This window comes from Felis catus, chromosome A2, assembly GCF_018350175.1.
Source record: "Felis catus isolate Fca126 chromosome A2, F.catus_Fca126_mat1.0, whole genome shotgun sequence".
NCBI lineage: Eukaryota > Metazoa > Chordata > Mammalia > Carnivora > Felidae > Felis > Felis catus.
This window is the reverse complement of record NC_058369.1, coordinates 125,794,827-126,083,184: the sequence shown is the minus strand read 5'-3', so window position 1 is coordinate 126,083,184 and position 288,358 is coordinate 125,794,827. Positions and strand designations below refer to the sequence as shown.

General features: G+C 41.9%; 1 protein-coding gene, 3 long non-coding RNA genes and 1 other non-coding gene across 7 annotated transcripts; all 5 read left to right on the top strand.

The window, feature by feature from the left end:
* Positions 1 to 77,077: 77,077 nt before the first annotated feature.
* Positions 77,078 to 77,184, top strand: LOC111559592. Its single transcript, XR_002740721.1, has one exon. It is a non-coding gene; the product is annotated as a U6 spliceosomal RNA (small nuclear RNA).
* A 28,242-nt stretch (positions 77,185 to 105,426) lies between these two features.
* LOC123383955 lies at positions 105,427 to 116,720 on the top strand. Its single transcript, XR_006594403.1, has 3 exons — positions 105,427 to 105,528; positions 105,714 to 105,807; positions 112,202 to 116,720. It is a non-coding gene; the product is annotated as an uncharacterized LOC123383955 (long non-coding RNA).
* A 12,848-nt stretch (positions 116,721 to 129,568) lies between these two features.
* On the top strand, positions 129,569 to 167,273 carry LOC123383954. Of its 2 annotated transcripts, XR_006594402.1 has the most exons (4): positions 129,569 to 129,754; positions 150,644 to 150,818; positions 165,981 to 166,079; positions 166,688 to 167,273. It is a non-coding gene; the product is annotated as an uncharacterized LOC123383954 (long non-coding RNA). The 2 variants fall into 2 exon arrangements; XR_006594401.1 differs by lacking the exon at positions 150,644 to 150,818 and having other exon boundaries at positions 129,572 to 129,754.
* A 1,730-nt stretch (positions 167,274 to 169,003) lies between these two features.
* Positions 169,004 to 189,056, top strand: LOC123381267. The gene is made up of 3 exons (XR_006588095.1): positions 169,004 to 169,237; positions 187,943 to 188,093; positions 188,357 to 189,056. It is a non-coding gene; the product is annotated as an uncharacterized LOC123381267 (long non-coding RNA).
* A 26,413-nt stretch (positions 189,057 to 215,469) lies between these two features.
* On the top strand, positions 215,470 to 277,158 carry TBX20 (T-box transcription factor 20). Of its 2 annotated transcripts, XM_045052599.1 has the most exons (9): positions 215,470 to 215,737; positions 219,097 to 219,352; positions 220,655 to 220,819; positions 222,762 to 222,857; positions 224,740 to 224,848; positions 228,757 to 228,915; positions 239,068 to 239,144; positions 270,479 to 270,591; positions 272,287 to 277,158. In XM_045052599.1, the coding sequence occupies exons 1-9, from the start codon at positions 215,611 to 215,613 to the stop codon at positions 272,625 to 272,627; spliced, it is 1,443 nt and encodes a 480-aa protein (XP_044908534.1). In that variant the 5' UTR covers positions 215,470 to 215,610; the 3' UTR covers positions 272,628 to 277,158. The 2 variants fall into 2 exon arrangements, with proteins under 2 accessions (XP_044908534.1, XP_003982982.1); XM_003982933.3 differs by lacking the exon at positions 222,762 to 222,857.
* Positions 277,159 to 288,358: the final 11,200 nt, after the last annotated feature.

Genomic DNA, 288,358 nt, shown 5'->3' with positions numbered 1-288,358 from the left:
AATATTCTGTGCCTTTAAGATTCTGCTTGGACACAGGAGAGGTATTTTAGAAGAGGAGAAAGAGTAATAATTAACATTCTCCATTTCCCCAAGGGATAACACAGATCCAACCTTCTCAACTCCATTGTGTATGCCTCAGGAATTTCAAAATATACAAAGAAAAATGTGAAGTCACTTTCACCTTTCCAAACAGTGGCCTGAATCTCAGCACGCTTAGTTAATACTAAAGAAAAATATTCAGCTAGGATTTCAAATAGCAGCTCTGACGATGTTAGACATTTGCCACTTTGGTTGTTTCTCTTCTGAGACAAGCATATAATGCTGCACTGTGTGTTTGCAAAAGCAGAGAGGAGGCCCATCTGAAGCTTGGCTACCCTCACAACGCTCCCCTGCACCCCCTGCCAGGGAAAGAAGCACATGGTTTTCTGAGTGGCAGTCTTGCTTTTGGCAAATATGTTGTTAGTCACAGCATGTCCAAATCTGGTATTTCTGACCAAGGTTAAAAAAGATGGTAAGTGGTGGTTATCCTGAAATGGGAATTTGGGCTGGAATGAATAACTCTGAACCCATCATTTCTCTTTGTGAATGCTATCAGTAGTTCCCTTGCTTGCTAATTTGTATACAAATCTTACCATTCGGGGACCACGCACAGCACACAACCCCCGATTCCTATTTCGTTTTTTACACCTCCCCTTCGCTGACATTTTTCAACCAAGCTGGACAAATTGGGATCTCCCAGCTATGCCCTGCCCTTTCCTGCCTCCCTTGTTTCGAAGAAAATTTCAACTTGCCCACTATTAAAACTTTCTTTTTCCATGTCCTTATCCCAGGTATCACTTCTCTCAGGAAGGCTTCCCAGTTTTCTCCAGTGGATCCAATCTGTCAATCCTTTGACTCTCTCTAACTTTTTTTGACCTAGTAGTTATATTTGATCAATTTCTTACTAAAGTTTCTTATGAAACTTCCCATAATAGTATAGTGCTTCTTAAGGTGCCGTATGTATCACTCATATTAGAACTCCCAGGATCCATTCAAAACCTATTGGCACAGGATCTGTAGGGACTCAGGAATATGCATGTTTAATAAGCTTTCTAGTGATTCCATGCCACTGCCCAATTTTGAGGATCACTGTGTGGTGGAAGGGGCTCCCCTACCTTTTTGTATTATGAAGATTTTCATACATATTTGAAAGCAGAGGGAATAAAATAATGTATCTTCATGAACCTGCCATTCTGATTTAACAATGATCAAAACAGACTAATTATGCTTCACCCACAACCTCCCCCACTTTCTCCACACCCCCTTGGATTGTTTAATCCAAGAAAGTCTGTTATTATAATATTTCATCTAAAAATGTTTCTTAATGAAATCTAAAGGATAAGGACTATTTTATTTTATGTCATAATCACCACAGCATTGCCACTCCTGAAAAATCCCGAATTCCTTCTTGTGGTAGGCAGAATAATCCCCCAAACCCCCGAGGTGTCCACAGCCTAATCCCCAGAAACTGAGTAGTTGGCATAAGGGACTTGACAGATGTAATTAAGGTGAGGGACCCAAAGACAGAGAGACTCTTCTGGATTATTTCGGTGGGCCCAAATGGTCGCATGAGCCCTTAAAAGCAGACAACTGTCACCGGCAGGAAGAGGAGGAAGATGGCAAAAGAGAAAGGGGAGTTTCAAGAGACTCTGCATGTGAGGGGAGCAGGATGAGTGGCCGCTGGCTCTGAGATGGAGAGCTCATGAGCAAGGATGGGAAAAGGGCCAGAAGAGCCAAGGATGGCCTCTGGCTGACAGCCAGCCAGGAAACGGGGATGTCAATCCCCCAGCCACCAGAAACGGGATTCAGCCAACAACTGGAATCGCTTGCAACCCTGTTTTCCTCCGAGCCTCCAGAAAAGAACACAACCCTGGTTGTGCGTTGCTTTTTGCCTTGTGAGGCTCTCAGCAGACCAGCTGAGCCACACCGTACCCCAACTTCTGACCTACAGAACTGTGAGGTAACAAAAGAGCACTGCTTTGAGCTGCTACATTTGGGGTAATTTGGGAGGCACCTTATGACTGGTTGTCTCTTCTTTTGTAGTATTAGGGTGATCCCCCCAATGTATAATGAATTCCCCCTCAGATGTTTTATCTGGTGATTTTCTCAGTCATTGATGGTTATCACAAGGCTATTTCTTCATTAGTGGTTACAGAGTGGTGGTATTCTACATCTATCATTCCTTTCTTGTCTATTAGGCGGACTCTTTTCTAAAACATACCACTCTTTGGTTGATCCAAAGTACACTTCATCCAGGAAAGTCAGAGTAGCTGCTCAGTTCTGAAAAGGCTTTAAAGACAGACAGGTTTGGGTTCTAATCCTGCATCTGCTGTGTAGTGGCTACTTTCCCTTGAGCAAATTATTGTACACCTTTGATCTTCAGGTTCCTTCTTTTAAAACGGAGACAGCCTTGTAGGGTTGTTACAAGAATTCAGTAAATGAATTGTGTAGAAGCACCGCGCCTGCTGCAGAAAGCGCTCATCAAATATCTGCAATACAATAAAGTTCCAGGCCTGGGCGCCCGTGGGGATCTTAGCTGACCGAGCACAGGCTCAGCTCACCGGCAGAGTCAGCCTCTGGAATATTCCATGTGCCTCCTTTGTGGGGACTTGGCTCCTGATGTGTTTGCTGCTCTGAGGGCTGGGCTTCCTCCCTGGGCTGCTCAAGTCCCTGTGGTGGCCCCTCAGAGCTGCAGCTGTGACTAGGCAGGCTCACCCCAGCTTCTCAGGAACAGCCCCACGGTTTCTTGTGCATGCCTCCCCAGGGCCCACAGTTTGCAGTTGGGTTTTGTTTCACTGTGAGTATTTCCAGCCAGAAGCAGTGGGGACAAGTACAGGTGGCAGGGTTAGGAGAGGGTGGCCCGATTCTCTTCCCAAGTCGGCCATCAACTGGCTGTGTGGCCAACCAGTGGAGCATGGCTGTGACCTGAAGGAGGTCCCGGAGGCCCCTTCCAGATCTAACCTCCTTTTTCATCTAAGTGCAGCAAGCTCAGCAAGCGAGGCCAGAGCGTTCTCTCTAACTTCCCACAACTGGTACCGGTAGAATGTTTCACAATTTCTGAACTGCCAAACAGGAGTTGCTGTCCCTCCAGCCCGGCTGGGCTGAGTGACCGCCTCTCTAACTGGCTGTGACCCTCTCAGGCCGGTTCTGCATAATCAGAATAAATTGGAGGCTAAAATATTTGTCTGGACAATTCTGATCACAAAACGCCCCTTCCTTTGATCTTTCAGTCAAAACAAGGTATTCTCCCTGAATTCTGATGATATTAACCTTGAGCCACACTTGTTTGGCTGGGCAGGCAGGATTCTCAGGGCTCATTAAGGCCCTGTTTCTCAGCTGCTCTGCTCCAGTGAGGCCCAGGGCTTTGTGCTTTGCTTCTGTAATGCAAATGGTTATTGGCAAGTGTGGAGTTGGGCCTGGAAGCCCAGACTCCAGTGGTGCCAAGCTGCTACCTGCATTTTGTCTGCACGTTCAGGAGTCAGGTCGAGCCCCCTACAGAGGGACAGCTGGATAGTGGGGGCGTCAAGAGGAGGCACAGCTACCGGAGCAATGGCACTTTTTGGGAGAGATTATGGAGATCAAACAGTCTTTCTTTCCGTCTTCCTGCAGAAAGCATTCGTCAGGAGTTTCAGCGATTAGCTCCCTCAGGTGAGTCATTGGCCCCAGCTGATTGTGCCAACTAACCATGGACTGCCCACCTTCCTCCCTGCCCTTTTCCATGGTCTGGGAATCTTTCAAAACTATGATTGTAAAATTGGGGGCATGGCTATATGCTACATAATGTCTCCTGTTTCTACCACAGGGCAGAGAAAGGGCTTTGAGACCAATACATTGGATTTTTATTATGCATGTTACCTTTTTAGACCATTTCACGTCTCAGGGTGGTTGGAAAGGACATTACTGTATTTTGTCTGCCAAGAATCCTTTCATTTGGCCTGGTTGCATGGCTCTGCAATGCATGAGGCTGCTAATTACTGTAACTACCTCTATTTCACCCTCGTTCCAGCCTTGGGGGTAGGCATGTGACCCAGGCAGGCCAACTGTAGTATTTATTGAGTGCATAAAGTATTGTTTGTGGGATTAATATAAGGGATGTTTTCATCCTTAGCCTTAACATTTGCTTCTCAAAGCGGGTCATGGATGCTATTGGAAGTGCATAATAGCAGGCGAGGGAACCCAGCAGCCACAGAATAAATAATCATGCAGCTCTTCTTAGTTCATCGATTAAATGAATCCGATGTATTTTTCTATTAAAAGACAATGGGTGCGTTATGGAGTGGAATATGAAAATCAAATGACTCTTTGAGATAACAGACAGGAATTCAAAGGAAGTCCTTGCACGTAGAATGGATGCTGTCCTTCTCCATTCAGGGTGCCGTGATGACGGGGTCTGTGAACGCAGAGGATGAACAGTGCAGGCCTGAGAGCAGGAGGTGAGGGCTCCAGCCAGCCTCTGTGGAGCCCACACACGCCATTTAGGCTCGCTCATTGGTTTTTTTCATCCAAAAAGTGAGCTTGTGTTCAAAAGTTTCTCTAAGAGTCTAACATCCTCGCTTTGCTGTGTGAGCTACCGAATTGCTTGTCAGAAGTGTTAAAAAGGGATCGCATTGATTAATTCATTAGTTACAGGGTTTCACTAGTTTAATTTTAGGTCCAATTCTGTGATTCTACTCTGAACCTTAGCCATGTATATGTAGTGCAATCATTTATGATGGGGATGGACGGTTTTTAGAAGGATGGTATACCTCGATTTTTATAGTAGTAGTTGAAGAGTATCCATTTGTTGTTGATGTTAATAACTATCATATCTATCGTGACCCTATCATCATGCATATATATCATAGTACGATACCATTAATGCTGTATCATAAAGTCAATAATCAAATAATGATTTACATATTTTAATACTTAATCATATGAGTATATGTGGCAATGTGTTTAAAATTTTTTTTTTTCAACGTTTATTTATTTTTTTTGGGACAGAGAGAGACAGAGCATGAACGGGGGAGGGGCAGAGAGAGAGGGAGACACAGAATCGGAAACAGGCTCCAGGCTCTGAGCCATCAGCCCAGAGCCCGACGCGGGGCTCGAACTCACAGACCACGAGATCGTGACCTGGCTGAAGTCGGACGCTTAACCGACTGCGCCACCCAGGCACCCCATATGGCAATGTGTTTAAAGCAAAAAAGAAAGTTGGTGGGGCATAAACCCAAGTAGGGGACCCCTCTGGTATTTGTAGGGAGAAGATGAGGGCTTTTGTTTGTTTGTTTGTTTAAACATGCAGAGTTAATGTAGAGCTTTTCCTGGCAGAGCTGCAAGAGGGCTGTGACAGAGACATTTAACGCTTGCTAAATACTCCATACTTCTCAGCCTCTCCTGAGAGTGGGCAGGGCCACATGACAAGTTCTAGCCAGTTGACTGAGTGGAATGGTGTGTGCATCACTTACAAGCTGAGGTGGAAAAAAAGCTCCGGAGAGACCCCCTAGCTCTTTTCTCCCCCCTGCCACTGAGACTGTGGACGTTGTGTTTTGGGATGATGGAACCATCAGATGGGAACCACCAGGATCTTTGAGACTGTGCTTAAAGGAAGCTGCCAGGGCCATGGGCGAGGCTGACTTTGAAATAAGCTATTGTGTTAAGTCCTTGAGCTTTTGGGGTTGGTTATTACCAAAGTATAGTTTGGTCTGTCCTGTCTGATTCATGGACTGATTTTTATAGTTCTATAGATCTTAAAATGCAAACTTGATGATGCCACCTCTGGCCTGAAAGCCACCAATGGCTGCCTGACCTCTTGGGACAATATCACAATCCTTTCCATGAAGCTGCCCATCTCCAGGCCTTCTCTTGTACACTCCTCTTGGTGACCTCTTCGCCTGGCCGGCTCTACTTCATGCTATTCCCCATGGGAAGCCTGGGGGAGGCCTGCCCTCACCCTTACCCCCACCTGGCTTCCTCTGACCTACTCAATAAGTATTTTCTACTTCTCATTCAGAGGCTTATTCTCATTGTGATTTGAGTGATTATCTGTGCAAATATTGCCTGATATCTTCCTACCATGGAGAACAGAGGCTAAAGATGCCTTACTCACTGCTGTAGCCTCAGAGTCAGGCCCAAGGCTTAGCACATGCCAACATTTGAGCAAGTAGTTGCAGACTCCAGAACTGTGAGGATTTTTCTGTACGAGTCTGAAGGACTACCTCTCTCCTGTGAGGGGCAGTTCTGGGGCAGCAGGCCAGAGGCAAAGCCATTTATGCTACATAATAATGACATTACCAACAACACTGATGATAGCACCTGGTAAGTTTTTGAACACTTGGCTCCACGCTCAGAGCTTTCATCCTCTCCATAACTCTATCACGTAGGTACTGTTACTACACTTGACCTTAGCCAAAAGGCAGAGAAGCGATGTGGGTACCGTTACTAACTCCATTTTATAGGTGAAATCACTGAGGCATAGAGACCTTAAGTTCACATGGCTAACAAGTGGTGGGACTGACACTCTAACACTCCTAAAAATGTTCCTCCTTGGTTCTGAACCTGGATCCTGGGGGGCCCTCTGCATGGTCCTCCATCTATTCTCTTTGGCAGGTGGAGAGACACCTTGGAAGTGACAGAGAGAAGGAGTACTAGGCTGCACTGTGGCAGGGGGATGGACAGGAGGGCCGGCCTTCTTGTGGCCCTAGAGATCTTAGGACACTGTGGGATGCTCAGCAAGGGTAGCTTGGGAGGGACGTGAGGCTTCCCCCCTGTTGTCATTTAAGGGTGTGTGAAATGGACTTAGAAGGCATCCGAGATGATTTTTTCATTACAAAGATTGTCTTTGGTGACTTGGAAAAAGGTTTAGTCCAGCACCGAACATGATTTTTCTTTTCTCCTAATTAATTTATTTTCTGCCAAAGAAATTGACTGTGTCCCTTTAAGCAGCACCAACCCCAGAGCAAGGTGCCCCTGGAGGGAACCATGGGATCAATTTTTCAGCCAGGGACTATACAGCTTGGCTATACAGGCTTAGGGCTTTTAATTTGCTTATACATAGAGTGGCTTGAGCTCTATACATCACCAAATCAATGCAAATCAGGTTACTTGAAGCTGGTTCAATTTTAAAAGAATTTCATTAACCAGCAATAAAAGGCCTCGTTTAATATGATTACTATAGGATCCCAAGCTCATCAGGAAGGATTTCTTTTCTATAATGATCTTAACATTTATATTATGGCATTTTCTAAGAAAATAAAAAAGGGAAGCAAAAAAAGCATACTAGTGGGAGACACTGAAAATAATGCTTTTATTCTTTAGGAATTCAGTGTTGGAACCACCATTACATGAGCTTCTTTTCCCAAATGGCAAGGACCTCGGGGAGGAAACATGTTAATTTAAAACTTCATGTGTGGATGTCTGTAGACACACGCCCCTAGACACATGTTCATTGCATTATCTAATCCACACAGAACTGTAACCACTCCAAGGCGGAAGAGAGCTTAGTGGTATTTAATACAATAGCTTAATTTTACTGAAGAAACTGACGCCCAGAGACTGTAAATGGTGATCAAAGGTCAACCATCTGGTTAGCAGAGGTGAGGGACTGGAAATCAGGTCTTTGCCCCCCTCTCTGGAACTCTCCACTGATTTCAGAAACTGTAAGCCCTTACCCCATTCACAGCAGGTGATGAGAGGCACAGTGGGAAATCACTTCCCTGGAGGTTCTTTTCATAAAAAGGGAATCTTGCAATTTTCAACAACATGGATGAGTTTTGAGGACATCATGTTAAGTGAGGTAAACCAATCACAGAAGGACAAATACTGCAGGATTCCTCTTACCTGATGAAAGGTATCCAGAGCAATCAGATTCCTAGAATCCACGAGTGGAATGGTGGTTGTCAGGGGCAAGGAGGATGGGAAATGAGGAGTTGATAGCCTTCCAGCATAAAGTTTCAGCGAAGCACAAAGAATAAGCCCTGGAGTTCTGCTTACAACATTGTACCTACAGATGACAGTACTGTATTGTGTCCTTAAACGTGTAAGGAAGGAGATCTCATGTTAGGCATTCTTACCACAGGAAAATAAGTTGTAAAGATCCATTTGGTGTGAAGACATTTATATTTTTATATGGTGAAGCTGGCATCACCTTTGGTGGCTTGGGAAAATGTTTAATCCAGCACTGATCATGGATTTTATTTTCTCCTAATTGATTTATTTTCTGCCAAAGAAATTGAATGTGTCCTTTAAACAGCACAGTTCTCAAATCAAGTGTCCCTGGAGGGAAGTGTTAAGGAGGGAAGTTCCGTTTCATCTCACCAAGATTTCACCCCTGTGCCCACCCCCCACACTAACTCCATCTTCTCCTGGGGGAGTGTCAATCCTGATTTGTAGGAGGCTGTTCTTGCTGGGCCCTGATTGGCTACCGGGTGGGGTTAGTAGCTTTAAAGACCAGCACCCCATCACCATGCTCCCCCATGTCCTAGGTCTTGCTGCCATGTAGTAAACTCACTTGCATTCTCCGGGTCAGGTCCAGCCACTTCTGCTTCTAGTCTTCCTCTTCTGCTGATCATGTAACTTGGAAGGAAAGGCATCTTGGGTCCTCTCTGCAGCCCACTCACCCTAGAGTCAGAGGACAGAGATTGGAAACCCAAGGAAGGAACTTGAGCCTCAGCACCAAGTTCTGATTTCAGCTTCCACCAAAAAGACTACATTAGGGGATATCAAGATGTTGCCCAGCTACTCAAAAAGCAGTCTTTTGTTTTATATCTGGTTGGGAACTTAAAGACGAGGAGGAGTGAGAAGCAGGACAGGGACTGACTGTTCCTAGGTTTTCTGACATTAATCTAAGGCTACAAACCCTTGTCCAAAGGGGCCCAGAAGTGGTCACTAGGCTAGGAAGTTGGTCCTAACATGTGGTCAAGGTTAAAAATCAGTGTGTCCAGAAATAGGGAATGTTTAATTTATATTGGGATGATGTAGGATTTTGCGGGACATGTAGACTGGCTCCCTTCAAAGACTTCAATACAGAACTAGACAGCCGAAGTCTTGGCCACTGTTGAGTTGATGGGATTTGGGTGCTCCCAGGGCAACCTGTGTCACCTTTCCCATGTGACAGAGCGATGGTTACAACCATGAGTTTGGGAGATGTTCAGATAGTTTGACTCCTGCTCACTGCTTATTGAAGTTGAGGCTTTGGGAGAGACACCTAATTAGTCTGATGCTTGGTGGTGACCGTAGAGATTGAGTTATCCAACCATATACAGCAGACACTGGATAAGCCCGGCCATTGTTACTGCTCAGTCACCCTACTAGGGCGTGAGATCCTCATGGGCAGCGTGGTGGTATCCCATTCATCTTTGCACCGTAGATTCCTATTTTGAGCCAAGAACATGGCATATGCTCAGTAAAGGCTTTCTGAAGGGGGGGATAGATGGATAAAGACGACTGGTAATCTGCAAAGCAATTGCTCATCATGTGTACTTGGAAGGTGTATGGGGCCGATGGGACTTTATTCATCCCCCATCCCCCACTCTCCTCTGGTTTGCTCAGCACCCTCGTCCCTTGGGCTCCCCCCACCTTCTAGCTTCTGGTTGGGTTTGGCCAATGGCAGGCACCACTAGAAGACAGGAGAGTGGAAAAGAGTGAGGTTGGGGTGTTTCTTTCTGCTGCTGCCTTGCTTTGCTGTCACAGTTCTGTGGCTACGGACCTCAACTCCTGTCTGGGAAGCCCCTTCTCACCAGCTGTCAGTAATGTTTTCCTTCCTTGTCCCTCCAGACCAGGACTAAACATGGCGTCCTGCCATTGCTCGTCCCTGGCTGCCTCAGAATCCATTTGGGGACCCTTTGCCCTGCCCACACCTCTTCAGTCAAACCCTCCCACATGGAATTGTCTCTGCTGCCAGGGCCCTGACTGACATTCCTGCAAGCAGTTCTTTTAAGAGCATCGACATACATCAAGAGCTTATCTATATCAGTTTGTGGCAGGCTTTTAAGAAGGGAAAGAACCACTGGAAGGGTAAGTTGGGTCCTGCTGAGTTAACTTGAAATTTTAGTAATTGTGTTTTGTTATTCACAGAGGAAGAAGGGAGAGGGCATTTGCAGTGTGCGCAGTACAAGACTGAGGCAGCAACATGCCCATTTTACAGAGGAGGACAGTGAAGCTTTAAAAAGCCACCTGTCCTGTCCCAGGTTGGCTCCTCGTCTCTGGCAGACAGGTCAAGGTGGCATTCCATCTGTTGCTTATATTATAGTTCGTGAGCAGAAAGAAAACCCAATAGGACTTCTTTGTTGAAAGGCCAGTTGAGCCAGAGGAAGCAGATTTGGTGCTTCAGTGGCAGAACGTATTTTTCTTGAACTCCACTGGACATTTCTGGCCATGGCAACATTCTGCTCTGGCAAGCACTTCTTAAATTCCTCAGGTAAGAATGAATTTTCTCTGAGACCACCAAGAGGCATGGAAGAGGACAGCCTCTCTTTTCTGCACAAACGCTCTGGAAGGGTCTTGGGACACGAGCAGCATTCTAAAATATGGGGCAAAAGATGTCGGTGTTGGGGATCTTGGCCCCAAGCAGCAGTGGAAGCCACAGAAACCAGGGTCTGATTTAGAGCAGATGTGAGAGGCTGCCGGGGCCGTCTGTCCTCAGCTCATTCAGCCCTTCTGTTGTGTCTGCCTCTGTTTGCCGCCTCAGCCCCAGTGGCCTGGGCTAACGCCGCTCTATTTTTAGTTCACATTTCACCTTTCTGTCTGTGAGGTGCTTTTCCCAGCTTAGGAAAACACACTGCAGCCACCGGCACAGGCCCCCGTGACCTCGGTGGAGGGGAGAGGCTCCCACTTGGAGCCAAGCAGGGCTCCTTCTGGGGGTCTCAGAGGAAGGCTCTCGTGGTCCGTGAATTCTTCAAGGTTGCTTAGTAGCACTGGTCGTCTTGAGATGCCAGGACTCTATCCTGACATTAAAGGAGAACACAGGGCGAGGGGCCCCTGGATTGAATAACTGACAGCCCAGGCTCAGTGGAGGAAGGCAGCTCGAGGTTTTCTGGCCCCTTGTGCAGGATCTGTATGGGACCCTTGAAAGTGCAGCTCCCTCACATCTTCTTCATTCTTGTTTTTTAAAAAATTAATGTTTATTTATTTATTTGTTGAGAGAGAGAGAAATTGAGAGAGAAAGAGCTGGGGCAGAGAGAGGAGAGAGAGAATCCCAAACATTCTCTGCACTGTCAGCACAGAGCCTGATGTGGGGCTCAACCCCACTAACTGTGAGACCACCACCTGGGCTGAAATCGAGAGTAAGACGCTCAACTGACTGAGCCATCCAGGCGTCCCACATCATCTTCATTCTTGATGTTCTCAACCAGGAGAGGGGAGGGAAACATATGCATTAAATCTCTCTTATTTATTGTTGTTAGTGATAATAATATATGCTAATTAGGAAAAGTTTTGAAAATATAGAAGAAAAACAATTTAACCCTTTGCTACCACCTAGGGACAATCACTGTTAATGCATTAGTATACTTCTAATCCTTTTGAATTATATATTATTTTTTACATAGTTGTAATCAGATAGTAAATACAAAATTGCACATAATAGTTGTCAAAAGCCTGTTTCCCACCCCTGATTATAAAGGTGAAGGCATATTGTATATACAGTTTAGAAAATGTATTAAAAGTAAAAAAAGAAGGGGCACCTGGGTGGCTCAGTCGGTTAAGCATCTGACATCGGCTCAGGTCATGATATCACAGTTCATGAGTTCAAGCCCTGTGTCAGGCTCTGTGCTGACAGCTCAGAGCCTGGAGCCCCTTCAGACTCTGTGTCTCCCTCGCTCTCTGCCCTTTCCCCACTCTCGCTCTCTCTCTCTCTCTCTCTCTCTCTCTCGCTCTCTCTCTCCGCCCCCTCCCTCAAAAATAAACATTAAATTTTTTTTTAAGTAAAAAAGAAAAAGATTTCCAACATCTTACCACCTGTGGATAATCTCTGTTAATTTATTGGCATGTCCTGACAGCCTGTTTTTTCCTATGCATTTTACAATGTAATCGAGATCATTTTCTCTATTTGATTTTTAAGCATACCCAATACAGGCAATTCATAGGTTCCAGAAGGAAGATGATATCTGCTCTTGATATTTATCTATAAGGAAGACCAAAGATTTGGTTAATTAAACAAACAACTTTTAAAGATGCAAAATGACTTCAGTTCTCAGCCAATAAGCATCAGCTCATCTGTCATGCTACACAAAGCTGCTTTTAAGCGTTTATTTGAACAGTTCTCCTGACAAAGTGTTCCAAGTGTGTAAAATGCTTTAGTGTTGTTAGCAAGTGCTAGAATGGAACGGCACCCACGGTCATCGGATGCAATAAACATTCCGAACAAAGTGAAGGATTGTGGTGCCAGAAACACAATTCCTGCTAATGGAAAGAAGAGGGACCTTTAGCAGGGCCAGGTTCATGCTCATTTTCAGAATCTACCTATGATGCATCATCCAAATGGCTGCCTGGGTTTGGTAGCCAAACTAAATAGAAGAAAATGAAGTTAATTCAGTTAATCTCTTTGTTAGTGTATGGTAAGTCTACAATCATTGTACTCAGTAAGGATCCATAGATACCATATGGCTGGAATGCCTTTGGTCTGGCTTCTCACGTTGAAGATAGCTGGTGTGGGTTTTACCTTCTTGACTCAGCACTTTTCCCTCCTCAGATCTTTGCAGGGAAATTTTATATTCTGGCCTCCAGTATTGCTGAGCTGCCTGAGGCCAACCTGGTCTTTATTCCTTCGCATGTAGCACGCTCATAGGACTTTTTTCTTTACCTTCTTATTTTTTTTGAAATCGTCTCTATTGTTGAAATTAAGACATTTCCCCCAAAATATAGAGGCATGCTCCTATTTTCATTGATATTAGACTAGAATGTGGTGACCCTTTCATTCTGAACAATCAAGCTGCTATTTTCTCCCAAGGAGTCTTTAAAAGCTGCACCTTAACGAAAGCGTTGCCGTAATCTTGTTCTGCCTTCCACGTCGACGACAGTGTTGATTATCCATTTTCTGTCCTCCGTATTTCTCATGTGTTTTTCCCTTTTCACCTTTCTGTCCTGGTCCTCACTGGCTCTGGGGGAGTCTCAGGTTCTCTGTTCACACAGCGATCCTGTTGTCTGTGGTACCAATTTCACTCCCAGCCACCTACAATGAGGATTTTAATTCTGTCATCGCAGTCTGGGTCCCCATTCTCTTCTCCATTATCTTTCTGTTTAGTTCACATCTTATTGTCTCTTCATCTCAGCCTATGTCTTCCTCATTTAGCTTTCTATTTCTTACAGACGGATATTGATACAGATCAAGCATTCACTGAAAAACTTCCTCTTGTTCAGGTAGCAGATTCTTTTTAGAGGCACGCTCCTCCTCTTTGTGTTCTATATGACCTTTCCTTTTCCTTGGTCTCAACTACTTTTTCCCAACTAGTGTTTCCCATAATCTACACTCACATGTACTCACCCTTAGTCACAGGAACATCTAGCCAGACTCTGTGTTTCACATCATACATGAGACATTCATTTGCCTGGAGGTAATGTGGAGTCTCCTTACCTCATCTACATCCAGTGGGCAGCTGACGTACACTCTTAGCAGTCCAAATCCCAGATTCAAGAGGGCTCGGCCACTGTCAGCCTTAGATTTTGGTGAGACTGTTAGTCCTCACCTTCTCCTGTATCCCCACATGATTTGGGAGAAATTGAGGGAGGCTGTGTAATACGCCCTTATGATGGAAATTATTCGAGGCAGGAGAAGCTATTATGTGCCTAACTAAGTCTTTGGGAGGTGATGCATGTATATAATCTCATTGAGTTCTTCCAAGTTCCAGCTGAGGTCAGTTTGATTATCCCTCTTTTACAGATAAAGAAATATATTTTGCCTTAAGATGAGGTGTCAGGAAGGAGCATCCAGCTTTTTGACCTGTAGTAAAATTACAAATTAAATGTCTCACACCTCAAAAGATAGTTGCCAAAAAAAAAAAAAAATCTAAACCGATCATTCATTATAAGGCAGTTTTATAGGAAAATAAGAAGATATTTTCACCAATTAATTGTCTAGAAACACAGAAAAAAGTACAAAATGAACTGTGGGCTAAGTAACACAGCTATTACAGATGGTGAGATAGGAATTCCTTTTAATCTAGATTTAACAGAGCCCTTTAGTCCTTTAAAGAAAATTAAATTAGTGTAATGGAAAAAAAAAATTGGAGTTCAAAGTCAGATCTATTGTGCAGATGCCTGGCCTTTCTAATGCACAGTCATATGACATAGTTTTTAAGGATGATGATGATGATGATGATGATGATCAGAGTTTAGAGCCAGAGACCTGAGAGATACGTATATAATTTCTAACAGAGATTTTCAGTATGTTTTCTCTCATCCACGTGGTTCAGTACTGCGGCTGGGCTGTGATTCAAATACTGGAAGATTCTGAGTCAGGCCCTGTAACCTGGGCTGCAAGGGAAGACTCTAGGATAGCTGAGCCAGCAGGAAGTCTCCGCTAATGTGAGATAATGCACTCTGGGGCCTCACCTCCCAGGAGTAGGTTGAAGGCCCGGCTCTCTCAAAGTCACTAGCAGCACCACACTTGTCCCCAAAGACCTGCTGTGCAAGCTGTGCCCGGATGCCGAGGGGTGGTGGGTGCAGGGTTTTCACGCAACCCTGTGGGCGCTGGCTGCCTGAGCTCCCTGGCGTGAAGTGCTAATGTAGCATGGCGGGGGGGGGGGGGGGGGGAAGCTGGGGCATCCTTTTATCAGGGGTTGCACCCTGAAAGCTGCTGGCTGCCCTGGGGAAGAGGTATGAGGTCAAGGTAAGAAGATACTCGTTAGACTTCAGGGGATGGGCAGCAAATTGGATTTGTACAGGCAAAACAACTATTTATAAAACATGTCAAGGCTTTGTGTTTACTTTGTGGATGTTTTCTGGTCTCCAGGAGGGAGAAAATTGCACAGGCCATTCTGCACAGCGAGGAAGATCATCTATTTGGGTCCCATCTCACCTTGTCATCTTCCTCCTTAATGGAGAAAACCCCTCATCAAGCATAGCTAGCTTTGGGTGTCCTGGAAAGATGATTTCCCTTCCTGGAAAGTGCTGGCAACTGATTTTCCCATGTTTGTAGATATCGGGGTCTGACAGTCAATTTTACTATGTCACTATTGGACCTTGGGAAGGAATAGACTTCATTTGACTATACGTTATTTAGCATTCATCATACTATGATAAAGGTTGATATTAATTTACTTCATCTGGTAAAAGCATTAACTATTTGTGATGCTGTGTATAAAGATTTAAAATAACAGGGGCCCCTGGGTGGCTCAGTCAGTTAAGCACTTGACTCTTGATTTCGGCTCAGGTCATGATCTCAAGGTTCGAGAGACTGAGCCCTGTGTCAGGCTCTGCACTGACAGTGCGGGTATTCTCTCTCTCCCTCTCTATCTGCACCTCGCCTGTTCGTGCTCCCTCTCTCTCTTAAAATAAATAAATAAACTTAAAAACAAAGATTTAAAAAATAATGTCCTATTTGTAACTCAGCACAAGATCTTATTCTAGGATCCTCTGTTATAAGGTGATTGCATTACATATGAGATACAAATCCTTCAGAATACAGACTGGTGGTTGATTTCAAAGCTCAGTGGGCGATCAAGGGACCAAAATGAAGTGGTCTTGCCCGGCCCCAGGGCTCCTACAGGAGACGAGATCTGCAGGTTGCCAGGTGGGCAGATTGCACACTGATCTACGTGTTCCACCTCCCCTGGCAGCCTTTGTCGTAGTAAACACCCTTCCAGCTGGTTATCTGCCCAGCCTGGTTCAGGCCCATTAGCCAAATCCCAGGGAAAGGGAATGAGAAGGAAACGTGGCTGTTAAGAGTGGTGAAGAGACTCGAGTTCTAATTCCTGTGGCTCTGTCTCTGACCTGTTAGGCAGACTGTGAATTTCAGTTTTCTCTGTTGTAAGCGGAGGCATTCAATCAAATCCTTAAAGAAGCCTTGTATGAACTAGTGTTTGGGCAAGTGGAAAAGCAGCACATGAAAACAGGCCCACTCCCTTATTTCAGTCTCTTAGCTAGAACCCAACACAGACTTCTTCCACAGTCTTTGGGCAGCTTCACCAGCCAGTTGCCTGGGATAGGATGTGGTTGGTAGGGCAGGCTTTGGCATGTGCAAGGTCAGTGCACGCGACTAGTTCTAAAATGCTGAATGGAGATCTAGGTCCTTGTATTCCATTCTCCTTCCCTGTAGGATGGGGACCTAGGCATGTGGAGGGCCCACTGGGCTGAAGTATAGGCTGGGAGGGCCTTGACTACAGTTGTTGTGCATACACTGGATGCAGAGTAAGGAGCTGGGGACACTGTTCCAAACTGGATCATTCATCCAGAGAGGGAAGACAAAGAACAAGAGCCAAAGGCAGGATTAAATGGGACCAAAAATGCTGTGGAACTTAAGAGCACTACATGGAGAGATGCTGGGAGCAGTCCCTAGAAGAAGGTGTTTGTGACACTTTCTTTTTCATAGTGATTTTTTTAATGTTTATTTACTTAGTGTGTGTGTATGTGTGTGTGTGTGTTTGTGTGTTTGAGTGTGTGTGTCAGAGAGAGAGAGAAAGAGAGACTGTGAGAGAAAAAGATAGCACCAGTAGGGGAGAGGCAGAGAGAAAGGAAGATAGAATCCCAAGCTGGCTTCATGCTGTTTGTGAACGGCCTGACACAGGTCTTGATCCCATGAACCGGGAGATCATGACCTGAGCTGAAATCAAGAGTCAGATGCTAAACCGACTGAGCCACCCAGGCGCCCCTCATAGTGCTTTTTAATGCCATTCTTATGTTGTATCGTGTAGGCAATTATGGGGGTTGAAACTATCCAGTGATATAATCCAGAGACATGGATACTTTTGCTGTCTGTGTTTTCAGCATGTGCTTGATACCAGAATCAGAATTCTCCAGTTTTAAAACATGCATGTCCTGACTACTCAGGCTTCACAAGCCAGGGAGTACAGAGGTGGTTGCATTATGCTGGCCCTTTGAAGCTATAAGTTCCAACCAGCTTATCTGCAAATGTTCCAATCTTTGGCAGACTTTCCCTCCCTGACGCCCCATTATTTCTTGGAAATCTCAAGGGGTGCTGCATGTATTCTGAGACTCTGTTCTGGTCATAGGTGTCCCTCTGGGATGAACTTTAGCCAGTTGCCCAAGCTGGCACCCGGGGGCAGGTTGCCGGAGACCCTCTGCACCCCTGGTGCTGGGGAGCTGGGCCTCTCTGAGACTCATTGCCAAGGGAGCATGATCACGCTGAAGGCTGCTGCATCTGGGTGGCCCACACTCTAGTCTGTCTTTGGGCTGATGCACTTGGAATCCAAGTTGCTCTCCTGGAAGTGAGGGCACCACCCACTCGAACCCTTCCTTACTGTTAAAACCAGCTAAGGTCAGAACAAGGCTGCTTGAGCCCCAAGCGAGACTGCTCTTTTATTATTTATTTATTTTTTATTTGAATATAGTTGACACACAGCGTTGTAAACTCAACAAGTTTGCACATTATGCTACCTTCACTGCAAGTGTAGTAACATCTGTCCCAATACATCACTATGACAACATCATTGACTATATTCCTATGCGGTGCCTTTTATTCCTGTGACTTATTCATTCCATAACTGGAAGCCTGTATCTCCCATTCTCCTTCCCCTATTTCGCCCATCTCCCCCTTCCCTCTGGCAACCATCAGTTTGTTCCCTGCTTTTATAGGTCTGATTCTGCTTTTGGTTTGCTTATTCATTTGTTCTTGTGTTTTATTCTGGTTTTGTTTTTAGATTCTACTTATGAGTGAAATCATATGGTACTTGTCTTTCTTAGTCTGACTTATTTCTCTTCACATAATACTTTCTAGGTCCATCCATGTTGGTGAGACTGCTCTTTTAGCTCCTACACATGGCTCTTTGTCCCCAGAACACATACCTGCCAAATAAGTGACCTGGACAGCAGGGGGTTTGGTATCCTTCTGTACCCAGAATCTCTCTCCTCATGTGGGGGCCTCACAGCTTGGGCTGGGCCACAGGATCTGATTCCTTTGTCCCTTGTGGTGGAATTTCTGCTCCAGCGACTTCGTTATCCCTGCCACGGTCTGCCTTCCATGGGGGCAACCCTAGCCTTTCAGACATGTCCATAGGCATGTACACCATAATTCTGACAAGGTTCGCATTTGCTATTTTATTTTCCACTTTTATGTTCTTCAAGGAGGTGTTCAGCACTTGTGTGAGTCAGTGATGTAACTAACCCATGCGATAGATCACCTGACACATCAGTGGGAACATCATGATCCCATGAGGCCAGGCCATGGGGACACTGATGGAAATAACATGAGGTCACCAGCATTGAAGGAGGATATTGGGTGATTAGGTTTGAGGAGAATCATAAAGTAGTGCTCAGAAGTCTTCCCCGCCCATGTCCAAACTGTGGCCCTCTCGCTTACCACCTGTGCGGCCTTGGGCTAGTCACGCAACCCTTTCTGTGCCTCAGATTCTTCCTTTACAAAAGAGGGAAGACAATAGCATCTACTCTCTGGGCTTAGTGTCATGATCATGACTTACATGAATCAATATACAGGTCTGGCATATGATACACATTTTTGCTCTTAGTTCTGAGTTTTGAAGTCATCAAACACTACCTAACTCACTAAATATGAAGTTGCCCAGGCCAGGTAAAGCAAACATCTCAATTAGTAACCCACAGAGGACTCCAGGACTTTCTGGCTGTTCAGTGACATCGCAGACGAGCAGCACTGACCCCCAGCATTCCTCTGGTGTGAATTAGAACCAGGCTTCCTACCAGGCCTGAAACCTCACTCTTGGACCATTTTTTTTTTCACCACCTGAATGACTTGGACTCACAAAAACTGCTCCCACAAGGAAATGAAGACGCCAAGTCCTGGTGGGAAAAGAGCAAATTGTCCAATGGGCATTTGGAGCATTTGACCTTCTGACTTCTAATTATTTTTCCTGTTATTTATACAGCTGAGTCAGAGGTTCCAGGAGAGTGAGGCAATTCTAGGGGGACTTGGGGGAGGGGGAAGAGTTAGGGAGTGAGAGGAAGAGAGAAAGAATCAGACAGAATGTTTTCGCTGGGAGTAATCAATTGATTCAGCCATTTTGGCACTGAAATGTCAATTTACTGGACATCGTGTATGGACTTTCCAGTACCTTTATAAAAGAATGTCTTGTCTGTAGCATTTTGGCTTTTTTTATTCCTGGGTTTAGCCCAAATTTAAAGGTTTAAAGGTATAGGAAAGTAGGGAGATCACAAGGGGTTGAGTCCGTGACATCAAGCTCTGGGTTCAAATCCTCTCCCACCTTTTTTTTTTTTTTTTTTTTTTTAATGTCATCATCAGATAGATACACTAGTGGAGGCTAAGTTTGTTCATATGGACTGGGAGTCAACTTAAAGGTTGCAGACTGGTCCTTTCTGCCTGAAAATGTGCAGTGGCCCTCCTTTCGTTAAGAGGAACTTCACTCTCTTTATTTCTTCCTGACTAAGGTCTCCTGTGCTGTTGCTCTGAGGACTTTTTAATTATAAAAATGCTTTGCGTGGCAGCTTCAGATCTCATTCCATATTTTAGTACAATGTGAGTGGACATTTTGCATCTACTGTTTTAAAGTAACAGAGTTTGTGTTTCAAGTGGTTATTCATGCCACCAATGACGTTCAAGTGCTCTTCGCGTTCCCTTTCAGGAGAACTGATATTTATTAAGCATCTACTATGTTTCTGCCCCGCTGCTTGGAAATTTATGGGAGTCATGCTGTTGAAAAGCACACTGTATGGTAAATCTTGTTCCTTTCGTTTTCCTCTCAAGGAAACAGAGGCTCAGAGAGATCAGGTAACTTGCTCAAGGCCACGCAGCAAGTGGAAGAGGCAGGATTCCAACGTAGACTCACTGCATCTCTGTTCACAACTGATTCTGCTCATTCCTTGATGCCCAGCTGTCCTCTCACTGCCCTTTCCAACAAAATTCCTGCCACTCACTAATTGTGAGCGCTCTCTCTCCTTTCATGCCACTACCCTGGTCCAGGGCTTTACTACCTAGAGCCGGGGTCTGGCAATAGGCCCCTCCCTCATCTCCCAGCTTCGTCCTTTGCCCTTCCTCCAGTATATTCCTCACCCAGCAGCCAGAGTGAGCCTCTTTTAAACATTTTTATTATGAAAAATATCACATGTACAAGACATGAATTCTAGGGGTGCCTGAGTGGCTCAGTTGGTTAAGTGTCTGACTTTGGCTCAGGTCATGATCTCATGGTTTGTGAGTTCGGGCCCCACATCTGCTGTCAGTACAGAGCTCACTTAGGATCCTTTGTTTCCCACCCCCGCCCGCCCCTCCCCTGCTCCTGCTCTCTCTTTCTCAAAAATAAATAAGCATTTTTTTAAAAAAAGAACAAATGAATTTTACAGTGAGCATCTGTACACCACCCCTAGATTCAGCCATGAACATGTTACTACACTTACTTTATCACAGATCTATCCACCTACCTGTCCCTCTATCCATCCCTTAGACCATCTTATTTTGTGATGCACTTCATAGTAAGGTGAGTAGTTGGAGACATCAGTACTCTTCCCTCTAAATATGTTACATGTGTACAGAATAGATTTTTTTTTTAAATGAGAGGCAGGTCATCTCATTCTCCTGCTCATAATCCCCAGAGCTTTCAGAACCCTTGGAATAAAAGCTCAACCCTTGCCGTAGAGTATAAGGTCCTGCAGCATCCAATTCCTCATTCCTTCTGGCTCACTTGGCTCCAGCCATAGCAACCACCTTTCTGCTCCGCAATCGTGGCAAGAACTCCCCTGCCTCAGAGACTTTGCCCTTGCTGCCCTGCCCTGTCTTCTCCTTAGAGACGCTTCTCCTGATCACCTCATCTGAAAGAATCCCCCTGCACTTGTCTTCATCCATATGACCTTGCTTTATTTTTCTTTACATCATTCGTCACTACCCACCATGATTTCACCCATTGTTTTTTCTGCTATGTCTCCCTGACGAGGATGCGAGCTTGGTGAGGGTTTAAATTTTGTCTCGTTCACTGTTGTATGGCCGGGGCCTAGAACATTTCTGGGGCACAGTGGGTGCATAACAAATACTTGGGGAATAATAAATGGATGGATGATGGAAGGAAGAATAGAAGGAAAGAAGAAAAGGAAAGAAGGAGAAGGCGGAGAGGGATAGGAGAAGGGAAAGGAAGGGAAGAGGAAAAAGGAAGGAGGGAAAAAAGGTGGCAGAACAGAAGGAAGGGTTGATTTTCCTGCTGGAGATTTTGTCTTTTCAGGCATCGCCTGGTATCACATCACTGAAGGGAAAAGGATCTTCATCTACGTGGCTCCTTGCTGAAGGCTGTCCCCAGAATCCAGATCTTAACAGAATGTGCAGAACGGTGCTGGGAAGGTTGGGAGCAAGGCAGGTTGGCATTGGCCCAGGGGCCCATTTCCTGCTGCCCTGTGCCATATGCCTCTTACAGCAAAGCCTCATCTTTTGACTTGACTTCTGAGGGATTTGGGTGGGGGGGAATCTGGGGAAGTTCACAGGACAGGAGACAATTCCAGTTCAGAGTCTTGAATTTCTTCTCCTTTGCTTCACAGGGTGGGAAAATATTGCCTCTGAAAAACTCTGGACTTCACAGATAACATTTCAATGCTGTTTAATCCAGGGACTGGCTCCCCAGGTCCTTCTCTTCTGTGGGCTTTTATATTTTCTATCATTGTAATAAGCCCAGATCTCCTTGGCCCTTTGCTCTTGCTGTACACAGGTCCTCTGCATCTGCTGAAAGTCTTGTCCAGTTTGTTCTCAGAATTTCAGGGCAGTGTCTAGACAACCAAGCATGTTCTTGGAGTGACCAATTGCTACCACTCTTGTGTTTTTATGGTGGAGGGGTGGGAAGGTAGGGAGAGATTTTAATGTTGAAGTAAAAGTCTCCAATGGGTCATTGATGGAAAAATGAGCATCGCTGGACATGTGGGCATTTATTGTTTTATGTTGCCTTTAGCTTAATTTCCATAGGTGAGAATGCCATGACCGTGTCAGAGCAGAGGCCTCCAAGGATCTTCATCTGGCTTTGACCTTGAGAGTGCCAGAGGGAGTTCGTCTTCTCTCCTGTCCTGTTCCATGTGCCCTCATGATGCCCACTGCTCACAAAGCCAGAGAGAGTGGGACCATGTCTCTGTGGCTGCTGCAGGAACTCCTATAATTATGGACAGTAGTGTTTGTGCACAGGCCCTCTTTCCTTAGACTCAAAAAGCTGCCCTCCTCAAGGTGCCATATTTGAGCTGTGTGCCCTGGAGTCTTCCCTGGGTTCTGGACTGGTGTGGAAAGATTGCCCTGGTCCCCTACATGGAGCCACACTTTGTTACTGACTAAAGCTGGTCGTGGCCCTTTATCTCACCCGGTCCCTACCTGAAGGGCCTGCATTCACAGGGCTCACACACAGTTCTGTGGGCCCTCACTGTCGCCTGCCCCAAGCCCTGCCATCGTGGGATGCCCCAACTTCAACCGGGGCCACTCGTACCCTTGTGTAGATGAATTCACCTCAGGAGAGGCCCTGGGTTGGCCTGTAGCCTCGAAGCTGCTAGTGTGTTTGAACTTCGTTGTTCTGGTAGTGGGGCTCCTGATTCCTCACATTCTTTGCATGATTGCTGGGCCAGTTTTGTCTGTTCTGGGAGAAACTCCTCAAGGCCTGGCCTCCACGTGACTCTTCCAGACCCCCTGATGCTTTTGTCCTCGCATAATGCCTTGTTTTCAATCTTTCTGGCTAGAGTGGTTTCTGCTTCCTGCTTGGAGCCCTCATGGATACGGTATGTCTGTTCCATTTCATTCCTCCAATATCTTGGAGGTAGGCATTTATATCTTGCTTCCAGATGTGTGCCAAATAGGATACAGACATGGGCCATATGTGACAGAATATGGCTTTGAATTCAGTTTCCAGAGGCTTGGTTTTTAACACTACATTGCTTTGCGTCACCTGAACAGAAAAGAGTGGGGAGGAAAAAAAATGCCGGGGTAGAAAGAGAAAGAAGGCCTTAAAAGTCATCCCTTCCTTCTCTTTCTAGCATCACTCTTTCTTCCTCACCAAACTCCAACATGACCAGATGTTATGAAAGGATGTGTATATCCTGGCTGTCAAATCCATTCCCCTCCTGGCACTCTAGGAGGGTAAACAGAGATTCTAACAACCCACAAAGTTCTAGAAAACTGAAATACATGAGGAAATTCTGCTCCACCTCTATGACTTCATTCATGAGTATCCTTTGCTTATCCTGCAGGCTAAGGATAATTGGCTCATCCTCTGGTTCTCTAGGTAACTCGTTCATGTCTTTTCAGCAAGAGTTGCCTTATGGTATGGTTACTTGTATGCATCGCATACCTCCTCTGCGAGACTAAAACCACATCTTACCTTTGTATTCCCCGTTCACTTACCAATGCACAGAGCCAGGCCCTTTGTTCAGCCCTGAGAATCCAAAGATGAAAAGGATACAGCCTTCGGAGCCAAGGAGCTACTGGTCTGGCGGGGACAGGCAGATATTGTACAATACAACCTAAGTATAAAAATAGAAAGATGCGGAAGGCACCGAGGAAATCTCGTGGCTCAGAAATGGCTCTCTAGAGGAGGTGATTGTGAGCTGAGGTTTTGAAGTCTAGATAGGAGTTTTCCAGACAAGGTAGGGGAAGGCATTTCAGGTATGAAGGGAAAGCATGGGCCTGATGGAATTTGAGGTGGCCAGAGCTCAGGATGCATAGGAGAAGCATGGAGAATGGAGGCAAGAGTTAAGTTAGGAAGAGATAGGTCAGGAAGGGCTCAGGAGATGCTTGGCACAGAATAGGTGCTACATAAATGCTTTCTGCATGAGAACATACATTATTGCTATTGTTTTGCAAGACAAATGGACGTTTTGTTCTGTGGACTGCCTGAGCTCTGCTTTAGTGCAGAGCTCTCTTTCCAGGCCTGTTTGAACCATCCATCATGGTGAGAGCATGTCCGTGAGTGCCGGGGGAGTGTGTCATGGGGGAGAGCCAGAGGGACGGCGGGCCTCACACGAAGCCTCCAGCAGACAGCCAAGTTGCTTTTTAATTAGGGCTCCTTCGATCACTCTTGCCCAGTATTCAGTCTGTGGGTCTTGATTTGGCTGTTAGGGAGCTGTTTTCTTTCCTAACTTTTGTCAAAGCCCATGTTTTTATTAAAGCCTCTAAAATCATTTTCGCCCTCCAACTATGGTCTCTTCCCTTTGTCCTTTATCATCCTAGTGAGGAGGCTAAGCTGTGCTCCCCGCTCTGGGCTCAGAAATATGAGCTATGGGTGGTCCCCCACAGCCCCCTGGGTGGGAGGCAGGGCCCCCTGGTCTTGGTACTCACCACCACCTCACCGTCAGGGCCTCCACAAGGGCAGGAAGCCCACGTGGGGAGCCAAGATGGCTTTTCTATCTTGTCGTGACACAGTTTTAGTTTCTTCTGTGAGATACAGAACTTCTACTGCCCTTACTCCCAATATCTCTGCCGGTCCAGAGGGAGAAAGAACAATGAGTTTGCATCTTACCACCAGTGCACACTCTGTGCGTGACCTTGAGCAAGTTATGTAGCCTATTCAGTTATTCAACCAAGTCTCAGTACTCCTGAGTACTGAGATGTCTGTAACGGGGCTTACCGCGCAGAGTTGCTGGGTGGATTAGATGTAGAACGCTGCGTAATGGGGAGCATACGATATAGTGCAAAGCACCGCCTCACACTTGCTGCATGGTCTTGTGCAAGGCACTTGACCTCTTGTGTCTCAGTTTCCTTATCTATAACATGGAAATACTAATCATTCATCTGCTTCATCATGTTGTAGTGAAGATTAAATAAAGTAAAATATGTAAAGTGCTCGGAGGAGTGCCTGGCACATTGTAAGTACCTCACAAGACTCAACATAAAATTCCTCTACTGTTAAAGCAGCCCTGCACTTAGTTCTGTCACTCCATACCTTCTGCAGAGGAGGAAACTAGGTGCAAAAAGTTAAGTAACTGGTTAAAGATTCTTGACTCTCCATTGGTGTTGTCCAATAGAACTTTCTGAGATGGTGGAAATGTTCTATGACCTGTGCCGTCCAATATACGTGGCTATTGAAAACTTGAGTGTCGTAGGCAGTCTGTCCTCAGAATGCCCCCACCAAAGATGTCCACATCCTAGTCCCCAGATGCTGTGATTATGTTTCATTGCAGGACAAAAGGGATTTGTAGACATGATTAAATTAAGGATTTTGAGATGGGGAGCTTATCCTGGATTATCTGGGCAAACCCAATGTAGTCCCAGGAGTCCTTGTAAGAAGAAGACAAGAGGGGTCAGAGCCAGAGAGAGAGAGAGAGAGAGAGAGAGAGAGAGAGAGAGAGAGAGAGATCTGAAGGTGTTACACTGCTAGCTTTGAGGATGGAGGAAGGGACCATGAGTCAAAGAATGTAGGCATCCCCTAAAAACTGGAAAAGGAAAGGAAATGTATTTTCCCTTAGAGGGTTCAGAAGGGATGCAGCCCTGCTAATACCTTGAGTTTAGTCCAGTGTGACCCATTTTGAGCTTCTGTTCCCAGAACTGTAAGATAATAAACTTATGTGGTTTTAAGCTACTAAATTTGTAGTAATTTGTTACAATAGGAAGCCAATATATTGATGAACTGAATTTTGAATTTTGTTTAACTTCACTTAGTTTAAGTTAACATGTAAAGAGCCACATTTGGCTAGTGGCTACCATGTTGGATAGTGCAGTTGTAGATAGTAAATGGTAAACAGTATATATTCATAAAATGTTGCTAATGGGAGAGGTTTGATAAAAAGCACTTCAGTGTGGAAGACTCAGTTTTTGCTTCTATCTATTCATTCATCCGTCTGGTGATGTAGACATCAGAATGGTAATGAGTGGTGGGATTGCTAATACTTTGTTCAGGATTCATTCTTGGTAGGGATTTGTCCATTTCATCTAGTTTATCCAACTTGTTGGCATACAGTTGTTCATATTTTGCTTATAGTCTTTTTTATTTCTGTAACATCAGTAGTATGTCCCATATTTCATTCTGATTTTAGTAATTTGAGTCTTCTCTCTTTTTTCTCAGTCACTATAGCTAATGGTTTGTCAATTTTACTGATATTCTGAAAGAGACAACTTTTGGTTTTGTGGATTTTCTCTTTTGCTTCTCTATTTTCTATTTTATTTATCACTGCTCTAATCTTTAATATTTCTTTTCTTCTGCTAGCTTTTGGTTTAGTTTGTTCTCTCTCTCTCTTTTTTTTTCCTAGTTCCTTGTGTAAGGCAAGACTGTAGATCTGAGATCTTTCTTCTTTTCTCGTGTGTTTGCAGATATAAATTCCCCACCCCTCCCAGTTTTTGCCGCATTCCATGTTTCAGTATGTGATGTTTCATTTTAATTTGACTTCAAGGTATTTTCTAATTTCCCTTATGATTTCTTCTTTGACTCATTTGTTGTTTAGGAGTGTATTTTTTAATTTTCACACATTTGTGATTTTCCAGTCTTCTTTCTGCTGTTGATTTATTTGTCGAAATTCTTATTTTATTCAAGTATCATATTTAAAATTTCCTTTGGTTATTGGTGCTTTGCTGTAGATCTTTGAGGATACTTAAAGACAGTTTTTTTAAAAAGTCTTTGTCTAGAAGTCTGATGTCTATGTTTCCTCAGGGATAGTTTCTGGAGATGTATTTTTGTTCCTTTGAATGGGACATGGTTTTCTATTTCTTTGTATACCTTATATTATTTTCATTTAATTTATTTTTTTGTTGGAAATTGGGTATTTGAAAATAGTCACTGGGGTGCCTGCCTGGCTCAGCGAGTAAAGCATGTGACTCTTGATCTCGCAGTTGTCAGTTTGAGCCCCACATTAGGTTTAGAGATTATTTAAAAACAAATCTTTACAAAAATTAAAAAAAAATAGCCACTTCTCCTAGTCTTTGCAGATTGGCTATGTGCTAGGATGTTCCTCTACTTACTAGCAGAATATACTTTGAGTCTTGGAATCAACCCAAGGTGAAGGCTTAAGATCTTTACCAATCTTTTCTGAACACGTGTCTTATCTGGACCTCTATGTGGCTTTTTGAATTCCCCTATCTACACAGGGAATTGAATATTGTTGAATGTTTTAATTTCCCAAAGAGCTTCACCTCAGCCTCTCCTCAAAGCCATAGATGTTTTATTGTATGCCTCCATTTGTTTTTTAAAAAATGTTTATTTGTTTATTTTGCACGCGTGCGTGCGAGAGAGAGAGAGAAAGAGAGAGAGAGAAAGAGAGAGGCAGAGAGAGAATTTGAAGTAGGTTCCATGCTCAGCATGGAGCCTGGACAAGGGTTCAATCTCACAACTGTGAGATCATGACCTGAGCCAAAATCGAGAGTCAGATGGTTAACCGACTGAGCCCCCCAGGGAACCTGTGTGCCTCCATTTGTAATCGCTTGCTCAGGTGGCTACAGTTTTTGTGAACTACAGTCACTGCTTTTTGCCATTCTTCCCAGTCTGAGATGGAAGCTATGCCACTTTTCCCCACTAACCTGCAAGTCAGGCAGAACCAAGAACCGTGCTTCAGACAGTTCCCAGACAGCTGGTAACTCTGCAAATCAAGTCTGCTCTGCTCCGTCTGGCTCAAGTGAGTGAATTGGGAGCTGGGTCACTACCTCCTTCAGACCAAGAATGTTCCACGCTGGGGAGGGGATGGGACAAGGATCAGTAAACATGTCACTAAATCTACCATTTTGCATACAGATTTTCTTGATGGGAGATTTGTTTGGTCACTGTCAATCTTTAACGGTCTTCCAGAACGTCTACAAAGTTACTTTAGCTCATCACCAGTTGTTTTTAAAAAAAGTTTCTATGAAGGAATGAGAGCCTGGAATTTCCTAGTATGCCATTTTTCTACTGATTTTAATTTTATTGTTCATAACCTGTATTTACAACTTTTATACAAAGAACAACTGTTTCTTTAATAATAAGAAAAGGTAAGGATTATTAAGAAAGAGATGAGATCTCATGAGCAATCTTGCAATAGCAAAGGAGATATAAACTACATAATAATCAAACGACATAATAATAATAATCATAATAATAATCAAACTAAATAGTAAACTTAATTGTAAGGGCTTGTGAGCTCAGTGGAACCACATTTTACATAGGAGTGAGACCACAAAGTGAGCTCTCAGCTAAAATCTTGTACAGTCAACATAAACCTCGCATAATTCCCAGCACCTTGAGAGGATGACATCAGGGAAAGTGCCAGAAACCGAAGCTGATCCTCCATTGTTCTCCAGAATGTGCTCAGTGAGCAGATGATGGGCAGGGTCACCCACACTGCTGAGATTCTCTCTCCTTCACATGCATGTAGTTTTAGTTCTATCATTATTTAAATGTATATTTGTTTAGACTTCAGTCTATATAAATTCAATTACAAAATGATATGAAGAGGTATAAAAGATGACTTACGCGAATGGCAACACGTACTACATTCTTAAATGAGAGATCAAGTATCATGAATATTTCATCTTTCCCCATTAATAGATTGCCAGGATGCAATTCCAATGAAGTGTATATACAGGACGTCGTGTAGGGAATATGACAAAAAATAATGCAGAATCTCATGTGACGAAAGAGCTAAACCAGGACTATGAAAGATGCTTCTGACAATGGTGAGTATGAGAGCAGAGGATGATACCAGTTAGCTGTTCTTGGCATTAAATCACACTATAAAGTTATAACAATTTAAACTTGGTGGCACTGATTCAACAGTAAATACATCAATGGAATAGAATAACAGAGAAATAGTCTTTTATGTTTACATTAAGTATTTGATAAAATAGGCATTATAAATTAATTTGTGGGGTGCCTGGGTGGCTCAGTTGGTTAAGCGTCCGACTTTGGATCAAGTTATGATCTCATGGTCCATGGGTTTGAGCTCCATGTCGGGCTCTGGGCTGACAGCTTTGAACCTGGAGCCTGGTTCAGATTCTGTGTCTCCCTCTCTTTCTGCCCCTCCCACACTTGCACTCTGTGTTTCTCTCTGTCTCAAAAATAAATAAACATTAAAAAAAATTAAAAATATAAATGAATTTGGAAAAAGGACCAACATTACATATAAATGTGTGGGATAATTGGCATTTTGTAATAAAGTACTATTTAGATCATCATTTTTATTATGAACCAAAGTAAATTCAAGGTGGACTTATTTTAAAATATAAAGAGTTAAAATTTTGAGTTAAATATTATTAGACCTCTGTGGAGGAAGAATTTTTAAATTTAGAAGTAATAGAGGGGCACCTGGGTGGCTCAGTTGGTTAAGCGCCTGACTCCTGATATTAGCCCTGGTCTTGATCTCAGGGTCATGAGTTCAAGTCCTGCTTGGGCTCCATGCTGGATGTTAAGCCTACTTAAAAAAATAAAATAACATAAAATAAAAGTAATAGAAAAAGTTCACAAGTAAAAAGTATAACTGATTTAACTGCAACAATTTTAACTGCCATTAGAATGATAAAAAGACAAAACACACTGGAAAGTATGTTCAATCAATTTTATTGACAAAGGATTATCTCTTTTTCATATAAAGGGCTCATCTAAAGTTTAAAAAGTAATAAAAACATTGAAATCAACAGAATTAGGTGACATCAAATGGCAATTGACAATTTATAGAATAGGAATTATAGCAAATGAATAAACATGAAAAGTATTCTACCTTACAAATGATCTCAGAAATGCAAAATTAAAAGAAAGTGAGAAATCATACTTCATCCCTTACATAAGCTAAAATGAATGTTCTTAATGGTGATGCCAAATGTTAGAGATACAGTAGAAATGATATTTATGCTTGTTGCTGATGACATTAGAAAGTGGTATATATTAATCAGGATGATTAGACCACACTGCTTGAACAAGTAACTTGAAAATCTCAGTGGCTTAACACAAAAGCTTATTTCTCATGTATGCAAAGCCCAGTGACTGTTTATTGTGGCTTTTCTCCATCTGGTGACTCAGAGGTCCATAGTACTATATCAATGGATGGCTTTTAGCATCACCTTGGCAGATGGAAAGGAGGTATGGAAAGCACGGTCTCCCTTAGGTATCTTGGATGAGCGCCATTTCTGCTCAAAGCCCATTGGCCAGAGCTAGTCACATGACCCCAAACTAATTACAAAGGATCATAAGAAATATTTAGTGAATACTGCCCTTTTGGAAATCAATTTACAGTATAAGTCAAATGCAACAATAATTTCACTTCTGAATATGTACTCTCAGGAAATAGAAAAATGATAAAATCTAAATACATAAAAATGATCATCATTACATTGTTTCTAATGATGTAACCTCCACATAATTACTACCATTTACAAAGTGGAAATTCATTGCCCTCTTCTACACGGTGCAATGAATTTGACTGTGTCTGCAGGGTAACTGGAAATGTGCAATGTGGGCACAGCTTCTTGCCAATCAGGTACAATCTGCCAGAATTAAATCATCCCTCACAAAACCTTGCCTCAAGACCTCATCCCTTATTATCTCATGTGCATTGCTAATTCCAAACTTGGCGCCTGGCTGTGGTGTTCTTTTTACCAGGTGCCTGCCATCTTCCACTATGATTCTTGCTATTGATTCTGGCTTTGACCCTTAACACTGCTACTCCGTCTCATGCCTAGATTTAGGATCTGATGGAGACACTGGCAGTCTGAGGGCCGTTGAAGGCCTTTAGACATGTTTTCATTTGACCTACACAGGGTCTTGATAGATTTTGAATTCATAATCGACATTTAAAATTGGGACATTTCACACACATACCCAAATTTCAGGCTTACTTGAAAAAAAAAAGGGGCAAACCTGATAGCCTGGAGCCTGTGTGTTTAGGCTGTACTGTTTATCACAGTAGGCCCCTCATCGTCTTATTTCTCTTTTGCCTCACTCATCCACCTGTGAGCCCTGGAGGCGGCTACTCCTTGCTTAGAACAATCACAATGCTTACCTGGCCACTACATTGGGTAGATTTGCTTCTCTGCCACTTCAGAGAAGTACTTCATTGCCTGCAAAGCAACTTTATTATAATTAGTAATAACCCGAATGATTTGCCAGCTTCTTCAGACTACCCTGCAAGGGCCAGCGGGGGTCGCGTGTTTGTATCTCTGAGACCAGGACAACCAGCCCCTGCCTGGAGGTCAGCAGGTCTAAACTTTCTTCCTTGGCTCTCTCTACTGCTGCACCCAATATTCTGTCTCTGGGTCACCTCTTCTATTTGTGCCCCAGGCAAATGGCAGCTGATTGGCTTTCTCTTGGCAGGCACAAGTGGGTGCTAATGAATGGAAGAATGTGCTGTCCTTACACCTGATAAAGAGGTAATTGACCCCCACCTCCTCTCTCTCCACCCTCAGTTTTTCTTTTTATGTGCAATAATCTGCATAGGCAAGACAGAGACCTCAGTTTAGATCCTACTTTAGAAGTTACACTTAACTGGGGCGCCTGGGTGGCTCAATCGGTTAAGCCTCCGACTTTGGCTCAGGTCATGATCTCACAGCTCGTGGGTTCGAGCCCCACGTCGGGCTCTGTGCTGACAGCTCAGAGCCTGGAGCCTGCTTCGGACTCTTGACTCTATCTCCCTCTCTCTCTTCCCCTCCCCTGATCACACTGTCTCTCTTTCAAAAATAAATAAACATTAAAAGAAATTCTTAACTAAGAGCTCACAAAATGCTTAGATGTTATTCCAAGATGCAAAGTTTACGCTGGGGTCATGATTGAAAACATGCATCAAAGGGTGTAGATGTCCATCTGTCTTCCTGTCCATAAGTCCTTCCCTCCATCCAACTCTCCAGTCAGCACTTATTGGATGCCTACTCTCTGCCTGTGTCCTCATAATGCTGTAAGGTGAGCCCTATTTTACTGATGAGAGAAGGGGCTCAAGGGATTAAAATAATTTGCTCACAGTTCTGTAGTTCAGAGAGGAAAACCCAACTCTGAAGTTCAGGACCATTACAGTTAGTAGTTCTGCCCCGAAGAAGTTCACTGTCTAGTAGAGACTATTTTAGGTGTGATGATTATGAATTCGCTCTACATTTCAAATTAAATATTCCCGCCATTGTCTCAGTTATCTGAACGATTTTGCCAAAAGCACTTGGGGAACCAAATTATTTGGATAATTACTTCAATACACATAACCTGGGAATGTGGAGTGTTCTACTTAGTAATGAGTGTCCAAGTCCTTTCAAAAACATCTGTTTCATGGACATACTCATTTGTGTTTGCTTTCCATGGATTTCGCTTCTACATTTCAAGCAAGTTGTCCGGCCCTTATCATTTCCTTGCCTTAGGGAATTTTTGCAGGACAGTATAAACAAAAGCTGCTCAAAGCCTATGATTCCTCCTGTATTTTGTAAACATTTATGGCATATTAGGCTATGTATCTGGGAGGAGGTTGATGGGAGAGAGGAAAAGATTCTGAGGGCCAGAGATGGACAAAAGAAAGTTGCTCCCCACCCCCTCACCCCCCCACCCCCCACGAGCCTGGGGAGTGGTCTCCGGCTAGTGAGTTTGCACAAGTGATGTGGGATCCACTCCCATTATGGCAGTCCTGGGGGAGGTGGACAGACTTCAAGGGGATGGCTTTGTGGGGTCCCCTAGAGTTGTCTTAGTGCAAGTCTCTGGGAACAGGGCATCGTCCTGGGGGCAGCCAGGGAAAGAGGAAGTCTCCATGATGGCTATGAATCCTTTTTCTGCCTGTCCAGTGGAATAGGACCTTGCTGTCAGAATGCAGCTGATTACAAAAAATGCACACAGAGTTCATGCCAGAGTTTTCTTTCCAAAATGCTTAGAATAAAGAATTTTTGCTACTCCTGCTTTGTCTCCTAAATCGAAGCCAGATTTCTGAGGGTGGTTTTCAGCTCCTTCCTGCTTCCAAGCCAGTCTTCATTTCCAGCTGAATCCCTCTGCTCTCAGGACTTCAGATCCTGTGCTCCAGCCACTGTGGAGCCCTGTGTACTCTCCTACTTCCAGGCCTTCGCACATGCTGTTCCCACTCCTCTTTATTTTCTGGGAAACTCATCTTTCAAGGACTCATCTTTCAAGGCCCTAGAGGAATCTTCATAGACCCTTCTCTCTTAACAAATACACACACGCACACATACACACACACACACACACACTCACACTCACTCACACTCACACACAGCAGAATTAATCATTTTCACTTTGATACCTGATGGCATTTGATCAAAATGAATGATTTAGAACCTGTCTACCAGTTAGTTGTGAGCATCTTGAAGTCTGGTGCTGTGTCTGATTCACCTCTGATTCCCTAGGACCTAGCATAGAGCCTGGCACATAGAAGATGACCCAGCACATGTCTGAAGAATGAATGTATCAACATGAGTGGAAGAACTGAGGATTCGAGGAGCCTATGGGATGAGGGGACATCCATGCTTCATGGCTGAAGCCTGCTGTGGATGGACAGCTCTATGCAGGGCTCTCCGTCAACCAGGAGAAGGGAATCCTATGTCAAATAGCACCACCTGGCTGGAGTCACTCTGGTAGAAGTAGGTAAATATTTTGGGTTTGATAATGACTCAACTGTTTCTTGTATTCTTTTATTTCACACCCTTTACTGTTTTGTGGTTCTCCTAAACTGGAGACTTTTGTAAGCAAAGAAATGGGCATTAACATAGCAACTAGTAGGTGTTTAATTCTGGTTATTGCACAACGCTGTGGGTTGGTATCACTGTTCTCATTTTACAGATGTTAATCCAGACTTAGGGAGGGAAGTAACTTTCTCATGTTCTTACCTGAGGAAGAGGTCAGATGCATGCTCAGTCAGGTTTGCCTTACCCATCAGGCACTAGTGTCAATGTCCCATTGGGAACAAAGGATCCTCTTAGGATAATTTGAGGGGTGTGTATTTACAGAGACATGAATTACAAAGCTATGGGTGGGTTCAGGGGAAGTAGAGGGGAAAGTGCATGAACCCAGGCTGGGAGTAGCATAGCCGTCAGCAGCAGGAGAGAAGGTGCAGAAGCTTGCAAGGAGAGCTGGTGAGGCACAGGCCTCCCTGCCCCAACCTGGCCCGCCTAAGGCAACCTCCTGTGCTCCTCCTGCCAGGGACCATGGTGCTCATGAGTGGGTCCAGAGGGCTCTGCTTCTGAGACAGAGAGCAGGGTGGAGAGAAGGGGACTGGATCTGGAAGGGCAAACAGAAGACAAATGCACACCAGCAGCATCTCGACGCAGGCAGGCAAGAACAACCTGGAGACACCAAACAGGGCCTCGTGGCACCCAGGGGACATTCTTACAAAATCCCAGTGACCATGGGACTTTAACCGCGAGTCACACTCCCACCCTGCCTGGCGGTCCACTCTGCTTGGGAAGCCTCACACCTCCGTGGCCCCTGATGGCTGTGGTCAGTCCAAGACCCAGTGATGGAGGCCAAAGGCCCTTCCTTCTGTGACCCTTGTTTCAAACAGTCACCACAGGAGACCACCTGATGGCCCTTGTGGGCTCCATCTCTTCCTAGGATCTGATTTCCCTTTGAGTGAGAAGAGCACCAGGGCGGCTGGCCAAGCCCTGCCTTTTCTCTCCTCATCCCCCGCCCTCACATCCCATCCCATTTGGGGAGAGAAGGGCAGCGGCTGTCTTTCCATCAATTTCTCTCACGCTTGCTCCCTGCACTTTTTCTCCTTCTTAATCTACCCGTGGCTCCTAAAAGGATTAATTAGAAAGATGTGAGCAGGGGCTGGAACGTCAGAAAACAATCGTCACTTTCCTATCTGACCTCTCTCACCAGCTGCAGAATTAACAAATTGAATGTCCCCAGCAGACAGGAGTGGCACATGATACGGAGTTCATTACGAGCCTCGCCAGGGCCCGTGTGTGGAGCCCCGTTTAAACAACTCTTGCTGATTAAATTCCTCCCGGGCACTCCCGCCAGACACTGTTAGAAAATACTCACATCCAATAGCTTTTTAATTTTTTTTTTTAAACATGTGCCAATTATTTGCCTGCTATCTGCAGGTGCTGGCAAGCATCACGGCCGGCCTCACTGTCTACACTCTTATCCACTCGGCGCCTGCCTGGGGGCTCACGTCGTCAGGAATAGGACCCTGGGCTCTGCTCTGGGCTGTCAAAAGCTCTCCAGCCACCCTCCAGGGCTGGCCTTCCCTGCCCCCAGCCCCACACGTCTCACCTTCTGAAGCTCACAACTCTCTTGAATGTTTCAAGGTGACAACACAGACCCGGGTGACCTGTTAGAAGTGGGGCCCCGAGGGGTAGGCACGGATTCATGCCTGGGCCGGTGCCAGCTGCCTCCCGGCCAGAGTGTGCTTTAGACCTGAGCCAAACAGGGACATAGAATTGCCACCTCCGGGAGCAGGGAGGGGGGCGGTGAGGTCCCGTGTTTGAAAGGGTTTGGCACTTGCTCACGGGCCCCTTTAAGAGAAGTCTCAGAACGCACTTGTCTTCATGCTTCCACTTTGGCCATCCTGATTACTTAGTTCGTTCCTTGCGTGATGCTTAATTAAAGCTAATGGAGTTCTTAGCAGTTTAATAGGGGTCAATTCATACCTAAAAGTGGGGGGTTAAAATACAAGCGATAGAATTTTTATCAGTGTTCCTATTTTTTAAACTAAGTAATAGACCACTTTTACCACGAATAGATTCTGCACTGTGTTCTACAGTCACCACTCCCTCTTCTTCCTCCTTCAGGCCTAGGGATGGTGACCTGTGCCCCTGCTAACAGCTCCCGGGATGGCACCTTCCCCGTGGTTTCCCTTTACTGTGTCTACAACTTTGGAATTCACTTCTTCATTAGCCTTTTCTCTAGTTTTCCAACTGGATGACCATCTCATCTTACTGACCATGGCAGCTCTAGCTCTGGATGAACACTTCTGGCCCACCTTCTCTGGGGAGGCCTGCCTTGCCCTTTGACAGCGATGGGTATTCTCCAGTCAATGAGTATTCTCTCCCCGGCACCTCTACCTTTGGTGGTTATGAGAACTTGGTGCTCGTGCTTCTCATTAAAGGAACTGAGAACGCCACGTGAGTCCACTAAGTATTTCCAAAGAATCACAGGCGGGGTTGAGGGAACTGAACGTGTTTATCTCAGAGAAGAGAGAGCTCGGGTGGGGGAGTGGCGAGGAATCTGCATTCAGTTCCCCATCAGGCACGCATGTGGGAATGATGGCAGACTTGTGCTCTGAGTCCTTACGTGGGAGAACCAGGATCACGGCAGGGGAGCAAAGGAGAAACATTACATTGCAGCTCAACGTAAGAAATGACTTTCTAACAATGTGAGCTGCCCAGAGAGGGAACTGAGTGCACCAAGAGGGGTCATGAGTTCCTGACCACTGGTGGTGTTCCTGACCACTGCTTGGTGTTCAAGCAGAGGACAGATGACCCCTTGATGAGTATGTAGGGGTGGGTGGCAGGTAGGGAGAGAGTTAGAGGGGTCTCCAGATTAGCATCAGTGACTGGTTTGGACCTTTTAAAAATGTTCTTCCAATTTGAGATTTTATGACTCTTCAGTAAGAAGCATAGTCCTTTCCAGACAGAATACTTTAGAGGCTTCACTTTGGGAAGGGCAGGGTGGTCCTAGAGAGAGAACTGAGAAGAAAAGACAGACTTACTCAAAGATTAGGGAGAAAAGAGAAAGAACACAAAAGGATTTTTAAAAGCGCAACAGATTAGGGTCATTTAGTGTGGGGGCACTATCTTACATACCTTCATAGTCTAAAATGATCACTCTGTTAAAGCTCTGTACAATTTTTAATATTTATGATGGCTACATGGTTAGGGAGAAAATTAAGAAAACCCAGTAAAATGTAGAAATCAGAAGTAAGGATTTCTGATTTAACAAGGTGTATGCTGCCTGGTATATTCCCCCCCCCACCCCCTCCCGGCAAATGGCAGTGTAAAACTCATGAAAATGCAAACAAACAAGCATATAATGCTTCTTTAACAAAAATATAAGACAGGTCATATGTTAAATTCTGGGGATAACTGTTATTGATGACCTCACTGATAGGAGAGAATTGAGAAATAATTTTGTAGCACACATTCTCTGATTAAAACAACCCAAATCCGGGGCACCTGGGTGGCTCAGTCAGTTGAGCGTCCGACTTCGGCTCAGGTCATGATCTCACAGCTCATGAGTTCGAGCCCCGTGTCGGGCTCTGTGCTGACAGCTCAGAGCCTGGAGCCTGTTTCAGATTCTGTGTCTCCCTCTCTCTCTGCCCCTAACCCACTCACATTCTGTCTCTGTCAAAAATAAATAAACATTAAAATTTTTTTTTTTTTTTTAAAAAACAACCCAAATCCAAAGGCAGAAGATGGAGTAGTCTAAGGAGCTTCCTACTGATGCCTAGGTCATCAAGCCACAGGGACAACGATTAGAGAATCAGGCTGTCCTCCACTACTTTCATAGCTGGCAGAGCTGCAGGAGTCCTGTCTCTCCCCAGGATGCCCCCACCACTCCCTGCCCCTCACCACTGTCTTCAGATGATCTCTACCTGCATCCGTTCAAAAGCCACACTTGCCACAAGGCACAGGAGAGCTAGAGGAAGCACAGTGCATCGTGGCTCACTCAGATGCCTGAAGAGAAGCACCGGAAGCAGGGGAGAGTCACAAGAGCCCTGGACACAGTTCTGGGTAAGGATGGAGTGTCATCTTCCATGTTCTAAACCGTACACAACAGAAATTAAACCTATATTTATTTAGGGAACCTGCTGGTTGCACAAGGAAGATCTAACTTCAGCCTAGCAGCCTTTGCTCACAGCAAAGGCCCACAGGTGCATTGACCTAGTGGCTGGTTCTTAGCTTCGTACCTTAGCAGGGCCGCTAAAGCACCAGAATGTGCAGTGATGGGGGCTGCCGGACATTCCAGGCTTAGACAGCAATTTCTCCTTTCATGGATGAATGAAGAGAAAAGATCGCTAAGGGGCCTCTGGGAAGGTTTTGCAAAGTATGGGAGACTTTACCTGATGATTCGTGGTTCTAAAAAAGACTGTCCTATTATAAAAAGAAGAGAATCATAGAGCAAAGCTTCTTGCGGTGTTCTTCTATGAAACAGGATCAGCTAAAAGTAGTTGGCTGAAATAAGAATGCAGGGAAATTCCAAATGTAGTAGCAGAATGAAAACTCAACTGACGATGGAGGGTAAAAGAGATCTTGCAGAAGATGATACCAGTAACGTGGGAGACCAACTTGAGAAACTTCCTTAACAAAGAGGAAAATGGTGAAAAGATCAAAATGGTGGTAAGTAGCAGATCTCGAGACTTAGGAGTGTACTGCAAACTGAGAATTATACGTGCCTCAGAAGAAGAAACCAAAACCAAATATTCAATATAGCCTACCTTCAGATTAGGGCTTCCACCCCAAGACAAGAGGTATAAACATCCCAAATAAAATGCTAACCAATTGGATTTGACAAATTATTAAAAGGCTTTGCCATCATACAAACATGAGTCTAATTTTAGACATGTAAAATAGTTTCATATTATCACACATTTCATAATCAATGGAGTAATTTCATAATCGATGCGTCAAAAATAAAAAACAATACGATCGTTTCAATATATACTTAGAAATGTTTGACTAAATCACGACTCAGGCTTTAAGTCCAGTCAGATTTTGTGGTTACATATACACATATTTTATCCCCTGCATTTTTTTTACCCTAGTTCCTAGGTTAGAATTTAGTTTTCAAACTCCCATAGAAGGAGTTGCATACATTTATTCCAATGGAATGCAGGGCTTCCATTCAAATACCTGAGTGGGGGAACAGAGGGCTCGAGTCGAATTGAATTTGCCAACATTGGGCATCAGAGGAGGGGGAGATAGGAGGAAAAAGGAGATTCCAGGACACCTGGTGGCTGGGGAAAGGAGCAGAAGAGATGGAACAAAGAAACAAATCAAACATTACTCATTTCATAATCTGATCAAAGTTGACTCTGTCACTATCTTCTGTCCTCATGGGTTGATGGTAATGGAATGGATAGCAGAGGTGGGCACAGCAAAGTGCTAAAGTCTTGACCGTACAGACAAGGGACTTCTGAAGCTCACTGTAGGATCTGATGTCAGCCCTCCCATTTTCCAGTGAGCCGCTCAATTTATGAGACATGGATTGAATAGCTAAAGAGCTGGATACGCCTAATCCAACAAATATCCTTCTTGCATGTTTCTGTGCCTTTGCACATGCTGTTCCTGCTGCCTGGAATGCTGCCTGGAATGCTTACCCTGCTCTGGTCCACCAGATAAACACCAATGCAAATAACTCTCTGGCAGAAGGAGGGGCATCCTTCCCTGTGCACACGTGAAAACCGCAGCACTTACCCCTTGGAGCCAGAACAAGCTGTTCCCAGGCCTATTTCCAAACTACGGAACATGTTTCTCCAGGGAAGAGACCATGGCTTAACTGCTTCTGTATCCTTACACTGTACTTGCTACAATTAGGTCCCAGTAAATATCAGTTTGATGAATGAATAAAGAATGGATATAGAATGGAAGAGTCTAAAACTCCTGGTTGGAGAGGTCCAGCTTGAGGAGAAGGTAGGTATTCAAGCCCCGCCAGGGAACTCTATTTTGCACATTCTTGGTGCCTAGTGCTGACCACGTTTGGTTTCTCTCTCAATAGGGCAAATCAAGGTGTGGGACTCTAGTGAGCATGTTTGAACCCTCTGGAATCATGAATATCATGAGCTTGTGGAAGCTTAGGACAATCTGCCCGCCTCCTAAAATCTTCAGATTTGGTTGCACCACCTGCCATCAGGTTTACACGAATTTGTTGCTTTCATTGGAACACATGGGAAGATCTTGATGCACGAAACAGCCTTAAAGTGCCACCTGCATCTGATTGTAGACCACCAATGGCTCCTGTTAGAATGGCCAAAGCCTCTAGTATAATTAATAGCTAACAGTACCTGCAGAGCTGGAGGTCTTTAGATCCACAACAGAGAGAATAGTGGGACAGTCTAGGGACAGGAAAGATCACAGATCTGAGAATCAGGAAACCTAATCCTTTACTTTGAAAGACTGGTGTCTTTGGGTCAGTCTTTTAATTCCTTGGGGGGTCTCAGTTTCTTCATGTATTAAACAGAAGAATTGAATTAAATAATGTCATAGATCTAAAACTGTGCATTATATTAATCAGGTAAATTCTATTCAATTGTTTAAGCCAGCCGCCAATCAACGGTTGGAACAGAATACTCCTATTTTCTTGGTTAATTGACCTGTTGATTGCAGAGAAAAATCACAACATTCATGCTCTTCCTCTCATACTTGGCAGTTATTTCAGTTGGACATCCACTCTCATCAGGGGGATAGAAGAAAGCTCTAAAACTTGCATCTTACACCTTGGTGAATATATAAGTTAAGATCAAACATTTGAACTCTATTTATGGTGGACTGCCTATCCACTCTCTTGATTCCCAGGGTTGGAAATATTAAGGACTGTCTGATCCTCTAGCAATGAATCCTTAACATTTATTAACATCTGCAGGGCTGACACTGTTCTAGGGACTCATTTCGCAAATCTCACCTTATGTAGCACTTTCAACATGCTTGATGCCGTCTGGTCCTCACAACTACCTTCCTACGAGCTGTGCTCCCACCAGAGAACAGCACAGAGCACTTAGAAGTGCTGTGTTTGGAAAATCATTAGTAGTAGTTTCTCCTGGGCAGTGGAAGATGTCGCTCTGCCAAGAGAAGGTGTGGCTCTGAGTTCTCCCCTGACCCAGAGAGGACCCTGAAGGGCAACCACGTCTCCATAAACCTTGAGACTGTCCAAGACGTAGCCTTATGCTTTACAAGAACAATCTTGTGGGATTTCTTATCCTTCCAACTTTCACTTGGCCACAAATGCCCTGAGACCCGCCTTTGCAGCTATATTTTAGCACTTTTGTCTCTGGCTTCAACAGCAGCAAATAAGGGTACAGAGATGTGAGACACTAATAGTCTTTCACCCACACACCCTTAAAATAATCTAGGCTTCTTGGGAATGGTCCACGTCAGTTGTCTGAGTTTCACATGAAGGTGAAGTGCCGATGAATCTCCTCAGCTTTCTCCTTTTCTGACAGAGGCTATCAAGCCAACTTTTTGCTCTGACAAGAATGCTAAGCACCTGGGAAATCAGGGAAAGAATCAGAAGATTTGGGCTTCTTCATGTATGCTTTGAAAACATCTTTAAACATCTTTATTGTGAGAGATACAGATGGCTTCAAGGTGAACAGACACAATCTCTCTTTTTTTTAAGGAACTCCTAGTCAGACAAATAAACTGATAGAGTATAATTCTGTATCATGGCAGTATAATTAGTTGCTTACGTGCTTAACGAATAGCCATTCTCCCTTCTTTCTTGCTAATAGAACTCCAATTGTATTCCCATTTAACCTGCTATGCCATGGTGGATCAGTTAGGGTGGGTCCGAATCAGTCACATAAAGTCCGATGCCCTTTTTCAGTGACCAGCCCTAGGGGTGGATGTGGGACTCAGTTCTGGCCAGTAAGACTTCAGAGGAAGACTTGGAGAGCTATAGACAACAACTGTGGATGACAAAGTAGAGATATTGGTAATTGAGTCTTGGATGGCATCATTGAACCATTAAAAGCAAACCTGGGACCATCTGTCACCTGACTTCCTATTAAGGAAATAGGAGTTTGAGCCACAGGTAGTTAAATCTTTTGTTACTAGTAGCCAAAGCATTCCTAAATGTTAAAAATGAGGGAAGGGCTTTACTAAGATATATGCTACTAAATTCTTGGGGGACAGAGGCTACACCTGGGAGGTTGCATAGATGAGATGACACTTGAGCTGGGTCTTGAAGGATGAGTGGGGCTCACCTGGTACAAAAAGTGGGGAAGAGAATTCCCGGCAGAGGTATGAACAGTGAAACATGTGTGCAGAAAGACATGCTATATTTGGACGTGGTGAGAAGTTCAGTGTGGTTGCGACACAGATTTTGAGGAAGAAGTGATGAGTTTATTCAGAGTCAAGGCTAGGTTTCTTTAACAAAATTCAGTGGCTTAGAGGATGTGCAAGCTTACTTCTCTCTCAGGTAATAGTCATGGGGGTAGTGGTCCAAGTGGCCAGGGGAGTGGTGCTCTGGGTGGTTGTTTGGGGACTCGGGTTCCTTGCCTGATCGCTCTGTCCTCCCTGGGGGTGTTGCCCTGTCTTCGTGATTGGGGCAGGCTCCATGTTCCAGCTTCCGGGGAGAGGATGACAGGCTAGAGAAATGTGTGCTGGATGTTTGAATGGCTCACACTGGGAAGTGTGATCATTTTTGCTTACTGTCAGTTAGCAAGAATTTAGTCACTGGCCACGGCTGGCTGCAGGGTAGGCTGGGAAATGTAGTCACTAGCTGTGCAGGCCACTCTGCAGCCAATCTTTGTCGCTGGGGAGATTTGGGCCTCATTGTGAACGGGTTTATGTGCTAAGGTAAAGAGATGGGAACTTCTGTAGGCGGAGAGAATCACTAAAGAGCTGAAAGTGATGCGAGGGAGGTAGATTTTAGCTTAATGTAAGGGTGAAACCTTCTGTGACTGGAATTGACCAGAGGTAAATGATCTATTTAATGATGAAGTCAATTTCTCTTCATCAGAGATATTCAAGTGAATGCTGTACAGCCACTCTCCGGATGTCACAGAGACCGACAAGGAGAGAGTGGGCTGGACTGGACCACCCCTACAGGATCCCTGCCACGTCCCAGACCGGGAGTCTGTGAGTTCTAAGTCTCTGTATCACAGCGGTGGTGTGGTATGGGTGGATGGGGCAGCCTGGAGGTATGGAGATCAGTTGTGAGGATGAAGCCAAACTGAGGTGGTGCCAGAGGGGTGGAGGAGAGAGGAATGGCCATGAGGTAGAGGAAAAATCAGCAGGACTTGGTGTCTGATGGGCCTGGGGACGGGTTTAGGAAAATCAGAAGGCTTAATGATGACCGCAAGTTTTCTAGTCTGCACAACCACAGAGATGTCACCCAGCCACCAACAGAAATAGGCAAGAGTAAATCAGGATATGGAAGGAAGGTGTGTTTGAGGTCCCTGTGGGGTATCTATCAAGCAGCTCAAAATGCAGGTATGAAATTGGTAAAGAGACCAAGGTTGGAGGCTTAGATGTGAAAATTGTCCAAATTGCATAATTTTAAAAATAAGAGTTGTCAAGATCACCAAGAAAGAAAGTAAGGAACAGAGGTAGTTAACCTGGCATTTCCAGACTTTTATAGGGCCCACGAATGGATGTGTGTATGTGTGTTTATTAGATTCTCAAAACAACCTGTGACTCTTTAAAAAATGTCAAGAACTACAACTGTAGAAAGAGAGTGTTCTGTCAGAAAGAACAGAAGAATTTGGAGGAACCATTATTCACAGGTGCCAGAGGGAAAGTTCATTCCAGAAAGTGGATGTTTGGCAAATTTCAGATGCTACACATCTGTGGGACGGAGGATAAGAATTGAGGAACGGCTTTCCGATTAGACGGCCAGTGACCTTTAAATAAAGCCACCTCAATGTGATGTGAGAAGGTGCAGTTCAGATCCCAGAGTGCGGAGAAGTGAGTAGGAGGTGAGGGCTAAGAGGCAAGGAGAGAAATGAATTCATTCGTTGAAAGGGAGTGCAAGAGTGTAGGGTTTCTGGTATGGTTCTTAGAGGAAGTGAGCATGGCCCGACTGAAGGTACAGTGGCGGTGAGTGGGAGGTGGTTGGGAGGGGGTTCGTTTAGGCAAGGGGAAGCAAAAAGGAGGGAGAGTAGGCAGGTGTGTTGAAGTAAAGAGGTGGGAAGCAATGGAAGGAAGCTCAAGAAAGATGGCCTTCACCGCCCCTGCTAAGAGTGGGGGACCAGGGGTGGAGTTGGGACTGAGTGGTGTGTTGGGGTCTGCGGGTTTGAGGATGAACTGAGACTAAAGCATCAAAGCCCGTGGAGTTGCTGCAAGAGCAATGGTTTTAGCTCCCTCCACCCCCACCGGGCCTCACACAGGTGCTGTGTGCTGACTGGCAGGTGCGGTGCCAATGTCCATTGCCTGCTGCCTCGCTGGTAAGGCGTCACTTTGGCCCAGCGGCTCATGTGGCCCCCACCCCAGTTCCGTGCCTCTGTCCATGATGTGATTAAATGAGACCTGTGCCTTTAAGGAGTGCCCCCTTCCTCAGCCCTTCCCCCTCCAATTACAGCACTAATTTCAGTAATGGAGCATTAATAGAGTAATGGGCTGGTGAGGCTGGCCTGAAGGAACTGTGGAGCTCAGCACAAATTGAGTAAATAAACCATATATTAGATTTCTAAACAATACTTTTAGTCTAGTCTCCAGGGAAAGAGAGTCGTCAAGACTTACTTAAGTCATCCCTGCAAAGTGTATGTAAAAGAAGCCTCCTCCTAGAGCTTGGTTGTTTGTAGAAGCCGGAAATCTCCTTCTCTCTTCCAAGGATGGGAGAGATAAGATAGCTGCTGTTCCCCAAAGTTCCCTTTTCCTGTGATTTCCCAATTTCTCTTACTTTGACAGATCTATGAGAGGGGAGACTCTCCAAGGATGCCTCATCCCTCCTGAGCACCCTGGCAGGAGAGAGGACACTGCATGTCTGCCAGGGAAAGGTAGCCCCAGGCAGGTCGTGGTGACAGATGGGAAGTAGGGGAAGGACAGGGGCACAGTAAACAGGAACTTGGGAGGAAAGAAGGGAAATGATTAGCAGATGACCTTCTGATGGGGGAATGACCTTGTACTGCCACTACTTGGCAAGGTTTTAGTAGAGATCCCTTTCGGAAGACTAAAGCATAATAACGACAGGTGACAGTAAGGACTTGCATCTATGTTGCTTTAATGGATAATGGAAAGAACAAAGGTCTAAGTGTCAGAGACCAGGGAGGTGGTCTCAGCTCTATTAGCTGTAGGAATGTGGACAAATAATATTATCTCTCCGTGCCTCAGTTTCTTTGTCTGTATGATGGGGAATACAGAATCTTTCTGCCTGCTTCCAAAGGAATTACGAGGGACAGAGGTGATGGCATGTTAGTTGGGTGGCTTCCTGACTACAGTAGTGGAAGTCTGCATCCTCTGTGTTTCTTCTTCCAGCCCTAGACTCTGAGGGCAAGGAGAGGGTGATTCTGTGAGGTCTGAGCAGTGGTAGGAAGTCCTTAGAAGATTAATTTAGGGTCATGAATGTTAACATATTGATCACTTGCTCCGGGTCCATGATGGTGACATTTTGAAGCTGTGAAATAGGATTATAGGATTTCAGTATTGTTGCTAAAATCCGTCCTGACTTTGTTTGCTCCTATTGCCTGAGCAAGTTCTGACTGTAGGCTGAGACGATAGGGTCAAGTGCCTGAAAAGAGCTCTCTCTCCTCCACAAAGGGCCTGTGAACTTCAAAAGGGCTGATTCACAGACTGACTTATGGTGGCTGTGGCGAGTCCCTAGGGTAAGGCATTGATAGCCAATGACTGTTCTGCTAAACCTGCTAAACGTTCACTTGCGAGAGATCAACTACTGCAGGTAAGTTCCTCGTGAAGCTTTTGTCTCCATGGGGTGTCAGTGAGGAGGCAAAAGACGACGGGAAAGAAGCAAGGTGGGTTCTCATACCTTCTCAGTCTTACTGCTTAAGAGCATGCATTCTGCATTGGAGTCTCCCAATCTTCGCTGAAACCCCTTGTCACCTGCAAGCATAGACTCAAGTTGCTAGAGGGTGGATATCAAACTGTTTCCCTCTTGGTGGCTGGTTTAGATGGGGCTCCTAGCAGACAGGCCCCAGAGAAGCTCAGACCACAATCAGAACCCTGGAAGAAGATGTTTTGCTACCTATATCACTTTCGAAAGAGAAACCCAAATCTGTATGCTATTTTCATCCTTTAGGAAACAATGCATCCTGAAGGTATTTGCTCTAATTGTGTTCCTACTGAGTACCAAGTCCCCTAAAATAGCAAATACATGCAATAAATCACAAACGGTATTTATAATATAGCAGCTTTGGAGTTTTACTCTTAGTAATAGTATTACTGTTTCACCCAAATTTGCTCTAATAGAATCAGAAGGTCTGGTTCATCCAACCTAGAAAATGATACACTGTACAAGCCATTGTGTGTAACATTGGCATTGGCAGCTTTCATAAACTCTTTTAGAACTTTTGGGAGAGGATGCATAAAGCATTCTTGCAGAGCCAGCTTATATTCAAATTCTGAGAAGTCTATGCTTTAGGAGAGAGGGAAAACACATTTCTAGCTATGTATTCTGGCTCAGTCTGAAATTCTAATCATGCTGGGCTCAGAGGTTTAAAACACAGATAGACATTTCATAACTGTTGACTTGGATGAAATCTAAAGCATTAATGCTTACATTAATGGGGCACAAAAAGAGAAGACCACCTCTTGGGCCCATGATCTGTAGGATGATTTGAAGTGGCTGCATAGATGACTGAGAACAGTTTAAAACCTCTAAACTACACACTGCCTGAGGCTTCTCCCAACACTTAAATATGTCCAGTTCTATGGGAACAAAGCACCAAATGACCTAGAGAGAAGTGTGTATTTCAGAAAAATCGTGACACGGTGGGCATCATATTAAGGGAGAAACGTGAGTGGGCAATGCCATGAAAAACAGGGCTTATCTGAGCAGGCCTCCAAAGCCCCAGGTGAAGATCCAAGAGGCACCCGTGATTCTGTGCCAGTTGGCTCAGGGAATCAGCTCAGATTCCTCCCCAACTCTCCTTCTTGCAGTTCTCTTCTTCTGGCTGATGGCCTTGGCTCTATCCTCTAGCCCCATACCTTGGTCCTGCCCAGCTCTTCATAGAGGCCTCTTGTTTGGATGGGTGTCCGGTGTGAGGCTTTCATTTGATCCCTGGCCATTGATGCAACTCTCTGTATATCCCTGAATCTGCTTCTCAGGCCAATCTCAGCATCCTACCCCTCCACACTCCCCACCCCATACATCCCTAGCCTTTTACTCAACAACCCAGACTTTGATACCTGACTGTGGACAGACTTTGAAGAAGGAAGGAAGGAAGGAAGGAAGGAAGGAAGGAAGGAAGGAAGGAAGGAAGGAAGGAAGGAAGGAAGGGAGGGAGGAAGGAAGGAAGGAAGGAAGGAGTAAAGAGTAAAGAAAAAAGAAAAGAAAAGAAAAGAAAAAAGAAAAGGTTGTATTTGACACCTAAAATCAGAAAGGTTTGTCATATCCCTAAGTGATGGCTAAAAGTCAACCTAGGTTGAATCCACTAAGAAAATACAGAGTGGAGATTAACACTATGTACCCAGATGGCCAAGGTTCAAATCCTGCCTCAGCCACTTACCACCCTTCTAGTGTCGAAGGGCCTCTTTCACTTCTCTGAGCTTCAGTTCCCCACCTCAAAATGGGAACTATTAATTTCTACCTTCCCAGGCTCTTCTATGTAATAAAGGAGATGAAGCAAGCCTAGTGCCTGGCACACAGAAGAGACTCAGCAAATGTTCATTTATCTTTCCGTTTGGGAGACCAATATCAGGAGATGATCTCCATGGTACTTGATTTTTAAATAGCCCTTGCAGAGAATTTTTATTATTTATTTATTTATTTTTATTACGTAACTTTTAAAATTCCCATTAAACATGTCAACCACAGAGGACCTAATGGGTCCAGGAGCCAGTAATGTGGGATAATTAATCAGGTTTACTTTAATTTTTTAGACGTTCCCAGATTGCAATGACTTAACTGGCTTACTGTGTGGACCTCCTCTTTGGTGATAAAAGTTTAAGAGCTTTGTCCGTGTGTTCATATCACAGCAAATGTGTTGTCATGGGGCTGTGCCTGGTATCCCAATTGGTACTGTCCTTTTTCTTTTTATTATGGAAAATTTCAAGTATAAACAGCAGTCAGAAGAATAGTATAATGAACCGTATTTACCCATCACCTATCCAATCCTGTTTTATGCATATTCTTACTCACTTGCTGTCCTACTAGAATATTTTAAAGCAAAACCCAGACTTCACATTATTATATATACATTTCAGTATTTAGTATATGGAGAAGAACTATTTTTCAAACATAATCACACTACATTATCACCTCTAAAAATTATTACAGTAATTCCTTAATATCTTTCAATATCTACTTATTTTTCCTCTCCTTCTCTCCACCCATACTCTGCCATATGTAGTTTGTTCATATTAAGATCCAAATAAGGTTTATACACTGCAGTTGGTTGGCTTTTCACATGTGTTGCTTTCTTAAAAAAATACACTTCATTTTTTAGAGCAGTTTGGGGTTCACATCAAAATTGAATGGAAAGTAGACTTCCCATATATCCTCTGTCCTCACACACTCAACAAACTCCCCCTCTGTCAACCTCCTGCATGGGAGTGGTACATTTGTAACAATTGATGAACCTGCATTGATACATCATTATCACCCAAAGAACAGAGTTTACATTAGTTTCACTCTTGGTGTTGTGCCTTCTATGGGTCTTGGCAAATACATAATGGCGAGTATCCCTCTTAGTTAGTATCATACAGTTATAAGTACATTATAATATCATACAGATACAGTTTTACTGCCTTGAAAATCCTCTGTGTTCTGTCTATTCTACTTTCCCTCCCCACTAATGCCTGTCAACCACTTACCTTTTGTACTGTCTCCATACTTTTGTCTTTTCTAGAATATCTCATAGTTGGAATCCTATAGTATGTAGCCTTTACAGACTGGCTTCTTTCACTTAGCAATATGCATTTAGGGTTCTTTTCATGGCTTGTTAGCTCATTTCTTTTTAGTCTTGAATAGTATTCTATCATTTGGATGTACAACAATTTATTCATTTGCATACTAAAGGACATCTTGGTTGCTTCTAAGTTTTGGCAAGTATGAATAACTTGGCAGTAAATATCTATCTGCAGTTTTTTGTGTGGACAGAAGTTTTAGATTTATCTGGGTAAATACTGAGGAGTATGATTGCTAGACTGCAATGGTAAGGGTCTGTTTGGTTTAATGAGAAAATGCCAAGCACTTTCTATTTTGCATTCCCACCAACAATGAATGAGAGTTCCTGTTGCTCCCCATCTTCACCACCATCTGGTGTTTTCGGCGTGTGTTGCTTTTTAATTTATAGGTTTCTCCTTCATCTCTCTCTTTACCTTTCACTTTGTTTGTTGACGAAACCAACCATGAGGTTCTCATAGTCTAGACTTTGCTGATTATAACCCCCACAGTGTCATTTAGCATGTTTTTCTGGCTCTGAATTGCCAGAAAATTAGTATTTAGATCTAGAGTTTGATCAGATTAAAATGTGGTATTTTTGGTAAGACCACTTTAGAGCTGGTGCTATGTACTTTCATCAGGAGGCATAAAATGTTTGATTGCCTCTCTTTTTATGATATTGTGATGATCATTGCCAAGTAAATTAATTCATTAGTGTTGCAAAATGGTGATTTTCTATTACCCCTCCTCATTTATTAGCTGGAAACTCTATAAAGAGAAACCACTCATCAATGATTTGATTACTCTCAAATAGAGTTCACGTTGGAAAGGTAAAATAAGTGTTTGAGTCTTTCCTTTTATTTGCCAATTTAAAAAAATAATGAATTCATTCCCTAGAACACATTTAATCTATTTCAATCCATTGCAGCAGTTATTATCCTATTTGCTGCTCAGTTTGCCCCATCTTTGGCCAATGGGAACCTCTCTGATGAGACAGCCCCTGAGTCCTTTTGCCTTGATCCTAATAGACTCTGATAGCTTTGTTGCTGTCTCATATGGTAAAAAGCTCCAGGTGTATCCCACATATTTCCTGCTCCAGACCTGAATTCTGTTACTTGTAGTAGGTGACTGCTTCTCTTTCATGCATTATATTCTTCAATGTCAACCAAAAGGGAAACTCAGGCAATTAGCTAAGCATAGAACCCTACTGGGGTTGTGGAATGTTTTGCATCTGGGGAGACCTAAGTATACCTTGACATAGGCATCTTATTATTATGAGAGGCATTCTCTGTCTTTTAAAAAATTATTTTCAATGTTTAATTTTTTTGAGAGAGAGACAGAGTGCAAGCAGGGGTAGGCAAGAGAGAGAGGGAGAGGGAGAGGGAGAGGGAGAGGGAGAGGGAGAGGGAGAGGGAGAGAGAGAGAGAGAGAGAGAGAGAGAGAGAGAAAGATACAGAATCTGAAGCAGGCTCCAGGCTCTAAGCTGTCATCACAGAGCCTGACTTGGGGCTCAAACCCACCAACTATGAGATCATGACCTGAGCTGAAGTTGGACCCTCAACTAAGCCACCCAGGCCCCCCCGAGGCATTCTCTGTCTTGATTATGAGAAGGCCCTTCTGTAAAGACTTGTTTGTCAATATTTCTTAGGTACTCTCAGTCATCCGGGTATCCTTTTACCCTAATCATATGAAGGTAATAACAATCACTGTGCTCATCAAGTTCTAATTATGTACCAGACACTTGACATAGATTTCTAATCCTCCATGCAACCCCACAGGGTATGTATTTTCAGTAATTTTTCCTCTACAGATGAAGAAACCAAAGCAGAAAGATTGAGTATGTTATTCAAGATTACAGAGAGTGAATTGACAGTGGTGGGGTTTAAGCTTAGGTAGAAATAATATGGCACTATACTCTTAACAGCAAAACTGGCTTGCTTGGCAAGATGTGACTATGGGGAAAGCTGGTTTCATTTGTGGTTAAGGAGATTTCAAATGAAACGTGCATCTTTGAGACACAGTAGTAGTGGTAGAGAGAGGACGGCAATAATTCCGGGAGCTGATTAATTGTCTCAGCTTATTTCCAAATCCTTAATGGCAGGTTGTCTTGGGTAGTTCTTTGATCCGGAGGCTTTCCCAGCCTTGACTCTGAGCTAGTTTTGAGCCTCTAAAAGAGACGAAAGACTAGCAAAGGAGAAAGTCGGCATGGGGGACAAGGTTACAATGTGGTTGCTCCAGGAGTTGGGTTAATGTTTTCATTTAATTGATGGCTGCTGTTCCACTGGGGCCCACTGCAGTGTCAGAATGGCATTTGTCAAGCCTGGCAGAGACAGACCGTGCGTATGTGTACTCCTTAGTCTCAGAAGCCAACACTTTTTTCTTTAATGCTCCTTTGATGTGATACAAAATCCTAATTAGGGTAGTTCAATAAATCAGTCCCTTGGGCATTGACACTTCAACATAGGCCTAATTTGCTAAGCACTGGTAGACATTAACCAGTTGTTGGAAATTTGCTGTGACATTCCTCAAAGACTCGCATAAGGATCCTACTCCTACCAGAGGCCCTGATTCCAGATTCTGGTCCCAAGTGTACGTTCCCAAAGGTTGATCTCAGATAGTCCATGACTAATAATACTTCCCCCGGTCCTTTAGTGGATTAAGCTATTGTTTGCCTAAGACTCCAGGATAGACAGAGATATGTAAGTGTTAAGTGGTGGCCTCATGGCTCCAAGTTTCCTGTGGTTACTGCCCAGCCTTCAGGATTAATTTGGAGCCTATCTCTGGAGAGAGTCAACTGTCCTGTGCAATCCTCATTCATAACTTCCTGCTACATTTGGCAAGACGCCAGGACACTCATTTTTTTGTCTACTAGGCTGAAAGGGAAAAAAAGAGGGGGGTGGAGAATTACAGAGGAAGGAAGGGAATTAGGGATGCCTTATCTTCAGAAAGTTCATCCATTCTTTCTCAGCATAGGATAAGACTGGCAAATCGGCCCTATTGGTATCCTGAGTATCCAGCCTGGGATTGCACAGGAAGGATGTGACACATTTGGAGAAGAGACACCCCCACCTGATATGGGCTTTGGAACTAGCACCTGGGAAAGTCAAATGATAAAACCAACATTTTTTTGAGGACTTTCTTTCTTTTTCTTTTTCTTTTTCTTTCTTTCTTTCTTTCTTTCTTTCTTTCTTTCTTTCTTTCTTTCTTTCTTTCTTTCTTTCTTTTCTTTCTTTTTCTTATAAAATATGTATTTTATTTTATTTTTCTTTAGTTTAGATTGTAGTTGGTTAACATACAGTGCAATATTGGCTTCAGGAGTGGAATTCAGTGATTCATCACTTACATACAACACCCAGTGCTCATCACAAGTGCCCTCCTGGGGCGCCTGGGTGGCGCAGTCGGTTAAGCATCCGACTTCAGCCAGGTCACGATCTCGCGGTCCGTGAGTTCAAGCCCCGCGTCAGGCTCTGGGCTGATGGCTCAGAGCCTGGAGCCTGTTTCCGATTCTGTGTCTCCCTCTCTCTCTGCCCCTCCCCCGTTCATGCTCTGTCTCTCTCTGTCCCAAAAATAAATAAACGTTGAAAAAAAAAAATTAAACAAGTGCCCTCCTTAGTACCCATCACCCATCTAGCCCATCTCCCACTCACCTCCAGTTTGTCAATCCTCAGTTTGTTCTCTATCGTTAAGAATCTCTTGTGGTTTGTTTCCCTCTCCTGTCTTTTTCCCCTCCTTCCCATTTGTTCATCTGTTTTGTTTCCTAAATTCCACATGTGAGTGAAATCATATGGTATTTGTCTTTCTCTGACTGACTTATTCCTATGCTTATGACTTTACAGGCTGTATTTATTTAAATGTCCCTGCAGCACTATGGCTTTCTTTGGGTAGAAACTGTTATTATTTACATTTTAAAGAGGATGAAATTGAGGCCGGAAGGGTTAAGCCCGTCGCCCACGATGCAGCCAGCAAGAGGCTGACGTAGTCTGACCCTGCACTGCCATGCTGTGGGGGCCGGTGCAGGCTGGAGAAGCAGTTTTCCACCCATCCCGGGCAGCTGCATGTGTGATGGTTCTCTCGTCGAACCCACTCCTGTGGTGGACACTGCATCATGCACAAGCCTCAGAGGGCCAGTTATGGGACTGGCTCCACAAGGCAAGTGAAATGAAGTGGGATGGAGTGAAGTTATTATTACAGAGGGAAAAGCTTGGAACTGCTCTAATTGATGGGTAAGAGTAGATGATTTGCAAATCATTTAAATATATCAAATAAATCATTAAATAAATAAATATATTCAATAAATCACTTAAAATATGTAACTCCTAGGGGCCCCTGGGTGGCTCAGTCAGTTAAGCGTCCGACTCTTGATTTCGGCTCAGGTCATGATCTCATGGTTCGTGGGTTCGAGCCCCACATTGGGCCCTGTGCTGAGCGTGCAGAGCCCACTTCTGATTGTCTCCCTCTTTTTCTGCCCCTCCTCTGCTTGTGCACTCTCTCTCTCAAGATAAATAAACTGAAAAAAAAATTTTTTTTAGAAGCACACTTAACTCCTATTAGGCCCTGCATTCCACCTCATGTTTAATCATCGATACCTGTGGGTTTTCTTCATCATGCCTCATGTGTACAGTGATCAGCTTCATTCTGTGATGCTCGGGGTTGCTTTGGCTTTGGTCCCTGCCATACACACCTCTTAGGTACTCGCATATAGAGTAGGCCCTGTGCTGGCTTACAATACTCAGAGAAACCGGCATTGATGTGAGCCCCACCGAAGGCACAGCATAGACCGTGTTTACGAGCAAGGGCTTGGGTCAGATTGCCCAAGTTAGGCGTCCAGCTCCATCAAGTTTCTTAACCTCATCGAGTCTTGGTTTCCTCATCTATAAAATGGGGACAGTAATACTACCTGCTGCATGGGGAATAGCAAAAATTTAATGAGAGAATTTATGCAAAAAGTCGACCCAGTCCCTAGTATATAGTGAGCTCAAATAGATATCAGCTCTTCTTATTTCCTGACATTTTGGGTTTACCCTCTTCTCATGATAGACACGATTTCCCGCGTTTGGTGGCCCTGGCTCTCAAATCTGTTTGGTTGCTGACTCCAAGATAATTTGATGTCAGTTTGAAACTGGCCCAGGTTTCAAGACGGTGTGGTGGCCCATGCCCCCAGGAGTCCACAGCCGGGACAGCTGGCCTGGGTACTCTCTCATGGGCCCCGTCTCCTCCCCAGCCTTGTCAGGCCCCACAGTGTCCCCACCTCAAGTAATATATTTTCAGTCTTCTCCAGGATTGGTGACATAATTTTACATTGGCTAAAATATTTTTGCTCTTTCTTTGATTTCCCCCTTTCAAAACGGAGCAATCACATTTTTCTTTTAACTCGAGTGTTAGAGAACTGGACGAAATGCCTACTTTACATGGTAACTTGATAACACCAGGCTTTGACAATACTTGGTTCTGTCTGAGGGTCACAATCTGCAGCAAATTGGTTTCCCTTCTGCCATCTTCACCGGCTTTGCTTACTCATGCCTCTGTGCTGCTCTTGGCCGTTTCCCTATCCTGGACTACCTTCCTGTGTCCCGATTTTCTCATCCCGCAACACATATCTCAAGGTGTTACTCCCACTGTGGGACCGTGGCCTTCAGCTGTTGCTTGATTTCTTTGCTCCCTGAACAAGTGAAGCACTCAGCTACCCGCAGTTTGGCACTTTTCACACACTTTCTTATATTCAGATTATTCAATGAACATTCAGCAAGCCTCCTAATAATTTCCAAAGTCTAGGCTAAGCATCTTTTACATATTTTACCTCTTGTAATCCTTTCAACAATCCCGAGAATAGATATTGTTAATATTCCCCACAAACATATGCAAAAATTGAAGCTAGATTACAGTAGCTTAAATAATTTGTCCATTAAGAAAATGAGAAGACAAGCCACAGACTGGGAGAAAATATTTGCACATCATATATCTGACATGGAATTTGTATCCAGAGTATGTAAACAACTCTTACAACTCAACAGTAAGAAGATAAATAACTCAATTAAAAATAGGCCAGATTTGAATAGACATTTTGCCCAAGAAGATATGTGAATGGCTATTCAGCACATGGAGATACCCTTAGCATCATTAGCCATTAGGAGAATGCAAATCAAAACCACAACGAGATGCCATCCCCACCCATTCGGATGGTTATAATTGAAAAGACAGATGATAGCAAGTACTTATGGGGATGGGAAGAAAGTAGAAGCCTCATGCATTGCTGGTGGGAATGCAAAATGGTGCAACCACTTGGTATATGAGTTTGGTAGTTTCTTAAGAAGTTAAACAGATACGTAAACCCCCAAAATCTACTCCAAGGATCCCATATCTACATAAAGATTTATAGGTGAATGTTCATAGAAGCACTATACATAATAGGCCCAATCCAAATATCCATCCGCTAGTGAATGGATAGCCAAATGTGGAAATCCATAAAATGAAATATAATTCAGCAATCAAAAGGAATGAATACACACTAATACGTGCTACAACATGGATGGAGCTCAAAAATATGATGCCAAGTAAAAGAAGTCATGCACCAATGAGCGCATATTGTAAGATTCCACTTAAGAAATTTCTAGAAAGGGCAAATCTGTAGAAACAGAAAACAGATCAGTGGTTGCCTGGGTCTGGGCTGAGAATGAGGATTGACTGAAAGTGATCATAGGTAAACTTCTGGGGATGATGGAAATGTTCTAAGATTGGACTGAAGTGATGTTTGCATGCTCTGTAAAGATACTAAAAATAATTTTATCAAACGCTATACTCACAATGGGTAATGGTATATAAATTATACTTCAGGAATGATGTTTTAAAAAAAAATCCTTGTCCAAGATTGCACAAGCAGCAGAGTAGGGGTTTGGTTGTGGCCTCCTTGCGGGGCTGTTCTAGCATTTGTTCTTGTGTGTGGCGTCTCCCCAGCAGACAGACAACTCTTTGAGAACGGGAGCACGGCTTTACATCTTTGTGACTCCCTCACTGTGTTCTCAACAAATACGTGGAACTGAGTTGATAGTGCATCATATTATAATGGGATTATTCTGTACCAGAAGGAACAACGTAGGACTGCTGTTTCTCCAAAAGCTGCTCAGAGTGTTGAGCCATGAGGGGCAGATAGTCCATCAAAGGCATGCCGCCCAGAGAACAATGTAGTGACAGGGCTGGCTGACAACGAGAGACAAAGAGCTGTGCTGTCGAACACTGCCCAGAGCAACCTGTCTCTTCCTGCTCAGCCCAGCAGACTGTTAAAGGACCACAAAAGGCTGCTGGGGAGATGACAAGAGCTTAAGAATTTGCTGAATGTGTTACCCTTGATAGTGAGAGTAAACCCGAATGACCTTCCCAGGACACATAGTAGAGATTATTAACATATAGGCCGGACCTGGACCTAGGCAGGGAGGTGGAGATACATGTTTCAAGACCGTGTAGTGGGCTCACACATACCTGATCCACTCAGCAGAGTTAATTACTTTGTTGGAAAACAATGTTAATTTTTTTTCACAATTTATAAAGGTATTATCAAGAAAACTTGTTCAAACTTCAAGATGAGCAAAGAGACGATTGAGTGTGCTTTTAGTGGCTTACTGGGCATTAGCTAACATGTCCTATAAGGTGTGCACTTTTTACTGGCTTTCTATTGATTAGGCTACTTTCCAACCACAGGGATAACAGTTAACATGTAGAAAACTTGATAGTAATGCAAATGGCTCTTGTTCACAGCAAAGCAAATGAATTTCATCCAGTAGATATAGAAAAGATAACCCCAAACACTGCATATATAAAATGCATGATATATGATGTGCATTTTATTGCTCTTTCAGGTATTAACCAGTTTGCATCTATTAGCAAATTTATGTAGGCATTCTTGACTGCCTATAGATATCTCTGTTCTTCAGATTCTCCATTGAAATAGTCTTAAGGGGCACCTGGGTGGCTCAGTCGGTTGAGCCTCTGACTTGGGTTCAGGTCATGATCTCATGGTTCGTGAGCCCCGCATCAGGCTTACTGCTGTCAGCACAGAGCCCACTTTGGATCCTCTGTTTTTCTCTCTCTCTGCCCCCTGCCCCCACTCACACTCTCTCTGTCTCTTAAAAATAAATAAAACATTAACAAAAAGTCTTAAGAAAAGAGAAATAGTCTTAACATCTTACAGATTCTCCCATTAAGGGGTCAAACAAAATCTTTAGCACATATTCCTTTTATATTTGCATAGAAGTCATGTTTTTAACTTTTTGAAGATAATATTTTAGCAGTGTGGACAGACACAGTTCAGGTTCACAATCAAAAATTGTACACTGGCATCTGATCAGATAATTGAAAGAGATTCCCCCCACCCTACACCCAACCTCCCTTTAGTCCTGAAACTCCCGTGGTTCTTCTCTATTAGGCCAACAGCTACCATTGCTCTATCAGGAAGCTCTCTAACTTTTATTTATTTATTTATTTATTTATAATGTTTTTCTTTTTTTAAAAAAATGTTTATTTATTTTTGAGAGAGATAGAGTACGAGCAAGGGAGGGGCACAGAGAGAGGGAGATGCAGAATCTGAAGCCGGCTCCAGGCTCTGAGCTGTCAGCACAGAGCCTGACACAGGGCTCGAACCCATGAACCATGAGATCATGACCTGAGCTGGAGTCAGATGCTTAACCGACTGAGCCACCCAGGCACCCTATCTCTAGCCTTTAGATTGGACTAGTTGTCTTTGTTCTGTGCGGTCACAACAAACACTTGTTTTCTCATAACACAGTATGAAACACTCTGGAAAAAAAAGTAAAAACCATAGTTGTAGACTACTTTAAAAAATAACAATAAGAGTATTACCTCTCAAAGTCTAGGACAATTATTTGCTAATCTCCCTGTGATAGGGATTTGCCACCTTACCTACCCCCACCGGCACCATTTGACTTTGCTAGGCCATTAGAATGTGAATGGGAGTAACCTGTGTCTGGTTCAGGCAGAAGCTTTAAGACCCCAGGTGTGCCTCAGCCACTGCTCTTTTTCTTCTACAGTAAGAAAAGCATGTCCCACATATGAGGTGGCTTCTTTGGCTTGCATCTCAGAACGAAAAAGACTGAAGCTGCAGCCAGCATGCAAAGGACATGTAATGTGAAAGACAATAAACCCTAGATGTTTAAACTGATGAGATTTGGGGATTATTTCTCCCTGCAGCATAACCTAGCAAAAACTGACTAATGCAGCTACATTCAAGTAGTCCCAAGTGTGTTTATTAAAAACAGCACCAAAAATAATCTAAGCATTTAGCTCAATCCAGAAAGAGAGAGAAATATAGGGGAAGCAGGAGAAAGGTAGCATAAAGTTTAATGCAAAATTAATTGATTAGAAAAGTAGAGAAATGATAATAAATTCAAAATCCATTCCTTCAATAGGACCAGTTAAGTCAGCAAACTCCTCACAAGTGTAAGGAAAACAAAAGGAGAGAAAAAAGAGAACCCCTAAAATAAAAAATCCAATATACAATATTAATCACAAGAAGTGGATTTGGGCAAAGCTAGAAAAGAGATTATGAAAAGTTTTAAGAAAATACAATGTATATCTCTACGTTGATAAATTTCAAAATCCTGATTCAATCCATTTTTAAAACTGAAAACAGATGGTCACGTTTGTGTAAAAGAAGTTGAAAGTCTACATAGAACAAAAAGCATAGAAAAGATAAAAAAAAAAGAGGCATCGTTGAAGACCCACCGTTAAAGTACTGTATCCAGGAAAATTTATTGGCAAGTTCCTTCGTATTTTCAAGGAGCACATAGTTCCTATGCTATTAAAACTATTAAAAGAGAGGGAAATGAAAGTTCCACAATTTATTTTAGAAAATTAGTATAACCCTGATACCAGACTTGACATACTAGAACCTCAAAAAGAGATAATTGACTAAATGTATAACTGTATAAATGTAATAATCCCATATGAAATATTAGCAAGTCAAAACTGGAGCTGTTTTTTTTTTTTTAAATACACTATGTCCAAGTGTGCTTACTCTTGAAATATAAGATGGATATAATTTGGGGATATTTATTAATATGGTTAATCATAGTACCAGAACAAGGAAAAATTTTAGTGCTCAAATAGCAAAATAGAAAAAAATATTGGTGTCAAAAACATTTGAAAAAACCTAAAATTTATTCCTGATTTAAAAAATTCTCTTAAAGGGAAACAAAAAAATTTAACTGAAGTAGGCATTATGAAATTAGTATCTTGATGTTAATAGCATACAAATAAAGAAGCATTTACTTTCACATCAAAAAATAAGACAAAGATACTTACTGTCACCTTATTATTAAGCAGTTTTCTGGAACTTAAAGGCAATAAGATGAGAAAAATAAATGAGGCATAAACATTGGTAAAGAGTAAAATATATATATATACAAATATATATATAATATATATATATATATAATATATATATATAATATATATATTATATATATATATATATATTATATATATATAATATATATATTATATATTTTGCAGAAGATAATAGCCTGCCTGGAAAAACTAAGAAAAATCAAATATGCCAGTACACATGTTCTTGGTGTAATATCCTGACACAGAGAGAAAACATGAGGAAAAACATCAATTAATTCGATTTTTAAAAAACTTGCAGAGAACACAATAAATAAAACTGACAGGTGCATGATAAATTAAGAAAAATATTTGAAACCCATCCTAAGTATTGATTCCTTTGATAGATAAAGAACTCTTGCAAATTGTTAGGCACTTCCCTTCATTCAACAAATATTAACTGAGCACTTATTCTTTGTCAGGGACTGGTGTAGATCCTTGGGGGCATACCCAAAAATCCCTGCTGTGACAGACCTTACCTCCTCAAGTAATTTATCTTAAAAAATGCAGATACTAATACGAACTGAAAAAAGTCTTGACTTCCATTAGCAATTAAAGAAATGTGAATAAAATATTTTATTTTAACTCTTCACTCTTTCAATGGTAGAGATGTTAAAAAATTGGTTATATTCAATGTTGTTGAGAGTATGGGACACATGTACTCTTATGTGCTTCTGGGAGGAGTATGAAGGGGTAGAAACTTTCTGGGAGGCCATTTGGCAACCTTGAGAAGGATTACCTTCCTTCAAGAGGAGTTCCTCTTCTAGGAATTTTTTTTTTAATTTTTTTTTAACATTTATTTATTTTTGAGACAGAGAGAGACAGAGCTTGAACGGGGGAGGGGCAGAGAGAGAGGGAGACACAGAATCTGAAACAGGCTCCAGGCTCTGAGCTGTCAGCATAGAGGCCAACGCGGGGCTCGAACTCACGGACCCCGAGATCATGACCTGAGCCGAAGTCGGCCGCTTAACCGACTGAGCCACCCAGGCGCCCCTAGGAATTTTTACCAAGCAAATAAACACATAACTGTGAAAACAACTTAACTATCAGGATATTTATTACAGAGATATTTTTTTAAAGCTTCTTTATTTATTTTGAGAGCACACAAGTGGGAGAGGGGGAGAGAGAGAGAGAGAGAGAGAGAGAGAGAGAGAGAGAGAGAGAATATCCCAGGCAGGCTCCACGCTGACAGCAAGGAGCCAGATTCAGGGTTCGATCCCAGGAACAGTGAGATCATGACCTGAGACGAAACCAAGAGTTAAACACTCAAGGAACTGAGCCACCCAGGTGCCCCTACAGAACTATTTATAAGAGCAGAAAAGTTGGACACACTCTAATTTGCTATACACACACAATGGGATGACCCATAAGAAGTTATATTGTAGAAGAATATGTAATAATACAAACTATTGTTAGATGTAAATGCCGGTTGTAGTATATACTGAATGGCTCAATTTTAAATGAAAAAAATATATACGTATACCCATGGCTTTTAGAAAGTTGAGAAGATAGACGTTAAAATATTAAGGTTCTGGAGGTGCCTGGGTGGCTCAGTCGGTTGAGCGGCCGACTTCGGCTCAGGTCAGGATCTCACGATCCATGAGTTCGAGCCCCACGTCGGGCTCTGTGCTGACAGCTCAGAGCCTGGAGCCCCTTTCAGATTCTGTGTCTCCCTCTCTCTCTGCCCCTCCCCTGTTCACGCTCTGTCTCTCTCTGTCTCAAAAAATAAATAAATGTTAAAAAAAAATTTAAAAAAATATTAAGGTTCTGTTGTAGGGGTACAATTTTGATTGTGCTTTTAACTTTCTCGTGACTTAGGTGGTATGGATTTTTTTCAATTTAAAAAAGAGTATTGTTTTTCTTTAAAACTAGTGTATGGAGTAAAGATATCCGTATGCCTTAGGGATTTTATATTTTGTCAGGTCCTATTATTTTGCAGATATATCTCCAAGGTTTGAAAGTGATCCCCCTTAAACTCTGGAATTCTCTCAGACCTGAAGAGAGGCTGTCAGGAGGGACAGGCTCTGATCAGGGTAAAGCAGGTGAGGGGAGTTGTACAAGCGTGGTGTTGGACCCCCTATTTCCTTAAATGTTTGATATTTATTGTGGATTTTTTTGCATTCATGTTACTTTTAAAACACTGCATTAAAACATTACTTTTCTTGAATGCTGATTCTTTGGCACCCCTAAATTTTGCCCCCGTGGTGAGGCACTCACTCTCACCTCACCCCATTCCTGGCCCTGCTGCCTGAGAGCCCGGTGCACCTTCCATGCTCCGCAAATAGCATCTGTACATGTCCCGCTTCTGCCCACCTTCCCACAGCTGCAGCTCCCTCCTGGCAACCTAGGACCAAACGCTGGTGTTCTGAGTGGATGAGGGATGGCAGCGGTCCCAGCCATTCATGGGGCACTTCCTTTGGCCCGGTCTCTGTGCAAAGCACTTTACCAGCATTATCTGAATCCTCACAATAGCTTGATAGGTTGGGGAGCAGAGAATCCTATGCATCCCCCACTATTATTCTTTCCTCTCAGGAACAGACTTTCCCAATTGCAGTGGGGCACATAACCATCCAGAATAAAGACCACATTTCCCAGGCTCTCTGGCAGCCAGGTGTGGTCCTGTGATTAAGTTCAGGACAAAAAAAAGTTAAGGGTCATGTCCCTAGAGGGGAAGACCGTTCCCTTCTTTTCCCTTTGCCTGCTTGCTCTGCGTGGAATATGAGTGTGAGGGCTGGGGCTGCAGCATCCATCTTGGACTTGAATGTAAGCCACCATGAAGATCGTGGAGCAACTCGATGGAAGACCCAATTTCTTCATTGTGTGGAGTCTCCTCAGCAGGCCTGGACTGCCGTGTTACATGAGAGAGAGAGATAGACTTCTATCTCGTTAAAACCACTGTTACTCAGGTTTCCCAGTACTTGCAGGTCCTAATTTATTCTGGTGGATATTACTATTAAGTCCCCTTCGTAGACAGATGAGGGAACGAGACTCAGAGAAGTTAAGCACCTTTCACAAGTTTGCACAGCTATTAAGTGACAGATGGGAATCTGAAACCAGGATGTCAGACTCCAATGCCCTAGCTCTTAATATATGCTGTTAAGGTTCCCTGCTCCAGGAAGATTTCCAACTCTGAACAAAGGGCTTCAAATCCTAGATTTCAGATGCTCATTCCTATGCTGTTCTCCAGCCAAAGTCCTAAACCCTGCTGGGGGGGTCAGCAGTTGAAAATGGCTTAGCAGGAGGATAGAAAGAAAGAACAGGAGAACAGAAATTCCTTGCAAATGTCTTCTTCATTACCTCCTATACCTTGCTCGGTCTCCAGACCACCATGTGAAGCTAGCACTGTTTATATGCATTGGGCTTTGGGGATCGTCCGTCATTGTTTCCTAGGACAAAGGTTACTCTGCTCTTCCAACAATGAGAGTGGTGGGGGTGCAGGGGAGGGGAGGGCTGCACCTCTGCAGACACTTCAGAAATCCCACCACCTTAAAATAGTCTCATGGAAACCCGGTTCCAGCTTTGGAACACCGCACAGCCCTGTGGCATTTTGACATTGGATGTCTCTGCATTGTTGAAGTAACTCAGCACGTTGGCATGCCTTTATCCCCTCAGGTCAGGTCAATGCTAAAGGAAGTTCATCGCCTCTGCTTCTTCAGTAACTGATGTCTGATGCATAAGCCAAATGCATTTCAGGCTTATAAGCAGTTCCCCTCAATCTACAGGCAAAAAAGCTTTCACCATCTCCCCCTCCCCGCGGAGTGACCAGTGTCTCAGCATTAATGCATCTGATGGCACTGAGCCTTCGTGGCCAGAGCGAGGACAGTCGCCAAGCAGGGATTGAAATCACATTTTTATTTACATTATTACTTTTCCACAGCTTGGTTTCTTGCAGGCTTTTGATCTATTAGGCTACACTATTTAGTCTGGACTGAATCTTTGAGTTGCTTTACTTTTCCATCCAAGATTATCAAAGAATTTGATAAACCTGTACTAATTAACCAAAATATTCATCTGTAGCGTCGCTATATCAGGTCTAAAAAGCAGAGCATTGCTATATGTGCACCGTGGGGAAGACAATCTAAATCTTCTCAAGTGTAGTCTTTGTTGGTGATTCTTTTGTGAAGAGTAATCATTGTTATTTTAGGAAAGGCCCGGAATTTATCCAGCTCTTACTAGAGCTGGAGGAGACTGGATTGCTAGTGTAGAATGCAGCTGTGAAGGCGAAACCTTCCTGTAAAGTAAACTGTAAAGTAAAGTAAAATGAGTTTACTGTAAAGTAAACTCACACTGTTGCTTACACATGTCTGGTCACAGCATTAATAAATGCAGATTGTCTTGGAGAAGACACAAAGGTAGCCTTTATAATAGATACGAAAATAGGATTATAGATAATTGCTCTTCTTCATTGTGAATATTAGGTTGTATTTAATGCCAAACTTTTTTTTTTGACAGCTTCTAGGGAGTAAATATTAAGGGTGTTATAATCATTCTCAAAGTGCAAGCTGCCACTTCTCATTCATGGCATTTCTTCTCCATCCATTAATGAAAGAAATGGAGACAGGATGATTCAAAGCAGAACCAGAGGGATTTGTTAGGACAGAAATTCTGATTCATTCATGATTTTCGCATATTGCCAGACAATCGGCAAGTAACATTCTACTGGATTTTTCTTTTGATGAATACAATGGGCAGTTTTCTAGCACAATAGCTTAGTTTTGGAAGAGCAGCCCTAAATACACTACTAACTGAAATATCTTCCAATTTCTGTTGTACTTTCTTCTTTGACTCATTGGTTATTGAGGAGTGTGTTAATTTCCACATATTTTTTTAATTCCCCAAAGTCCTCCTGTTATTCCTTTATATTTTCATTCCATTAGATGAGAAAACATAGTTTGTGTGGTTCAGTCATTTAAAATTTATTGAGACTTACTTTATGGCCTAATGTATGATGTCTCATGGAGCATTTTCTATTTACATTGAGAAGAAATGTATAGTCTGTGGTTAATGGTTTGAGGGTTCTATAGATGTCCATTAAGTCCATTTGGTTTGTAATGTTGTTCAACTCTTCTGGTTTGTTATTGGTCTCCTGTGTAGTTTTTCTATTCTTAATTGAAAGCAGGGTATCGAAGTCTTCAACTATTATTGTTGAATTGTCTATTTCTTCTTCAGTTTTGATAGTTTTTACTTCATAGAATTTGGCTTCCATGGTTAAGTGCCTAAATGTTTGTTACTGTCTTCTTGATGGATTTATCCTTTTATCATTGCGAAATGTCCTTCTTTGTCTCTCGTGACAATTTTGTATTAAGGTCCATTTTGTCTGATATTAGGATATCCACTCCAGTTCTCTTTTGCTTAATTTTTTTCCATCTTTCACATTCAAACTGTCTGTGTCTTTGAATCGAGAGTATCTCTCTTATAAGACAGCACCTAATTACATTATAATTTTTGTCCATTCCACCAATCTCTGCCTTTTAATTGGTACTCTCAGAGTCCTGAAGAGAGCTCCTCCAGCTGGGGAAGATCAGGGGAGACCTTGTGTAAAAGTAGGATTTTAGTGGGGGATTGAAGAGTGCGGACAACTCTATGGAAAAGATCAGATTTTAAATGCTGTTTAGATATTTTTACTTTAATTTCTTAAAAATTAAACTTTGAAGGATGGAGGGGGGAGGGTTTGGGGAAACAGAGGTCTAACCTTGTTTTCTAAAATGGAGTTTTTATGTAATAACCAACGTATTATTCTACTATAAACACATATGTTAAACTAAACAGAAGTAGTGGTACCTTTTTGAATTAGCTTCCCCAAATCAGCCTTAGAGTTAAAAAATTTAGATGAACATAAGTGCGATGAGCTGAAATGTGTCCTCTTCCCCACAAATTCATATGCTTAAATCCTAACAACCAGGGCTTCAGGATGTGACTGTATTTGGAGATAGGGCCATTAAAGAGGTAATTAACGTAAAATGAGTTCATATGTATGGGCGCTGATCCAATATGGCTGCTGTCCTTATCGCAAGAGATTAGCACACATGTGCACAGGGGACACACCATGCGAGGACACAGAGATGGAGGCCGTCTTCAAGCTGATGAGAGAAGCCTCAGAAGAAACTAAACCTGTTGACTCCTAATCTTGGGCTTGATCTTGGACTTCTGGCCTCCAAAACTGTGAGAAAATAAATTTCTGTTGTCTAAGCCACCCCGACTGGGGTATATTGTTATAGCAGCCCAAGCAAACTCATACAAAGGTCTTACAGATGTATAACCATTTGCTTATTCCAAATCAATGTTTTTGTAATTAACAGGAAACTCAGGACTATCTTCCAAGCAGTTTGAGTAAGTAATAGTAATATATTCAACAACAACAACAACAACAAAAACCCCCATAATCATATTCCAACAAACAGATGCCAGGATTTCTGTCTGATTAAACTAGTTTGACTTCACACTCCATTGTTCAGGCACACACAGACACACTCAAAGATCAGCCTGGACTTCCCAGATGATGTACTCACTGTGAATGTCAAGATTATTTTCATGATCAGATGTCATCTTTTGTAACAGTCCCTGGTCCTACTTGCGAAGCAATGTGTTCATTGAACACGTTTCAGCAGAAGAAGGGTTTATTGAAGGATACGAGGAAACTCACAGAACCTGGGGGGAAGGCTAGAGGAAGGAGCTGGAAACCCCCCTTCAGAAGCAATACCCAAACCCTGCAGACAGAGTGGCCTGCCAGGAAGTCACTGACTCTGCCACTGCCGAGCACTAAGCGCCTGAGATTCACTTTTACTGCACCAGCTTCTTCCACCTATTTTGAAGCCATTTGTGCAACAGGATCTTTTGGAAGGAAGTCTCTCCCAAATGTCCTTGATTGGTGGGCACTTGGGTCACATGCTGTATTCTAGCTGCAAAAAGGCTAAGTCACTTCAGTTCTAACTTCTATACTGGGAAACATAGGTATTTCAGTTAGTAATGGGAGGTCATTTCAAAGTTGATGGGCCGGTAAGAATATGACAAATGTCTGGTATAGGCCTGGAGTTCTCCCTTAGTACTACTATATTGTGCTTTAACATCTAAGCCTCTAAAATAACAGAATTCATGTTCGACAATTATAAATGTAGTGATCAACAAGGCTGACAAGTCAAGTATTTTCCATCAGATTCTCACCAAAACTTTACGTAACACATGTTCAGTATTCTCAGAACATTTGATAGTGTTTGCTAATAAATGAATAAATTGTATCATGTATTCTTCTTACTTAATGAGAACACCAAAAACTCTTAGAACCCAAATTGATGGATTGTACTTACGGCTCTTCATTTTCACACCCCCTAATGGTGTCTACCTTCTCATTCAAGAACATAGTTTATCTGTTATTGTGGCAACCTTGTTTCCCAAAAAGAGCAATGAGACACATGATTCTGACAAATAATCTTGGTAATTGTTTTGGGGCACAAGAAGTAAGCTGATAGATGGTGCTCAAATATTAAAATGGCCATTTTGATGGTTGGTGAGGACAAGAGAATATTTCAAATCAGGAGTGTTCCAGAAAGTATGATATGGTCATAGTATGTACCCACACTACAATGGGTATATCATTTGTTTCTAGGAGAAGTTGTACAGACACTAAAATTAATTCATGCATTCAATTTTCTATTTTAACAAACATTTCTTGAGCACCTCCTGTGGTCCAGACACTGAACTAGGCCCTTGAGTTGTTCCACAAAGACTGGGTCGTTCAATAGTATGAGAGAGAAGTAAGCAAAACCAATACAATAAAAGAACTTTTAGGACAGAAATCTATAACAGTGCTTAACCACACACTACATTATGATTACACAACAAAAAGTAAATAACTTGGGTGTCTGAATGGATTAAGCCTTTGACTCTTTATTTTTTTTTTTATTTTTTTTTTTCAACGTTTATTTTTGGGACAGAGAGAGACAGCGCATGAACAGGGGAGGGGCAGAGAGAGAGGGAGACACAGAATCGGAAACAGGCTCCAGGCTCTGAGCCATCAGCCCAGAGCCTGATGCGGGGCTCAAACTCCGGGACCGCGATATCGTGACCTGGCTGAAGTCGGACGCTTAACCGACTGCGCCACCCAGGCACCCCAAGCCTTTGACTCTTGATTTCGGCTCAGGTCGTGATCTCTCAGTTTGTGAGATTGAGCCCTGCGTTGGGCTCTGCACTGACAGATTCTCTCCCTCCCTCTCTCTGCCTCTGTCTGTCTGTCTGTCTCTCTCTCTCTCTCTCTCAATCTCTCTCAAAATAAATAAATACACTTAAAAAAAAGTAAATATAGGGGCGCCTGGGTGGCTCAGTCGGTTAAGCGGCCGACTTCGGCTCAGGTCATGATCTCACGGTCCGTGAGTTCAAGCCCCGCGTCGGGCTCTGTGCTGACAGCTCAGAGCCTGGAGCCTGTTTCAGATTCTGTGTCTCTCTCTCTCTCTGGCCCTCCCCCGTTCATGCGCTGTCTCTCTCTGTCTCAAAAATAAGTAAACGTTAAAAAAAAAAAATTAAAAAAAAAAAGTAAATATAACTCTTCCTTCCTTAAGCACAGAGTAACTACAAAGAAGTCATATGTTAATATCTTGTCCCCAGTGCAATGCAGATCTCTGCTGAGAATTTTTTTGAAGTCTGCTACATTTGCTCTCCTGGTTGAAGATTAATTTCACTTCGCAGTCAGTAAAACATCAATATGCACATAGAGCCCACAAGATAGAAGATTTCACATAAATACAAAGGGAAGTAACATGACCACATTCGCTTGTGTACTGAATGGACTTATGAGACTCTCTTAGCTCAGTTCTTTCCCCATTCTCTCTTAAGCATCTAATCATTTACATGGAATTTCAAAAGAAAACAACATATACTCTAAAATCTCCTATGAAATCTTTAAGACCCTCTCCAAAGTCCCTCCCGATGGAAGAAAGGCATCACTTTATTTGATGGTACAGTATTTGTTTACTTTTCTCTGTCTCCTGTCCTGCACTGTATGTTCTTTTCTCTCCTTGGCGCCTAGGACCTGGAAGATGAGCAATCATCTCCAAATGAACGCACAGCTAGTGGAATAAATGAAGGCACCCCTTAGTAACTCGCAGAACATGAAGAGCAGTTTTGTAGTAGGCCTACACGTTTAGGAGTTGGGCAGCCTTGGGTTGGAAACTGCCTCTGCTACTTGTTGGTTTCAGGAATTTGAGCAACTCGCATAAACTTTCCTGGCCTCGGTAGTTTTATCTGTAGGATGGGAATGATTAATAGAACACACCTCACAAGCTTGCTGTGAGGATGAAGCGGGACCATGTGCGTAAAAGATACAGCACACTCTGCAACACAGTGCCAAACCCATGGCTGATCCTTAGTAAGTGGTGGAAAGAGTCGTCGTTGATTGGGATTCCAATGGTGATGATGTGCTCTATTGCAGCAGGCACCCTTGGGTTCAGGGACATTGAACTTTCTGGATAGAACAAAATTTATATTGCTCTTGGCTGCTACTTGCTTTGCCTCATACTCTTTCATAATATGGAATCTACAACTCTGCCTGTCCCAAATCTGAGTGCATCTTTGGCCTTTGAGGAGGTAGCACTTTTTCTTGAGGCGGTAGCTCGGATTTTTCTTTCTCTGCCTCTCACTGCCCTGGAAGGGGATTTAAGAAGAAAATGCCCCCGGCTTAATTTGAAAGCCCAGCTTCCCAATTCATCATGAAACATAGAAATCTGATAAGCTGGCTTCATTAAATTAAGGGCCCAACATCACTGCACTGCAAAGTTTGGGGAGCACAGGAAGTGTGCATCAGTTGGGTGGGCAGTGAGGAATGGCAGAATATGCCCCCCCTACCCCAAAGACAAACACGTGCTGTCTTAGAAGAGCCAGGATTATTTTTTCTGATTGGATGCTCATTCTGAAATTGGACCAAGTGGAAAAACACAAAGCCCTTCAGATTTGTCCAATTTTGTAACATTAAATTGGGATGGAGTGTGTGATGGGGGTGGGGGTAGTTTCATAATATAGTAAGTGGAACCTTTTAGCTTCAGTAAGTGAGTCTGACTCAGGAATGTAGGCGATTGTATCTCAAAAAAAATCAATATTAAGATGCACAATTGCTCCCCTGGTATCGAAAGAATTAGTTGATCTACATGCTAAATGACAAGCCTCTTGATAACAGGGATTATGCGACCTGCCTTTCCAGCCAGAGCTGCTGGGGACTGTCCCTTAGGTCCCTAAGGCAGAGATAACCTAATTACAACAACAAAGACCAGGTCCATTTGAGGAGAAAGCAACCGTGGGGGTGGGGGGGGGGTCGGAAGGTGATGGTGGGTGTGCGGACCAGACCGTGTTGGGTCTTGTGTTAGCAGGGAGGGGCTCATCTAGGACAAAAGCATCTAGGTGGGGAGTTGCTGGGGAGTGAGGCCCAGAGGGGAGGGGATGACTGCAGAAAGGGTGGACAGAGGTCACCTCTAAAACATGACTTAATCTCCACTTTGGCTCCACAAACACTGCCACGCTGGCTCCCAGACTCCGGCCAGACTTGACAGAATGAGCGAGCAAGGCTCCAGACATTCAGACACTCAGAGACCCTCCAGCCAGTCACAGGAGAGGGAGAAGGGTCTGGGAAACACACGTGGGCCTCTGTGACCCAGGTCTTCTCCCTCCTCTGTGAATCTCCCACCACCCTAGAAGGATAGGTTCCAGGGACCGGGCCCTGATGGCATTTCCACCTGACCATGGCAAGAAAGGGGCCATGTGCTGCACTTTTCAGGGAACTAAATCTCTTTCATTTCAAGGACTGTCCTCTTTTCTGATTTTACGTCCTCCTCATGTCTTTGGTGCTAAATATTCCCTTTTTAGAAGTGAGATGATGGTGATGGTGGCTTGGAAAGGTTTTTGTGCTTTGACTTTTATTTGTTTTCAATGCTCTTACCTGGTATGATAAGAAGTTTCCATTGATTCCAAAAATGTTTGTCTCTGAAATTATCAGACTCTGGAAAACAAAAATCTGTAAGACTACGTTGTTAAGCAGACTTCTCAGCAAATGTTCGTTAAAGTTTTACCCTCATACTTTTTTTTTTTTTAATCTTTTGGAGAAAAAGTGACACAGATAATCTTTGTTCCTAGTTTCTATATCTTCCATATCTTACTGCTCCCAAGGTTAAAAGGTGCTTTCAGTACCTTGGGTACCCTGGAATTCTAAGGCAATGAGGCATTCATTAGGTCAGTAGTTGCCCCATCTTTAAAAGCAGAAGGACCTTTTAACGTAATCCAGTCACTCAGAACCTGGGCGTGTACCACAGTGTAGACTAAAGCACGGGAGCTCTGACTTTGGGTCAAGGTGGGCTCAGAGTCCTGACTTCTTGGCCTTTTCCTCAAATGCCCTGCCCCCACCACCTCCAGGGAGCCTGGGTCCCTCGTGTGTCCCTGGGCTGTGGGTGGTGGGTGTGTGCAGACAAGTCCTCCATCAGGCTCCTCAGTTCTGGCCCAGTGTGAGAGGCCTTCCTTTCTTCTCCCCGGCTGTTCATGATGTGGACAGGCTGAACTGGCCCATCGCTCAAAACTAAGATTTTGAGGGACACCTGGGTGGGTCAGGCAATTCAGTGTCCGACTCTTGATTTCGGCCCAGGTCATGATCCCAGGGTCGTGGGATCGAACCCACAGTGGGCTCCGTGGTGAGCGTGGAACCTGCTTAAGTTTCTCTCTCTGGGGTGCCTGCATGGCTCAGGTGGTTACACATACGACTTCAGCTCAGGTCATAATCTCGTGGTTCATGAGTTCGAGTATCTCACTGGACTCTATTGACCGTGCAGAGCCTGCCTGGGATTCTCTCTCCCTGCCCCTCCCCCGCTCACTTGCACATGCTCGCTCACTCTCTCTCAAAATAAATAAATAAACTTAAAAAATTCTCTCTCTCCCTCTCTATCCCTCTCCCTCACTTGCTCTCTCTCTCTAAAATAAGCTAAGATTTTTGAACCCTAAAAAGCTGAGTTTACATGAGAAACCTACCCAAGCCCAGGGCAGTGGAGATGCTGGGTGATTTACCATGGTTTGTTTGAAGGGAGCTTCCTACTTACTTCTTAAAATTTTTTTTTCAACATTTATTTATTTTTGGGACAGAGAGAGACAGAGCATGAATGGGGCAGGGGCAGAGAGAGAGGGAGACACAGAATCGGAAACAGGCTCCAGGCTCTGAGCCATCAGCCCAGAGCCCGACGCGGGGCTTGAACTCCCGGACCGCGAGATGGTGACCTGGCTGAAGTCGGATGCTTAACCGACTGCGCCACCCAGGTGCCCCCCTACTTATTTCAAGGAGCATAGGCCATGTCCAGGAAAACAGCTTAAAGGTTCTGTTGACATTTTCACTCAAAATGGAAAATGAAGGAATGTTGGTGGGCAGTGGAGAGGAAGGGACTTCAGTTATCTACCAACCAGTCCTAGTGGGAAACATGAATGTTTTAACCTGAAAAGAAATTAGAAAAATACATGAGAAGGCCTTAATAGATAGTAAAAGATCCTGAATTTTCATTTTTCCTGTCCCAAACCTCTCACACAAATTCCTGAGTTTCTTAGAGATGGCCACTATATAAATGATCCATCAATTTAGTATTATTTTTATGCAAAATAATACGGTGATAATTGTCGTGTTTTCTTTTTTTGTTAAGAAAAATGTGTGGGTTTTGCTAAGGGGAAGAAATTATCAACATTTTTGGATAAAGACCTAAAGCAAAAATGTTTTAGGGATATTATCTATATCTGACTTCCTTGCTAAGTTCTGAGGACTAAATCCTAGAATAAATGACAGTTAACATCTGCTTAGCTTGAGTAAAGACTGTACTTGGAAGGCTTAATAATCTCTCCCCTTGACTTATTAAAGTGCCAAGAATTTATATCAAACTAATTTGCTTAGGCGTGCACTGGGTTTGAGTTTTAGAAAATGTTGCTTTTGTTTGAATGTCACTATGATTGAGTTTAGAAGGAGGTCATGGCTGAATGAATGAGAAGGAAAGAAGAAACGGAGAGGAGGTCCCCAAATCCTGCTTTTTGTCTCACTGTCATAAAATACACACGTACATTTGAAAATTAAAACTCTACATGCTATTCACATTGATTCTAATGTCAATGATTGAAAACTTACTGCATCCCCCCCTATTCTTGGGGGTATCTAGTTGGGGAGAAAAGACTGGCACAAAGGAACTAACCCAGAGCAAGACTGTAATTAAACGCTAAGTTGGGTGGTCTGTCACAATGCGGATGATTTCTGTGTGGGCTGTGGTAGTCGGGAAGTCTCTGCAGAGAAATGGGTGTTGTGATTTGATTCGATGAATGGAGAGAATCGCAGGAGAACACAAAAGAAAAAAAAAACAGACATAGGGAAGACACAGATGTGGTTCAGTGGGAAGGTGGAGCCAGATTCTCACCCCAGGAGAGGACCTTGTTTGGGAGATGGGAGAAATGAGGTTAGATGAGTAAAATGAGACCAGATTACGGTGGTCTTCATGTCCAAGTCAGTGGCTATTGGTACTTCTCCACTCCTTTGTCCAAGAAGGACATCACTGACCATTCCAGGTCCTTCTCTGTACAGCTCTCCAGGCAGTCACTGACAACTGATCAGCTTTGCTCTGCAAGACGAAATCTATTTTCTATTCTCATCCCCCACCTGTATCTTTCAACTTGACATAGGAAGTGGGGAGATAATGGGTGAAGAATAGATGAATGAAGAAGACATGAGTCCCCAAACTTCCTGGTTACCACTGTTTTCACCTTTCTTACCCCAATTATGTTTTCAGCTGGAGCTAGGCATGATGGGGAACTATAAATCTAGTTCAGGGGCACCTGGGTGGCTCAGTCAGTTGAGTGTGTGACTCTTTTTTTTTTTTTAACACTTATTTATTTTTGAGACAGAGAGAGACAGAGCATGAACAGGGGAGGGGCAGAGAGAGAGGGAGACACAGAATCGGAAGCAGGCTCCAGGCTCTGAGCAGTCAGCACAGAGCCTGACGCGGGGCTCGAACTCACGGACTGTGAGATCGTGACCTGAGCCGAAGTCGGCCGCTTAACCGACTGAGCCACCCAGGCGCCCCGAGTGTGTGACTCTTAATTTCAGCTCAGGTCATGACCTCAAGGTTTGTGGGATGGAGCCCTGAAGTGGGCTCTGTGCTGACATCATGGAGCCTGTTTGGGATTCTCTCTTTCCCTCTCTCTCTGCCCCTCCCTGATTGTTCTCTCTCTCTCTCTCTCTCTCTCTCTCTCTCTCTCTCTCTCTCTCTCTCTCTCTCTCTCTGTCTCTCTCTCTCTCTCTCTCTCCCCTTTCCTTCCTCCCTCCCTCCCTCTCAAAATAAATAAAGAAACACTAAAAAATTAAGAGATCCAGTTCAGCCACTAACTTCCCTCGTCTGTGCCTCATTTTCCTCATCTGGAAAATGAAAGGATTTGAATGGATAATGGGATAAGATCTGTTCTGACATTGAGTTTTTAGAATCCCACAGATGCCAACAGAAAGTCAGCCTACTGAGCCTTGCTTGGAGCACCTCTGGGGAGCAGCAGGAGGGCAGTGCAAACCAAGCAAGAAGCGGAGGGGAAGAGGAAGCTGAGGTTCTGGCTAACCCACACGCTAAATTAATAGCTTCTGGATAACTGAGAGTTGCTATCATTAGACACTGTTTGTATTAGATGATCCATATGGTACAGAAGGTGGCTTAGGCGCCTTGAGGTCTCTCAGTAGGAAGCCGATGAAAAACCACATCTGGAAAGAGATTTCTCTAAGGATCAAGACTAGTGGAAAAAATTTTGTATATCGTTGTTTGCTTCCCTCTTGAGCACCATGGCTGATCCCCAGCTTCATGTGGCCAGTTTGGCAGACGTCCCTACCCAAAGGGACTTCGCAACAAAGAAACCTTTTTCACTAATGATGTCCCCTGCTTCCCTGTTTTCCAGCTTCTTTGGCCTCGGAGGGATGCACTTGGTAGACAGGAGACGTGGCAGGACGTGGTCACAGCTCCATGCAAGAGGGCAGGAAAATGTTCATGCTTGGAACTGCACACTCTGCACACTCCATATCCAGGGAGCAGGCTTGGGGTTATTACCCCATTTGCTATCTCACTATCGAGATCAGTTGTTGGGAGCCAGCTTGCCAGTGGCCTGGGTTAAACTTCAAGAATGCAGATAAGGCTGAGAGGCTCGGAGCCATGGTATTTGGATGTCTAGCTAGGCATTTTGCAGGCCTGGCTTGGCTTAATTTATTAATTTGTTAGTATTCGGGCAGGACCATGGCAAGGTTCTGTGCTTACCTCTTGAAATGTGCCTTTTTCTCAAGCTCCCTACATGCACATTCAGGGACTAAGTATGTGAGGCCCTGTCTGAGGAATTCAACATGACAGGAATGATGTCTGTCTTTCAGTTGGGCGGTTTTTTAAAAAAAAACACCCTTTGACTAATGCTTCATAAAATAAACATCCTTTGTCTACTTTCACTTTTATTTTTTTTTAAGTTTATTTATTTATTTTGAGAGGGAGAGAGAGCAAGAGGGAGAGAGACAGAGCATGTGTGAGCAGAGGAGGGGCAGAGAAAGTGGGAGAGAGAAAATTCCAAACAGGCTCTTTGCTGACAGCGACTCCGGGCCTGATCCCACAAACCTCGAGGTCATCACTTGAGCCAAGATCAAGAGTCGAAAGCTCAACTGATTGAGCTACCCAGGCACCCCTACTTTCACTTTTAAAATTCATCTTGGCTAGAGGTGGTAACAATAACGGGGAAAACCATTCCTTACTGACATTGCTTTTCTTTTTTTTAATTTTTTTTTAACGTTTATTTATTTTTGAGACAGAGAGAGACAGAGCATGAACGGGGCAGGGTCAGAGAGAGGGAGACACAGAATCTGAAATGGGCTCCAGGCTCTGAGCTGTCAGCACAGAGCCCAATGCGGGGCTCGAACTCACGGACCGCGAGATCATGACCTGAGCCAAAGTCAGCTGCTTAACCGACTGAGCCACCCAGGCGCCCCCTGACATTGCTTTTTAAGTCTAGGATGCCCAGGGGTCTCTGACCAGAAAGGAAGAGTGTGATTTAAAAGGAGCTGACCTTGGGGTGCCTGGGTGGCTTAGTCAGTTAAGCATCTGATATCAGCTCAGGTCATGATCTCGCAGTTCGTAGTTCGAGCCCCATATCAGGCTTTGCAATGACAGTGCAGAGCCTGCTTGGGATTTTCTCTCTCTCTCTCTTTCCCCCACTCATGCCTTCTCTCTCTCTCTCAGAATGAATGAATGAATGAATGAATGAGCTAAACTTGTTTGTCTCCCTCTCTGGAGTTTGGGTTTTTTTTACATCCATTCATCCATCCATTAATCAATTCCTTTCCTTCTGTCCACCTGTCTGTCTATCCATCCATCCATTTATGTATCTGTCCATCCATTTACTCATTCAGTTGTTTAACAAACATTGCCTGTGCTCAGCACTGAGTTTGCCGTGGTGAACGAGACAGACCCAACTTCGGCCTCCATCTCCACTAGCACAGGGCCCGTGTCTTGCTGGGGGAGGTTCTGTATTGGTGGGCACTCCTGAAGGTGCTGGGCTGCAGGCATAGCTGGTTCTCAGTGTGCGTGCACACTGCTTGCTGCACAGTCTCTGATCTTTCAAAAACCAAGGAAAGTTTTCTTGTGGCCATGGAGGTTTTGACTCTATCTTCAGGATTTGTGTATTGAAGTTGGGGAAGAGAAGAATGAACACAGTTGGAGTCTTGCTGGCCCTGCTGTCTTCCAGTGTGGTGGAGAGAGGCCTCGGTTTGGAGCTGTCCAGCTGGGCACTCATTCTGACCTGCCCAAGCCCAAGTTTCTCCTTCTTTCCTTCAATTGCAGATGATAATATTTATTCTATCATGTTGTCATTGTGAGGATTGCATGAGATAAAGTGCACTGGGTGCTTGGCAGAGGGCCTGCCATATTATAAGTATTATAAGTTCCTCCTTATTTCCTCCCCCGAAACAGGAGCTTTTACTCTTATTTAACCTCTTACGTAAGCTCTCAGGAGCTTTTCTTTTCATTGCTACTGAGACAGCTCTTTTGCTTCCGTAAGGGTTCCTAGTGGCTGTCGGTCACTAAGATTTGGACCTTCTGCATTTTACATTTCTGAGCAAATCTTGGGTTCCTTACCAGGCTTTCATGTAATAACAAGCAATCAAGGCAGGGTTTTAAGCAAATTACTTGAAGTAATGATTATCTTTCACACAAGAACCTACAGACAGGACCCAATTATTCTGTAATGCACATTCACATTCTCTGTCCATGTGTGTGGGGGTGTGTGGGGGGTGTATTTCTGGGTATAAATATGATTCGGTTCCCCTCAAAATTTTACCTAAAATAGCACTGAATTATATCTGAATAGTCGAAAGTAGTATGAGTTCTGAGTACAAGAAGGGGGAAAGACAAGGGAGGAATAGAAGAGTTTTCTCTCCTTGTAGACCCATGAACGACACAGCTCTGTAAGACAACAGGGAGGGCTTCCTGGAAGCAGAGGAGAGCCAGTGGCCTGTGTCTGCTATGCAGAACAGAAGCAGGTGTGGCCTGCCTCCGGCCGAGTGGTTTATGCTGCCCCAGGGCCTAGTTTTCGTCTCTGCCATGGGATAGCACCTCTTCTGGGAGGCAGACATGCCACCCCACAGGGCATGTCAGCATTTGGAACCCCTTCCCCACCTGCACAAATTTGAGGGACAATATGAGATGGTCTTTATTTTGTGAGAAGCCCAAGGTCCCCAGAGGTAGACCAGATGAAATGTGAGCCTGTGTGTGGCTCCCCATGGGCCCCAAACTGGGCAGTGCCCTGAGCCAACCTTCTTCTGTCACCTCAGCAGTGGCCTCCTTGACCTGCTTCTATTTTTTCCCTTTTCCCTTGTTTCCTCCAAGTCCTCAGAACCCCTCTGGGTCCTTCCCACAGTGTGACTATATTAGTTTCCCGTGGCTACCGTAGCAGATTACCACCAAGTCAGTGGATTAAAACAGCACACATATTCTAGTTCACAGTTTCCATGGGTCAGGAAGCTGGGCACGGCTATGCTTGCTTCGGCAGCACATGTACTAAAATTGGAACGATACAGAGAAGATTAGCATGGTCCCTGTGCAAGGGTGACACATAAATTTGTGAAGGAAGCTGGGCATGGCTGAGTTGGGCTTTCTGCTTGGGGTCTCACAACCCTGCAATCAGGACACTGACTGGGCTATATTTTCATCTGAATGCTTGACTAGGAAAGAATCCACTTCTAAGTTCATTCAAGTTGTTGGGGCAGAATTCATTTCGTTGCAGCCGTAGAACTGAGGGACCTGGGTTCTTGCTGGCTGTCAGAGGGAGGGCATTCTCAACTCCTAGACAAGGATGCCTGCAATCCCTCCACATGGCCACTTACTCCATTGGGCCAGCAAGGAGAATCTCCAGCCATAGACTCCATTAGCAAGACGGTCTTTTATAAAATAACATAGTCATGGGAGTGATATCCATCCCCTCTGCCATATTCTACTGGTTAGAAGCAAGTCACAGGTCCTGCCCCCGCTCAAAGGGAAGGGATTATACAGGTATGAACACTGTGGGTTGGAGGTCGTGGGAGCCACCTTAAAGTCTGCCACCACTGTGGACTCCCTTTTTTTCATTTTTCAGGAAGTAGTTTAATGGCAGAGAACAGCTGTAAGCTCTCAGCCACTGCATCAAACCTAGCCCCTTCTAGATGGACTCCTCACCTATTCCTGGCCTCTCTTCTGCAAGACCTGGTCCTCAGGCTCACGGTCATCCACAGACCATCTCAGTCGCCATCTTGCTTCCAGTCACCTGCACCCAAGACCTCTGATGCAGCCTTCAAGTGTCTCCCTTTCTCCCTCAGTCTCACAGTTACTTCCAACTCCTGTCACTATCAATTCGTAATTGTCTTTCCAATAAATCTGCTCTTTTCTCTTCATTGCTACTGAGACCAGCTTAGTCTAACTGTTCCTTATCTTCCATTAGAACTAGTACAGTAACCCCCAGCCAACTTCTCCTCCTCACTGTCACCCCCTCAAACGCTTTTCATTTCCCTACCACCATCTCCCTTCCACACTCTTCCTTCTAGCAAATCCAGAACGTGAATTGTTTTCCTTCTGCACCAGGCTTTGCTCACCTTGCTCTGTTTCTCCACAGTACTCTTTCCCCACCCAATCCCTACCATTTTACCTGTGCAAAAAATCACTCATCCATCAAAATCTAGCCAGGATCCTGGCAAGCTTTTCCTGATTACAGACAAAATAATTTATTCCCCTAATTCCGTCTTTTGATTTAGTTCTGCTTATTTTTGTGTGTTTTTCTTTTCTTTTCTTTTTTTTTTTTGTTTTATATTCACATAACTAAATGCACCGTGCCTTACATTTTTGGGGTGTTGACTGCTCTCTGCACCAATGCTTGAGGAAAGGAAGTGTCACTTCTTTATCTTTATCTTCAAGGCCTCAAACACAGCAATCCAATGGAGTTATCAATAAGTATTGTTGAACTGAACTAGTATTTCCAAAATTATTTGGCTAGCTTGGGAAATTTGTTAAATCCTGCATAATATAGTGACTTTTAAATTTCTTTAAGTTTATTTATTTATTTTGAGAGAGACAGAGACAGCACAAGTGGGGGAGGGGGAGAGAGAGAGAGGGAGAGAGAGAATCCCCAGCAGGCTTCCGGCTGCCAGTGCAGAGCCCAACTCGGGGCTTGGATCACAAAACCGCAAGATCATGACCTGAGCCGAAACCAAGAGTCAGACACTTAACTGACTGAGTCACCCAGGCACCCCCATAATAAAGTGACTTTTAAATTTGGTTTTAGACTTTTAACCTACAACATTTTATTTCTTTGTTTGTTTGTTTTGGCTTGTTTATTTATTTTTGAGAAAGATAGAGAGGAAGGGGCAGGGGGACAGAGAGAGAGAGAGAGAGAGAGAGAGAGAGAGAGAGATTGAGAGACAGAGAATCCCAAGCAGACTCCACACCATTAGTGCTGAGCCCAGTGCAGGGTTTGAATTCACAAACTGTGAGATCATGACCTGAGCTGAAACCAAGAGTCGGGCACTTAACCAACTGAACCACCCAGGTGCCCCTAACCTACAGCATTTTAGAATTCAGCTATCTGTTTGATGCATTGCTTTTTCTACCTCATCTCTCCTAATGTTTCCTCAGCTGGTTTTCAATGATCAATTATTATTTTTAATTATTATTCTACTATGCTATCAATCCAATATGTTAGATAATTATTATGTTCTATATTATTAATTATTATTTTCAGTTATTAGTAGATCCCCTCAGTAGAGCTAAACAGGAATGAAGAAACCAGCTGTGTGTTTTTGGATCAGGAGCTTTTACTGCTTTTCTTTCCAAGCGTTATCTTGATCTTGTGACCACAGAGAGCTGCCACAATTAAAAAAAAAACAACAACAAAACACTTTTCTGGGCACCTGGGTGGCTCAGTTGATTAAGCATATGACTCTTGATTTAGCTCAGGCCATGATCTCTAGGTTGTGGGATTGAGACCCACATTCGGCTCTGTGCTGACAATGTGGAACCTGCTTGGGATTCTGTCCCTCCCTCTCTTTCTGCCCCTCCCTTTCTGTCTTTCTCTCTCTCTCTCTAAAAATAAATAAACATTAAAACAACAAAAACAAAAAACCCCACACTTTTCAAACAAGCATTCAGTGCAAAAAGCAAGCATTCAGACATCTCCAAGTCTTGACATTTTTTCTTCCTTCTCTAGACAAGTGGGTCCCAGCAGAAAGAAGAATGTCTTCACCTCACTGGCTCTCCAATGATGCCATCAACACTTGCTTCTTTAAGTTGCCTGACAACGTGGCCTAGAAGCACTGTCTCCCTGGGAACTGCCAGCTCCGAGGTAAGGATTGGGTGCTCTGGAGGGCATAGAGGGCACTCCCTGTCTCTGTGCCTGGCAGCCTGGCTCAGTGTGGGTTCTGGAGCCCAACTCCTCACTTCAAATTCTGGCTCCATTATTTACAACTCATGTGCCCATGAGCAAGTTATTCAGCCCCTCCGTGCCTCCGTTTCCTCATCTGTAAGATTGGGCTAATACTAACTATCTTCATATGGTTAGTGAGAGTGTAATAAAATGATGCACATAAAATGCTTAGAACAGGATCCTTTGCATCCCAACATTATAAGCATTCAACAAACGTTTGCTGCTATCATTACCCCAGAACTTAATTTCTACTTTTCTGGAAGGACATCAAATTAGGTTTTTCTATTTTCTGGAATTGGCTCGCCTCAGTTTCAAGATATGAATTTTTAGAAAGGGCATCAGGATGAAAAGACAGAATCAGTTGCTCTACTGTGACTTTTTCTAGAGCAAAAAAAGTTGTTAGTTCTTTATTTTTCTGTGTCTTTAGTCTGCATCATTTTTCATATCTAACAGAATGGAAAGTATCTCTTGCTTCTGATATTTCTTTAAAAACAATCACTCTCCCAGAATTCTAAATGCTTTTCTGAATTAAAAGGTCCTTTCTACCTTCTTATGCTGGATTATTTCTTGATTTAGATTAGCATCTTCGAGCATAGACTGAGTCCTTCCATTTGCTGTGGAGGCTTGATGTTTGTTTTACCTTTTTCTTCTCCGGCCGGCATTAGGGGAGGTCTTAATTGGTTGGTTTGGCTTTCTCCTTCGATAAGGTCCCATGTAGGGACATCTGTGGGAAGAGGTCAGGGTTGTGGATGGGTGTTCACGTCTGGGCTGAGGTGTGGGGGTGAAGACACTCTGACAGTGTGCTGTGTGGCAGGAGGAGGAATGGAGGAAGATGAAAGGAAACATTGGGAAAGAGTCCCTTAGAGATAGAGCCATGGAGCTGCACTGACAGGTGCATGATTGAGTGTGTCAGGCCATTTCTGACACTCTCTGCTCACCTCCCGTTCCCAGGAGGAAGTAGCTGGGGGAAGGGACTTAATGCTCATGGAGCACCTGATCCACCAACCTTGTGCCCGGTGCCGGCTAGGGCACAAACGTGGACTCTATCTCCTTCCCAACCCTGAGAAGTTCATGGTGTTATCTCTATTTCTCAGATGAGGAAGTTGTGACTTTTCAAAAGCTGCACTACTATGGAGGTCTGGAAATGGGTTCAAACACAGGTCTCTCGGACAGCAGAGCCTATCCTCCTATATGCTGTACCCCTTGTAGCCGAAATAAAAGGTTTAAAGATCATGTACCATTTGATGCAGGAGATAGTCAGGTGTGGGAACATGCATCCATGGTGATCCTCTTTCTGGAAGTCTTGGGCCTGTCACTCTCCCGGCCCACCAAGATAATTTCCTAAGTACTTGGTAGTTGTTAAAGGAGTTTAAAAAGATCTGTTAGACAACTTTTCCAGGGAGATGTCGATCAGCTAAAATGATTCGAGATAAGGGTGAGCAGATGTCAAAATAGACCACCAAGGAGCCGAGAAGCCTGAGGAAATCTGGAAGGATGCTGAGGTATGAGAAGTGGAAGGGAGACAGATTCAGATTTAGGAAGCCACAGGCAATACCAACACCTGTCAGAGAAGTTTAATCGTTTTTGCTTTTGATCCATTCACTTAGAGTCCGAGACTCTCAAGATGCTGGATGGAGAGCAACTACTCTGCCAAAAAGGGAGAGAGAACATTCTTCTTCGGTAGGTTTTTTTTTTTTTAATCCTTCGCCTTCAAATAGGGAGAAACGGGGAGACAGGCTAACTTCACCCCTTGTGGTGTGCGCCTCTTGATCCAGAAGCGTGGGCCTATGTGATGACACGGAAGAGAGTGTGTGGAAACATCCTCCTGCACGAGCCACACACGGATCACACGGCAGCTTCTGGGGCCAAAGGAGCTTCAAGCACCCCTCAGTTGTCAGCAGAGAACAGAAAGTCTTGAAGCCCAGAACTTCCAGGCACATGTCTCACTCTTATATTTTAAAAAGCCTATTACATTGGTTTTAACAACTCGCTAAGTTTAGATGATTTCTATTTTATGTGGCAGCTTTGAAGCATGCATATATTTCTGTTTACAGTGGGGTCTATTTATAGAATGACCAAAATGGCCAATGACACCGTGTGTCCATCACGACCAAGAAGCTAAAAGCTTATGGAAGTGTTGATATTTCTGCTCTCAAACTCACGATTGAGTTACTTAGCTGCTTTATTCAGGGCTCTTAGCAAAATGAAAGGGTGTTAAAAAGAATCCATCAATGAGTCCCAGGACAAAGTTTTATCAGCAAACACAATTTTGAAGTACTAACTATCCACAAATCAGATGACGATCATAAGTTAAACTTCGATGGCCTTGTTAAAGGATGTGTCAACAGAGGCACAATCTATGCTATAATCAACTTCAGTCAACTAACAAACATGAATGACAACTTTCAGTCCTTCATTTAACATGTATTTATTGCAATACTTAAAAATATTGAAAAATGTAAAAGCCCTCGTAATAACCTTCTCCCAAGTTACATAAGCACTGGGACCCAGCATAAATTGTTGCTTTGAATTTTAAATAGATTTTCGATGTAGTTTATTGGACAACTGGGATACTTTCATGGCCCATGTTTTGTCACCCTATTACCGGCACCTAACACGTATTGGGTATTCAATAAATGTGTTAAATTAAATTGAGCCTTTTTCAATTTAAGCAGTATTCATTGTGTGTTTAAATTTATGTGTGCAGGTCTGCAAACACAGCCAGGAATTAATCACTTCTAAACTTTGTGTCAATGTCTTAAAAAGCTGCATTTAATTTCCAATTAAGAGTATGGCAGAGGGGAAGTAATTTGACTAATGAGACAGAGAATCACAGCTTTTCTTTGGTTGACCAATGGATGGTGACTTTGATCAAAGTGTCTCCGCTGAATCAATCTGTGACCTGCACAGAGTGGAGTTTTTACCATCCCGGAGGACTGGATGGTGTGGAAAGAGCTAATAGAAAGAACACAGAATATCTGACCTCAGACACATTTTTAAAATATGATGGTGTTGATAGTCCCTTCTGTTTAAGTTCTGGCTCTGTATCTTCTCTTTATACTTAAAAAAAATTTTTTTTGAGGACAGAAATGGCCAAGTGATGATGACTCTTCATCAGAAACTCAGATTTTGCTGGCATTACACACACAGATTGCATTGTGAGCACTTTCATCTGATTCCAAATAACAGACATTAAGAGGCTTCCTGTCAAGTTTCCAGAGAGAGGTTGGAGATGGGAGGAAGCTCCTCTGTTTTAATTTGATTGATTGGTGACCTACATTCGAAATGGCACACTTCTAAAAACATAGGCAATTACCCCTTCTCCAGTTAGATATTACCAAGAAAACAGCAATGTTAGAAAGATACGAATAGTTATAAATTAATTCACCGTATTAACTGAGCTGTTACTATGTTCAGCCCATCTCTGAGCATTAGGTCTTCACAACTGTCCTCTGAGGCAGGCATTGTTCTGGTTGTCTGTTGCTGTAAAACAAGTCAGCCCAAACTCAGCGCCTTAAAAGAAGCCCCTGCCCCTCATTTTCTTGTAGTGCTTTACAAGGCCACTTCAAGTGAGTTTTCATCGACCCACAACTGCAAAAATCCTGGGTGCGGATCACCACCATGGAGCGGAAGGAGCTAAAACCACCATGGAGTTCACACCGTGGAGCGGAAGGAGCTAAAACAAACCATTACAGTCACGGTGTTCAAAACTAGCGGGGAGATGAAGGGCTGTGAAGACGAAGAAAGTAGTTGGGGAGAAGGGGTCTGGGAAGGCTCCCCCGAGAATGCAGCACTAAATGAGGAAAGAGTGATGTTTGGCTCTCTAGGGGGAATGGGGCTCCAAACGGAGAAAGACAACGCGCAAAGGGGCGAGGGAGTAAGAAACAGAGATTTGGGACTTATACTCTCAGAGGTGGTGAAGGCAGAGTGGGTTGTCAGAGTGGACGGGATCTGAGGCGTGGGGGCACCATTGACCTCCGTGTCCGTGCCTTTAAAGTGGCAATAATACTTGCCTTTTTATGTTTGTTTTGAAATTTGGATGAGAGAGAATGTCTTTGAAACCCCTGGCATTTAATAAATACAGAAAAAGAGATAGTTGTGTTATCCTGTATGAGGGACAGAAGATGAATACAGCAAAAATTATGGGGTCAAATAGAGGAAGTGGACTTACTCGTCAAAGCTCGGATCTCCTATTTGCAGACCTGTTCCATTAGTAATTCCTGAAAGTAATAATGGGAATCCACTATAGAAGTCCACTATGGGAGTCCAAGTGGAAATCATGCATTTGCTCATGATATTCATGCAGGCTCATTCAGTCGTTTCAAGTGGGAAGTTTCCTGCCTTTGAAAGGGTACAGTTTACGGGGCACCTGGGTGGCTCCAACTTCGGCTCAGGTCACGATCTCATGGTTAGTGAGTTTGAGCCCCTCATGGGGCTCTGTGCTGACAGTTCAGAGCCTGGACCTGCTTCGGATTCTGGGTCTCCCTCTCTCTCCCTGCCCCTCCCCCACTTGTGCTCGCTCTCTCTCTCTCTCTGTCTCTCTCTCAAAAATAATGAACATTAAAAAAAAAAGTTTAAAAAAAATAAAAGGGGGAGGTCTAGGAAACACTGCTGGGGACAACATGAGAGGTATCACGCATGATTTGCATTATGGGAAGATCCCTTTTGCTTCTCTGCTCCTTCATTGAACAGCAGGGCTGCTGTACCTGTAGAATTGTGGTGGGGAGGGGAAGGCAGGGCCACCAGGGATGTGGACTCTGGTGACTGTCAGATCCTCAGATGAAGGGAAAAGGATGCGCTGGAATTTGGTGGTTGATTCAGACCTGTCTTTTCTGAGTTAGGAACAGACACTAGGAAAAGACATAATGTATCATTTTCTTTTTAAATAGGCTGTTTCATTAGGTTAAATCTGTATGAGTTTTTCTTGATTCTGTAGAAACATCCTGAAATGAACACCTGTCTCTCTTGCTTGTTGGTGTTGAGGGGCATTTTCTACCCTCTCCGGTGTCTGTGGGTGTTTTCCTGGGAATGCTGCAGAGACTGTGTCCGACTGTGCTAACCGGCTGCCACCTTCACTCCCCGGGCTTTCCCTCGCCCCACTTCACCCCTTCCCTGGGAGCGATTTCCAGAGTAGATGTGCCGTGGCATCGACCCCAGAGGACATCCGCACAGCTCAGAGCTCAAGCCAACGCTGGCATCTTCGGCTCCCGCTTGTAACCCTATCCACTCTTCCCTCAGCACGCCTTGCTTTGCTCCAAGGAAGGAAGAACCTGCGGGCTGCAGCCATTCCCAGGCGACCCTGCTCTGTGCATGGCCCTCGAGACATCCAGATGCTCTTGGCCTGCTTGTGTGAGGAGTAATCATGGACAGGAGGGGAGCGTGGGCCGTGATGGATAGGATTGGTGGCTAAGTAAGGGTCAATGGGGTTTTCCATTCCAAACCTATCCTTGTTTTCCCTGAGACTAAAAAGATAACCGCCTTTCAGGTAAACACTAACATATTTACTATCCAATTCATGTTCTCTCAACTTCATGCATTAGAAAAAGACATTTCTTCTTCTTTCTCTTCTTTGCTTCCTCCCCACCCCCATCATATTCCTTCTCCCTCCCCCACCTCATTCTCTCCTGTTTTGTTATACAATTTCTCTCCTCTTAAAAAGATAACTTTGGTGGAAGGCTGAAGAACGTGCCCCCTCCCTGTGCGTTTCCGCCCCAGACTCCCGGCTCCTTGACCTGGCTGCCATTCATCCGGGCACCATTTGCAGCTGAGAGAAAACAGCAGCGTAATCTTCAGGTCCTTAACTTGATCCACCTGTATCAATGGCCCCACTTGTGAAGAGGCCCGACGAGATCAGGGCCCCCACTTGGCTCCAAGTCTGCACCGAGCTCCAAGTGACTGCTCCCTGGGAGTGAAGGGGACTGGAGAGTGGAAGCAAATCCCCGTCATATTCTGCCTCCTTCTGAAAACAGGCGAGTGAAACCAGGTAGTTTTGGTTCCACGTTACGCACCTTTGGCAATGGTCCCTGTTGCTTTCACACAGAATCGATGCTTTTCTCACTCAGGAAAAGGCCCTGGCGTTTTAAGCTTTGTGTAGATTTTGTTCTGATGTGGACTCTACTCTCACATGTACGTCGCTGCTCTGCTATAAAACGAGTGGGGTTTGAGAGGGTAAACAATGCTGTTAGACCCCTCAGTTCACTTCCAGGGGCGCAGCTCAGAGCCAGCGGCCTCTTCCTCCCTGCTTGGTTCTCTAGTTTGTAAAAGTAGCCCTGTCACTTGCTAGCATGTGATTGCTAGCAAGGCATTTAACTGCTCTGGGCCTCAGCTGGAGTCCCCAGGTCCAGCACCCGATACTGTGGAACCAGAGCACTTGTGACCAGCTCAGCCCAAGGGAGAGTCAGGGTGGCCAGGAAACCTAGCTGGGCTGCGTCCTCTGCACAAGGGCACCTGGCCTGAGGGCTATCTGGGGGGAGGCAGAGATGCGCCCAACAGAGCACCCTGTCACAAGGTTACACCCACCCAGAGGGGGTGCCTCTCTCTAAGTACGGTGCAGAGGAGAGCTATGAAAGAGAAATGGCCAACTTCCAGACGATATGGAATTTTTGTCTTTCATTTTTCAAGTTCATAGCTAGTTCTTTTTGGCAGAAGGTGAGGCCAGATGGCAAAGGCAAATCATGGACCTTAAAGAAGGCCAGGATGGTGTAGAGAAAATCAAGCGGAGTTTAATGAGGACACAAAGTAGTGGTTCTCAAAGAGGTAGACTATGAGCAAACTATCCTTTCTCGTGTCTTTTGGAAGGACTTTGAAGGCAATGTCAAAATCCCGGTGAAATAGGAAAAACATCTATTCCATGACAGTGTGGACGTAATGGGGGACATGTCCTTGTATAAAAAGATCCGGGCAAGCATTTGGGTCACAGCCTGTTTGAATGCTACAGTCAGTTCTGCCGTGGCACTTGTTTTGAAAGCACAAATTTCTTCCGATGCAATTGAAATACCGGGGGACAATTTGAGCATAGCATTTTGTCCACGAGAAACACTAGGCAAAGCAGAAAACTGCCTCCAGTTGAAATGAGCTGTGTAGGAACACACAATCACACACATGTACAACTCTCAAACCTACTATACTATGCATGTGACGAAACACACATCCACGTCCCATAATACCACTTTCTGCCCACCTCTAGATAATCCTTCCATCACTTCGCACTACCTGCATACGCTGCAACCCTTCAAAGAAAAGCATCATATTTATTATGGTATTTCTGTAGCACGGACCCCGTGGCAAGCTCAGCAATGCTCAATGCTGGGCTCTGGAGCAGTGACGAATAAGGCAGGACCCTGCAGGGAAGCTCACAAAGTAGTGGACGTAGCTCCAAGTTTAAGAATCAAAGAACGCTGTGGGGCACCTGGGTGGTTCCGTTGGTTGAGCGACCGAGTTTGGCTCAGGTCTTAATCTCCCGGTTTGTGGGTTTGAGCCCCACATCGGGCTCTGTGCTGACAGTTTGGAGCCTGGAGCCTGCCTTGGACTCTGTGTCTCCCTCTCTGCCCCTCTCCCACTCACGCTCTGTCTCTCTCTCTCTCTCTCTCTCTCTCTCAAAAATGAATAAACATTAAAAAAAATTAAAAATAAAAAAAATCAAAGAACACTGAAACTACACGTTTAAAATACCTCTTATCTGAAAACTCAGCCAGCAAGATTTTACCTTGCATTCGTGATGATTAGTAGCAGGTTCTGGATTTGTGACATTTTTTGCTGGGCGCCAGGCCAGGCAGCATGTGAGGCATGCCATATCGCTTATTTCTGATCTTCACAACAACCCCTGCAAGACAGACATCACCAGTCCCATTTACAGGTGAGTAGACTGAGGCTCGCAGGGACAAAGTGACAGAACAAGCCCAGGGCCACATGGCAACAACGCTGTGGGGCTGGGAGTCAGATTCCTCTCACCGCCTCCAGTGCCCACATGTCTGCCCCTTGGGGTGCAGTGAGAAGAGGTGCACTGGGCCAGTTGCCTCTTGTCTTCACTGGTCTGCTACCAGCCTAGGAACACACCTTCCTCACCGTAGAGCTGCTCCCTGCGTGTGAGGCACCAGAGTGGTTCCCTTGGGCCCCCTTCCTCCTCTCCCTAACATCAGAACACTTCACAAGCCCTCCAGACTACCCCACCTCAGCTTCATCATCTGTAAAACAAACAACGCTGGCCTACCTGCAAGAGGAAAGTATTGTAAGGTTCCAGGGAGAATGTGGTGTTGCTTGTACATCGCGAACTATTCTCTGTGTGCAAGAAAACAGACAAACCAGCTTCCTGGGTATAGCTCCATAAACCAGCACTAACACGGACACAAATGGTGAAGGGCCCAGTTTTCTCCTTATGCACACGTACACACACCGAACTGAATGCCTCCTTTTTGAGTTGAGCTGTTTTCCTCTCAGAGTCATCCTTGATGCTGCTTTCAGTCTGATCTTGCTCATGTGAATGCTGGGCAGACAAAGACACATATAAAATGAGTGCCATGGGGTGCCTGGGTGGCGCAGTCGGTTAAGCGTCCGACTTCAGCCAGGTCATGATCTCACGGTCTGTGAGTTCGAGCCCCGCGTCGGGCTCTGGGCTGATGGCTCGGAGCCTGGAGCCTGTTTCCGATTCTGTGTCTCCCTCTCTCTCTGCCCCTCCCCCGTTCATGCTCTGTCTCTCTCTGTCCCAAAAATAAATAAACATTAAAAAAAAATTTTTTTTAATGAGTGCCAAGAAGAGAAATAAAGCAGGGTAAGGAGGTGGAGGATAAAGGAGGTGCTGGTTCACGCGGGGTGGCCCAGGAAGGAAGACCTTTCTGAACAGGTGCTGCCTGGGCCAAGACCTGCACAAAGCAGAGGGACCACCATGTACCGTGTTGTTTTCTGGGAGAAAGTGTCAGGCAGATGGAAGAGCAAATTCTGGGTGCTCTGAGGATTAAATGAGATCGTGCCTACAAAACTCCACACGGAGCCAACTCTTGATAATGTGAGACTTACCCAACTGGAAGTCTAGCCCAATACAGAACAATGATATATTTTTGAATAAAAATTTATGTGTGGGGTCCACCTAGGTGGAATAGCACACAGGTGCATTTTTGTCATTGTTTCCTTTTCAGATGGCATGTCTCCATATCTATATATTTGGCTCAGTGTCACGATTTCATTCTCGTCTCTGGGCTGCTGATGAGTTTGCCTCGTTCTTCTAGAACACACCTACTGTTTTCAGGTATGATCAGAACACCTTTGAAATATTTGGTCTTGGCCTTCAACCCTTGGCTAAGAGAGAAATGTTCCCCACTTGAAGGTGATCCATATATTTAATTTTTATCCCAGCCTATCCATTGGTTCTATGCGGCCATTCTATTGTGAGTTGCAAATTCAATTTGTATGGATCACAGAAAGCCTTTTAGAGAGAGCGATGGACAGACTTGTGGGCAGGGAAGGGAGGCTTGGCCTGTGATGAGTCTGACTTTGAATATACCCCCTTCTTCACTCCATTTCATGAATGCTAGAGGTGCAATGCAAGTGGCTTCTCTCTGGAGGGGATACTTCAAGCAGCAGGATGGATGGTCAAGAATGTACAGTCAGAGAATCAAAAGCACATAACCCTTTGCTTTGTGTTATCATACGCAACAGATAATGAAAAAGGACCAGAAACCTCTATACCTCTCCCTTCTCTCTCCACTAACACACGCACTCGAGAAAACCATGTTGGTTTGCTCCCTTACCAAACGTCCATGGGTCAGGCCAAGTGTTTCATTGTGATTCCTGGGGGCACTGATAAGAATGGATGGAAAGGCAGCTGGGCAGAAGAGTGAGGCCCTGAACCAAGAACCCCCTGGGGAGGACGGTATCCCCACGGAGTGTGGGAGAGTGGATCTCCCTGGGGAGATGTTAACAGTTGCGACGCAGCCCAGCAAGGTGGAAGTTTTATTTCATTAGATTGCTCCCCAAAGGGAAATTCTGGTTCCTGGGACAAGACAGCATTTGTCATTTTGACACCTTTCCATTGCTTGTCAAATCTTAACAGCCCTCCTGGGCCTCTTCACATGTCCTCCTACTACGAGGTAGCCTTGCCTCTTGTGGGAGTCTCATGGCGGGAAGTTGTTAGGAAATACTGTACAAGCAGCTCAGGTCCAATTTCTGGAAAATGCATGTTATTTCATTGGGGAGCATAATGAGAAGAACACAGACAGTGTCATCTGTACGAGTTTAAATCTCAGCCCCTCACCCTTAATCTGTGTGGGCCTCAGTTTATCAGTTCAATACTGGAGCATAAAAAGGGAGAAAATGATAGGTAACCCTTAGCGCTATCCTGCGGATCGAAGCTCAAGTCAGAGTTCCGCACGTGGCAGCTGTCGCTGTTAGTCTTATTAGGATTCCAATTTCTCTGCTCGTCCAGTTTCTCTGTTTGTCTGTTTCAGCAGCAGACTAAAACCCTCCTTTAAAGAGGGCAGCAAGCCCAAGGTGTCATGGAAGGAAACAGCCCCTTCCGTCTCAGGAGAGATTGATACTTGCTCCAAAAGAAGTGTGTGGCAAGGGCCCCAGGAACATGGTGTGTGGTGTAGCAGTGGATCCTAGGAAGGGTTGCCAAATTTAGCCACAAAACACAAAACAAAACAAAAAAGGACAATATTTGGGACATATTTGAAATTCAAATTTTACTGGGCATTCTGTGTTTGATTTAGTGGCTCTAATCCCAGAGGCTCTGATACCCTCACATTTGGCCTTTTGTGGTCTGTACATTAGTGTGTTTGTCTTCTTCATCCTATGAAACAGCAATAAAAATCCATCCTGGAAGAACTTCATAACACAGCATGACTTGGTACCAAGTCCAGCTTTATTACACCCCAGCTGCAGGCTCATGGGCACAGTATCTGACCTCTCTGAATCCCGTCTCCTTATTTAAACTCCTGGCCTGACTATTGAACAGAGTTGTTAGAGGAGCAAATGAGATGTAAGGCCTGATCCTTTTCATCGTGTGGGTTGATGCATTCATTATGTGCGGACATTCTCTGGGCAGGAGCCCACACAGTCTCCCTCCATTTATGGAGAGCTATGATATATGAGGCACCATTGGAAAATCTGCAAAGTCAAGACCAATAGCAAGGATGAGTTCCAATGGAAATATCAAGGCTATCATATGAAGGTTAATTCGATTGGTCCTACAGAAAGCTTCCTTTCATGACACAATGTTGTTGTCATCACGTTTAGAACAGCATCTGGCACACAGTAGGGCGCTCATAAAGTATTTGTTGAATGAATGAATAAATGAATGAATGCACGAGTAAGGAATGTTCCTCCATTCCCTGTTTACTTCTCAGTGCTTGCAAGGTAATTTAGCATTATTTTTGGCTTGTCAGGAGTTTTCTGACTGAGCTTAAAGATGGCTTACTTCACCGGCTCACCATGATTTGTCCTTCTTCCCACCTGGCAGGGCCCTGGGCAGTTCTCTTGGTGGCCTGGGTCACAAGTCCTCAGATCACGCAAGTCAAATTGCACTGATGAACTGAAGGGAATGTTGGCATCCCACCTGCCCGTGCCTTTTCTCCGTCTGGTCATTCCCCTTCCATATCTGGCCCTTGGCTTGTAAGGTGGCTCAAATAAGATGACACAGGATACTTAGAAAAGTGTAAAACTTCTAAGGAAAGCCCATTCTTAGTTCTTATTTTCAGGTTACCTCACAGGCTCAATGAGACTTCCAGATCCAACATTTTGGAGAGGGGCAATGGTTACCTCTTCCTTTTCTCTTCCAGCTAATAAAGGGACAGCATTTCCCTTTACTCTCCTCTTGTGCCCCCTGAAAATTTATATCTCATCTCCTGCTTCAGATTTCCTGACTTCCTTGAACACGTTTTTCTGATTTCTTTGTCGTCCTCCCCGGGAACAAGTCTGTTTTACAATTTCTTGGCCCCTTCAGTGTGCATCTCCATCCCTTGAAAGTCCTGTTTACTCAATGGACTGCCTTCCACCTTCTACATCTTTTTTTTTTTTTTTTTTTTTTTTTGGTGAATGACAACAATGCAAGAACTTTGGGGAATTGTTTTCATGCAAGAACACCTGGTCGTCTCCAGGCCCCTAGCTGACCCTTGATCTCCTTTCTGTGGAGGCTTTTCAATGAATCCCTTAAGCCTGTTGAATTCCCCTTTCTTAAAATCCATTTTCTTAATTTGACCACATTTCCTTCTTTACTGACAGCTCTAACCCTGATCAGTTGAGAATGCTGGTCCCAAGGCACACTTTTATTTTCATATTCTTATTGTCCAAACCCCTACCCCCTGCATGAAAAGCCTCAAATTAGAAGAAAGACAAGACTTTCCTTTCCACAAGCTTGAAAACAGCTTCACTCTTGGTATTTTTTTTTATGTTTATTTATTTTTCAGAGAGAGAAAAGAGAGAGTGCAAGCAGGGGAGGTGCAGAGAGACAGGGAGACACAGAATCCAAAGCAGGCTCCAGGCTCCGGGCTGTCAGCACAGAGCCCGACGTAGGCCTCAAACCCACAAAGCGCAAGATCATGACCTGAGCCGAAGTTGGACACTTAACCAACTGAGCCACCCAGAGGCCCCATCACTCTTGGTAATTTTTAAGGAACTAGCAATGGAAAGTCCTCTTGCTTTCGGTTGCCATAAACCTCTCACCTGTGGAGTCAGACTTCCGGGTTCAAGGAAATCCACAGCGTTATTTGCCACATGATATGATTTTATCGTAAGTCATAAGTAGCCCAAGAGGTGTTGCCCTCGCATTTTCAATTTTTGGGTTTCAATAAGGAGGACATGCTTTAAATGGATTGCTGTCTTCCTTAAAGAAAAGCAGCCACAAACAGCAACCCATCGGCTCCAGTTTGGGTATAAAATTGCAATTTCGTAATTCATCATCAGTTTTTGTCCTTGATGAAATGAGAATGAGCTGCCTGCGTATGACCACCCCCCCCCCCCACCGCCATGTTCCCTGTCACCTTCTCACACACACTCACCACCATATGTTCAGAGGAGATGCCCATAAAATGGCGCTGACATTGAGCACCTGAAGCCCATACACCAAGCTGCTCTTTATGCACCCAACGCTTAGCTTTCTTGGGATGTGTCACTTTGCTTAAACCCCCTACTTTGGGATGCCAGGAGCCAGGAGACGCTCCAGATGGAAGTCTTATTCCGAAAGCTGTACACATTTCACACACAGCAATACCTGGAAAGTTTACAGAGGACTTGTCCTCACTGGAGGAAATTGATTTGGAAGGCACAGAGCAATCCATACTTTGAGAAGCAAATTCCACCGGCATTTACATAATGGTCCATCACTCTGGGACCACAGCGGCTGATTGCCAGGTTGGCATGTGGAAGATAAGTGTGTTAAGCCAAAGCCATTGCCCAATATTTTTCATCAATACGAATAGCATCTCAGGGATATTTTAGTTCATTGAGTTTTTCCATTTGGGTAAAATGGTCACAGTGGAATTTGGGGGGATAAAAAGGCTATGTTAAATTTTTCTGCAAATTTTTCAAAATGAACTATGTTGTCTGTTTCTTCTGCAATCTTCTGGTGTTCATTTAGGGAAATCAAAATTGCATTGAATAAGTCTTTTCACTATTCTGTGTTTGTCCCCCTCCCCCTGTTTCCCCTCACATCCTTCCCTTCAATAAATTGCTCTTGCTTCACAAGTTAGGTATTTGAGATCACTTGATCACATTCCGGACACAAGAGTACTATTAAGTGGCTCGTCCATCAGGATATTGGGTATAGTTTTACAGTATGAGAATACCTACTGCTCTACGTGGATGTGTATAATTTCCCCTTACCCCCAAGGATTCCATGTGCTTTTTTATTTACATTTACCTCTTATTCCTCCTAACTACATGCGGTGAGAGATAGTGGCCAGTTATTTCTCCTGATTTTCCAAGTCAGGAAGCAGGATGCAGAAGGATTAGGTATTTTATCTAAAATCACCTAGGAAGTTGATGGCACGCACTCTTATGAGTACTCATGTTCTGTTTGGTGTGACACAAGTAAGAACTTTGGTGACTTTCCTTTGCTGGGCAGGTCTTAAGTGAGTGTTCTGCGTTGCACTTAGAGGAACACACGATAAGCAGCATGTGTGCCCTGAATGGGGGACAGACAGACCTGGCTTCTAGCCCGAGTGTGCCACCGCCAAACTCCGGCCTTGGGCAAAGTCTTTTAAGCTCTCTGGCCCAAGTGCCCTCTTCTATAAAGTAAGAGACTTGAAGACAAATGACCTCCAACATTGTTTTCGGCTTGCACCATTTACTTTCTTATGATTGATGTGTGACAGTCACAGGTTAAGTGAGTTCTGAGAAAGATGACTGACTATCCACTTTGCAGGGGACCATGCCAGTTTACATGTGACATCCCAGGGTAATTATTAATCCTTTCATTCTCAAAAACATCCCGATTTAGGGGCGCCTGGGTGGCTCAGTCAGTTGAGCATCTGACTTCGTCTCGGGTCACGATCTCATGGTTTGTGAGTTTGAGCCCCACGTCAGGCTCTGTGCTGACAGTTCAGAGCCTGGAGCCTGCTTCGGATTCTATGTCTCCCTCTCTCTCTGCCCCTCCCCCACTCACACTCTGTCTTTCTCTCAAAAATAAATTAAAAAATTTTTAAAAATCCCAGTTTCAATGATAGTTCAAATAAAGTACAGTACGGACCTGAACTTTTAATGTTTATTTTTGAGAGAGAGAGAGAGAGAGAGAGAGCACAAACGGGGGAGGGGAAGACAGAGAGGAAGACACAAAATCCGAAGCAGGTTCCAGGCTCTGAGCTGTCAGCATGGAACCTGATGCAGGGCTCCAACTCACAAACCATGAGATCATGCCCTCAGCTGAAATTGGACTCTTAACCGACTGAGCCCCCCAGGCGCCGGGGACCCGAACTTTCAGAGTAATATCTGCAGAACTGCCTAAGCTGTCACCTGGGCTGGGGTCCTTTCCATGCGGCGTGTCTTGTGGCCCGCCCTTCTGAACAGTTAAAAAGGAATCTGGTGTGTCAAATCTATTACTGAAAGAGAAATCCATGTCATTTACTCCATAGTGTTTATCGAGTATCTGTTAAATATATTGAGATACACATTGGTAGAAATGCACGTTTGTGCCCCCTGCTGCTGGCAAGCAGGGGCTTCGTGGGCAGACTCTTGAATTTTGCCAACCCGAGTGAGAATAACTTGATGTCTCTACAAATGGAAGTTGGTGCTATGAAGCGGGCTATTTGCTTTGTTAAAAAAAAAAAAAAAAAACCTACTAGACAGGAGTTTTCTTTCATTGTCAAAGAGAGGAGATTTTTGTCCATCTTTGGACAGACCCTTTCCTCTACAGGGCCATGTTATTTTGATTTTCCCCCAATGACTATATGGTAGTGCGTGGGAGGAGCAATAATCACACTGCAGCGCTGAGGACTGCAACATATGGAAATTTCATCCCCTCCAGTCCTAGACGGTGGTGTTTAAGTCTTTCTTCTAACCATGGAACATTAGTACAAACCAGTCAAATGACCGCGAGCAAGCGGCCTGCGGCACCCGCACCACCTTCCCATTGCCCACAGGAATAATGGTACTCTCAGGAAACATCTGGGGCATTGGGCTGCTCACCCAATACAGAAATTCCCTCTCTCAAAAATCTGCCGGGAAGTCACACTGTCTCCACAATACCTTCCCAGTGGTGAGAAGTTCATCCCCCCTCCCCCCAAGGCAGCCCAGTCCAATTTTGAATGTCTCTAATGGTGGGGCCAGTTAATGCTAGGGCCCAGGCCCCAAAGCCTGGGAAAGTCGCCTTGCAATAACTGAAGCCTGTGCACAACGAGTCTGTGCTTTCCAGGATGGCATGAGGAGTTCAGGATTTCCTCACCTCCTTCCTATACCCACAGGGCAAGGAGGTGTGAGGCTTGGTGTTCTGTGAAGGTGCAGCAATCTATTCTCAAAACAAAACAAAAGGAAACAAAACAACAAAACAAAACGCTCTGGGCAAAAATTCAAAAGTAGAGCAGAAAGCTTTCCAAACAAACTGATATTTGAGGCTTCAGCGTTAAAGAGTAGGTACCCAGGCAGGAGTCCTGAAGGAAAATGCCTAGCAGCAATCTCTTTATTTTCTCCCTGATTTCTTCCGGATAGATGTGCCCTCTCCCCGTGCTCCAAGGGCTGAGTGGCCTCGCCTTGAAGGATGGCCTCTTCAAATGTTGCTTGGGATTGGACTCGACTCTGGGCCACAGGCCGATTCTGCCTTTGCCCTGGAAGCATCCTGCCACCATCCCTCATTGTAACCCATGCTCGCAGGCTGTTCGGAAAGTTCTTCGGCCAACATTTCACTGTGGCTAATGTTCTGATTTACAAGTTGTAAGCAACCACTTACCAAGGAGAAAGGCTGGCAGGAGTCTCTGTGGGACCGCATAGGGATACATTGTGCCACAGGATGCCCAAAGGCCATTAACAAGCAGAGGCTACAGACACGTGGTTAAAAGGTGAAGAGAGAGCCATTAACATCAGAGACAGAGAGAGAAAGCAAGTGTGAAGTGTAATAGCTGGGCAGGGTTCCGCAGTTCAGCCCTTTTAAACTTCTCTTGCGTAGCAGCCGGATCCAGACAGGATGGGTCCAGTGCAACTGCCCACTGAATATTTGGGGGCGTTTTTGCTTAGGTCCGATGGCTAATGAGAGCCCCCAAATTGTTAATCTGGTCATAACTTGCTAAATGGGTTCAGGATGTTAAGGATTTTGAAATACGCACTTCTAGAAAGCTTCGTTCAACTCAAAAGTTGATGTCCACCATGGACGAGCAAGATAGATCATCTCAGAGTCTTTCTGATGAGATTCCACAGGGCCCTTCCTTATGTTCTAATGTTTCATATCATTGGCTCTTGGGAAATCCTTCCTTGTGTGGAACCCTAACTCTTCCAATGGTGGTTTCAGTCTGATGCATTTCATTAGAGAAGGTAGGGATGGTTCGCAAAAACCAGCAGACCGGGATTGTCTTGAGGTTCCTAGAGTTTATAGCTGCGCCATTTGGTACAAAATAGTTAACCTCTGTGGGCCTTGGTTTCCTCATCTTTACACTGTGGATATGCCGGTGACCATCACCGAGGGCTGCTGTGAGAATTACATAAGATAAGGTCCCAGGGATTTGCTACAGTAGTGCCTGCCACAGAGCAAGCACTCGATAAACAGCAGTTAACTTGGAATCTCTTTTTAAGTGTTCAACATGAATATATATTAAATGAGATATGAGGTGCATTGGATGGCAGCGGCTGGAGGCGGTTTTCTTAGGACATGAGACAGAGACAGGGACACTCAGGCACCCCCTCCCAGTGCCTGATAGATCGACTTCCATCTGCGTATTCCTTGTAGCTCACAGAGACCCATAGCCGCTTTGGGCCCTGGGCCCTATAATCCTTGGTTCCTCTGTCTTTGCCTTGGTGTAGTGGCCCAAAGTCAGCCAGAAGAGAAAGCACCCGTGTGTCTCTGACCGGCCTATGTGTTTCTTCCTTCCATTTTCTTGAGGCTGATTCTGAGCTGGAAAAAGGCATCTGGGGTCAAGATTAGGGTGTTGTCTGTGAAAATAGCACACATAATTTGGTCTGGAACAAACATCACTTATGAACCATCATAGAATTTATACCTTTCATCCCAAGAAGGGGCAAACCATTTCTCCCCCTGCCTATTTTTAGGCCATCTCTGCTGTGGCATGTAGGGTATGGCTGTGCATTATTTCCTCTGAAACTTCCTACAGCACTTAAATGAATTAGATGATTTCATAATCCTACAGTGTTTTCATTAAATATGGATTTAAAAAAAAAAGAGAGAGACGTTCTGGGAATTCTCAACCTGGTACTGCTTTAATGGTATATAAGAAGTTGAATTTGAAAGTGACCTCCTTGAACATATCACTGGGTGAAAGCAAAAGCCTAAAATAAGATAGCCATGGGAAACTCAGTCCCTCTGAGGTGTTGCCAGTAAAAGAACAAAGGAGGCAAGCAAGTGGTCACGGAGCATCTAACACAGGCTGTGATGTTCACTGTAAAGAGTTCTCAATGCTAAACATTCCTTCCACAAACACCAGTTTCGTAAATTATGATTTCGTTTTCACAGCCATATCTTGCCTCCCGAAGCAACCGGGGCTCTGACAATACAATTTATTTTTGCACAGGACATTGTATCATGTCCTGTCATGATACCATGTATCTTCAAGGACATGATGTCACACTTCAGAATCAATTTTTCTTAATGGGCATTTCAACAGCCCTTCCGTGGGGGGACAGCTTCTGAAGAACAGTGCATGGTAGAGGGATTAGAAAGGAACCCTACCTCACGGGGGTGAGAAGTCTGCTTCTCTTGGGCTCAATCACATTGAGAACATTCTTTAAAGTCTTATGCTCGCTCAGATTCCCAGCTCATCCATCTGTGAAATGGTATAAGAAAATTTTGGGAAAAGAAAAGAAAAAAAAAAAAAGACTTCTAAAAATTCTCTAGCTTAGGGATCAGCAAACATTTTCTGAAAACATCTGGATATTGAATCTTTTCAGTTTTCAGGCTCACGTGTGCCCCAAAACAGCCATAGCTGATACATAAATGAATGGCTGAGGTGTGTTCCAATAAAGCTTTATTTATGGACACTGCAGTTTGAATTTCATGTGTATAAAATGTACTCCTTTTTTGATTTTTTTCCCAACCACTCAAAATGTAAATGTGATATCTTAGCCATGCAAAAAGAGGCTTGTGGTCTGCAGTTTGCTGACCCTTGCTCTAAGTAAGGAAATCTGTGCATATATCCAAAACTGCATTAACTATTTTTTTTCAGCATTTTTCTTGTACAGGATGAATCACTCAGCCTGTGGTTCCTCTTTCATAATGTCGCTAAGAACCCAATGAGCAATCATAAAATTGAGGTAGCATTTTCTCTCGCTCCAGAGGCACAGGCACCTTCCTCAAGGAACAGAAAGTTGAATGTACATATGTGCACATGCCCAGGTAGACATTGGAGCTCTACATGTGTATAAGCCATATGTATACGTGGTGGGGAAGTAAGATTCAGGTAAGAGAGAGGGCTCTTTTTAGACTTAGGAGCAGTGTAGTTGAGCTATGGTCCCTCTGTTTAATAATCACAAAGCCAGACTTACAGCTCTTATCAAACCATTTCGGTGGGGTCTGCATCATTTCACCAATTTCAACAAACTGTCCCAGCGAGGAGAAAGATTAGACTGTGTGTGTTTACTCTCTGTGGAGCTATGGGCTGTGTTCTCTTCAAGAGAATGAGATATGGAAATAACAGTTTACGTAGTCTGGTCTCTGAAATGTTCCGGTGACTGGGAAAGTTGGCAGTCTGTGCTCAGGTGAATCAAAGTGAAATTGTGCACCGCACCCTTCCCTCTGGAGATGCAAATTCTTAAAAGGGTGGGGGTGAGGGAGTGAGGGGCACCCTGTGCTGTCTGCTTCAGTTGCAGTTCAGGGCTGCAGAGGCCTGGGGAAGAGGCCTGCAAAGCAGGGAGGGAGGGAAAGGCCAGTGTGGATAGCATTCCGTGACACTGGGGCTGAAAGAGGCCCTTGCAGCCTTCCTCTCCACCTAGAAGGGGAGACAGAGACCAGAGGGAGGGCCATGACTGCCCGAGGCCTCCCAGGGATGGAGACCAGAGTCAGAGCAAAGGCCAAAAGGAGGTGGATAAGCCCAGGGCCCCGCCAGCACTCTACACTTAGGGGGCTGGAGACTGGCTTGGCCTCTCTGGGCCACTGATAGAGGTGATTCCTGATCCTTCTACTCCCCCACCGGTGCCCAGGTTCCAATAGGCTCTCCCAGACACCCTCCTGGAGCAAGCATGGTGACGTGACTATTGAACCCATTAACCAGCTGGGGCTCAGGTTTCACCCCCAGGCCTCTAGCTGGCCAGGGTGTGGCATCCACTCCAAGTCAAAGGACATGGGAGTTCAATCCATACCCACACAGCTTTCCACAGAGTGATAATTTAGCAAAAATCTTAGGCTGGACGCTCCTGTGGAGACCAAACCTTGATGAGAACAGGAAACTGGGGAAGCGTGGAGAAATTTTTCTGGAGCCTCAAGAGGCTTGTACTACTGCTCTAGAAGTTGGGATGCAAGACAGCCTGATCCCAACAGTTGGTTGCAGGCCTGTGTCCCCTACTTCCTCCTGCCCCCAGCTTGTGCCAGGGATGAATGACACAAGACTGGGCCTGGGGTCAGGACCCCAGCATCAGTTTTATCCCCACTTTCCCTTCCTAGGCCTCAGGCACCTCATCTGTAAAAGGCCTTGTGCTGGGTGAGGTGATTTTGAGGACTTTGCTAGAATTCCCTTTTGATTATAGACAACCCTGCTAATAACCTCACAATTTACTAGGGTCTGGGAAGATAATGCAATGCCAATCCGACCAAAGGAAAAATTGGCAATCTAGACACGTACCTCCAAGGCATTGACTTAAAAAACTCTTCACATGCATTGAGTAAAAAAAAAAAAAAATTGCACTTACTCCAGGCTAGGGATTTATGTACATTTTCTTACTGAATCCTTACAAGAACCACTGGTGAAAATTAAAGGTGAGAGAGATCAATTTGCCCAAAGTTGTAAGCTAGTAAGTGGAAGAGCCAACGTTTGAACTTGGGTCTATTTGGCTCCAAAGTCCCCATTTGGCCAAAAGACAAAAATAAGATAAATTGACATTTCATTTATTTAAACCTCCCCTCACCACCCCCCCTAAAAAACCCAAAACCAAACTTCTGTTCATCTCTCTCCTACTTATTTTAAGCCTTTCTTTTAACCTCAGGGGCCAGGGACCGATTTAGTAGCATATATATATACTAGTAATATATATATATATATATATATATATATATATATATATATTTTTTTTTTTTTTTTTTTTTTTTTTTTTTTTTGCAACCCAGATAGGGATTATAGTGCTTACAAGATACGCTTTGCTAGCCAAACATGACTTAGAGGGTCATTCAATAGGCATAAGAAGTAGCAGAAGGTGGGCTTGTTTGGGGCCACATTTCAGAGGCTTTCCCTGTAATTTGGGCTCTGCTTTGTGTTTCTCTCTGTGCCTTGGCCGGAGCTGGTCATAGGTGGCCAAGACCCATCGCTTCTTGGGCTCACAGGCCATTCCCGAGTGCTATTAAGGAAATATGTTATCATCAGGAACCTACTGCCAGGAAAGACCAGATGGACATTTTCAGTGTTGATGCACAACTGTGTGGAGGCACCACAGAGAAAGGGAGCGGCAGGGATGTTCCCAGCCTCAGGGGTCCATGCGTGTATGTCCACTGACACCAAGTGCCTGGTGCCTCCAATCTGTTTCCCGCTGTCACAGGGAACTGTTGAAGAGCTACAGCTGCACTGGGGTCAATGTCAATGAGGCCCGAAGAGCAGCCTCATGGCTAGAATTGGAACTCTACGTGGACCAGGAAGATGGGAGTGGGTGGGAGAATGTGGCTATGGGGATCCTCGGGGGATGGTTCTGGCCCAAGATTTCAGTTTATCTTGGATGGGAAGAAGTTCTCCTCCAATGGCCCGGCCAAGAATGTTGATGTCACAGGGAAAGGGAACAGAGTTTGATTGTGTGTCACATAGAACTGGGAACAGGCTGCTGTGCTTAGAGGGACACCCTTATCAATTAGGTAATGTCTGCTAATGATTGAGGAACTGTGTGATGTAGTGCTCCAGCTGTTGATATGTTAGCAAACATCTGCAAAGGGCACTCATACCTTGTGGGAAAAGGTTTTCTTAGACTGGATCCCACTGGTTTGAGCTCTGAAAGACTGGTAGAGCCAACAGCACCACAGGGCACTTGAAACAGAGCAACGTGCAGACATGTGGACTGGGCAGAGGAGGCAGCTCTGGTTGGGATCTTGGTTCCATCTCCAGGAGGTGAAAGTACATTTGTGCAGAAATGACACCTATAGCCACGTGATCTTCCCCTCTTCCCCCAGCCTTCCTTCCTTTCCTTCTTTCTTCCCATATCTCCTCCCCCTTCTTTCCCCTTTTCGTTCCCTCTTTCCTTGCTCCCTCCCCTCCTTTCCTCTCCTCTTCCTCCCTTCCCCTCTTTTTCCCTGCCATTTTCTCCCTCCTTCCTTTTCTCCCACCCTGCCCTTCTTTCTTCCTTCTTTGAAATACTAACATTTAATGATGTCTACAGTATATAAGACACTGGGCCAAGTGCTGGGCATGCCAAGACAATAAGTGCCTTGTCCTCAAGGGAATAAGGGCTAGAGATATAAAACTAATATGCAAACTGAGAGATGTAAAAAAAATAATAGGGTAGAAGAATACAATGGAAGAAGTATATAAGCTCTACTATAGCTAATGCCTGTGCTTTAACAACATGTAATTGGCTTTATTTAATGTTCTTTCTCTTTTCTCTCACTCTTTTTTAAAATAAGAAAACATATTGTAGGGTGTAAAATTAAAAAAAAAATCAACAAAGTAATCCCCAGTCCTACCAACCAGTAATGGAAATGTCTGAAGAATAGACATGTATTGTACGTCGTGTCTCCCTCTATATACATACATATACATATTTTAAAACAAGAATTGGATATTACTGTTTGTACTGTAATTTACTCTTTTGCCAAACATATTAATGGCATCTTTCAGGATTAATAAATATAAATGCACCCCATTATTTTTCATGGGTTACACAGCAGTCCATCAACAGAGGGTCCATAACTAACTCTATCCCCCACCCCCATCTTACCATTGCTAAGAATTAATATTGTTCCCAATTTGGGGATATGATTTTCAAAAACACAGAGCAAAAATCATTATAACTAAATAGTTGCACCTTGGTCAGATTATTTCCTTAGGATAGCTTCCTAGAAGTGGGGTTCCACTAGAAGTGTGTACACGCTTTCAAAACTTTTTGATACATAACCCAATTGCATCCCAAAAAGTGTATATCAGAAGGTAATATTACTCTTTCAATGGTTTCCAATTCAATAGTTGAAAAATATGTCTCATTTTAAAATGGACATATCTGTTAACAACTAAAAAACTCTAAATATTTCAAATTTATACATTTGACTTTTAAGACTGTTATTTAATTAATTTTCCTATTATTTTTTTATCACATTCATATGTTTTATGCATTAAAGTCACTAATATTTTGTCACATATATTAGAAATATTTTCCCAATTTGTCATTTGCTTTTTAGTTGTTTTTTTTTTTTTTTCCTGTATTAGAGTTTTGGGTTTTTTAACGTGATGTAATTGATAAGTATTTCCTTTATGGTTGCTGCTTTTGGTGTTATATTTATAAAGTACCTGTCTACTGTAAATAAGTATAAATATTTATATGTACTTTATTTTTGCACTTTAATCCATCTGGAGTTAATTTTGGGTTTGGTATGCTAAGAATGTAGCTCTATGCTTTCCAAATGGTCAACCAGTTGTATAGTATGATCAAGTCTATGCTTGCACCTAGAAAATCTGTAATTATATTCTTTTTCTTATACTTAATATTGTATATTTGTCACTTTTCTTAAATTATCATTGTTTGATATTTGGCTATGTTTGTTGTTCTTGTCAAGGAATCAGCTCATTTCTCAATTTTATTTTTTTAAGTCATTAATTTCTGTTCCTATCTGTGTAAAATGTTTTTCTCTTTTTCTATATTTTTAAATGTTTTGGCTTTATGATTCAAATCCATTATTATTTTATTTTCATTCTTTCTGCTTAAACATTTTAAAAATTGGCACTATGAGTATTCTTCTCCTTATGGTTTTGGCCAAATCCCATACATTTTGTATGGCATATTCTTTTTTTTTTCTTTTTCTTTACAGAGAGACGCAGGTGAGTGGAGGAGCGGCAGAGAGAGAAGGAGAGAGAGAGAATCCAAAGCAGGCTCTGCAATGTCAGTGCAGAGTGTATGGACTATTCTTATAGGTTGTTTTCTAAATAATTTATGTTACTATTTTATTTTCTCTCTGAGAAAAGAATTTCAGAAAAAAATGTTTACAGTTTGTCAGTAGTTGGGGATTTGATTTAAATAATTGCCTTTAATTTCTGGTTTACTACTTTGTGGTCAAGAGTATGACCTGTAGCTGTTTCTTTGTGTTTGTGTGTGTGTGCATGCACGCGTGCATGCGCGTGTGTGTTTTAACTTCTGGAAAATTTTGACATTGAAAAGAAAGTCTGGCCCCTAACTGTATTTCATTTTTCTTTTTAAAGGGAAAAAAGTTTAAGTTTGGAGTTCATTTAACTTCTGTGTCTTTCAAATATTTAAAAGAGAGTTATGGTAATCTCCTGTTACAAAACAGAGCCCGTGAGCACTCTTTTCTTCTTCCCTAACGGATCTCTCTCAGCCACGCTGTCCTATTCTCTTTGTCCCGGCGCCTGTCTCCTCCTTGCCTCAAATGATGTGTCACAGTATGTTCTGGACACATGAGGTCTTACAATATCCTGTTCCATGTGAAATGCAGTTCTCTAACTTAGTTTTTCTCCTTCAAATCCATCTTCAGAAAGTGGCGATGGGGAAAGAAAGCTAGTAAATGGACAGAAGAAGAAGGAAAGACTCCAGGAACTTCTCCCCTGGTCCTTTTGACTGCTCACAATTAAACTGTGACTACTACTTTCTGTTTGGTGGTAATCATATGCTATCCTTTTCAGTGAAGTTTTTCTTACTGTATTTATGTGTTTGTTTCTCAAGTTTAAATGGATTTTTCCACACTGAATGAACCTATTGACCTATTATTTGATAAGCTTAACCTACATGCATTTATTGTCGTCATTTGATTCATCTTAAATCTGACTTACTCTTTTGTGATTTTATACATCCTGGTTTTATACATCCTTGATTTTTCCTTCATTTTCAGTTACTTTACTTTATTTTATTTCATTTCATTTTTTTAATTTAAATTCAAGTTAGTTAACATGCAGTATAGTCTTGGCTTCAGGAGTAGAGCCCAGTGATTCATCTCTTGCATATCAAGAATATATTTTATTTTCTTTTATAATCCTTAGTATGTATTTCATTTTAGATTCTAATAGCTATTACCACTAAGCTGTTCAAAAGCATTACTCATTTTCAAAAAGCTGAGGGCAGTTTGAGCTCAGTGTTGCCAACAGAGAACCTGTGTGGCTTGCCCTTGGTTCTGTGCTTTATCCACCAGTGATGGTTGGTTCCTGTTCTTCATTCTGTGGTTGAAAGGTGAATTGGTGTTCACCTTTCAACCTAGCTTTCAACCTAGCTTCCAGTATTTTTCAGGCTTTACCAATGCGTCATTGCCCTACTGAGAAGGCCTTCTTTTTTATCTGGTTCTATAATACTCTGAAACACCAGAGTATGAAAAAGTCACACCCCCAAGAATGCTTCCAAGGTTCTTGCCATCGTCACCCTAGCTATCCCTATTTCTGGAGACTGCCATCCTCCAGAGTATCCCAGGCCATTGCCAGTCCTCTTAACTGTTTTGCTCTCAGATGCCCTATTTTCTCACAATTGGTGGAGGAAGGAACATGGGTTGCTAATGCAACTTTGGCTCTTTCATAGGTCAACAATTCCATGGGAAGAGGAAGATGCAATTGAGGTGAGTTTGCGCATCTGGGGAGCTCAGAAGCTGGGATGGCCCTTCAGAGTTGTCCAGAGTAGACAATGGGTCAAAGGCACTGGATATGGGGCTACCCTGGGAAGGGGGCAGGATCCCGGGTGAGGCAGTTCTCTTCAGTTAAGGAAATCTGGAAAAGGGTTCAGCTGAGGACTATGTTCTGGCAGAGCTCTCAGCGGTTGGAGAACGATTTCTGCTGTCCTGAGGGGGGATCTGGACGACACACGACAGCATCTGCCTCATAATTACATCCTTATTCATGTAAGTTTTACACATTTTCTGTCTCTCCACTGGGCTGAGCTTGATGAAAGCAGAAACTGTGTCTATCATATTCAGTGTTCATGCCTAGTTCCCAGCACAATTTCTTTTTTTTTAATATTTATTTATTTATTTATTTTTGAAAAAGAGAGAGAGAGAGAGAGAGTGCACACAGTGGGGGAGGGGCAGAAAGAGAGAGGGAGACGAGAATCTGAAGCAGGCTGACAGCTCACAGCCTGACATAGGTTAGAACCCATGAACTGTGGATCATGACCTGAACCAAAGGTGGATCCTTAACCGCCTGAGCCACCCAGGCGCTTGCCCTACCCCAGCACAATTTCTAATATGCTTGTAGTATATATATTAGCTGAATGGGTGATAAATGAATGAGTGCATATCTCTAGGTATGGGGAGAGAGCCCAGAATGAAAGGAGAGAAAGAACTGTAAAGAGGAGAAGAATCCCCATCTCATATAAGAAAGGTGTTGGGAGATGTCGGAAAAATATTAAATGACCTTCTGATCTACACACAAAAAAGATAAATTAATGACTGTAGAGTAATTCCCCACATCCACTTGAGAAACACAGCTGGAAATTGTGGGAAGAATATTTATGATCTTCAGATCCAAAGAGGGACATTAAATAATTGTCTGGTACAATGATTTCTACCCTTCTGGGACCTGAAGCTCACTATCATGATTTTCTGACATAGCCTGCATCCAAATATATGCTACTAACATTGTGTGCATGGGTTTTGTTATAGTGAATTTAAATTAATTTGTGGTAGATAGACAGGTGGGTATATTAGATAGATGACAGATAGATAGATAGATAGATAGATCTCAGTATATCCTAATATTTTATGCCACTGAAATATTTTGAAATGCCTTAGAGTATCTACAAAATCAGACTGTGAGAGACTTTCCTAGAATTTTAACCAGACAAGCCCAAGAAGGGACCCTGTTTGGCTTTACTGTCATTTATCCCTGTCTCTGGTATGTTCAGTTAATGTTGGGACCTGGCTCCAGACACATTTGCTTCTTGCTTTCTCTGCTCTCTGGCCTAGACCCTTCTCCCTGAAGACTGACTCAATGAGCAAAGCAGAAAGAGGCCATAAAACTGATAAAGACAGCAAAAGCTCAGGGAGATTCCCACCTCCCAAAGGGCGCCCTGGAAGGATTGCACATGCCTTACTAGCCAGGAGGCCTGAGCTGTGAAATGCAGCTTCCCGCTCTGACGGAGCCTCCTAAGGTGGGAGAATTGCACTGTGTCCTCCCCACAGAGGGAAATGGATAAAATGGCTTTTCTTAACTAGAAACGTCTTCAGCACAGGACTCTTTCTCAGGCACCAGTCTTCTTGGCTCCCCGTTCAAGTGCAGAGTCCCCAGGTGTCCATCCCAAAGAGACCATCCTTGCTTGGACTGCCCTGGGTCCATTGTATATTGAGACCACCACTGGAAACACAACATTGTATACTGAGCCTCTGGTTTGGTGTAATAGTTAATCTTCACGCGGCCCTATGGGTAGGTATGTTTATCTCTATTTTACTCATGAGGGTGCTAAAAAAAAGAAAGGGTGTGCAATTTATTCAAGGCTATCAGCCAATAAATGGCTGAACTGGGATTTATTATTATTATTATTTTGTCATTTATTCAGCAGCTCATTTTCAGGCACCCACTTGTACCAGGCCAAGGGGCTGTGACATTCCTACGGTCTCTCTGGGGAACATGCCATCAGCAATGACCTCACCACCTGTCTCCATCTGTGGGTATTGGCAGCCAGGCCCCCCAACCTAAAACCTTTAACGATGACCCGCAGAATCCCCTGAAACTTCTGGGGGAAAGGGGAAGGTTGAAGGGCTAGACATGTTGGAATTCTCAGATGTCTCTGCAGGATCACAACCATCTGTGAAGACCTGACACTGGCACATCCCACAGTCTGTACCATGGCACCTTGGCATCTAGGCCAGGTATCAGGTGGATGGTAGGTAAGCCAAGTAAAGCCTGCTGCCATCCACAGAAACGTGATTGGACATTCTGCCCCAGGCTGCTCCTCGTGCTATGCAAGTGTGTATCTGCGTGTGCATGTGGCAGCATGGATGAACCTGTGTGTGCCCGTGTGTGTATACCTGTGTGTGCCCGTGTGTGTATACCTGTGTGTGCGTGGTGCTTGTGTGTGTTGTGTTTGCCTACTATGCCCCAGGGGCGCCCTGACATGGAAACTGAACATCTTAATGTCCAGATTTAAAAAGCCATTTATTTACCTCCAGCCTTCTTCTGGGCAATAAAAGCTTCTCCGGGCTCTACCGTGCCCTGGCTCTCTCAGCCTTTAGAAATAATAATCATAGTAGTCAACACACACTGACCACTTAGTCTTCCAAGTATTACTCTAGGCAACTTTATGAGTTGGGAGCCTAACCGTTAATCCTGAGGTCAGCCCAATGGGGCTTCCACTTCTCGCTACTCCCTCTTTAGAGATGAGGACAGGGAGGCAGCCAGAGGTCCCTGTGAAGCTGGGTTGGAATTCAGACCTTCCGGCCTCAGAGCCTGCTTTCCTAAGCATGGCTGTGACCTCCCCGCTGCACCCTGTGTGCCTCCCAGAGCTACCCAAGGTGTCTTCCTTCATTTGTTACAACCCCAAGATGCAAGCTGATTGGCAGGGGTATTTCCCAGGTTTCATCTTCACAAGGTCAAGGGGGTCAGAGTAACCCTGAAGGTTAGACTCTCTAGGGTTTCCTCCATGTACTCTTCTGCTATCACCTGGGAAGGCAGGTGAGGTCAGCCCCAGTGGTAGAGCTGAAGCATCCATAGGCCCTGGCATGAAACAACCAAGAGGTGAGGTCAGAACTGAGCAAGCATGGAATAGTGGGAAAGGCTGGAGAAGCCAAAGACACATGGAGATCAGGTCATCTGCTGGGGCAAATCAAGTCAGGTGTCAGGGGCAGGATGGCAGGTAGGACAGGTTTCCATAGAACCAGGGCTTCTGAAGCCACCTCCTCTCCTCACGGCCCCACCTTCCTTCCCCTTTTAGTAGATGGTTGCTTCTGGAAGCTTCTTTTTGTCCGTTTGGGAGGAAAACCAAGTATCAAGACAGGGCTTAAGATGTTAAGGGAATAAACAAGGGAAAACAGAATGAAGATGACTACTTTTATTTTAGAGAAAAGCATACTGATACTTAAAAGCTTTTTTAGATTTTTTTTTAATAAACATGAGCAATTTTCCCAGCAGCTCTGCTTAATCCCCCCTCATGCTAGTAAACTGTGAACTGCAGAAAAACACCCCCAGCGTTGCGCAAAGGGGCCCTTTGATGAGACCTGACCCAGTGACTCCAGAGCTAGTGGGCGGGGCTTGTCTTTCAGTACCCGCCCCCCACTGCCCTTGTACAAGGCACAGCTTGCACAGCCATCCACAGCGGCCCCTCCTGGGGCGCTCACTCTCTGGCAGTCTGCACCGCGAGGGAGAATACACGTCCTGCGCATGTGGATTTATTCATCTTTCCTCTATCAGTAAGGAGATGGAGCTATAGCACATTAAATATTTACAATTATCAGAGACAAGACAGTGCACACCACCAAACCAAGATAAGAATGCAGTTTTAAAATATTTACAATGAACACGTCTTGCTCCTTCTGGTTCTTTTCTTTGGCCTGGCATTGTAGGTCTCTGATCTCTTTATTGTATTTTCTTTCCAGCCCCTCTGTAGTTTGAAATGTCTGACAGAGCCTCATAACTAAATCTTAAGAGGACTATCATATATATGAGAGACACAGGGGAAATTTCCTCCTGGGCCTCCAAGCAAGAGGGCCCTTCTCCCCGTCCTTTCAGCTGGTGCGTGTGTCTCCTGCGTATGCTGCGAATGCCCGAGTCAGGTTTCTGGTGGTTCCGTCAATTTCGTGTGGTCCCACCTAGAACAGGGCCAGTGGAAGGAACTGGCATGGTATGCTTCTGACCCCCTGCTAGCTGTGAGAACTCGTGTGCCCTGGTCACCTGAAAATTTAAAGTTACTTTAGACACTAGAGCTAACAATGGGCTGGGAATGGACTGGCTTATGATTTCCTTTCATTAGTTCAGTCCTGAAATGTTACACATTATTACACCCCAAAGCACAACATCATCTTGTTCGATTTAAATCTTGACGCCTTGAAAGATTCCACTCTTTCCTTTTAGATCTTCAGACAACCAATGATCAGAAACACTGGAATTTGGTACAACTAATAATCAAAAACAACGGAATTCTTTCTGGCCTGAATGGGCTGTATTAGCAACACCAGGGTAAAAAAAAGTGTTAGAAGAACAAAGACAGGAAAGATAATCCGGCCCTTAGTTTAATTGTAAAGAATGTGAAAGAAGCTTCGACTATGAAATAGTTGGCTCTCCAGAGAGATGAAGGATCTCCAGCATTTGGGATGGGGTGCCAGAGAATTATCAGGATCATAGGCGTTTTATTTGATGGGTGCCATATTTGACCTTGAAGTGGCAAGGCTGGCACTCCATCGTGTCCTGGGGATTTCCTGACGTCCTTGCTCCCTGGCGGTATCTGCCCCTGGGCTCCGAAGGCCTTGATTCTGAGTATGAGCCTGTGCACGTTTCTGGTGTGTATTTATATCGAGGTGGCTGTGTTGCCAAGGAGCTCTGAGAGAAAGCAGAGCGGAGATAACTTCTAATCCACCTTTCTGTGATAATGTGGCGCAAAGTGAAGAGACCCAGGGCTCCATCCCCCTGGTCTGGCATTGCCCCGGGAGGGGCAGGCCCAAGGGGTGTTTTTAGCAAACCCAGCAGACACTGGGGTGAGCTTTTGCATTGGAAACTCTCATGACCACACCAGAGTGTAACTGAACTCTGTGCAGCAAATAGAAGAGACTAGGAAGGAAGAGAAGAAGAAAGCAAAATTTAATTTGTAGGCGGCAAGAAATAGATTGGAGTGACCATTCCAGAGATTTGGCAGGCAGGGAATTCGAATCTGAGAACGTTAGAACTGGCAAGGAGCCCAGAGGGCACTGAGAGCAGAGAGAGGAAGTCCCTTGCCCGAGATTACCGGGGGAGCTGGCGACAACAGGGCTATGGAGCCCAGCTCGGGGCTCTGTGCTCCACATCCTATGTACTCAGTGGCTCCAAATGGCAATGAGATGCTTTCCCTGTCAACACAAAGCTGGCACAAAGGAGCTGTCTCCTGAGGATTCTCTCCTGGTGGGCCTTCAGTTCTATCATCAGAGGATGGATTGAAAAGTCTGGAGCTCTCCATAGGAATAAGATCAAAGAAGATGTGGAGAGGGACAGTCCATCATAAGCATATAGGTTGTGTATTAAGATGAAATGTGGTAGAGTGGGCAAAGCAATACACCTGGCATCAAACAGACCCGGCCTTACATCCTAGGCTTCCCTTGCATGAACCTGGGCGACTCATTGACGTTCGTGGTGCCTCCATTTCCTTATCTTTAAAATGGGGATCAGGACACCTTCCTCACAGACTTGTAAGGCTCGCATAAGGAAACATGCATGAAAACCTTTTGTGATTAAAAAAAAATGTGCTTTACGGGGCACCTGGGTGGCTTAGTTGGTTAAGTGTCTGACTCTTGGTTTCAGCTCGGGTCATGATCTCACAGTTCATGGGTTCAAGCTCCACACCAGCCATTGGGCTCCATGCTAGCAGTGCGGAGCCTGCTTGGGATTCTCTCTCTCACCCTCTCTCTGCCCCTCCCCACCCCCTCTCTCTTTCTCTCAGAATAAATAAATAAACAGAAATGTGCTTTACAACAGAGTCTGGGCACCTAAGGAATTGACCTTTGGTAACTCTTTTTCATTAATAAGCACAGACAGCTGGTCACTGTTTATCCTTGCCATCCTTATCTTTTTCTACTGCCCCCAGATGATTCTCCATCTCAATCATAGCCTGATATGGGGGGAAGGGCATAAGCTAAAAGTTTATCAAAATGCCACAGGTGCTCCTCAGGAGCCCATGCAGTGCTCCCAGACAGCACCTTTTAGAGCAAGACTTCCTCATTGACCCCAAGCAGGCTGTCCTCCAAGGTGGAGTGGAGAAGAGCTAGAGAGGTCCCAGACCTTGGCCTTAAATTTCTGATGCCTCTATCATTTCATAGCACAAAACCCCTCTAGGAGAGAATGGTCTATTCACAAGGAATTTTAATAATAAGTAGAATAAGAAAAACAATACAGAAATGACTCACGGCATAAAAAGAACATTAATAAAGGAGCTGTGGCTAACCATAGAACTGAGAGCTCTTCTGGGCTCATAACCCCAGCATCCAAAGTTGTCTTTCTTACCAGCGTTGGGTTTGTGAGGTGGTAGGTTGGATTAATAATCCAGTTTAGCCTGGCGCAGCCATCCAACATAATCCTTTACAGGCCCTGATGGGGTTTTGTGTTTTGTTTTGTATGCAGGATATTCTCAGAGGTTCTGGCTGTGACACACCCCTGGGTTCTGGAATTTGTAGGATTCCTCTGGTTCATCTGGCTGATGGCCAAGGTCAGACTGTAGTACCAGCAGAATAACTGCCCTGGTCTGTGGACATCATCAGTACCTTTCTCTGAGTGGGCAAACCAAGGAGCCCATCACTGGGGCTCCCAAGTGGCCAGAGGCCCTGAAGAGCTGGCTGTGGGCCTTCTGGGTAATAGAGGTCAAAACTCCAGCACAAGGAGTTCACCAGAGGAGAGAAACTATCATTCTCTGAACACAAACAACATGATCCTGGCTCTGAGCTTTCCTCTTTAAGGAGAATGCCTTCCTGCTGGTAATTATGTGTCTAAATGCTCCCATGCTCAAGCCTACTCAACTTTCATCTTACCCACGAGCCCAATTCAGCTGATAAATACTAATGTGTGCCTATAAGGCATTTTGATTCATGTTGACCTGTTTTGAAGCTGAGTAAAGGCCTGGGTCTAGGCTGGTTTCCATATTCAAGGGGAGTACAGAAAGGGCCATAATGGTCATTGGTCTACCAGGAACACAACTTGAGGCAGTGGCTAGGGGACAAGAAACAAGGTATGTGATTCCCAACTCCTGCTATCTGGGAAAGAACTGGTAAAGCCAAGCAACTCAAGGTGTCAGGGCCACAGCCAGGGTCTAGTGCAGGATTGCTGCATCAGTGGAAGGTTTGTGTGTGGGACAAGTAGCTGGGCAGGAGCTCCGTTGTATGTATGGAGCATCTCTGAGGAACTATAAGGAAGTGCAGTTAACAAATCAACATTCACAGCATGAGATCCAGGCCGGGGGTGGCAGGACTGTTGCAGTTCCCACCAGGAGTGAGCTAGGAACAGGGCATGGCCGGGCCTGCAAGTAGAAGCATGGAGACCTTCAGCGACAACGGTCAACTTAGTCTCTGCTTTCAGCCTTTTTAGATCCTATCCTCCTTCGAGGCATAGGTCAAGATCACCTCCTAAAAACAAAGTTTCCTTGGTTTTTTCCAACACAGGGACCTCTTCCACGTCATATTCCCCAAAGAGCTTTACCTCCATCTTTCTCACTTTGACCCAGAAGAATGTCTTGCCCTGTTTCTTCTACCCTAGCATCTGAGCTGAAGCTACTCAGAGGCAGGTACTAACTGAAACACTCATTAGACACATTTCGTGCATTATGCTTCACCCTAAAGTTACTCGCATCAGATAAAGTACCTCCCAGCTCTTCACCACCAGCCACAACAACAGTGTGGGCATCTGAGGTCCTCGCTGGCTCCAGACTCTAGTTCAGTGATTGCTCTCTAGCTGGGAGACTTGCAGGTCCCCTAAGTCTGAGAGTAGTGCTGGGTTGAGCTGTTCCAGGCAGTAGACCAGTGGGGGCCTTGTTTCTGTATCTAAGACGATGCATCTTAGTTGACTTATTTTGTTTTTTAAATACCATTTACTTAGTGACTTTAGAAAGTCAGAATAGGTGGGAAAGAATTCAGAATCAGAGAAAAAAAGAGATCCTACTTGGGAATATTGCCTGCAGTTGACATTCGCCTTTCCTCTAGATCATTCTTGACTTTGCATCCTGTCTGCAGAGTGACACTCTGCCAACCAGACATAGTCACCTGCTGGGCGACTCACTCAGGGCTCCTTGGCTCTGTCTGGAAAATCTCTCCCTCTCTCTCCCATCCTTGTCTCCCATCCCCCTCCTCCCAGCTCAGGGCCTTTGTTGACGTTGACAGCTCATCCCTAGGCCATCATTCATCCTGCCCATGGCAAACTTTGGAGAAAATAAAAAACCCTGCTCCCCTAATCTCATTAGAAGGGCTGCAAATTGAATTTAGCCCCTCTCAGTGTCCCCTCAGCTGGCTGTCATTAGAAGCAGAGGCTGGGCCTTGGCTGAGACCCAAAGACCAGCTAACTGAATTTGAGATGCTGTGGTCTTGACAGGCCAAGGGAGGTAATTGAAGAGCCGTGGGGCTCCTGGTAACATTTCAGGCTGGGATTACACTGGGGATCCAAAACCCCCATCTGCATTGGTGTCGGGGGCACTAAAGAGTCACCCGCTGGGCTTCCAGGGGTCGAATTATTGATAAAGAGATCATTCCCAGTGGAAGGTGGGGGAACGATGGGGAGGGTGCATTTGGTTATGATGCAAAGTGGGTGTTATAGGTGGGGGAAAGGGACACACTGGTCACTGAGGGTCAGCAAATCACCCAAAGTTAGAGAGTGTTGTCTAATGAAAAGAAAAGGCAGTTTGGAGAGACTAACAGATAAAGCTAGAGAATGTGAGGAAAAGAAATATTGAGTTTGAAATTGTGGGCATAATTTATGTGTTTGTCTGAATTTTAGTATTTTTCTTCCTGGATTATTTTAGCTTTATTATTTTTTTTTCACCTCAACAGTAAACCCAGAGCATAGGGACACTTTTCTACAGCTGAAAAATCATATTTTTGTAAAAAAGAAATGTACAAAATGTCTGTCTCCATGTAATTAAGCACCTAACAGAGGTTCAGGTGGATGACACACACTGACAGACTTCTGGGGCTTCTTAGTTCCCAGATCTATCATGATGATTTCAATGTGGTTGAAAGTTCACTGGAATCCTGTTTTAAAGAAAAGGAGACTGACAAAAATTAACCAACTACTATGTGCCAGGCATGGTCTTCACGGCAGCAGAACAAGGTGGGCATTACTCTGACTTGTGGCCCCACTCTATTGATGAGGAGACTGAGTCTTGAAAAGATTAGTCAGTCTCTTACCCAGGGTCATGGGGATGATAAGAGCTGGGACTGAGATTTAAACCCAGGACTGCCTGGCTCCATCAATGTGGAGGCCTTCCTGGCTTAGCATAGTGTTAGTTTTTCCACTCTGGGTCATCTCCCTAAAAGAAGTCACCATGGTGAGATCTGTTACTCAGAGGCAGTGAGGATGGGAGCACAGGCTGGGGGCCTGCCAGACTCATTCCACCATGTACTAGCCATGTGACCTTGGGCATTTCCAAATCTCTCTGTGCCTTCCTGGAAAATGGGGATAGTAATAGGATTTGCCCCCCTGGTTTACTATGAGGATTAAATGAGCTGCCCAGTGCCTGGCACACTGTATATGCTCACTATGTGATATCCAACTAGAATTTAAATTATAATTACTGATGTATGGCACCATGAAGAATGTTCACTTGCATATCCATTGGCCATCACCTGTTTTCCTTGCCTAATGTTCTCAGATTTAGAGTCAGAACACCTCACATTTACATCATGGAACTTACCCATAAGTGCAATTTTTGGTGAAGACTAAAGGATGAACCCAAGGCTTTTCCTATGTTGATTATATCCATGGGTTTTTTCCTCCAGCCTATGTTCTGTAATGTTGGGTGAGGTAAGACTTCTAGCTCTCCCATACCTGTGATTACCAAGTCCTGGCTCCTCATTAGGCATTTTATACATTTTACCTCATTTAATGCTCACTTTTACTCATCTTACAATAGATAGGTTTCATTTCCATCTTTTAGATGAGGAAAGTGCATTTACGTTATGCTTTCCATATTCCATCATGCCTACAGCATTAACTACAGCCTTAAAGTTGATCTAAAATGGCATAGACTACTAAAATATGGGTTTTACTACATTTGACAAGACTTATTTCGGTAACTAAAGGCGCTCCTGTCTGTCACCGTATATCCCAATGGTGCTCAGGTTTCAGATTCAATGAACCTTTATTGAACACTGACAGTGTGCCTGGCTCTGGGTTGACAGGCTTTTCCATATTGTCTCATTTAAGTCACCATTAATTCTATGAAGAAAGGCCTTATGATTCCTACTTAGCAAATAGAAAGGTGGTTTAAAAACATGTAGGGGGGTTTTCTAGGGTTGCACAATTACTAAATGGAGTATGGGAGAAAGAGGCCTGGGCAGCCTCTAACTGTACCACCTCCAACAGGCTAGTTATGGAGCAGAGATAAGCCATCACCGCTGTGCCTTGTACACATTCCTGACCCAGGGAATCACGAGCTACAATAACAATAAACTGCTGTTTTCAACCACTAAGGGTAGGATAGTTAGCTACACAGCAAGAGATAACCAGAACAGTGCCTCTCAGAGGGTTCTTGTGAGAATTAGGAGTTGATATGCTAAGGGCAGTGCCTGGCAGTCAGCATTCAAAAAAGGAGAGTTGTTACTCATTCCACAAACATGTGTTGAGCACCAAGTTGTTCTGCACCCTGTACTGGCTGGGAGGGATGCAGAGTGGATGTGATCCAAGGTCAGGACCCTGTGGAAGTTAGGATCAACTAGAACCTGGTCACAGACTTGTGTTAAATGAGGAATATATTTTCCTGCACTCTGGTCCTACGTGTCATTTCTTTCCCTGGGAGAAGTACAAGTGTCCAGCCTCTCACTGTAATGGGACACCTGCCCAGTCTCTGGGCAGGCCTGGAGGGGTTAAGCTCATGGCTGTTGCCCCATCGCTGTGGACGAACATCCCGCTGCTATTGATTCCTGGTAAGCACGGATGCCCTTCCCAGGTCAGAAGAGAAACTCAAACCATTGTTGAGTAAATATAGTATTCTGTTCACTACATCAATTAGGCTGACCCTAGGGGCTCTGGGAGCCCCCACTGCCCCCAATTTGCAATGACAGCTGCCATGCTAATGAATCCACATTGACATGATAATTAAACAATTACACAAAGTGGGGCTTTCCTAGTGCAGCAGCTTTAGCAGGGGAGCCAGGGTGGCCACAGACTGGAGGAGGCCTGGGGGTTGTTCCAGGGTGAGGTATACGCAATGCCTGGGTCATTCTGGGACTTGCCCCCAGGGGCAGCCTGCTGGGGCACAGCAGCTGCTGCCTCTGGTGCTGGTGGTAGGGGTGGGGCAGGTGGGGCCAAGGAAGGATAGTGCCCAAGTGTGCTCACATGCCCTTGCTCACCCACTTGCTCTCTCTCCTTGGGAAATCCCTAATTGGGTGAAGCCTGAATGGAATCCCCTGTCCCTTTCCGGAGGGGATGGGGTACCCTGTCAACTCCATACTGGCCCAGCCCTTCCTCTCTGGAAGGCTTAGAGACGTCCAAAGCAATGTTGGGCAAATAGGGACAGCAAAAGCCAGGGAGCTGTGCCTTCCTGGCATCAGAAGAAATTGCTGAGAGACCACCCTCCTCACTAGCCCTGGGGAAGTGATTCCTTCTATAAACAGATCATCACAAATGCAGAAAGCCCTGGCCTCTTGGTGCAACCTCACGGTTTACTATGACTTGAGCACACCCCAACCAGCCACAGCCCACTTTGTGAGAGTATAGACATGCGGGTCAGGCGGACTGGGTGCGTGCTCCACTCTTCAACTTAACTGTGTAATCTTTGTAATCTTGGGCACATCAAAAGGCCTTTCTGAGCCTTTATTTCCTCCACTATAAAATGGGCTCACAATGATTGCGCTGCCCAACTGTACTCGAGATGAAACAAGACGGTTTATGTAAAAGGACTAAGACTATTTCACATAAATAATAAATGAGAGAATATTACAATAGTGAGAGTCCCCATAAAGATGAGTTCCATCTACAGAAATGATCAGGTTGAGGGGCGCCTGGGTGGCTCAGTCGGTTAAGCGTCCGACTTCAGCTCAGGTCATGATCTCACCATCTGTGGGTTCAAGCCCGTGTCGGGCTGTGTGCTGATAGCTCAGAGCCTGAGGCCTGTTTTGGATTCTGTGTGTCTCCCTCTCTCTCTGCTCCTCCCTTGCTCTCTTTCTCTCTCTCTCTCTCTCAAAAATCAATATTTTTAAAAAATTAAAAAAAAAAAAGAAATGATCGGGTTGACTGAATGGAGTTTAGAAAGCACAGATTAAGACACGCCTAGGGGCACCTAGATGGCTCAGTCAGTTAAGCATCCAACTCTTGACTTAGCTAAGGTCATGAGCTCACGGTTCGTGGGTTCAAGCCCCGCGTCGGGCTCTGTGCTGACTGTGTGGAGCCTGCTTGGGATTCTCTCTCTGCCCTTCCCGTCTCTCTCCTCTCTCTCTCTCTCTCTCTCTCTCTCTCTCTCTCTCACCCCCCTCTCTCTCATAATAAATAAATAAACTTACAAAAAAAAAAAAGACTTGGCTAGAAGTGCCTTGAGATGAGGGCATTGCTACTCTTGGGGACCCCTTGCAAGTAAGGCTTGTGTATAGAGTGTGCTCAGTATAGAAAAGGAAGAAAGAAGAACAAAAAATGACCTATTTGGGGAATATAAAGAGGCAGAAGAGGAGTGTCCTGGCTCAGAACTGTAAGGCATCATCAAACATTTATCTACTCATCCATCCATCATTCACAGAAAGATAAACATACATATTAGGGGATTATGACAGAGAGGTGAACACAGGCCAAACCAGGGCCTGGTCTTATAAATACCCGGTAACAAATGAATGAAGGAACAAGATGCATTCCCTGTCCTCCTGGTTCTCCACACAATGGAGCGTGCTGCCTCTTTACCTTATGCCTAAGTCAGTTTAGGGTGAGCCGTGATTTCTGGCAGGCAAAGGGACATCAGGTGTGCAGTATTACAAGAGAACACAAAGCAGGTGGTAACCTGGTGAGGACGTGCTCAGATGGACATCTTCAGAAGCATAAGCGTTCACCAGCAGGCAGATGAAGAGTTCAACGTTTGGATCAATGTTGGATTCAAACTTAGAATTCTGAAGCCACATCTATATTTAGCAGGAAAAGTGATGTGGTTGATTACTAATGTCTGCCCTGGGCACAGGAATGGAGAGAGAGAACTCACTCTTCATGCTAGCTATTTGTCATCTCAGGTTTAGGCAAGGTCTAAGATATCTTCTAGTAATAGAATTTTGTGATTTTTTAAATAGGCTAATCCAATCCTACTTACTGCATACTGTGAGCAGCTAGTATTACAGTTTGTTCCAGGAACCACGGTTTCGGTTCCTTTCTCTTCCTCGCCACTTACCTTAAGTAAAACCATTCAAGCTCACGAAACCTGTGCTGTCATGCAAAAGAAATTTGACTGCCTTGAGAAAAATCCAATTTGATTAGTTCAAGTAGTAAAAAAAAAGTCAAACTCTGTTAATTAATTCAACAAGCATTTACCAGGCACCAAGTTAAAAGCCTTGGGAATAAAGAACTGAGCTTCCTCAAATGGTCAATATCCAGTGTTTGAGTATGTTGGGGGTGCAAGAGGGTAGAAAGAGTCAGAAATACTTACAGACACACTCTTAAATCATAGGTTTAAGAAAGGACAATAGTCAGTGATGTTAAATTCCATAGAACTTGAGAATTCTTTGAGGAAAGCTCAAAACAAAATGTTTGGGGTGCGGGGTAGAGAGAGACAGAGAGACAGAGAGTGAGCGCGAGAGCGAGAGAGAGAGAGAGAGAGAGAGAGAGAGAATCTCAAGCAGGCTCCACACTGTCAGCACAGGGCCTGACTTGGAGCTTGAGCTCATGACCCATGAGATTATGACCCGAGCTGAAGTCAAGAGTTGGACACTTAGCCCGTTGAGTCACCCAGGCCCCCCCCCCCAGAAAGGGTATTAATGGCTGCCCTCATCTATGCTGTGGGAGCCAACATGGTTCTCAGATCGTGCTGGAGGTTTGAAGTTGAGCTGTTGGTATTTCTAATCCCCCTTCAGTCTCTACTGTCTGAAGGAGGCTGCCCTGTGCCTGGCAGTGCCCAGGCAGAGGCTAGAAGATGAGAGGCAGGGAGGAGTAATCAGAGGATCCCTTTGGACACACTACTCAAAGCGTGGTTCCTGAACTAGCAGCAGCAGCATCACCTGGGGGCTTGTTGGAGGTGTAGTATCTCAGGTCCAACCCCAGACCTCGCCACGCCGAATCGGACTTCTCACAAGATCCCTGAACAACTCCTGCAAGTTTAGAAGTACTCGTACAGTACAGGAGTGTCGCTCATGGCCTCTGCCTCCTGCGTGCTCAGAGCAGGCTCTCCACAGTGATACCTCTCCTCTCTCTCTAAACATTCTTCAGTGTTTTCTGTAGTTAGGCTCTAGCCTTTGCTCCCAGGCTTGCATCCCTGACGTATGCTCTCTTCCTGCCATTCTGTTTCTTTGGCATCAGGGAGAGCACTCTGTTGCCAGTCGAGTCCGCTGTGGCTCAGCAATGGGAGGATGCTGCATTTACCCAGCTGTGTTTTCCATGCCTAGTGGATGCCATCCCCTTTAGTTCTCTCTGTAAGTTTTCCAAGAGAAAAGAGACAAATGCATTCTATCGTGGGAAAGTGAGAGTTGGGAGAGAGGGAGAAGGAAAGAACAGGTGGGAGGGGTGGGACAAGGTGAGGGAGCCAGGAAAGCTACAAGAGAAGGTGTTGTTGATCAGCTCTTGAAGAAGGGGCGGCAGTTACAAACAATAGGATTCTGGGATCGCCCGGATGGCTCAGTCAGGAAAGCATGGGACTCCTGATCTCTGGGTTGTGAGTTTGAGTCCCACATTGGGTGTAGAGATTACTTAAAATATTTGAAAAGCAAACAAATAAACAATGGGATTCTGGGTTTTCTCTCCCATTTTTTCCTGTTCTTTATCATTCAAAGAATCACTCATTCAGTGGATATTCACCAAGGTGCCAGCTTTGTGACAGACTCTGTTCCAGGTGCTCAGGATATGGAGCTCGGTGAACCACACCTGAAGCGTAGGTGAGTGGAGAAGACAGTCACTAAAAAGCAGGCTGCAGAGGCCATAGCCATGTACTGGCATGGCAGGCTGCCATATGCCATGACTGGACTGGGCCTCCCTCCCCTCGTTGCTGGGGTATCTGAATTCTAAGGTGACCTAATGTATAAAAACACTCTATATAAAGTGACTGAAGGGTCTTCTGCTTTACCAGGTACTTCCCTTAGGATTAGTTTAATGAGGCGCGTGCATTCCTGGGTGCTCTGTGCACCGTCTCATTTACCCATCCCAGTCCTGCGAAACCGGTAGCAGAATGAGGACAAAACTGGGCTCAGAACTGAAACAGCACGCAGACTGTGGAGTCAGCCTCTGAACCCAGATCCTTGCTGGCCAAGGCTGCATTCCTGACCACTTAGTCAACAGAAGAGTAAAGGGCAGCTGGCAGCTAGAGGAACACCAATTGGACATTTCTGCTTTGAGTTAAAATTTTGGAATTCATTTGAAGTGAAAATATTTTGCCGGCCTCTAAAAAGGAAAACCACTCGGATCCCTTCCTTCATAGTAGTCACTCAACAAACATTGGTGGAAATGAATGGGGAGCTTGGAGACAGCCAGGACAGTGATGGGCTTGTTTAGGTCTGGGGGGGGCCAGAAACAGCAAACTCCACACTTGAGGCTATCAGGAATACTCTGCTGGGGGCTTGGCTTTATTGGTCCCTCCCACTCTGTGCAATCCTGGGGACTGTCAAATAAATGACAAGACTCATTTTACAAGTAGACCAGAAGTCTGCAGTGGCGAGCCCAAGCTGATTGCCTATCTTATCTTGAGTCATCAGTCTCTCATTCAGGCTTCCACAAACAACTCTGTCCTGCACTTTAGGAGCAAGGGGCTGATGGTGTGGGCATTTCCCAGGGCCCTGGTCTATCGGGAAGCCACTGCTGAGGGGACCTTGGCCAAGCTGAGGCTGTGTGGCCAAAGTGACAGGAAGGCTGGAGAGTTGAGGTTCTGGGGGTGGCCTCTTGGTTCTGAGAAATGATGGTGACATGACCACAGTGACAATGGTGTTGATAGGTGAGACATAATTTGGGCTTACCATATGCACTATTTCTGCATTATGTCATTTAACCTTGACAACCTTTAGGGAGCATAAAGAAACTGAGGTCCAGAGAGGCTGAATAACTTTCCTGAGCTCATACATTACTGTGTGGAAGAGATGAGACTTGAACCTCGGTGTGCTGGCTTCTAGAGTTTCTTACCCTCTTGCTTGGGACAGGGAATCGCCTTTCTTACAAAACCAAAACCCAAAGGCTTCAAGGATTAACTCCAGAAGGATTCCCTGCAGGGAGGACCCACCTCTTTGCCTCTGTCTCATTTTCCCCCTTGAGACCCTCTCACCTGTTTCTTCCTGCCACCCCTATGCTGCTTAGCACCACAGACACAGGCTGGAACTTTAAAAAATAAATAAATAAATAAATAAATAAATAAATAAATAAATAAATAAATAAAGGCTAGAACAGTATATAAGAAACAATGAATCAACCAAATTTGCCTAGAGCTGTACAGTTTTTCCATCTTAGCAGAAGCTGTTCCTCATTCCTAGCAAGCAAAGGGGTGTCAAGAGACAGGGTTCCAGGACCCTACTCCACTTAAATGAGACAGGTTTTACAGTGCCACAAAGATCCTAGGTTCTGGGGCCAGGCATTCCTGGGCTAGACACCTGACTCCAGGGCGTCCTGGTTCTCAGATCAGGAGCAGAGAACCTCAAACTTCCATGGTGGAGGCGCCTGGGTGACTCAATCTGTTAAGACTCCGACTTCGGCTGAGGTCATATTTTGCAGTCCGTGAGTTCAAGCCCTGCATCGGGCTCTCTGCTGACAGCTCAGCTCAGAGCCTGGAGCCTGCTTCAGATTCTGTGTCTCCCTCTGTCTGCTCCTCCCCTGCTTGCGCTCTCTCTCTCTCTCTCTCTCTCTCTCTCTGTCTCAAAAAAATAAACATTAAAAATTTTTTTAAAAAACATTCCATGGTGTTCTCACATGTAAAACAGGAACTGGGATAGTCCTTGCTTTGCGAGTTATCAGAGGATTAAATGAGACAATGTGCATGAAGTGTTTGTGGGGTGTCTGGCATAAATATGTGCTTGATAAATGGATTTTGTTATCTGTTTGCACAGCAAATACTAGTATCTATTCTATATATCGGGCCTTAGCCTCAGATTTCATTTTAACCATCTTCTTTTAAGCTCCTGGGTAGGTGTTCTGTTTTTCTTCTTAGAGATCTTATACATTTCTTAGAAAGTTTATTACTAGCCTCTGAAATTTTGAGTCATTTTAAATTGGGGCTTTTCCATTATAACTCCTTTAAAGCTTTTTCAACTATAAAATATTTCAAATATACTGAAAAACTTTCAAAAATAAGCATCTTAGCCCAAACTAAAGTGGTTAACTCCAGCCTTTTTCCAGTGCAGGCACATCTGCTAGGCCAAAGGACCCCTGTGTCATACCAAGGAAGTCATTCTCCCTCTGCAATTGATTGAGGGGCAGCCCACCCACTTCTGGAGACATTGCCACTCCCGACACCGTGCTGAGCAAAGTTTCTGTGTTTGTTGCCCTGAAGTCCCTCAAACTCAATGAAGACCTGGTCCTAGACACACACACATGCGCGCGCGCACACACACACACACACACACACACACACAGGCAGGTACAGGCACCCACCTTAAGTACACAAGCTGGTAGTACCCTGATTTCTGCTTTATATGCTTCTTTTTAAAAGATAGAAAAAATGCACTGGTAGCAATAAACATCAGTACTGAATAGTTTACCATTTTTGGATGCACCAATATTTAGTTAGATAAAAATACACTAATGCTTTTAAATTGTTTCTGATTTGTTTGTATTAAAAACTAATCATTGAAGGTTGTATATATGCAAATATCATTTCTCATCCCTATTTCCTTACATAAATATAATATCTTTTCATTATATTTATGGTTTATTTTTCCATATAAAAAGATTTAAATTTAATGCAGTGAAATTTATCAAATTTTTAAAAATGTTTCCTTTCCTGCTTTTAATTTTTCTTAAATTCTCTTCTATAACTATATCAAAAATTTACATTTGGTTCTTTAATTTACCTAGAATTTATTTTTGTGTATTATTTAAGGTAAGGATCTAATTTCTTTTTGTGTGAATGACCCACTGGCCCAGCAATATTCCTTGAATAGAATATCTTATTCTATTCCCTGAATAGAATAGAATAAGTCAGTGACTTATAAATGGTAAATCTTTAATAGAAATGTTTCCAGGAATTTGTGGTGGTCTGTTTCTGGCTTTTTAGTATAATCCATACAAATTTCACATTGAAGGCTTTATATTATAAAGGCTTGATATCTCTGTAAGGAAAATTCCCACATTTTCTTCTATTTCGAAAATGCCTGGATATTCTAGGCCCTTGTGTTTATCACTTTTAGGCCCAACTGGTATGTTATGGGGGAAAAACATATATGTATATATATGTGTATATATATAGACATAGATGTATACACGTGTGCGTACACACACACACACACACACACACACACACACACACACTGGTATTTTACTTGAAATTTCATTGCATTCAAAAATTAACCTGAGAGAGAACATACATTTGTATGATACTGATTCTTCTTGTCCATAAAATGGCCATACCTCGCCATTTATTGGAGTTCTCTTTCATGCCATCCAATAATGTCCCATATGTCTTTATAGAAGATTTTTGTAACTTTATTACATTTAATTCTAGCCAAATTATAGTTTATTTTGGTACAATACATTTTTCTAACATAGTTTCTAATTTGTTTCAGGCACAGAAGGATATTGTTGATCGTTGTATGTTGATCCTGCATCAAGTAATTTTGTTAAAAGCTTCGTTCTAATAGTATATTTGTAACCCTCCTCAAATAATGGTAATTTGTGTCTTTATTTCATTTCTGAGATCTTTAAGAAAAAAAATGGCTGAACCTTCAGTACCATGTGCGCGGGGAAAGGTAATAACCGGCCTCCTTGTTTGTGCTCAGCTTTGCAACGACTATGTCTAATGTTTCACCATCAAATCTAATATTTGTCCTTGGTTCTTGACGGGTTAAGGAAGTTCTCTTCAATTCATGGTTTGCTACAGGCTTCATAGCATGGCCGTTGGATTTTATCATATGCTTTTCCTGTCTTAATGGGAGGAGTCATATGGTTTGCCCCATTGATTGGAAGATTATCAGTATTATTTGTATAAAATAAGAGCTACTTATCCCTTGTAAGTTTTATAAAACTTTCTAGTAACACCATCCGATGCACTTTTGGCCAAGGAGATTTTTGCCTATTAATTTAGTTTCTTTAAGAGTTCAGGGTATATTCAGATTTGCTATTCCATTGTCAATTTCCTTAATTTATATTTTCCAGAAAGTTGGGGACTTCCTCCGACTTTCTCTTAAGATGTTTAAAGATTTTGAAAGTGTTTGCTCTTTCTGTAGTTATGGCCCCCTTTTCATTCCTACAGCGATTTAGTTGTCCATTTCTTGTTTAAGACTGTCTGAGTTGGGTTTTATACAACTTGAAACTAAAGACGTCCTAATGGACGTAAGGAAAGAAGTAGGAAAACCTAATGCAGCGGGTGACTCGGAACTTTTTGTCCATGCCACCATGACTTCTTTCATGCTACCCTTTGCTCTTTATTGTGTTTCAAGACTCTACTAAGCACTTAAATCCTCCAGGAAGCCTTCCTTGAGTGTTGCTCCATCCTGGTGAGCCTGGATGTTTTTCTTATGCTTTCCTCTATAAGAGCGTCAATCAATCTGAACAGAAATGATCACTTCTCCCATGAAATTGAATGCTCATTCAGGGCAAGGAAATCATATTCATCACTATATCATCAGAGGACAGCAAGTGTCTTGCACATAACAAGCACTCGACAAATACCTTCTGATCCAAGCTGTAAACAGAGAAGTGTGGCATACATCAGGAAGAGTAAACTGAGACCAGAGGTGCTCCAGAGAGAGCACTTTGCCCAGAATGCATCATCCTCAGACTATAAAAATACAGCAGCCCTTTACCCCCGTGGCCAGGCAGATTTCCCTCTCCCAGTCTCTTGCCTCCTCCTCTGTGAATATCTGGCCGACGCTGGGACATGGCAGACTGCCTCATGGCAACAAGTCCTTGGCTGGCACAGCTAGGATGGCCTCTTCTTACTCCAGTTTCCACCCCAACACGCTCCCCTCCCCTTTCTCTTTCCTACTCCCATCTCTGCCAAGAGGCAGAGAAATAAGGGAAACAGTGGAAAGGGCTGGGCTTTGGAGCCAAATAGCCTTCAGTTTAAGTCTTGCTTTTATCCCTTCTAAGCCATGCAATCTGGGGCAATTTCCTTCTCCTCTCTGCACCTTGGTTTCTTCCTTTTAATAATAATAGCTCCCAGAATTATGAAGTTCCTGCCTCATAGCAAATGTTCCACAACTTTACTGTGCAACATTTCAAGACCTTCTGATGTTCTAAACTAGAAGTATTTCCCCCTCTGTTCTCCATCTCCAGTCCCAAAATTGGGACATTTGAGTGCCCAGGAAGCTTCATGCACCTACTCCTGAGTCTCCAGTAGTTGGCAACTGTATTCAGCAGTAGGATACCGGTCTCTGTCATTCAGAGCCAATTATTCTTCCTCTTCTTTGAGCCTTGATCCACAATCTTATCTGCTGTTTCTCTCCCTCTGTGTGTGTGTCTCTTTGATTCTCTTTCTCCCTTTCCCCCCTCTCTCTTTTTCTTTTTATTAGGTGGAGGAGGTCCCTGGTTAGGAACGTCCCACAGCAATTTCATGGTACACTTAATCCTTTCGTTGTTTCCTAGCCCTTAAAGGGAAGAAAGCCAGGTGCTCCCCTCGTTCTTCATGGGTAACTTGATTATAAGAATTAAAAGGCTTTGATTACATTATTAATTTTGAAGCTGTGTGCCTCTCACCCAGTAAGGATCCAGGAGAGCCTCAGATGCAGATGGTCTGCAGACACTCTACGTCCTGGACAGTCACATATCAGATAATCCTTAGAACTCCTCGTCTATTTGCCTGGCACAGTGCAGGATCCTCACAGGACTTCCATGTGACGTTCACAACAATCCTGTGAAGTGAGAGGGACAGGTTCCTTTCATGTTTCAGGTGCTTTCCCAGGGCACTGGGGTCTCAAGGACTCAGTTACGTAAGTGACTTGCCCAAGGCCACAGCCAGGTAGTTTAGTGGTTATAGCAGAAACTAGAACACAGCGCTGCAGACATTTAGGCTGGGTTCTTTGTACTACACTATGCAGCATGAATAGCGACCGATGTAAGGTGATTCTTTGTACACACCAGAGTGTTTTTATTTCCACAATGAGCACAGACAGGTTGGTTCTACACTCCATGGGTATGCTTTCCAAAGATGCTGCAACAATATTCCATCCCATAATTTCTTCTCTAATGTGACCTTGGTACTTCCCCACATCAAGCAGCTTTGAGTCTGGGCTGCCCTTAGTGACTTGCTTATAGTCAATAGAAGGTGGCAGAGAAATGCCGCATGACTCTTGAGGCTAGAAAGGCCATACAATTTCCCTTGGGTTCCCTTCATTCAATTGTTCTTCACATACTCCCTCTTGGAATGTTCCTCTCCCTCTCCAGCTGCCATGATGTGAGAATCCTAACCCACAAGGAGTGTGGTACCAGTTGACAGTCCCATGTGAGCACAGGTTTTAAGTCTGCCTAGCCACCAGACATGTGAGTGAAGAAGCCTCCAGATAATCCCAGCCTCCAGCCATGTGAGTATTCTCAGCTAAGGCTCAATACATTTTGGAACAGAAAAAAAAAAGGCATTGCCATGTGGAGAGACAGTTCTCCATGGGTCTCTTGCATTTCTGCATATCTTGTAAGCAGAAGCACAGATGGCCTTTGTTCCAGATTATCTTTTATAAGACACCTATACAGAAAAAAAAGGCCAAAAACAACAGAAAAATGAGATTGTACCATCCTCTGAAGGAAAGCACAGGTTTGCTTACAGCCTTGAAAAACAAGAAGTATCCCTTATAATAGAGATAGTATCTTATGGCCACATGCTTACTTCCCATTATAAAAGATTCAGGTTCCCTACACTTGGGATTCCTCTCCTCTAATGCAACCTATTGTGTGTGCTGGTGTCACCTGTCCTCTTCCTATCACCCTGTGGGAATTGGGCCTCAAGGGACTAACACACAAAAATAATTAGTCAAACTACGTGTATAGCTGTGAGTAATAAAGTTCTTCATCTCTGACCCAGGAGTTTCATATTTTTTACCTGTATCCATGAAACTGTGCCAAACTGGCTTGTTAGCTTGCAAGGAGGGTAAAAATTCTCAGCACCTTCAGAGTTCCTGATGCCCTACTGTGTGCCTTATATGAATTCAAGATCTCCAGAGTCCATGAGCATAATAAAATTATCTTTACACCACTAAGCTTGAGGTGGCTTGTCATGCACCAAAAGATAATCAGACAGTTGCAAATGCAATAAAGACCTACGTCTTTTCTTTGGGGAGGCTACAGTCTGTGAGGAAGAAGTAGACATACAGAGAAACTATACACAGGGCCACCACACACAAGGTATCCTGGATGGCCCAGGGCAGGCACTCAGACATTCCCTCCGAGTGTCCATTCATGTCCACTGATTCTTTATTGCAGCTGAAGAGACTTCAGGGGACAAGATCATTGTGGTTCGACATATATAAACATGTCTGATGAGTGGGGATGGCCCCAAGAGGCTGAAGACATGGGGCGCACCTGGGTGGCTTGGTTGGTTGAGTATCCCGCTTTGGCTCAGGTCATGATCTCATGGTTTGTAGGTTCGAGCTCCACATCAGGCTTTGCGCTGACAGTGCGGAGCCTGCTTTGGATTCTGTCTCCCTCTCTCTGCCCCTCCCCCACTCACACTGTCTCTCTCTCTCTCTCTCTCTCAAAAATAAATAAACATTAAAAAAAAAAAGACATGGGGATTTGGAACATGGCATGGAAGATGTGACCCAGCCAGCCTGGTGTGTTTACATCTAGAGGAAGGGACCGCGTGTGTGTATCCAAAGAACTTCATCTGTAAATGCTAGGATCCTTTGCTGCCCAAGAACCTTTGCTGATGGGCCACACTTAACAGAAGGTAACACAGAGACAGGGAGTATTGGTCTCATTGTTGATTCAGGTGAAAGTTCAGGAATCAATACCCAGAGACAGTGGCACCGGGGGCTCAGGATCCCAGGTCTCAGTAGAGAATATGAACTGCAGAGTTGCCAGGACCGTGGCTCTAAATGATACCAGAGTTATTAGCGGATTTCCAGTTCCACTGGTGGTGTAGAGTCAGTGATGATGACCAACATGGGACTTTCAGCATAGAGAAACAGCTTGCCAGATAATCAGGCTCTGGAATTTTAGCTCTGGTGGCCATTGTAAGAGCTTTGTCTCTTAATCAGTCAGAACAGGCTGGACTCTGTTTTGATCTTAAGGGACAGCACAGTCATAGTGGCTTGAAACAACACGAACGCACTTGTGGGACAGTAGAGAGATGGGATGATGGGGCTTACGTCAAAGTGGGAGGGGTGGAGTACAGTCCTCGTGTGAGACTGAAAGGAGAGGTGGGTTGGATATATGGTCATCAACTGCTAGCACAAGATTGGATGTTTTGGAGCTTGGGCCACTTTGCTGGGGGGGTGGGGGGTGGGAATCCCTCTTGAGTGGATAAAGATGGGGCACTCAGCTTCTCCCTTTAAAGATCAGCATATAGATCACCTGAGCAGGGGTCTGCGGGAGCTACGGAAGCCTCTGTGCTCACCTAGGGCTCTTTAAACTTCTGAGGTCCAGCATTCTATCATGCCATTTCATTTCAGTTTTGTGGTGTGGAGAATAGAGCTGAGAAACAGGCAACGCAGCATTTCCTGAAGCACAATTGTGAGTAAGGCATTTCCTGTTCTGTTCTCTTTTTGATACTTGTGATTTTACACAGGAGGGAAATTATGGACCAAGGCTAATAGGTCTCTAGCATTTCTGCAACATTTGTTCACCTCTCTTTTTAACAAGGAGGGAATGGATCTGTGCCGCAGACTCTGTAATAGTATTTTTTTCTGATCATATTTAATTTTATTATTACCTGTTGTTTAAGATAACAGATACTGGTTTTCAACCTACCTGTTTCTGTTTTAGATATGCTTATTTAAATTTTCAAAAAGAGAGTTGGTTCACAAAAAGTTCTAAGAAAATAATAGTGTTGGTTATATGAGAATTGGCCCCAAATTTCAAAAGTATTAAGAAAAGGCTGAGGTTTGGCAAAAAGAGATCTAATAACAGCCTCTCGTTTTCCCGGGAAGAAAACTATGGCGGGGCAGGGCTTGAATTAGGACGGTCTGGGTCCAGAATTTATCTCCTGGGTGTTTAACACTTGCTAGCTGTGCAACCTTAAGCATAAATCATGTGAAGTTTCTGGACCTTGGTGTTATCATCTGTAAAATGGGGATAATAACGGTGCTCGTCTCCATGGGGCTTACGTGCAGATAAAATGCGTTAAAACACGTACAGTAACCTGACCAGTAACATGGCGCCGTGACTGGATATTGGTTATGACTGTTCTCACTCTGGCTGTTACCCATGCACGCCCGGTCTGGTTCTCCCCAGCTGCCTTCTGTTTGCAGATTGGGCCTGCAACCCAAGTTCACTGAAAGGAGGCATTTAAGTCTGTGGTTTATTCTGTTTTCTACTCATTGGAGACAAATGTTTTCCTTGGAAATTAGCTAATTGACTTAATGATCACCAAACTAGGCCAAACTGGGTCTGGCTTTCCCCCCCGCAATCAGTTATTGCAACAGCAATTGCTACTTATAAACAGGCAACTTGCCGGTGGACCCCTTCCCCATCCCCGCAATTCTCTCTATTCGTTTCTTTGTTCAATAATCTATTTTACTTGATTCAGGTGGGAGTGGCTGGCTGCGACAGCTCCTTTCTGTTAATCTGGGGGGTGGGTGGTGACTGTGAGGGGGAGGGTAAGGCACAGGAAACAAATTGCCGGGTCAGATATGTGATGTCCCAGACCCCAGAGCAGTCCCTTTAGGAGCAGAGACAGACGCAGAAAGCCGTGCCGGTGTGTCAATCACAAGAGGATTGACAACCTAGAACAACAGGTTCCAGATGCTCCTGACCCCTGTACCTTTTCCCCAGGACTGCAGGCTGAGATCAGACAGTCCCCCCAGAGGCCCAGGCCTCCCGCTGTGTTTTCTGTGCAAAACCATGTACAAGTTAAAGAGCCTGGGCTTCTGAGTCATCGGTTATGATTTTGCATTCCTGCTCATTAGCTGTGGGACCCTTAGCAAATGACCTGAGCCTCAGTTTCTTCGTCTGTAAAATAGGAATACTAATTGCTATCTCACAGGTTTGTTGTAGACATTAAATGAGATCATACACAAAATACAGAATAGGCCCTGATCCCATTTCATGATGCTTCACTTGTGTGAAAAGCTATGAGGTAGAAAATTGCAATTTAATGAAACAGATTTTTTTTAATGTTTATTTATTTTGAGAGAGAGAGAGAGAGAGAGAGAGAGAGAGAGAGAGAGAGAGAGAGAGAGAGAGAGAGAATGAATGAGCAGGGGAGGGGCAGAGAGAGATGGAGACACAGAATCTGAAGCAGGCTCCAGGCTTGATACGGGGCTTGAACTCACAGACCAAGAGATCAAGATCTGAGCCAAAGTTGGATGCTTAACTGACTGAGCCACCCAGGCACCCTGAAACATATCTATGCTACCATCCATTTTCCTCTTGGTCAAACATACCTGCCCACATCAAATTGCCACCCACATTTCTCACAGATTGCTTGTTTTCCTTTACTTGAGTACCTTCTTTTTTTTTCTATTTTCTGATATCAGTGCCCTCAAAGCAGCAGTGCTCTCTATCAGCTGCAGATATTTGATAAAGAATTGGTTACCAGATCAATCTTTGTTGCATTTTTAAGCTATTTTTTAATACACACACAAACATTTATGGTTTTATCCAGCCTTATTCTGTGACAGCCTGTCTCAAACTGTTTTGTTAAACAGTAAATCCATGGGATATGAGCAATTCTTACTCATACAAATAACATAAACCTTAGGAAAACACTGTTAAGCCAAGTTAATGAAATTTACTTTAGGACTTTCTCAAGCATTTCATATGTTAATGCATAAAAAGGATAGGATAGGATTCAGTGCTTCCCAAATTTATTTGCCTGTAGATCTTTTCTGCCACAGCAGGGCAACTGAAAAGACTAGGATCTTAGAGAACGGTGCTTCTCAAACTTCACTGTGCACCTGAGTCAGCTTGTTAAAATGCATATTCTGACTGAGGACGTCTGGGGTAGGGCCTGGGTTTCTGCACTTGTGACAAGCTCCTAGTGGAGGCTGCTGTTACTGACTTCAGACCAGACTTGGAGAACCCAGACTGCAAGGGGCGATCACCTGATATTCATCTTGGAAAAAAATCCCCTTTACTAGGGAACTCAGCAGAAGAATGTGTTCTCAAACTCTACTTTGGAGCAATAGAAAACACGTTGACCAACGGTCAGAGTATCCAGTTCTAGGTGAAACAGGAGAGCTGGTCTCAGCTGATTGAACTTAGAGGTGTCATTTCACTTCTTCAGATCTCAGATCTTCATGTCCAGCCACAGCTAGCGGCAACTCATTCTCCAAAGCACAAAGCCAGCACGTAGCCACTTGAGAAGCCTGAGTCGCCATAGACCCTGCCTTGCCCTCACCGTATTTGAGTCTGGCCTGGGGGCTCAGCCCTATATTCTGGGACCAAAGGGTCACTTTACTCTAGGGAGGTCCTAGAAGGTCCCCTAAGCCTCAGAATTTTCTTAATTTCACAGGTGCCCAACTGCCCCGAAATTGGCCCTGTCTCTCTTCAGGTCACGTCAAATGTGGGTAAAGCCTTCAATGCCAGGCTCAGTGATATCAGTCCTTGGCTGCTTCTCTTCCAGCCCATATCACTCGATATTCAAACTGTTCACAAGTCAGTCAGGGATGGAAGCCCTAACCTCCCATCCAAGGAAATGGTGCTATCTGCTCTCGGTCACTCAGACCCGTTGCCTCATTGTCACCACTGACCATCCTTCTCCCTTGCTAACTCACCCCTGGCCACATTCAGTGGCACCAAGTTTTGAGAGGATGGATGCCCACTCGGCTGGTGCACTTCACAATCCCCTTCCCGGAACCACAGAAGGAAACCTGGTGCACATGGGACCTCAGCCCTTCCCTCGTCCTCCAAATTGATTGGCTCAGCTGGGCCAAACAGAGTCCCTTCCATGGGGATTTAGAGGGAGGGGAAGAGAGAGGGCCATCTACACTCAGAAGACTTCGGTGGTCTTGTTTTCCTCCCTGGGACATACAAATGCAGAGGAAGCCAGGCTTTAGGTATAAAAGGAGGGTGAAGAAGATGAGAGGAAAGAAAGGAAGAGGAGGGACAAAGAGTACTGTCTCTAACTCTCTCTAATTTTCTGAGCCCCAGGACCCCTGCCCTGGGTTCTGTCAGACACCACAGGACCCTGATCATAAAGCCCCCATTTTGCCTAAATCAACACCTGGATATTTCTAATACAATTAAAAGAATTCTAAGAATTAAAAGCATTCTAACCACAGGGTCCTACCAATTCCAATCTGGTAACATGTCTTAAATCTTAGAGTTTATTTCCATCTTAATTAGCTACCCAGTCGGGATATCACCTCTCATGTTTGCGAGAATTGCCGAGCTGGGGTTCATTTAGTTTGTCGCTTTTATGAGATTATTATTTTTGTAAAATAAATGTAAGGAAAAGAAACATAAGACATTAATGGCAGTTTCCTACTCAAACAGAGTCCTCATTCCTCAAAGTTAAACTCTGACTCCTTCATCTAATATTCAAGGCTCTTTAAGATTTCCAAAACATGATCCATATTCACTACTTGATGCATAAATTTCAAGTAACAGAAACCCCCACATAAACTGGCTTATAAGTAACAAATAACAGAACAGAGGCTGCAAACTGGCTCACTCCATCATTCTAATCCTCTTCTTGGATCTTCCATTATTGAAGATGCTGGAAAGTCAAAGACCACATTTCCTAGTCCTCCAAGTGCTGGGAAGGAAACGCCCGGCCTTTCTGGAAGCACCTCATGCCTCAGTCATTCCCTCTGTACCTCATATCCTTTGCCCAGCCTCCCCCCTCACACATATCCACCTTGGGCATCATTTCTAAGGCCGCATGGCCAAGGCCATAAATCTGTGCCCTTGTTTAGTGTGGCATGTCCTCTACCTCTAATCCAATCTCCCCTCTGTGTGTTCTCGGTACTCGCTCATTCGGCTTGACAGCTATTTAATAAACCTATTTGCTTTCCTTTGACATGAGGCAGAAGTGGTGGGTGTTGAAGAGCTGTGAGGCCCTCGTGGACAATGAAACCCTTTCCCACTCAACACTCTTCCAGCTCAGCACAGATAAATGGTGGAGAACTTGAAATTAACCCAAGCTATCTTCTTTTCTTAAGGAAAAAAAAAATCACTGGAGACCCAAGAAGCAGGGCAAGTGCAGTAAGTGAAAGGGATGGCAGGAGAAATCACATTTCCTGGCTCCAGGGGCAGGGGTGAGCCCAGATCAGGGGCCTGTGAGCCTTCCCTCAATCTAGCTTTTATCACTTCAAAGCAGAAGGTCTTAAAGGAATGCCCTTTATGACTGATTCTGTCTTCAAAAGCATGAAAGAAAAAGCATATTTTCTTAAGCCCACTTGCTGGAAGCCAAGCAGTTTCTCAAAGGTGCTTGAGACACAAACCTGTGCAACCCAGATACAGTTTGATGTGACAGGCATAGCGCTGGAACCACAGTCAGCTGATGAGGCTGGGATTCTCACTCTGCTGCCTATGAGGTTTATGACTCTGGGCCATTTATCTCAGCTCTCTAAGCCTCAGTTTCCTTCCCGATAAAATGGGCATGCTGTTCACCTCACAGGGTTGTCATTAGGATCAAATAAGAGAACAAATGTGAACATTCTTGGCATATAGTAGTTGTTAAATGAATTGTAGCCCACATTATTTATTGCTGCTTATAATAATATGTAAATTTGCTCTCCATCCCTTCTCCAAATAACTGTCTATCCCTGCTTTTTATTGGTGTATTGTCTAGAATGTGTTTATTTTGTTTTCACTTTCACGGGTGGAGCCCAGGAATTGTTTCCTTGATGTCGTCAGCCTTGATCTCAGGGTACAATATCATTTCTTACATTCCAATATCTCTTTAAGCAAAGCCAGAAGATGTCCATGCCAGGTTTTGGTTGTCTTTGTATAGTAAGGTTGGACTATAGGGCTGAAAAGTGTACAATGTCTCCTGGGGCAGGTGAGTCCAGCTGAGTGGGCCAGAGTCAGGGTTGGGGTCTCAGGTCCACAGCCAGATAGATTGAGCAGTTACTCAGAACAGCTAAGACTGGGAAGAGCCTATGGATTTGAGTCTAAGCTGGTCTTCATGGAGCAATAAAGATCTAATCTTGAAAGTAGAAGTTTGGATGGCAAACCCACCCCACCCCCACAACAAAACAGGGGTTATGTCAACTTCCAAGAATGATGATGCCAAGTATACATTCAGAGACTGGAAGAATATACTGAATGGTACCATGGGCCAGTGATCTCACTGTAAGCTGGACTAGGTTCAGGGCTTCAGTTATTATCTGGCTCCCATATACTCCAATTCTAACAGGGAGACTATAGTTGCTTTTGGGTTCTTAGGCATCAATGTCAACTCCCTAGATCAAGACCCTAGGGTATCCAACAGTTTATACATATTCCCCTTTGTTCAATGCATGACTATCTGAATAAATAGCCATAGGAAAGGACTAGGGAAATTACCACTGAGTACACATGCTGTAGACTTGCAAAATTGTTCCTCCTGGGAACTTGGCCCATACTGAGTCAATGGGTTCCAGGTCTGAGAACAGCCAGGAATCTTGCATTTTTCTGTGGCTGCTGTCCACAGGCTCTGACCATTCATCCTGGATTTCTTTTGATTATACATATTAACAATATGTTAATATTAACTTTTGTTAATAGTTGCCTTTTGTTAATGGTTGCCCAAATATCTCTGCCTGAGGACCAATGTATTCTATCAACCTCCATCTCTCTGCTCGTCCATCATGCTTGGTCCAGTCTCCATTCTGACCTTGCTGCTTGTTGTAATAATTGTGCCACCTGGCCTCTATTATTTTGGGATCTTATTATCCCCATTGCTTTCAAAGCCCAGTTCTGTAGTAACATCTTTTTCTGGAAGCTCTGGTCTATGAAGACAGCCACCACTGAGCTACTCAATAATTCTAGTACACACTCACCAACCAGTACATTCTCTAGGCCCTCCTGCAAAATTTGTCAGTTGATGAATTTTCTGGCCTTATGAAATATCTGTTCCAACATGCCCATTTCTCAGAGTCTTTAGATGATTTCCTCCCTGTCTGTCATGGCAGTTCTGCCATTTATACTTCACTTAGTGGTGGCCATCATTTTTTTTCTCAAGCATCCAATAGCTATTCCAGGAGCATATTAGCCCCATTTCCAGGATCCTTGCCATGATGTTAATGTTGGATCCTGGAGAATTCCTCATATTAATACACTCTCCTTTATTCAACTTCTTGTTCCTCTCTCTTGATCCTGCATGCTCAGGGCACAGACTCGTGCAGATGTTCCAGGATATTCTAGTACTTATTAGATCCTACAGCTCCTTGGTATAGTAGATACTTGGCACATAGCCCCTCTCAGACTTTGCAAGCCTAGCACCTCTGTGGTCAGACTATTTTGGGCTTTGACCCTTGTTATTGGTCTTGTTGACAGTAAGGGGGATGGTAAGGGAAATGGAAAAGATCCTGCATGGGGATATTGTCTTGTAAGATATTTTCACTTGTCATTTCTGTATAAGCTTCAAGGAAGTTGAAAGAGCACCATTACTTAACGAGCAGGGGTGCACCACTTACAGTCAGGCAGGCTGAAGGTTTTTTAGGAGTTCAGGATTCTTAGAAGTGTCTATTCAGGTGTCCCAAGCCCAATTCTCAGAGTTCCCTTCCTTCTAAGCTAGATTTCTGGATTATGTGAAGTCAGTTTTCTTTGAATCCACTACTCTTACAATTAAGTTCTGTGCCTGATCCTTCACACTGCTCTCTCTCCTTTGGTTATAGGGTAGAGTTTCCTTCAATGCTGCCTAGGAGGTCGTCAGACCTTCATATTGTGCCTTTAGTTGGATAACCACCATAAGCCAGTCATTACCTTTCTCTAATGAATCAATGTGTACAGCAACAGCCAATCGATTACACAATCTTTGTGGTTACTACTTCCCTCATTCTATTCAACTTTACCACCTAATGCATTACATTGATATCTCAACCATGTCCACCACCAGTACAAGGTGTAACAATCACACCATATGACATGCTAAGTACTCTTTATGCTCTGCCTACCAACAGTGATAGGTTCTCATTGCCAGCCAGTGGGACATTTCCAGCCCCCAAATCCCATTTTAGAGTCCATTCCTAGGCCCATTTCTGGTTCTATTTTCTGCAAACAGATGCTTAAGTGGAAAATTTATTGCAGAAAGCTTACTGGTGCATACTCACAGATGACAAACTTGTAAAGGTGTGAAGGCAGGGCTAGGCAGATGGAGAAGCTGACCCACAATGTTGTTTCAGTTGAAGCTTTGGTTAATCCTATGAGGAGCTTTGGAGAAGGGATGACCCTTTAGAGAGTCCCAAGTGAGACAAGGGGGTCAGACTTTTGAATCCTTGTATTGGACAGTCATTAGTTATGGCAACTTCCTACAAGGGAGATAACTGGGCAAGGCAGTTCCCTGATGGCAATGCCCAGTAAGAAATGCAGATATGGGCTATCCTGGCTGATGTTCCCAACAGCTGGGGCATGTCAGTCCCAAAGAGGACATCTGGGCAGAAGCACCATAGTCTCTACTACATCATCCCACTTAAAATATAAAACATTTCCATCACCCCAGAAAGTTCACAGTACCCTTTGCAATCAGTTTCCATGCCCTCACCTTGCTCCCACCTCCACCAAGAGAAAACCATTGCTCTGTTTTTATCACCACGGATTATTTTTTGTGAGTTTTACAAGTTCCTATAAGTGGAATCACAAAGAACATAGTCTTCAGTGTCTGGCATCCATAATGGTTTATAGATTCAATCACATTTTTGTATATATCAGAATTTTTATTATTGTTAGTAGTATTCTATTATATGATTACACTACAAATGTTTCTACATTAACTTACTGATAGATTTTTTTTTCAGTTTCTTGCCACTAAGAATGAAACTGTTATGAACACTCTTGAACACGTCTGTGTGTGGACATATGCTTACTTTTCTTTCAGATAAATACTTAGAAATGAAATGATGGGTCATGAGGTAGGTGTATTAGCAGTTAAAGAATAAATGCTAAACAATGGCCCAAAGTGGTTATAATATGTTGATCTTCTACCAGAAACATATGAGAGCTCCATTGTTCTACCTCCAATCGATATACTTTTGGTATTGTCAGTCTTTTTTTTTTAAATGTGTTATTTATTTTTGAGAGAGAATATGTGAGCAGGGGAAGGGCAGAGAGAGGGATATAGAGGATCCAAAGCAGGCTCTGCACAGAGAGCAGTGAGTCCAGTGCTGGGCTTGAACTCATGAACTGTGAGACCATGGCCTCAGCTGAAGTTGGACACTCAACTGACTGAGCCACCCAGGCACCCCTGGTATTGTCAGTCTTTTTAATTATAGCCACCCAAGTGGCTGTGAAGTGATAATACCTTATAGTTTCTAATTTGCATTTTTGTAATGAGTAATGATATTGAGCAGCCTACGTATGTTTATAGACCATTTTTATATTTGGAAAGTGTTCACATCTAAAGACGTTTGTTTTCTATTGGGTTACCTTTTCTTTTAATGTTTATTTATTTTTGAGAGAGACAGAGAGAGACAGAGTACAAGCAGGGGAGGGGCAGAGAGAGCAGGAGACACAGAATCTGAAGCAGGCTCCAGGCCCTGAGCTGTCAGCACAGAGCCAGATGCAGGGCTTGATCACAAACCGTGAGCTCATGACCTGAGCCAAAGTTGGATGCTTAACCAACTGAGCCACCCAGGTGCCCCGAAATTGGCATTTTCATTACTGATTTGTAGGTGTGCTTCATATATTCTAGATGCAAGTTATATATATAGTGAATATTTCTCTCAGTCTTTGGCTTTCTTTTTATTTTCTTGATGGTGTCTGTTGATGAGCAGAAACTTTTAATTCGGATGAAGGCCAATTTATTTATTTTTTACGGTTAGTGCTTTTTGTATCTTGTCTAAGAAATCTTTTATCTAACCCCAGATGTGAGGGTATGAAAGTATTCTTTATTTTCTTCCAGAAATTTTATCACAGTATTTCAAGAGCAAGGGCATTTTCGATACTACCTTAGGCTGTTAAAATATAAGAAATCATTAGTAAACGTGAATAGTACAGAAAATGGGAAGGAGGTGGCAATAGAGTGGGAGCTGAGGCCAGCAGAAGCAAAGTGGATGCCCAACCCAGACAACCGAAGTCTCCAGAGTGCTGGGGGCACCCCCTCCTCTCTAGTTGTAATGTCAGAGCTGTCCCTCTCCATTAGAGCCAGGGAGGCCAGCTCTGCCTTTTAAAAAGGGGACCTGCAAATGGAATTCACACAGTGCCATGACCCTTGACGTGCCGTGTGGCAGGCTGCAGCCCGATTCACATCCAAGTGCACACAACACATTCACAGCTGAGAGCTCGCCTCTCCTGCCCCGTCACACCTAGCACTTCCCCATAATTCCACAGCCTGCTCTCCCCAACAATGTTTTGATATGTGGGGCTGCCTCTACGAGGGCACTAGCTAACTTTGGGTTCCTGAATGCACCTATTTGGTGTTTTCAAGGAGATCAGTTTCAATTCTCTGTGACTTTGGCTTCATCCCTTCTCACCTTGGAGAATTGAAAACAGGAGGGGGCTGGTACTTACTGTACAGATATGACCCCCAAGTCCCTCGAATCTTCACCCCGGACTTTTATCTGAAGCCCTTTCAGAGTAAGATGAGGGAAGCATGTGCCCTGGAAATTGGGTCATTACAAGCCCTGTCCAAACCCTCTTCACAGAGAATCTGCCCACCCCCCAGCCCTTTGCTGCCTGGGCCATGGTTTATGTCGTGGGATACCTAAGCCACAGCTGATTGGCTCAAGTCAAGTCATATGAACCAGGGTCACACCAGGGCTGGCCAGCAATCTTCCAGTGAGTGACCCCATGAAAAGATAATATCTCCCTATGATCAGATTCTTTCCCTTGAGAATTGGAACTGAAACACACAGCAAGAATTGGCAACTATGCAGTCAGAGGTGAAGCATGATGTAGCAAGAAAAAGGTCAGGGCGTTTGAAAAGAACCATATATAAGACTAAGTGACAGAGGAGCTGAAACCCTGAGCAGGAGAAGCTGCTGGTAGAGAACAGAGCATGAAGCAGTTGTTGAGACAGGACCAGGGGTCCCAGGAAAGGACCGCAGCTTTAGACATGCTTCTGTTCCAGATTCCACAAACCGATGCCTGCTCAGGAATCTATCAACCTACTATCAACCCCCAAAGCTATGAGGTATCTTGTGAGGGTCTCGATTTTCATCTCCAGACAACTGAGAGGGAGAGGGGAGAGGCGAGTGAGTGAGTTAACAAAATGAATCCGAGTGAAGTAAGGCAGGTAGTCACTGTTAACTCTCCAGTATAAATATTTCCCACATACGTCGTCTGGAGACATGTTAATGTAACCTCACTCCATTTCCACTGACCCCCTCTCATTCCACTTGTCTGTGAAATTCGGTGAGGGGCTATCTGCTAGACCTGTGAGGAAGGTAAATGCATTTTCGATGAGCTGGAGAATCTGGGCCATTGAACAGAAGCTCCTGCATTATCAGTTGTGTGTGTGCATGTGGTTGAAGCCAAATCTTTAAAGTGCTTACATCTGGAAGTATGGTAGGGCAATGGAAACTCAGAGGAACAGAACTGTGACTCTTGAAAATGGCCATCCTGTTGGGATATTGGAAAATCATATAGCATCTTAACAAAATTCTATAGCGTCCGTCCTGGGAGTGAAGTGCTTTTTGTAAATATCACTTTCTAAGGGAGTGACGTTCAGATAAAGGCCATGGTTATTTTTGCCCTCAGAGCAATACACAGAGGATGGGTATTTTCCAGATTGTGCTAAGGGAACACATACATGCTTTGGATAGTTAGACTTCACTCAGTTTTGTGCATAAAATGAACACAAGGATTTGGTCAGTAATGTTTACACACACACACACACACACACACACATACACACCCCTTAAAATGGAAGAGATATCAGAAAGGCTCGCTAATGATTGGCTAATGGGAATTAGATCTTCAGAAGAAAGCTCACAACCCACTGAGCAGGGGAAGTACCTCAACTAATCAGTGAGAAAAACCACAACAGCAATGAACATAGGAATAATTTATCACTCTCCCTTATGCTGCAGAGAATCAGGACAATTCTCTGCCCTTGGTTTAGGGTGAAATGAGGAGAGAGGCCTCAAGTTGAAGACAAGGACTCCAGAGAGTCTTAGGTCTGTGTGTGGGCATAGCAGCCCCTACTCAAAGAAAGTTCGAGGTGGAGGAAATGTGAGCAACCCTAGCTCAAGTCCCTTGTTTAGCAGGTGAGGAAGATGCAACACAGAGATCTTTATGCAAAACTAATTATTGGTTCCAAGTTTATTGGGCAGAGATCATGGATAATGGCATTCTATCTACGGCACCAAACAGACTAAGCCAAATATTGGGATAAAAATCACAGTAAAGATCCTGTGGAGGCCCAGATAAAGACTGAATGCTGGCCAGTGGTTCCCAACAGGACACAATTAACATGTTTATTTATGATGCTTCTGTTTGAAAGTCTGTATCCCAAACTAGTTTCTGTGGGTTCAAAGTGTGGTACATCAACAGCAACATCTGTATCACAGGAAGCATCTTAGAAATGCAGAATCCTGAACCCCAGCCTGGCAACTGTCTCACAGACTGACCCGTGACAGGGTCCCTCGGTGCTGCGTGTATACACGACCGTGCGAGAACACTGCTCCTACATGCCACGCTATGGCTCTTTTCCAAGGAAAGGAAGTTGGAGTCCCACCAGCTACAATTCAGCAGCAAAGGAGCCTGCCACGCTGGTTTTAAGTGTTAGCATGTATTAGTTTTATAGGGCTGCTGTAACAAACTACCATACATTTCATGTCTTAAACCAACAGGAATTTATTCTCTCATAGCTCTGGAAACCAAAAGCCCAGAATCAAGGGGCCAGAAGGCCTGCACTTGGTCCAAAGACTCTAGAGAGAGGAACCGTCTTTCCTTCCTTGCCTCTCCCAGATTCTGGTGGCTCCAGCAGTTCCTTGTGTCTGCTGCCCTCTAATCTCTGTCTCTTGCCTTCACAAGGCCTACTCCTCTGTGTCCCAAATTTCCTTCTGCCTTTCTTTAGTGTGGACACTTGTCGTTAGGTTGAGGACCCACCTGGGTAATACAGGATGATCTTATCTCAAGATCCTTAATTACCATTTTTCCAAATAAAGTGGCATTCACAGGTTCTGCGTGGGCAAACATTTTGGAGGGCCACCATTCAAGTCACTACTGCATTTTTTGGGGGTTAGGGAGATGATCTCCAGGACTTGAGAGAAAGGGCTGGGGGCCACTTTGTTGGAGATGATCTTCTGCTGTCAGGGTCCCAAGTTGGATTCAATCATTCAGCAAGGGTCCTCATGGGCTTTGATTATGAGAGAGAAGCAGAAAGAGAGGAGAGGGAGAAAGACACTCTTTTGTAGTCTCCCTGCGTCCTCACTAGAGGAAGAGCACAGAGAACACTGGATTAATTCAGGTTACCCTGAGAGTTCTGTGCTCTGGCAATGAGATTTAAACATTACTTGCATTAGAAGTCAGCCTAAACTATCTCTCTTTTCTGTCAGCCAACATTCCCCTCTTGCCCTCTCTGTCGAGGGGCTCCCTCTTTCTTCCAGCCTCTGCCTGCAACTGCTGGGTGCCCAGCCACTCCCCTGGGCCTGCAGACAGCCCTCCTCTGGCTCCCTCCCATCTGGGCCTGTCAGGCTAGCAGAGTCAGGTCTCTGCACTAATTAGGAGCATTACCACTTTGCCAAAAAGAACAGGAAAAGGCCTTGGTTAGATGTCCTGGACTTCAGGGATCCTGACTGCAGGCGGCTGAACTCTGGCATCTGCTTAACAGAACTGAAAACTATGGGGCTGCCCCCAGGGCTGTGGGGAGAGCTTTTCTCCAGACTCCATCCAGAATCCCGGAACCACGGTCAAGGATGGCGTGAAATTGGGGGGGGGGTTTTCCCAATTGCTTTTCATTTAAATATTTTTTAAATTTAATTACATTTTAAAAATTCATAAATTAAAAAAAAAACGTTTAGCATATGCTAATGTAAAATGTACCAATGTAACCATTTTCTCAACGTACATTTCCATGGCATTAGCCCATTCACAGTGTTGTGAGGCTATTGCCACCATCCACCTCCAGAACTCTTTGATCTTGCGAAACTGAAACTCTGTGTCCGCTAACAACTCCCCACCCCTGTTCCTTGGGTCCTGACCCCCACCAACTCTCTGACCACTCTAGGTACCTCGGAGAAGTGGAATCATGCAGTATCGGTCTTCTTCCATCCGTTTATTTCACTGAGCATGATGTCCTCAAGCTTCATTCACGTTCAGAACCTTCATTCACATTCATGTGTCAGAACCTCCTTCTTTTCAAAGCCAAATATGATTCCATTGTGTGTGAATACCATGTTTTATTTACCTATCGATGGACATTTTGGTTGCTCGGGATACAGATTTTTTGTAAAGTAAATATTTACTTTAAGTTCTGAAATCACGACAGCCAGAGGAAGGAAAAATTTGTGTGGCCTGAAACTGAGTAGTGAACAAAATTAAGGCCATCTTTGATACCCACTGAAAACAGCTCAGCAAATTTAGAAAAGGAAAAAAAAAACAAAAGAAGTCACCTTTCTTTTTTTTAATGCATGTAAAATGCCCCCAACTTTTCCAGAATGAGAGAAAGTAGGAGAACTCCGGGAACTTACGAGTTACGCTGACAGTTGGCTGAGTTATGCCATTTGCACCAAATAGCTAATTAATTCTCAGAACCAAAGGGTGATAAAACTACAGTCGCCATTCGAATGAGAGTGAATGATCCGGAAGGAGCTTTGAGAAATCTGAATCATGCCTCCAGGCTTTGGTATAGGTCCGCATATGTGAGAGGGGCAGGCTTTTTTCAGAATTTCAGAGTTTCTGAGATTTCAGAGAAGAGGAATCCTTCCTGAAGGGGCCTCTGATACCTGATTGTCCCAGGACACATACCTTAACACCTCTTTGGGTATTAAGTGGAAGGCATACCGATCCTATTATTGCTTTCTCTGAAAATTGCTTAAAAAAAATCTTTCCTAATGGAGACATGTTTACTTTATTATTTGTCTTTTATTAAGACAACTGGTATTTTGTGAAAATCTTGGGTTACTGAATTGCTAGTTGATTAGATGATGGATTAAAGGATGAATAAAAGAGACATCTTTCATTTCAAGAAACATAAAATTATACATTGTATTTATTTTTCCAATGGATAATTTCTATCTTTCAATTTTACCAGTAAAAATATGTGAGAAGGAAGACTCATAAATGCTGGGACATGTAGTAACTCAAGTAATGAGGATTCCCCAGGGCATGATTTGCTACATTCCATCCTGGTGAGAGAGACCTCTGGGGTAATGTTGCACCATGAGCAAGGGAGGTGTGACATCTACGTGGCCAGGGTTAGTGGTCAAGAGAGGGTATTGAGTCACAGACTGTTGGGCCCTGGGAATACTAAAACCAGCTCCTTAGTGTCCCCATGAGGCATACTATCCAGACTGGTGCACGAAGCTAGGAAATACGGCCCCTCCTGCTGGTCTATCGTGCGGCGTTAAATGCACAACCAGACAAACCCAGGCAGTGTGCTCTCCAGGATCCAGCATCTTCCAAGATTTAGATTCCCGGTGCTCAGTGTAACCTTCTTCCTTCTATTTCCTCACCTATGAAACAGACATACACATGCCTACTACCCACCCTGTCCTGGCCTTGTTATTATTCTGAATCAATCCGGACTTGCCAAGGTCGTGGCACTGTCCACAAACACCAAAGTTCCTGATAATAATTCTCCCAGCACTGTATTAAAAAGAAAAGTCATTTATGTTATGAAATGATTCTTCAGGCACCTTTAAAGGTTGAGTCTGTCCCCAGAGCTCAAAGGGTGGAGGGCCACGTGGGATATGTAAGTAACACTGCAACCATTTGGGCTGGGTCCAGATTGTCCCTTTAGAAGAGACCTGCCAGGGAGCGGGCAGTAGCCAGTGGCCAACAGCGCTAATAGCATGAGCCATGGCTGTTGGCACCCACTTTGCTCCTTCAAAGTAAATTCCCAAAGCCAAGCTCCCATGTGGAATCTTACCTAGAGGGTGAGTGGTTGGTGGTCTTTGCTGGGGGATGCCTTGAGTTCTCAAGTTCCAAAATAAAGGAAGCTGGGCAGGAAGGTCAATGTTACGCTTGGGAGTCTCCTCTACAGACCGCTAATTAGATCCTTCTTCCAGTGGGGACTAGAAAGGCATTTCCATCTATGGCTGTCTCCCCAAGGCTCACGTTCCTTAGGATAAATGGAAACCAGAAAGAGGAGTTCCAAGTTTCCAGCTGTAGAGAAATGGGACAGCTGCCTCCCACCATAATTAGAGACTGGTCCCACAGCCTATGAGCACTTTCTCTCTGTGACTGGTTGGGAGCCTGAAATGAAGTCCCATCATCTGTATTTGTCATTTGTACTCTGCTTATGCATTTTTCTTTGTAGCAAAGGACCCAGTTTGTTTTACACCATTGCTGTCACTGGAAACTACGACAGTTATGGCTACCACTTATTGTCCATTTTCCACATGCCCATCACTGTACCATGGACAGTACAGGCATACTGTCACCCAGGAACATGAGGCTACACCCAAACTGCATGTACTCCACCACGGTATCTGAGACATGATAGTGAGATTATGCTGTGAGTCGACAGTGGGAAAAACATAACAGTGTGTCTAAAAGTGTTGCTAATAGTCTGGCTGTTATCACGTGGAAAACGTGAATCAAGAAAGGGAGCAATCTTTTGGATGGCATACCATAAAAAGCCCTGTTCCAGACCAGCCAGCCTGACTTGACTGCCACCCTCTGCTAGCCCCCCACCCCCCCACCTGCCAACATACACACTGTCATATTATTATGTTTTACTCCTACATTGACCCTCCAAGGCTCCATTCTGTCCTGGTCTGCTCTTTGGGAGAATGACCAAGACAAAACTAACAGTTCAAAAAACGAAAGCAGCCTGAAACGAAGGAAGGAGGTAATTCACTGAAACCCCACTCTGCCCCTAACAAGCTGAGTGACACTGGGCATTGGCTTTATTCCCTTGACCTCAGCTCTGCATTGGAAAAGGGTGACAAGAACAATTATAGGAGACAATGCAACGGACAGGCACTTAACAAATAACTCAAAACACCACACTTTAAAAACGGATTGTACTTCAGTTCTCTGCAAAGTCTGGAACACTTCTTTACTGGTCCAAACAAGAAACCAAGGTAATACCTTTTCTAAACGCCTTTTGAAACCCTCATTTAACTTTTTATGAATGCTGTAAAGCATTAATATACGCTCTGTATCACCCATTTCCCACTTGGAAAATGCGTCCAAAAAGAAGGTAGGTTTTCTGGTTCCCAGGAACGTGAACCTGTCTTTTGCTTCCCAGTCAAGCACTGGCCAGTCTCTCTGTGCTTTTCTTCCGGCCTTGCCCGAACACTCGGCGAGGAGACTCTGTCAAGGGGTTGGGCTGTGGGAGGTTCTATGAACATATTTCCTGTAACCCGACTAGTCTGAGACGCTGGGCTTCACACTGGGCTTTTCTGTGGCAGCCCCACCGCCCCTATCACCGCAGCCTTCCTGCCTGGCAGCTGCAGGCAGAACATTCCCCAGAGTTAAGGCCCAGCAAAACTCAACTCTTTCACCAGGAGGCTCTGGGCCTACCCTGCTTAATTGCTCTGGAGCCAGCCACAGAGGGTTTGTTTGGCTGGCAAGGGCGGGATTTTAACAACTGAAAAGAAAAAAACTAAGTTGTCAAAGACAAAGCCTGTAGAGTCCTGAGGGATTCCCAAGGGTAGCTAATTGGAAAAACCATTTGCCCCCTTTAACGTCCCTCCACCCACTGCCGCCCCCAGCCTTATCCAGAGCAGTCACCCTATCTGTAAATGGCGACCATGGAAAATGTACCCTGGCGACTTGGTGTGAAAGATAGGCAAGGCTCCTAAAAAATCTTCTCGGAGGCTTATCACCTTCTTCTGGCTCCACAGCGGGCTCGGGCTCTGGGGCTGGAGGAAACTGCCTGTCTGTGAGCCTAGACAGGGTCTCATCAACAACTGATAAGGCCCTCTGTGAACAAGCAGGCGCTGTAGGGTTTACTTGCCTCTCAGATGCCAGAGACGTTTGTAGGAGAATATACAGGGTCCAATGACCTCCGCAAAGGAGGCCGGGCAAGCCCGCAGTGTTGGCCATGAAGCAGGGTGGTCCTCCCCTGACCTGGGAAAGGAGAAACCTCAGAGTCACTCCACAAGTCCAGGGACAAATATCCGATGGTCAGCTGGGACATCCATGCAACACTCCTAGGCCAGATGAATTGATCCCAAATACTTCCAATCTATTCAGACTCTAAACAACCAAAAAACTCCTGTAATCCTAAATTCTGTAAGCCCGTATCAAGGCAATGGATATTAAAATGATGCCCCCTCATATCAAAAGATCTTGAGGTCCCCTCCACATTGGACCACTTAGTTCACCAAAAGGTACAACATTAGCAAAGAAGAAATCAGATTTCATATCCCAACTCTGCCTTCTATCCATGTAACATTAGATAAATCAGCTTCCCCAGGAAAACGCAAATATTTGCTCAGACTAGCTCTCATCATGTGAAAGATTTATAAAGAAATGGTAGAACACTATATAAAGCACTGTTAATTAAAAATGCAATACTTGAACTATCTCCAGTGGTGAGTGTACTTATACATGCTAATCCTTTGAAAATCGTGTACTCGTAGTGAGCATGCTCAATGCAGTAGAGCAAATGTATACTGACTTCCTTGCATGGAGGAAGATAACAAAGAAAAGACACAGCTCATTTAAAGAACCATAATGTCTGGCATGTGCTGTAGTCAAGGAGCAAACTTTCTGTAATGGGGGAATCTGGCAGGAAAATTGTGAAGAACTCTTGTGGAGAATGGATCATCTGAGCCCTGAGATTTGGGTGATGGGGTGGCTTTTGAGCAGGCAGACAGTCCCAGGGAAAGCAACAGCCTGAGCAAAACCACAGAACAGAGCAGGGAAGGAAGCAGTCTGGAGGGCCTGCCCTGAAAGGGGTGATGAAGATAATCGGGAGCGTGGGGACAGGATGAAGAGACCTTGAACGTCAGGCTGAGGAGCTCAGATTGTATCCTGTAGGTGCAGAGAGCTGCTGAAGGTGCGTGAGGAGGAGAGCCCGTGCTGAGGCAGCCACCTGTGTGAAGGGCACAGGAAAGGCTGGAGGCTGGAAGGACCACAGGGAGCTGGGTCCAGAGAAAGGCAGTGCAGGTGAAACGGAAGTGGCTGCTCCCAGGAGGAGTTTGCTGTGTGTTGAGTCTCTGATAACTCAAATATGTGCCATTTTCCTTCCTTTCTGGATAATTGGGGGAGGGGGGAGGTCACTCTACTCAGCAGACCATAAATGACTGATGGCATTGTTTCATAAACTGAGTTTTCACTAATCACATTGCACATTGTGGACAACTTCCCATGCATGAGAACAACCCTTTAATGATTACATGATATTATCAATATATGTATCATGTTTTACTTCACCAAACTTCATACGATGGGCACTTATTTTGAACAAAGCTGTGATGAGCATTTTTGTAGTTAAAGACGTACATTCATGATAATATTCTTAGGAAAAAAAAAATACCAGAAGGAAGTGGGCTGGATCAGGATGTGTGCACATTTTCAAGACTTGCAATGGGGCGCCTGGGTGGCTCAGTTGGTTGGGCGACTGACTTCGGCTCAGGTCGTGATCTTGCAGTTTGTGAGTTTGAGCCTCGCGTCGGGCTCTGTGCTGACGGCTTGGAGCCTGGAACCTGCTTCGGATTCTGTGTCCCCCTGTCTCTCTGCCCCTCCCCCATTCATGCTCTGTCTCTCTCTCCTTCAAAAATAAATAAACATTAAAAAAAAAAAAAAACACTTGTGATATCTACCCCTGGCTTTTGATATCCCTTACCGATGAACTCTCCACACACCTTACAGTTTGTGTCCCTGTCTACAGTAGATGCAGACTCATTTTCCCAATAGGACAGTCCGACAGTGGATGTTATCTTTCCCTTTATCTTTGACCATTTGATGGCGGAAAAGTTACACCATTATAATTTTCATTTCCTTGACTACTTAATGACTATGACTTTATGTGATTTTTTTTTTTGCCCTTAGCTATACTTTGTGGGGAGGGGATTTCTTGACATGTCTTTTAACTGTTTTTCTATATTATTGTTTACTTGTTTAAAAATGATCTACATTAGTAACATTAACCATTTGTCAAAAATATTGCAAATGCAATTTGCAGTTTATCATTTTGCTCTTGGGTTTGTTTTTTTTTTTTGTTTTTGTTTTTTTTTTTGCTTATACGGTTTAAAATTTTTATGCCATTTTTTATACCATGATTATACCATAATCTTCCCTTATGATTTCTGACTACAGCATCATGTTTAAAAAGGCCTTCACCACCCCAAAATGAAATATAATTGTACTCATGATATTTCTTTTTTCTGGTGTTTTCCATCTTACAGTCATCTGAAAATTATTTTGGTTAGATTTTTCCTTAAGCTCCAGTTTCATTTTTTCCAACTGGTTAGCCATTTGCCCCAGTATCATTTACTGAATATTCTTTATCTAGTGATTTGAAATGCCATTTTTATCAAATCTCAGCAATTCATTCTGGTGATTGGCATGGCTGTCTCTTTAGGTGCCAATACTATGTTGTTGCACTTATTTAAACTTTACAGTGTGTCCCAGTATTTGGTAAGGCAAGTCCTCCTTCATTATTCTTCCTTTAATAAATTTTCTGTTATTCTCCCCCGTTTATTCCTCCAAATGAATTTTAAATAAGTTTATGTGTTCCAAAAAACAATGCTATTGGAATTTTGATTGGAATCATATCACATTTATAAATGAAATAACCAATAGCCCTGCAATACTGAGTTTCTGTGCAAGAACATTGTTTATATTTCCATTTATCCAAATTCGCTTTTATGCTCCTGAGTAATATTATGAAGCTTATTACACACAGTCACCACCCAGTTCTTGTTCATGTTATCCCTGAGTGTTTTAGATTTGGGGTTGCCACATGGGATTTTTTCCTGCTATATTTTCTAACTCTTGATCACTGTTTTATTAGAAAGTTATTGTCTTGTTTCCCTGTTAGCTACTAAATTATATTATTAATTTAAATAACGTTTCATTAGATTCCTCCAGACTTCCTGAGTGTGGTGGTTTATACTGTTTCAACTTGATGAAGTGGGAATAATGTTTTCCAGAATCCCCTTCCCTGTATTGTTCTTAGTTAGAATTAACCAAAAGAGGCAGACAGACAATATTTGGAAGCAGAAAGGAAGCAGCAGCCTGTATTCTCTTAAGGTCGTCATGATGAGGTGTGGTGCCAGCCAGACGCAGGGTCACCACGAGCCCCCAGAACCCACAGACATTTAGCAGGAGATGCTGAGAAGCAGTAGCTACGTGAAGACACAGCTTTCCCCAGACCTCCCCATGTTCACTTTGGTGGCTGGAAGTGCTCAACCCCTGAGACTGACAGGTTGGTGACTCTTTCTTTGATCCTTCAACTTCCTCCTTGAATTTTCACTTCCCCAATTCTTTCCACAATTGTGTGATGCCTAATTACTCTAATAAATCTCTTCTCTAACTCAGTGGATCTGCTTTTGAACCCTAACTGATACACTACAAAAATAATCTTGGAATGTTAGCGTAGCCAGCCAGACTACAGAACTACCAGTTACATCGGAGTTTCAGAGAGAAGCCTGTTTCTCTCTGTCTCACTCAGCCCTCCAGCTCTTTATACAACAAAATGGCCCATCAAGGCAATTCACAAAACAAAGACACATTTGCCTCTGACAAAGTCTTCTTCCAATTCTGAAATTAACCTTTCTTTCCAATCACACACATGCACCTGCACATTTTTTGATACTTATTCAATAAGACAGTTGATGGTTCTGTAAGCACAATAGCACCTTGGGTTTAGCTTAGAAATAAACTTTCAAGAAACACATTTGGCCAACTTTGTACTTTTGCCAGTGAACACGGGTAAGGGCAGTGCTGGTGGTAAGAGCTAGAGGGACCTAATTTTCACATCAACACTTATTTTTAGAGGAGGCAGACAGAGGTGACTTAGGCAAGCCTCAACTCCACTTCTGCCCTGGGCAAGCCAGGGGAGGAGATGATTGGACAATATTTTTTGTTTTTCTGAACTAGTCTTGGCACCTAAGAAAAAAGTTGACAGTCCCCTGTTAGGGCCCCTTTATGTCATCACCAAATCACTCCTGCCTCCATAAGAAAAACTTAAGCAGGACTCCAATCTGCTGTACAGACATGACCTCACAGGGTCTCAGATAGAGGGCCTTATTTTATGTTAAATGATTTCTTTTTCCTTTTTTGTCTTGCCACATGAGAAATCTGCTTTTAGAATGCATGGAGCGGACCGTCTGCTACTTCTTATTAGTGTAACTTCTGAGAGACCTGAGAAAACATGATTACAGCCATTGTTCAAACAAAGACAAACAGCAGATCCAAAAGCAGTAAATGCAATGGTTTAGACCATGTTAGCTGCTTTTAAAAATGTCAAAAGAGGGTGAAGAGAATTGATCAGTAAGATGGCTGCTAAAATACCTTAAATGAAAAATGCATCAATATATACAGTCTATGGCTTCCTAATTTTCTAATTCAGCATTTCCCTGCTTTTAGTTCTGTAGCTAATAGAGTTTCCCTGACTATGTTTTCTCAGTCCTTAAGGGAAGAAGTCCAGGAGTGGTGGAGGTCAATGTGTAAAACAGGATTATTGTAGATGGTAAATAATAAGTCGATGAGGTTTTTTTTGACATTTTGCAGTAATCTTTCTTGGGAGGAAAATACACATTTTTCTACAACTTGTTTATCAGTTTTTATTTTGAAAATAAATTCTTTGACATTAAAGAATTGCAAAAAATTCCTGTGGGAAGAACCACAGACTAGAAATAGCTTGCGCTGGACTTGGAACTAAGCACTGCACTGTGAAAGATAGTGTAATAGGATACATAAGGGTTTGCTAATTGGACTGGAAATTCATGAGGGAGAAGCTGATAACTCTGAAGTGATTTGGGAGAGAGGAACATGTCAGCATTGGAATAAAATGAAAATATGAGTCAGCATAAAGTGATTTTGGAGATCATCGGTTATGAATATACTTAGATAGGATGCCATTTTTGGCAACAGACTTATTTTACTTTAATAAATATTTATAAATTGTTTTAAAAATGTTTTGTCATCTGCAGTGAGAATACACTGTGGGTATTTAGTTTGGGCATATTTATGTGTAAGAATGTGTAGGAGGAGATGTATTTGATAAGAAGGAACAGCAACATGTCTTCATTCAAAATAAATTGCCCTAAATTTTGGCTGGGTTTTAAAATAAATCCTAATACTTTTTTCCCATTTTTTTAATGTTTATTTATTTTTGAGAGACAGAGAGAGACAGAGCATGAGCAAGGGAGAGGCAGAGAGAGAGAGAGAGGGAGACACAGAATCCGAAGCAGGCTCCAGGCTCTGAGTTGTCAGCACAGAGCCTGACATGGGGCTTGAACTCACAGACTGTGAGATCATGACCTGAGCCAAAGTCACACACTCAACTGACTGAGCCACCCAGGCGCCCCTCTAATACTTTAAAATATGCTAGAAATGAAGTTCAAGCTCAAAAGAGTGTTAGCTACTAGCTCTGTATTTAATATTGCCTAACTTCTCAATATATTAAACACGAATTTAATTAAATTAAAATTTAATTCAAATTTTTAATTAAAATCAAATTTGCATTTAAATTGTTTTAATTTAAATTTTAAAAGATACGAATGATAAAATAATACTGCATTTTATACCACCAGTGATTCAGAGACTCCATCTATACCACCCAAAAAATGGGGCGTGAGTCTTTCCTTCAATTACTAAACACAGCTGGACTACAAATGCCTACAAAACTCTCTGTTCTAACATCTTCCTATAGTCAAAGAACAAATGCTAGGTAACACGTGGGTAGAAAGTATGGTAGGAAACTTTCATTTCATTGTCCATGAGATGGGTAACCACCACAAGAAATCTTTATAGATATGCACAGACATAGGAAGAAAGTTGGTAGCCATGGGGATTATGCTTGTTCATGCATTTTATCAGTTGAATACCAGACAGGTGGACATCAGACACAGGGAGACATATCAACTTAACTGAAGAGACACACATTAGTTGAAAGTCTGAGAATTAGATTGGAAACTGTGTACATCAATTAGCCTACAGCTGTAGATCTGAAATTAGACCATTTCATAAACAGAGTAAAAGCAGGGCCAAGAGCAATTCACACACCCATTGTTTAGAAAGATTTCACCGTACTTATGAGTTGTTCATGAAACAGATGTCCATTGAACCTTTATTGTATGCCAGGCCCTGTTCTAGGCAATGACTGAGTACAAAGAAGAAAACCAACATTTTTTTAAAAAGTACTGCAATGCAAAGTAAAAAGAACCATATAATAAAGACTCAAAAGAAAAGCATAAACCTATGAAATATGTACTACAAGATTCAAAATAAAATTTCAGAAAACTAATTGGTATATTTAGAAGAATGCAAGAGGGAATAATCACAATAAATAGCAAAAAACCCTGAAATCAAGAGAATAAGATTTAAAAGTAACAGGATGCCTGTGTGGCTTAGTTGTTTAAGTGGCCAACTCTTGATCTCAGATCAGGTTTTGATCTCAGGGTCGTGAGTTCAAGCCCCATGCTGGGCTTCACACTGGGCATGGAGCTTACTTACAAAAAAAAAAAAAAAAGGGTAACAAAAGAAGAAGGTTTTACAGACTGTAGGAAAAAAAGGAAAAAAAAAAAAAAGAAAACCACTGAAAGTCAATAGATACGTAGAACAGAGAATGGCAAATCACCATTTGGATAATAGTATTTACAAGGGTGATGCTAGAACTATTAGATAACTAGAAATATTACATAAAGCAATAATCAAATATATCATCTAATACAATTTTTATGAGCTGAAGAAAGACCTGAAGACTAAATGCACTCACTAAGTTCCAAGGAAAAATTATTGGAAATTTGCCTACACTTCTTGGCAGAAGCTTTGAATTACAAAAATAAATTACAAAATTTCTATTAGCAGGCAGTGAAACCAGTTTCCTACGATGGAACACAAATCAGGGTAGCTTCAAACATCTCTCTATGTAAATTCTAGATAACAATGAAGCCACATCTATAGATTTTTGAAGAAAAATATATTAGAACCTAAGAATTTTATACCTAGCTAAGTTGGCTTTCACATATGACCAAGAGAGAAATTTTCAGGGAGGCAAAAGTTAAAAAAAACTATATGACATATGTATTATTTTTCTTGGAAATAATTGAAGACATATTACACCATTTAAGAGTTACAACAAAATTAACTTATAAAGTTTTGAGATGTGATAATGTAGCAATTAAAATAGAGATGCCAAGTAGAGGAAAGGAAACTATAAAGACAAGAGCATGCAACAACTTGGAAAAATATCAAAGGAATAATGTCGAGTTAAAGAAACCAATCTCAAAAGGTTACATACTGTATGATTTCATTTATATGGCACTAGAAAAGTCAGTGATTGCCAGGGGTTAGGGATGTGGCTAGAGTTGGGCTACAAAGGAGAACATGAGGAAATTTTTTTTTAGATGATATAACTATTCTGTATCTTGATTGTGATGATGGTTATGCAAATCTACATGTAAGTTAAAATTTAGAGGACTGTACTCCATAAAAAAGAATTAATTTTATAGTATTATCAATTTTTGTAAATGTTAAAAATTAAAAGATGAACAAATATTATGCAAATAAATAAAATCTACCTACCTATTACCCATGTTTAGTCTAGAGTACAAGAATATTTCAGTGTTAAAACATCTCTAAATTGGAGCACTTGGGTGGCTCAGTCAGTTAAGCATCCGAATTCAGCTCAGGTCATAATCTCATGGCTCGTGGGTTCGAGCCCCATGTCGGGCTCTGTGCTGATAGCTCAGAGCCCGGAGCCTGCTTCAGATTCTGTGTCTCCCTCTCTCTCTGCCCTCTCCTGCTCATGCTCAGTCTCTCTCTTTCTCAAAAATAAATAAACATTAAAAAATTTTTCAAAAATCTCTAAATGTAGTCCTCTCTCTCAAAACTAAATACACATTAAATTTTTCATCTCTAAATGTAGTCCATTATATTAATAGAAAAAAGTGGAAAATGCTCCAAATATACGATAAAACTTAAAACCCCTTCCTAACAAAACTTGTAATAAATATAATTCTTAAAACTAGTAATAGACTTCTTCAAAGAGATAAAGAATATCCACTGAAATCTATACCAAACTTTTTATATAACAACGAACAAGAGGACAGTTCTCTCAAAGTTAGAAATCAAACAGTAGTGCTCATTATTACCAATATTACTAACGTTGTACGCAAAATTATAACCTGTTAAAGGTGGAGTCCTCTGGAAGCAGATGCTGAGGCAGCACATGTGCAAGATATTTAAAGGGGTCAATAACTGTGAAGGGAGCAGGGAGGAAGGGGGACCGTGCAAAGGAGGAAGTACAAGGTTATGTAGTCCAACAGAGTCAGACTAGCCTGGAGGGAGTTCCCAGGCTCATGAATTGAAATGGACCTTTATACCCCATCTCAATTGACTATCTATTATGAGCTTCCCCAGAGGGTTTTTCTCCTTGTAAGCTGGTTCCCTGCAGCTGAGACCAGCCTTGGAGGAGCTGCAAGCCAGAGGCTCTTTGCTGCCCACCCTGTGTGGCTGGGGAGGCTGCACTTCCTTGCAGTGGGGTCTGGATGATGTGTTTCAGAGTCTACAGAAGGGGTCATCAAACTTTTTTAGTAGAGGGCCAAATAGTAAATATTTTAGGCTTTGCTGGCCAGAAGCAACATGGAGGATTTTATATAGGTATTTATTTAAAATCGTTTTGAAATGTAAAAACCCTTCCTAACTTGCGGGTCATAGGTGGTGGCCAGATTAGGACTGTGGGCCATAGTTTGCTAACCCCTATTCTACAACATAGCCAGTGCAATAAGAGAAGGAGGGAAAAAAGAAAATTGAAAGGAGGAGGAAAACTTACAATTATTTCTGATGTTATGAGTGTCTTTCAGAAAAACCCAAGGAGCAAACTAGTAGAAGTCAGGAAAATGGGTAATTATAAAAGAACCACAAATAGTAAAATACCGCAGAACACGAACTTAGATCCAATTAGAGCCCGTGGTTCTCAAATTTTAACCTACATCTTCAGGGAGGACTTTTAAATGAAGATTCTGGGGTTCCCAGCCAGGATTTTCTAATTCAAGAGCTTGGGGTTGTGATCCAAGAATCGATATTAAAAAGAAGCCTCCAGTTGATCCTAACATCAGTGGTCTGCAGACCACAATTTAAGAAATTCTGTTTTAATCTTTCATACCAATCTCCTCCAACTTGATGCTTCTTAATCTTTAGGGGTGTTTTAAATACCTGTGAGAATTATGTGAAACTATGGGCACTCCCCCACCCAATCCACCTGCATACTAAGGAGTGAAAGAAAAGCCTCTCACTGCAAAGGATTATTTAAAGGATGGGTTTTCACAGGGCTTTGCTAGAATAGGGGACTTGAGCTAAAATACTGGGTTACAGTTGCTCAAATTTTGAAAGACAATTAGGAGAAATTTTGCAGGGCAGTGAAGTGTAAACAGAGAACTAGCCCACAGTGGTGGAAGTGAAGTCTTTCTGTGTAGACCAACCTGGGTCCTCAGGAGGCAACTTTTTCCACCTTTTTTCTCCAACAACGTCCCCCCCCACCACCATTTACAATCACAACCACAATATCTCTGTCCCATCTCGTACCTTGCCACTCACTATCTTCCAAAGCTTTATGCTCCTAGAGGCACGTTTAGCTTGTAAGCAGAAAGACCAGGAGGAGGAAGTGACAAATACAACAGGAAATCTTAGGGGACAGAAAGTAAGGGGAAAAAATTTGAACTTTATCTTAAAAATAATGGGCAATATTTAAATGATGGGGCAGATTGGAGAGTAATATGACAAAAGGAGTTTTCATGTCAATATAATGTCTTTTTAAATGAGTGAAGGGACATTTGCATGTTTTTATGATTATTACTTGGGACTTCCTTCACAAAATCTCACAGTTGACTGAACACTCCCCTCTGACCTCTCCCTCCTCTGGGACCAACTCAGGTTTAATTTAAGCTTTTGTTTCTATCTCTGCCTTTGACAGCTGAGAGATTAGCAGGGACTTGGCTAATTAGTATTTAACTGTTCGCTAATGTTCCAGTGGGTTTGTCGATCACAATCTAGTTTAAAATGGATTCAAAGTTTTCAAAATCTTGAAAAAGGATGCTGTGTCAGAACTGATTCAATTTAAGGATTAAAGGATTAAAGCAAGAATCAGATCTACCTTTATCATCTTTTCAGTCACATTCCCTCACAAAACGATATTTTGAGTTGGAAATATGCCCCAGTCTTCCTTAGATGCAGGGGCTATGGAATGGGAGTAAAGAGTGAATTGAAGGGTCTCCATGAAGACATGGGCTCTTTTGGATCTCTGTTTAAAGTAACCCTCCCCAGACATGCTCCCACAGGCTTCCCGGGTAGCTTAGGAGACACACCCAGAGATAAGCCTCATTATGTGCTGTTTATCCCCTGAAGTTTACTAAAACATACCATTCAACTTGATTGCCTTTTATTCATTCAGGCAGTCCGACATTAAAAAATACTGGTTTGTGTGTGTGTGTGTGTGTGTGTGTGTGTGTGTGTGTGTGTGCGCGCGCCAGGCAATGAACTAGTACTGAGAATACAGAGATGGAAGCTGATATTTTAGAGGGGAGTCAGATATGTAAACAAATACCACGCTAAATACCACACACAAAAATAAACCAAAATGGATTAAAGACCCAAATGTGAGACCTGAAACAACAAAAATCCTAGAAGAGAACCCAGGCGGTAAATTTTCAGACATTGGCCACAGCAACATTTTTCCAGATATGTCTCCTCACACAAGGGAAACAAAAGCAAAAATAAACCCTTGGGACTATATCAAAACGAAAAGCTTTTGCACAGCAAAGGAAATCGTCAACAAAACAAAAAAGCAACCTATTGAATGGGAGGAGATATTTGCAAATGATGTATCTGACAAGGGGTTTGATCCAAAATAGAAAAGGAACAGATACAACTCAACACTGAAAAACAAAACAAAACAAAACAAAACAAAACAAAACAAAACATGTATTAAAGCATGGGCAGAGAACCTGAACAGACATTTTTCCACAGAAGACATACAGATGGCCAGCAGATGCATGAAAAGATACTCAACATCACTAATCATCACCAAATCAAAACCACAATGAGATATCACCTTATACCAGTCAGAATGGCTAAAATCAAAAAGACAAAAAATAACAAGTGTTGGCAAGGTGGAGAAAAAGGAACCCTCACGCACTGTTGGTGGGAACATAAACTGGTCCAGCTACTCTGGAAAACAGTATAGAGGTTCCTCAAAAAGTTAAAAATAGAACTACCACATGATCCAGTAATCCCACCACTGGGTATTTACCCAAAGAAAATGAAAACACTAACTCAAAAAAAAATATATGCCTCTCTATGTTTATTGCAGCATTATTCATAATAGCCAAGATATGGAAGCAACCTATGTGGCCATTGATAGATGAATAAGTAAGGAAGACATGCTACACACAAACACAGGTATATTACGCAGCCAATAAAAAGGATGAGATAGTGCCATTTGTGCCAACATGAAGAGACCTAGAGGATATTATGCTAAGTGAAGTAAGTCAGACTGAGAAAGACAAGTACCATGTATTTTACAATTTTTTACAACCAATGTGGAATCTAAAAAGAAACAAAGACAAATGAACAAACGAAAAGCAGAATCAGGCCTATAAATACAAGAAACACACTGATGGCTGCCAGAGGGGAGCATGGGTGAGACTTGGGCAAAACAGGCTTCTAGTCATGGGAATAAAAGTCACGGCACAGGGAATATAGTCAATAGTATTATAATAGCAGTGTATGATGACAGATGGCAGTATGCTTGTGCAAAGCAGAGCACAACATAAGAGAGAGGTTGATTCACTATGTTTGTTGCACACCTCAAACTAATGTAATGTTGTGTGTCAACTATACTCAAAAACATTTTTGAACCAATTACCAAGCTGTATGCACCACAGTGTCTTACTAGGGTACATCAGGGAGAAACAGGAACACGGAAGGAAGACCTATTTCATGAGAGCTGTTTAGGAAAACTTCGGAGGAGAAAGTATCTTCAGTGGGTCTTAAAGGATAGGTGGGTATTTTCAAAAGGAAAAGTAGGGGCCGATAATTCGAGGCAGAGGGTATAGCATTTTCAAAAGCATATAAAACAAAATGTAAGACTCAAGAGATAAGAATAGTTAGATCATGGGTGTTTTGTACGCCATGCTAAGGAATTTAGATTTTTATTTTGTTAGAGCAAGATGCTCTAATGTCAAGACATGCCGCTTAAGTAGCTGTGTGATCCTAGTTAATTACCTAAGCTTTCTGAAACTTAAGGCCTCATCTGAAAGAGGGGCAACCAAACGTCCAAGTGCCAGCACAGTGTTTCACGTAGGGGAGGTGATTGTATCCTATTGCAATTAAAAGTAACTCAAAATAGACGTTTACATCTCTTCTGCATAAAAGTCCAGAGGTAGGCATTCTAGAACTGATACTGCAGCACTGCGGCCATCAGGGACAAAGGCTCCATTACCTTAGAATATGGATTCTGTCTTCAGGATCTCCTCACACCCAAGGTGGTTATCAGAGCTCCACTCGTGTCTGAGCAGCAAGAAGAAGGAAGAACCTCCCAGCAAGATCAGCTTCAAGCTTTAAGCAGTGTTCCTGGAAACCCCACAAGACCCATCCACTTTCATCATACCAGGTTTCACATGGCCATATCTTGCTTCGGGAAGCCTGGAATATGGAGACTTGGTGGGGGAGGGACAAATTTTCATATGAAATAAAACTATGGTTTTTGCTGTTTAGAAAGAAAGGGAGAATGGATGTTGCGTAGCCCCTAAAGGTCACTGCCGTGGTGCTCAACATGTCTTGGTTTTATTCCATCTTTCACAAGTCAGCACAGTTTAAAAGGAAAAAAGTGAAGTCAAACACACTTGGGTTCATTCCCTAGATCTGCCACTCATTCACCATATAAACTTGGGAAGTCACTTTCAACACTCTGGGCTTCAGGTTTAACACCTATAAAAGAAAGCAGTAGTGCTAACCTCCCAGGTGATAGAATACTGGACACATGCAGGGTACTCAGCAGATCAAGATTCTTCCCCTCCATGTCTCTCTTACAAATCTGGCAGAAGTGTGGGGCATCATGCCTAAGTACAGCATGTTAGTCAGCTGTGCACTTGTGTCCTTGGGAGAAAAACACCAGAATCAGAATCTTATGAGTGAGCCAAAACCAAAGTCAGATGGAGAGTCCAGGTTCAGGATCTAAAGGGGAAGCCAGAGAAGGAGGCTCAAGGTGTAAGTCAAGAGAATGCAAACCAGAGAAACAAAAGCACAATGACAGAGTACAGGAGACAGAATCTAGAGACATTCCTGCCTTTGGAGAAACAGGAATCGATATCCCACAGGGTGAGAAACTCTCATTTTGAAATATTAAGGGGCACTGTTAAGTAATAGCTTATATTAACTAAAGCCTAGAGCCTGTGTGGAATTGACCTGATATTAAACGTAATTCTTAGGTTCATGATCTGTCCCTGGTAAGCTCCCAGAAGATGGCTGAGTGACCCAAACACAAAAGCGTCTAATAGTGGCATCTAGGGACTGGTGACTTTGAAGAAGTCTGTAAGCAACATGGAAAATAAGCAATTTACTTCACGAAGTTCTTAGTCCCTGTTATTTGGTTGCAAGAAAGAGAAGCCTACACAAAGTAATTCCAATAAAAGGAAAGTTTATGGAAAGAATACAATGGCAATTTCATGACCATCTAAGATCAGAATTGACTTGGATGGTCTCTTTGGGAACCCATGCGGCCTGGGCCTTATCAGCTAGGAAGGAGGCTGCTGCTCTGTCCCTCACTTCCTGCCTCTCTCAGCAAATTGCCCTTTTCTGCTTATGCATAACCTATGAACTCTCTCTTAACCTTAACTGTATGCAGCATTTCATTGCCGTGGTGATGACTCAGGCTCTGACTCTGACTCCACAAACCTTTTCAGTTCAAAGGTCTGCCTCTTACAGCTACTATTTCCGAGTCTGTTAAATTCTAGAGGTTGAAAGTCTTCTTAGTTCAATGGAACCTAAGAATTGTTCCCCTGAAGTTGATGTCCACCTCGAGTCTAATGAACTGTGGCTACAGGGTTGCCTAGCTCTGTGGACAACCAAGTCTTCACCTGTTCTCCTAAATTCATGATACGTGTGAACAAGAGTAAGCTCAAGACTTAAAGCTGTAGTTGCATAGGTAAGATGTGCCTCCTGGTATGAAACCTTACCTCAACAATCAGTATTGCCACCCCTCCGTTGCTGCTACCCTGCCACAATGACCCCTTTCAACATTACAACCCCCTACCGCGATCACCACTATAGCTGCTGCTACCATCTGTCAAAAACCTAGGCTGGGAAACAAGAATTTCACTGTGAATAACCTACTCTGGCAGAGAGAGGAGGTAGAAGTGTGATTGGTGCCTACGAATTTCCCGATCACATCAATCCAGTAATTCTCTATAATTATCTAGTCCTGAAAACTTACTGATCTTCTATATACAATGATCTAAAATGTGTCTGATCCTCCATATTCAATCAGTCATTAAGTACTAGAGGTTCTTATTCTTAATCTGCCCACATCTCTTCCTACTTTTCCATTCCTGCTGCCGTCATCCATCATTTCACAAATGGGTGATTACTGCTATTTCTTAACTGGCCCTCTGCCTCCAGTCTATCTCCCCTCCGAAGCATATTTCATGTGCTGCCAAATGAATCTTTGTAAAATATTGATTTCATTGCTTTTCTCCTCTGTTCACAAAAGCCAAAGTTTTCCACAAAGAACTAAAAGCTCTCAATCCAGATTACTTTTCACATCTTGTTTCCTGTGACCCTCCCCCTGAAACACTAGGATTGTTAGGCTAAGGTACTCATTTTTCAAACCTAACATGGCTATGCCCATCTCCACTCTGCCACTCACCTGTGTCCTCTAGGTGATCTGCGACAATCATCTGTTTCTATACAAATTTGACTCACTTTTCAAAACTGGGCATAAATCAAACATCTTCCATGGAATTTAAGACTCCTCTAACATTAAGGGACTCAGCTTCAAGATGACAGACTAAATCCACATGTTAGACTCTCCATCTCCCGAGCTGTCAGAAAGATGACAGTAAGGCAACAAAAAGGCACAAGTAACCCTATAACAGCAAATGACTAGAAAGTGACTCATCAACAGACAAGAGATCATAACAAATTTCCAGACGATAGAAGGTAGATGCAGAAGCATCAGTGGCTTGAAGCAAAGCAGGGGAAACAGCAGCATTGAGGAAGCTGTGGAATCCAAAAGCAGCAGAGCCATAGAACCTCTTGACTCAGAGGGAACACATATGAGAGAAATAAAAAGCAGGTCTAAAAATAAGTGAAACGACTATATACAAAATAGTAAATACCTCCATCCTTATACAAAGCTCAAGCAGGCAAGCATTTACCCCCAGCCAAAAAAACATGGGCATTTTTAAGGAAGGAAGGAAGGGAATAAAGGAGGGAAAGAAGGAAGGGAAGAAGGAAAGGGAGAAGAAAAGGAAAGGAGAGGGAGGGAAGAAAAAGAAAATAAAGGAGTTACAATATACCTGGAGTGAAGTAAGGCAACTACCGAAGGTGTGAATGCCTAAAAGTAAAGAAGTCTTCATCCTGGTTTTTGGAGGGCCTTCAGAATAGTAGTTCTCTACCTGCTCATGTTAGAGATGGCTGCCAAGAACAAGCTCACATCAATGTACAGAGAATTCCTGGTTTATCTTCCTAGTCCACACTCTTTTTTTCTTAGTCCACACTCTTAAATATCAACAAACATTATAAGGTATCAGACACTTTAGGAAAAACAGCAGTTTGAAAGAGAAAGTCCAAGAGAACTCGAACGTGAACATAATTCAAGTTCAGTGATTTAAAAAAAAAAATCTAATTAATAGGCTCAGTGAGATTTGAGGAGCTATTTAGTCCACAAATCCAGAAACAGGAATCTATGCTCTTGAGACCAATATTGCGCTGTATGATAGCTAACTTGAATTTAAATAAGATAATTAAAAAAGAAATAGGAAACTATCCAAAGGAATTATCAGGGTACAAGAAAGTAGTTTCAAAAATTAAAAATATGATAGGTGATATAAAAATGCAATAGAAGCGTTGAGGGAGAAGTCTAGAAAACCTGTCAGAGCATAAAAGTAAAGTGGCCAAGGGATGAAAAATATGAGCAATAAAGATAAGAGACATTGAGTATCAGGCCGGGAGATCCAACATCCCATTAAGAGAAGTGCAAAATAAAAGACAACAAATAAATGCAGAGAAAGCAATTATTAATGAAAAAAGAAAACCAGCACTTTACAAAGCTAAATATAGAAGTAAATTTCAGATTGAAAAGATCTACAAAATACAAAATTGAATGAATGAAAAAACCCACCCCTAACATACCATTGTCAAAAATAACTATCTTTATTTATAAAGTCATATAGGACTATGCAACTTTTGAAATATACACACACACACACACACACACACATATATATACATACACACACATATATATAACATATAACATAATACATATATACATATATTATATATTATATATATACAAATTTAGTATTTATAATATTCATATATAAATATGTAGTATTTATAGTCTATGACTCTGTCAAAGTTCTACTAAGTTTGACAACTTTGAGCTCCCTCTCTGAATCTGCAAAATGCTCATAGGAACTGGTCACCTCTCTGAGTTTCCTTCCTCCAGCATCTAGCTCTGGAATTCTCCACTGAAGCATTCAACTATTTCTTGAAAACATCTTGCCTAGGGGCGCCTGGCTGGCTCAGTTGGTTGAGCATTGGACTTCGGTTTAGGTCATGATCTTGCAGTTTGTGAGTTTGAGCCCTGTGTTTGGCTCTGTGCTGACAGCTCGGAGCCTGGAGCCTGCTTCAGATTCTATGTCTCCCTCTCTCTGCCCCTTCCCCACTCATGCTCTGTCTCTCTCTCTCTGTCTCTCAAAAATGAATAAACGTTAAAAAAAATTAAGGAAAAAAATCTTGCCTAGTTTTTATCTAGATGTCCTCAGTGAAAAGGTCATTCTAAATCTAGATTGTCATTATTACAAGCAGAGCACCTCCATATTATCCAATTTTTCAACCGTACACTTGCATTATTTTGATTTAAATCAACAACAAACAAAATGGGGAATAGAGTTACAAAATCACAATCTCTGTGGACAAAGGCCTAGAAATTTACCTTTTTGAAACAAACATCCTAAGTGACCTTTGTATATAATAAAATTTGAGAAGCACTTTCTTAAACCATCATTATCCACTGGTAGCTAAACACTGTTTGCTTCTCAGATAAATGAGCTGGGAGTAGAGCTGCAAAAGTGGCTTGGGTCACAAGAGACAGTTAGTTTGGGGGTGTGATCAGGGGCCCAGACTCTTATCAGGAAAAATGGCGATGGGGTGGGGGTGAAGGGTCAAGATGAAAAGCTCTGGTCAGGAGGAAAGACTGAGTGTCTAGCAAGCGTATGGATGTGTGTACTTCTGTGTAGAGAGAAAAGGCTGCGTTTGTGGGGAAGCACCTCAAAAGACCCAAGTCTACGGAAAGGAATGAGGTCCTTTCCCTAGGGGAATGAAATCTGCTCCCTGCTGCACTTGATACACAAGTGTGAAAGGCAGAGTTTGTATCGTAGTGTACTCTGAAAAGACGGATTAGTCCCCTGCAGGTAGCCATAATTCCTTCTGTGTATATTTATTCAGTGGTTCCAATAAAATTTCCATGACAAGTTAGCACAGATTAGGTCCCAGTTAATGACAGTAACTCAGACCTCACAGATGGGACACTGTAACAATGAGGTTTGGCAGGGAGTGGGAAGCACCCCAAAATAAGACAAAAATAAGCACATATCCATAATAAGTGTTGGATGCCTTAATGAACAGAACAGAGGGTGGCCTTTTTTTGCTGACAGCCCCCAGAACAAAGCCCAAGACTGCTGAGGTGGAAATGGCTACTCATTCACTGCTTCTTGGGCTGTGCACCATATCTGGAGCTAGCCCATCAGTTCTCCTGCCCTTTTTCTTGAAGAAATAAAAACCATAAACAAGGATTCCGGCTCTCTCCTGCATGTTTGTTTTTGCTATGACTCTCTGGGAGACTGGCTGAGAAAGACAGGACATTGTTGGACAATCACTCAGAAGCATACCATTGCTCTGACTTGGCTTATTCCTACCACTTGGGATGGGGGAGAAGAGGGACGAACTGGTTTTGATGTTGTGTCTAGCAGGAATTAGGTGCAATCACCCTTGGCTTTGTTTTTTTCTTTCCTTTTCCTTTTTCACCATTATATATAGGGAAGAGGTATGGAGATAGGATAAATATCTGTCGTAAAAATCCTATTGAAATTTTTACCTTATATTTTTCATGCGTTGACAAATGCATTCTCATGCCCAGAGACTGAGAGAGAAGGAAGTTTCTCAGCCTGTCACACAGCCTCTGGTCTGCCCCCGCAGCTTACTTGCAAACTTGCACAGCCCTCGTGGGACGTAGAAGGTAAGGGACACAAGACTGTACCTGATTTCACTAATACTCTATGGTGCAAAATTCTGGGCTGAGGGTTGGAACACCTGAACTGCTGTTTCTTTACCTCCCTTCTTTAATTAGCTAATATGCCTATTTTGTATAACTACAGAGAATTGTGGGGATATCCTAAAGCAGTGTCTTAACCTCTATCCAAAAGGTTGGCTAAGAGAAACCTTTTTTAAAGAACGAATCCATGAAGAATCTGCACTGTATTTATTCTTTTGAATATTCTTGATCTTTGAATTAAGTCATCTCATTAAAGAAAGCATTTGAGCATTACTATGTAGCACTCTTGCCCCCCCCCATCCCTATAGAACCACTCTTACTGAAGTATCCTTTGGTGTGCAACGTCATAGGCTCAGCCTATAATGAGGAGAGGGTGTCAAAATTGGCATCAAGTGTGGTGTGGTCTCTCCTTCAAGGGTGGTGTTCATTAAGCAACACCGCATTCATTTCAGAAGAAAAAAAATTTTTTTGCCAGTCTTAGTTTCAGGAGTAGCATATGCTAAATTGTTTTATTGTCCTGTTACTAATGTTGAACTAACTAATCTAGTTTCCATTTTCATGTTGGTTACCAGAAAGCTGAGGTCTAAATTTGAGGTAGCGCAGCATAGAGGATAAAAGCAGAGACTTCTGGAACTAGACCGCTGAATGAGAACTGTGGCTCCACCAACGGTGCTCTTCCTCAGCCATAAATGGAAATGATTATAAAACAAACCTCATAGGATTGTTACCAAGAACAGTGACTGGTATATATTATAGTTTGTTAACAAAATACATTCTTCAATATGCAGCTTTGTGTTAACCTCGTTAATAGTTCCGTTGTATGCCCTTATCTTTGTTTTTATCCTTCTTCTTTGTCACCTAATTTCACCGTTCCAATAGCTAATATGCCATTATGAAATGCAGTGATTTTTAAAAAGAATTTCTTTATTTTTGGATCTTTAAGTTGTTAGTAATGTTTCTCTATAATATATTTTATTGCAGTTGGCATCTTTGTACATAATACCTTTATATTTCTGGTAATTTCCTTGGAGTAGAATGCTCAGAATTGGGATCACTGTGTCAAAGCGTATGAATGCATTTTTAAGGCTTTTGATCAGTATTGCCAAAGTGATTTCCAAAAAAGTTGTATTCATTTATTATTGTTCTATCTACGATAAATAAAAGTGTTGATTTCGTCTTATTGCCATCAATATCAAGAATTATCTTTAAAAAATAATACGAAATCAGAAGCTATTTTAAAATGAGTCTTTCTCGGGGTGCCTGGGTGGCTCAGTCGGTTAAGTGTTCCACTTCGGCTCAGGACATGATCTTGAAGCTCCTGGGTTCTAGCCTCATGTCAGGCTCTGTGCTCACAGCTCAGAGCCTGGAGCCTGCTTCAGATCCTGTGTCTCCCTCTCTCTCTGCCAACCCCCTCATGCCCTGTCTCTCTCTCTCTCAAAAATCAATGAACTTAAAAAAAAATGAGCCTTTCTTCTAGTGTGATCAATGTTAGTCCCCAACTTCGGAAATTCCAAAGATCCAAGGGATTCAGAACTTTCTTTTCCTCACCTAAGAAGATATGTATAATTCAAGAATACTAGCAAAGGGCTAAAACCTCAAAGGCAATGTTATCAATTGTTATTTATATGTTATAGTTTATATAACTTTTGTGTGCTGCTATTTTCTGATAACAGTATATTAGCATTTTCCCAGATTACAAGGATTTGGAAAAAGAAAATCATTGGTGTTAATGATATAATATTTTACTAGGTGAATATATCACATTTCCCTTAGTCATTCCCATGTTGCTGGTCATTAAAACTTACCCAAGTTTTCATTTTTATATATAATGCTGCAGCAGATGTCTTTGTGCATAAAGCTCTTCCATAATCTAGATGCTTTTCCTCAGACCAGATTGCCAGAAGTAGAATTATTGGGATAAAACATGAATGCTTTCAGGCTCTTGAGTCATCATCAAATTGTGCAAAGATCGTTTGAAAAACATTCTTAGAAACATAAAATCTGTGGTCTGGGGAAAAGGAAGGCTGTGTTTTCATTTTTTTAAGAGGAAAGCATTCCTACAGAGGTAAACTCACGGTGAAGCTAATGAAACACGTCCCGCAGAGCTCCCCGCTTGCACAGTCTCCTTCCTACGCCTTAGACGATCACCAGTAATGTGCTCATATGGTCATATGTTACTTGATTGTTTTTGAAGTTGCCAAAGTAAGACATTTTAACCCAATTTGCAAGACTGCTGTCTCTTTCCACTCCATCTTCTACTTCATTACACCTCCCATCCGGTTGGTGGTTTTGAAATGTCACGGTCATTTTGGGGATATGCCCAAGAGGAAGTTGAGTACTTAATTTTGTTTTTGTAATATTATATAATTTTTTCCTAAAGACAGCCCTTAAAAATTGTACAAGCTTTCAGGCCTCACAAAACCTGCATTTGGCCCTGTATTTCTACTTAAGATAGGCAAGTTGAAAAGTGCCAGTATCCGTGTACTAAACCCAATGGAGTTCATATCAAGCAGAGCTGGTTTTGAGAAAAGCCAAGAGCTGTGCTCTGGGCCAACTCTTGGATGCAAGAGCAGGATAAAAGCTCTGAAAACTGTATTTGTTGAAAGCTGGCTTTCCTGGACAGATGGAAAAGAAGTCTGCCAGTGGCTGGGCCTTTGAGAGGAAGAAAAAGGCTCCATCAAGATCCTGGCTCTGGATTCCAGGGACAGGATCTGAATTCCTTTCATCTGGGTGGTTGTGTTTACAGTCCCTGGCACCATTCCAGTGATCAGCCTAAAGGCAGGGCTCGCCATGGCACCATTCCGGGGCTAGGGCTCAGTGGCACCGAGAGTGCCAAACAGAGATTAGAGAATTGCCCTAGAGGTGGCTGGGATGGTCAAGACCCAAGGTATGGTCCACTGGCATGCACCAATTACATCCTTCAGGCCTTGATTAGGGAAAGGGAGTGAAGAAGAGACAGAAAACTTAACATTCTCATACATAACTCTATCCCCTATACAAAGTCATTTGTTTTCCCTTTGCTTTCATAGGACAGTAGATATGGGAATGAAGACAGATTGAGGAAGAAAAATTATGATGGGAGGGACATCTAAGATATCTTAGAGGTGGAAGACAAGGAAGAGGTACGTAAAACAAACCAAAGGGCAAGCATATGCCCTTGATTGGGGGCGGGGGGGGGTCTCAATTCTTAATGTTCCCTCATATTGTCTTGATTTGGGGTTTTGAACTGATGGAACAGGCCTCTCTCCTTCTCAAAGCCCCATCTTTGCTATTGAAAGAAGGGCCATTGAAGAGAGAAGGCAGGAACTGAATTTGGAGGGAAAGGGAGGAAAGGGACTCAGAAAACTGAGGGCCTGAGAAAGAGATCACAGGCTTAGAGAGTGCAGGTACAAAGCCACAGCTTCTAGTTCTTGAATTTTGATTCATACATGAAAGCAAAAAGAGACTTCAAGTCTTTTAACTGAGAACTTTGCATATATAATAATAATCAATTAACACGCTAGAGCTTTCTGGAGACTGATTTCAAACCTCCACTGGAGAGCAGTCTCCCTTGTCCCCAGCAGCCTGCTCTGCCCGTGCCTCCAGAAGCTGGACTACAACATTCCATCGCCACGTGGAAGGGAGACTCCAAACCAGACTTGAAGGATGCTACATCTTTCCTGGTCCGTGGAATGTAATTACCATTAAGGTTGAAAAACGAGGGTGATGAACAGTAGTGGCAGGTTTTTTCAAGTTTACATAAACACTGGCTGCAGGGAGATGGCTGGAACATTGGAATCAAAGCATCCTTGTCACATCAGTGCTTTAAATCTCTAAGCAACTCCTTGAAGATCATCTGGCCTCTGTGAACATGGCAGCTGATAAAAGGCCCCTCTAAGCTCACTTCTTATCTGCTCCCACAAGCACAGACTGCCCTAAAGCAGCATCCTAGGGAACCCAGCCACCCAATGGTGCCTGCGAAGTGCCTTCAAACCACAAGACAGGGGCAGGCTTTGGTGCAGTTCTGGTAGGTGTACTGGGTTCAGGAAGGCTTCCAGACTATGGAGTTGTCCCAGAGTAAATCACACTTCAGTCCCCTCCTAGGCCACATTTATTACATCTGGTCAAATGAACTCCTACCAAAAATGCTACTAACAAGAAGCAAGAGGGCTACAGCCTGCTTGAGGAGAGTGAGGAGACAGACGAGGAATCTATCTGTGTCCTTTATCTTAAAGATCAGGAGATCTGTGACTTGAACAAAAGCAAAAACTGGGCCCAAGAGGTTTTCCCTAGGTCTTGTCCACCAAGGAATTCTCTGAAGTCCTTTCATTTTTGAACGGTAAATATGGTTGTGATCCCAGCATCCTCTGTGGGCCTTGTTTGGCGGCTAAGCTCTCTGACACTACTTTTGAGTATGATGTTAAATCATGAAGATAAACATGAAAGAGGAGGAGGAGTTTCTTAGCCTCAAGTCAGCAAGCAACCAATGACCAGTAGCCATGTGGATAGTTCAAGTGAGTGATTTCAGCCAGCTAATCCAATTTTCCCTCAATTAAAGGCCATTTCAGAAAAAACAACCAATATAAATTGCATAGTATAGTGCCAAGTATGTCATAGTCCATCAATAAATGTTGGTTCCCATTTAACACCTGCCCTGCATTTCTTCACTGTGCGCGGTTCATGAATCATCTATGCTGAAAGGAAGGTATGACATATCGAAAAGCTGGGTCAAGATGCAAGGTTTTACTCCAGCTATCAAGATCTCTATTATTAGATCAGTTACTCAAATTAACCTTGGGAAAATTTCTAAAAATGAGAAAAAGTAAAAATCAGATGTAATTTCTTCACAATGGTGTGGTGCCTATTATTCCTAATAAAGGAACCTGAAAAGTTTCTGATGACACTAGCAAGTAGAGTATAGATGGTATGATATTTGTCCTTGAATCTGAGATTACAGCTTGACAGATTCTATCTTTGTGCTCTGATATCCACCCTTGGCTTTGAGATATTATATCTACGATCACGTAAGAAGCCTCACTTTGGCCATGTTCTTATCTTCTTTAAGAACTACACCAAAGCCATACCAATTGTGAAGACTGCAAACACTGTTAAGCAAAACAACCATTCTAATTTAATCTACTAAGTTAATAAAAAAGCAATGATCATAAAAACAACTTTGAACTGTTTTGTCTAGTCAAAGTGGACAAGCATTGGGGTGCCTGGGTGGCTCAGTGGGTTGAGCAACCGACTTTGACTCAGGTCATGATCTCATATTTGTGAGTAGTTCCAGATTGATTCCTGAGTTCCAGCCCCACATGGGGCTTGCTGCTGTCAGCACAGAGCCCACTTCTTCCCAGTGCCTGCTTTGGATCCTCTGCCCACCCCCTGCCCTGCCCCTGCTCACTCACATGTGAGTGCATACTCTCTATCAAAAAGAAATAAACATTAAAAAAGCAGACAAGCATTGATTCATTTTTCATTTACTGATTTATTGATTTAATACGTTCTAGGAATTATTTTAGCTCTTGGACACAGAGATAAATAAGACAAAATCTCTAACCCACTGTCTCCCACAAACACACACACATGTATACATAGGATTCTATAGTCAGAAGGGGATACGTTCCTATAGGGAATGACTCACAATACCAATCTGATAAATAGCTTAGCAGAGATCTGCCCAAAGTGCTCCAAGATCACAGGAAAAAGGGTTGTCAAGACATCCAATCAAGGAAGGCTTTACCAAAGAGGTGAGCTTTCTGCTGGTCCTTAAAGCAATCAATCTGGTTTGCATGTCTAAACACACACTCAAGCAGCCAACCAAGCTGACCCAGACCTGCCATCCAGAGGGAAGCTCACCTCTTAGTGTCATGAGAATGTGATGGCAAAATGAGAGCAAAGGAAATCAGAGAAAATGTATTGTCATTTTAAAGGTACCCTCTAAGGTGCACTGCTGACTGTACCTCTCTTGCAAATACATCGAAAAGAAAAGAAAAACTTATTGGTAAATAGAGGAAAGGATAGATATGAGATAAAGCAAACAGAGTTCAATGTAACTGTCAAAATTAAGTGAGTAGATGGGTGTTTGCTGTACAATTCTCTCAACCTCTCTCTGTGTTAAAAATGGTTATATTTTAATGCTAGGGAAAAATCAGCTGGTATAAATTTTCTTGAATGGTATGTGCAGTTATAGATTTTATTTATATTTCATTAGTTGTCCACTGCTATGTTAAGTAGTCTATGAAAAAAAAAAATTTAAGGGCTTTATTCTATCTCGTTCTCTTGGAATTCCGTCAAGAGTGGATTAGCGATTTCATTTAGAAACTAAGAGATAATTTAAATTAGAATCTACATACCAGTGACAGTTTCCATTTAATTAGCCTATAGAACTTTAACTGTGAATTAAAAGCAGGTGAAGACTTCTATTTCAATAGGGCAAGCTAAGCACACCCATTTGTCTCTTCCCTCTGCCAAAATGTGTTTTAAGTGACACAAAGTATATAATTTAAAAATAAGTTTATAACAACCTGGAAAACAAGAAAGGATACTACCAGTAGACTGTACGTTTTGGAAAATTTCTAGAAGTTAAAAAACTCAGATCTGAGGCATCTGGGTGTTTCCATCGGTTAAGCATCTGACTCTAGATTTTGGCTCAGGTCATGATCTCAAGAACTGTGACACGGAGCCCACATCAGTCTCTGCACTGACAGTGCGAAGCCTGCTTGACATTCCCTTTCTCCCCCTCTCTCTGCGCCTTCCTTGCTGATGCCCTCTCTAAATAAATAAATAAATAAATAAATAAATAAATAAACAAACTTTAAAAAAAATATTAAAAAAAAAAACCTAGTAAGAATCAAATGATAGTGAAGCCAGAGTAGAACAAACCGTAACACAAAACGGGCAGGGGTGGGGGGGTGGGAGAGGGGGAAGGCTGCTGCCGAAAAGAAAGCTGTTCTTCCCCAAATAGATCTTCAATCTTCAAACTCAGAGAATATAAATGCAGAACTAGAGGAGACCCCGGCCACAGTGCAATTCACAGGTCAATTAAGTAAGGAAGTGCTTGCTGAGCCCCTGGGTCTGTTGTCCCCATCCACCCCTGCAAATGAACAGAGAGACTCCTTATAGTGTTTGCCTCCAGGACAAGGCCTTGAGAACATTTCCTATGGTGGCAAATCCCTCTTTGGGGGCCATGAGGACAGGGTGTCCTAACATTTTTGAGTTTGAAAAGAGAGAAAAGTGGAACAGAACTCTTAAGTTCTAGTCCTACATAATGACCATGCAGGGAAACATGAGTATGGAATAAAGGCAGCTCTTCTAGAAATGAAAACACTGAAGTATTCTAGTAGCGGGGTAAGGCCTTCCTCACCTTGGCAAGCTTATGGGGCTCCAATGTGCTTTCGTCCTCTACCCTCAAAGAGATATATGCCCATCACCAAGCCCGATCTACAGTTATCCCTTTTAGTTAGGGAGAAACCTATTATGGAAACAGATATGCACAAAAAAGGAAATCTCACCAACTTTAAATACTCATCATCCAACATTTCATTGATAAATATAAATGAGCAATTAAAGATCACCAAACATTTGAGAAAGGCAGGAGTGACAGAGAGCAAAGACAGACAAGCAGAATGATCGATTTTGAAGAAAATGAAAGAGATGGAAAAATGGAAGAAAAATTTTAAAATTCTAACTAGCATCCTCTAAAACTTTCAGGAGGATTCATGAAACAAGAACTAGAACTAGGTGCTTTTTTTAAGGTAGAAGTCAAACATATGAAGCAATTACTCAAAAGAAACGCTAAAAATTGAAGCAATTAAAATGGACTACCCAAAGGACAAATTAGAGATGTAGAATATAAAGCAAAGAAATGTCCCATAAAACAGAACAATAAACAAAGAAATAAAAAATATGACACAAAAGACTTGGGGGATATTCTTAGAAGCTCCAGCATCCACTTAGTAGAAAAGAAAGAGAAAACATACTGGAGAAGAGAGAAACAAGAAAAGAAATAACAGAGGACAATTTTATTTACATGAACAAAGATTTGGGACTTCACTATTGACCACTGAGCAAAAATAATTAATAAAGATGCTTATCTAGACATCTTAGCCAATCTGTTAACTCATTTTAAAATGAAAGGAATGAATTACTTACAAAGAAACTAGCATTTGAGCAATGTCCCACTTTCGTTTTACAACACAGAATGCTACAAGACAACCGCGTTATCACTGATGTGTAAGGTAAAACAAAATAAATGTACTTTCATTTTTCAAAAAATTTATGCAAGGAAATTCTTCAGCAAGACAAAAAGTAAAATTAACCAAGAGGAAGCCTTGAAATAAAAAGTTTGGTGATAAGTAAAAACAATTTAAAATACAAGGCTAAAGGATTGTATTATGGTTATGATCTTGATGCCATTGTTTTAAAATATTGCAGCAAAATATGAAACAAAAGTGAGCAGTCTTGAACTAAAATGAGATATAATTTCAACTAAATAGAAATTTGTGGTGGCAGATAAGGAAAGCAAAATAAGCATATCTGTATAGAAAACCATATGTGTATTTATTTATGCATCAATAAATGTGAAAGTGTAATATTTATTAATAACTTTTCCAAGGGTAAGAATGGACATTCACCTTTACTGTTTAGACTTCCATGCTAGTGGAATTTTTACAGCAATTTTGGGTTCCTTTTATAATTTAAGAAAATAATAAATACATTTCTAAAGATGTTCATTAAAAATTTAAGAACAATCACTGGAGTCATAGAATAATGCTCACCAAAGAAGCTATGTAGATGACAAGCATATGAAAAGATGTCATATCATATGTCATTAGGAAAATGCAAATTAAAACAAGAATGACATATCACTACACACCTATTTAAATGGCCACAAGTCAAAATACTGACATAACCAAATGTTGGCAAGGATGTGGAACATCAGGAACTCCGCAGGGAATGCAAAATGGTACAGTCACTTTGGAAAACAGTTTGGCAGTCTCTTAAAAACCTGAATATACTTCTATATGATCCAGTAGTCATGCTTCCTGGAATTTACCCAAATGAGGTTAAAACTGTGTTCACACAAAAACGCACACAGATGTTTATAGCAGCTTTATTCATAATGGCCGAAACTTAGAAGAGACCAATATATCTTTCAGTAGGTGAAAGGATAAATAAACTGTGGTACATCCAGACAATGGAATATTATTCCGTGCTAGAAAGAAATGAGCTATTAAGTCATGAAAAGACATTGAGAAAGCTTAAATGTATATTACTAAGTAAAAGAAGTCAACCTGAAAAGCCTACATACTGTATGGTTCCAATTACATAACATTTTGGAAAAGGTGAAATTATGGAGACAGAAAAAAATACCAGTGTTTGCCAGGGAAGAAGGAAGGAGAAAACAAAATTGAAACTATAAACTACTTAAATAAATGGTAATGAAATAAATGAATGGTAATGAAAACAGTACACTTTGATATCTTTAAAATGTGACCAAAGAGTATTCCGAGAAAAATTAACAGCCTGAAAATAAAGAAACCAAGCAGTCAACGAATGAGGCTAAAAAAAACTAAGGAAGAGAGTAATTAAAATTAAGAACATAAATTAATAAATTATAAAACAAACTACCAGAGAGTAGATAATTATAAAATCAAAGGCTCTTAATTTAAAGGTCAATTAGAAAGTTAAAGTTCTCTGAGAAAGACAAGTACTAAATGATTTCACTTATCTATGGAATCTAAAAAAACTTCAAACTTCTAGGTACTGAGAACAGATTCGTGGTTGCCAGAGGTGGAGGGTGGGGGCAGTATGTGAAATAGGTGGAAGTGGTTAAAAAGTACAAACTTCCAGTTATAAAATATATAAGTCCTGGGGATGTGATGTATAGCATGGTGATTATTATAATAATACTGTATTCTATATTTAAAAGTTGCTAAGAGAGTAAATCTTAAAAGTCCCCATCACAACAACAACAAAAAATTGTGATTATGTATGATGAAGGAGGTCAACTGAACTTGTGGTAATCATTTTGCAATAAATTCATATATCAAACCATTATGTTACACATCTAAAACTAACAAAATGTTATATATCAATTATATCGGACTTTTAAATAATTAATCTACAAAGTTAAAATTCTGGTGTCTGATCAGTAAGGAGAAAGAAAGAGAACATAAATAGGAAGGTAGTTAAATTTATTAGTAAATACTATAAACAAATCTACGAAAATATAAATTACCAAAATTGTAATTTTTGGAGATTGGGGAGCACTAGATAATGCACAAATGTAAGAGCAACTAAAAAGTGTATTGATTTGGGACAGAGAAGAGACCAAAGAGTTCTTTTTAAACAGGAGTTACAATTGCCAACCTAGAATATACAAAGACCAATTAAAAAGTTATTAGAATTAAAACAAAATTTTAAGTAGCTGACTAGATATAACAAAAAAGTGAAAAAATTAATAGCTTTCCTACACACCAATTCAAAACTGTAACATTAAAAAATGTTTCTTCGATACCAGAATCACACAAAGACATTAAGACCAATATCTCCCATAAACATGTTGCAAAAATTGTCAAGAAAACATTAACAAATCAAATCTAGTAATGCAAAAACAGGATATATAGCACGACCAAGTGACGTTCTTCCTGTGAATAGCAAGTCTGGGAAAACCAACTTTTGAAACCAATCAGTGTGATTCATTATATTAACAGATTAAATAAGAAAAACCATATGATCATATCAACAGAGGCCAAAAAAAGCATTGGACAGAATTCAACATTCATTTATAATAAAAACTCTCAGTAAACTAGAAATAGAAAAGAATTTCCTCAACTTGGAAAAGAGAGTCTACAAAAATCCTGCAATTAACAGTATACTTAGTGATGAAAAACTGAATGCTTTCTCCCAAAACTATGAAACAAAGCAGAATATCAACTTTCACCATTCTTATTCAACATAATACTGGAAGGCTCAGCCAGCTTCATAAGGCAAGAAAAAGAAATAAAGACATACAGTTTGGAAAGGAAGAAAGAAAACTTTCCCTATCTCATAACGTGATTGCTTATGTTGAAAATCCCAAGGATTCTCTGAAAAAAAAAATACTAGAACTAATTGAGTTTATTAGCAAGGTTGCAGAATACAAGATCAAAAAACAAAAACCAATCATATTTCTATAGCAGTGAATGCATGAAAACTAAAATTAAAAACACGATGTCATGTACAATCACTCCAAAAATGAAGTACTTAGAAATAAATCTTTTAAAAACAATGTACAGGATATACATGCTGAAAATTACAAAAAGTTGATGAAAGAAATTGAAGATCTAAATAGATATACCATTTTCATGGATTAGAAGACTTAATACAGTGAAGATATTTCTCCCCAAATTGATTCATAGGTTTAATGCAATTCCTACCAAAAATCCCAGCAAAATTTCTGTAGTATAGACAAACTTATTCTAAATTTTATATGAAAATACAAAGGAACTAAAACAGCTAAAACAATTTTGGAAAAGAAGAAAAAAGTAGGAGAAATTCCACTTCATACACTTACTACATAGCTACAGTAACCAATAGTGTCCCCTTATTAAAGTTATTTTGAGAATTATAAAAGATTACATATGTTAAAAGAATTTAGATATCTTGCACATGGTAAGTGCAAGATAAGTGAGCATATGTGAGCTATTACTCAAACATTTTATGTATCGGGAAGTGCCATTTAAATAAAATGGCCACAGTCATACAGATAATAAGTATTGGAGCAAGAATCTGGACAGAATCCCTCTGATTCTAAGACCCAGGTGACTTACCACTGTACTATAAACATCATCAGAAAGAAATTACCTTTCCACAAGCCACTCCAACCTTCCCACTTGAATCTTATTTGTTTATGGATGATAATGCTCTGAAGTCTCTTCAAATATCCCAATTTACAAATAGAATCGTCTATGGCCCCAATTGGTCCTGCCTATTCAAGTCACTTTTTTATATTAGTTTTTTTCCCTGCTAGGAAGTCAATCCAATGGTAATCCTTGACTCCTTCAGTAATGGGACTCTGATAGATATTTAAGGATCCAAAAGTCCCATTCTGTAAAACATAAAATGCCTTGTCCCCTTCCTATAAATGATTCATCACAAGTATTATCCCAACAAGCCTATGATCGATAGGAACATCTTCATTTGTGTGTAAATGACACCCGTCTTCTCGGGCCAGTGCTTTCTCTCACTCCTACACCTGCAGAGACTAAAAGAGATTAAGTGGGTCTTCTCAATACATCCCATGAAATATTGATTAAAGGTCTAGTTGAAATAAGTGTATTAATGTAGACTTAAAGCACTCAAGTGAGTAAGAACACCCCAAGGGGAAACATTTCTACAGAGCAAGTGAGACAAAAATTGGATACTTTGGAAATGGTGAGAATGTTCCTGGGTATACAGATCCTTTTTGCAATGTCACACAGCAAAGTAGGACTTTTATCAAATGATCCCAGTGATAAAAGCCTGGCCCTTGGAGAAGAGCTAAGATGGGAGAGGGGAGAGGGAGTTAAATATGAAACAAACAAGCAAGCAATGACATTATAAATTATTTCTCATCAAACTCACTTAAAATCAGGAAACTTTTTTACTCTCTTTTTATTTAATCTCCTTCCCATTCCCCACCCCCATACAAATAGAAGCAAGCCATAAATGCCTCTAATTCAGTGCCTATGTTTAGTTTCTTTGGGGAAAATCATCTCAGACGTAGCTTTTTCCTGTTTGGGGGTACACTTAATTTCTTTTTTAGAATCCAGGGAGACCATTCATATGTCTTTTACTTAGAAATTATAGATTCAGTGGATGTAAGAGCTGAAAGAGGTCTTCTAGACCTTCCAATCCTTTACATTTTCAAATGGGGAAACCAAGATCTATACAGGTACAAAAGACTTATCTAGAGACTCACAGTTTGGTAGCACCAGAATCATGCCATCAGATTTTCCAATCTGGGACAGAGTGGGGGAAATGTCATCCTTCAGAAGGACAATCTCCTGACATAAACACCAAAAGTAGAAATACTCCGCACCCACATCACAGCTCCAACTCTGCCCAGAAGGTTGAGAATCTGCACATGGCCACTTTGCTTCCAGTCACCAGGGATCAGAGAAGGAACGGAACACCCCTCAGGGCATCCTGGATGTCAGTACAATCAGCCCTGGCATTTGTCGTGTGTAAGGAGCCAGGGTGGATGGGGCTGAACTGGCTGGCCAGGCAGCTTGCCCCTGCCTCCCACCCCATGTGCTCCATCAGATAACAGGACTCTGAGAAACAAAAAAGGGAAGCTTCACAGGACCTTTTCTTATGACTTGTTTGGGTACCATCCAGAGACACAGAAAGGAGTTTCTCAGTCTGTAGTTACAAACAAGTCTTACTGTCTACAACTCCAATGCCAAGCTGCTAAATTGGGTCTAATTTTCTTTTAAAACAAATTTAGCCATATTGCTCTATTCTAATACCTCTCATTACATAAATAGATGGGGTACTCCAATTAATAGATGAAGATTATCAGACTGGAGTTAAGGAAAAAAAAAACTAGATATGGCTTACAAGATGAACACATAATATATAAGGAACAAAGAGGGTAGAAGGTAAAAACCAATTATATGTACCATAAATAACATTTTTACGTAGTCTATGAAAACAACAACAAAATGAAAGCTGGTATGGCCATATTATGATTAAACTAGGTTGACTTCAGGTCAAAAAAGTTACTATAGGTTAAAAAAAACACTATATAATGATAAAGATTTGGTTCACCAACATTGTATTTGGCTTCAAAACATCTAAAGAGAAATTTTGACAGAGCTAAAAGGAGAAATAGACAAATCCACAAGCATCTTCTGTATCCTTAGTGACAGACAAAGATCAGGAAAAACATGGAAGAGAAGACATTAGCAACATGATTTTGTACTTCATCCAACTGACAAATGTAGAACATGGCCAAACACACATCTTTCAAGCACAAATGGAACGTAACAAGAAGTGGAGGGCAATGTATACTAGGTCATAAAGAATATCACATCAAATTTCAAGTGACTGAAATCATGTGGAGAATGATCTCTAATAACAATGAAATAAACCAAAAAATTAAAAAATACCCATATGTTTGGAAATGCGAAATCATACTGGAATGAGACATTAAGTTTGACTATACTGCTAACAACAACAACAACAACAGCAACAACAACAACAAAACTACATTTAAAAATGTGTATGTTACAGGGGCGCCTGGGTGGCTTGGTCGGTTAGGCGTCCGACTTCGGCTCAGGTCATGATCTCACAGTCCGTGAGTTCGAGCCCCGCGTCGGACTCTGTGCTGACAGCTCAGAGCCTGGAGCCTGTTTCAGATTCTGTGTCTCCGTCTCTCTCTGCCCCTCCCCTGTTCATGCTCTGTCTCTCTCTCTCTCTCAAAAATAAATAAACGTTAAAAAATAAATAAATAAATAAATAAATAAATAAATAAATAAATGTTAAAAAAATTTTTTTTAAATAAAAATGTGTATGTTACAGCCAAAAGAGTTTCTAAAGAGGAAAATCATAGCCTTAAAATGAATATATTAGAAAATAAGAGAGACTCTCTTGTTTTCTCGGTCAGTTCTGCCAATTGATTTCTTTTTTTAAAAAGTGTATTTATTTAAGTAATCTCTACACCCAATGTAGGGCTTGAAATCACAACCGTGAGATCAAGAGTCACATGTTCTATCGACTGAGCCAGCCAGGAGCCTCCTGATTTCTTGATCAATTTTAATAGTCTTTTTCAAAAAACCAAACTCTTGGTTTTGTTGATCTGCTATATTGTATCTTCGTTTTCTATTTTATTAATTTGTTCTCAACTTTCTTTCTTTCCTCCTACTTTATCTAAGTTTATTTTGCTGTTCTTTTTCTAACTTTTTCAAAGAGATGTTTGTTTAGGTCAAATTGCTTCCTAATCCCTCCTGAAAATTATGCTGTAGTCTTCAAAGGAAGCCAATCTGGGAACTAAACAACATGTCAGTTGGTCAACACAAGTTGAAGGTGTTCATTAAGAATGTTATTCTTTTCAAAAATTTCTATTTTTCTAAGAAAGTTAAAAATAAGTGATACAAAAAGGCTAACAGTAAAGTATCCTTCCTCACAGTCTGAAAAAAAAATTAAGTCCATCAGAAAGAAATAGCATGGACCAAAAAAACCACACAAGAAATATCACTAAAAAGTTGAATATTCCCAAGTAGGAAACAGAATTCACCCTTTCTGGCACAGACGGGTATATCCATGAGTCTACTATAGTGGCTAGAAGTAGCTACCACATTCTGTCCACCACAAGAACATGAAAATAAGGTGATCTGGAGCTCATCTGTGGATTTATGGAGACAAGCCATCCATACAGCTTAATATGACTTCAATGTTCAACCAACAGGCCAGAGAATCAAGTGGAAAATTCCCCAACTATAGCCTTCTTAGTCATTTTCTAAGTTAATGATAAGAATAAAAGAAATCACTAAAAGCAGATGAGCCCATTTTCCCCAAGCAGACTTAGTCATTTCCCTTGACTCCTGAGAAGTTTCCAGGGCAGCTCATTGCACTTTGGACAATTCCTTAACCATCCATCAGCTGTATCTAAAATAATAAAAATGGTAGAGAAACTGAGAACTCTTAAGTGTGACCATACCCATGCCTGTCACTTCAGCTTTGCAAAAGTTAAACTTCTCTTCTCCTGGGAGGTATTCAATAAGAAAAACATTCCTTGTTGTCTGGAGGTGATTTCTGCCTAAACAATGATATATAACTGACAGTACAGACAGGATATTAGAAGTCCTGTTGTCAGCTTTGTCACCACCAAAGTACACCAGCAGTGTATTAGGATAATTTCACCAGCTTCTGTAACAACTCCCAAAATGTTAGTAGTCTGATGCTATTGTTCTCACCCATGTCATGGTCCAATCAGGTGTCCAGTCTTCAATGTAATATTTTAGGGATGCCAGTTCTTTTCATCCTGTTGTGCTTCCATTTTGGGGATTTCCTGAGTCGCTCACCAGACCCTTTGCATTCACCTAATGAGTGAGAGAAGGGGATTGTGCCCGGCTTAGAATGGTACACATCACTTGTGCCCACATCTCATGTGTAGCAACATAACTCTCTAATATAATCACAGGTATTGTAAATACAACCAGAGTAATGAGACAGATGAGCACCTAGGCAGTCTGCCCTAGTAAGGAAGCACATCATTCAAGCTCTCTGGCACTCACTTTATAATGATACATAAAATGAGGTAGTGGAACAATAGAATCTCTAAGTTCACACTTGGTTCTGGCAGTCTGTAATTCTCAAATAGGAGAATATCTCTAGCTTGGGTTCACAGACATGGTCTGCTCATAAGAGAAGAAGGTGTTTAACCACTCTATTATCTGAGACTTTCCTTCCACTTCTTGATATGACATTTGTCTTTAGCACTTTCAGTAATGTCCAAAAAAGTAAGGGAATGCATGTGATAAAGCTGACTGAGCTATCAACAGCAAATCAGGGGCCCTTCTAGCCCTAATATTCTATAATCCATTGTGTCATGCTCTTTATTTAGCAAAAAAGTTGTCCAAGAATCCATGGGACTGGAAAAACTGTATGGTTTCAGTAGCAGTTCTTTCACACAGGCTGAGCTACATGGTTATTGCTATGGTCGTAAGATAGATTAAGAGGCTAATGATGTTAGTGGCTTTAATATGTGTGTGTTTTTCTCAAGCTCTCCGAAGTCTGATTTTCTCTCTGATTGAGAAACATTGCTGACATGGGCCTAAATTAATAATCTGCCCTTGATGTGTATCTGACTATTGCTGTCAAGATTTGAATAAGCATTGAAGTCAATAATAAATTTGAAACAACTGGTTAACTACCAAATAAATCAGCCCAATATCATTTCCTTTGGTTTCTTATGTTCTTTATTTTGTTTTACATTATCAAGATTAGATAGAGCATATCAGTCCTGATGATGTTTTCCACTTTACTTTATCATAACAATTAGTCCAGCTCTGTTGTTTAAATATTCTAAAAGTCAATTTGAGAAAAGATTTAGATAAAATACTACATTTTTCAACTAGGATCTTATGACAAGAAACAGGTAAGTGTATTTGTTATTAGAGATCAAATGTGGTATCTTCACAGAGAGAACTATAACTGAGTATCAGAAAAAGAATCTACATGTCAATATTTTATTAAGTGGGGTTGTTAAAGAATAATTTGCAAAAATAATTGCTAATACATCTTTCTTAAATACTATTTTCATTATCTTATTTTGCAGTTTGCCCTTAAATAAACAACTCTTTCTATAATATTTGTTTTTCCTATAACTAATGTATATAAACTGAGATTTACATGACTGAATTTTCTTTAGGATACCCTCCCTGCAGATTGACCATATTTCTGTCAAATTCTATGCATGCATTACTGAATTTCTAATAGATTAACAATTGCCTGATATCACCTTGAAACAGAGCTGGGCAATTTGATTATGTAAGGGAACTAAAGCATCTTATATAATTTGGAAAAGTTTTCAATAACACAAGTCTATTTTAAATGTTTTTGTAATATATGGATCTAATTACAGTCAGCTATAAGTCAGTAATTATATTCAGCTGAAATTCTCAAGTCAATCAATGCATCACACTATATATATCATGGCCAAGTTACCACTACCATAAGAATGTAAGAGTAATTTTATCAATGAACATAACTTATTAAATTAATAATTCAAAGACTAAAAGATCATGATTCTCTTCATAGAAGCCAAAAAGGATCTTAAGAGTCAATAGCACTTTCTATTAAATAATCTCTGAAAACTATAAATAAACAGAAGATATTTCCTTAACATAGTAAAAGACAACTTGCTTGGATCAATAGCCAACCTGAAATTAAGGGTTAAACATTATAGTGTTTGCATTATAGTCAAAAGCAAGCCAAGGATTCTCATTATCACTACTATTATTCAACATTGTACAGTGACTGTTTGCTAAAGAAATAGGACAAGAAAAATAAAAGAACTAAGTTTAAATATTAGAAATGAAGAGAAGAATATCAAGCAGGAGAACATCAACCCAGTTAATACCATCTCCTTTCCATTTCTCCCTGGAGTTAGCACTGTCTCCCTGGATCGGTGGTTTGTTTAAGTCATACATCTAACCACTCATCTCTGAAGATTTTATACTTGGGATTTTAATGTTTGTTTGCTTGTTTCTTTTTTTAAGTCACTAGGTATTGGAGTTGGAAAGGAAAGAGATGAGGTAGTTGGGCCTGAGTTGCCCAAAGTAGATCCTTTGGACTCCTGGCAGTAATGAGTATGATGTGGAAATGGAGTTTTGTAGCTAAATAAGGTGGGTGAATTCTATATAAAACAGGGCTTATTTTTCCTGCAAGACTCCTCAGAATTTCCAAGTGCAGCTCTGTGTTATGAATATACAGGAAGGCGTATAGCACATAGTGTTCCCCAAAGTACCTGACCATGGAGACCCTCCTTGCCCTTTTCCTGAGAAGTGTCTCAGGGGAATCAAGGGTCCATAAAACAGATTTTGACAAACAGTCTTCCAGGCTTATCCCCTCATTTCACAGGTGAGAAATCTGATGCCCAGAAGAGGAAGTGACTTGTTGAAGGAGATGCAGGGACTCCCTAGCCAGGCAGGAACTAAAAGCCATGTTTCCTCCCTGCCCTCTCCTAATTCCTGCCTCTCTGTTTGAGATGCTCCTGTAACTGCTTTCTCTCCACCCCCTGACCAGTATGGTTAGATGCTACATTAGTTTGCTAGGGCTAATGTAACAAAATACCCCAGGAGGGTGGCTTCAACACCAGAGATGAGGTTCTGAGGCTAGACGTCTGAGATCAAGGCATCAGCAGGTTTGGTCTCTTCTGAGGCCTCTCTCCTTGGCTTGCCCACGGCCATCATCTCACTGTGCCCTTACATGGTTTTACCTCTCTGTGTGCACATGCCTGTGGCCACTCTGCTCTTCTTATAAGAATACCAGTCATATTGGATAAGGACCAAACTATTTGACCTTCTTGTACCTTAACTACCTCTTTAAAGGCTCTACCTGCAGATGCTGCCACATCTGAGTACTGAGTTAGGACCTCAACATATGAACCTGGGGAGGACACAAGCCATAACAGCCATAATAGATGCCATTCTCTATGCAGTGCCCTGTGGTTCTCAGTCATAGCTGCATCTCATTGGGAATGGTAGACAAATTTGGTATGTGTCCCCCCTCTCATCTGTGGACAATTTGAAACAGGAATTGTGTTTGTATTACTATCAAATAGTATAGCTCCTAGAACACTCTAGATGCTTAGTGAATATTGTTGAGTACATGAATTACGAGGTCAGAGGACCCAACTCTAAGCCTGTGCTCTATGACTTACCAGAAGTACAATTGCTGAGACAAATTGAGCTAATAAGCACCTCCCATGGTTTTGGTGAGAATTCAATAAAATATGTCCCTGGCAAAGTGCCTAGCATATGAAAAGAGCTCCGTAAATGTTAATTGAATATGAGGTTGTATCTTCTTCCCAGATATCTATAAAAAAGTAATTAATGACAGTAATTGCAAATGCTTAGTGATTAAATTGCTTTATAAAAACAATAATAATGAGGCATGCTAATCTAGGCCACACAGATACATAAAGAATTTGCCATCAACAACAATATTCCACAAATTTTGTCTCACAGGTTGAAGCCAATTTCAAATCTAAGTAATTAAAGCCTTTAGCCAAGGACTCTGTTTCCTCCTGGCATGGCATGGAAGACATCATGTGACACCATCTTGGGCAAATTAATGAACAAAAAAAATGGCTTCTGGGGATGGAATGATGGGTCTGTTGCATTTTTGTCCGGGCATTCTAGGTCTAGGTGGTACAGTTGGCCAAGAACATTTTAAAACTTTGATGTTCCTCAAGGAAAAGATTCTGCTCTAGTTATAGTCAAAGAGACATTTTTTAGATCAAAGTTAGGCCACAACAAAAATCTGCAGAGGCATAGAAATTTATTTCCCCTGCGTATGAGTTAGTAATTGTCCCAGTAATGCTGCATAACAAACTGACCAATGCTGCTCAGACCTCCTGCTGTGGGGAGTAGAACCGATTAATGGCCCCAGTTGTTGCCCTTCTGGATCCACCCCCAAGTCAGTGAGGCCACATTTCCAATGAAGAGCACAGTGGGGGGCACTAATGCAGATCCACTCCTTCCAGAGTGGACTCAAGGACTCCTCATCAGGCTAGCCAGAACTTCCTGAGCCCTCTGTTGCAGCTTGGGGCCCTACCCACTCACTCTTTCCTTCCTTCTTTGTTATACAGAGGTCAGTCCTGAGTCTCACTCTGAAGGATCTCCCTGCCTTCTCTGTCTCTTTCCTCTTTATCCTTCAATAGCATTTCACCTAACAAATCTCCTGTACATCTATTTCCGTCTTGGCATCTGCTCCTCAGAGGATATGAACTAACACACATCCCAAAGTTTAATCACTTAAAACAATGAGCATTTCTTTTTTGCTCAGAAGACCACAGGTTGGTTGGGTGGTATTACTGGCCTGAGTCTTGCTAGGTTGACCTCGCTGGGCTTGCTCATACATCACAGTCAGGGAGTGAGTCAGCTGGGCCCGAAACAATCTAAGATGGCTTCAATTGGGATGCTTTAGCCTTGTTTCACGTCATCTCTCACCCTCGCTCTTGTGCACATGGTGGTCTCTCGAGAGATACGGTGTAAGTGCTCAGGCCTCTTAAGATCTGGGGCTAGAACTAACATCAACTTCCTTCTGCTGCATTCAATTGGTCAACACAAGTCAAAAAGCCAGCCCAGATTTAAGATGGAAAAACAGACTCCACCTCTGTAGAAGGAAGAGTCTAAAGGGCACGGCTATAGGGAGGGGTAAAGAATTGCAACCATTCTTGCAATCAATCTCTCACACCCCATTTACCAGCATTATCCCCACATTGCCATATATGGGCCAATCACTGTCTTGGCCTTTGGAGAACAATCCAAGCAGAGTTGGCTAATAACTATCTGTGGTCCCTTCACCTGGGCTTAGTTTCCCATCACAGAGTCTGGCACTATCCTGGCACTATCCTGGACAAAATTTCCAGCTGGAGTGAGCCATGTTAATTGATAAATGCAGCTTTTGGAAGGAGCTCCTAGTGGTCCAGTCTCCCTAGTGGGGAACTTGAAAAGGTTTACTCTAAGTGAAACAAGGAGTCTCTTTCCCGTCTGTTCCCTGTCACCCCGCATCAGTTTCAGGTCAGGAATGCTAAAAGAAAACAGGGCATGTAAGCATTTGAACTCAACCTTACTTTCCTGAGGAGCAAACTGTCAATTAGGACCAGGACCTGCATCAAAAAAGAGCAACCCAGCATGAAGTCCGTCTAATTAGTCATATGAACAGAGAGCTTCCCCTCCGCTTCCTCTAGAACATACGCTTGTCAGATCTTATAAGGGAGGCTTTACTCCCTGACAGGCTATTGAAAGGGGATTGGGTACAGGTAGCTTCACATTAATACCATGAGTGCCCCTGTCCAGGCCACAAAACATTCTTCGGAAAATTACTTTTAGATTTCTTTTTGGCCTCGTGAGCTGCAAATTAATTTGTGAAGTGAGGCTTTTAATTATGCCTCGGAGATCGACCTATAAGGAAAACCGAACACACTGTCTCTGGTTCAAAACCCCGACCTTTTTTTAATACCTTGTCTCGTGTTAATGGGAAACTGAGCAAGATGAAGAATTCAGGGTGAAAGCTGGACATGGTCTGCTAATCCTGGGAACTGGGCTGTTTAGACTTCTGTACTTTATACTTTTTTTCCCCTTAAAAAGTTTGTGTGCCACCGAAGGTCACGGGGCCTGTCATCAGAAAAGATTAGAGAAGACATCCACACTGCACCTTGATCCAGCCATTGCAGAAACGACTTTCCTACTTTTAAGGGTTTGGCCAGACCCAGACCTCGAGGAAGACAAGCCTGCCTGGGTATGATATCTTGTTACTGCCTGGATTCGCACAGTGGGTTGGCCTGACTTTCCACTGTGGGTCTGCATTTTATTTCAAGTGTCAGCTTTTTGGGCAAGTCACATCTCTGCATGTGGCTCCTGGCCCAATCTCATTGTGACCACATGACTATTAATGTGATTTGAATCACTTATTTTCTGTTTGGAGCTCATGCCCATATGCATAAAATAATTCTTTCTACTGTGGCCACTGGCATACAAGCATGCCTTTATTTTCTCTTTCAGCTGTTGGACAAAGATGCACATGGCATGCCTCATAGTACGGAGCATGAGAGGTGGAACATAAGCTCTGCTTCTTCTGACCGCGCCCCCCCCCCCTTCAGATTCCCAACTCTCTTTCCCCTGAGAAAAAAAGAAAGAAATAACTCTTGTTTTATCAATTCTAGCTGGCTTTATTACTTAGCTGGGTTGTAAACTCCTACCCACCCTTCGAGACCTTCTCTAGGAAGCCTTCCCAGGCAACGTTCCCACAACACTTGTCCCACGCCTCTGGTAGGGATTACCTCTCCGTGGCCATTCCCTTTCATGCCTAACTCACCTCTGTGTCCTTGGAAACAGAGCCTCTGTTGAGCAGGCCGTTGAGCCGACACCCGGAGGCTCACTATACCTTTGCCCCAGCAAGGAAGAGAGGGAAACAACTACATACAGATGAGACTTAATCATTACCACGGCAGAACGGAAATCATATACTCTGAAGCTTTTCCACAGAACTGCCCGGCATTTGGTAAAAGGTAGGCCACGTGGGCCTGCCCAAAGAAGATGAATTACCAAGTCTGAAAGGCTCTCATCAGAAGGTAGCCTGGCTGCTGATACCCCTCAGAGTAGCATTCAAATGGAGCTCCAGGGGTGCCTGGGTGACTCAGTCGGTTGAGTGTCTGACTCTTGAGTTCAGCTCAGGTCATGATCCCAGGGCTGTGGGCTCAAGCCCCACATTGGGCTCTGTGCTGACAGCAGGGAGACTGCTTGGGATTCTCTCTCCCTCCGTCTCTGCCCCTCCCTAGCTCATACTGTCTCTCCCTCTCTCTCTCAAAATAAATAAATAAATAAACTTAAAAAAAAAAAAAAGGAACTCCAGGGTACCAGCATGGCTTTCTACTTCCAACCCTGATGCTTCAGCTGCCCCAGAAGAACGATTCACCTTGGGGAGGGAACTTCTCAAGGATACGGTTCACACCTGCTGCTCCCATTTCTTGGACACTCAGCCTCACTCTCAGCCCTGTGATCTGGCCTCAGCCCTACCTACTTGCACAAACCAGTCTCAGAAGTCCACCAATTACCAACCTAAAATCCAATGACCCTTTTCTCTGACGTAGTTACTGCTACCGGACCCCCTTTACTGTCTTGAAGTGTGTCCTTCCTCTGGTAGCGACTCCCTCTGTGGGAGCAGCTCTGTGGTTTCAGTTTTCATCTCTTTGGGAATGCCTGCTGTGCATTCCCATTTTCTGTAAAATATTTCTGTGTAGGATGTGTATGTGCATGTGAGTTAAGCTTAGTCTACACCCTAGACGCTGGTTCACTACTAGCAGGTGAAGAGCCCTAATCAGGAATCCATACCACTGTGTGTGCATGTGTGACCAGCACTTTTAACATTATTATTTAAATCTGCATTACAGGGAGTGTTATTCGGTACAAGGGCTGTTAAAAAACATGTTTAATCAGTGAAAAGAGTGGCAAACGTGATACAAGTCGGCTAGAGAGATTTTATGGGCTCTGCCCTTACAGAAAGAGGTACAGTTAGCTCTCTGGCTGACCCTCAGCTTACCACTGTGCTCACCCTGTGCCCATCCCCCCACCACACACACCTAATGGGTGACTCTGTTGCCTCATATGACCAATAGATTGTTTTCTCCTGGCATCAGAATATCATTGCATCTATCACATGAAGAACCTTTCAGGCAGGGCACTTGTCAGAGGGCCGGAGGACAGAGCAGGACTTTTCCAAGCTTGCAGGAACATGTTACATAGCTGTTGGATATAAGTGTTCATGAATCTATAAGGTTTCACTTTCATATAGAAGGTTGTGGGGAGGGGAGAAGCGAGCCCTTTACATAACCATTAATGCCTAGAGGTTATTCCAAAACACTAACAACTGTTATCACTACTCCTGTTTACATCACTTTGCTTCATTCCCACTCCGGCTGTGGGTCATTTGCACACAGATGTTCTAATAATCACAAACTCACAAACTCTGAAACCAAACTCACCATCATCTACTCCCTGACTTTCATGTCTCTGTACATGTCATTCTTCAATCCAAGGAGATATAAACACTGTGAATCATCTGGGACTTCTACCTTGCCACCTTCCCTCTCCCTTCCAAACCTCACCCACTCTCCGCAAAGACATCTTTGTAACCAATGACTCTCAAGGCCTGTTGGCCCTTCTTTAGAAATTTCTTTCTCATCTATCCCTTGTGTGACCCCAAGACCTTACATCTAGACCACCAACAGCTACTGTGTGTCCCATCCACTATGCCTGCTCTGTCTCTCCCTCTTTTCACCACCACTGGGTTGTCTTAAAGCTGGCAAGGTCCCCAACTCGCCTTCCCTACAGAATAAATCTCTATATGAGAGACTCCCCCTCCTCGATTTGTCCTCACCCTGACTCTTTAACCTTGTAGTAGTGATATGACTCTTTTCCTCTGGAATTTCTTTTCACCCATATAAATCCTACTCATCCATGATTTCCAACTGGATCCAAGTAGGACCTCCCAGCCTGCTCTGAACTCCTGCAATTTAATCACATTCTAATCTGATAGTGCTAGGTGTTCAATCATACATCCTCCAAGGGCAGGCGCCAAGTCCTAGACTTCTTTGCATCCTCAGGTGCCCAGCACATTCATAATTTATTGATTATTTACCCAGAAAACACGCTGGTACTTGAGATTTGATTTTATATAATCCATGTAATTCCAGATTCATATAATTCATATTCATATAAATATGATTCTTCAAAAACTGGCACTGTACAACTCTAAATTATCTGGAGGGCATGTCTTAAAGAGTAACAATTTCCATACTCTAAGGCTGCTATCATTTTCCTCTCTTATTAATAAGTCACTGTGATTCACCTGACAGAAAGAGATGAGATGGAGTCATCTCATGGTGATAGGTGTCTTGTGGCCAACCTGTCACCATGAACTCAAGAGACAAGCATTTGCCAGAGAACTTCTTTAGCACTAATTGGCAGCATTCGTGGCATTGCACTGACTATGCTAAGAGGGCATTTTCCCAGGGAATGTTGAATAAAGGGAAGGGAAAAATCGTGATGTCAGCAACTCATTCTGAAGCACAGCTAGCGTGCTTCAGAATAAATACTATAGATAATATCTATAAAGCCAAATGGACAATAATAAACTATTTTAGATAGGGGGAAAATATTACGTCTAATAAACGAATAGTATAATCCAAAATTATCTGATTGAATGATATTATAATAATTATTGCCATTATTAATGGCTATCACTTATTGAGCATCTATGGGATGTCAAGGTACTTTATATATATTTTGGAATTTTACTCATTACCACAGTTCTGTGAGATGTGTTTTATTATCCTCATTGTATAGGTAAGACAGCTGAAGTTCAGAGACGTTAAGTAACTTAGTCACAAAGATTCTACACCCAGCAAGAAATGGAACCCAGCCCTCTATTGTATCTGATATCATATTCTTTTGAATATGTTGTTCATCATTGCTAATTAATGCATTTTTTAAATTATAGTATGAAGATATATTGAATATGAGGGTGGTCTAGTGAGAGCATTCATTGCCCTATTGATTAATAAGGTTGATTCATACCAGCAAATTATATCATCACTCAACATGAGCTTGTTTTAAAAAATACCTTTCTTGACCACAAGAGTTGATTTAATTACTTATTTGCCATGACCATGGGTATATCATTTATTTATCATGACAACAATATTAAACAAAACCTATCAGTCTGTCTTAGATCATACAAAAATCATAGTTTTTTTCTTATTTAATTCACTATTTTTTAAATATAATTTATTGTCAGATTGGTTTCCATACAATACCCAGTGCTCATCCCAACAAGTGCCCTCCTCCAAGCCCATCACCTGCTTTCCCCTCTCCCCCACCCCCCATCAACCCTTAGTTTGTTTTCAGTCCTTAAAAGTCTCTTATGGTTTGCCTCCCTCCCTCTCTGTAACTTTTTTCCCCCCTTACTCTCCCCCATGACCTTCTGTTAAGTTTCTCAAGATCTATATATGAGTGAAAACATATGGTATCTGTCTTTCTCTGCCTGACTTATTTCACTTAGCATAATACCTTCCAGTTCCATCCACGTTGCTGCAAATGGCCAGATTTCATTCTTTCTCATTGCCAAGTAGTATATATAAGCCACATCTTCTTTATCCATTCATCAGTTGATGGACATTTAGGCTCTTTCTATAATTTGGCTATTGTTGATAGTGCTGCTATAAACATTGGGGTACATGTGCCCCTATGCATCAGCACTCCTGTATCCCTTGGGTAGATTCCTAGCAGTGCTATTGCTGGGTCATAGGGTAGTTCTATTTTTTTTTTTAATGTTTATTTATTTCTGAGATAGAGAGAGACAGAACATGAGTGGAGGAGGGGCAGAGAGAGAGGGGGACACAGAATCCAAAGCAGGCTCCAGGCTCTGAGCTGTCAGCACAGAGCCCGACACGGGGCTCGAACCCACAGACCACGAGATCATGACCTGAGCTGAAGCCGGAGGCTCAAGCGACTGAGCCACCCACTTGCCCCAGGTAGTTCTATTTTTAATTACAAAAATAATGGTTTACAAGTCATGTGAAAATAATAAGTCCCTTATTTAATAATTATATCTTTTTCAATGTATTCGTACTTACTGTTGGTTATAGGGAGAGGGCTGGATCTACAGTAGACTCACTATATTAGCAAGACTTGTCTTTGATATTTTTTAAATGCTTTTTTTGGAAATACAATACACATATGATATAGTACATATACCATATGTGTACAGCTCAATTAATTTTACATGATTACACCCTCGTGTAATTGTTACTCAAATCAACACATAGAACATTTCTAGTACTTCAGAAGCATTTCTCGTGTCCTTTCTCAACCCGTTAGTACACCCCCTCTCCCACCCAAGGAACTCCTAGGTAGACTAGTATTGCCATAAGAACAAGAGGAGACTTTTGCCTAACTTTTCATCAAAAACTACAGATGCCACAAGATAAGGGAATGACATCTTGAAAGTGATCAGTGAAAAAACTAGTGAAAATAACTTCCAAAAATAATGAAACTGTCAGAGCCACAGAGACATTAACGTGAACTGTGGCCACATTGAAAGTGGGATCCCAGATGGGGTACTAAACAGAAAAAGGACATTAGATAAAAAGGAAATCTGGATAAGACTTCAGTTTATAATAATGTATCATTAATAATGGTGATGATGTATCAATGTTTGTTAATTATTTATAACAAATGTACCGTACTAATATAAGATGTTGACAATATGTGAAACTTTGTGCAGTATATTTGGGAACTCTGTGCTGTCTATGCAATATTTCTGTAAGTCTAAAAACTTTTCTGACGACTGGAGTTAGGAAAATTAAATAAAGATGAAATAAAGACATTTCAGACACAAACACAAGCTAAGAAAAGTTATTGTCGCCAGAACTGAGCTCCGAAAAAATGCCAAAGCAAGTTCTTTAGACCAAAGGAAAGTAATCTCAGATGAAAGCATAGAACTTCAGGGAAGAAGGAAAAGCACCGGAAAAGGTAAATGTATGGGTAAATTTTCAAAATATTAATTGTTTAAAACAACAATAATGATGTCTTATGGAGTCTATGAAATGTATAAAGTAAAATATATGATAACTGATCATGGTGCTTCTAGGAAGCACCGCCTAGCAAAATATTACTTGGTTTATAGTTTCAGAAAAATTGTAAGCTTAGGAGCATAGTTCTGACTTGTGTTGCACAATAAGAGATAAAGAAAACCATTCACCCAGTTCACAAACCTAAGCCACCTGATAGACCCAGAGCCTTTGATCAGAGGGAAAAACAAGTCCCTTTCCCATTGCCTTAAGTATACACCATTAATCTTCCTCCACACTTTTCCCAAAGGGACCTACAACCATTTAATTAAGTGACAATACACTAGGAAGAGGAAAAAAGTAACTTTTCAGAAGTTATTATGGCACTGGCTTTCAGTTTACATTTCACTGTGATCCACTAGGCATAATAGGAAGTTTACGTAAGTCTAAGGTGGTAAATAGAGCTTGGGACCTGGTCAGTCTTAGAATAGGCCTAGAAAACCTGCTTCCACATCCATGTGTTTATTTCCCAGTAATTGCATATTTGGAAAAGACATTAATACTAGAGAACTAGGAGAATATCTTCACTGGATCCCTGACTGAAAGTGAGGGATTATATGGTAGGGAGGGCCATGTTGAAGACCCTGGAACTATTCCTTTCTACCAAAATAGTAAACCAAAAGTAATACCACATATCTGGAGGAATTTCAAAGATTAATGCTATCATATAAGACTTGAAAGAAGCAGGGGTGGTGATTCCTATCCTTCTCCATTTTAACCCAGATATAGAATGGCCAGATACAGAATGACTCCATTTACAGAATGACAGGAATTATTGATAAGTTAATAAAGTGGTATATGAATTGCAATTGACGTCTGGAAAAATGTCAGAGTCCCTAGAAACTAATGATTTGACAAATGTTTTTTCTTCTATATCAATTAGCAAATTCAACCAGAAGCAGTAACTGGTAGGAATAGCAGTGCACCTTCACTATCTTGCCTCAGGGTTATGTCAACTCTCTTGCTCTTTGTCACAGTATTGTCCAGTATATCTCTGATCATTTGGGCATTCCAGAGAACATCATGGTGGCCAACCACATTGAGAACATCATGTTGACTGCACCTGGTGAGTAGTAAGAGCAGGTATCCTGGATGCCTTAGTAAGACACACACATTCTAACAGATAGAAGATAAAACCCATAAAAATTCATGAGCCTGCTGCTTGGTAGAAGCAAAGTAGAACACTTTGGTGACAATGAAAGGTAAGTTGATTCATGTTCCTTGCTGTAAAATGCTTAGTGGGCCTCTTTATCATTTTGAAAGCAAGAGCCTCCTCATTGGAATTTGCTACTTCAAGTTTTTTACTGAGTTACCTGGAAGACTACTAGTTTTTAGAGGCCCTTTAATTTCTCCAAGTTGTGATGCAAGCTCCTCTGCAACTCTCAGAACTTCTGACTTTGCAGATATAAAAGTGCCTGAAGTGTCTATTGCAAATCAGGATGCTATATGGGCCCTATGGCAAGACATATTAAAAAGATTCTACACAGCCTTCTAAATTTTGGAACATAGCCATATCTCATTCTGCTGATAATTTTCTCCCCTTTGAGAACAGCCTCTGGCTTATCACTGGGCCCTAAACACCTAACTGCAGGACACCAAGTGACTATGCTACAGAGTCACCCACATTAAAACTCAGGTGTCATTTGAGCCATCAAGTCATAAATTAGTGTGGTCACAAAAATTATCCATCATCATCAAGTGGGAATGGTATATATAAATTTGTGCCTTTGCAGGTCTGGAAAGCTCAAGAAAATGCTTGAATATGTAGTTGACTTAGGCTATCTGGGAATTTCTTCCATGTAATACCACCCTTCCCTCAGTCCGTTCTTACGGTCACATGAGGAGTTCCCTATGACCAGTTGTTGAAGGAAGGAAATACTTGGAACTATTTCACATATAAATCTACACGATAAGTTGAAAATTACAGCTGCCACACTAAAGTTCCATTCTAGGGTGGCTTTATATTCAATAAAGAAGGGAAGTCTTAGAAGAGGAGTGAAAAAATCTTTAAGCAGTACATCTGGTTGTCCACTTGGCCTGGAAGGAGAGATGTCCTAAGGCATGGTGAATCTACTCTTACTCATAGGCAGTATCTAAGTTTCCCAGCTGATCAAAGGCTTGGGGAAAAAAAATGAGGCTGACTGCAAGAAAGTATGTGGAATAGGTAGGTTAACTTCCTAGAATGACAACAGAGTGTGAAGATATTTGAGTCTCCTGTGAATGCTCTTCAAAGGGCCTCCATGACAAAGACTCAATATTCGGTGAAAAAGGTGGCTTGTTCAGTGAATGAAAGTCGTCCTCTTTCCTCAGCTACCAGAGTGCTTGCTCGCTCAGTGGGCCCATATGCAAAATTGCCACGGGCCCATGTACAAAATGGCCATGGTGGTACAAGGAGAGACAACTCATGAGACTTACCTTCATCCAATCTGATCTGGATACTCCATGGATTCACCTTCTCTGCCCACATCGCTTCTGCCAAAACCACCACCCGTGGAATTACAAAATGCTTAATTCACCATTACAATTCTAACCAAGGAACTCACTTCATAGTGAGAAAAATCTAGGAATGGAATCAGTCTCGTAGAAGTTATTGATCTTACAATATAATCAGCACTCAGAAGCATCTGGCCTGATAGAATGGCAGGATGGCTTACTGCAGATTCAGCTACAGCACTAATTGGGAGATAAACACCCTGCAAGACTAAAGTACTGTATTCATTTTTACTGCTGCTGTAGAAAAATCACCACAAACTTAATGGCTTCAACAATGCAAATTTATCATCTCATAGTTCTGTAAGTAAGAAGTCTGACATAGGTCTCACTGGTGTTATGTCTTTGGTAGGACAGCCTTTTTTTCTGTAGACTCTGGGTAAGATCAATCCCCTTGCCTTTATCTAGCTTTTGGATGCTGTCTGCATTTCTTGGCTCATGGTTCCCCTCCTCTTCATTCAAAACTATTAAAAGAGTCCTCACATATCATTACTCTGATCTTGCTTTTATCATCACATCTGCTCCTCTGATTCTCTTCCATGCTCTCTTCTACTTTTAAGGATTCTTGGGCCTATTGGGCCCACATGGATAATTCAGGATATTCTCCCTAATTTAAGATCAGCTTAGTAGCAACTTTAATTCCATCCATAATGTTAATTCTACTTTGCTATGTAGGCTAACATATTCATAGATTCCAGGGATTAAGAGATGGGCATCTTTGGGAGGAGGGGTGGCATTATCCTGTCTACCACAGATGTTATCCTGCAGGATGTAATACATACTCTGAAGCACAATCAATATATGGTACTGTTTCTCCAATCCTCCATAATACAGAGGTCAAGATATGAAGAAATGGAAGTAGGAGTAGCCCCTTTACACTTAATAATCCTCTTGAAGAATACTCACTTCCCGATCCCAAGACCTTGGGCTATGATTATTTAGAAGCCTTGGTTCCCAAGGGATGAAGCTTCCACTAGGAGACACAATGTTTCTACTGAATCTGCTTCTGAATCTGTGCTGCTCAAGGCAGTGAACCAACAGAAAAAGAAGGAGGTAGGATGCTGGTTGAAGAGTCAGATTCTAATTACCAAGGAGAAGTTGGGTTGCTGCTACATAATAGGGGTATAGAGAACTCTTTAGAACTGAAATTCACTGGGACACTTCTTATTTGTTCTATATATGTTTAATGGAAGGCTACAGCAGTTCAATAAGGACAATAACACTAAGACCTCGGGAACTTTGAGTGAAACTTTGGATCTTCCCACAAAAAAAAGAAAGAAAGAAAGAAAGAAAGAAAGAAAGAAAGAAAGAAAGAAAGAACAATCCCTGACTAGCTGAGATGCCAGCTGAGGTCAAAGAGAACATGAAATGGTGGTAGATGAAGAAAGTGATAAATACTAACATGGCTTCCAGTTACAGAATGAGGTCTGTAGTAACAATGCATGTTTTATTGCTGTATATATTCACAAAATTATAATGTAATTAATATAATACTATATAATATTATATAGCTGTACAGACACACAGTGATTTCCTTCTGCCTTCTGCTTCTATTATTTGAGTAGGGAATTTGGTGGCTCTTTATTTATAGATTACCAGACCGTAAGGAGCCATATCTGATCCTAAAGGGGATAATTGTATTACCTGACAATTCCAGATTTTGAAATGGGTAGATATGGACTTTGACATGACTGATGGAACTTTGTGTCTCCCCATAATAGGAGGGTGAGAGTCTTCATCTATGTGAATGATAGACACGTGAAGTTGATATTGTTTGGGAAATAAACATGGGTAGGAATGTGATAACAGATACTGAATAGCAAAAAAAGGTGGACTGCGTTTTTGGACTGTTTGCTCTCAGATCCATTCCCCACCCTTCCCCTGCTCTGTTTCACAAGGGGATGACTCTAGCAAAGTATATTTCCAAGGGTTTCCGAGGTTAGCTTAGCCAATGGTGGGACTGGCAGATAAGTAAGGCCAGCAGAGGGGGCAGAGCTAAAGCATTTATCCCAGTTTCTTTCCACTGAGGGTAGCAACTCCAGAAATAGCTGCTGCTTCTCTAGCCATGTTGCTTTTATTGTTCTAGTCCCTGGCACATGACCCTGGTTTCTCCAGTCACAGGGACGATAGCAGCTTCTCAGTGTTGCTCACCTGAGTTGCCTCCCCACTTTCTGTTTGGCTTTTCAGCTCTCTCAATCTCTGTGACTGGGTTCCCATCTTAAATTCCCTCTACTGAGCCATCCAGCATGGGCTGTTTTCCTGAAAGAGCCCGACTAAACCATGTTGCTTCTCAGAGGTTCCTCTTCTCCTTACGCTACACAGTTGCCTCAACTGTGTGCTATGATTTGTCAAGGGCAACATCAACTCAGAAATACACTTCATTAGGTCAAATTACCATATAGGGACATTTTGCCTTTCAAATCCTTACCAAAGCTGAGCTAATGAGAAAGGGAATGTGTGCCCAACAGGCTTTCTTTTTCTTGGTCAAGTTCTTGAAGTTAAAAAGAAGTCCTCCTGACATCTCTGCCTCTTTCTCTCCCTGTTAGAACCTGTATCAGTTATCTATTGCTGCATAACAAATTACCCCAAAACAGCATCTTAAAAAAAACAAACACTTATTATTTCACACTGCATCCCTAGGTGGGGAATTTGATAGCAGCTTGTCTGGATGTTAAAGGCTGGCTACCATAGAATGACTTATGATCAGTCATTAAGAAAGATTAGCTTCCTTCTCTTTTGGATACTTTATATTTAATTTTTACTCAGAAAGCTGAGGCTAGCCAGGAAAAGAGGAAAATGGAACATGATTTAATGTTAAAATGGTCATGTAAATGTTGTTAGTTTCAATAAACCTAGCTCAACCTCTCAAAATACCTTTTGTTAGGATTTATAATTTTCAAAGGGGAATTTTATATCCTTTTGCCTCACAAAAGTACCGTGAACTTTACCACAATTAACTGAAAGAAAGAAAAATAGTGTGAGGAATGTGAAGTAGATATCTTTCTTTACCTTTCATAGATGAAAAAGTCTGAGCCTTGCTGGCCTGCTGAGGTTACTCAAGAGTTGGGAGAATTCGGTTTTCGGACTTCTAGTCTGGCAGGCTCTTTATTACACGTTGCTACTTTATCTTTGAAATGTAAACCAATTCCAAATTCATTTGGGTTTTGTTTTAAAGCAGCACTTTGGGTAGGACCCACAGTAGTAATTTTTACTGGTGGAAAATCACTAACGTCAAATAAGACTCGTAATTGGCCTTATGGATTCTCTTTCCAAAGCAATAGTTAAAGTGGTTATCTCCCTCTTAAGAGGGACAGTCTGTGTACTTAGCAAATCCACATAATTTATTCTAAGAGGTCTGAGGGGATTTTCATTTTCAGGTTTCTTTTACTCTGTAGCCTTTTAGGCAAGGAGACTAATCATTCTGCATCGAGGTGAGCATCAAGTCAAGAATGGAGGGTTCTCTGTACTCACAGGCTCCAACCCTGATAAGTTAGTTGTATGGGTTTTGGGGTTATTGTGATTATTATTTATTTGTTTATTTATTTTTTGGTGGGAGAATACTGCTTTTCTCCACCACCACGGCTTAGTTAAATAAGAGTTTAACTATTTAAGAGCATTTAAGATAGCCCTTCCAAAAATCATCATTGTTCACTTTCATCCCCTTGATTTTCTCTTTTTCTAAGAAATTCTGCTGATTTTTTTTAATGTTTTAGTTATTTTTGAGAGAGAGTATGTGTAAGCAGGGGAAGGGCAGAGAGAGAGGGGGACAGAGGATCTGAAGTAGGCTCACAGCAGCAGGGCTCCATGTGGGGGCTCGAACTCATGAACGGTGAGATGGTGACCTGAGCCAAGGTCAGATGCTCAATGGACTGAGCCACCCAGACACCTCAGAAATTCTAATTTAAATAAAAATAAAAACACCCCTCAGGATCCAATGTGAAGCAACCCAAACTGAAGTTGATAATGGATTAGTAGTTCCCCAAGATGCCCTAGGCTTCTCTGCAGCCTTTAAATGCCATGTTCTCCTCCACCCTTGTCCTCATTTCCCATTGTCCTATCCCTCCCCTTTAAGAAGCAGACAGTACTGACAGGCCTGGCTTGTATGACCGCATGCGCAGATTGAATTATAAAGCTGGCTTTGAGTCATTAACAAGTATGAAACAGAAGAAAACAAGTAGTGCTTTTCCATCCATGTGACCCACACAGTGTCATAAACGCTGTTTGAACAGTGTGTTCGACACATCACATATCACAACGCTGATTCCCCACTCGGTTTGGGGCCAGAGTGTTCTATTTCCACAGCTGCTCGGTCTCATCCTTCAAGGCCCCTATGTTGGCTGCTCCTTGCTGTCTAGGACCAGAGTCTGATTCACATTCTGTAAACCCCAAATCCCACATCTAGTAAAGTTCTCTATTCTCTTCTTTCTCCACTAATATAATAGCTGCATAGTTTTGGAAGTTTAATTCTTTAGAAGTTAGTAAAGTTGGAAATAAAATTAAAAATTCATGATGGATACACACCAAAGAAAGGAAAGAAGGGAGGGAAGAAGGAAAGAGGTCAATAAAGAAAGTGCTTAATGGGGTTTTATAGAAAGTTTGCCTTACTACTACATGAAAAATAGATAAAAACCCAATCCTTGCTCTTTAAACCTATCTGAACATTAATAGATCTTGCAGGTCATAAATGCATATCCTGAAATGGGAAAAATGGAAGGGCTTTGCTAACAATTAATATGCCTAAGTCACTGCCTTCATGTGAAATCAAGACATGGTAAGGAGAGTTAACGCCCTGGAGATTAACCAACAAATAAATAATCCTTATGCTATAATAATTAGATAATTAATGACACTTAAAAAATATAGTATTAATCCACCATTGGACAAAAAGCCACCCACCTGTGCCCTGAAGCCCATTGTTTGGCTAATACCCAGCCCTCAGTGAATTTGTCATTGAATCTCTGTTAAAGCATCTGTATCAGTGGTTCTCAAAAAAAATCACAGATTAAATATCTGCTTATTTAATATGCAGATTCCCATCCCCCAGCAAAGAAGCTTCTCATTCAACAAGTAGGGGTAGGCCAGAGGGGACTTCCTCTCAGGTTTCTGATACAGGATATCCAAGAATGACTGAAAAATTCTCCAAATGTGGTCCACCTCTGAACTTATTGAAATGCAGAATGTCTGGACTCGCCAGACTTACAGAATCAAAATCTGCATGTCCACAAGATCCCCAGGTGCTTTGCATGCAAAGTACAGCTTGAGAAGTACCATTCCAGACTAAGGGTCAGCAAACTTTTTCTGTAAAGGACCAACTAGTAAATATTTTAGGCTTTGTAGGCCATGTGGTCTCTGTCACAGCTACTCTGCTCTGTCGCTGTACTGCAAAAGCAGCCAATAAAACAGGGGTCTGCAAATTATGGCCAATGTGCCAAATCTAGCCAGTTACCTGTTTTTACACAGCCTGCCAGCCAAGCATGGTCTTTACATTTTTAAGTGGTTGAAAAAAAATATCAAAGGAAGAATAATATTTTGTGACATGTAAAAATTACGTGACGTTCAAATTTCAGTGTTCATAAATAAAAGTTTAATCAGAACATAGCCACATTCATATGTTTACATATTGCCTATGGTTGTTATTATGTTACAATGACAGAGTTGAATAATTGTGATGGAGACCATATGGCCTGCAAGCCTAAATGTTTACTATCTGGCCCTTTACAGAAAAAGTTTGCCAACTCTAGCAATAAAACTTTATTTGTGGACACTGAAATTTGAATTCATATCATTTCCACATGTCACAAAATATTATTATTCTTTTGGGTTTTTTTTTTCCACAACCATTTGAAAATGTAAAAGCCATTCTTAGTTCTTGGGATGTACAAAAACAGGCAACATCTGAAGCAACCTGTGTTCTGCAAAGCTTCATTTGGGAAACAGAATCCAGGTTTCCTGAAAAGAACAAAAATCTTCTCAAGCAAAGATTCCCAAGCTCTACTGTGACGGATACTAATCCCACTTCTCCTTAATGAATTTACCTCTTTGCTGCTCTCAGTTACATGGTTTGAGACGGCTTCCACTATCCCCAGATTCCAGGGCTAGACCCCTGATTTGGTTAAGCCAATCAGGGTACCCCATCCTTTGGTCATGATTCAAGGGACATGATCCCAAACCAGGTCCAACGAATGTAAAGACATTTCCTGGGTTCATTTCCCTATAGGTGCTACTGAAAGAGAGAGACCCTAATGGGTGCAAACAAATCAGAACGTAGCCATGAGACCTGCTGATAGACATCTTGTGACCCCAGGAGAAAGCCTGCCTAAAAATAGCACTAACAGCAGGAAGCCAGAGAGAGAAATGGAGATTTTCTGTGAGCCTTGGATCATACTTCATCAGAAGCTGTATCTAAACTGTACACGTGGGGTGGTAGCAAGTGCCCTTTATTGTTAAACTAGATTGATAAGGATTTCCCATTGTTGGAAACATAGAATCTCTTTTTAAATTTGTTTATTTAAATTCAAGTTAGTTAACATACAGTGTAGAATTGGTTTCAGGAGTAGAACCCAGTGATTCATCACTTATGTATAACACCCAGTGCTCATCCCAACATGTGCCCTCCTTAATGCCCATTACCCATTTAGCCCATCTCCCCAACCACCTCCCCTCCAGTAACCCTAGTTTGTTCCCTGTATTTAAGAGTCTCTTATGGTTTGCCTCCCTCTCTATTTTTATCTTATTTTTCCTTCCCTTCCCCTATGTTCATCTGTTTTGTTTCTTAAATTCCACATATGAAACGTAAGATCTTAATTGATACACACAGGACTTCAACCCCCTTTACTTAAAATTTTGTTTCCAATACTTGCATTCTATCTGGTCATATGTATATCCGGACCTCTCCCCACCTTCCCCAACAAAGAGCAAACCAATCCTGAAGGTCGGTCAACCTTAAAATCCAGAGATGACTGTTGTGCAACCCAGACAGCAAGGAACTCTTTTGGAAGTCAAATCTTTGATGTCAAGGGCAAGACTCCAAATTTTCTTCCCTTCTCAAACTGTAACTGCAGAATTCAGGTGCAATATTTAGAGAAGTTGTGTGGTCTTTGTGATCACCACCGAAAAGCCCAATATGTGTGGGCCACGACTCAGAGAATGTAGTGGCATAAATTAGGAAACCAATGATAGATAATGAGAAGGCCTTCCTACTCCTAAGGAGGGCTCCTGTCAAAGGGGTCAGCATTAATGCAAAGTCAGGCAACCTGGGTCCAAAGATATGGCCAGCAGCGTGGCTTTGGACACGTCACTTCCTGACCCAGCTTCAATTTTCAATTTCCTCATCCATAAATAGGGAAAGAGGGGGGACTTTAGGGACTATGCTTGTCTTTTCAAACATTCTAAAATGTCTTGGTTCCTGCTGTGCTAATCTCAGCTAAAGACCTCACCTCTAGCTATGCCCTGTCTGTGATGTGTCTGTGTGGTGGGGTGGGACTTGCTGGTGGCTTCTCTTTTTTGCAAGTTGCACAGAGTCAGTCAGTCATGCTTTTCCAGTATTCACCTTTGAAAGAAAACAACAGATGTGTCAGAACCAGAAGCCACCCTTTCTGATTAAGAGTGGTGGGAAATTATAAAAGTTACAGGTTTCAATGTGGGACTTTTTGATTATTCACAGATGGCTTCTCAGAAGAGGTGAGAAGTCCTTGTTTCTCTTTTGCTCTGGTTGAATCTAAAGCTAGATATGGCCAATAGGAGGACTGGAGCGCTATGAAGAGGACTAGAAGCTCAGAAGCTTCTAGGAGCGCTTGGTTCAGAAGCATATTCGTCCCCTCCCTCCCCCAGACAGGCACGAGGGGCCCTAAGTCCAGTCACTCTGGGTGGAGCCAAGAAATACACAAACATCTTAAGTGCTTTGGACGCAGGTAGACTTTGAACCACACACTGCAAAATATCACTGTCCAAAGAAATGGGTTTTTTTTCCAAATGCTTAAACAATTTTTGTAATAAACTCTTATTTTTTAATACTTCCAAATAATTTGGCTCATTAGAGCATCACAAAAGTCTGAGAAGTAGACAGTATTTATTACAAAATAAAATTCATGAAATTTATTTTACAATGAAATGATGTGTCCCAAAGCACCTCCCACAGGCTTTGACATATATTAGGTCTCACTAAATGTTAGTTATACAATATAACTAACGGTTGTACAAGACAGTATAAGAAGCATGCAATCATTTTTAATAAAAGAGTAACTGTGGCTCAAAAGAGAAGTGACTGACAAGAAGTCATCCTGAGGAGTAGAGGCCCTCAGACTCCTACCAGGTATTGTAGCCTCTACCCCTGGGTGCCTCCTTAGAAGCAGCAAACACCGTGAGTTTGCTGCTTGTTTTCCTCCAGACTCATTGAGTTCCTATCCTCTTTGAAGCGTTTTTAGAATTGTAGAAGAGTAGAGACTAAAAGTACTGGGAGATGGTGACATAGGAGCCTTGGAGAAAAGCAGACAAGAATTCAAACCTGTCACCACCTATGGGCAGTGTGATTTATATAGTAAGTTACATAACTTCTCTTAGTTTCCTCATCTGTAAAATGGAGAGGATCAAATGAGATAATACAGGTAAGGTGCTTAGGATATTGCCAGGCACATACAAGCACTTGAAATAACTTAACCGTTATTATGAGCCATGTGTTTACAAGCCAGAGGGAAAAAGTCAATCCAAACGCAAGACTAGGCTTTGGGGGAAGCAGGAGAGCTGGGGCCAGCGCTGGCTGAAGTGGAGCACAGTCCTTAAGGATTGGGCTGTGTGCCCAAACACATCCCACTTAAGAACCATTTATAAACATTCACTACTTAGAAGGTCACTTTAATAATTAGTCTCGCTTTGCTAATTACACTTTACTGATTAGAAACTACCCTTGACAATACTGGGTTTGCTCCCAAGTGCTCATTTTTTTAGCGGCCATCTGAAAATAATAGTGCCTGATTTTGCTGTCTGCCTTTTATCTTAAATGGACAGTGTCAATAGGGCATTGTGATGGGAATGCAAAGAGGAAACTCTGGAGGCTAGAAGGCACTGTTGAATGATTCACACTCCCTTTCCCTCGCATTTCCAGCCTGACGTTCAGCTCTGAACGTGAGTCGAGTTGCCTGTTTGTAGAGAGATTTAGTTTAAGAAAGAGAGAGAAAGGAAAAGAGAGAGACAGAAAGGAAGGGAGGGAATACGGAAGGAAAGAAGGAAGGACGACTGTGGTCTGCAAAATCATTTTGCTAATAACAAATAAATGACCTGTGCTTGAGGAGAGCCTACTCTGCTCAGCATTCTGTATGCATCCTTCATTTATGTGCGGAACAGTGCCGCAGCGCAAGTGCTAGTGTTTCTTCCATTTCATAGCTAAGGCAAAGGAGGCACAGAGACAGCAAGCGGAATGCTCAAAGTCACACAGGTTAGCCAGTGGCAGAGATGAACCTGGAACACCAGTTAGGCGTGAATAAAATCAGCAAATCGGTAAGCAATCTTGGACTTCTTTGAAACATTCAACCTCACTTCCTCCCTTCCTCTCCTTTTTAAAATTTTTGTTTATTTTGGGGCGCCGAGGTGGCTCAGTCGGTTAGGCGTCAGACTTCAGCTGAGGTCATGATCTCACAGTTTCGAGCCCCGCGTCGGGCTCTGTGCTCACCGCTCAGAGCCTGGAGCCTGCTTCAGATTCTGTGTCCTCCCTCTCTGCCCCTCCCCCGCTCATGCTCGATCTCTCTCTCTCTCGCTGTCTCTCAAAAATAAACACTAAAATTTTTTAAAAATATTTATTTATTTATTTATTTATTTATTTATTTATTTATTTATTTATTTATTTATAGGGAGATAGCAGGGGGGAAAAGGCAGAGAGAGAGAGAGAGAGAGAGAGAGAGAGAAACAGAATCCCAAGCAGGCGCCACGCGCAGCGCGGAGACCCACGCGGGGCTCGATCCTACCAGGCTGGGATCACGACCCGAGCCAAAATCAAGAAAGTCTGACTCGATCCCTGGGCCACCCAGGCGCCCCGCTTCCGTTCCTTTTTAATGAAGAAAAAAGGGGGGGGTAGGCTTTTTAAAAAGGCAGACCTATTTCTAGTGTCATAACAGCAGTGACGATTTGCGCGTGCCACGTCGTCCACATAACACTTGAGACGCATCATCTTAGTTCATCTCCGGACCCCTAATTTTCGCGACTACCTTGGGCGAAGTAGCTTTCCGAACCTATTTCACAGAAGAGAAACCGAGGTTCAGGGAAGTGCAGCGATTTGCCCCAACGTCAGAGCTAGTAAGGGTCGAGTTGGGAGCTGGGGAATAAAACCCGTCAGCCTGAGAAGGGCTGGGGAGAGACCGCCCAAGCCGCTGCCAGACCCCGCGCCTCGGCCTCGCTCTAAGCGCCCCAGAACCCCCGCAGCGGCGGCCCGACCGGCGGCGATCTGGGGGCCCAGCCCCCACCCCGCCCTGCGCTAATGGGGGTAAAGCTCCGCCGGCGCCATCCTGCAAGCCGGGTCTGATAATAGCCCTGATTAAATGGCGGGGCAGCCAAGGGAAGGCCCCCGCCGCCGCCAGCGCCACCGTCACCGCCACCGCGCAGACTAAGCGGGGACCCGCAGTGGCGGGGGCTCTAACCGGGACGTCTGTGTCCCAGTCCCCGGAACCGCGGCGGTCCGAGCGGAGGGCGCAGTCCCTGGTCTCGGGTCCTGGCTGGGAAGCGTGTGTGTGGGACGACGGCCCGAGCGCCGCCAGAGCCGAAGTGGATCTGGGTCAGCCGTTCACAGGGACCCGACGGCGTCGCCCTGGGAGGATTCCTTAGGAGTTAGAGTCCACTTCCAGAGTCCCCAAGTGGTGGAACTCACTAATTACCACCGGGCGTACGTTGTCCCCTTTACTCTGATGTGCCTTGGCCTCTCCTAGCGGAGGTCTGGGACTGACGCCCGTCACAAAGGGTGGGGTGAGTTGAAGGAAGAAAACCAGGACATCCCAGACTCGAGAAGCGGGAGTGCGCCTCGCTGGCCCCTTCGCCCCGCGCGCGTCCGCGCTGCTCGGCTGCAGAAAGTACCCGCTTCCTGCCATCACATCACCCTCAGTGGGGTCGCTGCTCCCAGTGAGCTCAGCCAACGCCTGGCTCTGTGCGAACCTCTCCCACTAAGGACAATCCAGACAATGTGAGCCCAGCTCACACCGCCGGCAAACGACAAACCTGGCTTCGAACCTCCAAAAGTTGGCAGTCTACCTCCAAAAGTTGGGGTATGAGGGCGGTAAGCCTGCACAGTCTCCAGCCAAGTGGTGCGTGATCTCCCAGCCGGCCACGCCTCCATCTCTACCCCGGCCACCCCGCCCACCGCCACCCAGCCGCCGACTCTGCAGTCTCCGCGGAACCTACAGATTACTCGGTAATTGCCCCCAGAAAAAGAAAATTACAAAGGCCGTCTGGTCCCGAGGTCCACGTGCGACGCCGAAAGACCTTTACTTGGCCTGCCTTCCGCTCTGCGCGCCTCGAGGGTGGACGGTGGTCACGCCAGTCACATCTGCCCTTGTTTGGAGGAACAAAGTTCCTCGTCGCGTCTGGCGGACAACAAAGACTTGCACGTGTTCCCGGGCCCCGGGGGTGCTATTTACAAATAGACCAGGAAAATTGAGCCCTCCCCTCGGAACTGCCTCTGCTTCCAGAACCGGAAACCAACCAAATTAGTGATAGAATTCGATATGCGATGGAGGTTAAGATTGAGGAGCGATTGGGTCACACAGCCCAGGGTCGTCTACTGCTCCACCATGAAACTATCCGTGTGCCCTTGAACAAGTGAGTTAGCCTTCCTGGACTCATTTTCTGCAACTTTAAAACGCACACGATTATGCTACCCGACTGATGGTGTCAACATGATAGGTTTCTTGAGAAGCCTGGCACATATCAAATTCACGATAGAAGCTCTTTGTAATGCACTGAAAAACTAGCTTCCAGAATTTGAATGCAAAACGCCTTCAAACTAGGTGAGTTAACGGAAGACTGCAGCGGAGAGGCCAACGGTGGGCCTCCAGCCTTTCTAGTGAGGGTGTTCACAGCAGAGAGGCTGAGTGTCCGAGCATCTGAAGGGATGCTTTCCACCTGGCAGGCGGCATATGGGTTTCTGTTCCACCATAGGACTCCTGAGTGAGACGTAGAGCCTCTACAGCCCCCAGCGAGAAAGCTGTTTCTTACATTCATTGTGTGCAGGGTGGAAACTGGGGCTCTTGAACACTCTTCCTGATCAGAGTTGATTTACATCATCCCTAAATTGAAGAGGAGGCTTTTCCCAAGTTCCAGAGATGGCAAATAGTAATGCCTATGAAGTCCTTTGCCCTCACACCGACATTATACCATTTAATCCTTGCAAAAACTCTCCATGTAGATGTTCCCATCAGGAACTATATCTTTAAAATGTGGAAAAGGATTCAGCATGGCTTGCTCCAAAGCAGTGTTTCTAATGTCAGACCTCAACACTTTTCTTCTGCCAGGACTTTTATTAAAGTTATTTATTCTGCCTTATTTTATTAACATTAAGCCATATGCCCCTTTATTTTATGAGCTCAGTGTTGACAAGAATGTAATGTATATTCTTCATGTTGGTGCTTTTTTTAAACACATCTCTAGCTGGACTTTGAAACCTGGAAGGACAGGGATGGTATGCAAACTGTCCAACACTAACCTCACCCCAACAAGCTGTGCCTGGTCCAGAATGAATGAATGCCTACAGATAGATTGGATTAGCTATCTCTGCTCCTTGCTTCCTCAAGTCTTCATCACAATTTCTATTTCTTCTGGTTTTTATATGCTTCTTATTGGTGTCTCCCACCAGACTGCATGAAGGAAGGAATTAGGGTTCTAATCACTGGTCAATTCCTGGAACCTGGCACAGTACCCAGTCCAGAGTAAGTACCAGGTAATACTGGATGAATGAACAAACGCTCTGCATTCTTTATCTTGTGTTAGATGCATACATCTTTGCTCCCTTACATAATATATGCTTCAAGTCTTCTGAAGCATGCTCACATGGGAATAGGAACGCAGATCTTACTGGGTGTATTTTGCCCTCCATAAGGAATAAGATGAGTTTAATCAATGGCTTCTGGGGTAACTTGTAGTGGGAGCTGGCAGCAGAGACATTGGAGGACTACTTCCTGTCTGTGTCTTCCCCACCTCGGTCTCCCAAACCTCCTGAAAAAAGAGCAGATAGACTGTCACCAAACAGCTAGCTCTGGTTCCTGAAGAGGGAAGGCAGGACGTGCTCCAGCAATCACCAGAAGGGACAGGGAGCGGTTGGTTGCTGGAAGGCTGGATCGTCTGAAATGTGGCAATTGCTTTAAGTTTAATTAGGTGACATCTCCAAAACTGACGCTACTTTGCCAGAGGAAGGGCGCTGGCAAGCCGTAGTTGCTCTTCTGCGGAAGTTGTCTCATTTAGGTTTGGTTTTTTAAACACCTAAGAAGCCTAAGCTCAGAAAGCGCGCCTTCGAGCCACCTGTCTGGCTGTCCCCGCAGGGCCCATGAGTCCGCCTGGGCAGACGTGGGCACCAGGCCAACAGGACCTTCATCCTGAAGCAGGGGACTGTCCTTTGTCCGCTTTTCTCCTGCTGCTGGGAGTTTCCGCTTAATCAGTCCGGAGTGTACCGTAATGGCAGGAGCGACGCTTTTCCAGCTAGAGATTTGCCTCGGAATCCCCGTTGTACCGCTTACATCAGTGTAACTTGGCTCAAATTCTTAACCTTCTTGACAGAGCTGGGACTAGGGTGAAAGCCCCAAATTTAAGTGTCGACAAAATCTCAGTAACCGAGAAACAATATTTTAATGCAGTAATTTAAAAAGTCAAAATTCATGCAAAAATTCACGATGCACGAAATATCTTAGTTTTAAATAGAGACAGGATCGGTCTTCAGCCAGGCGGTTGGGAGCGGGAACACCGTGACCGCGCAGGAACAGCATTGGCGGAGGAAGGCGGGGGCGCGCGTGGAGGGAGAGAAAGGAGGGTGAAGGGGCGGGGGGAGAGTGGGTCTGGATGCCTCGCCCCCGCGGCGTCAGGGGAAATCTTTCTATGCTGTTCTTAGGATCACCTTGCGAGTTTTGCACCCAACTGTGGCTCACGGGTTCTTCTCTGGTCAGGGGGAGGCCTGAGGGGCGCCAAGGGCCTTTCCCCTGCAGTCGCGAGCTCACGAGGGAAGACCTGGGAAGCGAGTGGTCTCGGGAAGGAGCCGGAGGGCCGCGGCCCCAGGGGAGCATCCTGTGAGGAGTCTCTGAGGCCCCACGCCTGACCTCTGGCCCCCGGCGAGGGGAGCCGCTTAGTGGAAACCGGGGTGGGGGAGGCCTGCGGAGCGCAAGAGCGGGGGGCACCCACCGCTGCAGGCCTCCGCTAGCCTGGGCCTGGCTGGGTAACGTCGCAGTACGGCGGGCCCCGGCCCCAAAGGACCTTTCCCTTCACCACCTGAGGACACGGGCCCTGGAAATGGGTGCGGCCCTCCCTAGGCTCGCAAAATATCTCTTTCCTTAGTCTCACAGCCGGTCTCAAGTGTGCAGTCCCGGGCCAAAAGCGCACGCACGCACACCACCCGGGACCGTCAGATGACAACCTCCGGCCGCACCCCTCGAGGAGCCTTGCCCGTAAAGCCTGAGCTGGGCAAATGCGCCTCGAGCGCCAGGCCCAGGGGCCTCCGGGTGGGCCCGAAAGCCTGGAGGCTTGCGGCCCGGGCTAGGGGGCGCTTCAGGGGGATCACTCGGGTTCAGGAAAACTTAACCCCACCGGGGTGTGCGTTTGTGCGGTGGCCCCGGGAAAGGCTCAGGCTCGCACCCCTGCAGCCCGGCGGTCAAAATCCGAGGCCTCGCCGCGCGCTCCCTACCCGGCGCGGGGACGCGCGCTGCTCTCTCCCTGGGGAGGTGCTTCAGGGGCCTCCCGAGCGGCTGCGGCCGCCCTCCCTACGCTGCTTTGGGACTTTTCTGTTCGGCAAACCGAGTTTAGGAATCCAAAGACACCATTACTGTCGCTTTTGAAGCATTTTAAAGCAGAGAGAGCGGAAAGGAGCATGGGAACGGGGATTTGGGGCCAAGTCCGCGAGTAGCTCTGCCCGGCTGCCCAGAAGCTCGTCTCCTTTCTCACCTTCTCTCCCGCTGTCACCCTCGGGTGCACGGCGGCGCGCTCGGTCTGGCACCCGGTCCCACAGCCCTCGCTCAGCTCTCGCTCCTGGTGTTGGCGGCGGGTGACCAAGACCAGCCGGGAACCGGTCCCTGCTGCGGTCCGCGGAGGGTTCTGCGCTAGCATTCGTTACGCGAGGGACCGTTGGCCAAAAAGCGGGAATCTGATTATTTCCTAGGCTGTTTTCTTGGACCACTAACTTTTGAGTTCCGGAGACCACAAATGAGAATTTGAAAGGGTGGCGTGCACGAAGAGACATCTTCCAGTTCTCCAAACTCCGTAGAACCAAACTCAGACGTATAATCAAAACGTTTCATTCTCAGGCTCCAAAGTTTAACGGGATGTAAGGAATGGTCCATTATCACCATGTGACTCCTCTCCCCTGTGCACATTCCAACTATCTATACAGTTAACTCGGCGAGACTATGAGATAGATACATCTCTAAGATCGCGAAGTTGTAGTTCAAAATTTAGACATAACAAAATTCTGTACTTATGTTTTACGTGCTTTGGTGTTACTGTTAAGGTTATCTGTGGTTTAGGAGCTTTACACAGATTATCTCATTAATCCACGGGGCCATCTTCCAGGTGGGAATACATTATTGGCCCTGTTTTAATGAAGACGGTGAAACTGAGGCTTCGAGAGGCTTAAACAACACCTCCACAAAGTCTCAGGGCTAGCAAAGGCTAAAGTCAAGATTCAAAGCCTTCTCCAGGTCCGATTGCACGTTCCAGTATCCCAAAGCAGCCCCCGCCCGCCTGTCGTCGGCCTGAGCAGGGCCTGGAGAGTAGCGTTCCGAATTAACACATTGCTTTGTTCCACCCCCTTCCGCGGCTTTACCTGTTAACCCGCTCTGACACTGAGGTTTTGAAGGGACCTCAGAACTTCAGCGCTCTCCGCTTCGGGATGGCTTTAAATCACCCTTTGACAGCGTCTCTCTACCCAGCACCGGTTCTCCGTTTTTATAGCACCATATTGATTTGCAAAGGCAATAAATCTAAGAGAAGGGACAGTATCCCCCCCCACCCCCGATAATTATGTTGTAGTATACATTTGACTGCCACGGTTTCAACACCATCAAGATGCATAGCTTGTTAGGGATCCCCAAACGGCCCACCTCTCGCGCCCGGGTTTGTTTAAAGTGGCCTTTTCAGCTCCTCAGGTTTGCCCGCTGTCTCCCGCGCGCTCACTTGGCCTTCTTGGCTTTTTGTTTTACGTTTAATACGAGGACTAGTCTGAGTTCCCTGCCCACGAGAGACCCAGAACTGGGCTTCGGCGGGGCCGTGGCAATTGAGGAAAAAAAAAAAAAAAGTGGAAGCTGATTGGAGGCAAGTCAGCTTTCCCTTCGCTGGGCCAGTTAAAAAAAAAAAAAAAAAAAAAAGGCCCTGTCATGAAATTTATTAAATTTATTAAAATTCCATTCTAAACCATTAGGATAATTAAGAAAAGAAACGGGGTTTCTTCTGTGTAGAAAAGCAATGGCAACTTTTAAAAATTGAGGTGTAATTCCATAATAAGTGTTTGAAAACCAAACGTAGCCAACAAGATCTTTGCCACCCATTTGAAGCATATAATAAGTTCTAGACTGACCATGACATCACCCCCTGCGCCAATAAAAAGTTAAAAACAAAGAAAAACCCTCTCGTCAGAAGTCTTCCCTTCTGAGACAGGGAAGGAACCCCTTTGCTCCTTACGTTTAAGAGGGAAATGTCACTGGTGCACTGAGATGGGATATATGCTGGGGGGCGAAGTGGCCTTCAACAGCAACCACGAAAGGTCTGGGTTGTTCAAAGACTAAAGCCTTAAAAGTGAAAACTGATCCTTAGGCACACCCGGTGGCTTAGCCTCTATTCTTACTGAGGTTTCATCCGAGAGCCTTTTGCTCTCAGCTGGCGTTAGCTCTAGGATCGATCTCCCCTGAACAGCCCGGACACAGCTGCAGGGCCAGGTGTGACCAAACCGGTGGCCCGGAGTGCGGGTCCTGCGCATAGGTCTGCCTCTAGCCGGCTGGGCAGACTGGAAACGAGATGGTCCCCTCCATGCCAGACCTGGTGTTTCCCTCTCAAAAGCAAGTGGAGATATGCTACTCACGGTGCAAACCCCTTCCAGCAATAAAACCTATGATTTTACGAATTTCCCCAAATATCTGCACAAATACACTTCGTACACGAAGACGGATATCAGAATGCGTTTCTTACCACCTGCATGCAGCACCATGTTAGAAACTATTGATACACGTTGGCAAGAGTGGCTTAAGTCACGACTCCCCCAAATGTCATCATTTCATAAAAGTTCTCAACCTTTGACTTTTTTTCCACTGTAAGTTTATTTCAGGACGGCAGCGGGTGCAGTGAAGGGAGAAAAAGGTTGGTGGGAAATAGAAGATGTTTTCTTTTTCTTTAAAATTGTAAGACCCACCAAGAGGCTCCTAATCGCCAGACCGGCTGGCTGGAAAGGAGCGCAAATATTTACATGTACAGCTTGAGTGTGTGTGTCAGCCTGAGTTTACACGGCTCCTAGTGAAGCGGATTACCCTGCGAATTCGGAGAATTTGAGTTATTCAAGCTGAACAAGGCCAACAGGACGACCCCCATAAGGCCGTGGGAAGTCCTTGGTCGCAGCCCAGTTTGCGAAGGCAGATTCCCTGTCTACCAAGTTCAAGCACTGTAGATCTCTCACTCTCCCACTGCGTGTCGCCCGGTCCCCGCAGGGTGCACGCCCGGGCCCCCGCGCCGGCCCCGCACCTTCCCTTGGGTGGAGGTTCCACTCCCCAGAGTCCCTTACGGGAACAGGAACAGCGCGTAAGTGGCGCACTGGTGTGCAGCGGGGGCCGTGGTTCTGAGAGCAGCAGCCTTTGCTAAATGTCCCCATCCCTCTCTCAGCATATCTTTTGCAGGGCTGTGTATCGCCAGTCCCACTGTCAAGCAGACAGATTTTGGAGCCCAACGAGTGAGGGCACCCAGCCCTGGGAACTGCCCAGAGAGAATAGGACCTGGCCCGTACGTGGTGGCTCTGTGGGGCGGGTTTCCGCTCTACTTAAAGCTTCCCAACTTTCTTTTGGAACTTTGAGCACGCTCAAGAAAAAGAACGGAAGGAGCAGGAACTCCCCCAGGCTACTTCTGGTCTAGGTTCCCGCACTGGGCCACTCTCGGGATCCCGCGTCCTAGCCGCTTCAAAAATACCCCCTCCCAACCGCGCGCAAGTCCCTTCCGCCCTGGGACTTCGAGACCAGGCTAGGCGAGTCCGCGGCAGCTCGGTGGTGGCACTTTTTCCGAACGGGTGCCAGGTTCGCGGCTGGCTGCTGCGCGAGGCCGAGCGGGCACCGCGCCCGGGGCGCGCCCTCCCTGCCCAGCCCGCTGCCCCGCCCCCGGCGGCGGAATCAGGAAGCGGTGACGTGAGGAGGCGCTGACTGGCTGCGGGCCGCTGGGATAGCTGCCGCCAGCAAATTAAGGCGCAGGGCTGCGAGCGCCCGGGCGCAGTGTCCTCCGCGCCGCGCTGTGCTCCGCACGCCGGCGCCGGTGCTGTCCGGCGTCCGCCCCCTCGCTGCGGAGTTCCACCCGTAGCCTCCTTCCTGCAGCTTGGGCCGCTCCGGCTGTCCCCAGCGCGTGGACGGAGGAAGGACGCACAGGGGTGCCGCGAGACCCCCGGGTTTTGCGCGCCCGATGCTCATCTCCAGCTTCCGGCGGCGCAGCCTGTGGTCCTGCGGAGCGCCCCAGGGTTCGCGCACCCGGTGGAGCCCGAGGCTGGTCCTCTCCTGTCCTCTCTGGCTAGTGGGAAGTCTCTGCGGCTGGAGGGCTTTGCAGTGAGGGACAGAGGCCAGTGGGGAGCTCTTGTCCGGTCGGGGCTGACTCATCTGGAGTTCCCGACTCCGCTGAGATTGCAATTGGAAACTTTGCGCTCTGTGTTGGTTTTTGTCTCCCTTGGGGAAGCTGGACGGCAGTTCGGCAGGCCCCGTGCGTGGCCAGGACCGCACACTGGGGGCCATGGAGTTCACGGCGTCGCCCAAGCCACAGCTCTCCTCCCGGGCCAACGCCTTCTCCATCGCCGCGCTCATGTCGAGCGGCGGCTCTAAGGAGAAGGAAGCCGCCGAGAACACCATCAAACCACTTGGTAAGTCGGGCTGCCCGACTGTCCGCCTAGGGCAGGAGCGGGCCGCCGCGCATCTGTCTGTCCCTCCGTCCCCTGCCTGCGGGAGGCTTGAGAGGGTGGCCGCCTTTCCCTGCTCTAGGCAGCTTCTGATCTTCAGGCCACGGGCCCCACGCCGGGGTCGGGAGATTCTTTTCTTTGGGGGCTTCACAGACAACCGGTTTCGCATCTCGGATGCGCGCTAGCCACTGTCTCTACCTATTCGTCTAGAATCCCCAGGGCAAGTCGTACTTGTGCAGGACAGTGTGTAACTTTGTTGGGACCAAAACAATCAGAGATAAATAATTAACCCCTTTTAAGACTCAACAGAATTTACCATGCGTGTAACACCTGCGTGGGCATTTGATCCCGAGGAGACTCTTAGCGACTTAACAAGAAACTAGTTGGATTTTGTTTTTCCTTTGACTTGAATAAACAGAATTAACTCCTTAAAGCCACTGCCATATGCTGTAGAAGAAGCCAGTTGTCCCCCCATGAACCGTTTTCTTCACCGAAGCGCCGAACTTATCGGTGAGACATCATTTTGTAACCGCCATCACTTTCAGTGGAGGTTGGCAAAAACATTAGCCAGTAACCATTTTCCAAATTCCTCAACTTTTAGCTATACTGTTTATTTAACAACCTTTACCATTTATAGAAGACACTAGGCTTGGAGTAAAGGGAAAATAGGGATTATGTTCCCCTCAGCACAAGTGAACTGTGTGGGAAAGAGACTGCTGGACTTGAGTATTTCAAAGTCCCTTTACAATTAACAGAGAAAGAAGTGTTCTCATCACCTCTTGGGTCCCCAGGAAAAAATTATTTTACATCCTGATCATCTGATAGCCCGAAAACGGTGAGAAACATCAAATAGCAAGCTTAGGGTAATATATTTTTTGACTCTCCCCTGTGTTTTTTCTTTCTTTCTCCCTGTCCTTTCCAACACTTTAACATCCCACATCTGAAACAGCAATCCTAGTATGAAAGACAAAGGGTTAAAGATGAAAAATAAGAGGGCTGGGCAAAAAGAAAAGAAAGCTAAAATCCCCAGAGCAACTTAGAACCAAGGAAAAGGAAACAGCAAGATCTCCAGAAAATATAATGTCAAAAAGTCTCCCCTCCAAGGTTTCACTCACTTTCCCTGGTTCTTCTCATCCGCCTGAAATCTGCCAAAAAAAAAAGAGGAAACAACCAATGAAACAAACCCAAACTGTTTGCAGACATATTAACCACCAATTTCAAAGTTATTTTGGTGGGACAGCCCAACATTATCCACTCCTGTTTCGAAGGCCTCTGAATTCTTTATGAACTCCCCCATCACAGTTGGGTAGCTAGCAGGGAAAGAGCCCTTCGGGTTAATATTCCTGTCAGAATTACAGACAGCAGACTGGGAAACATGCCATTTTCAGTTCCACTGTCATTTCAGTATCGCTTTCTTTTCTATTTCTTTTCCTGAGAAAACTCGCCTTCTATCTCAATTCTAAACTATATAGCCACCACCTTCTCCCCCACCGCAAATACACAGTCTGTAAAATGCACCTCTTTCCCCTGGGCTTATGAGACGGGCTCTGAAAGACCCAGAAGGCATTCTTGTCCTTTCCAGGGGCTAGTAGTTCAACAGTGCAATTAGTGACTTTAAGCTGAGGACTCCCGCAAGAGAAACACCTAGAGGTTCTGTTACAGAGAATATGGTACTTTGGATGGAGAGGTGTGAGGTGTGGAAGCAATTGTGGGGTAGGGACTCAAAAGTGTATCAGGATTGAGCATTTAAACACGTAAAATCTATTTAGAAGAGCTGCCTTCCTTAAACCACTAGAGCATTTTTTCAGATCTTTTTTATTGAGGGACCCTTGACACATAACATTGTGTTGCAGAAATTCGGTATCATTTTCTTCTTCCTCCACTTTCCCACCCTGGCTGTCCTCAGTCTGGGGCTTAGGGAGTCTACCTTTTCCAATTGTCAGAAAAATAAGAAAATTTCTGAAGCTACGTGTTAATTCTCTATAAAGGCATCATGTGAATGTGTTTCTGAAAATATTTGTTGAAAATAAGATTTTACCCTGGCGTACTTTCATCCTTTGAACTTGAAAATTTAAGGCCAAGATACTTAATTTGATTATTCTTAATTTAAAATGTTACAGTGAGTTGGATTATTATTGTAAGAGAAGAAAAGGTAAAAATTCCCTGCTTCCTGCTTGCCTGCCCTAAGCCAAGGAGAAATATGGGAAATAAAATGCTTTATGTGATTCATAACATATACATGTCTATATCTACATTTAGAACTTGTTTCAATTCCTTGGCACTTAGAACAGTGTTGTTTAGAGATCAGTTTCACATTACAGATTCAAGTAGTTTCTTTTTTAAGGGATACAAGATAATTGGGACAATTACAAAAGTCCCCCTGTATTCCATCAAAGTGACTGGTGTAGTCCTAGGCCCTTATCAGCTGTGGAGTAGAATGTTTGGTTCATAGGCAGCGGTATTCCAGCCTGATGGTGGATGGTGTTCTTCCTACTTTAAATACTCTGCTAGCCTGGGTTGAGGGTTGTTTCCCTCACTTCCAGGACCTTTTTGAGAGAAAGGGAGAAAAATACACACACTGCCCTCAAGACATTTTTTTCACACCTGTTCCCAAAATGGCCTAGCTAGCCCACTTTTGTGATTTAATAAGCTATGTTAGAGTCTTTCGTAAGATCTCAGGCTGGGAGGGATATTGTAAAATTGCCCTGATACTAAAGCCTAGCACACTGAGAGCCAGGCAGAGAAGTGAAGCGACTTGAGTTAAAAACTTGAGTTTTTCATTTAACCGCATCCCCACTTTTCTTCCCTTCCCTTCCACCTTTCTTCCTTTTTTCTTGTGGAGAGAGGGCTTAGGACGGAAGAGAAAGCTTCTCTCAAAGTAAGGAAGATGCTGACCTCTTCGTTCCCTTTGGTCTCCCTGGAGAAAAGTCTCTCCTGGTTGTCAAAAGAGGCAGGACTGGCAGGAGATCCCACAAGCTACAACGTCTAGAACTTGACAGGGATAACAGTAGGAATACTTGCTTTTCATCTTTCATGATCACCTCCTTTCCCTTTATGCACTCCTTACATTTGTAGTCCCCAAAGTGGCTTTCATAATGTTAGTAACAAGCCACAGTTCTAGAACTCATTTGGTTCGGTAAGCAAGCGCTGGGTATGTCATTCCATGAGGATTTATATAGTGATGGGTTATCATGGCCTTCTTGGAGTTTCTGAACTTCACTTTTCCAAAGTCAAGTCCAGTACCTGTTTGGGTTGCACTCTTCTCCTTCCTGTGTCTTTGCTTGACAGCGTTAGCTGTCATTCTCCATTCTCTTTGCCTGCAGAACAATTTGTTGAGAAGTCCTCCTGTGCCCAGCCCCTGGGTGAACTGACCAGCCTGGATGCTCACGGGGAGTTTGCCGGTGGCGGCAGCAGTGGCAGCCCCTCCTCCTCCTCTCTGTGTACTGAGCCGCTGATCCCCACCACCCCCATCATCCCCAGTGAGGAAATGGCCAAAATTGCCTGCAGCCTGGAGACGAAGGAGCTCTGGGACAAATTCCATGAGCTGGGAACAGAGATGATCATCACCAAGTCGGGCAGGTAGTGATCCGTGGTGGCGGTGGGGCGCTTGGTGTGTAAGGGGTACAGGGATGACAGTGGCGCCCCGGGTGGCCTCGGGTGTTCGCTGGAGCTGGGTTCGCTGGAGCTGGGTCCAGAGCACCGAGAGGAAGCTTCCCTTAAGGAGGGCTTCTCTCTATCAACTTGCTTTTGGAAAGAGCTGCGAGACAGACTTCTGAGCATTTATTTGCTTTCTCAGGATCTGGCCATGGAAAATCCCATGGTGGCCGTGGCCTTGATGAGAGGGATGTGGGGACCAGTGATCTGCCAGCTGGGAGGGCTTTGGGGTGGGGAGTTGGCATCTGGAGGGAAGCAGGAATCTTGCTGGGGGTGTAGGGCAGGCTGCTGGGTGCTTCGAGGGAGGCAAGTAGCTTCCCTTTTATTGGCCCCAATTTGCAAAAGCTGCCAGTTCCCATTAAAAACTAAAATTAGGGGCGCCTGGGTGGCGCAGTCGGTTAAGCATCCGACTTCAGCCAGGTCACCATCTTGCGGTCCGTGAGTTCGAGCCCCGCGTCAGGCTCTGGGCTGATGGCTCAGAGCCTGGAGCCTGTTTCCGATTCTGTGTCTCCCTCTCTCTCTGCCCCTCCCCCGTTCATGCTCTGTCTTTCTCTGTCCCAAAAATAAATAAACGTTGAAAAAAAAATTAAAAAAAATAAAAATAAAAATAAAAACTAAAATTAAAACCTGCACAGAGGAATGAAATTTGAAACTCACACTGTGTAGGATGGAGTGCTGGTGCAGCGGGCCCCCTTGGTGCCTTAGTGGGGCAGGCACGGGGTAGTGCATGGGGGTGCAGGTGGCTCCCCAGGCCTGGGACAAAGACTCTAAAGGTCAGTGGCCTGCAGCCCTGGTCACTCCAGCTCTGTAAACTCTGGGAAATACCCGCAGGGTCTCCCGAACCCAACCTGCCCTAGATTTCTGTGGCTGAACCGAGTTTTTTCCCTGCAACCCTAGAGGGTTGGGAGACTGGGTCTGCTCCAGAGACTTTGGTCTGGGGGAGTCTGACACGTTTGATAATACAGCATACGATTTTCCCTTCTCGAAGACCTTCCAGTATTAAAAAGCAAAACAAAACTTTTCACGTTGCAAAGGGGACTCCTATGATGGTGACACCTAAAATTATGTAGGTGTGGGAGAAGGAGGGTCTCAGTACTCAAGTCTCTGTGGAAACAAAAAAGGGTGTGGGGGTCAGTGGGGAGGGAGTAGGACCTCGCCCTTTTATTCAGTGACTCATTAGCCTCCAGGAAGGAGCTCCAGCGGATTCTCTTTGTCTCCTTGTGTCAGGAGGATGTTTCCCACCATTCGAGTATCCTTTTCTGGCGTGGATCCTGAGGCCAAGTACATAGTCCTGATGGACATCGTCCCCGTGGACAACAAGAGGTACCGCTACGCCTACCACCGGTCTTCCTGGCTGGTGGCTGGCAAGGCAGACCCACCACTGCCAGCCAGGTTTGTGCCTCCAGATTTTCGGGCAGAGCAAATGCAGTGCGTATGAACCCTGAGAGCAGAATGTGTCTGGCTGGTTGAATTTTAAGCAGTTCTGTTTTTACAGTGGTGAGCTCTGGTAGAGAGAGCATTCCCAGCCCAGAGGACTGACTACAAAATATCTGAGAAAGGCAGAGTTTGTGCACAGACGGAAAGTCATCTTTAATTGTTTCTTTTTTTGTAATTCATTTTCAAGCTTTCCTAATTTCAGTTAGAATATTCATTAGAGATCCAGACCTATTTCATATGGCACCCATCATTTCTAGTTGGCTACTTAACACCAGACTGAAAAAACCTACTGCTGAAGTGGTTGCCCTAACATCCTTTTGAGAAGTGCATTTTAGTAAAGTGGTTGTTCGTAGTAAGTACTTCTTAGTAATATGGTAACATCTGCACACAATAAACATCATTTTGGTGAAATGCATTTGTTTTTGACCAGTAAGGGACTCAGAAATTTTAAGTAAGAAAAGCAAACTCTTTTTTACCCCTTCTCCATAATAAGTTCAGTGGGTGGATGTAATTCAACAACAGGTTAATATTATTTTATGCAAAATGTTACTCAATATGTTAGGGATCATATATGTTTATTTTTGTGCTGTTCATTGGTAATGTTTTTGAAGGAGAACTCTGTTTAAAAAAATCACATGCTGCTTTTTATTGTTGCTGCTTTGCCCAAATTAGCCTTCTAAGGGGGGAGGAAAGCATATATTAGCTTATGCAAATAGTAATAGCTGAAGTTATAGGAATCTAACTGAATACTTTAATACAAGCAAAGGATATTAGCGGACTTTACAGTTAGGGTTCTAAAGCCAAGCCTCGCTGATTTTAAGTTGTTTTATGATTACCTAATTTTTGTAGTTTGTTGGAAGTTCCTATCAGAATGAATAATTTATTTACATGTATAGACTTAGGAACTCTGAAGTTTGGTTGATTCTTTGTAAGTATCTAGTCTGGAGTTTTAATCAAGGCACAGAATCAACACAATTTACACATACTAGTTCAGATGGAATATTAAGCTTACTTAGTCACTGATCACATTATTGAGCTTATGGTATGCTAAATACACTGGAGAAAAGATTAAAAGAAGCCTCTCAGAGTTTTCCATTCCCACAGGAGACTAGGAAGGACATCTTCCCAACCCTTCCAAATCAGTATATTAAATAACATACTAAATAGCAGGCCTAAGACATTTTACAAAAATGTTACACCCATTTTTTTTAAATAGAGCAAGATTCACTGTCTTATAGTTGGTACTAAAATGATTATATTAATTTTCTTTACTATTTATCATTAAAGAGCTGATTCTTACTACTCTGAAGCTTACTTCCACACTTTACAAAGTCTTTTTAAATGAGAGACAGAGAGAGAGAGAGTTTTAGCAGTATTCTAACCATTTTTACAATCAAATCTTTTTTTCTCTCCCCAAAGTCTTTCCTCTAAGAAGTTAATCCCTCTTATTTAGCATCTGTTTTCTTCCTATCTGAAGGTATGAGGAGCTGGTGCAGGCCAGCAGGACTTTGGAAATATGACATGCCTTGTTTATGTTACTAATCTGTTCTGGTTGGAGAAGGAAAGCACGTACCAATACACTATCTTAACTGAAGCATGTTTAAGCTATTGCTGGAATTTTAAGTCCTGGGGGACTTGAGAGAGGAGGGGCTTCCTGTATGCTTTTTTTCATTCATCTTCAGTATATTTATACTGATATTAAATAAAAGTGTTTGGTGTCTTATAGGATAGAAATATTCTACCAATTTTAAGCAAATATTCTTTATTGTTATTAAAACAAATAGTGCTGTGTTGCATAACTCCGTAAGGGAAAGATGAGGAACATGGGAGGTGATAATTTTTGTATTAATGGTAGAAGTTCCTGGTGGTTCTTATTCCTTGAAACATATTGTTTCAGACCAAAGTTTACCAGTCAGTTGTTCCTAACCAGAAGAAATAATACTGGACAGTATCATTTGATCTCCACAACGGCAAGATATATACATTATCTAAAGTAACGTTATCTTTTCTTTTTTTAAAAAATAATGTCATATTTTCATATAGGACCTTTTGTTGTCTTTAAAGCAATTGATATTTAAATAAGTTAGTCTTTATTATTGTGAAGACCCATGTTGAATTGATAAAGAAGGAACATTTCATGAACTTCTAGGACTTTAAATATTTTTGAACCTTTTTTGGTGGGGTAGGTAGGATGTGGTGCTGGCCAGTAAAACAACTTCATATAGTGATAGCCTTGGAGGGGTATACTTGAAACGTTATGATGGTTGTATCATTAAGGAATATACTTCGATTGAAAGGCATTTTTAAACACTCCTCCAAAACCAACAGACAGACAAACATACACTGAAAGCCTTTAAAGTTCTTATATGGGTCTAGTAAGAATTTCTAGTGCTGTTAGTCTTTTTTGTGCTTTGCTTCTGGCGGGCTTTCACATTTCAGTACGGCTACCTAATTCTTCTGTTAGTCCTGTTTGTGACAAAGCATGGCATAGACTTCTGGTTTCTTTTCTTTTCTTTTCCTTTCTTTTCTTTTCCTTTCTTTTCTTTTCTTTTCTTTCTTTCTTTTAAAGAAACACTGCAAGGAAATGTTTTGTGATTTTTTTTCCCCACTGATGTTGCCCCAACCATAATATTTATGTTTGATTAAAGATATAAAGATCCTATATAAAATTGAGATATAAATAGCCTGTTAAATGGGTAAAGGGATTTGTCCTATTAAATCAGGGATACTTCCTTTTCTTTCTTGAGTTCTGTATCTCCCCTGACTGCAGACAAGCTTATATCCAGTGGATACCAGAATTTGAATTTACAAAGAGTTATACTTTGTGTAATACTTTGCAGATAGAACAAATGGCCTACATCTAACTGTGAGTTTTCTTGCACGTAGAAGCTGATAAATGATAAATACGTGGTAAATACATTTTTTTCCCATCAAAGCTTCCCCCCCCCTTTAAGTTGTATATGAATAAACACATTGAATAATATGAGGTTTACCCAGCTTTTTTTCACTCTCATCTAGTGGGCACTTAACTAGATAAAAGTCATAGTATTTAAGGTACTAGAAGAAATAACAGACTGTGATCTGTGAACTATTAAAAGTTAGGCAGTCCGCTGTAGTAAAATTACTTTGTCTTATATTTATAAACTTCTGCATCATCTTCAAGTTTAAATGAATGGGTTCTCTAGAATAGTTTTGTCTTTTGTGTTCTTTATCCCTTCATTGTTCTTTTTACTTTTAGCAGTATTTACACTAGGAACTTGTTACACAATTAGTATAAGCTTGTCTCTCTTTTGCAAATACCCACAACAGTAATAAGATTTTATATTTTACAGAAACAGACCAGTAGTTGATTAGATAGATAGAAAAATATTTGCCTTTTAAAAATGGCTTGCCAGGGGCGCCTGGGTGGCGCAGTCGGTTAAGCGTCCGACTTCAGCCAGGTCACGATCTCGCGGTCCGTGAGTTCGAGCCCCGCGTCAGGCTCTGGGCTGATGGCTCGGAGCCTGGAGCCTGTTTCCGATTCTGTGTCTCCCTCTCTCTCTGCCCCTCCCCCGTTCATGCTCTGTCTCTCTCTGTCCCAAAAATAAATAAAAACGCTGAAAAAAAAATTTTTTAAAAATGGCTTGCTGAACAGACAATAGAAAATATATTAGGTAAAACCCCTTTTAGATCACTGGTACATAAAGAAACATGTTTAGATGTTTTAGATTTATTTTGATGTTGTTGTATTATTAAATTTGAGATTATGTGGGGCAAATAAAATTCACCAACATGAGGTTTTTGCATTCCTTTAGAATCAGAGTATTTTATGACCCACAGAGAACAGATTTTAAAAATATATTAAAGATTAACAAAATCTCTCATAATTTTCTTAGGCTGTATGTACACCCAGATTCTCCTTTTACTGGTGAGCAGCTACTCAAGCAGATGGTGTCTTTTGAAAAGGTGAAACTCACCAACAATGAACTAGATCAGCATGGCCATGTAAGTACAGTGCCTTGGATTATGTGGATTCCCTGGGATGGAATGGAGGAGTCCCTCAAAACTTCCTCCCTCTAAATCTCTTCCTCCCCTCCCTCTCCCCATCCCATCCTCCATATGTGAGTCATTCATTGAAAACATCCATTTGTTCTTCAGGGAATTTTGTTTCCTCTTCTTAAGACATCACTTACAGGGATGCCGTGTGCCATTTCTATGCAAGAGAGTCAGGGACCTATGGCATTATGAATGTCCTAAGACTGCACCAACCAAACAAAGGGAATGTGCATTCTGGATGCTACTGTAGCCCATTCTTGGGCTAAACGTCTAGTTTCTGTCAGTGGTATGTTAGATGACACAGCATAGGGGGAATAGGACGGACATCTTCCTTGGGGGTTTCCCCAAGTGTGTTTATAGACCATGTTCATGGGAGATACAATAGGACAAAAGGGTTTTATGCCCAAATAAATTTGAAGAAGTGCTCTTTACTCATCATATACCCCTGCTGTAGAGAGTCTTAGGAATATTAAGGCACAGAGAAGTCTTGAAATGAAAAACAAAACATTTGATCTTATGTCATAAGGAGTTCATCAAAATATGGAAAAAGAGAAATTGGAATTCTGGGCTCATATCAGTAATTAATAGCACAAATAGCCATTGATGCAGCGCTTTACACATTTGGTAAGACTACTTTGTAAGGAATTGTGATGTTAGTCCATGCTCTTAAATAAAGATTGACATAAAAATTGTTTTAGATTTTATGCTAAGAAAACTTTAGACTTGCATACTTCTTTTTGATAAGAATACTGGGTTTTTTGGTTTTGCCTCAATTGCCAGAAAGCACATTGGTATTTCATTGGTTGCTTCCCTGGGCTTAGATATTCTATCATTGTTCTCTCTCTTACCCCTTTATTAAGGCTCTTGTTACTTCAGGTTTTAGTTTTTATTGGATCTATGCACTTTAGAAGTTTCAGAACTTTTCTCAGAAAGGATGGTTATAAGTAGATATATATTAGAGAGTTTTAGACATGGTTTCAAATTGGAAAATCAATTTCCAATGAAATTGAAAGCAAACAAATCACTTCAGACGTTGCCACCATCCATTCACCCACAAGAGACCTTGTTTATCATGACCAAATCAGAGTAACCGGGTACTCATGACTCTGCTGTTGGGATGTTGCAAGTAGGTTAATAGGTTTCTGTTATTTTATGTATTGGAAAAGATAATTGACTTTTATCTTTAAGACTGTTGGGATAACTGTCCTTTTCTGTTTTTTTAAAAAAGATGTTTTCATTGATGGATTTTTTTTCAGGTTAAAAATGATGAGTATCTGAGAGACATTTTCTGTAGGCCAGATCATTCTTAATGTCATTCATATTAAAGTTTCTTGGACTCCACTGAAATCTTTGCAGGGAGAAATGAAATTTTTAATGGTTCTGATATTTTCCATATGTGAAGCTTTGAGAAGCACTGTTTGAGTCTTTCCAGAAAGACTTGAGAATTCATTTTGAAATCACCTGTCCAGAATTAATATGTTCTCCTTTTAATATCAACTTCATGGGTGGGAATAGCACCAAGCTGGATTTCAGGAGCTCTGGGTTCTAGTCTGATTATGCCAAGATTAGACCTTGACAAATTGTTTAGTCTTAGATGATTGTTAATATCCATTTTAGCTTTAAAGTTTTATTATTTAATGTAACCCCTTATCACCATAAATAGTATGTTCTGAAAACTACAAGGCAAGATTTTTAGATCCTGTGTAGTTTAGCCAAGTTCTTTGAATTAGTCCGGAAGAAGCCCTTCTTACAGATGCATTTTTAGTTTTATAACAGGAAAATTTTTTACTTCAGGGAATTTAGTTCTTCAGTGAAGCAAAGTTCACATTTCTTTTAGTGTTCCTTAACCCAATGAGATCTTGAGCAGATAGTCAAGGAGCCCTGGCTCTGAGATTCAGTCTGAGGTTGGACCCTCTCCAGCACCTTTTCCCGAAGGAAATTGACCTAGGGATGGTGTAAGTATGGGAGAAGGGACATTATTTAAAGCTTAGGGCTTTGTCTGCTGTGTATGTATGTGTGGGGTGTGTGTGTGTGTGTGTGTGTGTGTGTGTGTGTGTGTGTGAGAGAGAGAGAGAGAGAGAGAGAGAGAATGTGTGTGAAAATTATTTGTAACTTCTTATTACAACACATAATGAATGCCCAGCGTTTTTCTTATATCAGTTTTAAGAGTTTACTTTTGTCACTTTGAATTTATTCCAGTTTTTTGTTTTGTTTTGTTTTGTTTTGTTTTGAGTTTATTCCAGTTTTATGAGTGAGCGTAAATATCTTAAACTCCTTGGAATAAATGTATTATATAAAGAGATGACTTTTTAAAAGTCTATTTCAATTCATTTGGAGCTCTCCTTTGTTTTAGTTATTCCTCTTCAGGTTTGGGATCATAAAAGGATGGCATGTTCAAAATTCAATGCCAGTTAATGCCCTGTAACTTTAAGTTGGCTTATATCTCAGCACAGAGATTGATTCTATATTAGTTATCCCACAGTGACTAGTATTTAACTCTGCTAAAGTAAACCAGCAAAAATGCTCATCTACCACACCCATGTTAGTCTAGAAGATGGGGGAACTATTACTTGCATCAACACTGCCATTGACCACATTCCTGCCACACTATTTATCACATACCTCCCAGGAAAGTCAGGCTCTCTGCTAGGCCCTTGGGGTGAAGGGCATACAGTGTGAGCACTGTTATCCTAGGAAGGACATGCCCAATTTTGCAGATTTAGGTAGCTATCTGAGCGGCAGTGGGGAAGATGTAGAAAATCCTTTATATATGAAAGTGAATTTTGCTCGGATTTCATAATGGCGAATCATTATATTTTGTTTAAAACATTCATGAGAAATACTGCCTTGTTAATCAAGGTAGACTTATGATTTCTAAGTATTGGGCAACTTTTACTAGCTGTAAAACAGAAGATGGTCATCACTGTCATTCATATTTGGTTCATAACAGTGAGTCAGGAATCAACAAAATTGTCAGAAATACTACTATGACTACTAAGGTTTACTGAGCACTTCCTATTTGCTGTGCAACTTATGAGAGTTAACATCATATCCTCACCACAACCTTGTGAGATTAATAAGTTTTTGTATTTGAGAAAACAAAGTTGGAGAGGCGAGATCATTTGGCCCAAGATGAAGGAGATAGAAAGTAACAGTTTCTGCACTCTAAGATCTAATGTCACCTAGCCTTTCTTAATTCTTGTTATTCCTCTCTACTACATAAATAACAATCTGTCTTCCTGGAATATATAAGTTCTTACTTTAGAAAATTTAGACATACATCCTCAGTCTAACCAGACCAACAAAATATATTTTAAAGACTTGATTAAAAAAAAAACAAAAACAAATAAACTTATCCTTCAGATGATTTTCCCTGCATCAGTTTAGAAAGGACCCTTGAAGCAACTTGTATTATTTACACTTGTTTTGGTAAAATGTGATTTCACAACTGTTTCTGCAGCATCCTGTGAAAATGATTTGCCTTAAGAATGGAAATGGTGGGGTTGTCTGGGTGCCTCAGTTAATTAAGCATCTGACTTTGACTCAGGTCATGATCTCAGGGTTCGTGGGTCTAAGCCCCATGTCAGGTTCTGTGCTGACAGCTCAGAGCCTGGAGCCTGCTTCCAATTCTGTGTCTCCCTCTCTCTCTGCCCCTCCCCTGCTCATGCTCTGTCTCTGTCTCTCAAAAATAAATCAACATTAAAAAAAAAAAAAAAAGAGTGGAAAAGGTGGCTTCTACTCTTAAAACTTAAATTCAAAACTGTAGATTTTATGGTTCTTTCTTTGCCTCATTGCAATTTGGCCTGTTTTGCAATATAAATACTTAATATTCAGTACTTCCCATTTCTTTGTTGTAGATAATTTTGAACTCCATGCACAAGTACCAGCCGCGGGTGCACATCATTAAGAAGAAAGACCACACAGCCTCGTTGCTCAATCTGAAGTCTGAAGAATTCAGAACATTCATCTTTCCAGAGACCGTTTTCACAGCAGTCACTGCCTACCAGAATCAACTGGTGAGTTTGGCATTCACCTTTATTTCCTAAATAAGGTAAAGATTTAGGAGCTGCTTTCATTTTCGTGGAGAGAAATGAAATCCCAGAACTCAATATCGAAGTTGACTTTGGTGAATGCTATGGAGTATCAGCCCCAGGACCTCTAAGCGTGTTGAGTGACCATGGCTCAAAGTTATGATGGTCTGTATTATACCATCTTGTCTAGAATCTTTATACTCTTGGTCAGGTTGTTCACTGCCCACTCTCCCCCACTAAACCTGTCCTATCTGCCTTCTCAAATTTTGTTCTTGAGAAAATCACCTGCTTCCTTTTTCTCCTTCTGGTAAAGCCTCATGATATTTATATATCATTTTATATATATATATATATATATATATATATATATATATATATATATATAAAGCCTCATGATATATATATATCATACCTCATGATATATGTATATCATACCTATATAGCTATTTCTTCATAAAATTTAGAGGTTCAGTTTTTTTGCTAAACTAACACACATATTCCAACCAACTATCCAAACTACTGATATTTTAGACATTTTGTGAAGCTTATTTAGTGTAATTTAAGGTAATTCTAGTAGAATGATCTCTTTAGATAATAAACTGGAGCATGTAAACAGTATATATTTAATTAACATCAAGACATCTAATTTATAATATTGAGTTTTATATCTTTTACTCTTTGGTATATGTCACATTTCAAGCTTATGTATTTCTTCATCTATAAGGTTTAGTCCATCTCAATAAGTAATTATCAAAGTCTTAACTAAGGGCTAGGTACTGTTAGATACATTCCCGTATATTTTCTTCTTTTTTGGTCAACATAACTTTGAAGGCTGGGGGTAATAGGAACATTCTGTAGTGAGGAAGCTGAAGCTAAGAGAGGATAAGAAACTTTTCCACAGTCACAAAGGACCAAAAGTAGAATTCCTTTTGTTCTAAAAGGAACTCATTAAGTTTACTTGACAAATTTGGTTGTCTGTGGCCTCTCTAAGGTCTTTGTATCTTGCTTTTATTTGATTAGTTTCAAGATAACCAGGACTATTGCGTTCCTCTTGTTTTCATGTTGTTATATTTTGGGTGCTGAGTGAATGAGTATTTGTAAGGTGTGCCTGGTAGATGGCTCAGAGTCCAGAGTGGGATGGTCAGCCAGAGGAGGTATGGTATTAAGTCTCTCAGGAAAGAGCTGGGAGCCCGGGGAGCCCTACACAAATGAGGAAATGGGAGCCCAGAGAAGGGATGTGAGCAAAAGGCAGGAGTGGATGTGTGTCTGTAAGACATAAGCACCTATAATTTCTCTGTGACTTGGAGTAGACATTACTTCACTGTGACTGCCATTTTCCTTACCTGTAAACTGGGGCTAAGAACTACCCAGAACATCTTGACCATTGCTGTGAGGATCAAATGAGGTACTGTGTGTAAACATGCCTTGGAAATGGTAAGGCACTCTATAAATAAGGCATATGGTTACTATTGGACTGTCTCTGGAGTGTGCAAAGAGGATCTGTCACCTTTGGGATTTTAACACATTAGTGGCATGACCTGAGCCGAAGTCAGACGCTTTAACCGACTGAGCCACCCAGGCGCCCCTTTTTAAAATTTTTTTTAATGTTTTTATTTGTTTTAGAAGGAGAGAGAGAACATAAGCGGGGGAGAAGCAGAAAGAGAGGGAGACATAGAATTTGAAGCAGACTCCATGCTCTAAGCTGTCAGCACAGAGCCCGATGTGGGGCTTGAACTCACGAACTGTGAGATCATGACCTAAGCCGAAGTCAGATGCTTAACCAACTGAGCCACCCAGGCGCCCCCTTTTTCTAATTTTTTTAAATCTCTTTATTTATTTTTGAAGGAGAGAGAGACAGAGCATGAGCGGGGGAGAAGCAGAGAGAGAGGGAGACATAGAATTTGAAGCAGGATTGGTTATCTCTTAAAGGTAACAACACGAGACTAGATACTTTCAGAGAATGCCCAAGCTAAAGAGTTGGGTATAGAATGATGCCTACGGAGGTCTACAACTTTTAGTACTGTTTCTCTGAGAATCTGAAACACTGACATCAATGGTACTAGGTTTTACTTGAGGACACATGTAATACGGATATCATAGATTTGGAAAACATTCCTGAAACATTCATTTTACACACATTGAATTTGTAGCATTTGTACTATAAAACATTAGATTAGTACTACTACCAGAAACCCATTGATTTTGAGAATCAAATAGAGACTTGTCATGTGAAAACTTCATTGCTTTATCAGAATTCTCTGTAAAGAAAGCCAAAGCAAGAATAGGTAAATTGTGGGCTTTTAGTGAAATTTACAAACTGAAGAAAATTGAAGGGAAGTTTCTAAGAATAACACCATAGATTCAGTTTAGTAGGTGAAGGAGCAATCCTGCATAAATACTGGTAGCACCTCTCAGATCATGGTACAATGGGATAGGAGGTTTTACCTACATAATTATAATAATAACTAGTATTTGGGTACTTACTATGTGCAGGGCACCACATAAAGTGCATTGTCCTAGTTAATCTTCACAAGGATATTATGAAATAGGAACAAACTATTTTTATGTTACATTTACAGCTGGGAAAATTGAGACGTGGGATTAAATAATTCATCCAAGGTGACCTTACTGCTCCCACCACAGATTTAAATCCAAGGGGTTAGACTCAAAGGTCAGTGTTCTTAACCTCTAAGCTTTAGGTGCCTGGCATCCCCAAGAAAGCAGAACTTTATCTCCTCTCAGCTTGTGACCCTCATGGACTCGGAGACATCCTTTTGAGAGGATTTCAACTCTTTATGTTAATTTTTTAAATTTCTTTTCAGGAAGTTCTCACTACTTACCTGCTGCGTGCAGGGCACTGTTCACTCTGTAGAGCAGCTAGTGTAATGGCATAGTAATCATCCTAAACTAGCAGCTAATAGGAGCCAGACACTTTAATGACACTCTCTCATTTAATTGTTTTCCACTGAACTTCCTATTTAGAAAAATTTTCAAATACTCAACAGTGATGTTTACCCAAAGAATACAAAAATACTAATTCAAAGGGATACATGCACCCCGATGTTTATAGCAGCATTGTCTACAATAGCCAAATTAATGGAAACAGCCCAAGTGTCCATTGACTAATGAATGGATAAAGAAGATGTTATATGTGTGTGTATATCTATATATACACATATACATTCTTTACCCATTCATCAGTCGATGAATATATATGTATAAAATGGAATAAAAAGAATGAAAAGAATGAAACTTTGCCATTTGTAATGACATGGATGGAACTAGAGAGTACTATGCTAAGTGAAAGAAGTCAGTCAGAGAAAGACAAATACCATACTATTCCACTCATGTATGGAATTTAAGAAACAACAAAAACCAAGAGAGACCAAGAAACAGATTCTTTTTTTTTATTTAAAAAATTTTTTAAATGTTTTTATTGATTTTTGAGACAGAGAGAGAGCATGAGCAGGGGTAAGGGCAGAGAGAGAGGGACACACAGAATCTGAAGCAGGCTCCAGGCTCTGAGCTGTCAGCATAGAGCCCGACGCGGGGCTCGAACTCATGGAGTGTGAGATCATGACCTGAGCTGAAGTCGGACGCCCAACCAACTGAGCCACTCAGGCGCCCCAAAACATTGATTCTTAATTATAGAGAACAAACTGGGTGGTTACCTGAGGGGAGGTGGGTCAGGATCTGAGTTAAATAGGTGATGCGGCTTAAGGAGCGCACTTGCTGTGATGAGCCCCGGCTATTGTATGGAAATGTTGAATTACTATATCATACACTTGAAACTAATATTATACTGTATGTTAATTTAAAAAAAGACTAAAAAAACCCCCCAAATATCCAAAAGTTAAATAAATGGTAAAATGAACCTCATGTATTCTGCACCCAGATTCAGCACTTAACATTTTGCTAAATTTGCTGGACCTCACCTGCCCTGTTTCTCTGTATGTACTTTCCTCCTCCCTTCAATCATTTGAAACTAAGTTGAATACGTCATGATACTTTCCCTGTAAATACTTCTACAAGTATATACTGACAATAAGAATATTATTTTTGTAAGCACAGTATCTTTATCACAGCTGAGAAAATTAATAAGAATTATTCCTTAATATCTTCTAAAATTCAGTTCATACTAAAATTTCCAGGATGGACCAACAAATTTATAATTTGTTATAAAAATTTATAATTTTTCATTTACCCCCTCTTAACTAGGATCCAACTACAGTTCATGGTTTGGGTTTATTCGTTTTAATTTAAATTAAAAAAATCTCTTTTTTTCTCAGTATCTCATTTAATTCTGACACTCGTCTACTGGAGAAGACCCCATGAGACCCATTTTGTAGATGAAAAAAACTGAGGTTCTCCTTTTTGTTGGCATTGCAAGCCCAAGGAAATGACCATTGACAGTGTTAAGGTTTGGACAATGAATTTAGAAAATACATTAAAATAGACTAAGATACTAATAAACACACATCCTGACACTAGTTTTTCATCTTGCAAATGTTTATTTCTAATTGAGATTATAAGTGGGCTTAAAATCCATTCACCAGTTCCTAGCTATCATTCACTGCATCATAAAGTATAAATATTAATGTGATTAGTATATCACTTCATTGCTAAATAACCTTTAATAGGAGTGATTAAATTCAGAACGAATTTTTTCAATAGATCTGCTGTGTCTGAGTTTATTTCTTTACATGTACTGCTAAACCATAATTCCCATGCCATGTATATATTTGAAATTCAGGTAATAGTGGAAGATTTTAATTTGGTATACTAATAAGCCAGTTTTGTAAATGGTTCATAAACCTCACAAGACCAATCAAAATTCATGTGTTCAATAAACACATGCGGGATGAATAAATAAGTTTGGGGGTTAATGTTTTCCTTAGTCTTAAGCAATTTTCTAAAGTTATCCTTGATTCTTTCTCAAGCCTCCCCACACCTACTGCATTTTCACAGCTATCCCATGCTTGTGTACTATTTCCCTACAGCAGATATACAATAAAGTAAATATATAGGAAATAAACATGTACTTAGGATAAGTATTAGAATTTTTTGTGCACAAAGAATAGAAAGAAGAGAGAGATTTAGAAGTTCACACTGAGGCTCACCTTTGTATCTCTTTAGATAGCACTGTTACTTTTATATCTATTAAAAGTGAAATCAGTTTTCAACAGAATTTGTGAAAAAGCTTCTTCTGTATTGTGGCTGGTAGTTTTATTTGTAAGTAATGAAAATGGGACATTTTTTGTTGTTTTTTTTCCCTCTAGTTTTTGTGAGGAAATGATTGCATTTCCTTACGTTATTAGATAAAACCTAAATACATTACACTTTCAACAAACTATTTTATAATTTAAGATTTAAAGGTCATACATTGTTTTTGAGCAGGCAGACCATTGCTGTAGAGTTGAAGTGTAGGTCAGGTTTCATTTTTAAAATGCCTTTGGACAGATCTTTTCCTGATAGTTGGAGAAATGGTCTCTGAGGGCCAGCTGGATTCAGAGTCCAGTGATATCACATGGAGTAGTAACCACTGGGAAAGGTCCCCTTCTCCTTGGTGCAGCTGTCTGTGTCAAAATCTGCTCTTCAGTTCTGCATACGTTTATTATCTATAGATAAAGGAGATGTTAAAAGAGTGAATTTTTCCTGGTTAAGATATGCATTATGTTTGGGGTGTCTGAGGGATTCATTCGGGTAAGCGTTCGACCCTTGATCTCAGCTCAGGTTTTGATCTCAGGGTCATGAGTTCAAGCCACGTAATGGGCTCTGCACTGGGCAAGAATCCTACTTACAAAAAAAGAAATGTATTCTATTAAGATAACAGGTGAAGAAACAGCAGTATATTCTGGCCTGAAGTAGTCAGCGATTTGCATAAATGCAGGCACCCACCAGACCGCAGGAAGCCTGCCCTTTAATGCTTTTCCTCACAAAATGAAAAACGCTGCTTTTAAAATTTGTTTTTGAACTATAAACTATACCTGTAGTTTCATTTTATTTCTAATGTATTATGTTTGATCACTATTTTGGGACCCTTTTGTAGTATTACCCTCGACACGGATGATATTGTTCAACAGTGCTGCATGTCGTGGCAGGGATTCTGTGTTAGAGAACAAATGAAATGATGTCCAGCTTAGATCACCGTCTGTAACTCAAGTCCTTTCTGTAATCAGTTCTTGGATGGTATAACTTTTTCAGTTATCACAAATTTCACAAAGGGGTATGCAACTCTATCTTCAGAAATAAATGTCTTTCGATGTAACTACTAGTTTTTATTGGAATATCCATGGAATAAAATCTATGCGTGACCTTTTAAAAATGCATGATTACCTAGAATGTTAAAATCTTGCTATTTAAAAATTATTTTATTTTAAAATTAGAAAACAAAATGAAATGCTATTTGTGTCAATCCAAGAAGAGTTTTGCTAGCCCATCACTGGCAAAAAGATGAAATCGTATTTCTGATTGCTTGTTCTTGAAGCAAACTTCAACAGACATTTCTGGGGTCTTATTGTTAACACCCCAGCAAACGCAGAGACCAGTGATACCCGCTGTGGACACGGTGGATGCATTAGGAAATTTAACTCTTGTCCTTGTGCTGCTAATCAGGTGTTAATAAAACCTGTTCAGGATTGTAGTGGTAATCCAGGGCCCCCATACAATTTTAGTATCATCGATTCAGCTTTTTTCCTTCTGACTTACAAAAGCAGTTATTTTCCCTGAAATTCGATAAAATGGTCTATAGAGAAAAGTAAATAGCTGGTTATTGTCTTGAGCTCCTTTTCTAATTAGCACACTAAAGTCAAATCGTTGCTATAACCAATTGGTAAATCTAGGTGTATGGGAGTGCCTTGTACTATTCTTGAATCTTTCCTGTACTTTTGAAATCCTATCAAAATGTGAAGAGAAAAAGCTACCATTGATCTGCCTGGGGATTATGAAAGAGGGAGTGAAAAGATGTTGAAACTAGAAAATTCTGGGGTGCCTGGGTGGCTCAGTTGGTTAAGCTTATGACTTCAGCTCAGGTCATGATCTCACGGTTCTTGAGTCTGAGCCCCGCATCAGGCTATCCGCACAGAACCTGCTTTGGATCCTCTGTCCCCTTCTCTCTCTGCCCCTCCCCTCCTCGTGCTCTCTCTCTCAAAAATAAATAAACATTAAAATAAAATAAAATAAAATAAAATGAAATGAAATGAAATGAAATAAAATGAAATAAAATAAAATAAAATAAAATAAAATAAAATAAAATAAAATAAAATAAAATAAAATTCTAATACTGAAAGAAAATCCCAAAGAAATCTGAACACCTGTTGAATGTGATTCACTTCTTCAGAGTCATGGCAGTAATATGAGATATGGTGACGTATCACTCGAACAACACACACATGCTGAGAATATTTATTCTCTACAACAGTCATCACGTTCTGAGCCACTAGTCTTTACCTTTTGAAAATAATGAAGAAGAGCGAACATAATTGTTAAAATCCTTTACAGGGACAAAGCAGATCAACAGCCTTTTAATCATTATGCCAGATAGATCATACTTTCTATTAGTTTGTGAAGACTCAAACAAAGCTTGGTAGTCACATTTGGAATGGTTGTAAAAGAACTTCTTTCAAAATTAGCTTTTCCATCAGATATCTGCCATTGTCTCCGTAAAACTTTATTCACTTTAAAAATTTATTCATTATGTTATAGGACTTGAGCCTGAAGGAAGCCTTTACTGTCCTACCTCACAGTTTTGGTTTGAAATTTTCATCTGGGTTTGGTTCACCCTTAACCTCACTAGCACTTCAGTGACTATGTTGCCACCATCTTTAGTGGCCTGTAAGTCACCGTCTGTTCTGGGAAGCTATGTATCCCTCTGCTTTGTGCCTTGGAATTTTAAGCTCCGTTAGGGCAGGGACCATGTGTTCTTCAGTTTTGCACAATCCAACATTTAGCATAGTACAGGATAGGTAATCGGTCCTCGTTAAAGATGTGTTGATGAATGATTATGAAAGCATTTTCATGAACTATAAGGCACTTTGGAAATAGAAAGCGTTTTAACTTACAGTTATTCAGTAGAAAGAGACATAACTCCTATCTGAGGATTTAAAACTCTTGTTGGTGTTTTTAGAACATAGGAGTTGCTTGTGCTTTAGAGGATGTTTACAGTTTATTTCAAACAAATAAAAAATTTCTCCTTCATCCTGAAAATTGACCTTCAGAATTAAATCCTGGGGCATCTGGGTCGTTCAGGCGGTCAAGCATCTGACTTCAGCTCAGGTCACGATCTCATGGTTTGTGCGTTCCAGCCCTGCATTGGGTGAGCTCGAGCCCCACTTCAGGGTGAGCCCCACTTCTCCCTCTCTCTCTTTCTCTCTCCTTGCCCCTTGTGAGATTCTCTCTCTCCTCTCTTTCTCTCTCTGCCCTTTGCTCACTTGCCCCCCCCCCAAACAAAAATAAAACAAACAAACAAAAGCCCAAACCTAAATCCTACTCGGAAAGAAGGACTGACACAGACTTGACCCTTGAGAAATCCATGGCTATGGAGGTGGTGGTGGAGAGGTAGAGAAGGTTCTGTATGAACCCTGGGTGGCCATCAACCAGGCAACCTCAGAGGTCCTGGCTATTTCTTTATATGCAAACTTAAATTAGCTGTTGTTATTCACTAAGAACAGTTTTCTTATTTCCTTCCTTATTTACCAATGTCCATTAACTAAGCTGAAAAGGAAATTAGTAATTTTTTTTTTTGGCTGCACTAGAGTGAAAAGGCTAAAAATGAACATTTGTGAGATATTGTCGAGTACTCTTAAGACTTAATAGTATCCAGTGATCAATCTTATATCCTGCCAGTGTTCACGGCAGAGTAGTGCAGTGAAGTAGTGCAGTGAAATAGGATAGCGCAGGAAGTTCTAGTTTACATGAGGCAAACAGTTTCTTTGCAGCTTGTACATTGGTTAGTTCATATTTAGAAAACTCAAAATGGAAAAAAATGCCTTTCTTCTGTAATGAAAAAAAGCAATTCTTTAGGTGTTATTTAAAATGAACAGCAGCTACACTCTGATCAGAGGAATAGTTGCATTTTGGCATAAGAGTATTTCAGGTTATTTTGATTGTTGTTTAGTGCTTATGAGGAGGATGTGTCTCAATTATAACTTTTTCTTCAGGTTAAGACTGTTTTGTGCATTTCTCTCTAAAGATTTACATGGGTTCTTGTTTTGATACCAATGGCCTATGACTCTGTTTAAAGGTGTCTGTGGTTCTAATTCAGATATCTATTAGCCGTGTCCTGGTCCTCCTGGGTTCTTTTTGGCTCTAATCATGAATTTTACAAGTCAGGTATCTTTTAATCGGTGTTTCTTTAATTTTTTTGCTTCTTAACCTGATGTCTATTTCTTTAGATGGACAAGTACATATGATTTAATGGATCTTTTTACATTAATATTAATACTGTGGGAATTATGACTAGGACATTGTAGGTACTCAGGACTTCAGACTATGATTCTTATTAGGGAATTTTTTTTTTCCTGTGTAAGCACGGAGTCTATAAATAGCATTGTACGGGAGGATAACAAAAGACTGATTCTAATTTGGTCAGATGCAAATGGGAGCAGGGGTAAATTATACTCTGAAAGCTTTATATCATGTATTTATGTCATGGATTTCAATCTAGTATTGAACATGAAGCTATTATTGGCCATTTTATCTTTGCATCCATTGTGGTATATGTATGTGCCTATAGGATTCACAAATGATGCTGCCAACTCAGCATGAGGCAACATTCTTGTTTCTATTCCCCATCACCCACCAGTGCTGGCCTAGACAGCTCCCTCACTCACTGCCCTCTTCAATACTTCACAGTGCAGCCACAGTATTCACAAAGCTCCACCCCCACCATTTGTCTCTATACGTTGACCTTCAGCCTGTTCTCCAGGACCAGCCGGTCTCCAAATCCCTCCTCTCTGAGGCCTTCCCTGATCAGCTGTCCCACTCGGTTGTGATCCATCCCTCCTGCGAACTTCTCTGTCACTTTCCACCCTTCCCACGGTCCTGAGAGACGTTAAGTTTTCTTGGGGTGGCATGGAAAATGAACAAACTCAAACCTCGGAAATGATACTGTCTTGTTGCCCATTCATTCCTTTCCAGATAACCAAGCTGAAAATAGATAGCAACCCTTTTGCCAAAGGATTCCGGGACTCCTCCAGGCTCACTGACATTGAGAGGTAATGAGAATTTTCTGTTTACTTTTGTGTCCAGATAAGATAAAAAAAGAGTGAGTTTGTAGGAACACACTCCTTTCAACGCCAAAGAACCATAACCTTGCTGTAGATAGTCTCCGATTCGCCACCCCACTTCCCCTTCCACCTATAAACCCTTAGATATGCAGCTGCTTAAGCTTTGACAGCTGCTATGTCTGCATCTGCTCTGTGCTATTTCCAAGGAAGTGGTTTTTTTTTGGTTGGGATATTTACTCAACTGTAAAAAATAGGGTTTCTTCATTATCAACGACTCAATCCTTTTGATGATAATAAGCTTCATGTCTCTAGTGGCAATCTGTAGAGAAATGGAATTTTCATAGCCTTTGCCTTCTGAAGTGGACATATTTGCTAGCATGAAGAATATGAGTAGTTTGGAATGTCGAAGCAAGGAGATCTAATTTAATTCAAGGCACATATTTTACCTATGGTGTAGACTGCGTCTATGTTGTAGGAGAGACATCAGATCTCAGGACCTTTAAGAAGACAAGTGACAATCGTGTGCCTGTAACTTCACTTTTTACTTAATTGAAATGGTTCACACATTGTGAGGCCATCTATGTGATGAGTAATGACTATAATGAGATCCATAGCTTGCCCATAGGAATGTCAAAAAAATGTGTGTTTTTCATAGGGAGAAGATTTTTCAACCTGATTATTTGTAACTCTTACACCTACTATGTAACTTTCTGTACTTCTTTTTTTTTGTATGAGAACATTTAAGTTCTCCTCTCTTTGCAGATTTCACTTATACAAAAAGTGTTATCAACTCTAGTCACCATGTTACACATTAGATCTTTAGACCTTTTTTATCTTCTGAACTTATTCTTTTATGTGGCCTGAAGTCTTTGACAGGTGGTGTACCCTCACCACCAGCCTTTAGGTTTAATTTACCTCCAAATCTTTGTGCGATTTCCCTACTAACTGCTACACGTTTCTGTCACACCCTGTGTTATCTACCACATGGTCACGTCTCCTGACCTCCGCACTTGTTTCCAACCTGTCCTGGCAATTACAGATGAAGAACTGATTACACATTTTAACAACATCTTTCTGATCCTTCCCTCAGCCTTCCCAAGTGGCAGAGCATGGGGGGTGGGTGGTTTTGAGTTGGAGAAACAGATATAGAGACTCAGTGGGGAGATGGAGAAGCCAGCAGGATAGGCTGAAAGTGGGGCAGGTGCTATGGGATTTGAGTAAAAGAGAGACATTAAGTGGTTGGGGAGCTTGACAAGTGGCTGTGGGTGCTGAGATCAGGGAAAGAAAATTGAGCTTGTGGTTGAAAATCCATTGCATGGGCGCCTGGGTGGCTCAGTCAGTTAAGCGTCTGACTTCGGCTCAGGTCATGATCTCGCGGTCCGTGAGTTCAAGCCCCGCGTTGGGCTCTGTGCTGACAGCTCAGAGCCTGGAGCCTGCTTCGGATTCTGTGTCTCTCTCTCTCTCTCTGCCCCTCCCCCACTCATTCTCGCTCTCTCTCTCTCTCTCCCTGTCAAAAATAAATAAACATTAAAAAAAATTTTTTTTAAAAGAAAAGAAAAGAAAATCCACTGCAAACTGCAGAGAGACTCCAAGTGGGTAGCTCTCTAATTAGGTGGGACAAAGGCAAGCAGATAGGCCTTGAGACTGAAGTCAGTGAGAATGTAGCATCAGCAGTGTGGGTGACAAATGAGTCCATTTGCAAAGGCTGCTCTCATTCAAGCGTGACCTTTTTCATTTGTTTCTGGAACGCCAGAGGCACTGATGCAAAGGAGATGTGTACAGGTGGAATCATAAGGGAACTTGTCTGTTTAAGTCAGGTAGCAGGTAAGAATGAAGACAGTGGCTCAGTGGGGCCGTAGTGGTGTGTTTTTGTAGTGTGTGCCCTATCTTCTGTCTCAAATCAAAGGATGGGTATAATATACTGGGGGACAAACTCATCAGTTAGACTCCCAGCTCTGCCTTTTACTGGCACAGCGATCCTGGAGAAGTCTCCTAGCCTCTGAGTCTGTTTCCTATGGGAACAATAACCCTGCTCACTTCAGAGGTTTGTTATGAGAACCAAGTAAGATAACATTTATGAAATACCTTATAAATATAAAAATGTGAAATAATTATATTATTATTTTTTTGCCCCATCCAAGTGTACTTTAGTAGTCTTAATAAACTACACCTAGAGTAAAAATAGCCTCTTAGTTGCACGTGCGCTCACGAGATGTGAGTCCCCAGACTGACTGCCCTTTAGAACAGCAGATTTAATAATACATGCAGGCACATTTTCCACTTATTGAATAAGCATCCTGATGTGGGGAGCAGTCACATGAACGTGAAGCTGAGTAGCTTTCAATGGTCTGAGAGCAAAAAGAGCATCTTCTGTGACCAGCTGAAAGTTTGCAAGATGACCTAACTAGTGTGAAATTGGCCAAGGTTTTGGATTTCATTTCCAGGTATTTAAGTCTGAATTTTCCCTAAACAGCCTTTGGGGATGGGTCAAATCAGATCAATTGATCTTTAGAGACCTAAAGAAATTAAATTAGTCTGGAGTCAGTTACTGCACTAAACCATCTAGTAATTGAATTGCTCCTTGTAACTGATTGAAAACAGCCCTATCTGTAACAATAGAGGAGACTTTTCTTTATAAGAGATCTGAGAGAAAAACACATCTTTTTATGACATGATGACAGAAATTGCACTTTTCTAACCTAATTGAATATGATGTTATAAATATGTGATCTTAATTATTTTAAGTTTCCTGTTCTAGATTTACAACTACTATATGGGACACCCAAACAAAAACGCCTTTGGGACTGGATCTGTTTGCTGTATACCTCTATTACAATATTATTTCTTCTACGGTTGCATATGCTTTTGGGATACTGTATAAGGCATTACGGTTTTCTTGCTCTCATTTTACTAGGTTCCGGTCAGATACTTGAATGTCTAACATGCTTCACATGTAGCATTACTCCTCAGTGACAGCATCTCCCTCATTTCTAAAAGGAAACCCACCTCATTAGCAAAAGTAGAAAGTATTTTCATTGGATACTTTGCACAGCTTAGAAGCAAACCAAAGCCCAAAGGGATTTCTTATTTTTTTATTTTTTTAAATGTGTATTTATTTTTGAGAGAGAGAGAGAGACTGAGCGTGAGCAGAGGAGGAGCAGAGAGAGAGGGAGACACAGAATCCAAAGCCTGGAGCCCCTGAGCTGTCAGCATAGAGCTTGACGTGGGGCTCGAACTCATAAGCCATGAGATCATGACCTGACTAGAAGTTGGATACTTAACCAACTGAGCCACCCAGGTGCCCTATGGATTTCTTCATATAACCACATTCATAGTTATTTAGTTCAGGGAAAGAAATACCTGCTGGTCTGTCAGATAATAATAAACAATCTGTCAAGCTGATGTTTTCTTTGGGGGGGGGCACTTTGTACAGTAAGTGAAAGCACAGTGTTACCTCTGAGAAAGGAAAAATAACTGGGAGGGTTACTAATTGATTTCTTCAAAATTAAGTTTCTTTTATTAGTTTTTTTTTCAAAGAGAGTTCATGCTCATTGCAGAAAAATACTAACAAGAAAAAAAAGCATAAATACGTAACAAATCCCATTCACTCATTGGTAATACTGCTAACAAAAATTTATATATTCTTCCAGGTACTTTCCTTTGCATTTACTTCCTTTAAAGTTTACATACATACTGTTTTTAATCATTTCCCCTTAATATCAATAGATGTTTGTCTGTAGTATACTTTTCAATAGCTGCCTAATTTTCCACTGTGTATGATCATTTATTTGACCAATCCTATATATTGGTTACTTACATTTCCCACTTTTTATTATTATAAACAGGGCCAGGAAGAAAATACATATCTTTACCCATATTCTTCATTATTATCATAGGATAAATCCTAACAAATGAAAATACTGGGTCTAAGTTTTAATCATATTTTTAATTGTTAAAAATTTGGGAAAAACCTAAATATTCAATAATAGAAAAATGGTTTAATGAATGTTTATAGTCATGCAATGGAAAAACTTTTAAAAATTGTGGTAACATTGCAACCTAAAGTTTGCCATTTTAATCATTTTTGAGTATAGAATTCAGTGGCATTCCGTATATTCACAGTGTTGTGCAACCATCACCATTATACATTTCCAGGATGTTTCCATCATCCCAAACAGAAAGTCTGTACTCATTCACTAGTAGCTCCCCATTGGTCCTCCCTCAGCCCCTGGTAATATCTGTTCTACTTTCTGTCTCTGTGAATTTGCTTAGTTTAGGTACCTCAGAAAAAGGGAAAGATACACATGTTTTTAACGCTTTTCATACATACTGCCAAATTTCCCTCAAGAATGATTGTCCATGTCATGGTCAAGAGTGCCCATTTCTTGTACCTTTGTCAAACATAATCACTGTCTTTTCATCTTTGCCAATTTGATAGGTGAAAATTTGTCCTTTCTTTTGTAAGTTGGCCTGTTTGTCATTAACCCTCTTTTTTTTCTTTTGTATTGTTCATTTTTTCTCTTACTGATCTATACAAGCTACTTATGTAATAGTATTTTTAGTATTTTATATATAATATTTAGTATGTATTAGTATTTTTATTGCTTATGTATACTGGACCCATTTTACCAGTTTGAAATTAGCTTTTTAAATGTTTTTGATAAATAGAGTATTTTATCACCACTCTGTTTTTCTTTTACTTTATGATTTCTATTAAGAGGCCCCTACTTCAGAATTATATAAATATGTAAATGTTCAACTACAGACTTCTGTCACCTTACGGCTTTCTATTTTTTCACTTAAAAAGTCATGCAGTATTTATTTTGGTGTAAGATATAAAATAGACATGTGTACTGTACATTTTTTATAAGTGGTTCCAATACATGTATTTACTAACATATTCCTTTCCCACTTATTTATAATTCCCCCTATCATATATTAAATTCTTACCTGTAGCAGTTTTTATAGTCTCTTTATCAAACTTCCAGTATTGCATTGTTTTAATGTTTATAAATTGATAAAATATATAAAAACTGATACTTAGATATCTGATATGACAAACTCCAAACGTTTTTACTTGTTATTTTCAAATTTTCTTGCTATTCTTTGACATTTATGCTTCCAGTCTTTGGAATCATTTTGTCAGATCTTCCCCCAAAAAAGTCATTGGAAATTTGACCGGGCTTATGTTCCATTTATATAATAAGTTGGAGGAGAAAATTGGTATCTTTACAGTATTGGGACTTCCTTCTGGGCATATGTCATATGTTTGTCCTTTTACTAAAATGTCTTTTTATGTTCCTTAGAAGTTTTGAGATTTTCAAGTTTGTAAGTCCCAACCATATTTTCTTAGGCCCCAAATTTTCTTAGGCACATAGCTAAGTCTACTAGAGCTACCCTGTCCTATTTTACCAATGGCCCTTGACCATAGATGGCTTGACCATTGATGGTCACCATAGGTGACGTCAAGTGAGGACTTGAAATGTGGCTATTCCCATTGAGATGTGCTGTCAGAACAAACAAACAAACAAACAAACAAACAAACCCATGATGTTGAAGGCTCCTTGAAAAAAGAATGAAAATATCTCAAAAGTTGTTTTAAAATATTGTTAGATGTTAAAATAATATTTTGGGGGTGCCTGGGTGGCTCAGTCAGTTAAGCATCTGACTCTTGATTTTGGCTCAGGTCATGATCTCACAGTTTGTGAGTTCAAGCCCCATGTCGGGCTCCATGCTGATAGCTTGGAGACTGCTTGGGATTTTCTCTCTCTCTCTCTCTCTCTATTTCTCTCTTCTTCCCTTCCCCTGCTTGTGCTTGTTCTCTCTCTCCCTCTCTCTCTCTCTCTCTCTCTCTCTCTCTCTCTTTCAAAATAAACTTTTAAAAATGATACTTTGGACATATTAAACATATTAAAATTAATTTCACCTATTTTTTTTTAATGTGACAACTAGACTATTTAAAATTACATATATGGCTCACACTACCTTTGTACTGGATGGCACTGCACCAGAGAGATTTTTGGGAAGAGAGAGCTTGCTTTTGAAAGTAGAATTTTTAATTAGAATCTACCTAGTATAGCCTGTAAAAAGCTATCGATTCCTATCCGTGTTGGGCATACTGCCATTTTGATGAAACTTAAAAAAAGAGTTTTAATAATTTTTCCTTTTAGTCTCTTGAGTTTTCTACTCAGATTGCTGTATAATTTGCAAAAAAAATGATAATTTTATCTTTTTTCTTTCTTATAGCTATACTTTTAAAAATGTCTTTTCCTTGTTTTACTACACTGACTAAAATTTCCAAGACCCTATTGAAAAGTAATGATTGTAGTTGGCATTATTCTCTTGTTCTTGGCTTGTTTAGCAATGCCTCAAATGTTTGATCATCATATATGGTTTTCATTGGCAGTGGGTTTCAGATGGATATTTTTTTTTCAACATTTATTTATTTTTTGGGACAGAGAGAGACAGAGCATGAACAGGGGAGGGGCAGAGAGAGAGGGAGACACAGAATCGGAAACAGGCTCCAGGCTCTGAGCCATCAGCCCAGAGCCCGACGCAGGGCTGGAACTCACGGACCGCGAGATCGTGACCTGGCTGAAGTCGGACGCTTAACCGACTGCGCCACCCAGGCGCACCTGGATATTCTTTATCATGTTTAGGCAATACCTTTCTATGCCTAAATAATTTTTTGTTATCCTGAATATTAAATGGATTTATATTTAATAATCTTTTAACATCTGAGACAATTTTAATTATTTTTCTACTTAAAAATTTTTTTTTAATGTTCTTATTTATTTTTGAGACAGAGAGAGACAGAGCATCAGCAGGGGAGGGGCAGAGAGAGAGGGAGACACAGAATCTGAAGCAGGCTCCAGGCTCTGAGCTGTCAGCACGGAGCTCAACGCGGGGCTTGAACTCATGGACTGTGAGATCATGACTTGAGCTGAAGTCGGATGCTTAACCGACTGAGCCACCCAGTCACCCCTATTTTTCTACTTTTAAATAATAATATGAATAATTATAGTCCTGTTGTCTATATGGAGCTATCAGTTTATTTCTGGAATAAATCCTGTCTGGATTTTATCTGGTTTACTTGTAATCTGTTGCTGGATTTAATTTACTCCTATTTTCTTTAAGACATTTTATCAATTTTTGTAACAGAGATTTAACTTTGTTTCTTCTTCCCTTTTCTGTCAGTTTTTGGTATCAGGTTTCTGCTAGTATGTTCAAATGAATTGAAATATGTTCCTTTTGAGTCTGGATCAGTTTAAAAATGCAAGGAAGTTTTACAGTCTTGAAGTACTCTTATGGGGAAGACTTGTTTAACTAGTTAAGTTCCGTAGTTTATCAGAAATATATATTAATTTCTATCCCATTTAATGCTTTTTGTCTTGGATTCTACTTTGCCTATTCTTACATTGCTGTACTTTTTAAGTTTTTGCTTTCTTTTATTTGCCTTTTAGTTTTGAAAAATCTTTGTCACTATAGCAATATACTCCCTCTCTCTTGCATCATCAAGTATCCTGACATTTGACAATCATCTCTAGATCCCATTTGTCTCTTGAATTACTGATGTTTTCAATTTCCTGCTCCTTATAATAAAGCTCCTTACGAGTTGTGTCTATTCTCTTCCCTTTGTCTTTCCTACCCTGCCTTTCAGGCTTTCCTCCTCTTCTCCACCAGTCCGCCCTTGTCCAGGTCACCGGTGACCTCTCCATCGCTAAATCCAATGGACAGTCTCAGTCATCGTCTTCCTTATCCTGTCAGTCAGGTTTGACACTTGTTCATTCTCTCCTACTTTCCTCTTGGCTTCTAAGACCTCTCACTCTTCTGGTTTTGATTCTACTCCATTGGCCATTCTTTCTCCACCCCCCGGTTGGTTCTTCCTCTTGTCCTCCATCTTTAGACAGGGATGTGTTCCAGGCCTTCATCCTGGGACCTCTCTTTCTCAATCTGCACTTCTTTCCTGGGTAGATTGACCTGGTTTCATGATATTATATGCTGATCACTATTAAATGTACATCTCTGGTTCTGTCCTCTCAGATTCAAAGACCTGACTGGCTATTTCTTTTACTCTTCCCTCTCCCCATAAAGGGCTTCTCAGATTTCACACATCTGAGACAGGATGCCCAGTCATTGTCTCCCACACCTGCTCTTCCCTTACCCTTCCCATCTCAGCTGTGGGCAACCACATCCTTCCACGGCTCTGGCCAAAAGGCTGGCAGTCATCCTTGGCTCCTCTTTTTCTTTCTCTTCCCACATCCAAACAGTCAGCTAATCTTTCAAACTATGTCCGGAGGAGTCCAACTGCTTCCTTACCATCTCCACTGCTACCACCCTTATCTGAGACACTATCATCTCTTTACTAGATTATTACACTAATTTTCTCATTGATCTTTCTACCTCTACTCTTACTGCCCTTAGGTCAATTTCTAGTACACCAGTCAGAATGGTGTACTTTCACTGTCGAGGAAAGGGAATTGGACCATATCACTCTTGCTCAGAGCTCTCCAGTGACTCACCTTCTCATTGATAGTAAAATCCCAGTCCAGACATGGCTTGAGAGGTCTTATGGAATCTGGCCCCGACCTTCTCAGTTCTGTCTCTGAACTCATGTACCTTCTTCCTCTTGGTCACTTTTCTCTAAGCATGCCCAGGCCTCCGCCTGGAATGTCCTGCCCCCAAATCTGAATGGGTCTGAGGCTTTGTCTTTTGTTTCCTACTATATCCCTAGGTCCTAGAACAGTGGCCGGTACATAGTATATACTCACATATATGTTGAGTAAATAATGATGTTGTCTTTTTAAAAATAACAAGAGTATCTGTATTTTTTAAAAAATTTTGTCTGAAGGTCTTTGTGTTTTAATAGAAAAATGTAATCCCTCTTCAGTATCGTAATAATTGATATGTTTGATATTTCTGCTCACTGTTTAATTCGGCTATTTGCTTTACATTTTATTTTCTCTTCCTTTGTTATATGTATCACCTTACCCCCACCCACCCCTTTTATTATAGCTGAACTTCCACAGTCAGGCAGTGGGCTATATACTTTACACACTTGATTTTAGTCACTCGTCAAAATAAGCCTATTAATAAAGAACCATTATCATCCCTGTTTGGTAGATGAGATAGCGGAAGTTTGGAGAGATCGGTACTTTATTCACACAATTTGTGAGTTGAGCTTCGCACCCACCATAGTTTCTATGAAACCAAAGTCTTTGCTCTAGTGTTAACTGTATTTCTTTTTAATAATTATGCTTTCGAATTCTAAAAGACATAATTGTAAAATTGACATTTCTGTTATTGTCAGAAGCTATATACTTTCTTTTCTTGTAAAATAGGAGATATTTAGTATATGATTTTTCTTTGTACTACCCCTCCCCCTCCATCCATAATTGTGGTTTACATGATCTGGGATTTTTTTTAATGTTTTATTTATTTTTGAGAGAGAGAGAGTGTGCACAAGCGGGGGAGGGACAGAGAGATGAGGACAGAAGATCTGAAGCAAGCTATGCTCTGAGAGCAGCAAGCCTCATGCAGGGCTCAAATTCACAAACTACAAGATCATTACCTAAGCCAAAGTCGGATGCTCAAACAACTGAACTACCCAGGCGCCCCTGATCTGGGGTTTTAAATCCAGATTTTTATTCATGTATCTTCTTTATCTTTTTCAAAAGTTTTTTTGTTAAGGGTGACAGTACATCAACTATAGTCATTTAAATTGAATTCGAGTCATTTCACTGTTTATTGCTCATTTCTGTAGTCTTTCCAATTATTGGAATTATGTTCTGACTTTATTCCCAGTTGTTGGTAAACGTTGAGTAATTGGCTGGGAAAGGATGTGTGCCTCCTTTGCTTTATGAGTTCTTGTTTATCCCAGAGGATCTGCCAGCATTATGGTAGCAGTCTTTCCCCCCAGACCCTTTCAACTGTCCTTTGCCATCTGGCTTTTAAATACTGTGGAATAAAGGCTGGTGCCACTGCCTCCCCTTTGTTGGAAACTTACCTTTTTTTCTCTCTGTCTGGATAAAATGCTTTTAGAATATTTTCTTTGAAACTCAGAAATTGGCCAGTATTTGTCTGATTGTAGATTTGTAAAAATTAGTGTTTCCTCTATAAATAAACCCTTTAAATTGAAAACTCAGGTCGTTTTTCAGCTCAGGCAGACTGTCTTCTCATTCTTCTTTATCTCCTCTTTTTGCTTCTAAGTGGCCTGCTCTATTCAGACCGTCCAAGGCTCCTATTATATGTACATTAGTTACATCTCCCAAATCTGTTCCCTGTTTCTCTTATTAATTAATAATTTTCATCTCCTTAACTTTTTTACTCTGACGTTGGGAGAATTTCTTATATAAGGTTTCTCATTTGTTTGATTTTGTTTCCTGCGGCATCCAGTGTTCTGCGTTCTGAGTTCTTTTAGGATGTGGTTATTGTTACTTTGACATTCTGAGTATACTTACGCATCCCAATGGTTTCCTTTTCATGCCCGTTAGTGCTTGTTTTGTTTTGTTAGTGCTTAAATCTTGGTGAAAATTTGAAAATATATATTAGACACTAAAATATTTCTTCCTGTTTCTTGAAACAAGTCTGTTTCAGAAGAGAGCACTTGTTCTGCTTTTATCTTTTATTTATTTTTTTTAAGTTTATTTATTTATTTTGAGAGAGAGAGAACACGAGCATGAGCAGGGGAGGTCAGAGAGAGAGGGTGACAGAGAGAGAGAATCCCAAGCAGGCTCTGCACCATCAGCACAGAGCCCGACGCAGGGCTCTATCCCATACACCCTGAGATCGTGACCTGTGCTGAAATCAAGAGTCAGATGCTTAACTGACTGAGCCATCCAGGTGCCCCTTGTCCTGTTTTTAAAATTAGTTTTCTTCTTTTGAAATGCCGAATGTTTTGTTAATGTCCAATTACTTTTCCCCAGCTCATCTACAGAATGGGATATCTGATTGCTTAGTGGTAGGGAGTTGAGATTAATTTTGAATAAAAGCATGTGGATCTTTGTTAAATCTTTCAGGTACAGACCCAAGAATAGGGTGATAATTTAAATTTTTTATAATATTTCCACTGTGGAAGTATAATTATTCTGTTTGGGGTACGGAGTTGTGGCAGGTAGATTGGGGGGGGGGAGGGAATGTAGGAAAGGGAGTTGTCACCGTGCAGTGACTGAGCTCCCCTCTCAGTCTGCCTCAGCAGCTAGAAGTTAGCACCTCCTCCAACCAGCCCGGCAGAGCAGCCTTGCAGCCCTCCTCCAGAGTCAGAGTGAGCAGAGCCAGCCACGGCCATGGGCCCACGGCGTTCAGTGTACCATAACCACCCCGGGTTAGCTGAGAGCCTCGCTCTGGGATTCCTTAGTCCTAGCCTCCAGAGCGCGAGAATCCGCTCCTTGTCAGCTGTTCACAGACCTGGCTTTATCATTCATCTCTGCTGCTCCAAGGTGGGGTTTAGGTGAAGCTCTGACCGAGGACTTCCCTTTATTCCCTCCCCAGCTAGCTTGCCAGTGATGACTGACACGCTGCTTGGTGCTTCCCTCACTCCTCTCCTGTTTGTGGCTAAACCGTGCATTTGGCATTCTACCTGATTTCCTGTTTTCTCAGTCATGTCAGTGGGGCAGAGAATTAAATACATAGGCTTATCTCACCTTATTCATTCAGGATGCATACTGAAAGTCTCTATAAAATAAGTTTAAAATCCCCTGGCACTGAATACAACTTCCAAACACATGAAATTTGGACAGAAGCCCAGAAGGAATCAGGCCTTTTCGCTCAGAGCTCAAAGACACTGTATTAATTTAGATGAGGAAGGAAACTTCAGGAAAGTCGCAAATCTGATATTCTGGGAATTGATGGAAGTTTCATCTGCATCAAGCCACAGAGCAGCCAGTGTTTTGGCAGCTTTGCTAAAGAGGCTCATATTTTGTGGACAATTTCTGTGTCTTTCGTGATGACTTACAGTTTCAAAAAGAAAGTGATGTTTGGTCCTAACACAGCTCTCAGCTTGCTTGTAGAGTGTCTGAGGCAGTAAGGCGTTCATTAGAAGCGGTGCAGGGTCAGTGGGGCCTATCTCTCATCGGGTAAGCGGCTTAGAGCAGGGGTTGGCAAACAGCTATCTGCCACCTGTTTGGGAGAGGCCGCAAGGTAAGAATGGTCTTTACCTTTTTCAGCGGTTGAAACAATTAGAAAAATAATACTCCGTGGCATGCAAAAGAATATGAAATCAAGTCTTGTTGTCTATAAATCAAGTTTTACTGGAGGGCAGTCACATTTTTCTGTTCATGTATTGCATGTGGCTGCTTTCATGCTACAGTGACCGAGCTGGGTATATCTGACAGAGACCATAGAGCGTGTGAAGCTTTAAACATTTACTCTTTGGCTTTCTTAGAAAAAGTCTGAGGATTCCCGGCTTAGAGCTTTAAGGGGCGGCGGAAATATTAGCAGCGGGGAAAACTCCTACCCAGCAATTTTATGTCTATAGGGTGATGTTTCCTCTCTGTGGGTTGAAATGAAGAAACTCAGAATTTCGCTTTGAGCCTGTCGACAAAACTGGCGAGATCTGATCTCTGCCAACACCTTATCCTTCCTGTCTTTGCCGTGGTGGTTGAGATGTGCTCGCAGGGGCATTTTAGCAGGTGTAGTTCAAGCCAGAAGAAAGATGACAGAGTAGGGTAACCAAGTAACAGCCTGGATATGCATACTTTCTAAGAATTTCTGCAGATTTCGGGGCGCCTGGGTGGCGCAGTCGGTTAAGCATCCGACTTTAGCCAGGTCACGATCTCACGGTCCGTGAGTTCGAGCCCCGCGTCGGGCTTTGGGCTGATGGCTCAGAGCCTGGAGCCTGTTTCCGATTCTGTGTCTCCCTCTCTCTCTGCCCCTCGCCCGTTCATGCTCTGTCTCTCTCTCTGTCCCAAAAATAAATAAACGTTGAAAAAAAAAAATTTAAGAATTTCTGCAGATTTCAATCACCTATGGTATTGTTACCCATTTTCTAATTTTGTACCTCAGCTATGATGAAGAATTGGAAAATAGGCTGTAATTTTTTTTTTTCTCTCCAAGCACCAGAAACTTTCAGGGCCTTTAGAGAACAGTATAAAAGGCTTTTGGGAAAGCAGGTGTTAGAAAGACTCCTAACACATCCTCATCCAGTTTATTGTTAGGGAATTAGAAAATATTTTTTTGAATATTTTTCAGATTCACATTTTAAAATGGCAAAATGATGTATTTGAAATGTGTAAGAATCAGGTACTCAAACTTCAAATAAGTAAAATGTGAGCCTCCACCTTTCCACTTATGCTTTCAGTTTGAAGGGTGTGTGCACACACGTGGGCATTAAAGATAAAATCATAGAGCGCCTGGATGGCTGTTGGTTAAGCACCCGACTTCGGCTCAGGTCATGATCTCACAGTTTGTGGGCTTGAGCCCCACATCAGGCTCTGTGCTGACAGTGGGGAGCCTGGAGCCTGCTTCAGATTCTGTGTCTTCCCTCTCTCTCTGCCCCTCCCTCACTCACACTCGGTCTCTCAAAAATGAATGAATGTTAAAAAAAAAAAAAAAAAGATAAAATCCACCATGAGTTCAAACAAATACTTTCCATTTAAATTCAGGGTGATAAGGCTTTAGTTAACTTCTTTGACCTTACACCTGTATCTTTTCTCTCATGCTGAGAATCCAGTTCTCACTAATGAGGGAAACGATAGACTGTTCTGTCATTACTCATGTGCTTTATCTCACAGTGTGTAGTTACACAGCGATCTCACAATACACATATCACGTACCTCCAACAACATGGCACCTAAAAATAGCTAAAATTCTTGTTGTGGTTCTTTGTGTCCTTAGTGTAGATTCTACTAGGGTGTTTGTTTTTAGCTTGTTTGTTTAGTTTCTTTTCCGTATTTTACTATTAGAGTATTTTGAAGTCACTTGGAATCATTCCTCTATGTAGTTATGCTTACTACCCAATGATACACATTTAGGTTCATTTGTTTTATTGTATTTTCTGGGTTTTTTTTAATTAAAAATGTAATTTTCTTACACGATTACTTAGTAAATGATTTACGTAGTTTCAAGACAGATCTACAGAATGTGGCTTATTCAGAGGTGTCAAGATTCTATCCTATCCTTTCCACCGTATTTCCTCCTTCTCCTATAAGTAACCATTAAAAAAAAAAAAGCACTGTTTTTTGTGTTTTTTACTATAAGAAGATACATATTTATATTTTTTCCTCTTTTTCTTTTTTGTTTAAAGTTTATATATTTATTTTGAGAGAGAGAGAGAGAAAGGGAAGGGCAGAGAGAGAGGGAGAGACAGAATCCCAAGCAGGCTCTGCCCTGTCAGTGCAGAACCTGACCCAGGGCTTGACCTCAGGAACTGTGAGATCATGACCTGAGCAGAAATTAAGAGTCAGACGCTTAACTGACTAAGCCACCCAGGTGCCCTGACTTCCTTCTTTTCTTAAATATTAACATACTCTACACATTTTCTACCTCTATACTATGTGAGTATAAAATATATACGTGATATACATATTAATACATTGGAGTTCAGTTCAGTTGTATTGCTTTGTTATATTTAAATAGATAAATAAGGCTTTTATGTGAATAATCTTTTACTATGTAGTCTATTTTATTAGCAACCTTTCTTTTTTATAATTTTTTGATAACTATGAAGGTTTGTACTCTTACTTTGTCTTCCTGTACACTAATATTTTTAAAAAATTCCTAGTCTTCCCTTTCTAATTTTCTCTAGGTCCCCTACTGTAAGCAGTATTGAAATTAACTAGTAGCTTATTTTTTCCCCTCATTTTCTCTATTTTTAAGCCTTGGAAGTAATATTCCTTTAATCTCAGTTAATAAATAATTAAAACCTTATTCTACTTAGCATCTTCCCTCCCCATTCTCCTCCTATTCTTGAGAATTTTATGTGATTTACCTTGTCAGAGTATATGTTCATTACACAATGTATTCTTTTTTATTTACTTATTAAAGATTTTTAAAATTTATTTTTACTTTTAAAATTTTTTAAAGTTTATTTATTTTTGAGAGAGAGGATGAGCAGGGGAGGAGCAGAAAGCGAAGGAGACACAGAATCTGAAGTAGGCTCTAGGCCCTGAGCTGTCAGCACAGAGCCCAGTGCAGGGCTTGCAGTCACAAACCATGAGATCATGACCTGGGCTGAAGTCAGATGCTTAACCGACTGAGCCACCCAGTCACCCCCATATTCTTTTTTATGGCTTAATCTTAGTTCTTCAAGTAAATCTAGATTTAATGCCCACTGATACATTTTATATCAGTGTTTCCCAGTCATTTTGATTGTCTGAGGCTCTTTTTTCCTACTAGATTCCTCTAGAAAGGCTCGTGGGGCCAATATTCCTTGTCTTTTGCATGCACATTACAGTGTGTGGCCTTTATTTGTGAAAGTCGGTTTGATTTGGTAGATAATCCTTGCCTCACATTTCTTTCCTGTCATATCTTAATTATGCTGTTATTGTCTCCTGATATAAAATGTCACTTTCACACTCTGATGGCCATCTAATATTCCTGTCCATTTAAATGACTTAGTCTTTTTTTCTGGAATGACCAAAAGATTTCCTTCTTTTTCCTTTGTTGTTAATTGTCCTTGATCAAAAGACAGAGGGGCATCCCTACTTCCCAGAAGAGGGTTATCTGGACTTGTTGTGTCCCTGTTTCCTTCACTCATAGATGTTGTTAAGGAACAGAAAGAAGGTGGTATCAGTCCTTTGAAACTTTACTCATTTGCTCTTCTTGTACTTCATGCTTCCTTATAGGGAGTAGTTGTTGGTGTATAATCCAAGACTCTCCCTACACTGAATTCTTGTAAGCTTCCCGGTGGAATCATTTTTGAATTAAAAGCGGTGCTGATAACTGTAGAGTCGGAGAGGTGGCAATCCGCGGGTGAAGTGAAATGTGAGGACTGTGTCTACATCCTGGGTCCTCTCCAGACAGCTGGCACTCACACCGTTTTGATGGACTCAGTGGTAGAGCGGAATGGATGTGATGCTCAGTACTCTTTCCAGATGTCCGATAGAAGTATTTCTTTAAAAATCCTCCACTACCTTTGAATTTCGGATGTAATAGTTATCTTTTTCTTGAGGATTGGTCTAGAGCAAGACTAATGCAGTATACTTTTGTGCAATTAGTTCATGTTTCCTCTCTGTCTTCACTTTCCCCTACTTAGGATATCTGCTGGTATGTGGGCTTTCTTCTAAGCATTTGGGCTAGCTTTGGAAAAAAGAAAACTGTGACAGTCAGGGCTCCTGCAGTCAGGCATTTTGGAAGTGGTTACTTCAGCCTAATAGCTGTTACCCAGATAGCCAACAACGTTAAGTTCTCATATCACTCTCATATCCTATCTTTAGAGAACACCAACAGAATAGATTTAGGCAAAGGAGAGAAATATGTATATTGGGAGGACGGGACTATACTAGCTAAGAAAATAAATAGATTAAACTTCAGCTGAGTTGAATAGAGAATTGGTTATGGCTCATAAAGTTTGCTAATTCCCTTAATCTTTCACGAGTACAACTATCCCTGAGTCTTATGGACACTCTTAAAAGGCACACTCCAGAGTGTCTGTGATGAAGTAAAACTGAAACAGAGTTTTAATGAAGCCTGCTAAAACAAAACAAATCCAAAAAAACCCTCCTTGGATATTGACGGCAGCGGCATATCAAGATACTTGCAAATAAACATGCTAAAAATAGTAAATGGCAAAAGCTAATAACAATAGTCTCTGCCCTTTGGATCTGCCCCTGCTCCCAGCGACCTTCACTGTTCCCCTGGGGCCCACTTTCTGTCACAGGAGCCACAGAGCAGGCCAGGGCTTCTGCAGTAGGGGAGGACAGAGGACCTCTGTATCACCTCTGCATAGAGGGACAGGCCCCAGGAATATGACGTTGCTCAGAATGAAGAGACAGAAATCAGAGTTAAAAATTGAATTTTATTTCTGAGACTGTTGAGCAACATATGACACTCCAATCTTGTATAAATGAAAATGACTTTATTTTTAATTATTGGTATATAGTTCATTCTTTCTTAAACACAGAGTAAAACATGAGAAAAATATTTTAAGTTGTATTCATACCTGTGTGCCATGACATTTTGCAGTTGAACTTCCAAAAAAACCACCTTAAACCTAGCTTTCTAGGAAGTATGTATTTTGGGGCTGGAACGATTTGGGGAGCCATCCAATTAATCTGTCATTACACCAACGAAGCGACGAGGGCCCAGAGCCTGCAAGTGATTTGCTCAGGTCACACAGTTAGTTAGTAGAAGATCTGGGGTTAGAACCCAGGGTTCTTTACAACTAATGGGCTTTTTCAAAATGGCTGTTTTTAATTTTTCCTTTTTACATATTTAAGGATTCATAAATTGTTAGAGCCATATGAATCTTAGAGATCATCTAATCCAGCCTCCTCGTTCCCTATGACCCCCTCATTTTGTAGAAGGAATCAAAGCCCAGATACAGATGAGGAATCTGATCACACAGCTTCATAGGAAAGAAACAGTTATATGATTTCACTCATATGTGGAATTTAAGAAACACAACAGATGATCTTAGGGGAAGAGAAGGAAAAAGAAGATAAAAACAGAGAGGCAAACTATAAGAGACTTTTTTTTTTAATTTTTTTTTTTTCAACGTTTATTTATTTTTTTTGGGACAGAGAGAGACAGAGCATGAACGGGGGAGGGGCAGAGAGAGAGGGAGACACAGAATCGGAAACAGGCTCCAGGCTCTGAGCCATCAGCCCAGAGCCTGATGCGGGGCTCGAACTCACGGACTGGGAGATCATGACCTGGCTGAAGTCGGACGCTTAACTGACTGCGCCACCCAGGCACCCCATATAAGAGACTCTTAAATACAGAAAACAAACTGAGGGTTGCTGGGAGGTGAGTGGGGGGATGGGCTAAATTTGTGATGGGCATTAAGGAGAGCACTTGTTGGGATGAGCACTGGGTGTTATACATAAGTGATGAATCACTGGGTTCTATTCCTGAAGCCATAACTACACTTGTATGTTAACTAACTTGAATTTAAGACAAACAAAAAAGTCATCTCCAATGAGGAGACTTAGTATAAGAGCCTGAATGCATAAAAGGAAAGCGATTTTCTTTGGTGACTGGATTAAAGTCTGTTTTCAAATAAAATCTCTTAGTTGAATAAAGTAAAATAATCTGTTGACAGCAACCTCAAAAAGGAAGGGATGGGGGTGCCTGGGTGGCTCAGTCGGTTGAGCGTCCGACTTCGGCTCAGGTCATGATCTCACAGCTTGTGAGTTCGAGCCCCGCATCAGGCTCTGTGCTGACAGCTCAGAGCCTGGAGCCTGCTTTGGGTTCTGTGTCTCCCTCTCTCTCTGCCCCTAACCCACTCACATTCTGTCTCTGTCTCTCTCAAAAATAAATAAACATTAAAAAATTTTTTTAAAAAGGGATGGCTTTTAACAGAATTAATTTTATTCAACTTATAGTTACCACAGAATTCCTTTAACTATCAAGCGGTGCTTCTGTCCTTAAAACGTTAACTCATTTATCCACAGTTTCTTAGAGAAAGCATTTCTTTTATAAAGCAGTGTTAAACCGGTGACTCAGGTAGTTAGAGTCGCAGAGTTATTCACAATTGGCATTTAGCTGTGAATTGTCCTCGTTTTTTACCTGCTTGTAATTTTGTATCTGTGTATGAAGGATATTTGTTCCCTGCCTCACAATTTACTAATGTTTATTTAGAGGCTGAGTGATCTGTAATTTGCTTGAGACCTTTCTTCTAGTTGTCACAGCCCTAAGACTTAGAAACTAAGCATAATAGTTTTGGGGGTTTTTTCATTGGTCCAGTTTACTTAAGTTGCTAATGATGATATAAAAACAGAAATGCATATTACCACTGAAAAGAAAAACCAGTAGGATTAAGTGAAATAAATAATAATAAACTGGAGTCTAAAAGCTTTTTAAAAAATTAAAGTTATTTTGTTTTTCCAAAATGGATTGTATTATACATTTCAGTTCTCAAATTAAAATTAACGATTTATAATACATCTTAAATTATATTATGTAAAGTTCTCATTTATTAAGTACTTTGTGGAAGCTACAGATATTGATGATAGATTGTCTTCCAGTAATTTATAACATTATCTGCATAAATCTTTGGGAAAATCTTTGTGACAAGGACTTATTTACAAAGGCTCAGGAAGACGACATAAGCTTGAACAAATTGAGGAGCAAGAACAACTTTAAATATTTTATTTCTTAGAGATTAGAATTGATTTTAGTGGACTTGACATTTGCTCCCTAAACATAGTTTTTTTCCAGGTGTGTATTTAGGAGAGAAAGTTAGAATATAAATTGAAATAATATTTAATTTTCTCCCTGACATGTATAGTGTAGGATGGCTTCAATGAAGCATGGCAAGTTATAGCTACTGGAAGTCCTAACTTCATCTAAAATGATTATGACTCTGTAACCAGCTTTAGGAACACACAATCTTGATACCCAATAATAACAACAAGAATTTGTTTTTATCTGTAAACATTTATTGAATGCTTATTATATCCCAGGTACCAATATAAGTTCTCTATGTGTATTAAATCATTGAATCTTAATAACCTTAAGAGCTAGAGCATATTAATATTTTCATTTTACAGATGAGGAAACTGAGGTGTGGAGAAGTGAAGTAATTTGCCCACAAGCACACAACTAGCAAGTGGCAGAGCTAGGATTCAAGCTAAGCAGGTTCCCACCAAGCATACTTGTAACCACCACATTAGGGCAGTGGTTCTCTAGGTATGGTCTCTGGGTCAGCAGCCGTAGCCATCTTCTCAGTGTGTCCTCACATGACTGAAAAGCAGAAAGCCACAGAAAGCCGTACCTCCTAATTCCATCAAATTGGGAGTTAAGATGTCAACAGGTGAATTTTCGGGGGGACACAGACGTTCAGTTCTTAATACACACTAAAATTTGAGAACCACTGCCTAGATTAAGTATTATTCTCTCTTTGTTCAAGGGCCAATGGTGCAGTAGTAGAGATAGTCATGCACGCACATGATTGTGATCAATCTATAAAGTACAGTAAAAGAAGAATATATTAAGTATAGTGGTGGTGCAAAGGAGAATGTGAGGGAAAAAGGAAGGTTTTGCTTTTTGAACCTTGAGAAATTTGCACTCTAGTTTCAGAGGTAGATGATGGGCAGTCAGTTCCAATACTCATAGAGTGTTTTGGTTTTGCTTGTTTGGGGTTTGAACAGTGACTTCAGACAGGTCCAAACATTTTGGCAGGATATCAACATCATCATTGTAGCTACCCTTTATCTTGCCCACCTTCTGGCTATGATAGTGCCTCTCACATGTATATTATTCTTGGGATTGATGGTTACATTATAGTCAAAAGAGATCTTTTAGAGATACCTAAAGTAATAATGTATTTCTCTTACCTAGAAAAATAATTTAATGTTAGATTTTTAGAAAGGCCGGTAATGATACTTCAGTAAAGGTACCCATTTTATTTATCTACTAGATCCAAAGGAAGGCTACTAAAGTTACAGTCTCTTTCTTTAGGCTATAAGAGAACTGAGCATTACAAGACACTCATAGCTTGTGATATCTAAATCACTTAACCCATTAGGTGAGTCATCCCTTATTTTTCAGGGTACAGTATTTTAGAAGTCCTTGCAATAGGGCTTCTAGGCCTAAACAGGTTCTTTGCACTTTTCATTCTGCTAGAAACAGGGATTAGACATAAAGAATGGGGGCTGTCTACTCTTTGCAACATCTTCGAAGAGATGGCCCTGATATTGCACCACTGTTTTCAATCACTTAAAAGGCAATAATTCAATTATGGCACCCTTTATATAAGACCTGCCATTGCTTTCATTCACTTCCAGGCCTGACACAAGTAAATCACTTCGATAAAATCCTTTTTTCTTCTCCCTCCTAGAGATGAAAATAAGTAATGATACTAGTGATCTACCAAGGACAAAGTGAATATAATGTTCTTCTTATAGAAAAGCAAGGTATTTTATAAGGCAGTGACTCATTATGTTATTTGGGAAATGATTTATCAGGTTGTGTATGTGAAAGATGTTTAAGTGATTTTATGCAAGGATATTTTTAGAGAAACAAATACTACATTTTGTTTTTGAATTTAAATGCTTGGATAGAACAGCTTATATGCATAGGATGGGGAGAGGAATATACCTCAGAGATATACCATCCATAATGGGCCTATTGATGGCCATTCCTTTTAACTACACAAAGAGAAAATGTTTTCTAGGGTATTTGAAGCAAGTTCTTTGGTGAAAATAACCACCTATGTTCATTTTAAATATTAACTGTATGACACATGGCTCAGACTAAAAGGACATCAGCTTGAATGTATGTTATAGTTTTAATTTTAAGGATTGCTAAGCTTACTTGACTATTTTCTTAATGACCCAGGTTACCCCAAAAGACAGTAACTCTCTAATACTGTAGTAAAATAAGTCCTTGAGTAAGTGACATCTGCTGTTAAGGTTGTGGGGGTCCAACGTGACCAGAGTGTGGACATATAAAAGTTAAAATATATGACAGTTGGCAAATTGATTAATTAGGGTCCCTGTCCTGCCAAATTATCCTTTTCCATTAACTTCTGCATTTAATATATTTACTGGTGCCTCTTAGTAAATGATAAACTATTTTCATTTCAACAAGTCTAACTCAGAGGATTAAACAAGTCTGTACAAGAGATTTTTAAAAATAGGTTACACTTTTAAATAAGCGATATGGACTCACTTAAACTTAACATTTTATCTTTTATGATAGGTATAATTTTATAGAAGAACTTCAGATAGGGGCGCCGGGGTGGCTCAGTGGGTTAAGCATCCGACATCGGCTCAGGTCATGATCTCACGGTTTGTGGGTTCGAGCCCCACGTCGGGCTGTGTGCTGACAGCTCAGAGCCTGAAACCTGTTTCAGATTCTGTGTCTTCCTCTCTCTCTGTTCCTCCCCTGGTTGTGCTCTGTCTCTCAAAAATAAATAAAACATTAATTTTTTTTTAAATACTTCAAATAACACTCTAGTCAAGTTCTCTGCTGACTTTAATATTCTGTCAACAAGAAGAATCCTCTAATTTGGATCTCATTGCTCTGAATTAAGATGATTCAGATGGGTAGATAAATTGGAGAAAAATATAATCTAAGAAAATAAAATATTTTACCTGCTTTAGGTATACTTTTATAGGTTATTATGTACCTCCTATGTGCCAGACACTGTTTTGGCCAGTGCAAATACCTTATCATATTTAATCCCCATAGTTACCATTCTTAGCACTAGTCCCTGCTTTATTCTTCCATAGCACTATTATCATTATCTAATGTGCTTCATATTTTTCTTAATGTCTCTCTCTCTCTCTCTCTCCTCTTGAGCCTCCTTCCCTGTTAGGGATTTTTATGTTTGCTTACTGCTATAGAATAGTGCCTTGTTCATAATAGGTACTCGATAAATATTTTTTGGCTGGATTAGTGGCCCTGTAAGGCTAGTATTCTTCTCAATTTACAGATGAAGAGAGGTTAAGGAAGTAACACAACTAGAATGTAAAAATAGTTCTAGGTGGTCCACCTACTCATCTCTCCATTCACCCATTTGATAAATGATTTTAAAGCCCATGACATTTCCAATATACTACTCTCTACCTTCAGTGCATTTACTATATTAAAAAATCAGCATGTTAATGACAATTTTTATCAATTCATTATAGTAAATCTACCAAGTATTGATGTTAGTTCGGCAGTTCTTTGTATTCATTGGTAGGGTAGTATTTTCATGATATTTTTATAATTTCTATTAATTTTGAGTAAACAATACATATGCCCAAAGTTCAAACGGTACAGAGGAGTATATGGCAAAAAGCATCCATCACATACCACTCCTCTGTTCCTGAACTTGTGTGCCCATAGGAGTCACTTGGGGAGCTTTGACAATTACTGTAGTCTGGGTCCCACCCCAAGAGATGTGGTTTACTTAGTCTGTGTGTGTGGCCTGGGATTTGGAATTTTCAGAAGATCCCCAGGAGGGACTTTGCTTCAGGTAAAGTAGCAAGTATACTCTCTTGCCTTAAATAACTAAGAAACACATGAAATATATGAAACATTTTTTATGACATTGGACATTAGGCAACAAAAGACAGTAATCCCCAAGGGATGGGAATTAAATGAGGTAAGCCTTATGATGGCACCAGCTTTATAGTCTAAGAGAGTATCTAGGTCATGGCACAAAGATGGAGAATACAGGCAGAGCTTGGCAGATTTCCTGAGGTTAGCAGTAGGAGCTTAGAGTCTGATAAGACTAAAACATTGAGAATCCACAGGATAGATTATAGGATAGGAGAACTGCAGAGATCTTCAGGGGATCCCTCAGAATCCCTCTTGAGTGTTCAGCTGAGATCTGATTAGCATATGCATCTGAGGAAACTACCAGAGGCTGGGAGTAGAAAATCTGAAAAGGCACTGTTGGTGGGAATGCAAACTAGTGCAGCCACTCTGGAAAACAGTGTAGGGGTTCGTCAAAAAAAAATTAAAAAATAGAACTACCCTACGACTCAGCAATAGCACTACTAGGAATTTACCCAAGGGATACAGGAGTGCTGATTCATAGGGGCACATGTACCCCAATGTTTATAGAAGCACTATCAACAATAAATAGCCAGCACTATAAATAGCCAATTTATAAAAGAGCCTAAATGTCCATCAACTGATGAATGGATAAAGAAGATGTGGTTTATATATACAATAGAATACTACCTGGAAATGAGAAAGAATGAAATCATGCCATTTGCGGCAACATGGATGGAACTGGAGTAGTATTATGCTGAGTGAAATAAGTCAGTCAGAGAGGACAGATGTCATATGTTTTCACTCATATGTGGATCTTGAGAAACTTAACAGAAGACCATGAGAGAAGGGAAGGGGAAAAAAATAGTTACAGAGAGGGAGGGAGGGAGGCAAACCACAGGAGATTCTTAAATACAGAGAGATAACAAACTGAGGGTGAACGGGGGGGGGGGGGGGGGGGAGGATAGGGAAAATGGGTGATGGGCATTGAGGAGGGCACTTGTTGGGATGAGCACTGGGTGTTGTATGTAAGCCAATTTGACAATAAATTATATTAAAAAGAAAAAAGAAAATACTTGAAAAGATTAGAGGAAACACTGCCTAGTATTTATACAAGGGTGGGAATAGCATCTAACGGGTGGACTAGAAAACCTTGTGATTTGCAGGGCATTTGATAGAATTCTCAGAAAGGTTTTGCGTCAGTAGTGAGGAAAATTTAATCCTAGACTAAACAGTGTTCCAGTCTTCCCTCAGATATCTTGAAAGCGAGACCCAAAAGGATCAAATTATTTCCGAGTAACTTAATTATATTCCAGAACAAAACTCAGTCATATTTATAGAAATACAAAAACACCCAGCACCCAACAAGATAAAATTCATAGTCTGGCATCCAATAAAAAATTATCAGAAATGCAAGGAAATATGCAAGGAAAATATGACCAATAGTGTGGTTATAAATTTATCAGTTGAAAATAAAACTGACACAAATATTATAATTACTAGACAAAGACATTAAAACAATTATTATAACTATTTTATATATTCAAAAAACTAAATACAGACATGGAAGATGTCCAAGAGATTCAAATCAAAATTCTAAAGATGAAAACTACAATATATCTAATGTATAAAATGTATTAATCCAACTGGATGGGATTAATGACAGAGTAGACATTGCGGATGAAAAGACTGGTAAATTTGAAGACACAGCAATAGAAACAATCCAAAATTAAACGTAGAGAACAAAGAAACTTTTAAAAATGAAGTGCATTTTCTAATATATGCATAATTGGAGTCCCTGAAAGGTAGATGGGAGTTGAGGGATAGGAGAAGAATTATGTTTAAGAAATAATAACCAGAATGTTTCCAAGTTTAATGAGAATTTAATGACAACTGGAAACACCATCCAAAGAAGCCCAACAAACTCAATCTCAAAAACTTGAAGAAATAACATGAGGGAGGGCACATCATAATCACATTGCTCAGAAGTGTGATGAAGAGATAAAAATTGAAAGCAAGCCATGGAATTAAAGACATATTACATTAAAGACATATTACATTAGACATAAGGTGAGAGTAGATTTCTTGTCAGACAACAAAGTAAATGAGACGGTAGAGCACCATTTTTGACATATGTGTCAACCTAGAATTTTACACTCTGCAAAAATAACTTAAAAAAAAAAAGAATAAAATGAAGACATTTTTCAGGTATACAAAACCTGAAAGAAATCACCATCATCAAACTGTACTACAGATATGTTAAAAGAAGTTCTTCAGGTAAAAGGAAGATTAGGTGTCAATCTGGATCAACAGAGAAATGAAGAGCAGTGGGAATGGTAGCTATAAGGATAAGTCAATCAATTTTTCCCATATTATTTACATCTTTTAAAAAATAACTGTTTAAATTAACTATAATAATATAATGTAGGATTTATGTAAAAGTAAAAGGTTTGACAAGAATGGCACAAAAGATGGAGAAATGGAAATATATTATTGTAAGTCTTACAGTGTACTTCAAGTTGCCTAGAAGATTGTAGTAAAAAATATTTACTATAAGTACTAAATCAACCACTAAAATAACAAAAATAAGTTATAGCTAATAAACCAACAAAGGAGATGAAATGAAATAAGAAACAACCTAAAAGAAGGCAAAAAAAAAAAAAGGAAAAGGTAAATAGCATATGAGAAGGTAGGATGCAAATAGGTGATAAAGATGATAGACTTCAACCTAAACATATTTATAATCACATTAAATATAAATGCACTAAATACCTCAATTAAAAGGGAGAGGTTGTCAGTTTGGATTAAAAAGCAAAATCCAAATATATGCTGCCATATAAAAAATGTGCTTTATACATAAAGACACAAGTTGAAAGTAAAGCAATGGAAAGAATATACCTATATTAACACCAATCAAAAGAAAACTGGAGTGACTACATCAGTATCACAGATTTCAGAGCAAAGAATTTACCGTGGATAAATTAGATCATTTCATACTGATGTAGGCATACCACATTTTATTGCATGTAACTTTATTGTCATTTGTGAATACTGCATTTTTTGCAAGTTGAAGATTCAAGACTTCAGTGGAGGAAGTAATTACTAATGTGGTGGAAATAGCAAGAGGACTAGATTTAGAAGTGGAGCCTGAGGATATGACTGAATTGCTGCAATCTCATGATAAAACTTTAACAGATGAGAGGTGCTTCTTATGAATGATCAGAGAAAGTGGTTTCTTGAAATGGAATTTACTTCTGCTGAAGATGCTGTGAAGATTGTTGAAATGACAACAAAGGATTCAGAATATTATAAATTTAGTTGATAAAGCATCAGTAAGGGTTTGAGAGTATTGATTCCAATTTTGAAATAAATTCCACCATGGGTAAAATGCTATCAAATAGCATCACATGCTACAGAGAAATCATTTGTGAAAGGAGGAATCAATCTATGTGGCAAACTTCACTGTTGCCTTACTTTAAGAAATTGTCATAATCATGCCAACCTTTAGCAACCACCACCCTGAAAAGCAAAAAGATTGGCTTGCTGAAAGCTCAGATGATGGTTAGCATTTTTAAAAAATGAAATATTTTTTAGTTAAGGTATATATATTATTTTCTTTAGACATAATGCTATTGCACACTTGATAGACTACAGTGTAGTGTAAACATAACTTTTATATGCACTAGGAAACCAAAAAATTCATTTGACTTTATTGCAGTATTTGCCTTATTGTGGGTGTTCTGGAACTGAGTCTACAGCATCTCTGAGGTACGCCTGTAAAGGTTTTAATTCATGGCGAAAACATGCAATCCTACATATTTATGTGCCTAAGAGACCTTCAAAGTATGGTACTTGAAGCAAAACTGATAGAATTGTAAGGAGAAATAGAATAATACACAATTATAGTTGTAGATTTCACTGTCCCTCTTTCAAAAACTGGTAGAATGAGTAGACAAAAAATAGGTAAAGATACAGAAGATTTGAGCAATTTTGTTAACCATCTTGACCCAAGTGACATTTATAAAATGCTCCATTCTCTATCAGCAGAAAATACTTTCTTTTCAAGTGCACACAGAGCATTTACTAAGATAGGCCATACTCTGTGCCACAAAAAGAGGGTCCCGATAAATTTAAAGGCATTCAAGTCACCATACAAAGTATGTTCTCTGACCACAATGGAATTTTATTAGAAAGCAATAGCAGAAAGATAACTAGAAGATTCCCAAACATTTGGAAACTAAATAACATATGTCTAAATAACCCAAGGATCATGGGAGATATCAAAAAGGAAATTAGAAAATATCTTGAGCTGGGCCTCCTGGGTGGCTCAGTCGGTTAAGTGTTTGAGTTGGGCTCAGGTCATGATCTCGCACCTTGGGAGTTTGAGCTGCATGTTGTGCATGCTCTGTGCTGACAGCTTAGAGCCTAGAGCCTGCTTCAAATTCTGTGTCTCCCTCTCTCTCTCTCTCTCTGCCCGCGCTCCCCACATCCCTGCTTAGGCTTTCTCTCTCACTCTCTAAAATAAACATATTTAAAAAATTAAAAAAAAAAAAAGAAAATGTCTTGAAATGAATGAAAATGAAAATACAGCCCACAAAACCTTGTAGGATGCTGCTAAAACAGGAAATTTATAGGCTACATTCCCACTTTAGAAGTGAACAAAGGTCTCAAATCAATGACTTCAGCTTCCATCTCAAGGAACTAGGAAAAGAAGAGCAAATTGAACCCAAAGTAAGTGGAAGACAGGAAATAATAAACATCAGAGTAGAAATAAGTGAAATAGAAAACAGGAAAACAATAGAGAAAATCAGTGAGACCAAAAGCACAGAAGATTAATAAAACTGATGATCCTGGAGCCAAACTGATTAGGAAACAAAGGGAGAAAACACAAATTACCATTGTCAGGAATTAGAGGAGTAACATCACTACAGATTCTACAGATACCAGAAGGAGGGATAAAAAAGCAATATTATGAACACTTATAAGTTCAATAATTTAGATGAGATGGACAAATTCTTTGAAGACAAAAACTACCAAAACTCATTCAAGAAGAAACAGATAATCTGATGGTTTTGAATTTGTAACTAAAAATATTTCTGCAAAGAAAAAAAAGAGATGTGAAAGCATATGTCCTTTTTAAAAAAAAAAGTACACATGAATATGGGTAGCAGCTTCATGTGTAACGGTCAGTGATTGGAAACAAGGCAAATATAGATCAAAAGGTGAATAGGTAAACTACAGTATACACTATGGCTTGGAAAACAGAATGCTACTCAGAATAAGAATGAACCATTGATATATGCTCCAAAATGATGAATCTCAAAGTAATTATGTTGAGTGGAAAGAAGTCAGATAAAAAAAAGAAACATGAGAGGGGCGCCTGGGTGGCGCAGTCGGTTAAGCGTCCGACTTCAGCCAGGTCACGATCTCGCTGTCCGTGAGTTCGAGCCCCGCGTCGGGCTCTGGGCTGATGGCTCAGAGCCTGGAGCCTGTTTCCGATTCTGTGTCTCCCTCTCTCTCTGCCCCTCCCCCGTTCATGCTCTGTCTCTCTCTATCCCAAAAATAAATAAACGTTGAAAAAAAAAAAGAAAAGAAACATGAGATATGATTTCATTTTATAGGATTTTAGAAAATGCAAACTAATCTGTAGGGACAGAAGTCATATTAGTGGTTTCCTTGGCAAAACTTGTTGGGATGGGGACCAGGGAACATGAGGGGCATGAGGAAACTTTTGTAGGTGTTAGGTAGTTTATCTTACTTGTAGTAGTGGTATCATGGTCACATCAGCCCGAAGCGGTCAAATTGTACACTTTAAATATGTGCCACTTGTTGTATATTAATTATACCTCAATGTAATTTTTCTTTTTTAAGAGCTCCACGTGTCTCAAATGGATCTGTGACAAGTTTGAAAATCAAGACAAAGTTGGGAATCATTGCTCCAGTCCCTCAGGTCCCTGGTTCCACCCTACAGAGATGACCTATTCTAGGCAGTTTCCTGTTCTGAAACTGGAACATTCTGGAAATATTATTTCCATATATTATGTATATATAGGCATATGCAAACATATATATTCCCTGTTTTAAATTCACAAATGGTGGGGTGCCTGGGTGGCTCAGTCGATGAAGCATCCAACTCTTAATTTAGGCTCAGGTCATGATCTCATGGTTCATGGGTTTGAGCCCCACATTGGGGTCCATGCTGGCAGTGTGGAGCCTGCTTGGGATTCTCTCTCACTCTCTCTCTTTGTCCCTCCCCTGCTCATGCATGCTCTCTCTCACTGATTCTCTCTCAAAATAAATAAATTAATTTTAAAAAATTAAATTCACAAATGGTAGCATACTTTATACATTTTTTCTGTAGTTAACTTTTTCACTTACTATATTTTGGAGTTCATTCCATTGCAATAAATATGGAATGGTTTCACTTTTTTTTTTTTAATTTTTTTTTTAACGTTTATTTATTTTTGGGACAGAGAGAGACAGAGCATGGACGGGGGAGGGGCAGAGAGAGAGGGAGACACAGAATCGGAAACAGTCTCCAGGCTCCGAGCCATCAGCCCAGAGCCTGACGCGGGGCTCGAACTCACGGACCGTGAGATCGTGACCTGGCTGAAGTCGGACGCTTAACCGACTGCACCACCCAGGTGCCCCTGGAATGGTTTCACTTTTTAAAATATCTGTATGTGAATCTATTGGGTATAGATCCCAGTCATTGTGACTGCCTGAGGTTGGTACTATATGCTTATTTCAAAACTTTTTGGAAACAAAGATGTAACTGGATAGTTGCTAGAATTAACTTTTCTTGTAGGCTTGCTTTTAAATCCTCATTTGCAAGCTACCTAATATGACAAAACGCTTTCATGAAACTCTGAGTATAGAAGTTTTTTAGAAGGCCAAATTCACTATAAGTCAATATTTTTTTTAGCAGTAAAGTCTGTATATCTATGTGAAATGTTGACAAGTACTACATTTTGAAAGTTATTATGACATTCTATTTGCTTTCCTTGTCCCCTCAATGTGAAATTTGGTGTTTGATTTGTTCTTAATTCAACACAATTTCTTCAATTTTCTAATTCTTTTTTTTGTCCTTTGATGGTTAATGCAGTGTTGGTCTTTAGGCTACAGCTATTCTGGAGTTGTATACTGTGTAAGCTACCTGTTATGAACTTCCATTTCCGGCGAAAAATTCTTTGGCTAAATTCTTTTTTTATTTAAAAATTTTTTTAATGTTTATTTATTTTTGAGAGAGAGAGAGAGAGAGAGACAGAGCATGAGCAGGGGAGGGCCAAAGAGAGAGGGAGACCTAGAATCTGAAGCAGGCTCCAGGCTCTGAGCTGTTAGCACAGAGCCCAACATGACACTCGAATTCATGAACTGCTAGATCATGACCTGAGCTGAAGTCAATGCTCAACCGACTGAGCCACCCAGGAGCCCCTCTTTGGCTAAATTCTTGCTGACTTTTTTTTTTTTTTTTAACAGCAGCAAGTGCAGCAAGTCAAATGGGTCAATACCAAAATAATTCTTGCTTTTAAAATTAATTGCATTCTTTAGTTGATAGACTATGTTTCAACAGGAACACTACTTTCAAAGTCAGTGGACCAATTTACTTGGGGGCCTCAATTTCCTAATGGCCATTTTATGTGTCCTTCACAGGTTTTCTATAATATTCCATCTTAAAGAAACAGGAATCTCAAATAGTCCATTATCCAAACTACCCATATCGTCATATAATCTATGTACTTACTAGATTTATTAGTGAGTATTGAGTCTTTTCATGACTAATGATATTCTGAACTTCTGGCCAGCATTTCATCAGATGTTGAATAAGTGCAGTTCATGTCAGTTGAGTATTTGTTTTATATTCATTAGCCGATGAAGTCAGAGATTCATTGCAACTCCTCATAGGAAATTCACTCATTTTTCATTCATTAAACTCTACATTCCTATAGTCTGGTGTCATAGTTTCTTGTTCACCTCTTTGTCCTTCATCTTACAGAATTTCAGGGGATTGTTCCTATCCTATGCAGTTATGGTTGCTTGTATTTATATGCCTGATGTCATGTTTCCAAGCAGTCTACAGTGGCACAAACACACGTTTTGAATGTCGTCTTTCTTGAAGCGGGGGGTCTTTTGGCTGAGAATATAGTTTTATTGACTAGTAAATTATCTTTAAGACCCGTCTCCATCTCTGAGTACTTTTTAGTTTATTTAGGATCTGTTTTTCTCTAACCTAGGGAAAGTGTGGAGAGCCTGATCCAAAAGCATTCCTATGCCCGCTCACCCATCCGTACCTATGGAGGAGAAGATGATGTGCTGGGGGATGAGGTTCAGACAACACAGAATCGAGGTAAGACAGCTTCCGGGCTACGTAACTGCTGGGAGCAAGAGCACCCAGAATGAGGAAGAGGCAGGTAGGTGATGAGACTTCTAGTCCTCAGCGTGCAGTCTGCCCCAAAAGTATTTCAGGAGTCTCTTGAGGAAGGGGCAGCCCTGGAGCCTGATTTTCATACAGGTCATTATTTTGCCTCTGAGTCTTTTTGTTCGTTTGTTTAATTTTTTTAATGTTTATTTATTTTTGAGAGAGACAGACAGAGTGTGAGCGGGGGAGGGGCAGAGAGCGAGGGAGACACAGCATCTGAAACAGGCTCCAGGCTCTGAGCTGTCAACACAGAGCCAGACGCTGGGCTCGAACTCAAGAGCTGTGAGATCAGGACCTGAGCCAAAGTCAGACGCTTAACCGTCTGAGCCACCCAGGGGCCCCTGCCTCTGAGTCTTAAGTGATTGTTCTGCCTGATGGTTTCCTGTGGTTTGTTTTCTAGTGAAAGGACACCCAGCCTCTGAGTCAGGGCTCAGGAGTTATTTGTCTGTGATCTACCACCAAAGAGCTATTGGACTTTGGGGGCAATCCTTTAGTCTTACTGAACCTCAATTTTGTCATCCGAAAATCAGGGACTATATCTGTTCCACTTATAAGAGGTTCCAGGAATATCTTATTAGGACCAATGACTAAAATGGAAAACCCTTTTAAAAAGAAAATTTTCCTAGTGAAGGGCATTATGTAGAGGCAGTGGCCCCAGCGGTGACAGTAGGGGAGTACTGAAAGGTTCCTCTGTCCTAAAGACTCACAGAGCAACCATCTGCATCTGGGAGTCCAGAGAAGAGTAACCAGAGGGTGCTTCACGCTGAGCATAGGGATGTTTGTGTGAGGAGAGAGCCCTTTGTCATATTTTTATGTCCTTTCTGTGGAATAGCATAATCTGTCAAAACATAGGACATCTCTTATAACTAAATCCACATGAACTACTGGTAATTATACAGCTGGCAAATCCAGCGTCAACTTTTGTTTAAATTTGTGGATGCTGTGATGTAGGAAAAGTTATTCTTGCAACTAGAAAAAGAAGCTAGAAAAAGAAAAACATTCTTGTGGGTTTTCACAAGGCCTTTAGAAACCAAGTAGCTTTGTTGAGGCTCGTATGTCCAGCCTTCCTTATAGGGATGCTATAGAGTTTAGGACAGGTCCCAGCTATTTGTAGCTCCTTTTGTTTTTTAAAAAAATTTTTAGTTTGAGAGAGGGAGAGTCAAAGAGAAAAGGAGAGAGAGAATCCCAAGCAGGTTCCACGCTGTCAGTGCAGAGCCCAACGTGGGGCTTGATGTCACAAACTGTGAGATCATGACCTGAGTCCAAATCAAGAGTTAGACACTTAACCAACTGAGCCACCCAGGTACCCTCTGAGCTCCTTTAAAGGGAATCCAGTTATTCCTTTCAGGCAGAATACTTGTATTTTGACCATTCTCCAGGAGCATACAGGCCATCTAATGAGTTAAGTCTTTTTCTATTCAGTAAATTCTCTCTTCCTTATAGTATAAATGGTATCTTCTTATCTGGAAAGGTAGTTCTGACTCATGGTTGACGTGTTTATCTTTTTAAATTGCAGATCTATTATGTATTCTAAAAAAATAAATCAATCTGTACAGATAATGTAATTCGTGATTTGCACACTGAAATAGAGTTTCTAGTCTGATGAGTGGTTTTTTGTTTCAGGGTCGGCCTTTACGACATCTGATAATTTGTCCCTCAGCTCCTGGGTCTCTTCTTCTTCCACTTTTCCTGGATTTCAGCATCCCCAGTCCCTCGCTGCTCTCGGCACCAGCACAGCATCCATAGCGACACCCATTCCTCACCCTATACAGGGCTCTTTGCCACCGTACAGCCGACTTGGGGTGCCTCTGACCCCGTCGGCCATTGCCGGCTCCATGCAGGGGAGCGGCCCGACATTCCCCTCCTTCCACATGCCCCGGTATCATCACTACTTTCAGCAGGGGCCTTATGCTGCTATCCAAGGACTGCGCCATTCCTCCGCGGTGATGACACCATTTGTATGACTCTTCTAAACGTAGGAGAATCCAGATCCAGAATGTGCAAATGGGTATGAAATGTGGGAGAGGGTGGGGTGGGTGGGATGTGGGGTGTGGAGCAGGGGCTCTCCAGGAGACATGGGACCTATTAAAGAGGAGAGCTGGACTCACAATAAAGCCTACTGCTGAGGGAATGCACCACAGACCAGGACTCATGTGTAGCTCGGAGAAAGCTCTTGGGTTCAAGAGAGAATCAGTGTCAAGTTCTTAGCCAGCCTAAGTCCTACAACCAATAGGATACTAACTTACCCAGAAAATTGAATAACACAAGGCAGAGGAACCTGAAGGTGCATTATACCTAGCAGTTAAAAATGCTGTGTCAGCGCAGTAATGTATAAAATCAATGTGTAGAGGTTATCTTTCTGCTTTCCACAGGTTTAAAGAATCTTCAAAGAGGCAATATGTATAACATACCGACCATAATGCATAATGACTAACTTAAGTCCATTTCTCTCTGAGGAAAATGAGAGCCAACAGAGAAATATTTGTAGTGCTGAAGCTTAAGCATGTTTAGTTTTCCTTTGTATTAGTCTGCTGGGTAAAGGGCTGAGATAATGCTAACGCATCCTATTTTGTGGATGAATAGATGGTAATGACCTTACAAAGCTCTTTTTCTAACACTGAAGGGCCAGTATCTGACAAACTCTTTCTCAGTCTTGTCTTTTTCTTCCTAATTCTCTTTCTTGCAATGACTTGCCATTTACATAGAAAAAACCTATATACAATTTTGAAGCAAGAGGCTCTATGTGTTACATTACACAATTGAGGTTATATTTTTCTGGGCTGCATTCTAAGTGCACTGCTGACTCATTCACTGGGGAACACTTCTAAAGCCTCTACATGATGACACGGGAGGCTTTCTCTCAATCTGCAGTACCAAGATGGTTGCCCTGTCCTGAAAGGAATTTCTCTGCCATGGGTACCAAAGGCCCCTTTAGTTTTACTTCAGCTTTGGGAGACTTTATGGATGGTAAAACACACCGGGCCAAATTCTCATTTTTGGTAAATCTGCTTTGTTATTAGATTAGCTGTTACCACCGATTGACAAAGATTTATGAATGACCATTCTGAATGCCCGCATAGCCACCACTTAACCTATGTTCATGAAGTATTATGAGTCATACAAATGATTTGTCCTTCTTTCTTACTGTTCTGATCAGTGACTCCGTTATCATTTTCCTAGTCCATTATATGAAATTGTATGTCAACTCAATGACTCTCTGACTGAAACACTGGCAGTGTTATAAGTCAATCCAAAGTATTTATTCACTTTGAGTTCTTATTGTTTTCTTAAACCTTCCTTTAATGTTTAATAATAAACTATATTTTAATTATATATAATCTCTATATTTAGGGGGCAACATGTATCTAAGCATTTGAAGTCAGGGTAGTATTTGGCATTTTGCAACTTTAATAAAGTTTATAGTCCTTCAACTTTATAATGCTTTCTAGCTGTAAGATATAACCTGTCTTCTTTAGAAAACTCTCCACAACTCTATTTTATCCTAATTAAATTTTGTATCTACTTTGTTCTGACTGCAAAAGTATTAAATCTGTTAAAAGAGATGGGAAATATCACTGCTGAGAGTAGACAGGGGGGTAAATGCAATATACTTATCAGAGTGCATGGGGTTTTATTTAGTTATTTTGTTAGGCTTTTCCATATCAAATGCCTTTCTTGGGCATTTCTAGTCTATGAAACAAGGCATAATGGCATAGCCTGTCTATGTGATGCCATTGTTGTTGGACTTTGCAATTGTTTTTCTCCACTGTGTCCCGTAGTTTACTTATGGAGAAGCATGGACTGTGCTCCCCAAGCATCTCAAAGTCCTATGGCAGACACTGTAGGCTAATTTCTAACTACTTGCATGTTATGCTATAGTATCCACAGGTAGTTTGTTTTCAAACACAGCACAGATGTGCGTTTATTTAAAAAAAAAAAAAACAGCTATAAGTAATGTTTAAGTATCCATAGAACTTAGGATAGGGATTTGATACTTAATAGTTGGCCTGCTGCCAGTGCTCCATTTAATACACAGTACTGCTGCTTAAAGCAGGAATAACAAAACTAGATGCTATTTAACATGATGCTACTCGATATTCTGGTAAATTACTGGTCTACTACAGTGAATCTGTATCTGGGTTTTCTTTTCAATGAGAATGAAAGCATCATTTTAATACTATTTAGACATTTTTCCCAACTGACATATCTTAAAGTGGGTTTGTTTTTGTAATATGGCTTTACTTCAGTATTTCCTGACTTCATAACTTTATTTGGTAATTATGCAATATAAAACTAAAAATAAGTAGTGTGCTTAGAGAAAAGCAAAGACTGAGATACCAAAGCATGCTTTTGGGAAATAACACCTGAAATTCTAAATTGGATTTTTTTTAAAAGTATTTGGCATAATTTGAAAGAGGAAGAAAAAGCACAAGTGACATGGAACTTAACCTGTGATCAAAGTCACCCTAACTGTGAGAACCAAGGGTAGAAATTTACCCCAACCCCAGGGTCTTTCTAAACTATTCTGGTTGCTGATTCTTACTGAACTCCTCAGGTATTTAAGATTTTAAAGTCTAATTCTACCAAAAGTAATTGCAAGAACTAGATAGTTAGTGGGAAAGCCAATTGAATAATTAAGAGCACGAGTTGCAGACTATTTGGAATAAATGTAGGGTCCCCCCCCTGCCCCCGCCAGGTATATCACAGTATCAAAAAGCATGACTAATGTGCAGTGCTGCTACAAAGAGGGCCTTCCAGAACTGCTTTGTCTAACCTGAAGGAATTAATTTATAACTCCGTAGGTTCTGCGTATGTGATTTGTTTTTAGAACACTTATCAATAATGCTGAGTGAGTTCAATTATTTCTTTTACTTAACAAGTCTTCCCCCTCCTTTGCCGACCCTTAGCGGTATGTAAGTAAAATCTCTCCATCTTGTATCTAACATATCACAAATTATTAGGTTATAAGGTCTGCATTAATGAATTTAGGTTGCACTGCTGGTTTGAGTTTATAACGAAGGTTTGTTGTTATTCCTAGCAGGTGGGCACAGAATGGGAGATATTAAGAAGATACTGAGAAAAACCCTGTGTCGGGCTATACTATAGAAGTTACATTAACTTCTGGGGTATTCCAAGGTCTCCCCCCTCCCTCACTCTCATCCACATCTCTGTCACTGTGCTTCTCTAGCCACAACATCTCCTGCCCCCCCATGCAAAAAAAATAAAAAGGACACCCTCCAAAAGGCCAAGAAAAAGAATGTTTAGAAGAAAAGATCACCATTCCCATACCTATGAATTTTTCAGAGAGATGTTGGGATATTTAATCCATTTCTGAATTTCATGTTAGCTTTTCAGGCATCTTGCTTATATTTAAGCTGAACCATATTGAGAAAAATGAGCTTCAAGAAGGACTTTACCACTCCATTAAATATGCAGTCAAGCTTAGCCATGACTCAGCAACTAAAGTTCAAAAAATTCAGTTATGTAATGTGCCAGGGTCACATACTGCAAGGAAAACAATATTTTTACTCAATCTTCCATTGACTAAGTAAGGAAACTGTTTTTGTTATTAAACATGTATGGAATTGATAATTATTAGAAACAAAACAATATTATACTGTAAATCTAGACTGGAAAGAAATAAAGCACTGGACAGAAAGATCTTCAGCTGGCTCCTTTAGGCAGCTTGGGTGGAGGATGGATTTTACATGTTTTTATATTATTTCAGAATGCAAGGATTTTATTTTAAACAGGCAAAGAGAAGGTTACAAATTCTTAAACGTTTAGAAAACCATAAAATAATTTCTTCACTACTATTCCATGCCAGTTATAAAATATTCTAATACTTATCTTTCTTTGGCATGCTTAAATATGCAAAGTTTCATTTATAAATATTGATAGGCAAATAATCCATAAGTATTTTCTCACTCTTCTTTCTCTATCCCTTCCTCAATTCCAATCCCCTTCCCTGATAATAAGAAAATAAAAACATTGGTAAAATAATACATCTGGACAAAAAATACAGTTTGGTATTTTACTTCTGAGACATTAAAATACGTGTTTAGTTGTGGTTTTTTTCCTTATTTTCAGAAACCTAAAAAAACCCTTTTATTTCCTAGAGGATAAAATTGGATATAGCCTCTTTAGTAGACTCTATCACAGTTATATCGTTTGCTGTGTCCATTTGCTTTAATGAATTGCGTGAGAACAGTCACTGTAATGAAGTGTGTGTGTTGGGGGTGGGGGGAAGGGCATGGGAAATGTTTTATGAAAAAAGAAGTTATAAGCCTAATACTATGAAGTAACACCTAACGAAGTTCTTTTTAAGTGCAATATATTTATTTCTGCTAGAAATGTATTATCAACATTATGTAATATTTGAAGCATTACATGTTATTTGTAAACAGCTTAAAATTATATATTACCCAAAATTGTACAGAAGTACAAATGTGTGGATATTAATTTCTTTCATTAAAAATGGTGTGTTTTGATATATATGCACACATTTACACCTTTAATTATCTTACACACTTTGCGACATTTGGTACCTGTTTCCTCACCTTGAAAAACAACAAAAAAAAAGGATTAGGTAAGAGTAGGGGTCATAGCTGGCCACTCCCAGTCCAGACACAGCCAACTGGATTACTGTACAGGGTTTGGGTTTTGTCTTTAATTGTATTTGGAAGCCTTTAGAGAAAACAGCGCTCTTAAGTCCCCACTGGTTCCTATTCTCCTACACCTAGTCCCCTCACTCATTTACTCCACCTGATGAAATCTTAAAATTACAGGACTTTGCACCTCTCTGTATGGGATGATACTGAAGACTCCATAAAGCTTAAAGATCTACCTCTCATTCTAGCCATAAACTCTTGGATGTGCTGTAATGATATTACAGAAGGCAGGTTGATACAAAATAAGATTAGCCAAATTCAAAGTCTTAATCCTTCCACATGACATTTGACATTATCATACCTTGTGCTTCAGGGTATTTGACATTATCGTACCTTGTGCTTTCAGAAGTCTGCTCTATTATACTTAATTTTTTGTGCATGCCAAATGCCAACCTTTTAAGAATCTTTTATTTGGAATAATTCCAGGTTTACCGAAAAGTTGCAAGGATAATATAAAGAAATGCTGTATATTCTTTACCAGATTTACCCATTGTTAATGTTTTGCCCCATTTGATTTACAATTAGCATTTACATTGAGTAGTATATGCCCCCCCCACCCAAGCACATGCAATATACAAAATTTATTTTCCTCCATTTGAGAGTAGGTTTCACATATCATGCCCCACTATCCCTATGTAATTCAAAGTGCACATCCTAAAACCAAGAAGATTCCATTAAATATCTACAGAAGAGTTAGCAATTTCAGGAAATTTCGTGGTGATATAATACTGTGACCTACCATCTGTACTCCAGTTTTGTTAAATGACCAACCCAGTGATGTCCTTTGTAGCATATTTCTTCCTTCAGTACAGATCCAGTTCAGGGTTACATATTGCATGGAGTTACCCTGTTTCTTCAGTCTCCTTTAAGCTGGTACAGCTCTGCAACCTTTCTGTGTCTTTCATGGCAAAGAATTCTTATTTTTCAATGTTTTATAATTTATTACTATTCTTAGTTATCTTGATGCTCAATTCACCCCGGATTTGGTCATCAGGAGTCCCTTAAGCTGGTCCCTATGTCCTTTTGACATGCCCTACTTGATTTTTTTTTTTTTTTTTTTTTTTTTTAGCACTTCAGTTTCTGGCATAACACGTTGTCCAGGGCTCATCTCATACCTTTTCTGGAACCAGCCATTTCTCCAAGGAGCCCAGATTCCTTTTAGTTGGGAATATATTAGAAACCAAGATCTGGGTACCAGATATGTACCATATGGGATACGTTTGTTTCTAGGTTCTCTCAGCCAGCAGAGTTGGGAATGCATATATGTGTATAAGCACACACATTAGTGTGTGTGTGTGTGTGTGTGTGTGTGTGTGTACAGCACGTATTAGAAATCATGAGTCTGTGCTGCTATTTCCAATTCCAGTACACTCCCACAGGGGCTTTTTCTTTTGCTTAGCCCCATTCCCTATCTGCATGTACCTTCTCCCTGGTTCCCAACATCAACATGCTTATTTACTCAATTCAACCATAAACCCCAAATAACTTCATCTTGCTTCACCCATAAAACTGCAATAAACAAACCTTTTAAAAAAGAGTTCAGAGGTTGTTTGCAGTTGGTCCCCTTCTTCCCACTCCTTGACCAAAGGAACACAGTCAAATCACATGTTTAGCCATTAGATTAGTTCCTTCTTCATCTTCCTATATGGTTATGTTATTCATTCACAATACAACTGGGTTCACTTGTTCAGTTCCTTACAGTTTTGCTTTTGTGGGTTTTTTAAAATAAATATTTAATTTATTTTTTGAAGTAAGCTCTGCATCTAACATGGGGCTTGAACTCATAAGCCTGAGATAAAGAGTTGCATGCTCTACCTGCTAAGCCAGCCAGCTGCTTTTAATTTTAAAGAAGGATTTTCTTTCCTTCTCATTCTTACTAATTTTTTTAAAAAAACATACATTAACACGCTTCAAACAAAAACCTCATAGAACTAATAAAAAATCATATCTAGGTTGTGGGATGCAAGGTTAATAAATAAATTGCTCTCCCATATATCAGCAATGAACAATCTAAATTTGAAATTAAAAATACAACACCATTTATATCAGCACCCAAAAAGGGGAAAAAAATACTTAGGTGTAAATACAATATATACAAGATCTATATGAGGAAAACTATAAAACTCTGATGAAAGAAATCAAAGAAGATATCAATAAATGGAGAGGGATTCTATGTCTGAGGGTAGGTAGACTCAATATTGCCAAGATGTCAGTTCTTTTCCACTTCTATAAAGTCGATACAGTCCCAATCAAAATCCCAGCAGGTTTTATGGCTGTCGACAAACTGATTCTAAAGTTTATATGCAAAGGCAAGAGTCCCAGAATAGTCAACGAAATACTGAAGAACAAAGTTGGAGGCTGACTTCAAAACTTACTATAAAGCTAAAGTAATCAAGTCAGTATGGTGAAATAGTAGGCAAGCAGATTAACAAAACAATAGTCCAGAAAATAAACCTGGCACTTTGGTGCTGGGAAAATGGTGCACTGGTTTGGAAAATAGTCTGGCAGTTCATCAACAGGTTAAACACAGAGTTAGCATATGGCCTAGGAATTCCACTCCTAGGCATACACCTAGAAGAAATGAAAACATATGTCCACACAAAAACTTGTACATGAATATTCATAGCATCATTTTTAATAATAGCCAAGAAGTGGAAACCATCCAAATGTTTATCAACTAGTGAATGGATAAAATTTGGCATATCTAGACAATGGAATATGTAGCTATAGACAGAAATGAAGTACTGATAAATGCTACAGCATGGACGAATCTTGAAAACATGGTAAAAGAACCAGACACAAAGAACCATGTATTGTATGATTCCATTTATATAAAATATCCAGCATAGGGAGAGTCATAGAGATATAAGACAGACTAGTGGTTGCCAGGGCTGGAAGGTAGGAGGAATGAGAATTACTGCCAATGGATATGGAGGTCTCTTTTGAGGGTAGTGAAAACATGGAATGAGTGGTCATGGTTGCACATCCTAGTGAATATACTAAAGTCACTGAATTCTACCCTTTAAAAGAATGTCTTTTATGGTGTTTGAATTATAGCTCACCGTTATTTTAAAACATGAAAGAAAAAGCTATGCAGTGAATCTTTTTATTTCCAGTCTTTAGTGCCCAACTTGTCAACTTTGAGGACTTCCAGGGGAATAAATCTTATGTACTTGTGAGTTGAGTGTGCCATCTAGAATCTTCTCCCTGCCTCATTTTTTTTTAATCTGTAAAAGGAAGATGATACTGCCTATTTTTTAGCCTTGTACAGCCTTAGGCTCTCCATTCTTATTTATTTTTACCCCCTCCCTTTTTTTTTAATTTTCCTAGGAAGAATGATAGCTATTTTTTTGGACTCCCTGGGGAGTGGGGGGAGGGAGGGACAATGATATAAATAATTCCCTCTCCACTCTGAGCCTTGATGTGGTAATAATTGGTACCTTTTATAGAACATTTGCTATATCTATGCACTTCATATACATTATCTGACTTAATATTTGCAACAGCTCTCTGAAGTAGGAGCTAGTATTATTTCCATTTGAGGTACGAAAAACCTGAGGCAGAGAGAAATTAAGTTCTCAGAACCTACCTCAGTGAGATAGGCAGGATTCACATCCTGTCTGTACTCATAACTGAGACACTGTGCTAACCCCACAAATACTTCTAAATTTTAAGAAAAAAACTTAAAGCGTGCACATTGCCTTTACTGAACCCATATACACACAACCTTAATCAAGAAACATAAAAGCTGCATGATCCAACAAATTTTCTCATAGTGGATTATATAATTGTCACTGATAAGTGTCTCAAGAAGAGTTTCAGATTATGGCAAAGAACAGGAGGGAATTTTAGAGTTCCACATTCATCTTTTGGGGATGGGTCAATGTCTACGTGAAAGCAGGACTCTGTTGCCCAAAGCAAGAGACTGGTGGTCTTGATGTAAACACTTAGTACTCAGGGACACTGTTCCTTCTCCCTTAAACTCTGGTTCCAAGTTAGTTCTTCTAGAGCACAGAAATAATTAGAAAATAGAAACAATGAAGCCCACCGTACTGAAAGACTAGAGGGCAAGTGGAGTCAGGGAGGAACCAGAAGAAAAGACCAGGGATGGAGCAGGGGCCAGGTTGGGGCTGGGCTGAACAGGTTAGAGAGAGGCTTAGCTCATTTGGGTTGGCAGTGAAGTGTAGCATCTGGAGTACAGGATGGGGATAAACTGTGGAGTAGATAGACTGCAGAGATGAAGACCCTCAGGGCAGAATCCAAACATAGCTGGACACAAAGGAGAGAAGGGAAGTGTTGGTACAAGGCACTATATGACTCAACAGATACATTTTTCTAGCTACTTAAGTATATGTGCAAATACTAACCAGAATCAAATAAAAGAATGTAATAAGGCCATGTAGTCCAAAGTCTTTATTCCATAGTTGGGGAAATAAAAGCTAGAGAAGTAAAGTAAATGGTCCAAAACATACTGGGCTCAGTGCAGTGATATTTCTAGACCACTGTGTCATAATCAAAGTTAAATCTTAAATCAATCTAAAATATTATGTGAAATGAAACATAGCACACAGATGCCTTATGCAGCATTGCTGTTTTGCTATGTTTTGCATTTAATCTTCCCACACATATTCTACAATTCACACTTTAATATATTCTAAGACTTTTGGTTATTAATATTGAATGTATAATTCTTATAATAGTTACTTTGGTGGTAAATAAAAATAATCTCAGTATATTGGAGTTTTCACATGGAACTACCATCATTAGTTTCATGGAAAAATAGATTTTTGGGGGGGTGGTGTATGTATGTATATATGTACGTATGTATGTGGTATACATATATTGGTTAAGTCATTTAACAGTGATTACTGAGTACTTTTTTGTTCAAATCAGTGTGTATATACTATGCAATTAGGCAGTGTCTTCATGTGGCCTGGGGGTGAGTGAAGGAATTCATGGATTCCCCCCCCCCCCCTTCCTTTGAATGAAATACGCCTATATAAGGCTATTCAAGGTCGAAGAGATCTCATTTCATCTACTATAAGCCTGGGTAACAACTGACCAGAGTATGGGTGGCAGAAGGAGCTCCAGTTTTGTTTTTGTATTTTGTTTTATTTTTTTATTTGAGAGAGAGCATGAAGCTAGGAAAGGGGCAGAGGGAGAGAAAGAGAGAGAATCTTCAGCATGGAACCTGACATGGGGTTCGATCCCAGGACTCTGGGATCATGACCTGAGCTGAAATCAATTGAGCCACCCAGATGCCCTTAGGAGCTCCAGTTTTAAAAGGAGAATACGCCCCTCGTGGACAAAGAAAATAGACTAGAACTCCCAGAAATTCCAACTTATCACAGGTACCTTTCTTATTTGGATGAAATGGCAGCATTATGCAAAGCATTACATGCATTATTTACATTCAAGCTGTATGTTTCACTGACACCTGGTGACTTTCCATTTTCTCCTATGAAGAAGCACTTGCATCCAACTAGAATTTAAGCAGGCTCTATAAAGTAATTCAGTAGCAGTAAATATACTATCTAAAAATGAATCAATCCAAGATATGTAACAGTTTTAGACTGAAGTAGTTGTTTTATAAAATACACATGTACAAAAGCATTTCATTTAGGGGAGGCAACTTGCTGAAATTTGAAAAGATCTTTTAACATATAAAAACAGACCAATTAGAAAATACACAGCCACCAAGAAGCACATACCTATGGTTATCCTATATTTTGGAGACAAAAATAGAGATACATGATTAAACAAAAATATTTTTTTCATCTTTATAAATTTATAGGAAGTCCTGCGAAAATATAAAAAATGAATCCCATTTGGCTCAGCTTTTTAAAACTTCTTAATTGAAATGAATAAAACTACTACATCAAATGGTTCTAAAAGAATATTGGATATGTGGTTCAATTACAGGTGATGTCATTATGAGATCCTAAAAACTTTCCTACCATCTTTGGGGCTAACTCATGGTAATAAACTAGAAATACACACTTTGATGCCAATTCCAACTCCTTGTACTATCAGAGGGGAAAAAAAGTACTTTAATGCGTAAGAAACTGAAACAACACTGATACAAACCCATCTTTTATGCAGAAGAGCATCAATTACAGTGGAATTAGTATGTTAAATTATCAAATTATAGTGGAAATTTTAACCTTTTCAAAATGATGTTCTCAGAACTACCTCTACCTCTGTCTTTCCTGGTCGATATAATCAAGCTAAATACAGAAGTCCACTTAGCTATGCACTTCAATTTACATCTGTGTATTCGTGCAAAGTTAAAGCATTTAAGTTTGTGGGGTGCCTGGGTGGCTCTGTTGATCATCTGACTCTTGCTTTTGGCTCAGGTCATGAGACCAAAGTCATGAGATGGTGCCGCTGTCTGGCTCTGCTCGGGAGTGTGGAGCCTGCTTAGGATTCTCTCTCTCACCCCTCTACCCCACCCGTGAGTGCGCGCTCTCTCCCTCTCTCTCTCTCTAAAATAAAAAAAAACAAAAACAAAAATAAAACACTTAAATTTGATTAAAAAGTTACTTGAATCAATATAAGTAAAGTCATTATTATTTGGAAAACCAAATGTTGGCCATGATGAATCTCTTAATTATTTGAAATATGAAATATGCAACATAATTATTTTTATATGGAATTACATTTGTAATTTCCCTACATTTCATATTTAGTAGATGGATTTATTATAAAACTGATTTTTTTAAATAAATTTTAAAAAATACCTAAATTTTAAAAATTCTGATTTACAAGTCATTATTGCCATCTGCTGGTTATTTTGATTCATTGCATTTGGGGAGTAAAAATTACCACTTGCTTTACTAAGATACTAAGAGAAAACAGATGAGTTTTATATATAGATTAATTAGAAACCTTTACGTAAAACAAATAATTTGCTAAATTATGAGGCATCTTCATATTAAATAGGATAAATAATTCAAGAATATATTGTATTATATCTAATTATAATGTGCTATCTTAATTGTCAGTTCATCATAGAATAAATATCAAACATGCTGGTTTAAGTTATTATAATAATAAGTGTGTAGTTAAAATACAACTCAAATAACTGTTGAAAACAACTAGGTAAAACAAGTGACTGCAGTTGGAAGTTATAGAAAGGTGAAAATGTGCCATGATTCTATTCAACTGAATAAAACTAAGTGCCATGGTTTCCCTCACATACACAAATCTATTCCTCTTCTTAGTAAGAGAATGCATAATTATTTAGGCAACTGTCACTCAGTTTTTTGAATTAACTAATGAACCTAAAACTCATATTACTGTTTAATAATATGACTACACAGAAATATAATTTAATGAAAAAGAATCCAGGTTAGCAAATATTAATGGTAAGTAACACTTACCAGTATACTTTTAATATGATCAATGTAGAGCAAGATCTAGGAACATTTATTTATTTATTTTTAATGTTTACTTATTTTTGAGAGAGAGAAAGAGACAGCCTGAGTGGGGGAGGGGCAGAGAGAGAGGGAGACACAGAATCTGAAGCAGGCTCCAGGCTTGAGCTGTCAGCACAGAGCCCCCACGCGGGGCTCAAACTCACAAACTTCAAGATCATGACCTGAGCTGAAGTCAGACACTTGACTGACTGAGCCACCCAGGAGCCCCAGGAATATTTTTTTAAATTAAGAACGTACTATGTTTCACATGCTTTAACATTTGTCAGATGAGAACACAAATATTAGAGTGGCTAAGCTTCTAGCTCAAGGTCATACCACAGTAATCTTCCATATATGAGCCCACTATGTAAAAGATTTAAAATGGAGCCTGGCATATAGTTCATTGTATGCATTTACTGTATGCCTAAATCATATATATCCTGCTTCTTATACCTTTTTTTATAAATCTTTAAAAATGTTTTATTTATTTTTGAGACAGAGAGAGACAGAGTGTGAGCAGGGGAGGGGAAGAGAGAGAGTGAGACACAGAATCCAAAGCAGGATCCAGGCTCTGAGCTGTCAGCCACAGCCCTCGAACTCACAAACCACGAGATCATGACCTGAGCTGAAGTCAGACGCTTAACCGGCTGAGCCACCCAGGCACCCCTGCTTCTTATACCTTAAACACTATATCTTGAGTATTTTTCTATATTGTTAAATATTCATTCCAATGACTTTAGTCAATTTAGGAATGTTTCACTGCATGAGTATTCTATCATTTGCTATTTGCTGTTTAGGTTATTTCTAATTTTCACTGATAGAAGAAATAATACAATGATCATTCTTATAAAAATTATGTTTTAAATGGTAAAAGTGACCAGATTTACACTTTCAAGAGCTAAACCAAGGGTAAGAATATGCTTTATTCTGTTAGTACACTGAGTGATCCAAAAGGCAACTGGAAACTCCAGGAAACAAATTAACAAACTGGCCAAAAAGTGTCACATAGGAAATAGGAAATAGGCGAAAGAAACTGAAGGGTAGGAAACAAAAATCAGAAAGTTCAGAATTGTACAAGAGAACGACACTGAAAATGACATCTGGTCAACATTCCAGTAGCATCCACTCCTTCCTTCCCACAAAAATGCCCACCCTCATGAAAAACAGAAACATAAATCATATAAAGTCACTTAAATGAATAATCTATTAACAAGGACCCTCAAATTATCTTAAAAATATTCAACTACATATAGCTCAACAGCAATACATCTATTAAAATAACAGACAGTTGAAGGATAGATAGATCCATTGAGCAATCACGATTTTTTTTAAAAAGCACACATAGTCATATTAATTTCAGGTAAAGTAGGTATAAAGTTCATCCAACTTGAAATGTCTGTGGGAGAAAATAAATTTCCCAAATTGACTACAGAAGAAGTAGACAATGTAAATAGACCAATAATCATGAAGGAAACTGAAAGATTAAAGGAAGAAAAAAGGCTTCCAACCAGATGTTGTAATATAGACAAAAAGGTACGAATCCACCCAGTTCATTTTATAAATCTAATATAACTCTACTAAAAATAATCATAGAATTTCACTTACTATTCTCAAAAAATATTAAAATACTTAAAAATAAGGTATTTTGAGTTTGCATATTTATTCAATAACATATTTTTATCAACCACCTATAAATACTTTTCATTTTAAACTCAATATTGGACAATTTACTAGGTATTACAACTTGGGCAAATTACTATATCCTTGATCCTCAGTTTTCTAATTTGTACAAAGTTATTGTATGAATTAAATGAGGAAATATTTTAAGCACCAAACACAGTGCCAGGAATGTAGAAATGCTCTTTGAAAAAAACTTACAAGACAACAAGTTAATAACAGTATTTACTGAATTTAAATAAGTGACAAGAGGAATACTATGGTCAGTAGTTGCTTTAGACCTTCAGAGAAGGGGGAATTCATGTGGGCTGGGGCTTGGAAGGTGACAGAATTCAGATTTGCAGGGAGAAATGGATGAAAAAGCTAGGGGATACTTTCTGGTATGAGCAAAGGGATAGATAGCTATACAGTCTCATGCTCCGGACCTTACTCAAAATTACTGGAAAGTTTGTGTCCAGGAAAGTGGGAAATTAAAGTTGAAAAGTCAGATGGGGGCTGATTACTGAAGCCACTGATGAGTAAGCCAAGAAGTTTACATTTCATTTGTGGGCTATGGGAACCATGAACTTTTTTTTTTTTTTTTTTTTTTTGAGACAGAGAGAGAGAAAGAGAGAGAGACTGCACTCATGTAAGCAGAGGAGAGGAGTGGGGGATGGGGAGAGAGAATCTTAAACAGGCTTCATATTCAGCGCTGGGGCCCACGCAGGGCTCTATCCCATGATCCTGGGATCATGATCTGAGCAGAAATCAAGAGTCAGACGCTTAACGAACTGAGCCACCCAGGCGCCCCTACCATGAACATTTTTGAGAGATGTTGCATCAGGAAAATTAATCTGGCCAAAATGAGCCATAGATTTGATGGGGGAGGTGGGGATTAGGGAGTTCAATCTGATCCATCATAAAACAGATGGGAAGTGAAGAATGTGTGGACTCCAAAGATGCCAAAGGACATGGAAAATGACAATGAATCATGTCCAACTTTGCCAGACGCTGTGGCATCGTGTTTGGCTATGTGGTGACTGTAGGGCTGGGTAGGGTCTGGTTTAGCAAGGTGAGAGTGCTGAGGACAATGATTCTATGCCCAAGGAATTCTGTCTTAGCAACAATTATTAGTTGGGACACACACTTCCACTTGTGAAAATAGAAGGAAATCTCATTTCAAACGGAGTCTAAAGGCCAGAAGGGGGAGCTACCACACTGTACCACTGGAGGTCAATTACAGACCCCAACAAAAGACGCATCAATAAGAAAGAGTCACCAATTCCAAGTCCTAACAGAGAAAGAGGTACATTGTATCTCCCACAAAAACATCGGTAAACAGCAAGTCCGCTAATGAGAAATCCTCATGCACTCTTAACGTTCAAAATAACCCCTCCCAACTGTCTCCTAATAAGTTCTCTGTTGCATTCACCTCTGGTTTTGCCTATAGCTTGCATTTCTCTGATATTCCTAAATCAGCACCCCCCTCTTTTTTTTGGCTGATAAAACAACTTTAAATTTCAAGGTCCACATACTTCAAGAATGGATTCATAAATGCCGCCCTCCAAGGGCAACCGCGGTGTCACTGAACTCATGCCAACCTGAGGCCTCGAGGCTCAGCCTGCTCTGCCACATGTTGCCTATAGCCTTCGACCAATCCCTCTCTGTAGGAGGCATTTAATGTCCAATGCAAGGTGTGCGTAGGAGGGGAGGAGAGATGTTCCCAAAAGTGCCTTCCCTCCCTCTCTTTCTATGGTTCTTTCTTTCAACTAAACTCTCTTTCCCTTTTAATTACTTCCAGACGCACAAGCTTTTGGTTGAAATAACAAAGCTAACCCTGAACAGGAAAAAAAATTAATAATAATAATTAAATCGTAATTCCTCCTACTTCCCCGCCAGCAGGACCATGGAGCCAAGGTGTGCGCAGGGGCGGCCAGCGTCCCAGGATGC

Excerpts from the sequence above, each read along its gene's own strand:
- TBX20 (XM_045052599.1), top strand. The coding sequence starts at position 215,611 with ATGGAGTTCACGGCGTCGCCCAAGCCACAGCTCTCCTCCCGGGCCAAC. Across the intron at positions 220,820-222,761 it reads GACCCACCACTGCCAGCCAG|ACCAAAGTTTACCAGTCAGT; the intron begins GTTTGTGCCTCC and ends ATATTGTTTCAG. Across the intron at positions 239,145-270,478 it reads AGGCTCACTGACATTGAGAG|GGAAAGTGTGGAGAGCCTGA; the intron begins GTAATGAGAATT and ends TCTCTAACCTAG.